Here is a 245,693-nt window from a genome sequence, read left to right on the forward strand (position 1 = left end):
TTATATAATTCTCGGTAGGTAAATAAAACTTATTTAATTATGAAAAAAAAAAAAAAAATATATGTAGGTGTTATTTGTGGTGGTTTCTCTAATGGTGCAATTGACCCACTCCTTTCGGGAATGATGTACCACATCACCGCACAAATAAAAATTTTGAAAAATAATTTGCAATTTTTGGGTGAAGATCTAGACGAAACACTTGCACAACATTCGACGATATCGGACTTTTTGAAAGCTAAAATACTCTATTACAAAATTCAAAGATGCGTTCAACATCACATGGCCATATTAGAGTAAGTTTTTGGTATTTTTTTCTAACATCGTACTAAAATGAGTCTTATTAGATTTGTAGAGAATTTTGAAAAATTGTACTCTTCTGTCGTATTTAGTCAATTTGCTGCAAGTGTGTTTGTTATTTGTATTTGCTGCTTGTGTCTCAGTATGGTATGAATACAAATTCATTAATATTTTATTTGTACTTCTTATATTGTTTACTTTGTAGGTTGAACCACTAACTGTTGTCTTTTTCGCTATGATTGTTTTTTTGATTACAATGCTTTCAGAAATTTTTCTTTACTGTTATTATGGTACTACACTGTTTGAGGAAGTATGTTGTTTAATTACTTAATAGTTAATTAAATTTTTAATTGATAATTTATTTAAGAACAACTCTTTAATGGGGGCTGTATACATGGGTAATTGGTACGACTACGACAACAAGTCAAAAACATCTCTGTTAATACTTATGGAACGTTCGAAAAGGCCACTTATTATCACAGCTGGGAAACTTCTGGATTTGTCGTTAGAAACATTTACAACGGTAACAGATAATAACAACGATATAATCTTTTTAATAGTAATAAAACTTTTGTAGATTTTAAGAAGAGCCTACTCTTTGCTCGCAGTTTTAAAAAACTACTAGTCCACCTATACAAACATGTACTATTAAATCTGGGTAAATTAATATGAAATAAACCATTTGTGTTGAAAAAATATTTCATGTTTTAAGTATTATCCAATAATAAAAACAGTGTAACTAATTACAACTTGAGGTTTAATATAAGCTGCTAACAGACATAGGAATGAAAATTGTATAACAGATTACTAAAATTTGCATTAAGAAAATTATATTTTCTTGGAGACAGTTCTCATCGATATACTTTTCCAATTCAATTATAATTTTGTAATGCACTTATTGTTAAAAATAAAAAGCATTGATGACTTTGTTGATTATCCTTCCTTGAGTATGGCAACTCTCAGTTTTCTAGTCCACGGATTCCTCTTGTATTAACTCTCGAAGCAAATAGAGGGATGTTATAATTAGGCTTCGGATCTTAGGTTTTTTGCTTTTTATATCTACTTCAGGCATTGCAGCGAAATGTATATATTTATCCGAATTTAAAACATCCTGTTTATTTAACGCCCATTTATTACTACCTAAAATGCCTAATTTACCGTTAGAGACCTAAAGTGTTAATTAAACGACCTAATTGTAAATTTTAAAAGGCGGTGAATCTCTGAAAAAGCATTTTATTTTAGAAGTTTATTGTTAGTAATACTGAGTGCCTTTGCGTGTTAGTGAGTGTGCTGGGGCCGGTTTTGATTTTTGTGCATACAGTAAAAAATCCGCAAAATGCATAAGGTAAAATCATCCATGAAAGATAAAATCACACTAATTTTCAATTTCCTTCTTCAACCAAAGACAATGAGTTATTCTGCAAAGTGTGTGGAAAAGTTGTAAGTAAACATTTAAAATAATGAAGCTTGAATTATGTTCACATTTTGTTTCCTAGTTTAAGTGCGAAAAAAAATCACACTTTGAACAACACTGCAGTGGCGATGCACATAAAAAGAACAAGAATAAATCCAGTAAACAGACTTTATCAAACATTAGTTGTGACAATGATTTTAGGCAATTTTGCACCGATTTATGTAGGGCATTTATCGCAGCAAATATTCCATGGAATAAAGTTAGTAGTCCTGAGTTTAAAAATTTTATGCATAAATATACAGGAAGGCATTTACCCTCAGAAAGCACTCTGAGAAAAAATTATTTACCTAAACAAAAAAAATTACGAAATGGTGAGCACTAAAATTTTTATTTAGCAACCTTTTAACATAAATTTTATAATTTACAAGTAATTAAACAATTTAGAAATTCTATTGTGATGTGCAGCGCACGTTTTCAAAACTTAAAAGTGTTTTAAACGATCAAAGGTGTAAATGTGCAATCGAAAATTTAAAGAAATATATAGTTTGCTTTTTTAACTCATTTTAAATACCTGAATTAATATTTTAGTTTTTTTTAAATGCGACTTGCTTTAGTTTGATCACCATTTTTTTGCGATAAGTTAGAATTAGTGGACGTAATTATAGATCGTTTGTTTATTTAATAATTTTTTTGTTTGTTACACTTTGTTTAATGTTTTTTTTAAATATATATTTTTTTGATGTATGCTTTTTCATTAAGCAAATATTTTTTCCAGGATTTTAACCTAAACTAAGATCTTTATAACCTAATTCGTCAACTTTGGTACCTAAAAATGTCTCCTTTTATTCATTTTTTAACGACCTAAAATCGGAAGCTTAGTTATAATATAACTTTGACTCCTTTGCCTCTCTATGTGGCTGTCTGTAGTACCGTACCTCTCAAACGGATAAACAGATTTCAATATATTTTTTGAAAGCTGGCTTAATCGGGAGGGGAAAATTTGAATTTAGGCTCACTTCAGGTGAGTTCGGCCAAGGTCGACTCACGTCGAACACGAAACGATGAGCATGTTTCGAGAGTCTTCCTACTATTTTCCCTATAGTAAACAGCTAAATAAAACACATTTTGATTTAATGTATTTTATTCAAGACATATTGAATATTTAGCATTTTTAAATAAATGTATCTAATAAATGTCTTTTTTTAAATTGTTGACTAAAATATTATGTCGTATATACCTAATTATACGTGGAATGCCTTCTTCTAACATCATTGGATGTAATCGGAGCGTATTGGAAGCTTCAGAAATATTTTATCAAGTTTTGAAGCCACAAATCTCATTTCTTTTTTAAATCAATCACCAAAAAGGAGACAGGGTGGGTGGGCGGGGCTATTTATGTTCTTCTGTCGAGTGGGGGTGGAAACTATTAATAGAAACGAAAATGACTTCTGGACATCGAAATCTACAAAAAAATGTTTTCAACTATTTTTCGCAAATAGTTGAAAAATGGTCGAAAATGTCAAAAGTGCCAAAATCAGTTTCACCTTTTCAAGTATTAACCCCGCCCACCCACCCTCTATCTTCTTAGAAAGTATGTCATTTGCCAAAATCAGTCTTATCTTAGTAAGTACCAGCCCCGCTCACCCACCCTCTTCTCATTTTAACGACTAATTTTATTACTGTTCAGTATAAGATCATTCATTTCATTCAGATCGGATAAAAGACAGGGTGGGTGGGCGGGGCAAATTATGTTCTTCTGTGGAATGGGAGTGTAAACTAATAATATAGCAACCGAAAATGACTTGTGGACATCGAAATCTATAAGAAAATGTTTTCAACTATTTTTCGAAAAGAGTTGAAAAATGGTCGAAAATGTCAAAAGTGCCAAAATCAGTCTTATCTTATCAAATACTAGCCCCGCCTACCCACCCTCTATTTTCTTGGAAGGTATTTCATTTGCCAAAATCAGTCTAATCTTAGCAACTACTAATTTTCGAAAATAGTTGAAAAATGGTCCAAAATGTCAAAAGTGCCAAAATCAGTCTTACCTTAGCAAATATTATCGCTCTGATTGATCTATTTCAATAAATTTGTGTGGGCTTTGACAAAATGAAGCTTTCTGGCAATGCAGAATTTTGCGAAAATTGATACCATCATTTTGGCATAAAATTTTTTTAGTCAAGTTTCGAAGGTGATCATCACAGATTCTGCACTAAAAGATGTCCCAGGTCATTTTTCCAGGTGTATTTGAATCCTTGAAGACAGCATGAATTAAATTGGGATACATAACTTTTAATTGTTGTCCACATAAACCTAACCAATTTTTTTTCATTGGAAATATATTTCGTGAAAAAAAAATTAGACATTCATTCAGAATTCTGACAATGGTTGTATGGTTCGTTTGTCCTAATTGTTTTAAGGTTGTTAAATACGATTAATCAGGCCCATCTTCACGTTAACAACCGATTCAAAACTATGCAATATAACGCCAACAAAAATCGGTACGTTTGTGTAACGGATATTTTGTAAACAAATCGATTTTGACCGATGATAGCTATTACCTTTGTTTTAGAATCACGTAACTTACTCATTTTTCGATGTCTACTTTTACAATTAATCTTACGACTTGTGTTAATGAACCTCGTCGGTATATATATTATTGTTTTTCTTCAAGAAATCTGCTCAAAATATTCTTGAAACTGAAACACAAATCCAAATCGGTGCAGTAGTTTGAATATAGACACGATGCATTTAGCCATATAGGAGTATCAAATAAATTTAACTGTATTTAAGTACTTGTCGCACAGAAATAATTATTAAAAAAATAAAAGTTATCGAAAACGTTCCTAAATGAGTTTAAATTAAAGCTAACCCCAGGCCCTAATTAACCAATTGACTAATAAATAACTAATGCAACTAATTGAAGTCTTCAATTATAATTGATTACGTAAAATTTTAAGTTTGCTTCATACTATGTTATTTCAGTCATAATTAGTGCTTTCGTAAAACAGAATAAATTTTATACCCGGAAATAATTACAGCAGTTAAATTATTCGTTGTAGCTGAAAACATAAAAATAATGAATTCTTTCACAAAAGGTTATTAATCGTGTACATGTATTTGTATTTGCTAAGTAAAGCAACAACTACCAACATTAAATTTCAACAAATATAAAGAAAGTTGTTGATGTTGTATATATTGATTATGACAATAACAACTGAAATGAACGTAAAAGACATTATTAGTTTCAATGTCAAGTGTTTACACATATTTGGCTATTTTTCTCCTGAATTAAATAATTTCGGAGCAAAAATCTGCTACAAAGTCTACGTTGCGATATTTTTCACATTCACTTACATCCTCTGTCTTCTAAGCCAAATAGCAAACATGATCGAAGTTTACGGCGACATTGAAAAAATGACAGAAACGTCGTTTCTACTTCTAACTAATTCCAACCAAGCACTCAAAATATACGTCTTTCTATTCAATGGCTCAAGAGTGTGGACTTTCATCGAAAACCTCAACAAAAACGAATTCAAACCGCAAAACTCAGTACAGCGCAACTCCCTTTCGGAAGAAATAAAAATATCCAAAGCCACTTCAAAAATATTTCTCTTCATGTGTTTCGTAACTTGTTGTTTGTGGGGGATTTTCCCGTTTTTGGATAGACAACCTGGAGAAAAAATCAGGCTGCCGTTGAGTGGATGGTATCCTTTCGGGACAGACACGTCACCTTCGTTTGAATTAGTGTATGCTTATCAAATTTTCGCCACTTGGATTAACGGGATGGGGAATATAACCATGGATACGTTCATCTCGGGGGCTATAATGGCCATTTCGGTCCAGCTGAAAATTCTTAACAATTCTTTTGAAGTGATGACGGTGCAGAATTACCAAAGTCGCAACTTACGTTGTGAAAGCACGCTGAAAAATTTGAGACGAGCTTTGGTCAAAAATATAGTCCACTACAAAAGCATTCTACAGTAAGTAGTTTAGAATCTGTGTTAAAAATTAAACTAATTTACAATTTTACAGACTTTCAGCTGAGATGACTTCACTTTTCACAATTTGCATGACAAGCCAGTTCGCAGTCAGTGTGATAATAATCTGCATGACGATGTTTCAGATGAGCTTGGTGTCTGTGGCGAGTTTACAGTTCCTTTCAATGCTACTTTATCAAGCTTGTATCCTTTTAGAAATATTTTTGTGGTGCTATTACGGAAATGAAGTTATAATTGAAGTGAGAGTAATCATTTTTTTGACATTTGTATTTTTGAAAATTTTATTTCTAGAGCGAAAAATTGACCCAGTCGGCATACGTTTGCGAGTGGATTGAATGTACGAAGGAATTTAAAAAAGATCTTTTGTTTTTTATGACACGAACGCAGTTTCCGTTGAAGCTTTACGCAGGAGGTTATTTTACTCTGTCGCTTGGTACTTATATGGCTGTAGGTGTGTTATTACTGCAATTTACAGGTGCCACTAATCGCTGACTTGCAGATACTGAAATCATCGTGGTCTTATTTTGCTGTTTTAAATAGTATGCACACAGAAGAAGTTTGATTCTACTGAAAAAAAAAGTGTTTTGCACCAATATTGCAAACAAAACTATAAAAAGTTATACTCAATAAATAATGAAAGAAGAAAATTTTAAAAGCTGCTTACTGTAGCTCACAAATATAATTTTAAGATACGTTTATATTTTAGATTGTACACCGTGATTCAAGTCACAGCCTAAGTAGTAATGTAGCTTTCCCTTATTATTTTTTTTAGCCGCACAATTCACAAAATTCTTCAATCTTTTGTGATATTGCTATACTATTTGACTTTGGATGTGTATAACGATTAGGAACACCATGCGATCATACTGTTTTCACATTTCCAAAGTTTTGACTGGAAAAATTTTCCATTTTACTGTATATGATATGTCCTGTCTGGTTTTGTTGTTTAGATACAATAAACTTCCAACAGCTTCTCTGGATGGATGATAAATTTCCACGATTTTATTTTTTTATTAGCTTATATCTTGTCTCACCATGGGCGTAGGCATGGGTTTGGCGTTTGCATATTAAGAAAATTTTCTGAAGTCCTTCTTATTGTCAAAATATAACTTTTCCACCAAGTTTTTGAATAATGCTTTTATTTTTTTGTGCACAATTTAAAGTTCACGACCATTGTCACAACATATAGTTACGAAAGAAACCCACAAGCCGCCCCGGTACGACGCCTATGGGTTGTAATATGTAGAGAAAAGCCGGGAAACGGTGATGGAGAACTTCGAGAAGGACCACGCGGCTATTTAAATGAGAACCACCATCGTGAGCTGAATTCAGTTAACAAGTCAAGTCCAATAAGTGTAGAATAAAACCCAGTGAATATTACACTAGAATTATTTTGTACATAATCGCTCTGTAATTAGTGTGGTAAATCCTAGTTGCTAAGAAATAAATTGCTGAGTTTTACCCACGCCGATTTTATTCACTCGTACAACGTAACACTGGTGTCAGAAGTGTGATTTGAAATTAATAATTGATTTTACGACGAATTGCAGATTGGACAAGAATTCTGAAGATTGATGCCTGTTGAGACTAGTGCTCAAGCCGAGAAAATGGAGGGACAATTAATAAAGCAGATGATGGCTATGTTCGCAGAAATGAAAAAAGAAATGGGCGCAGGAATGGAAAAAATGGATGGAAAAATGGAAAAAATGGCCGAAAAGATGGACGCAAGAAATGAAGAAATGGGAAGGTCTATGTACTGTTTTGACGAGGATCAACGATGTTTACAGGATTCGACAAGGGCCGAAGACGAAAATGAAGATTGTTTACTTAGGCCGCCTCATGAAATAGGACAGTGACACCATTGATGTTTCTGATCGGGACGGTTAAGCTAAACCCATACGTCGGCCCGATATGACGTCTATGGGTTTTCTAGTATGATTGTTGGTGAGTGCTCCAGAACAAGGCTAGAAGCGATGACGGCGTCTTTGGAGAAGGATCGCTTGCTGTTTAAATGGGAATCACCGTCGGGAGCGGTCAGTAGAATCCACACAATTGGAGAAGCAGAGTCTAGTCAAATCCATTCCAGTCAGAATAATTATTCTATACATAATCGCTGTATAGTTAGCCGTGTAAATTTGAGAAATAAATTCTTGAGTTTTACTCAAGCCGATTTTTAATACACGTCTATCGTAACAATAATGGGTATCATCATCCACTACTGCTAAAATGTATCACTTTCCATTCCAGGATTTATCTATACGACTGTATGTTCAATTTCTAGCGGTCTTCTAGCGGCATGAAAAAGAATAATTTTAGAAAAGTGTTAATTACTTTTTTTTCAATATTAAGGACAGAATCTACTTCCCAATTTGCATTTCTGTGAGATAATCTTGTTTATCGTTTCCTTTGAGGTTTGAGACCTGTGTCATCATTAAATCTCAGCATACGATGGTATGATAACATTCTAGATATCTAGTTGTTCTTTCATTAAACACATTTTTTTATATTTATGAAAGTAAAGCTTAAAATTACATTCCATTTCCACCTCAAAAACGGATAAAAAAATGTAAAATGCTAGTCTTAAAAGTGATTGAAACAGTGAACAAAAGATTAATTGTAATTAAATTAAATTTAAAATCGACATGCAAAATAATACACTACTGATTTAGTATTAATACGTTTCTAGTGAATTTTTTTGTTGATTTCTTTTGATTTATGTATGAGCGACCACGTCTCGTCTGCAGTTACTCTCTCTATCTGTATTTATACAAAAGTAAAGGATAAAGTTGCATGTAATAAATAAAGCACTATAATTTTCGAAATGATTTACCATTCCGTCTACGAAGTCTTATGAATAATGAATCGAGTAAATAGCAACTACTTATTAAGTATGAAGATTTCTTTGTCAAGTAGAATTAATAATTAATGAATTTTACTAGTGCAGTTTCGATAATTTAACTTTTTTTCTGTGTGTTATTATTGAAGTAAAATTTTAGATAATTTAGAAAATATTCTCTTTAACAGGTTATTAGCAGTTCTTAACTTAAAAATGGAAAATAATTATTTGCAAAATTATATACTTGTTCCGATAGGAAAACACTGTAGGTAAGATTTAGGCGCGCATGCTCTAAAGTTAATGAATTTTTGATTGGTTGTTTGTTTCCTACCAGAAAGTTATACAAGTACATAAATAATGGTAGAAAACGGTTTCCATTAATGAAGTATTGGTCCAGAGTGAAGGAAAATAGGTGTTTTGATATTTAGTGAAGTGTGCTGCTTCTGACATATTATATTCTAACTTGTTGAGGATATTTAATTATAAATTGTTACATATTAATCCGAAAGTAGTAAGTGGCAATGTATAGATTTAATTTTTACACTTAGAATCTGACTAAAGTTTTCACTATTTTTAACCACTTCTTTGGTATATATCTTATTATGCTTGTTTTATCTTTTCTTGAGAAAAACCAGGAGTCCTTTAATCTTAAATGTGACTTTATTATAATTCAAGTAGGTTAACTTTTTGGAAATTTTTTAATCTATTAACTTCTTTTTCATAAAAATAAGTACTATCCCGCAGTAGTTTTTATTTCTTTAATTGTCCAAAATGTTACTTTGTTTTTTTTTTTTCAAGAAAATCATATATTTTTGATATCTTTCAAACATTTCAAAAAAATTGCCTAAATATTAATAAGATTTTAACAAGTGTTAAAAGTGACAAAACTGATTAAGTATTAACCCATAATAATCAAATGGTACCCTTTATATTTTGAAATGTTACTAAAATTCCGTAAGATCATTTTCTAATAATATTTTCCATTACGAATTTTTTTTCTTATGGTGGAGCATTAGTAATATATTTGAAACATGCAGGAATGAAAGAGAGAGACGGAAATCTGTTTAATTAGTATATTGCTTATTATAATTAACAATATGTTATTTTTTGAAACTGTCGACTAAAGTATTATGTTGTCTGTTGGAGAAAACATATCTATTTTTGTAGAAACATCGTTTAACATCAGGTGATGTAATCGAGCCAATTTAAAAAAAAAACTTGCACTTCTTCCTAAAATTTGCTCATTAAAAACAAATCAAACCACAAATATTTTCTTGTTAAAGTTTTAAAATATCAGTCGATTCTATTAATGGCCCTTTAACTTTTTTTTTTCATTTATAGAAAAAAAAAGAAGAAAATGTTCGGCATAAAAATTTCACAAATACACGTGTCTCAGGTCATTTTCCCGGTATACATATTTGAATCCTTTAAGGTAACGTGAATTAGAGTGGCATAAATGGATGTGTTAGAATTATATTTCGTGAAAAAAATCATCGAACGTTTATTGACAATGCGGACCATGGTTAAATTATTGTTTTTTCTGCGATGATTGTTTATTATGAGGAGATTAATGCATGATTTATGTACGAAAATTGTTTATTAATAAGGGCCATTAATGCATGATTTTAGGCAAATAGATATACACCTCCTTACGTGAAATGTCATATTTCTGAATGTCCAAAATTTCCTAATACAGAATTAATTGCAGCAGTTACATTATATCTTATACCTGAAAAGTATAAAAATAATGCATTCTTTCGCAAAAAGTGATTACATTGTGTATTTGTATGTTTTTGTACAGGGTTTCTATAAATGATTATGGGGTCGCAGTAGGTCATGTAAACGTGCCGCCTCACAGATTTGAAATGTACTAAATGCCCAAGGACGTATGACAAAGACCACACGAATCTGTATAACTGGTTGCCTAAATGCCTCATATAATTTTAAAAAAGACAACGAGTTCATTACAATAAAAAGAAACTACTTCCTTGCGGTTAAACATCACAGTAAATGTTGAAAATGTTCACAATTTTGTTGAAGGCACATGTTCACTCTCTTTTTAATTTCAAAAATGTTCTGAAATCCAGTCGTCCATGCCCATTGTTCAATTTTATGTTGCAACAGGAACTCCTGACTCAAGTCGTCTCAAATCATCAAACTTCCTAAGATACTGAAGATCTTCTACGAGATTTACTTTTATTGACACAAATCTGTAAGCGGTTACAGAATACACTTACTCTTCGTTTACGAAGTCCCATTGCGATAACAAGACAATGAAAGTGTCTTGTTCAATACAATTTGGATCTTTCAAATTCATAGGCAACTACGCCCTTAGAATTATTTACAAAAGCCCTATATTTACTAAATAAACGAACTAGTGCCTAAATTTCAATAAACAAACAAAAGTAGGGTATGTCTGAACATATTTGTAGATAACCCATTTAAATCTTGATTTTTTTTCAGATATAAGTTGACCATGGCAGCAACAACTGAAGTAAATGTAAAAGACATTATTAGCTTCAATGTCAAGTGTTTACACATATTTGGCTACTTTTCTCCACAATTAAATAATTTCGAAGCAAAAATCAGCTACAAAATCTACGCTGTGATATTTTTCACATTAACTTACATCCTCTGCCTTCTAAGCCAAATAGCAAACATGATCGAAGTTTACGGCGACATTGAAAATATGACAGAAACGTCGTTTCTACTTCTAACCAATTCCAACCAAGCACTCAAAATATACGTCTTTCTATTCAACGGCTCAAGAGTGTGGACTTTCATTGAAAACCTCAACAAAAAAGAATTCAAACCGCAAAACTTAGTCCAGCGCGACTCACTTTCGGAAGAAATAAAAATATCCAAAACCACTTCAAAAATATTTCTCTTCATGTGTTTCGTAACTTGTTGTTTGTGGGGGATTTTCCCGTTTTTGGACAGACAACCTGGAGAAAAAATCAGGCTGCCGTTAAGTGGATGGTATCCTTTCGGGACAGACACGTCACCTTCGTTTGAATTAGTGTATGCTTATCAAATTTTCGCCACTTGGATTAACGGGATGGGGAATATAACCATGGATACGTTCATCTCGGGGGCTATAATGGCCATTTCGGTCCAGCTGAAAATTCTTAACAATTCTTTTGAAGTGATGACGGTGCAGAATTACCAAAATCGCAACTTACGTTGTGAAAGCACGCTGAAAAACTTGAGACGGGCTTTGGTCAAAAATATAGTCCACTACAGAAGCATTCTACAGTAAGTAGTTTAGAATCTGTGTTAAAAATTAAACTAATTTACAATTTTTACAGACTTTCAGCTGAAATGACTTCACTTTTCACAATTTGCATGACAAGCCAGTTCGCAGTCAGTGTCATAATAATCTGCATGACGATGTTTCAGATGAGCTTGGTGTCTGTGGCGAGCTTACAGTTCCTTTCAATGCTACTTTATCAAGCTTGTATACTTTTAGAAATATTTTTGTGGTGCTATTACGGAAATGAAGTTATAATTGAAGTGAGAGTAGTCACTTTTTTGACGTTTGTATTTTTGAAAATTTTGTTTCTAGAGCGAAAAATTGACCCAGTCGGCATACGTTTGCGAGTGGATTGAATGTACGAAGGAATTTAAAAAAGATCTCTTGTTTTTTATGACACGAACTCAGTTTCCGTTGAAGCTTTACGCAGGAGGTTATTTTACTCTGTCACTTGGGACTTATATGGCTGTAGGTGTTATTACTGCAATTTACAGGTGCCACTAATCGCTGACTTGCAGATACTGAAATCATCGTGGTCTTATTTTGCTGTTTTAAATAGTATGCACTCAGAAGAAGTTTGATTCTATTGAAAACAAAGGGTAATTGACACCAATATTGCAAACAAATACTACAAAATATTGTACTTAATAAACAATGAAAAAGTAAATTGGTGAAATTACTTGAAAGTAACGCACAGGTTTTTATATTTATTTTTACACAGATAGAGTATACACCGCAGATGCTAGTTCGAACGACGAATCTCTCTCTTCTCCCTTGTTCAACAGCAACTGAGAGTGAGACGAGTGTAGTCAGCGCACGAGTAGTAAATTTATTGTGATATTTAATAATATACTCGTAGTAGTCTAAAATTGTGCCTATTTAGTGAAAATTAACAAGTTTTGTGCATTTTTCCTAAGCATAATTTAATAATTAAAAGTTTCAAAAATATTTCGTTTCTTTTTATTTTTCGACTCACTGTTTATTTTTGAAATGGGGTGAAATTTCAATTGAAAATTCTACGAAACCGTTTCAAGATGGGATGGATTGTCAATGTTTTTAAAAATTTGGTTACTAACAGTTAGAACTAAAATTTCATTTAAAATTTACAAAAGTTAAATTTTATTCAGGTAAGCATTCTAGTGCTTGCCAAGATAAGACTGATTTTGCCAAATGATATACCCTCTACCTTTCATTTTTTTAGAGAGTAGGTCAATTGTCAATGTCAGTCTTATCGTAGCAGCTACTAGCACCGCCCACCTACCCTCTCTTTTCTTAGAGGATTTGTCATCTGCTAAACTCGATCTTATTTTAGCAGGTACTAACCCCGCCCACCCACCCTCTCTTTTCTTAGAGGGTATCTCATTTGCCAAAATTAACCTTACTTTATCAAATAGTAGCCCCGCCCTCCCACCCTTTTTTTCTTAGAGAAAATGTCATCTGCCAAAATCAGTTTTATCTTAGCAACTTCTAACCCCGCCCACCCGTCCTATATTTTCTTAGATGGATCCAAAATTAGTCTTATCCTAGCAGGTACTAGCCCTCTAAGAAAATAAAGGGCGGGTGGGTGGGGATAGTACTTGCCAAAGTAAGACTGATTTTGGCAAATTACCTACTCTCTAAGAAAAGAGAGGGTGGGTGGGCGGGGCTAGTACTTGACAAGATAAGACTGATTTTGCCAAATGATAGACCTTCCACCTTTCTTTTTTTGGAGAATAGGTCATTTGCCAATATCAGTCTTATCTTAGCAGATACTAACCCCTCCCACCCACCCTCTCTTTTCTAAAGGGTTTGTCTTTTGCCAAAATAAATCTTATTTTAGCAAATACTAAGCCCGCCCGCCCACCCTCTCTTTTCTTAGTGGGTATCTCATTTGCCAATATCAGTTTTATCTCAGCAAGTGCAAACATTGCAAGCTCACTTATATGCATGCATAAGGCAGGAATTTTGAACATCTTCTCAAGTGTTGAGTTGGTTTTGTTTTTGTTGATAATTTATAAATGTCTTATTATTATTATTTTTTAGTTTATTTATTAATGAAAAAGAACAGCTTGTTTTATTAATAATAATCCACAACGATTAATGAATTATTTTTTTGACTCCCGTACATCACGTACTAAAGAGTAAATCCGCCATTTTCCAGACACCCGGTATAATATCTAAAATTTCACAACTACTAAATTAATACCTAATAAAAGCAGAGAATAGATAGACGAAACGGGAGAACTACTTTTTGATTTTCTAAGATTTACGAAATGTCAAGAAAACATGAAGTCCAGAGAAATTTAAAACAAAAATACACAAATGAATATGTGCCAGCACAGTTAGCAACAATAAAAAGGAAACAGTGTTACTCGGTAGGATAAATATATGATACTTTCACTTAACGTGTGCATAGTCACCTCAAAATTTTGCATGGTAAATGCTATTTAAATTTTTTAAAATAACATAATCCGTTTTAAGTGTTTACGGTAGATTTCCAGATTTGGGTAAAAAATCAAAATTGTATATAGAGCATGTTACAAATTAATTTTAAAATTGCGAAAACGAATGCCCACAAACTACAATGTATTAGTATATTTTATTAAATTTAAATAATATTTACTAAAAGGTGGAGATGACGTCAGTTCTACGTTGTTGGAGATGATCAGACAAATTTTGGTTAGCTTTTTATCGTGTACACGAAATTCTAAAGAATGTACATACAAAATTTGACAACAATCGGTCAGGTAGTTTAGTTATCTGTCTAATAAAAACGGACACAGATGCGGACAGACGGTAGACGGAAACGGGAGATCCAGTTTTCGTACTCTAGGTTTCCTTTCGTTTTATTTATAATCGACCACGTCTAAAACAGTTGGATCTAATAAATTATTTGCTTCAGCAAATTACAAAAGAACTATAATTTTCAAAAGTATTCACGATTCCTTCTTGGAAGTCCCATGAATAATGAAAGGAATAAATGCAACCGGTCATCAATATGAAGATGTCTTTGTCAAATAAAATTAATAATTAATAAGCTTTGGCAGGTGCATTTAATAAGCATTTTGTTGTCTGTTATTACTTAAAGTTTTAGGCAATTTAGAGATTATTGAAGGTTATTACAAGTCTTAATTATTGTAACATTATTATGCAGAAAAATGAAATAGATTTTTATGACACAAATAGAGCACTACATTCTCTAGCGCATGCTTTAAAGCTCTGGAAGCTTCGGTTGGTTGCTTGTATTTTGCTATAAATGCATGTAGGTATATAAAGATATAAAATTGCTACAAGTGTTAGAGTGTCAGTGAAAAGTGAGTGTGACTTCTTCTGTTTTGGTGTGAATTGTAGGTAATTCTAATAGCTTGTAAAATTTGCTTCAGCATGAGTTTCACAGTGCAAGTATAAACGCAAAAAATTTTATTCTCCGCAAAACATCACCTACAATTTCAGAGCTTCGACCTAAGATCAACTTTCAAACTCGACAAGAAGCTCCTTCGTTTTGCAGGATTTTATCCAAAAAACCAACACTTGTACTTTTTCAGAGCAGCCATAAACTTATTTTTCTCCATTTCGCAATTAATCTCAATGACTGTACAAATCATAATCGACCGAAACGACATAATGAAATTGTCAGAATCGCTTCAATATTTCACAACCCTCGTCACTTTCATTTGGAAGCTAACATTTTTCGCAATCAATAAAAAAACTCTGCTACAAATCGAGGAAATTTTAACTTCGCCGATTTTCTACGGGTACCCGGAGCACCATTTAACCCTGCTCAAGCAAAAAATACGAGCTGGTCAAACCGCTGGAACGACTTTTCGAATTTTGTCAGTGGCGGCTGTTGGGTTCTGGGGTTTGCCTTGTTTTTTTGATACCGAAAAGTCGAAAAGTTTGCCGGTTCCTGGCTGGTTTCCGTACGACGTGAATAAATATTACTATCCGACTTTTGTGTTCCAAATTTTGGGGATTGCGAATACGGCGTACACTGATTCATCGATTGATATTTTGTCGTGGATTTTGATCAGTATAGCTTCTGGGCAGTTCGAGGTGTTGAAAGAAAATCTGAGGTCTATCAATTACGAAAATGACGATAGTGAGACTGTGGAACTAGCTTTCAAAAAATGTGTCAAACATCACAAGAAAATCATAAAGTAGGTGGAAGCTTGAAAAGTTTTAAAAAATACAATAAATGTGCCTTTTTAGGTTTGTGTACAAAATTGAGAGTATGTTTTTGAAAGGGGTGTTTTTGCAGTTCTTCGCGAGTGTTTTCATTATTTGTTTCACCGGGTTTTTAATGATGATTGTAATTTTTCACAATTTAACTACTACTATATTATTTTTTAATGTTAAATTTTAGCTTCCTGTTGTCAGTATGCAGTTTTTTTTAACTTTCACATATTTTGTGTGTATGATGTGTGAAGTCGCGGTATATTGTTGGCTTGGCCACGAAGTTATGACCACAGTTAAGTCACACACTTTTCTATTAATGGTACTATTTCACTTTCATTTTAGAGTAGCACTATTGGGGAATCTTTATACATGTCGAATTGGTACGAATCGAATTTGACATTCCGAAAAAATGTCGTCATTTTTATGGAAAAAACTAAAACTCCGGTTACGATGACTGCTGGTGGATTTGTCCCTTTATCTTTGGCAACACTAACGTCTGTAATTGTTACTAATATTATTAATTAAATAATTCGTGATTTTTGTTGAAACGTAACTTTATGTATTTCAGATTTTGAGGTCGTCGTATTCCTATTTTGCTGTACTACAGCGTCTGTATGACCCATAGGCGAGGACGAAGCAGTGTCATAATTTCTCTTATAAACTTACAGAAATAATATTAGGAACTTTGGCACATGAACTCTAATTTTAAAAATCCACGAACACTGCAATTAGATTTTCTTGTTTAGTTTATTGTTACCCGTAATGTTATCATTTAAGGACACTCTCCCTACCTGTCTAGGGGTCATAAAACGTCGAGAAAATATGAAAGTACCAAGCCGTCCGAAGCACTCGATTATTATACTTCTTTAGCTTGCGCTCATTAAGTAAAAATGGCCCCCCAGCACTAATAACAACTTGAAGTGTTTATGTTTATGCATCGGAAGAATGTCTCGTAGAAATTAGTTTGGTTTTAATGAATTTATCAACTCAAAACAGACAAAATGTTCGCAATTAATTATGATACGTATTAAAAAAAGGGACACATATTTTGAATAAAAAGTTACCATGTTTGCAACAATTTTGGAATGTCTGCAAAATTTCAAAACATTCGGTTTTGCAGATTAAAAATTAAATTCCAGAACATTATTACATATATGATTTTCATTTTTTGCCAAAACTCTGGATAGCTTTAACTCGTTATTTTTCAGTTTCATCTAACATTAATTACTAATGTTTCAAAGTTTCTTAAATATGAAATTATCCCATTCATCAGGTTGGACATAATTTAATTATCAAGCTCGTATTTATTAACGGTACTTTTATTAATAAATAATAGCGAAAAAGTGCGTGTTCGTAGGCTACATTTTCCAAAACAAACGATTTTAATATATTCGACGCTAATTATTGTGCTAGTCTTCTCATCTGAACATTTCTTTATCTGACTAGGTAGTCCTACGCCGGTACTACTTCCACGGACAAATTTTTAACCTGATCACGTCCTCCGAATAACCGCGATACTTTGGACTCTAGTCGGCACTGCGCTTCATTAAGTTCAAAGTGAGCGTGGAACAATATTTGGAAGGGCTGTTTTTGCACGTTAAAGTAGATGGAACCGAATGTTCAGATGAGACGACTAGCACAATTAAAGTCGAACATCGTAAAATCATTTGACCTGTTTAATTGTGCAAACGTCTTCTCATCTGAACATTTCTTTATCTAACTATCTATCTATTAAGCCTGTATATTTTTAGAGATTTTTTTTGGTGTTATTACGGCAATAGAGTCATCTTAAAGGGAAAATCCAACTTCATTTTTTTCTACGTTCATCCTTCGGTTTACATGTGTGCATGGGTTGGATTTTCAAAAGAATTTAAAAATGAGAAGGAAATATTTCCTGGAGGTGGATAAGACAAAAGAGAGCAGTTGAGTGGCCAGCTAGGGAGAACATTTCGAACATTTGTTGTAAAATTATTGTTTTTTAAATGTTAATTTGAACGTAATAGCTTGTCAATGTTTTTAATATTTGACTACTAACAAAATTAAAATTTTATGTAGCTAAGAATTCTTTCGTTTCCTTTCGTTTTATTTATAATCGACCACGTCTAAGACAGTTGCATGTAATAAATTATTTGCTTCAGCAAATTACAAAATAGCTATAATTTCCAAAAGTATTCACGATTCCTCCTTGGAAATTTCATGAATAATGAAAGTGATAAGTGCAACCGGTCATCAATATCAAGATGTCTTTGTCAAATAAAATTAATAATTAATCAGCTTTAGCAGGTGCATTTAATGAGCATTTTCTTTGTTTTCTGTTATTAGTTAAAATTTTAAGCAATTTAGAGATTATTGAAGGTTATTAGAAGTCTTAATTGTAACATTATTATGCAGAAAAATTAAATAGATTTTTATGCCACAAATAGAGCACTACATTCTCTAGCGCATGCTTTAAAGCTCTGGAAGCTTCGGTTGGTTGCTTGTATTTTGCTATAAAGGTATGTAGGTATATAAAGATATAAAATTACTACAAATGTCAGTGTCAGTGAAAAGTGAGTGTGACTTCTTCTGTGAATTGTAGGTATTTCTAATTGCTTGTAAAATTTGCTTCAGCATGAGTTTCACAGTGCAAGTACAAACGCAACAAATTTTTGCTATCCGAAACACATCACCTAAAATTTCAGAGCTTTGACCTAAGAGCAACCTTCAAACTCGACAAGAAACTCACTTTTATCCTTAAAATACACCAAAAAAAAATTGGTCTAAAGAGTTTAGACAGTACTTCCCTCGCTTTCGGAAACCTGACGACTTTTTTCGCATTCATTTTTTTTGAGTCACCCGGTATATGCAAATTCAAATAATATGAATGGAATGATAAACTACAAGTACAGACTCATCATATTTTGTACAATCTAGATAGGATTTATTCGGCAAACTTTTGAGCTGATGTCATCAGTTTTTTGGAGAAGATAACCAAATATATTTTGACTAAAAATTTATTATGCTCTTTATAACCTTAAAACATTTGCAAGCTTTCAAAACATTCGGTTCTGTAGTTCCTGATTAAATCAATAAAATACATTTACGCATTCATTAATTTTTTTGGGCCACCCTGTATATGCAAATCCAAAAAATATGAATGGAATGATAAATCACAAGAAGAGACTCATGATATTTTGTACATTTTAGATCGGATTTATTCAGCAAACTTTTGTGGTGACGTCATACATTTTTTAGGGGGATGAGCAAATACATTTTGATCAAAAACTTACCATGCCTATGATAACTTTAAAACATCTTCAAGATTTCAAAGCATTCGGTTCTGTAGTTCCTGATTAAATCAATAAAATACATTTACGCATTCATTAATTTTTTTGGGTCACCTGTATATGCAAATCCAAAAAATTTGAATGGGATGATAAATCACAAGAAGAGACTCACCATATTTTGTACATTTTAGGTAGGATTTATTAAGCAAAATTTTGTGGTGACGTCACAAATTTTTTAGGGGGGGACAACCAAATACATTTTGATCAAAAATTTACCATGCTTGTTATAATTTTAAAACATTTTCAAGATTTTGAAACATTCGGTTTTGTAGTTCCTGAATAAAACAGTAAAATAAATTTAAGTATTCATTAATTTTTTTGAGTTACCCTGTCTATGCAAATTAAAAAAATTTGAGTGGAGTGATAGATCATAAATACAGATTCATCATATTTTGTACATTTTAGATAGGATTTATTCGGCAAACTTTTGAGCTGACGTCATCAAGTTTTTGGAGGGGAAAACCAAATATATTTTGACTAAAGATTTATGATGCTCCTTATAGCCTTAAAACATCTGCAACATTTCAAAGCATTCGGGTTAGCAAATTCAAAATTAAATTGTGTAACTGTTGTTTTATAATTTTGATTTTTTTCCAAAAATCTGGACGTTTCGGGTAAAAACTCAATTTGGAGTCGTAAACTACATGTGTAGGACTATGTTATTTTACACAATTTAAAACCCATTTACTATGTACAATTTTGAAGTGACGTCATCGCATTAGTGGTGGGGATGATTAGCGTTTTACCATCTGCATTATATTCCTAATATAAGTACAAAATTTCACAACAATCGATTCAGTACTTTCGGAGATTATCTGTCTAATAAAAATGCGGGACGGCAGACAGACGGACAGACGGACAGACAGACGGAAATGGCAGACCTATTTCTTCGTCTTCTAGGGGTCATGAAAGATCGAGAAAACGTAAAAGTAGAGAGTCGACCGACGGACTCGATTACAATACTTCCTTTGCATAAGCTCGGGAAGTAAAAACAACAGTTGTGCTTTCTCAGAGCAGCCATAAACATATTCGTTTCCATATCGCATTAATCTCAATTTTCCAAAAATTTAGCAACATTTGTTGTAAAAAAAAATGTTTAATGTTAATTTGATCTTTTTTTTAGTGCGATTTTATGTTTATATTTTTCACAAAGCTTTCCTAACAATGTATTCACTACTTACAATCATTAAATCGGAGTATTTCTAGAATATGCTGTAAATTCTTTGGCAACAGCATTTAAATTAATGTCCTACGCTGGCACCTTTATTTCAGGTTATGTACCCTCAGTTTTTTCATGTCATTTCAAAATTTTACCAAGTAAAATTTTCTAAAATTGCCCAAAATTATATACTTCACGTATACCACTGATTTATTCTATTTTTGATGCATATTTCTCCGTAAAATGTAACAAGTTGGTCTAAGATTATTATTTAGACAGAACCTACCTCGTTCCTGAAGTATAGTCGAAACAATGTGGGTTTTTCGAAAAATTATAAAATTTAATTTTGCAAATGATAAGAGATTAACTATGCCAACGTGAGTCGACTGTTAAAGTATAGCTAAAGAATCATGCTATGCTTATGTCTTAAGTGAGTTTTTCAATACCAAAATTTTCTACAGTACTGTATTATTTAATTTTCGAGAAAATAGTGTGAACGTCGGAAATGGGGGGATCGAAATCGAACCCGAACGCTATGCCACAATTCTACGAAACATATTTGCTTAATTTCGTATTATTGTCTAAAGAACAAGATACTTTAGGAAATTTGAATGGTATTTACCAAGCAGAAAAATGGTACAGAAAAAGGATGTCAAAATTTTTATGAACTTCACTAATGTGATGCGCATTGAATATTTAAAAAAACTGTAATAACTTTCGAAACAGAAGTATTATAACTAGAGAGCGGATTTATAAGCACAAAAAAATTAAGAAGAAGCGCTTAAATAAGCACAAGATTTTCAATAAAAAAGTTTTATTTTAAGCAAAAAAGCATTAAAAACATAATCATATTACAAATCAAGGAACACTTCTTAGAACTTTGGATAAAATATTATTACAATAATCCTAGACTTTATATTTTACACACGTATTTCAGTTTTCTTTAAAACAATTTATGATTGTAATATGTTCCAAGTTGTCCACTGTAAAATTTTTTCGCCGATCATTTAAAATGTGTTTAAAATTGGAGTATGTGCGTTCAATATCCACACTCGTTGTTGGCACAAATTTGAATTTTGCAACTAATGTTGAATCTAACTCCAAATTTTCCACCTTCTGGCCTTGTAAAACACGAGCAACGTCGGAAAAAACACCGAAACCTGCATTTTTATTTAACACTTCGTCAAGTTTTTGAGATACTCTAGTACCAATATCATCCCTTACTGCGTTTGCTTGTTGTTTAAATTCTTTCACTAAGTTTATGGCATCTACCAACAACATGTTGGGTTTTTCTAACTTTTCTATTACCTCACATACGAATTGATAATTGCTTCTTAGAAAAGCTAGATCTTGTCGCAAATCTTTGTTTTCCAAAATATTTATGCAATCTTTAATCGATTGAGAAGAATCTTCGCTAAACTCCGTAACTACTTATTCCTCAAATTCTTTGATATATTTGTCATAATAAAATGTGGCCTGTAACCATGTTCCCCACCTCGTTATAGTCGGTTCTGGGGGCAATGGTATGTTTGGAAATTTTTCCTTAAAACGTTGCACTTTTAGTGGGGCTTTAACAAAAATCTTTTTACCATTTGCCACTAATTTATTAACAGTAGGAAACTGCAAACGTATTCCTTCAGCCACTCTGTTTAAACTGTGGGCAATGCAAGTAGAGTGAATTAAATTGGGGTACAATATTTTTAGATTATTCCCTGCTTTCAACATATAACGAGCTGCATCCGAGATCATCAATAAAATTTTATTGGCAAAGATAGTGACGTAAGACTGTCATTTACAAATCTGGTAATCGTATTGCCATTCGTTTTATCTAACATTTTCAAACTTACTACATACCCTCGACTAGGTAAATTTCCATTTAAGATTCCAACAATTAAACTTGCCACTTATCTTTCACAACTATCGGTTGTTTCATCGAGCGCGAACTATAAATAATTATCTCCAATGCGATGTTTAATTTCGTTGTAAACTTGCTGCAACACTGGGCCTACATAATTTTTTCGGAGAGTACTTTCAACCGGAATATGTCGATTGCAGTGTTTTTCAAGAAATTCTTGAAGAGGGCCTTTCTCCAATTTTTTTAAAGGTATATGGACTGGATCATCATTTTACATAAATCGAAATTAAACTGAAACTGATCATCTTTTGTGGAAGTAGATGCAACAGATTCATGTATGGTCTGCTGTTTAATTTTAGAAACTTCAAACATTTTCTTCCTTTCTACATGAAGAGTCGTTCTGACATGTTGCGTCACGTTATATTTTTTATCACTTTGAATTTAAAACAACGTACATATACAGGATTAACAAAGGAAAATAGATAAAAAAAAAATAGTGGGCTTACGGTTTTCACACAAGCTCTGCAGAATATTTTGTTGTTTTCTAATTTTAATTCTGGAAAATCCCTTATTCACTCATCCGGCGTCGATTTTACTTTCGGCATTCTTTTAAAATATTAGTAATATTACCAAAAAGAACTCAACATGTAACAAGGGAGAACCACGTATAACACTGTACTACGACAGATGCGATAGACTGATGGTTGTGAAATAAACGGTTCATTTACTTAAAAGTTTCCATTAGAAAAATTTTAAGGTAGGTAGTTGGGTACAATAATCCTTTTTTCTAGAAAATCTTCAACGGTCTTGCCGCAAAATGCCGAAAAAACACATCTGGTTAAAAGCTTTAATTCATTATCAGCGGAAGTAAGGATTTAAAGTCATAAAATCTACGGACTATTTTTCCAATCCTGTAATAAAATTTTATTACCCAAACGAGCGGAACCTATTCACAGAAAGGGTCGTGAGTAAGTGTACTTCAATGGTCAAGTCCAGGTAAAATGCATACGATACGATACGGCTAACTAACAAGTATTTGTCATCCCGACAAGGCCGGTATTTGAACAAAATATGCATTAAAACTCATATAATGCTTAAAATTGAAAAAAAAGCAAATAAGCATAAAAAAATGTGTCAAATGACTCCAAATTGTATCATAGTTACAGATATAAAAAAGTTTTGAAGTGTTTACATTTTTCACAAAAAGCATTGAACCTAGAAATCCGCTCTCTAATTTAATTTTTGTGTTTTTTTCGTATATAGAATTTTCTTTTAACAACAGGATAGTTAAATACGTTGTCAGTTTCTTGTTGGGAAAAAAATACTTCGTATGTTAAGAAAAAATGGACAAAATATAAGCCCCGCCCACCCACCCCTCTTTAATTGTGATGAATGTTTTATTCATCATGAGCTGAAGGGCGAAATTTAGTTTGCAACATCCTCATTTCTCTACAAGAAATTGCCATATAATTTCTTGTAGAGAAATGAGGACTTTACAATTAAACTCCGCCCTTCGGTCTGATTAGGAATGAAAAACTCATCACAATCGAGATCAGGGCGGTTGGGTGGGACTTAATTTTTGTGTTTTTTTCATATATAGAATTTTCTTTTAACAACAGGATCGTTAAATACGTTGTCAGTTTCTAGTTGGGAAAAGAAGGCTTCGCATATTAAGAAAAAATGGACAAAATATAAGCCCCGCCCACCCACCCCTCCTTAATTGTGATGAATGTTTTTTTTTATTCATCATGAGCTGGAGGGCGAAATTTATGTTGCAACATCCTCATTTCTCTACAAGAAATTGCCATATAATTTCTTGTAGAGAAATGAGGATTTTACAGTTAAACTCCTCCCTTCGGTCTAATTAGGATTGAAAAACTCATCACAATCTAGATAGGGGCGGGTGGGTGGGGCTTAATTTTTGTTTTTTTTTTTATATAGAATTTTCTTCCAACAACAGGATAATTAAATACATTGTCAGTTTCGTGTTGGGAAAAGAAGACTTGGTATATTAAAAAATACTGGACAAAATATAAGCCCGGCTCACCCACCCCTTCTCGATTGTGATGAATGCTTTATTCATCGTGAGTTGAAGGGCGGAGTTTAGTTGTAAAATCCTCATTTCTTTAAAAGAAATTACCATATGAAATATTTTTAAAGGGGTATAATTTTTTAGAAAAATATTGTTGTTACAATTAGAGTCCACCCTTCTGTCTGATTAGGAATAAAAAACTCATCACAATTGAGATTAATCTTTGTTTTTTTTTATATACGTAGTTTTCTTTCACGTTTTTTTGGCGCAAGGAACAAGAGTTATTATAATAAAAGTGCATTAAAAAATTAAGTTGAGTTACATATAGGAAAATTGAAGAAAGAAAAAAGAAACTTGAAAAATTGCAAACCGAAAAATTGAAAAAAATTAAACTGAAAAAACAAAAAATTATAAAATCGGAACATTGAAAAATTGTTAAAATAAAGAAGATAAAAAACTGAAACGCAAAATTGCAAAAGCTAGAAATTGAATTGAAAAGTTGAAAAATTGAAAAATTTAAACTTGAAAACCAGAAAATATATAAATCAAAAAATGAAGCAACGAAAAAAAATTAAATATTGAATTGATAATTCGCATTTTTTTTATATAGGCAGTCTTTTTTTCACAATAAGAAAATTAAAACATGTCTAAAATGTTAAATTCTTGTAGTGAAATATGGATTTTGGAATTACGCTCCGCCTATCAATCTGACAATGAATGAAATATTCATCACAATTAAGATCGGGTCAGATATTCCGGGCGGGTGGGGGGGCTTAATTTTTTTTTTCTTTACTAACATACGATACCGATCAACATGGTAATTTCTCCGTCCCCACGGCTCACGACGAATAAAATCAAATTGTCACAATTGAGGTAGGGCGGGTGGGTGGGGCTTATATTTCTTTCTTTTTTTAATACAGGTAGTCTTCTTTTCACAATAAGAAACTTAAAACATGTCTAAAATAGTAAACTCTTGTTTTTTGTTTTTCTTTCTTCATATATGTATGCAAATACATAAATTTTTTTCAAGAACATTTTGCTGAAAAGCATCGTAATTTTTGGATGTACGTTTTGCTTCTCAGTCTGACAATGAATAAAAAAAATCATCACAATTGAGATAGGGTGGGTGGGCGGGGCATATATTTTACCTTTTTTTCTTAATATACATACGGCTTCTTTTCAGAACAAGAAACTTAAAACATGTTAAAAATGCTAATTTTTGTAGAGAAATATTTTCCAAATAACCTCCGCCCTTCGATCCAACAACGAATGAAAAATTCGTTACAATTGAGATCGGGGTCGGTGAGCGGGGCTTAATTTACTTTTTCTTTCTTAATATATGTATGCATAGATTTCTTCCAATTGAAAAGCAAACAAATGAGCCGGTTTTTTTTTTTAAATCGTGTTACCATAAAAATTATCGATGAATAATGGGCAAACTTACTAATTCTAATTACCGAATTTGGAAACGAAAACGAATCCACAATATGTTCAAGTGTTTCAAAATGGTTTCTCATTTTGATTGCCGAAGTTTAGAACTAGCGTTAAATCAGTAAGTAGATTCGTTTCTACACATCAGTCTCCATCTGTGATTTTTTTACGGTGGTACCTTGGCAAGAATACTGGAGGTCTCAGTGTAAAAAAAACGATTTTATCCTTTGATTGAGGTGATATAGTATAGACCAGACTTAGAGAGAATTCTGTTACCATCAATAATTTGAACACGTGAAACCATTTATTAGAATTGGTGGAGGCACCATGATAAAAATGCGATTATTTCCGTTTTTCAGGCCATATCGGAAATATAAATGCAGATTCGTAACCCTGGGAAAATTTCCATTACGACAAACTTTATGGCCGATTTGAACAGTTATTTTAAAATTATGTTAAATTAGAAAAAATATAAAAAGAATTGGTCGAAGGTTATTTCGATAGAACTTCCCTCGTCCCTAAAGTTCAGTTGAACAAATACAGCTTTTCAAAAAACAGCTAGATGCTCTTAATAAGGATTTTGAAACCAACAAGAAATAATATCAACAATCACGGGATAAGGCACAAAGTCATATTACTACATATAAATGAATTAATAATTCCTCAAACAAGTAAAAGACAAATTTTGGTTAATTCAGACTCCATTCTGCAGATCACCTTTTCATAAACCTTATATGCTCTTATTAGTTTTTTCTGTATACGTATATATTCATACACACTTTTCATTACGCATCAATATATTTTAAACGTATACCTACTTAGATAAAGAAATGTCCAGATGAGAAGACGTTTGCACAATTAAACAGGTTAAACGATTTTATGATGTTGGACCTTAATTGTGCTAGTCTTCTCATGTGAACATTCGCTCCTACCCACCCTAACGTGCAAGAACAGCTCTTCCAAATATTGTTGCACGCTCACTTTAAACTTATTGATGCGCAGCGCCAACTAGAATCTAAAATAGGAGGCGACATCGTGGTTATTCAAAGGACCCGATCAGTTTAAAAATTTGTGCTTGGAAGTAGGACAGGTGCACTACTACGAAGCTAGATAAAAAAATGTTCAGTTGAGAAGACCACTACAATTAAAATCGAACATCATAAAATTGTTTGATCTGTTTAATTATCCACGACTTACTTTATATAATACAGCGGCAATATTTTCTAAAAACAGTTTACCATCATCATCAGTTTACAAAGTTCTATATGCTACATGGAAAACAATGTCGATGCTATTGTTGAAAATGAGATGCAGCAAAAGCATTACTGGTAACATATTTAGTCCAGTAAGCTGAAAACGGTGGTGAAAACTGCTGTACGATATTTCCATAAATTATAGAGATATTGATTTTATATACATACGTGATGAAAAATTTCACCAAAATGCCAAAAAGTACCGTTTTAAAAAAAACTGATTTTGCCGCATATAGCGTAAGATGTAGACAAAGTAAATTTAAAATTTCATAACAATAGTTCTGCCTCCAGACTCCGACTATTTTTCATGTACGTGAAGCTCATACTTTTTTTATGTGACGTTTTATCCCTGCAGATGTCCCCCTGAACTTTTTACTTTGTATAACTTTGTGAGACCCTTTGGTGATAAATATGTATTTATTTATTTATCTAGCGTCTATCACATTAAGCACAAACGAAGTTTTAAGTTCAACGGGTTATCGACTTGTTTTAAGTTTTTAAAAGTAGGTAAAGCATAAATTTTCTTTAATTTCTATACCTAAATGGGTGTAAAATCATGTAAAAGATTTGTCTTGTGCATAGAACATCACGTACGTACTGATTTAGTCTTAATGTGTTTGAATTTTTTCAGAAGATAATAAATATTTGTAGTTGCTTTCTTTTAATTTATTTAGGAGCGGCCACGTCTTGTCTGCAATTACCCTCTATCTGAACTTAATAAAAGTAAAGAATAAAGTTGCATGTAATAAATAAAGCACTATAATTTTCGAAATTATTTAACATTCCGTTTGCGACGTCTTATGAATAATGAAACGATTAAATAGCAACCAATTATTAGTTCGATGAATTTTTTCTCCAACAGAATTAATAATTAATGAACGTTCCTAGTGCAATTTCGATAACATTTTTTTCTGTGTGTTATTAGATTATTACTGAAGTAAAGTCGATAATACTTTTAATGCTACAGGTAGCTGAATATCAGGAATTGGCAGTTTATAGAAGCACTTGTATGAAAAATGTAAAATTATTATTTAGAAAAATTGTAGTCTTGTTACGAGAGAAAAACAGTGCACGTATTAAATGCGCATGCACTACAGTTAATGAATGTTTAATTGGTTGTTTGTAGTCTACCATAATGTTATATAAGCACTTAAATAATGGTAGATAACGGTTACTATTATTGAAGTATTAGTACATAGTGAGTAAAGTTATGTATTTTCACATTCAGTGAAATGTTTCATTTAAGTACACGTGTGTTATTGCTGACTGCTGCTTTAATTTGCTGGGAATAATTATTACACATTGTTAAATTTATTAATCCGGGAGTAGTAAGGAAATAATAAGTAAGTGACAATGTATATGTTTACACCCAGAATCTGGTAATTGGATCAATATATTCAAAATTTTTAACCACATCTATTTTTATTATACACATTTGATTTTGAATTCGGATATTCCTTATACCACTCCTCTGGTTGACACTGGATGTTTTTCCTGATAAGCGCAACGTTATTGCGTAAGCATAATTTTTCATAATTTCTGGCCATACAATTTTTGTATAGTTAAATCGCTAAATCTATTAAACGTAAATACTGAGGTTACTACAGCATTTTATGTTTTCGCATTTAATTTTGGTCATCATGTCCCGAAATTTTTGCGGATTCTTCTGTCGCTTTGTAAAAGTCTCAATTTTTTCCATAATTCGATATGTGATTTTTTTTCCTTTCTGGGTAGCTTGAGAAGGATATAAAAAATTGACTTTGTTAAATTCGACTTCAAGAACTTTTCTACCTTTTCATTTATGTGAAAATTCCTGCCATTTTCATTTTGAGGTATTTTAAAAATTTGAATTTAATTTCAAGTAGTTTGGAAACCTGTCGGCAATTTTTTGTAATAATTTTTATACACGGAGTCCAGTCCTAATGTTTTGCAATTTGTCAAGGATAATAAGAATTCCCAAAAATAGGCACAACCTCCTCTTCCGGAAAAATTCCGTTTCGGACAAACAACTTTAAAACTTTGACAGAAAGGGAGCCATAATTAGAACGATATTTTCTCCATTAGGAACCTTCGCTCTTACCTTTGCCAATAGATTTCAGTGGCTTCGAGTAAAAAATTTTAAAGCTGAAAAAAAGTTTTCCATTTTAAAATTTAATTTAAGACTTGAATTATCTGTTTAAGGTTTTTTATTTGTGTTTATCATAATATTCTTTTCAGGGTACACATTCTCATAAATAAACTGCTACACATTAAATATGAAGCCCAAAATTTCTTCACGAAAGTCATTGGTTCATTTTGTTGTTTCATTACATAAATGGAATTTGTTAATTTTGACGCAAAAAAAGATTTTATAAAAATAATTTCAAATGTCTCGGAAACATGCTTTGTTATTATTTTTAATTCTTTAATAACAATAGCTACAAAATTAATTTTTACAACAAACGCACGACTTAATTAAAATAAAAAGAAACACATTAAGATACAGAAAAATAGTACAGCAAAAGGATATCAAAATTTTATGTACTTTACTAATGAGATGCGCATTGAATACTTATTTACAAATTTTGTTAGTAAATTTGACAAATTGTAATAACTTTCGAAATAGAATAATTATAACAAACAGCAAACAAATGAGCCAGTTTTTTTAAAATGGTGTTATCATCAAAAATATCAAGAATTATGGGTAAACTTACTAATACGTGGAGAAACTTTGGAAGTTTTGTCATTTCTCTTTCTGTCAGTTATTCCATTCCATCATGTCTAATTTCTATACTTTTTTTATTACTGCTGCTGTTTCACTTTTTTTTCAAGGTGCAGAATTCGACAAAAAGATTTTTGCAGATACTCATATATTACAAAAGCAAGTGTATTCCATTTTCGAATAAAAATAAGAATGAAAATTGTATAGAGTTGTGGTCAAAGTCCGCACTGAATGTAAAGCTAAAACAAACCTCAATTTATAATTATAATAATTATTGTAGCAGTCAAAGCGACTGCTTTTTTAATGAATCCTCCAAGCTGAATTTTGATAATTATAGTTCTACAGACGTCACTATACTATTATTAATCTAATTACTGTCTAACAGAATGAAATAAATTTTATATTAAGACAGAGGGATGTAATGGACTCTTGCATTGTGAGTATCGTCAGATTGTAAAAACTGTTCTTGCACGTAACATCATTTCACGAATGAAAATGAAAACAAATTCAAATTCGTACCAAGATATAGACGTACGAAATTTTATCACACTCAACATAAAATGTTTCCACTATTTAGCCTATTTCCCCCTTGAAGACGAAAAATCGCAATTTTCCAAGATTTGTTACCGACTTCACTCTACACTAATACTCTGTTTTGCCTACGGACAAGTGTCAAGCGAGTTTGCCAATATGGTGGTAGCGTTTGGAGACATGGAAGCAATGACGGCAGCTTCATTCGTACTTTTGACAAATTTGGTACATCTGGTAAAACTTTATTGTTTCATATTCCAAAGAACAAAAGTCCAGAACTTGATTAACAGCATTAACAGAGAAGAATTTAAACCGAAAAATAGTGACGACTGTAACATATTGTTGAAAGATATTAACCGCTCCAAACGCATCACTAAAAGTTTTTGGCTCATGTGTTTTATGGTTTGCCTTCTATTTGCAATTTTCCCACTTTTGGATAAATCACAAAGTGAAGGTATTAGATTGCCTTTGGGTGGATGGTACCCATTTAACACCAACGAATCTCCTGTGTTCCAAATAGTTTATGTGTACCAGATTTTGGCTACTTACGTCAACGGAATCAGAAATATTAGCATTGACACTTTTATTTCTGGAGTTATAATGGTGATCTCTGGTCAGTTGAGTTTGCTTAACAATGAGTTTCAAACGATTAACGCAAAACAGCAAGATTTTGGACACAATCAAGTGGAAATTAGAAAGCTTTTGTTGAGAAACGTGCTTCATTATAAAAGTATCATTACGTTTGTACTTAAATTGTAGGTCTCAATTTTTTTTTGTAATTGTCAATTTACAGGTTTACCGACGACGTTACCACTCTCTTTTCAACGTGCTTGATTAGCCAATTCGTTGTCAGTGTTGTCATAATATGCATGACGATGTTTCAGTTGAGTTTAGTTCCTGTTTTAAGTTTGCAGTTTTTGTCCATGGCGATGTATCAAGCGTGTATGCTTTTAGAAATTTTTCTTTGGTGCTACTACGGTAACGAAGTCATTTTAAAGGTAAAATATACATACTATTATATTTTTCCTATTTTTCTATGTTTTTCGTTGGTTTGTAGAGCACGAATCTTACAATGTCAGCTTACAGGTGTGGATGGGTTGAGTTTTCTAAAGAATTTAAACAGGATTTACTGTTTTTTATGACTCGGACACAGTTTCCTCTAAAACTGTATGCCGGTGGATATTTTACGTTATCTCTGGATACTTTCATGGCGGTACGATTTTTATTTGTTTGTTTGTTTTATACTGTTGTTGTATATTTCGCAGATTTTGAAATCTAGTTGGTCTTATTTTGCGATGCTCAACACAGTTCATTCGAAGGAAATAGTTTAGATTTTTTAAATTACACTAGATTCAATGTAGCATTTTAGCGCCTTAGAAAATTGTCAGGAATTAGCTGCTCACCTTAGTGCAATAAAAATAAAACTAGATTTTTATTACCGTTATCACCCCACACAGAGGCAGACTCGAATCTTGCCCCTGCAGTGTACGCAAAACTGATACCGTTTAATACGTAGACTACCTGTAGTGCTATAAGTATTATATAAATAATTTTGTTTAAATTTACAGCCTCGCGAAATCACATTTGAATAATTTGAACTTGAAAAAAAAATTCAATCAAAAAATTGTTGAACATAGGCAACCATGTGCATGTTAACGCTTTTTGGGTAGTTGGTAGTCCTGCTGGGGATTTTAGTTAGAGGATTGGTAGGGACAAGATGCTTGGTGGAAGGAGGTGAAAGCGTCACTTTTAGTGTGTTTGTTGTGAGTGTAACCACGTGGTGAGTTAGCTTGTTTAGTTACTTGGTTCAGTAGTTAATAAAAAGGAGAAAGCTTTATTTAACGAAAATTAAACGTAACGTCGACGACGCCACAGCTAATTCTTGCGGTTTTTGATTCAGCGTTTGTAAATTCACAGTTCAGGTTAGGATTTTAATCGTTAACTTGTGCTAACACAATTTAACAGACATTAGATTTATTTAGATAAATCACTTGCTAGGAGATTTCATGAAATTCAGTTAGTCAGAAGTCAGTTTTTAGTTTAACCAAGTTATGAATATCGTTTCTGGACTTAAGTGTGAGGAGCTCTCCTCACAACGCCTGATGCATTTTGTATTTTTGTTTGGGATAAACAGTCCACGAGTGCTAGTTTTTTTATGTAAATATTTTGTTATTGATTGTTTCCATTGATTAAGATTGTCTGATGTCCAATCTTAATCTCAAATAAGAATTATTTTTGTTGTTTAAAATTTCACAAGATTGTATGGCGAGTTTAAATATTGTTTATCGCCTCTTTTGAAACTTTCACACTTGTTCAGTTGTAGTTTAATATCAAAGTTATAACAATTGAACATTTAAATAGAATTGAGGTTAAATAACACAGAAACACGTGGTGCAAGCTGAGTGTACGGTTCCTAGTCGAGCTGGCGTGATTTATACATCTGCACAAAGATGCAGATCGAGATGACATAACCCTGTCGACTTTGCCGAATAGTCGAGACCCAACTGCGAGTTTGCGACTGTAACGGCCTGCTCATTTAGGCACTCTTGGGGTGCTGCTGGTAGGGGAACAGCCACGACCGGGAGCCCCAAACTCCGCTCGTGCGACAACGCCGCCCCCTATGGATATTTTTGGTGTGCTCTAGACTAAAATCGACATAGTTCGTAACTTATACACGTAATAACAGGTGTTTTTGCGTCCAGATACTTTAATTTAGATGTTTATTTGTTTCTATTAAATTTGCGATATTCAAATATTTGTATTGATTCAGAACGTTTAATTTGATTTCATTCACAGTTATTAAAGGTTTTTTTTCTGTAGCTGAGCACTAAGAAGGTCTTCAACCTGCGCACCTTAGTCGCAGCTTTTTTTTTCTTTTGTTTTGTCAGTATAGGCCAGTGCCGATAATTTTTGAGAACAAAAAAAATTAGAACAGGATAATATCCATTGCAAAAGAAAGAAAATATAACAAAAATAAAAGGAAAAATAATTTACGGGCGATCTGAGGTCGGAAAGTGGAAGAGGGTGAGCTTTTAAGGGTAGAAAACGGTTTATCACGATTTTCGGCAAAACTACAAGTCCTATCGAAAAAAGTTAAATAACAAAGTTCTAGGTAATAAAAGGATGTACAACTTTTGTATTTAGACTTTTTTTGCATAACCTCAAAATTTTTTTTTTTCACGAAATTTGGTGAAAGCTTACCTACTTATGTCCCAAACTCACTGTAATTTTTTTGATTCAAAATATATATTTTTCTCCCTTATTTTGATTTAATATCGGAAAACCACCCTAATTTTCAATCGAAAATTCTCACGTCAAAATGTTTGCTTTTTTAAAAAAATCCGTGTGCTTTTTGTATGTTGAAATCTCTAGTTTCTGATGGTGTAAAAAAAGTATACATTACTATGGCAAATTTTCACAGGAAATCCAAAAAAACGAAAAAACTCGAATTCGAACATTTTTTTTAATCATGTAAAATTTTGAGATATTTAAAAAATGGATTACAATTAATCAAATATATTTATAAATGTATAAATGACAATATAACCCTGAATCAATTAAGATTTCGAAAATCAATTGGCAAGAATTAAATCATCTTTCATATTGACAAATCTCCCACCAACAGAAGGCGTTTGTTTCATGGATTTTCAATTTTTTGGTTTATCAATGTAACATGGAATTTTACTTTTTTGGAGTAATTAATGCGTAAATTTTAATAAATAGCTCCAAATTTTACATAATAATTAAGAAACAACTTTTTGAATTCGAGTTTCTTCGTTTTTTTGCATTTCTTGTGAAAATTTGCCGTAGTAATGTATAATTTTTTTTACACCATCAGAAAGTAGAGATTTCAGCGAAGAAAAAGCACACCGATTTTTTTAAAAAAGCAAATATTTTGACGTGAGAATTTTCGGTTGAAAATTAGGGTGGTTTTTCGGTATTAAATCTAAATAAGGCGAAAAAATAAATATTTTGAATCAAAAAAATTACAGTGAGTTTGGGACACAAATAGGTAAGTTTTCACCAAACTTCGCGAAAAATTTTTTTTTTGTGGGAGATAAAATTTAAAAACCAAAAACCCGGTTATTTGCATTTTTCGCATAAATTTTGAGGTTATGTAAAGAAAGTGTAAATACAAAAGTTGTAGATCTTTTTATTACCTATAACTTTGCTAGTTAACTTTTTGCGATAGGACTTGTAGTTTTGCCGGAAATCGTGATAAACCGTATTCTACCCTTAAAAGCTCCCCCTCTTCCACTTCTCGACCTCAGATCGCCCGTAAATTATTTTTCCTTTTGTTTTTGTTATATTTTCTTCCTTTTCCAATGGGTATCATCCTGTTCTAATTTTTTTTCACTTTTTAAAATTTTCAAAGGCTTCGGCACTGGCCTAGTAGAGGAATAAACAATTTTGTGTCCTCCATATATTTGCTGTTTTATTTAGTGGTACTTTTCCAAACGTGGGGTCCACCGTTTCATCTGAACGCATCCCGCCATTTTTCAGAAACACAACGTAGGTTTCCATTTTGTCACGCGATCAATTTTTGAATTTTTCGCGGGCTTTTCAAATTTTTCACCTGTAAATTTAAGGCGGGATGCTTGGGTTATCACACTGTCTTACATTATTTTGTGCAAGGATAAATGTATGTACGGGAATCAATTAAATTAAGTTTTAATAGACAAGGTGTTTATAAAAAATCTAAAATTATACAATTTTCAAATATATATTATAGGTATATAGTTTTTTACAAGAAACACCCTTTATTTTATTACTTGATCTTACTTTTTCTGTCCTCATTCTTCTAGCCTGTCGATGTGTCTCTTAAAAAAGTATATATTTTTTAATTTTTGGAAAAACCTGTAGTTGTTCGAATGTATTTACTTCAGAGGCTAGAAATTCTGTCTAAACTTTAGACCATTTTTTTAAGAGATTAGAGAAAATTCTTTTTGTAATTATTTAATCATTTATTAATTTTTTACTAAATACTAGTACTAAAAATTTGTTTATAGTTGCAAAAATAATTGTAATAAGGTGTACCTGGCGAATTGCTACTTTTGTGTTATCTCGACGTTTAATGCCCCCTAGAGTATGAAAAATATGCTTGCCTGTCGTCTGTGCAGCTTTTTATTAGACAGATAATAATCTTCAAAATTACTAGACTGATTGTTTACAAATTTGTAAAGTCAAATTTTATAATTTTTGAAAATTTGGAATGGAAATATTGCACCGTACTTCAGAAACGAGGAATATATAAATTTGAGGACAAACCTCTTGTGCTCAGAATACAACCACTTATTTGATAATCGAAAACGGAATTAAATGGTGATCGATAAAGTCACACCCGAAACCTCTTTCTTGCTGTTTTCAAATTATTATTTATTTAGACCGGAGATAATTAGCTGTGCCACCAATTATCTTTGTCGTGATGAAAAAATGCCGACCTAGACTAACAAATAATAACCCATTTGACGAAACAATTACAAAACATTGTAATATAAATTTAAAATTATGCAGTTGATGTTGTTTGCTGTCGAACCCGACTAAATAATAAATTAAATGCAAAGGGAGCATCTGGAAAAAATTCTTTGTCTGGGAACATGAATAATTATTGACTGATGAAGAAATTAATTATGGATGATTCGAGTAGACATGGTCTAATTCGTACCAGTTCAGGTAAAACTCAAATTACTCAAACTGTCACAGCTGTTGCATTATCCACAAAAAACACACATCAAACGCATTCTGGTCAAGTGCGCATGCACAAAATTTGCTCTCACGTTTCATTGGTTAATCATGTTCGTGACACTGTAGTCATAAGTATATAAATTTTGTGAGATTTCGCAATTTGTACTATTTTGCGTTATTGCCGGTAAGTGCACACAAAAAGCAATTCATTTAAATTTCGTTCAAATTTAAAATCTTATATTTTTTAGTAACAACTCTCTCAGTGGCATGGAAGCAAATGCAGTCGATTTAACTGACTTTGTAAAACTCAACATCAAGTTCTTGCACGTTTTCGGCTGCTTTTTCCCCGATTTTCACGGACCGTCTTTGAAAAAATGCGCCTACTGGGTCTATAGTGTGGTGGTAGTTGTGTCTCTTTTTGGTTTGTGTTTCGCAAGTCAGATTACCTTTTTCGTAATTAGCTATGGAGACTTTGGGAAAATGATGGAAGTGTCATTTTTGCTGTTCACGAACGTGGCGCAAGCTTTTAAACTGTATTGCTTTTTAAATTATGGGTCGAGGATATGGAACTTATTGCATAAGATGAACGAAAACATATTTCAACCACGGAATGATGTACAGTGTGATATAGTGGAGAGTGACATGAGGGTGTCGAAAATTATAACCAAATCTTATTTGCTTGCCTGTACCTTAACCTGTATGTCGTGGAGCATTTCTCCGTTAACAGAAGAAAGAGGGGGTGGAAAAATGAGGCTACCGTTGAATGGATGGTATCCTTTCAGGACAGACAAGTCTCCAGTTTTCGAGCTTATCTACGTTTATCAGTGTCTATCGACTTGGCTTAACGGAGTGGTAGATATCAGTATGAACACGTTCATATCTGGTACAATAATGTTTATTTCGGCACAACTAAGTATACTGAACGACGAATTAGTAATTTTGGGCGAAAAAGTGGAGGAAGATAGTGTAAGACGACATTTTTGTGATCACCTCCTTCGTTGTATCAATCACTACAAAAGTATTATAAAGTGAGGAATAAATTATTATTAACAAAATTGTTTCTATGTTGTTGACTTTTTAGATTTGCCAATGAAACAATGTCCTTATTCTCTACCGGCATAACAGGCGAGTTTTTAACCGCAGTTATCACATTCTGTATGTCGATGTTTCAGATGAGTTTGGTACCCATTGGTAGCTACCAGTTTTTTGGAATGTGTATGTACCAGAGTTGTCTTTTCGCTGAAATGTTCTTATATTGTTTTTACGGCAACGAAGTCATTTTAAAGGTAAAAGTGTTACTAGTTTTTATTTTAAATAGTTTAATTTTTGTTGTAGAGCGACAAACTTACGCAGTCTGCTTTCATGTGTGGATGGGCTGACGCTCCTAAAGAATTTAAACAAAATCTGATCATTTTTATGACTCGGACTCAGTTTCCTATAGAGTTGTCTGCAGCCGGATATTTCAAGCTCTCGATTGACACCTTTAAATCCGTAAGATAACGTTTAAATAGGATTTTAGAATGAAGATTTTAAATTTCCGTTATGTTTTCAGATTGCAAAAACTACGTGGTCTTATTTTGCTGTCCTTAAGCAAGTTTATGAATAAAGCGAACTAGAGGATCTGAAGTTTAGAAAAATTTTTCAGTTGACAGGAAAATAACTTGGCTTCAAAAACACTAAAACAAAAGTTATAGTTGCAATCGTGTTGACGTATTTTTGAAACATGTACGATTTTAGTGATAGAAACTGTTCCATTGCAATAAAAAAATGTATGCATCGTTCCTTTTTTTTATCCTGTTGGCAAATTGGTATGGTGCTCAGAATAGCGTGCTTAGTTGAAAAAGTCATCAAGTTGGCGTTGCTTGTTGCATACTATTGCATATAATTGACATTTCGCATTGTCAGCTGTCATCGATTAAATTTTGCGTTTATCGTAGACATACGTTACAAGGTTTGAAAAAATCAAGGCCAACTAGATGACCTTTTTAATTGAACACACAATATATTATTTAACAAAAAGATGATGTATAATTTAACATTAAGCCAAACTTTAATTAGCAGACGAGAAATTTATTTTTTTAATAACAGGTTCATCGTGTAGGGCAGATAAATCAATAATCATACCGACGTTATCATTTGTTTAATTGCCTGTGCCCGGATCATTGTCAATTACAATAGTTACAGTATTTTTTTGGTTTTTTAATGTTCCGTTGTACTTTCCTGCACCTATTTTTGTGCTTTTAGATATATCGACATCACTAGTATAAGTATATGTAAAATCAAAAAGTACCTGACGAGTAAAACAGAAATAATATGATAGTGGATAATACATTAATCCGACATAAAGATATACAAAAGAATCAAAAGTAACGATAAGTAGAAGAGAGTGTGAAGTCCATTAAAACTAAACAAAAGGGAGCAATGAAACAAAGAAAATGAGCAAAGTGAGTCGAATATACAAATATAAATGGGGAAAAGGAGCAATTAGAAGGCTGAGGTGTCAAAAAACTTAAGCTAATACTTAATGAATAAGTTGTAGTGTTAATTTGGAGCAAAACCAAGATAATTATTTGAATACCTTCAGCACTGTTGATTACAGTAAGAATTTTTAAATTTTTTACATTTTCGAAATTCCGCTAAATACATTTTCTTGTAGATTTCGGGCCGCATAAGTCATATCCGCTTTCATTTCTTCGATAACTCCAATGGTTTTTTCAGAATCGTCCTTTGAAATATTCAAAAATATACCAAATACCCCAATTTTCGGCCAATTTTCAACAAAATTTTAGAAATTTCACTAAATACATTTTCTTGTAGATTTCGAGCCGCAGAAGTCATATCCGCTTTCACTTCTTCGATAACTCCAATGGTTTTTCCAGAATCGTCTCTTGAAACATTCAAAAATATACAAAATGCTCCAATTTTCGACCAATATTTAACAAAATTTTCGAAATTTCACTAAATACATTTTCTTGTAGATTTCGGGCCGCAGAAGTCATATCCGCTTTCATTTCTTCGATACCTCCAATGGTTCTTGCAGAATCGTGCTTTGAAATATATAAAAATATGCAAAATCTGCCCAATTTTCAATCAATTTTCAATAAAATTTTCGAAATTTTACTAAGTACATTTTTTTGTAGATTTCGGGCCGCAGAAGTCATATCCGCTTTCATTTCTTCGATATCTCCAATGGTTCTTCCAGAATCGTCCTTAGAAATAAATAAAAATATCCAAAATCCGCCCAATTTTCGACCAATTTTCAACAAAATTGCGAAATTTTACTAAATACATTTTCTTGTAGATTTCGGGCCGCAGAAGTCATATACCCTTTCATTTCTTCGATAATTCCAATGGTTCTTTCAGAATCGTCCTGTAAAATATATAAAAATATGCAAAATCCGCCCAATTTTCGACCAACTTTCAACAAAATTTTCGTAATTTTACTAAATACATTTTCTTGTAGATTTCGGGCCGCAGAAGTCATATCCGCTTTCATTTCTTCGATATCTCCAATGGTTCTTCCAGAATCGTCCTTAGAAATAAATAAAAATATCCAAAATCCGCCCAATTTTCGACCAATTTTCAACAAAATTGCGAAATTTTACTAAATACATTTTCTTGTAGATTTCGGGCCGCAGAAGTCATATCCGCTTTGATTTCTGCGATAACTCCAATGGTTTTTCCAGAATCGTCCTTTGAAACTTTCAAAAATATGCAAAATACCCCAATTTTCGACCAATTTTCAACAAAATTTTCGAAATTTCACTAAATACATTTTTTTCTAGATTTCGGGCCGCAGAAGTCATATCTGCTTTCATGTCTTCGATAACTCCAATGGTTTTTCCAGAATCGTCCTTTGAAATATTCAAAAATATGCAAAATACCCCAATTTTCGAGCAATTTACAACAAAATTTTTGAAATTTTACTAAATATATTTTCTTGTAGATTTCGACACACAGAAGTCATATCCGCTTTCATTTATTCGATAACTCCAATGGTTTTTTTAGAATCATCCTTTGAAACATTAAAAAATATGCAAAATCCGCCCAATTTTCGACCAATTTTCAACAAAATTTTAGAAATTTTACTAAATATATATTCTTGTAGATTTCGGACCGCAGGAGTCATATCCGCTTTCATTTTTTCGATTACTCCAATACTTTTTCCCGAATCGTTCTTTGAGATATTCAAAAATATGCAAAATCCGCCCAATTTTCGAGAAATTTTCAACAAAATTTTCGAAATTTTACTAAATATATTTTCTTGTAGATTTCGGGCCGCAGAAGTCATATCCGCTTTCATTTCTTCGATAACTCCAATGGTTTTTCCAGAATCGTCCTTTGAAACTTTCAAAAATATGCAAAATACCCCAATTTTCGACCAATTTTCAACAAAATTTTCAAAATTTCACTAAATACATTTTGTTCTAGATTTCGGGCCGCAGAAGTCATATCTGCTTTCATGTCTTCGATAACTCCAATGGTTTTTCCAGAATCGTCCTTTGAAACTTTCAAAAATATGCAAAATGTCCCAATTTTCGACCAATTTTCGGCAAAATTTTCGAAATTTCACTAAATACATTTTCTTGTAGATTTCGACCCGCAGAAGTCATATTCGCTTTCACTTCTTCGATAACGCCAATAATTCTTCCAGAATCCTCCTTTGAAACATTAAAAAATATGCAAAATACCCCAATTTTCGACCAATTTTTAACCAAATTTTCGAAATTTTATTAAATACATTTTTTTTGTAGATTTCGGGCCGCAGGAGTCATATCCGCTTTCATTTCTTCGATAACTCCAATGGTTTTTCCAGAATCGTCCTTTGAAACTTTCAAAAATATGCAAAATACTCCAATTTTCGACCAATTTTAAACAAAATTTTCGAAATTTTACTAAATACATTCTTTTGTAGTTTTCGGGCCGCAGAAGTCATATCCGCTTTCATTTCTTCGATAATTCTAATGGTTCCTCCAGAATCGTCCTTTGAAATAAATAAAAATATTCAAAATCCGTCCAATTTTCGACCAATTTTCAACAAAATTTTCGAAATTTCACTAAATACATTTTCTTGTAGATTTCGGGCCGCAGAAGTCATATCCCCTTTCATTTCTTCAATAACTCCAATGGTTCTTCCAGAATCGTTTTTGAAAGATTCAAAAATATACAAAATACCCCAATTTTCGGCCAATTTTCAACAAAATTTTCGAAATTTCACTAAATACATTTTCTAGTAGATCTCGTCCCGCAGAAATCATATCCGCTTTCATTTATTCGATAACTCCAATGGTTTTTCCAGAATCGTCCTTTGAAACATTCAAAAATATACAAATTACCCCAATTTTCGACCAATTTTCAACAAAATTTTCAAAATTTTACTAAATACATTTTTTTGTAGATTTCGAGCCGCACAAGTCATATCCGTTTTCACTTCTTCGATAACTCCAATGGTTTTTCCAAAATCGTCTTTTGAAACATTAAAAAATATTCAAAATACTCCAATTTTCGACCAATATTTAACAAAATTTTCGAAATTTCACTAAATGCATTTTCTTGTAGATTTCGAACCGCAGAAGTCATATGCGCTTTCATTTCTTCGATAACTCCAATGGTTCTTCCAGAATCGTGCTTTGAAATAAATAAAAATATGCAAAATCCGCCCAATTTTCCACCAATTTTCAACAAAATTTTCGAAATTTCACCAAATATATTTTTTTGTAGATTTCGGGCCAAAGGAGTCATATCCGCTTTCATTTCTTCGTTAACTCTAATGGTTTTTCCAGAATCGTCCTTTGAAACTTTCAAAAATATGCAAAATACCCCAATTTTCGACCAATTTTCAACAAAATTTTCGAAATTTCACTAAATACATTTTCTTGTAGATTTCGACACGCAGAAGCCATATCCGTTTTCATGTCTTCGATAACTCCAATGGTTTTTTCAGAATCGTCCATTAAACATTCAAAAATAAACAAAATACTCCAATTTTCGACCAATTTTCAACAAAATTTTCGAAATTTCACTAAATACATTTTCTTGTAGATTTCGACCTGCAGAAGTCATATTCCCTTTCATTTCTTCGATAACTCCAATGGTTTTTCCAGAATCGTCCTTTGAAACTTTCAAAAATATACAAAATACCCCAATTTTCGACCAATTTTCAACATTTTTTTTTATATTCGCTGATAAATGGATAGGACAAATTAGCAAAATAAGACTGATGAATGGAACTGAAAACAGAACATAGCTATCCGCTGGCGGCAGCCCTTTATGTAGTTGGCTGACTGGCTGCAAGTCATGAATTACTGGAACGGTCGGAAGTGGCCAGGCAAAGACGAAATTGTATTCTTTTAATAACTAAATATATTTACAGCAGATAACCTTCCAAGCGTAACTTGAAGTGTTTCGAGAAAATGGGGTGACTCGTTCTTAATTTGATCAATAAAAAATAGATAATAAATATTATACAACAAGTGAATTAAACATACGTTTATTCACGAGAAGATGTTGAGATCACAAGCTCACAGTTCGAGTCATTTCTTTGAGTGAATAAATATGTGTTTGGACCCTCAGCAGTCCTGGACGAAGCTTTGGAAGCTATCAATGAAAAAGCGTAGGTATACGAATTTTTGTGAATGAAGGAAGCAAAAGAATGCAAAAGGAGTAGACGAGAGAATCATTTTGGCTTATATTTCGGGTTGGTCTAAACATGTTGAATCTGTGTCACAATGGTCGTATTATTCCCAACTGAAGAAAATGTTATCTGTCAAGGAAAATATTGATATAAGCATGTTTCTGACATCGCAATGATTATTTATGAAGTTGAAAATTTCGGAGGATGTAGAATTTGTGAATTGGTGGCCATGTCAGTCGGTGATGTTGAAGACAAGGGTGGCGTACTTATAGTTCAAATTCCGGTCACGAAGACTCATAAACCCAGAACATTTACCATCATCAATGGAATAACTCTGTTCCTGTTATTGATGTTTTTCGGAAGTACAGAATATTACAGCCTGAAGAGACTTCACACAAACGATTGTTCATCAGTTGCAAGAACTAAAAATACGCGATACAACCTGTAGGAGTGAACATTTTTTGAACAATTTCCAGAAAAATTGCACAATTTCTAGACCTTCAAAATCCAGAAGAATACACGGGTCATGGTTTTAGGTGTTCGAGGTCAACTCTACTAGTAGATTCTAGGACATTTTTAACAGTTCTAAAGTGACAGGGTGGCTGGCGTTCAAATAGTGTTGTGGAAGGATACATAAAGGATTCTCTAAATAATAAAATCGAAATTTCGGACAAAATCCTTGAGCAATCATCAACAATCATTAGTAATACGAGGGCAATCTGATAAATAAGGTACCTAACTATGAAGGATTTGAAATAAAGCAACAATCTTTGGTCATTTTTCAATATAATCTCCTGACCGTTCAACGTATTTTTACATTTTGAAATTAATGAAAATAAACCACCAAAAAAAAGTTTTTTTTTGCTCTCCAAAATACCGCTCAATTTCCCAAACCAGTTCGCCATCGTCTAAAAATCTTTGCCCCCGTATGTTTTTCAAATTTCTCAATAAAAAAATTACTGCAGACATGCGTTTATTTATATAAAAAACTATTGACATCACACCTGAAAAAAATTTATAACAATAAATATTAACGGAGCGAATTAATTCTCAATTTTTATGTCACAGCATTCTGCCAGTTTAACGAAAAACATATTAAAAGCAATTTTTGTTTTTTTTCCAGAGCCTCCTTTATAGTTCGGTACCTGATTTATCAGTTGATCAGTTGAAGAGGGCCTTTCTCCAATTTTTTTAAACGCATATTGGACTGGATCATCATTTTACATAAATCGAAATTAAACTGAAACTGCTCATCTTTTGTGGAAGTAGATGCAACAGATTCATGTATGGTCTGCTGTTTAATTTTAGAAACTTCCAACATTTTCTTCCTTTCTACAAGAAGAGTCGTTCTGACATGTTGCGTCACGTTATATTTTTTATCACTTTGAATCTAAAACAACGTACATATACAGGATTAACAAAGGAAAATAGATAAAAAAAAAATAGTGGGCTTACGGTTTTCACACAAGCTCTGCAGAATATTTTGTTGTTTTCTAATTTTAATTCTGGAAAATCCCTTATCCACTCATCCGGCGTCGATTTTACTTTCGGCATTCTTTTAAAATATTAGTAATATTACCAAAAAGAACTCAACATGTAACAAGGGAGAACCACGTATAACACTGTACTACGACATATGCGATAGACTGATGGTTGTGAAATAAACGGTTCATTTACTTAAATGTTTCCATTAGAAAAATTTTAAGGTAGGTAGTTGGGTACAATAATCCTTTTTTCTAGAAAATCTTCAACGGTCTTGACGCAAAATGCCGAAAAAGAACATCTGGTTAAAAGCTTTAATTCATTATCAACGGAAGTAAGGATTTAAAGTCATAAAATCTATGGAGTATTTTTCCAATCCTATAATAAAATTTTATTACCCAAACGACCGGAACCTATTCACAGAAAGTGTCTTGAGTAAGTGTACTTCAATGGTCAAGTCCAGGTAAAATGCATACGATACGATACGCCTAACTAACAAGTATTTGTCATCCCGACAAGGCCGGCATTTGAACAAAATATGCATTAAAACTCATATTCGTCGAAAAAAGCATTAAATAAGCATACGAGTTTTAATATGCATAAAATTGAAAAAAAAGCAAATAAGCATAAAAAAAAATGTGTCAAATGACTCCAAATTGTATCATAGTTACAGATATAAAAAAGTTTTGAAGTGCTTACATTTTTCACAAAAATCATTAAACCTAGAAATCCGCTCTCTAAATATTAAGTTGAAAAAGAGAGAAGTTGGTAGGGTCCTTAAGGTAAAATACAAACGTAACCAGTCAAATATTTGATGTGCAGGACGTATTGGTCCACTTTGAAGGACAGCCGAAATCCTATATACCAACTTTTATTATCTAATGCATTAAATTTATTAAGAGAATTGATACCATGTATCCGAATGTATAACGTTAACGATGTTAAATTTATTTTTTGTTAATAATACTGTCATTATTGATATTATTACACTGATGTATACATACATACAAAATATATTATTATGTTACTGTTCAAAGTGTTAATCTTCTGATAAAATAATAAAAATAAAATTCAATATTTTCTATCCTTTATGTAGTATTGTCTTTCCAGTTTAAAGTGGTTTTTATGACAAGATAATAAACATTATCACCTCATTATTACCCCACGACGGGCAATATGAGTTGAATAACAAAGTACGGCCCTGCAAGAAACCGACCACTTTCTTATTTATGGCTAGGGATTTACTCCATTGTCCTCACCAGTAACTTCGACACAATGGACCTATCATAAAAACCACTTTAAACTGGGGAGACAATACTGTGCAGTATTTATTTTATTCATCGATTATCCTAGAGTGTCCTTATTCCTTCCTGTAATAAACGAAATAAAATAGAATGAATTTTAAGAAAACGCGTTCAAAATAATGTTCCCACTGTACTGGCATAAAAATGTTTTTGCTATAAAATTGTTTCTAGTACAATGTCCCGAAAAGGTAAAATCACATATGAATTTGTAGTTATTAAATATTTTCAAATATGTATCGTTTGTGTTCATTTCTATATTTAACAACACCTTTTTTATTATTTATTCATTATTCATTTATCTATTCGGTTACCAGGAACTTCGAAAACAAAGACTAGACAAAATAAAATTAAGTACTTGGCCAGAATCCGAAAAGCTCGGATAAGTAGCAAGCAGGTAATGTTGTAAATTATTCTAATTATTATTATGACAGCCAGGATTCGACGGAAATATTACTGACAGCTCTTCTGAGCCAAGAATTTTACCGTTGCCTTTGCTAGCAACACCTCTTAATATTTTTGTAGAAGAAATAAAAATGTGCTCTTCATTGAAATTTAAACTAGTGAATCATGAACTCCTTATGAAGATTACTATGGGGTTAATGAAGTCAGTTGAAATTATTAAAATGGACTAAAAACAAAAATAATCGCGCTCTAGAGGCCATGGAAGGTAGAGAAAACATAAGAATAAAGAGTCGGCCAATGGACTCGATTACAATACTTTCTTAGCTTATGTTCGGGAACTAAAAATAAGATATCTAGGAGCAAAAACAGAAACTAGAGGAGGATTAGAAGAATTACCAATTGTTTAATAAGGAATAGATATCCCAAGACACAAAAGTAAAAGTATAAGAGGCGGCTTTAGTCACAACGCTCATTTACGAAAGTCAATCATGAGTTTTAAAGGAACAGCTCAAAAGTAAAAAATATTGTGTGTGAAAGGAAAAGAAAGAAAAATCCCCGGGTTAACGAGAGTCGATAAAGTGAGACGGAAAAAAAAAATTGTAAAAAATGTTAGACAAAAAACTCAGACTTTTTGGATCCTTATGTAGTACGTAAGCTTCTTCCCAAAAGTTATCCACAGTAGATTTATCATTCTTCCATAATTCGAGTGGAGTTCGAGACCTCTGTTTTCATACCGTTATTGCTCAAAGTTGAGAAGTACAGTTTAATCTGGCCCCATAACCGGTGTTAACTTTACTGAATGAAGATACAAAAATGGAATGGGTATAATAATAATAATGATCATCAGATAACACTTGCCGAATTAATAAATACCATCAATAAGACACACAACTGGAAATCACCAGGACCAGACAAAATCCATAATTTTTGGATAAAAAAATTAAATTGTGTACATATTCATGTACCTACTACATCACTTCAATCAGTTCCTTCTTGACCCATCCTCCTTTCCAACATTCTTATGTCATGGTGTAACATACCTAAAACCTAAAGATAACGACACAAAAAATCCATCAAAATACAGACCTATCACATGTTTACCGACAATCTATAAAATATTAACCTCATGCATTACACAAAAAATTTATCAACACTGTTTAATTCTGAGATCATTAATGAAGAACAGAAAGGATGTATTAAAGGATCCTTTAGTTGCAAAGAGCGATTAATCATAGATTCCATCATCTGTGAACAAGCTAGAAAAGAAAACCGAAACATATATACTGCTTGTATTGATTATAGGAAAGCTTACGATTCTGTTCCTCATTCCTGGCTATGCAAAATTCTGGAATTAAACAAAATTGATACTAAAATCTGCACTTTTCTCAAATGTTTCATGGAATTTTGGAAGACCACCCTCCAAATAACCTTAAATGAACAAACAATTCAGTCAGATCCAATAATGATCCAAAGAGGAATTTTTCAAGGCGATTCTCTTAGCCCGTTATGGTTCTGCTTAGCAATAAATCCCCTCTCCGATATCCTGAACAGCTGCAATTATGGGTTCAATATAAGAATTAACAAACAAAGAGAAAACAGAATAAGTCACTTGCTGTATATGGATGACATAAAAATATATGCAAGTACACAAAATCAGTTAACAAAACTATTAAATCTGACTGAACAGTTTTCCGGTGGTATTGATATGTGTTTTGGTATTGAGAAATGTAAGACCCAAGCAATCAGAAAAGGCGTCCAACACCAAGTACCACATATAACCCAGAATAACGAAATAATCGAAGCCCAAGAACGAAATGATACATACAAATATCTGGGTTTCTGTCAATCTTCCCACATCAATCATACCAAAACGAAAACACAGTTGAAAGATCAATACCTAGCGAGATTAAAATTAATATTGAAGACACAGTTAAATGGAAAAAATTTAATGAAAGCAGTAAAAACATTCTGCGTTCCACTGCTAACATATTCTTTTGGAGTCATTAAATGGTCCAAAACTGATCTTGAAAATTTAAACATCGCAACAAGGAAAATCTTCACACAGTATAGAAGGTATCGTCCAAAATCGTCCATTGAAAGATTCTCATTGCCAAGACAGAATGGAGGCAGGGGTTTCCAGAACCTAGAAAACTTATATCAGAGACAAGTCTCAGATCTGAAGAAGTATTTCTTGAAACGAGCAGAAAGAAATGAAATGTTTCGCACCATCACAAGAGCAGATTTGAACCACACACCCTTAAATCTGTCGAACACCGAAGAAATCCAGACCCCCCACACAATAGACAAAATAATAAGTGGACTACAACAAAAACAACTACATGGAAAATTCTACAAAGACTTAGAAGAAACTCATATCAACAAGAAGATGTCATTGATTTGGTTAAAAAATCAAGTTTGTGTGCCGAAACAGAAGAATTTGTGTTTGCTATTCAAGACCAAGTAATCAATACCAAGAATTACAGAAAATACATCATCAAAGATCCGAATATAAGAAACGACTGCTGTCGCCTCTGCAAAGCAAAACCTGAAACGATCCAGCACATAATCTCCTCCTGCAGGATCCTGGCACAAACTGACTACAAAGCTAGACACGACAACGCAACCAAAATCATTCACAAAGAATTAGCAACACTTATGAACTTAATCGAAGATACGACACCCTATTACACTTACATTCCATCTCCGTTCCTTGAAAATAACAAATACGAATTATACTGGGATCGCACAATACTTACAGACTTAAACATTACACCTAACAGACCAGACATCATACTTATCAAAAAACACACGAACGAAGCCATTCTCATTGACATTGCTATTCCTAACACAAACAACATTATTCAAACATACTACATCAAGATTTCAAAATATCTACAATTATCGATAGAAATGAAATCCATGTTGAATCTTAAAAAAAATTCAATTCTACCCTTAGTTATCTCTAATGTAGGTATAGTCCCAAATAGCTTAGTTGAGAATTTAAAGTCTTTACATTTGAATGATTCAATAATTATCAAAATTCAAAAAGCTGTTTTGTCTGATCATGTCAGTCAGATTAGTTTAGCACCAGTAGGTCAGAGTAGTGTAAGTCACTTTCCAAGTGATGCGCGGATAAATGATCGGTAGTTATGCTAAACTTTTGGGGATGGGGTGAGATTAGAGAATAATAGCAGACTAATTTGTATGCTGTAATTCTAGAATCTCGAAAGTTGTTTTGTTAATCTAATCAATGCATATCATTAGTTGGTCTTAGTACCCCTAATGAAAGAAGTCTTGCCCGAATGCCGGTCATTTCCGGGTCAGTGGTGGGTCTTATAATAATAAATTAGATTTTCTTATTTTAAACAGCGTGTCCTCCCTAAAAAATATTTAATACTAATTTTAACATACGTATTTCTAAACTTACACAATTTGTTTGCCCTCCACGTAGAGACAATTTTTCAGACACGAAAATAAAAACTGTTTGAAATTAGGGTTAGAATTTTCACTGAATTTAGAGCTAATACAACCGCATTCATAATAATTATAATAATTATTGTAGCAATGAAAGCGACTGCATTTTTAATAAAAACTCGGAGATGAATTTTAATAATTACAGTTTTAGAGCAGGGTTCAGCGACGTCACTATATTATTAACCTAATTACTGTCTCATAAAATTACATTAAATGAGAGGAGTGCTGCGCTGCTGGTTATTATTGACGTCGTTAGCGACATTATTCACAAAATTTACCTTCTAAAATCAAACATGGAAAAAAATTCCAACTCATTTGAAAACATAGACGTCCGAAATTTCATTACGTTGAACATTAAATGTTTCCACTATCTGGCCTATTTTCCACTTGGAGATGAAAAATCGCAATTTAGCAAAATTTGTTATCGAATTCACTCTACCTTGATACTTTGTTTTGCCTATGGACAAGTTTCAAGCGAAATTGCAAACATGGTGATTGCGTTTGGAAACATCGAAGAAATGGCGGCTGCTTCCTTCCTGCTTTTGACAAATTTGGTACACTTGGTAAAACTCTACTGTTTCATATTCCAAAGAACCAAAGTCGAGAACTTGATTAACAGTATTAACAGAGAAGAATTTCAACCCAAAGATAGTGACGACGCTAAAATACTGTTGAAAGACATTAACCGTTCCAAACTCATCACTAAAACTTTTTTGTCAATGTGTTGTATGGGTTGCGTTCTGTTTGCGATTTTTCCACTTCTGGATAACGTGGAGGGTGAAAATATTAGGTTGCCTTTCAGCGGATGGTACCCTTTTAACATAAACGAATCTCCAGTGTTCGAAATAATTTACATGTACCAGGTGTTGGCTAGTTGCATCAATGGAATGAGAAATATCAGTGCAGACACTTTCATTTCTGGAACTATAATGGTGATCTCTGGTCAGTTAAGTTTGCTAAACAAAGCGTTTCGGACAATGACCCCAGAGCTACAAAATCAAGTGGAAATTAGAAAGCTTTTGCTAAAAAGCATACTGCACTATAAAAATATCCTTACGTATGGAGAATGGGCTAGAAAAAATTGTCAATTACTTAATTGTCAGATTTCAGGTTTGCCGAAGACGTTACCACTCTGTTCTCAACGTGCTTGATCAGTCAATTCTTCGTCAGTGTTTTCATAATATGTATAACGATGTTTGAAATGAGTTTACTGCCTGCTTTAAGTTTGCAGTTTTTGTCCATGGTGATATATCAAGCGTGTATCCTTTTAGAAATTTTTCTTTGGTGTTACTACGGCAACGAAGTCATTTTGAAGGTGGAATCTAGTATTATTTTTTCCATGTTGATTATTATCGTTGGTTTGTAGAGCACAAATCTCACGACGTCAGCTTACATGTGTGGATGGGTTGAATTTTCGAAAGACTTTAAAACGGATTTATTGTTTTTTATGACTCGATCACAATTTCCTCTAAAACTGTATGCCGGTGGATATTTTACTTTATCTCTGGAAACTCTTATGGTGGTATGTTGTTTGTATTTCTTTTTATTTATATTCATGTATATTTTGCAGATCTTGAAATCAAGTTGGTCGTATTTTGCAATGCTTAACACGGTCCATTCTAGGGATTTTCAAGACAACTGAATCTAACTGTTTGAAGGAAGTGTGAAAAAATTGAAATTTATTTATTTTTTTATTTAAAATGTTACTAGTTTATGTTTTCTCGACATTTTATAACCGTTGAATGTAAAGAATTAGATCTCTCGATTTCGTCTCTCTGTCTTTTTTTTGTAAAAAAAAATTACTTTGAAAAAATTATGTCTTTGTTAGCTTAGATTACTTCAGTATGCTGTGCCCACAGGGTACATGCAGAGGTCTCGTAAGTTTCGGCGCGGTTGTCCCCGGTCCATCGGTACTAACAGTGCAATCACAAACGAAATTTAAATACTTAACTTATTTACCACTTTGGATTACTGTTTAAGCAACAATTTGAACAACTAATAATGTAATTGCTGAACCTAGAAAAGCTTATAGGTATCTAGCAAATTGCGTCATATCATAAATTATATGGCGTTAACTAATATTCCAGAAAATTTAACTTAGATTATGAATTTGTCTTTTTTTCGGCGATCTTTCGAATAATCGAGAAAAATGAGGAATTAATTCTTAGTTCTATTCGAAAAGAAAAATTACATGGAAAATCATACCCGAAAATTCAGCCTAGAACACGCATTTGAATTTTTTTTTTTTGGTGATCTTTTGAATTTTGAATATTTGAATTGAGGAAAATGAGAAACTGACCCCAAAAACATTTTTTAATGTTTCTAGTTGGTCGAAAAAAGCCAACAAAATAAAGAGAATCTAAAGTAAACAATGAATGTTAAATCTTTTCGGATATTTCTTCAAATAACGAAGAAATCGATCATGTAATTTTCAATTTTTCGAAAAACTTAATATGGATTAATCTGGGTGGGAAAACATGGTATCATATACAAAATTCGACAGAGACAATGAATCAGAGAAAATGACAATGTGATATCCAAAAATTTTCTAAAACAATATTAAAAGTGGCTCTATCCAGTCGGCAAAAGTATTATCATTATCACATGAAAATCATACAGAGAATTCAACGTAGGCTACGAATTCGAAATCTTCTTTCGACGATCTTTCGAATAAGCCAATAAAACAATGAGATAATAATTTACTCGTAATTTTCAAATATTTTCCAAAAAAAATCTTAATTTGGCTTCACTTGGTTAGAAAAACGTAGTAAATTCAACCGATATAACAGACTTGAGAGGGCCTTTTGAAATATCGCGTCAAATAACCGAGGAAATTTTAAATTGATATCCAAAAATTTTCAAAATAAACATTAATCCTGGTTCTATTCGGACAGAAAAAAGTACCATCATATGAAAAATCGTATAGAAAATTCAACGTACTTAGTTTTCAAATACTTTCCAAAAAATCTTAATTTGGCTTCAATTAGGTAGGAAAACATACTGTCATATCGAAGAATGTTATTTCTGAACCTGAGGTCCGTTTAGAGCTAACCCTTCAAATAACAGAGAAAAATGAGAGTCTAATTTCCAAATTTTTTTTCAAAAAATATGAAAAGTGGCTCTAGTCGGATGATGGACAATCATACAGCAAATTGAAGAATACAAATTTAAGACAATCCTTCTAATAATTGAAGAAATGAAAAAATTGATTTATTCTTAAAAACCAAAAAGCGTTAAAAGTGCTTCCAACGGAACGAGAAAATCGATGTGGATAATAAACCTAGAGGCTCGTTCAGCGTACCCTTGAAATAATCGAGGAAATTGAGAAACTGTTATCCAAAAATTTTCCAAAAAAACACCAAATGTGGTTCTATTTGGACGGAGAAAGGTGCCATGACATGAAAAATCATAGGCAAAATGCAACAAAAATGAGAAATTTATTCTAAAAAAAAGGTTTATGGTTCTATTTCCAACTTAAATCATTAATATTAAGTATTTTTTGTTAAATATTTTCAAATAAACCAAAGAATTAAAACTTAATTTTCAAAAATTTTCCAAAACATCTTATTCTGGGTTCATTTGGGTGGGATAACATGGTTTCATGCACAAAATTCGATATAGATTATGAACCTGAGGCCCTCTTCGAGCTAGCCCTTCAAATAACCGAGAGAAATGAGAAACTAACGCCTAATGATTTTCTGAAAAAATATATTAAAAGTGTCTCTGTCCGGACACAAAAAGATACTATCACATGGAAAATCATATAGAAAATTCAACGTTAATATTTATAAAATACTTATATTTGAACAAAAAGAGTGATTAATTGGATAAATTTCAGCGTAAATCATTAATATTAAGTCATTTTTAGGATATATCTTCCAATAAACGTAAAAACAAAAATATAATTTTCAAAAATTTTTCAAAAAAAATTTATTCTGGCTTATTTTGGATGGGAAAACATGGTGTAAAAAGAAAATTGGATGTAGATGATAAACTGAAGCCCTTCATATAACCGAGAAAAATGAGGAAATATTTTCCAAAAATTTTATAAAAAAATTCTAAAAGTAGACCATGGATTTGAAGTTCTTTTTTGGCAATCCTTCGAATAATCGACGAAAATGAAAAAATATTCTGAAATCAAAATTTTTATATTTCCAAATTTATTTATTTTTGTGCAGTTGATAGTGGGTTCGAGGTAAATATTTATATACTTGGTAAATCCAGAGAATTAGAAATCCGCCGGAAAACTCTCTATTTCTTTTTTCGATTACCTCTATAATGTTTTAGAAGCAACAACTGAAATGTAATTTTTGGCAATGTTGACAATTGTTTGATGTGTAAATTTAATATTCATCGTTCATCCATTTTAATGTCTGAAAATAATTTTTTAATCGATAGAATTTTACGTTGAATTAAGTTTTGCTCATTTTAAATTTTCGTTTTTGTTAAATGACTACACTGTCTAATAAAACTGCAGAACTAAAATACGACTGCTACAACATAGACAATGAAGCTGATATTGTGAGTGATATTTAAAGTAGATACAATATTTTTATACAGTAATGTCGATAGTTTGATTGATATATTTTTGGCATGATATCACAAATATTTAGGAAATATTTTTAGTTTATTAACTTATTTTTCCAGTTTCGTTTATTTGCAATTAATTACGTTTGAAACTTCTGGCCTACTTATTCTTCTGTTTAGAATTACACAAATAATGGGTTCGAGTTGCATCTAATAAATAATTCAAACTTACTGATTATAAAAATATCGTCATTTCAAAATTGTTCAGGATAACGTCGCAGGTCCATGAATAATAAAACAGATAAACGCAAACTAGTTTTCAGTATGAAATTTCCTTCGTCGTTTAGCTGCAGTAATAATTAATGTACTTGAGCAGCTTAATATAAAACAAGAGCCACTTTTGTATTTATTTCCCGACCTATGGAAATTTTTAGCCAAGTATTGATGACATTAGTTATTATTTTAAACGTACGTTAAATCTATCATTAGCATTTTAAATAATAAACAGCAAAAAGTGCGCCTGCTTGCATTCCATATTCCTGGAAAATCTGATTGGCTGTCTCAGAAAACTATAAATGCATTAATTCGTTTGAATGCAATAGTGCCGTACGAAGAGCAAGTGATAAATGTAGTGCTCAAGCTCAAAGTGGTATGTACTTTATTTTTTCTGTATACGTGCTTTCGATTGAAAATTCTTTCTAGGTATATAGACTTGTAACAAAAATATTACAATACATTCTACGAACATTTATTTTTCGTGATTGTTTGCCATGGAAGGCACCACTTTTAAAGATCTAGATCTGCGCGAATTTCTAAGACTCAACATCAAGCTCATTCATTTCTTTGGGTACTTTTCCCCAGAATTTCACAACTCCAAAATAAAAGTATTCTATTTCTTCTACCGCCTAGGATTCCTGAGTTTTATATTTTTCTTATGTTTCTTAACCCAGCTGGCAAACATGATCGATTCTTTCGGCGACATTGAAAGAATGACAGACGCATCATTTTTGTTTCTCACCAACATGGTTCAATGCCTCAAGTTGTACTGCTTCATACACAACGCTTCACGAATATGGAAACTCGTTTACAGCATGAACACAGAAGTGTTCAGACCAAGAAATCAAGCGCAGTACGAAATTCTGAGAAAAGAAATCAAAATGTCGAAAATAATTTTAAGTCTGTATTTGCTGGCATGTACTTTGACGTGCATTTCTTGGGGCGTGTCACCACTGTTAGACAGAACAAGCGACGATGGTATCAGATTGCCTTTAAGCGGATGGTACCCTTTCAGTACTGATACGTCTCCGGGGTTCGAATTTGTGTACTTTTATCAGATTTTGTCGACTTGGATCAACGGTCTGGGAGACATTAGCATGGATACTTGTATTTCTGGGACGATAATGTTTATTTCTGCGCAGCTTAGTGTACTCAAAGATGCTGTAGAAACGATGAAACCCACAAGTAGTAGTGACCATCCGACGATTAAAGAGGCGTTGGTTCGAAATGTCACTCACTTCAAAACGATAGTTCAGTAAGAAAGCAAAAACTGGATTTATAGAATGGCTTATGAATTATTTATTTTGTAGATTTGCCGAAGAAGCGACCTTTCTATTTACTGCAAGTATCACAGGTCAGTTTGTGGTTGGAGTAGTCATAGTGTGCATGTCGATGTTCCAAATGAGTCTCGTCTCTGTGTCAAGTTTCCAATTTTTTGGTATGTTTATCTACCAAAGTTGCGTCCTCTTGGAGATATACTTGTGGTGTTTCTACGGAAATGAAGTAATTATGAAGGTTAGTTTGACGATGTGAGATATTTTGTTCTAATTTGGGGTTTCAAGAGCGACCAACTCACTCAGTCTGCGTATATGTGTGAATGGACTGACGCTTCGAAGGAATTCAAACAGAATTTGATCATTTTTATGACTCGGACACAATTTCCTCTTAAATTGTACGCTTCGGGTTATTTTACTCTATCTCTGGAAACTTTTAAGGCGGTGAGTTCTATGGATGCACTTTTTTCGTTTTCCACATGTGAACTGGTTGCTTTTTCTCGTTTTAGGTTGCAAAATCTTCTTGGTCCTACTTTGCTGTACTCAATCAAGTTCACGAAGACAAAGTGGCTTAATGTTACTAATTAAAGTGTTTATTTTATTTTTCGATTTAGTAAATTGTATAAAAAAGAGAATCAATAAAGTTCTTAAAAAGAATCAGTTTTAGTAATCTTTTTTAGTCGTTGAAAGAAATTCCGCAGCCTGTTTAGCTGTGTTTAAAAAATTGTGCGAGGGAACAAACTTGTTCGTTTGTTTTTGTGTATGGAAAGTAAAACTCCCTAGGGGATGTTTAAAGGATTATTTCCCTAGGGAAAAAATAGAACATTGGAAGCGGCAAAAAAACAAGTGGAATAAATGGATAGAAAAAACATAAGAAACAATATAATAATTACAGGAATGAAAATAGAAGTTACGAAAGAAAAAAGTTTGAGGGAAGCAATTGAAATCTTTATGGAGAAAAGCATGAACGTAAAGGTAAAAATTGAAAAAGCAAACAAAATAGCTAACGATATGATAGTGTGCGAGATAGAATCTCTTCCAAAGAAAATCGAAATCCAACCCAACAAAAGATACAAGCGGCGATAAGGAAAATGGCAAAAGAACATAAAGAAAAGGGACATAAAGTCAAGTTAGGCTACAATAAATTAATAAGCGACGGCAACGCCTTCATTTGGCATAACGAAGAAAAGAGGCTTAAGCCTAAAAAAACTAGATTACCAGGTTAAGGTATATGCAGACAACCACAAAACGGACTGGAGTGATTATGGATATGATTTAAATAAAAAGGGAGAACAAAGTAAAGAAAATGGTAGCAAAAAGAAATCTAGTATTAAGGGAATGGGTAAAGTACAAAAGATAGACAATAAAAGAGAGAAAGTTGTAAAATTAGCTACGTGGAATATCAGAGGTCTCAATGAAGAAGGAGCGTGAGGGCTTTATTGTACATAAAAAACTAAAACAACATATATTGCAATTTCAAGCGATATCAGATAGGATGTGCTGCTTAAGGCTGAAAGGAAGATTTCAGAAGATTATTCTTATAAATGTACGTGCACCAACGGAAAAAACAGATATAGAAGTAAAAGAAGAATTTTATGAGACGCTCGATAAGGAATATGGAAAAATAAAAAAATATGATTTGAAGATTGTATTAGGAGATCTAAATGCAAAAATTGGTCAAGAAGAATTGTTTAGACCAACGATTGGAAAATGTAGCAAATATGAAGTTACAAACAACAATGGTCAGATTTTAATAGAATTTGCTAGAGAGAAAGATATGATCATAAAAAATACATATTTCCAAAAAAAAGAAATACACAAAGGAACCTGGATTGCACCAGATAGAAAAACTGTAAATCAAATTGACCATGTCCTAATTGAAAGAATGGAAGAAAGAAGTATAACCGATGTAAGAAGTTATAGAGGACCAGATCTGGACACAGACCATTTCTTAGTAGGAGTAAAAATGAAGCAAATAGTACCAGTTGCAAAAAACAGGAAGAACCAAGAACGCAAAAACTTAAAAACGTGTATTAGACTGAAAAATGAGGAGGAGAGGAAGATGTATTTGGAAATGGTGAATGATTGGGTAGCAGGTGAAAGGCAAGATACAGAAGATATAGAAGATTTATGGTTGGAAGTTAAAAATGGAATAAGAAAAGCGTCATCACAAAGCACTCAAGAAACAGGGAAGGAAAATAAAAACGAAAGATGGTTTGACAAAGAATGTGAAGAAGAATTAGAAAAAAGGACAACTTTAAGATTGAAGGTATTAAAAAATGAAACAGAAGAAAATTTAATAGCATACAAAGAACAGCGAAAAATATGTAAAAGGCTCTTACGCGAAAAGAAAAGAAAATATAAAGAAAGACAATTAGACGAGATAGAAGAAAACTACAAAATTAAAGAGATAAGAAGTATGTACCACGGATTGAAACAAGAAAAAAAAGGATACCAATCAAGTTCGGTGTTCTATAAAAACGAAAAAGGTGAACTGGTAGGAAATGAAGAAAAAATTTTAGAACTCTGGCAGAGGTACTTCGACGAACTCCTAAATGGGGAAGAAAATGGAGGAATGATAGAATAAAATTTAAACAAAGAAGATATACATGATGAAGAAGAAGAGAAAGCACCAAGTCTAAGAGAAGTAAAGGAAATAATAAAGAAATTAAAAAATAACAAAAGTCCGGGAGAAGATCAAATAACGGCGGAATTACTAAAATACGGGGGAGAGAAGCTAGAAGAAAAGATACAGAAACTTTTAGAACAAATTTGGCTGCAAGAACAAATGCCACAAGATTGGAACGAAGCTATTCTCATTCCAGTACATAAAAAGGGGAATAAGATGAAATGCTCCAACTATAGAGGAATAGCACTTCTGAATGTAGTCTATAAAATTCTTGCCTCGTACATAAAAGACCAAGTAATAAAAAAAGTAGAGAAGGAAATTGGAGAGTACCAAGGTGGCTTCAGGGAGAACAGGTCGGTAGTGGACCAGATATTTACATTACGTGAGGTACAAGCAGAAAGTTTTGAGTATAAAAAAGACACTTTTGTGTTATTCGTAGATTTCAAACAAGCATATGATAGAATGAAGCGCCAAAAGTTATATGAAGCTTTAAGAGAACTAAAAATGAAAAACAAGCTAATAAAGATGATAAAACTCACCTTAAAAGACACGGACAATAGAGTAAGAATCAAAGGAAAATTGTCAAAAAAATTTTAAGTGAAAGAAGGATTACGGCAAGGGGTCCCCCTCTCGCCAATTCTATTTAATTGTGCGTTGGAATACGTGGTTAGGAAAGCCAATTTGAATAGATCAGGGTTGCTATATCACAAAAGTCATCAGTGTCTAGCTTTTGCTGATGATGTAGCAATTTTAACAAGAAGTAGGACAGCACTACATAAAGCTATGGTAAACCTGGAAGAAGAAGCGCAGAAAATGGGACTGCAGATTAATGAAGATAAAACAAAACTAATGACATGGACTGAGAAAGAGTACGATAGTCTAGGAGAATTAAGAGTAAATACAAATACAGGAAAAACGTATCGCTTCAAGGAGGTGGAAACATTTACCTATTTGGGCACAGAATTTTATAGGAAACCAGACATGACAAGAGAAATCCAAAGCAGAATAATGGTCGGAAATCGTAGTATTTACGCGTTTAGGAACATTATGAACAGCAATTCTTCAAGAGATCTGAAATTAAGGGTCTACAAGATAATTATTCGTCCCATTGTAATTTTCGCAAGTGAGACATGGACACTAGGAATAAATACACAAAAGATGTTGAAGATATGGGAAAGAAAAGTACTCAGGAAAATATATGGAGGGAAAAAAACAGAAGATGGATGGGAAAGAAGAACAAACAATGAGTTGGCAGAGTTATATCACGAACCGAACATAGTGGCAATTGTAAAAGGACAACGATTAAGATGGTTCGGACACGTTATGAGAATGAAGGAAGAAAGAGTACCCAAGAAAATTTTGGAAAGTGTTATAGGAGGGAAACGTCGACAATGACGACCAAGAACACGGTGGAAAGAAGATGTACTAAAGGACATAGCAGAGGCGAATATTGCAAACTGGAGGAAGAAACTTAAGAACAGGAAGAAATGGCGAGAAGCAATTAACCAAGCCATGGGCCAACTTGGCCTGGAGTGCTAATTTATATATATATTTCCCTAGGGACAAACGTGTCCACCGTAAAATTTTAACAAAGTTCATTGTTCTAAGTTTTTTTTTTCATCCTCCGTCCGAAAGTAACTTCTCGAGTTTGAAATACCGAAAAAAATTTACTTGGGTAATTTTCGGTGGTGCGCTGGTCGACATTTGCGTTTTGAAAAATTGTCTAAAAATCCACAGAAATTCTGGTACAGATTTCGACATACTGTTTCAGAAAATATAATGTGTTTTCAAGGCTTTAGAAATAACTAAATTTTTTTTAATTCTACCAATTGCCTATTTTATTTGAAAATTCCGGAAAAATGGTAGAAGTTTTATAAGAAATGTGATCGAAGGGATCTTCTGGAAGTCGAAATATGTAATAAAATCTCTTCAAATAATTTTAAAAGTGGTCAAAAAAAGGTGGAAATTTTCGTAAGGTGGTATTTTAAGGAAAAACTGAAATTTTGAAAATTTTGTGTAGTGCTTTTAAAGTTCCGAATTTTTAAATATACGGTTTCGTAGTGGTTGTACAAGAGTTTTATCGATATACAGTGCGATTCACTAGACTGGATATCTCCATAAGGTGCTTAGTTTTTTTATATGAAACACACTATTTCACAACTATAAATATTTTTACATTTTTTGATTGACGTCTTGTTAAGCTTACAGCCACGGTATATTTTGGAAATTTTGATACGATATTGCCACGTTGTTCCAAATTTCTTGAAATTTTTGGTCAATGGAAAGATTCACAAAAAAATTCGCAGTAGGATAATTTTTAAAGCCTGTCTTACAATATTTCGTGGAAAGATAAATAAAAGTATGCGCCTGAATCAAATTTTAATTTGCTGATTTTTTATAAAAAAAAAACTAAAACATTACCATTTTCATACATCAATATTGCAGTTTTTCAAATGAAACACCTTGTTTTTTATTACTAAGTCTTACTCTATCTTTTGTCCTCATTCTTCTGATGTTGATGTGTTTTTTAAAAATTGGAAAAACCGCAGTAAGTATCATCTTTAGATATAGAAAATACTCAGCAAAAAGTAAGAGAACAAAAAATAGAATAAGATGTAGGAATCAAATGTAGGTGCACTATTTGAAGAAACTGAAATATCGAGGTTTAAAAATCGTAATAATCAAAAAAATGAATTATAAACATTCTGTTTTAGAAAATTTAATCTTCTTTATACCACAACAAAGCGCGTATCTTTACTTATCACCCTACAAAATATTGTAAGACAAATTTTAAAAATAACCCTACTGTGATTTTTTTGTGAAACTTTTTATTACAAAAAAAATCAAGAAAATTGGAATAACGTTCCAACCTTGTATCGTTGATTAATGAGATCAACGACCGCGCGCCTAGTGACTCAGTGCAGTCCTCTCGTTACGGGTTGAGTTGTATTGCGGCTCTCCGCGCATACTCGCTCTTCTCTGAAGAAATTGCGTCCCTCGGCACAGTTACGTCACCGACCGTAAGTGTAATTCTAAGTGGATTACATAACCCCTGCCAAGCACAATTCTGAGTCGAGAGAGAAGGTTCTCCCCTGAACCGTGATAAGGGAAACAGCCAATGAGAGCCTTAAAGTGGGCCGTTTGGAGTCACCTCGCTTCGTACCATAATAAACGTATTTACGCCACAGTTAAAATTTATTTTTTGAAATTCTAAAAATTGTAAGAAATGGGGACGAACGTAATTTCTGGAAGTCAAAATTTGTATGTAAAAGATCGAAATTTTCATTCGTACTCAAAAAGTGAGCTCTTAAAGGGGTTAGTTACAATTACAGCACCTGAAAAATAAAGAGAATGCTTTTGGCTGAACTAAAAATAAACTAATAATAAATTTGTATTTTTTGCTAAATCTAGAAAAGTTTGTTGACAATGTTTTTGGTTAAAACTTGAGATAACATTTTCGACTAATCGAGGAAAATGTGATACGAGTATTAATTAAAAACAAATGATGATTCTATTTGAGCAAAATAAGCCTACAAGATATAGGGAATCCACAGTAAATAATAAATATTAAATCTGTCTTGGGATATCTTTTCTTATATCCAAAAAATCTTAACATAGTTTTGGTGAGAAAACATCGTAAATGAGAAGCTGGTGTCCAAAAATTTTCTAAAAAAAAAATAAAAAAAAAACAGTTCTACTCGGTTAAAAAAAAGGTCACATAGAAACTACCCGCAAATTTAACCTGCATTATGAATATGAATTCATTTTTGGAACAATCCTTCCAAAAACTGAGAAATTGGTTCAAAAAAAAGTGTAATCCAGCACAAATTATGAACATTAAGTCCTTATTAAAATGCATATCTCTTCAAATACAGAACAAATTATAATAAATTATTAATTTTCAAAAATATTCCCAATAATCTTAATTTCGTTTCAATTGGGTGGGAAACATATTGACAGACAGAAAATTCGATGGCAATTATAAACCTGAGGCCCGTTTTGAGAGAACCCTTCAAATAACAGAGAAAACTCAGAAGCTAATTTCCAGAAACTTAAAAAAAAAATGGAAATTGGCTCTATTGGACGTCCGAAATTCATACTGAAGGTTAATTACGAGTTCAAAGTTTTTTCGACAATCCTTTGAATAATCAAGGAAAATGAGAAGTTTATTCTTCTTAAAACCAAAAAAAAACAACCTTAGAACTTCTTGTATTGGAAAAGGCATTTAAATATAGAGGTTCCAATGTAAATCAGTTATATTAATTAAGTCCTTTTTAAGATATTTGTTCAAAATAATCGAAAAAATAACAACGTAATTTTCAAGAAATTTACAGAAAAATCTAATTCTGGTTTCATATTAGTGGGAAAACATAGTATCGCACCCTTCAAACAACCGGGAACATTGAGAAACTAATGTCGAAAAATTTTCCAAAAAAATACTAAAAGTGGTTCTATTTGGACGGATATAAATAAGACTATCACCTGGAAAATCTTACGAAAAATTCAACGCAGATTATGAATTTAAAGTTCCTTTTTCGACAGTCCTTTAAATACTCCAAGAAAATGAGAAATTGATTATTACTATTAAAAACAAAAAAAAAGGTGAAAAATTAATATTTAATCCATTTTGGGATATTTCTTTAAGTAACCGAAAAATCAAAAACTTATTTTTCAAAAAAATTCAAAAAAAATCATTTTTCGTTACTGAATCTGCAAAATTAAAATACAATTTTCCACATCATGGATCTCTTGAATTACAAAGCAGCCTTTACAATAACACACACACAAACTGTAACCTGATTTTTGGGTAGACAATTGGTAAAATGTTCCATGTTCAATGAGGTAAAAAATCGAAAAACATTGGGCGTTCAGGAGTATTTAAGGAATAAATAATGTTTGCCATATTGAAGATTATCTACCAAAGGATTATCTACAGAGGTTATTTTTTAATTCAGGATGAATTGTTCACCTGTAAAATAAAAATATAAAAATGATTTTGTTGTGGTTGTTATAACTTCAAATGTTGATGACAAAAGGACAATTCTGACCCCGCTAACTTCCAGCAAACACAAAACTATAACAGTTAAATAATGACAACATAATTCTGTTAGGAAAGATGTAACAGATTATATTTATAACATTATCATTACGTCTCTATTCCAATTTCCGCCTCAAAATAATATAACGGTAATATAACAGTTATAGTAGTAGTAGTAAGTGTTTATTTTTTAACCTACGGGCTTAAAAAGATTCTTGACACTACAATTTTTTCCCTAGTTAACAAAAACCAAATAAATACATTTTATAAACTAAATAACTAATTTTTCTTTCCTTTACCCCATCCCCCCTTGCCTCAGCCTTACTCTTGTCCTCTCCACTTCTTTCATCCATTCCACCCCTCTTCCGTCTTCATTTAATATCTCTGTCACACTCTCCTATCTTTCTTTGCTCTCCTGACAGTCATGCAGCATGTGCTCTATCGTCTCTCGCCCTTCTCCACACATCCTACACATTCTCTCACATTCGCTTACCCAAAACTTATAATTTCTTTCTTCATTTCCACACTTAAATCTCGCAATTATTTTTTTTTCTTTCGCGCTTTCTCTGTCTAGGTACTTTGGTATTGTTTTTGTTATTATCTTTCTATAGCCTGTATTGTACCTAGGCTTACTTACACTCGCTCTTCTCTCTTGTTTATCTATGTCTCTGTCACGCATACACAACTCTTCTCTCATACTCACCCCCATTTCTCTCTTTCTCTCTATTTCCATCCATGCGTATCCCAGTCTTTCATAATATCCTTGTCTACCTTTGTGATGTTCTTTCCCTGCTTTCTTTTTTTTCCTTCCAGCATTCATACATTATCCTACATTCCTCTCTTTCTTTCAACCTTTCATCATATTTTACAGCTCTTTTCCCAGTGTATACTGTTAGTTTCTATCGTTTACATTCTTCTCTTACTATATAGCCTGGCGTCTCTTTCCGTAGCCCTAACATCCACCTCAAATATTTTTCTTGTACTGCTTCAACCTCTGCATATTCCTTCCATCCCCATATCTCCACTCCATACATTAATACACTCCTAACTAAACTATCAAACATTTTCATCCTTCTTCTTACGTCATGTCCAAATATTCTCTCACCTATACTCCACACCATTCCCATTATCTGCATTGCTTTGACCCTTCTTTCTCTTATGTATGCTTTTACCGTGTTAGTTGTTGCAAACTTAAATCCTAAATATTTAAACTCCTTTACTGTGTCTATGATTCGATCTTCCCAACGCCACACTTTCTCCTCCCCTTGTCTCCCTTTTTTTCTAAACACCATCATTTTTGTTTTTTTATACATTTACCTCGAGTTTCTTTCTTTTGAAGTATCTTTGCAGATTTTTTTTCATCTCATTCATTCCACATTCATCCTTCGCCAATATTACCAAATCATCTCCAAATGCCAAACACAATACCTTTTCTCTCCCCACCACAATTCCTCCCGCTTGTACTCCTCTAAACATTTCCTCGATATCGCTTATGTAAGAAGCAAACAGACTGGGACTTAATGGGCATCCCTGTCTCAATCCTTTCGTCGTCCAAAACATTTCGCTTTCTATTCCTCGCACTCTCACCCTAGTCACTGTCTCTTTATAAATCTCTCTTGCTGCTACAATTAACTTTTCACTCAGTCCTCTTCTTTCCATGCATTCCCACAAACACTCTCTGTCCATCGTATCAAACGCAGCTTTTAGGTCTACAAACAGTGCATATACCCGACCTCCTTCCTTTAGCAACTCTTTTTCTATTAGATGATGCAGGATATATACATTGTCCATAGCCCCTCTACCTCTTCTAAATCCCGCTTGACTTTCCGGTAATATACTCTTTTCGTTCATCTCTGTCACCAACCTTTCATTTAACACCATTGCGTACAGTTTATATGCCGTATTTAGAAGAGTTATTCCCCGATAATTCTCTACTTTTTCTTTACTACCCTTTTTATGAATTGTGCCTATTTGTCCTTCTCTCCATTCCCTGGGAAAACCTTTACCCGTCCACACATCATTCATTAACTCGCTCAATCTTTCAATCATCCCATCCGTCCCAAATATCCACACTTCGTTTACCAACCCATCCCTCCCCGGTGCTTTCCCCTTTTCAGTCTTCCTACTTGTTTTCCTACTTCCTCTACTCGAATCTCCGCTTCCCTTTCTCTACCACCAATCCCGGTTTTACTATCTTGCACTACAATTCTCTCTTCCTTTCCATTCAACAGTTTCATAAAATGCTTCTTCCACTGTATTATAGGTATGTCTTCACTAATCGTGATTTTGTTCTTCCGTTCTTTATTTATATACTGCCATACCTCTTGCTCTGTTCTTATGGCTTTAATTTTTTCTTCTTCTTCTTGCTGTATCTCTTCTTTCTTTCCTTTGCATCGTTTTCTATAATTATTTTTTGCTTGCCAGTACTCTTCTTTTATACCTTTCCCCTTTTTCCACCTTCGTAAACATTTCCTTGCTTCTGTTTTTAAATCTCTGCATCTGCTATCCCACCATCTGTTTCTCTTTTCTGAATTTGTCGTTACAATTTCTTTTCTTATGGCTGCTTTTTCAATTTTTCTTTATAATTCTTCCATTTTCTTTTCAGTTCCTTTTTCTTTAAATTCCACTTCCAACATTTTTTTTTTATAATGCTCAATTCCTTTTTCATTCCATACCCATATCTTCTTCTCTTTTCCTACTTCATTCCTTAAGCATCCCCTCCCTCTACTTATGCCCCTCACTTTTACTTCTAGTGGCATGTGATCGGAGTCCACTCTTTCTCCTATCTTGAATGTTTCTACCTCTTCTTCTGCTAATCCGTTTACTATTACGTAGTCTATTACCGATTCCCCTCTTTTACCTATGCAGGTAAATTCCCCCTTCTCGTCCCCTTCCTTCACCCCATTCAAGACTTCCCAACCTCTTTCTTCAATTAATTCCCATAGCAATTTTCCGTCTTTATTTTCTACTTTATCTTTCGATTTTCGTGTGGTTTCCTCGTCTTTTTCCCTGCTTTTGTTCCCTATTCTGGCATTAAAGTCCCCCCCTAACAATAGAAATTCTTCTTCGGACTCTTCGATTTTTTCTTGTATTTCTTGTTTCGTGTTTCTCATTCCTCTACTATATATTGTGCAGATTCTCCATCTTTTTTTATTTACAATCAGTTTTCTTTCTTAAGTCTTCCATTTCTATTGCCCCCTCTCCTATTTCTTTTATATCTTTCTTCACTCCTGTTATGATTCCACCTCTTGCTCTACCCTTGCGTTTTTCTTTTTTTGCCCCTTGCAATTTCCACTTAAATTCCTTTGGCAATACGTCTTTCAGTTTGTTCCAGTCTCTCTCTAGTATCCATGTTTCTGTGAGTACCACAAAATCAAAATTTTTCACGTAGTTCCAAAATAAGTCATCTTTCTTCTTCAAAACCCGCAATATTCCAAAAGAGTAATTTTAAACCACTTTTATCTTCCCCATTCTTCTTTCCCATTCCCCTATTATGTACAAAATCTACATTCTTAAACCTAAAGTCTTTATTTGTCCCATCATTACTACCCCTCCCCTTTGTGTTTCTTTCTTCGGTTAGTGCTGACTTGATTTGAGAAATTTTTCTTCCAATTTTCCTTTATTTTCATTCCATATATACATTTTGTCCCCTACTTCCAGCTTCTTATATCCCACCCTTGTTGTGTATCCTTTTTTTTTCCTCTTTAGCTATCTCCCTAATTCCTTTTTGAATGTTTTGCTCTTGTACTGTCCAATCATTATCAATATATATTCTCTTTCCTCTCAGTTTATTTTTATTCTTCATTACCTGTTGTTTTGTCTCCCAAAGCGTCTTAACCAGTATTTTCTTGCCTTCTTCTTTCCCTATAATTATTGTTTCCAACACCTCTACCTCAATTTCTTTTTTCAAAAATTCCTCTACTTCTTTTGCATCTGTCCTTTCCCTTATTTCCATACCAGTAATTATGAAATTGTTATCATCTAAACAATTTGGATTTCGAAAAGGTCATTCTATTACTTCTGCTATTTCTACCTTACTGGACAAAATTACACAATGTTTTGAAATGAAGGAAATTTACACTACAGCTTTTTTAGATCTAAGCAAAGCGTTTGACTGCGTTTCACCTGATATACTAATGCGCAAATTGTACTTTTATAACTTCCATCCTAGTAGTATTAATCTTATTATGAGTTACTTAAGTAATCGGACGCAAAATGTTTATTTTAAAGAGTCAATGTCGGATGAATGCCGAATTGTTTATGGGGTGCCCCAGGGATCCATTCTTGGCCCTATCTTATTTCTCCTATACATTAATGATCTCCCTCAATTCATACCGTCTGCGGATATTACGCTATATGCCGATGATACCTCCTTGGGCAATGCAGCGCCATCGGCTGATCTTTCCTTGCATGTAAATAATAGGCTAAAAGTTCAGGCAGGAGACTGGTTCTGCGCTAATCGTCTGTGCTTGAACAATGATAAAACGGTTACCATGCAGTTTAGCTTAAAACGTGATAAGTATTGTCCACCTGTAACTACAAAATATCTAGGCCTGTTTATAGACTCAGAGTTACGCTGGACCAAACATGGTGACTACGTAGCCACCAAAATATCTAAAGGCATATATCTACTTCGTAACTTAAGTAACAATCTTTCATCCAAATATATCAGAATCGCTTATTTCTCATTGTTACATTGTCATTTTGACCATGGTATTCTAAACTGGGGTCATTCAACATCATTACAAAGACTTTTTAAACTCCAAAGAAGAGCTGTTAGAATTGTGGCTGGTATTGGTTACCGAGACGAATGCAAACCACATTTTACTAAACTAAAAATTTTTACCTTACCTTGTTTGTTTATATTTCGTTGCCTTGAGCATTTAATTAAAAATTTTGGGAACTATTTTCCACTAAAGTCGTTTCATCAGTATGAAACTAGAACGGATGAAATCGCCTTTAAATTATTAAGGCTGAGCAAATCTAAGTCTGGCACTTCATACTATGCCATCAAGTTTTTTAATAAATTACCGAATTCCTTTAAAAAAATGACTCCTAAACTTTTCTTAATGAAAATTAAACAGCACCTCCTTGACCACGCATATTATTCCTTCGAGGAATATCTGCATAACAATTTGTTTGAAATATAAAATCTAGTCTTATTGATTTCTGTTATCAAATATATTAGTCTCATTGTTATAATGTTACATATTATTTTTTTCCCTATTAGGTACTGACTTGTGTAAACACTATTGTGTATTAACATGAATAAAGACATACATACATACATACATATTCTTTCTTGTCTCTCTTTTTTTCCACCTTCTTCTCTAAATTATTGATTCTTTCTTCGAAGCTTCTCTCCTTTTGTTTCCATTCTTCTCTTTCTCTTTCCAGTATTCCATTTATTGTCTGTAAATCTTTTTTTACCCCTCTATTTTCTTCTCTCAGTTGTTTCATTTCTTCCATTAGTTGCTTCATCATTTCCATCAACGGCTCTTGTCCTTGCTTTATTTGTTCTCTTTCTTCCATTTTCAATGTTTTTGCTGGCTCTTTGCGCAGCGAGTCGTCTTCTCTCGTGCGGCGTACGCCTCTGCTGTCGCTTCCCTCACTATCAGCTCTTTCTCGCCAGGCCGCAAAAACGTCACCAATCTTATCACTCTCAATCCTTTTCTGATTCGACATAACCTTGTTGTTTTTCTTGTCTCACCAGTTGCACTCGCGTTTTTTTTTTTGACGAAAAATTCACTTGTGCTGCTTTTACTAACACGTAATCACACTTGTTACCCCTGCAAGTCACTGTTAACTATGACTTTAGCTTTAGCTGTTGCTAACAATGTGCACTCGCTCGCTGCTCAATCAAGAATCCGTATAACAGTTATATAATTTGGTACTTTAATGTTCTGTAAATGTTATGTAGCCGTAACATAACAGGCACATGACCATGTTAAACATATGTTACATTTTTTAAATGTAACTGAACTGTAACAGGTATAATTAACACAAATATAACATCAACATAACGTCTCTATTCCAATTTCCGCTTCAAGCATAATGATCTTAACGGTGACATAACACTTATACAACTTTGTTATATTCTCGCTACATAACTTGGCTATTACAAGATTGTAGATGTTACATAACAATCATTTTAAATTAGATTACCGGTATTGCTTAACTTTGCTCAATGTTAAAAGCACACTTGTGCTTATAGTGTATACAATGACAACCATTTTTTTTTAACTTTCATATTCAACTCCAATATAACGTTACCATCACAGTGTAAAATAATACTGTTATACTAATATAATATAACTGTACTTTAACAGTTTTATACCGTAATAACAAATTTTATTATATTTTTCTTATATAATGGCAACATAACGTCACTATAACTATATTTTTAACACTGTTCCACTTATGTGATGCGACTGCACAACAACAGTGTTATATAACATTATTATACTGATGTTATATACCTGTAATGTTACATTTTTTGTAACGCCAAGCAAACGTTGTTATAATTTTGTTTCGTTACATAAACGTAACAGCAATATAAATGTGGGATATATCTCTGTTAGTTTTTTGTTATATAACCGTTATACTTTGTTGCCTGAGCTATTCAGTTCAATTTTACGGCGGTCCAGCTAATGCCGAATTCGCCTTCGGCTCAGGCTGCAAACGAAGCTGTGGCGCCTTAAAATCCTACTTACAGCAACTCGAATGTACGAATTAATTACGTCTGAAACTACCGACCTACTTATTCTTCTGTTTAGAACTAGACAAATAATGGGTTAGAGTTGCATCTAATAAATAATTCAAACTTACTAATTATAAAAATATTGTCATTTCAAAATTGTTCAGGATAACGTCGCAGATCCATGAATAATGAAAAAGATAAATGCAAACTACTTAGTTTTCAATATGAAATTTTCTTTGTCGTGTAGTTGTAATAATTAATGAACTTGAGTAGCTTAATATAAAACAAAAAGCATTCTTATATTTATTTCCCAACCCATCTAAATTTTTAGCGAATTATTGATAATGTCAGTTGTTATTTTAAGCGTATGTTAACATTATGATTACCATTCTAAATAATAAACACCAAATGGAAAACGGCAAAGTGCGCCTGCCCGCATTCTACATTCGGAAAATCTGATTGGTTGTGTCAGAACTATAAATGCACAAATGCATTTGAAGGCAATAGTGTCATTTGAAGATCAAGTGATAAATTTAGTGCTCGAACTGGTAAGCACTTTATTTTTGTTGTATACGTGCTTAATTTTTTTTCTAGGTAAATAACACTAGACTTGTGGCGAAAATATTACATTATATTCTACGAAACCTTGGTCTTCACTATTTGCCATGGAACGAACCGCTTTTAAAGACCTAGATCTACGCGAATTTGTAACCCTCAACATCAAACTCATTCATTTCTTTGGGTACTTTTCCCCAGAATTTCACAACTCCACAATAAAAATAATCTATTTCTTCTACCGCCTAGGATTCCTGAGTTTTATATTTTTCTCATGTTTCTTAACTCAACTGGCAAACATGATCGATTCTTTCGGCGACATTGAAAGAATGACAGACGCATCATTTTTGCTTTTCACCAACATAGTTCAATGCCTCAAGTTGTACTGCTTCATGAACTACGCTTCACGAATATGGAAACTCGTTCACAGCATGAACGCAGAAGTGTTCAAACCAAGAAATCAAACACAGTGCGAAATTCTGACAAAAGAAATCAAGCTGTCGAAGACAATCTCAGTACTGTTTTTGCTAGCATGTACTTTGACGTGCATTTCTTGGGGCGTGTCACCACTATTAGACAGAACAAGCGACGATGGTATCAGATTACCGTTAAGCGGATGGTACCCTTTCCGAACTGATAGGTCTCCAGGGTTCGAATTTGTGTACATTTATCAGATTTTGTCGACTTGGGTCAACGGTTTGGGAGACATTAGCATGGATACTTGTGTGTCGGGGACGATAATGTTTATTTCTGCACAGCTTAGTGTACTCAGAGATGCTTTAGAAACGATGAAACATACAAAAAATAGTGACCATCAGACGATTAATGAGGCGTTGGTTCGAAATGTCGTTCACTTCAAAAACATAGTTCAGTAAGAAATCAAAAAATGTGTTTATATAATGGTTTATGACTTATTTATTTTGTAGATTTGCCGAAGAAGTGACCTTTCTATTTACTGCAGGTATAACAGGTCAGTTTGTGGTTGGAGTAGTCATAGTGTGTATGTCGATGTTCCAAATGAGTTTAGTCTCTGTGCTAAGTTTCCAATTTTTTGCTATGTTTCTCTACCAAAGTTGCGTCCTTTTGGAAATATACTTGTGGTGTTTTTACGGAAATGAAGTAATTATGAAGGTTAGTTTGACAATGTGAGACATTTTGTTCTAATTTGGGTATTTTTAGAGCGACCAACTCACTCAGTCTGCGTATATGTGTGAATGGACTGACGCTCCAGAGGAATTCAAACAGAATTTGATGATTTTTATGAGTCGGACACAATTCCCTCTTAAATTGTATGCTTCGGGTTATTTTACTCTATCTCTGGAAACTTTTAAGGCGGTAAGTTCTATAGATGCACTTTTTTCGTTTTCCATGTGTGCACTGGCCGCTTTTTTCGTTTTAGATTGCAAAATCTTCGTGGTCCTACTTTGCTGTACTCAATCAAGTTCACGAAGGAAAAGTGGCTTAATGTTATTAATTAAAGTGTTTATTTTATTTTTTGACTTAGTAAATTGAATAAAAAAGAGAATCAATAAAGTTCTTAAAAAGAATCAGTTTTAGCAAACTTTTTTAGTCGTTGAAAGAAATTCCGTAGCCTGTTTAGCTGTGTTTAAAAAATTGTGCGAGGGAACAAACTTTTTCGTTGTTTTTGTGTATGGAAAGTAAAACTCCCTAGGGGATTTTTAAAGGATTATTTTCCTAGGGACAAACGTGTCCACCGTAAAATTTTAACAAAGTTCATTGTTCTAAGTTTTTTTTTCATCCTCCGTCCGAAAGTAACTTCTCGAGTTTGAAATATCCAAAAAAATTACTTGGGTAATTTTCGGTGGTGCGCTGGTCGACATTTGCGTATTGAAAAATTGTCTAAAGATCCACAGAAATTCTGGGGCAGATTTCGACATTGAAAAAATATAGTGTGTTTTAGGGGTTTTAGAAATAAGTAATTTTTTTTTAATTCTAAAAATTGCCATATTATATTTGAAAATTTCGGAAAAATGGTAGGAGTTTTATAAGAAATGTGGTCGAAGGGATCTTCTGGAAGTGGAAATATGTAATAAAATCTCTTCAGATACTTTTAAAAGTGGTCCAAAAAAGTTGGAAATTTTCGTAAGATGGTATTACAGAAAAACTGAAATTTTGAAAATTTTGCCCAAAAATTCTGGGATATAGATCTCGACGTAAGGATTCACCAATATAGTGTTTTTAAAGTCCCGGATTTTTTAATATTGGGTTTCGTAGGGGTTGTACAAGAGTTTCATCGATATACAGGGCGATTCACTAGGCTCGATATCTCTATAAGGTGCTTAGTTTTTTATATGAAACACACTATATATTTTACAAGAATAAATATTTACAGCCACGGTTTACTTTGGAAATTCTGATACGATGTTGCCACGTTGTTCCAATTTTCTTGAAATTTTTGATCAATGGAAAGATTCACAAAAAAATTCGCAGTAGTATAATTTTTAGTCTGTCTTACAATATTTCGTGGAAAGATAAATAAAAGTATGCGCCTGAATCAAATTTTAACATACAGATTTTTTATAAAAAAAAACTAAAACAATACCATTTTCAAACATCAATATGGCAGTTTTTCAAATGAAACACCTTGCTTTTTATTACTAAATCTTACTCTATTTTTTGTCCTCATTCTTCTAATGTCGATGTGTTTTTTAAAAATTTGAAAAGCCGCAGTAACTATCATCTTTAAATATAGAAAATACTCAGCTAAAGTAAGAGAACAAAAAATAGAATAAGATGTAGTAATCAAATGTAGGTGCACTATTTGAAGAAACTGAAATATCGAGATTTAAAAATTGTAATAATTAAAAAAATGAATTAAAAACATTCTGTATTAGAAAATTTAATCTTCTTTATACCACAACAAAGCGCGTATTTTTAGTTATCACCCTACAAAATGTTGTAAGACAAGTTTTAAAAATAACCCTACTGTGATTTTTTTTTAAACTTTTATTACTAAAAAAATCAAGAAAATTGGAATAACGTTCCAATCTTGTATCGTTGATTAATGAGATATCAACGACCGCGCGTTGTGACTCAGTGCAGTACTCTCGTCACGGGTTGAGTCGTATTGCGGCTCTCCGCACAATTCGCTCTTCTCTGAAGAAATTGCGTCCCTCGGCACAGTTACGTCAGCGACCGTAATTGTAATTCTAAGTGGATTACGTAACCCCTGCCAAGCACAGTTCTGAGTCGAGGGAGAAGGTTCTCCCCTGAACCGTGATAAACAAGACAGCCAATAAGAGCCTTAAAGTGGGCCGTTTGGAGTCACCTTGCTTCGTACCGCAATAAACGTATTTACGCCAGTTAAACTTTATTTTTTGAAATCCTAAAAATTGTAAGAAATGAGGACGAACGTAATTTCTGGAAGTCAAAATTTGTATGTAAAAGATCAAAATTTTCATTCGTAGTCAAAAAGTGAGCTCTTAAAAGGGTTAGTTACAATTCCATACAATCTGAAAAAAAAAACATGTTTTTTATAGTCAGCACCTGAAAAATAAAGAAAATGCTTTTGGCTGAACTAAAAATAAACTAATAATAATTTTGTATTTTTTGCTAAATCTAGAAAAGTTTGTTCACAATGTTTTTGGTTAGAACTTGAGATAACATTTTCGACTAATCCAGGAAAATGAGAAATTAATTAAAAACAAATGATGATTCTATTTGAGCAAAAAAAGCTTACAAGATATAGGGAATCCGCAGTAAATAATGAATATTAAGTCTGTCTTGGGATATCTTTTCTTGTGTCCAAAAATCTTAACCTAGTTTGGGTGAGAAAACATCGTAAATGAGAAACTGGTGTCCAAAAATTTTCTAAAAAAATAGCAAAAACTGTTCTACTCGGTCAAAAAAAGTCACATGGAAAATCATACCCGTAAATTTAACCTGCATTACGAATATGAAGTTATTTTTGAAACAATCCTTCTCTTCAAATACAGAACAAATCATAACGTACTTAATTTTCAAAAATATTCAAAAAAATCTTAATTTTGCTTCAATTGGGTGAAAAACATACTGTCAGACAGAAAATTCGGTGACAGTTATAAACCTGAGTTCTTTTTTCGACAGTCCTTTGAATACTCCAAGAAAATGAGAAATAGATTATTACTCTTGAAAACAAAAAAAAAAATGTGAAAAGTCATTAAATTTGAAGGAAAACGCCGATTAAATATAGAGATTCCGACGTAATTTATTAATATTTAATCAATTTTGGGATATTTCTTTAAGTAATTGAAAAAACAAAAACCTATATTTAAAAAAAAAATCCAAAAAAATCATTTTTCGTTAGTGAATCTGCAAAATTAAAATACGATTTTCCACATCATGGATCTCTTGAATTACAAAGCACCTTTATAATCACGGGTACACCAACTGTAACCTGATTTTTGGGTAGACAACGCGTAAAATGTTCCAGCAATGCGGTAAAAATCGGAACATACTGGGCGTTCAGAAGTATTTAAAACAATTCTGACCCCGCTAAGTATTCATTTCAATTTTATTAATTGCCGATTTATCGGCCAAAAAACGTCATACAAATTTAATATTCTTGTGTTACGATCTAGACAAATAATGGGTTAGAGTTGCATCTAATAAATAATTCAAACTTACTAATTGAATATAAAAAAACTGTCATTTCAACATTATTCAGGATAACGTAGCAGAACCATGAATAATAAAAAAGATAAATGCAAACTAGTTTTTTTTCTTTGTCGTGTAGCCGTAATAATTAATGAACTTGGGTAGCTTAATATAACACAAGAACCATTTTTGTATTTATTTCTCGACCTATGTAAACAGTTAGCGAAGTATTGGTAATTTCAGTTGTTATTTTAAACTTATGTTAAAACTATCATTATCAATTTAAATAATAAACAGCAAACGGAAAACGCCAAAGTGCGCCTGTCAATATTCTCGTAAAATCTGATTGGCTGTTTCAGAAAACTATAAATGCATAAATTCATTTAAACGCAATAGTGTCATTTGAAAAACAAGTGATAAATTTAGTGCTCGAACTGGTATGTACTTTATTTTTGTAGTAGGTATACGTGCTTTATTGTTGAAGACAGAAAAGAATTTAAATTTTTTCTAGGTAGATATGTAACACAAGATTAATTTTCCTTCACTATTTGGCATGGAACGCACCTCTTTCAAAGATCTAGATCTACGCCAACTTGTAACCCTTAATATTAAACTCAGTCATTTCTTTGGGTATTTTTCCTCAGAATTTCACAACTCCAAAATAAAAATATTCTGTATCTTCTATCGTCTAGGATTCCTGACTTTTATTTATATTCTTCTCGTGGCTATAGTTCAGTGCCTTAAGTTGTACTACTTATAGGCCATTTTCTCGTTTTCTCTTCATTTACAGTTAATTACGTTTGTCCTACTTATTTTTCTTTCTAGTTTTCGGTATCGTGTCGGCGCGGCTGTCACGGGAATTAACCCCTGCTCCAAGTACCCTTATTGCAACTTCCAGCATGCCAAAAAAGTCTGTAACAAAAACAATTACTATACATTAAATAATAATATTTAGAGCTCTTATGAATATATAAGTTTGTACTATAAAATCCTCCTTTTACCATTTAGCTTATAAAAAGCCAAAGAGGCCCAAAAGTTGTCAGAATGTGCTTGAAAAAGACCAAATATTTTGTTCCAAGTGTGTAATTCCACAAAATTAGGTATATTTCTTTACCGTCTTTATTCTATCTTCAGTCCTTATTATATTTGCTAAACCGTTTTTCGTCTAATGATCTGAAAAAAATTATAGCAAACCTGTCATATTATTGTCAATTATTTGTCCATAAATTAAGAATACTTTTTCAGTTTGATATTCTCTAAAAATCATTTTATTATAAATACAACTGCAGGTATAAAAAAGTTATATCCATTTACACTCTTACAATAAATATTGCCTGTTTAGTTAATAGGAGTCTTAAAAAGACCCTCCGACTTGAACAAAATTATTTCGTGAAATATTTTTAAAGGTGTGGCGATGAGGGTCGGCAGCTTCAATTATATACTTTATCCAACAATTACAGTTATCTTGAATAATAAATGGAGACTTAACAGGACAAATGAGATACAATTACCACTTTACCAAAACGTTGCCTTGACAAACGTACTATTAATTTTTTTTTAATTATTCCTGTAAAAGAAATAAATTTTAAATCATTTTCGATTAACACAGAAAATTAACTAGCAGATATCTGACTTCTTAAGAAACCAACTGCTCTTATGCAACTAAGTGGTAGAACCGCTTGTGTAAACACTTTATATACTTTTTTAATTTTCAGATAATCAATAAAAAAAATATACACGTGTCTGCCGTACTAAAATTAACACAACTCTTAAAACTAATCATACGTAATACTCGCACACTTAAATAACCACCAATACCAAACAAGTAAGTGTAAATGAATTTATAATCATAATAAACCCTTAGAAAAAACTATTTTTGGTTTGATAGGTTTCTATTTAACGTAAGCCAGTAACAGTTGTTACTCATTTTCACTTAGTCGCTCCAAAAGTCAAAATGAAGCACAGTGCCATCGAAGACCTAGATTTAACAGAATTTGTCACCTTCAACCTCAAATGTATTCACTTCTTCGGTTACTTTTCCCCACGCTTTGACAAATCATCAAAACGACAATTTTTCTACCGACTTTACGCCTTCACTTTCGTGATGTTCGCCTTCATTCTATCTCTGCTGAGTCAACTCGCCAAAATGATAGAATCGCTTGACGATATCGAAAAAATCACCGACGCTTCGTTCCTTCTCCTCACAAATTTCGTTCAATGTATCAAGATTTTGTCTTTCAATTTTTATCGAGTGAAAATATGGAAACTGGTGGATGGAATGAACAGGACGTCTTTCAAACCAAGGAATGTGGAACAGTACGAGATTTTGCTTGACGGTATCAAGATGTCCAAATTGATAACAAAATTGTTTTTTATCGCTTGTGTCATCACTTGTGCGTCTTGGGGAATTTCGCCTTTGTTTGACAGAGACATCGACGATAGTTTGCATTTGCCTTTAAGCGGATGGTACCCTTTTAGTACTGAAAAATCGCCAGGTTTCGAGTTCGCCTACGTGTATCAATGTTTCGTCACTGTGGTTGGGGGTTTGGGTAATATCAGCATGGATACTTTCATGTCGGGGTCGATCATGGTTTTATCGTCACAACTAAGCGTGTTGAACAATGCTCTCAGAAACATTAAAGACAAACATGTAAGTGCATCAGCTAAGAAGAATCAAGAGGAACTCAAAAACATTAATCGAATTTTAGTCGAATGTGTCAATCACCACAGAAACATACTACAGTAAGACTTCAAGTTTTTGTAAAATGCTTACTTATTAATGATCGAAATTTTAGATTCGCAGACGACTTTACGTTCCTTTTTACCACTTCCATCACTGGTATGTTTGTGGTTGGGGTGATAATTGTGTGCATTTCTATGTTTCAAATGAGTCTGGTTCCTGTGGCCAGTTTTCGATTTGTGGCGATGTTGCTCTATCAAATTTGTGTCTTGGTGGAAATATATTTGTGGTGCTATTATGGAAACGACGTCATCTTGAAGGTAAGTTGACGACTGGTTATAATATTTAAGACTAATTCGAGTTTTAAGAGTGACAAGTTGACGGAATCTGCATATGTGTGTCAATGGGTTAACGCATCCGAAGAATTCAAACATAATTTGTTGTATTTCATGACTCGGACTCAGTTTCCTTTGAAGCTGTATGCTTCTGGGTATTTTACGTTGTCGTTGGACACTTTTAAAGCTGTATGTACCAAAAATTTGGTGAAAGTAGTCACGAAATAATTTTTGATTTATAGATTGTGAAGTCGTCGTGGTCTTATTTTGCAGTCTTGAACCAAGTGCACTCGTCTTAGAAATAGGAAACAACTTTGAAGAAAAAAATTTGACATTGGTTAGAATAGTGACTTCAAACGGATGTCTCTGTATGTAAAATATATTAGTATTTAATAAAGGTTCATCTTTTTTGAAATTGACATGTACTTTTTCGTGTGATTATAATGTTACTGGGGAGTTTTATTACTGACAAGCGAAAAAAACAGTGTGAGTTACTTAACACATATTTTTTTTTGAGATTTCTAAGTTAAGGCGAGCAAAGCTGTACATCCACATTGTGATTTTGAAATGTATGTATAAAAAATTATTGAAAAACTTGACTCAAAAATTGTTTCGAGATAATTTGAGTGTTTTGGGCTAAAAATGGAAAAATATGTTGAGGGCTTAGATCCTTCCAATCAATCTGATCGACCAGAAGTAGCACTGAAAACGATGTTAAATCATTTTCCGAAAACTTAATACTGGTTTATTAGAATATTACAATTAAAATATAGCAGATATCAGCCGATTTTTATCTTCTGCGCCAGATGAAAAATATTTACATGTGAAGGTATTTTTTTTTTAGTGAACTTTAGGGATTAACAATTGACACCATGAAGGATTTAGAATCAGCAATGTTCATAAAAATAAAGTATACAAAAAATAAACCACCTACAGATACTTTACCATAACGAATAATTTTTAAAAGATTTGTAAGAAATACTTATCTCAGTTTTCGTCCTCAAAATGTCCGAAAAGAGATTTTTTTTTGAATTACCAGAATGGGAGGTGGAAATTTTGTAAAAAGTATTTCAAAAACCAGGACATTAAATTATTCATTAACATAAAACATAATTTTATTCTAAAACATGTGAAAACAGGAAAAAGCTACAACACTAAATATATTAGCGTAAAATTACAAATATTCAAGTGTCCGTGTTCTTTGTCGGGCAGTGTAGATTTGTATAAATACTCAATACACAAGTTTCAAATTCCTTTGGTTTGTTATTTATAAAACTGTTCCAATTTTACAATAAATGATTAAATGTTTAATAATTTATGATTAATGACCTGTTTTAAAAGATTTTTATAAAAGTACATTAAAAGTACTCTGGGGAGGGGTCATTTATTTCGAGACAATTTTAATATTTGTAGTAAATTTTTCAAACTTCTTAGTCTCACCAGACAGCTCAAATTTTTTGTAAATGTACTACAAATATATTCTGTATATTAAAAAATATAATTTATCGATTTCTTTTTATGGTCCCGCCACTCCGCCCCCACCACGCGATCCCGTGAGTTTATTTCTGTTGGAATTAAGATCTTCTAAACTTTGAAGATAGTGAGGAAACAATCAAAGCTAAAGTATGTAAAAGTCTATCAAGAATTTCAAACAACAACAATTTACATGAGGTTAAATTATACCACACTTCATCAATAAAATAATGAGGCTTGTTAGAAAATAACACATTAGTACAAAACAACATAATTTACAAACAATAAAAGAAAAAGTAAATAACAAGTGTTGATGAATTCGCCAAAGTTTCATAACATTTCAAGCAAAGAACACTGCTAACTAAAATTGTGATTTCTCGCATAAAATTTAGTACGAAAATTAGTCCCGTGTGAAACGACTTTTAAAACCAGTTGACGATTAAAATCCTAACTTGAACTGTGAATTTACAAACAATGAAACAAATTTACAGCACATGTTAGCGTCGGTCGAAAATCCGTATATTTGCGCATGAAAATTAACTACGCGTGTTGGGGAAACTGTGGCGTAGTTGTTACGATTAATTGTAGTTAAACAAAGGCTTCCCCTTTTTTATTAACTACCAAACTAACTAAACTTAACCTAGCTAACTCACCACATGATTTCACACACAACAAACACACCAAAATGACCGCCACCTACCCTCCACTAAACAAGTGAGTTTCGCTATCAACCCTTTCACTAGATACTACCAAGAAAATCCCTAGGAGCTACAAACTACCAGAAAAAAACTAAACGTGCACAAGGTTGTCTAGGTTTAACGATTTTTCTTGATTGCATTTTGTTCAATGTCAAATTATTCAAATGGGATTCGCGCCGTTGTTAATTTTTTTCAGCGCGAAATTTTAATTCAAATTTGGTCACCACAAGGTCAACATATTGTAACCCAACTGAGACTTATTCAGCAACCAATGAAGTAGGCGAGAAAATTATCATTCTTCACCAAAAGACCCAGTACCCAAAAAGAAAAGTACTAGAATTAGAAGCTTCACTCGCCTCCCATAATCAATAATTTTGACTCTTTTCTTGATATACATAGTATTTTAATAACCCAATACTCAAAAACATGTTTTTAATTTATTGTAAAGAAATAAGTATTTTGCAGTTAAGCTCCGCCCTCTTGCTTCACGGCGAATAAAAAAAATCATCACAATTGAGACAGGGCGGGTGGGCGGGCTTACATTTTTCCCTTTGGTTTTAATATGTGTAAACTTCTTTTCACAAGATGAAACTTAAAACATGTTTAAAATGGAAACTTTGTATAAGGAAATATCGACTGTGCATTTAGACTCCGCCCCATAATTGCAAAATCCATATTTCCTTGCAAAAATGTACCATTTTGACAATGTTTTAAGTTTCTTGTTGTGAAAAGATAGCCATGTATATTAAGAACAAAAACCAAAATATAAGCCCTGCCCACCCACCCTATCTCAATTCTGATGATATTTTTTATTCGTCGTAAGACGAGGGGCGAAGATTAATTGCGAAATCCTTATTTTTCTACGAGAAATTACCGTATGAAATATGTTCTTAAGTAATCGTGTTATACAAACGAAACTAAATGTATCAGTTAAAAAAGGAAACCAAAAGAGAAGCCCCACCCATCCGTCTCAATCTCAGTCGTGTGAATTTTTCATTCGTTTGCATACCGAAAGGCGGAGCGTAATTGCTAAATCGATATTTCCCTAAACAAATTTAGCACTTTTAACATGTTTTCAGTTTCCTCTTGTGAAAACAAGATTGCACATATTAACACTTAACGGAAAAATATAAGCCCCGCCCACCCGCCCAGTCTCAATTGTGATGATCTTTTTCTATTCGTCATGAGCGAAGAAGGCAGAGCATAATTATAAAATCCTTATTCCTCTACAAAAAATTAAAAATATGTTTTTGTGTATCGTGTTGTTCGAAGAATACTAAGTATATTAAGAAAAAAATAAACCACATTCATACTCGCCTCGATTTCAATTTTAATGAATTTTTCATTGGTTGTCAGATCGAAAGGCGGGGCTTAATTCCAAAATCCGTGTTTACTTACAAAAATTATCATCTTAAACACGTGTTAAGTTTCCAAGAATGAAAAAATCATCACAATTGAGACAGGGCGGGTGGGCGGGCTTATATTTTGCCATTGGGTTTTAATATGTGTAGACTTCTTTTCACAAGATGAAACTTAAAACATGTTTAAAATGGAAAATTTGTATAAGGAAATATCGACTGTGCATTTAGACTCCGCCCCATAATTGCAAAATCCATATTTCCTTGCAAAGATGTACCACTTTTTAAGTTTCTTGTTGTGAAAAGATGGGCATATATATTAAAAAAAAGCCAAAATATTAACCCCGCCCACCCGCCCTATCTCAATTCTGATGATGTTTTTTATTCGTCGTAAGCCGAGGGGCGGAGATTAATTGCAAAATCCTTATTTCTCTACAAGAAATTAAAAATATGTTTTTGTTCAAAGAATACTAAGTATATTAAGAAAAAAATAAAGCCAAAGATTAAGCCCCACCCATACTCGCCTCGATTTAGATTTTGATGAATTTTTCATTCGTTGTCAGATCGAGAGGCGGGGCTTAATTCCAAAATCCGTATTTACTTAATAAAAATTACCATTTTAAACATGTTTTAGGCTTCCGGAAATAAAAAAAATATCACAACTGAGATGGGGTGGGTGGGCGGGGTGTATATTTAGCCGGTTTCTTCTTAATATGCATGCATATCCTTACGGAAGATAGGTATAAGAAAAACATAACTTTAATTAATATACATGAGTAGCAGCTCATATTAGGACTTGAATGTCACATGTTTCATGAAAAGAATTATAAGAAGATTGCCTAGATATTTACAATGAGCATAAAAAATCTCATTTCCATCTTTCTCCTCAAAATTCCAATAGTAAATAGGTTTTAAATAGTACAAAATAACATATTCCTACACATGTAGTTTATGATTCCGTGTTGAGTTTTTATCCGAAACGTCCAGATTTTTGGCAAAAAAAATCAAAATTATGGAAAAACATTTTGCAATTTAATTTTGAATCTGCTAAACCGAACGCTTTGAAATCCTGCAAATGTTTTAAGGTTGTGATAGGCATAATAAATTTTTAATCAAAATATATTTATTTATCCCCTCCAAAATTGATGACGTCAGCTCAAAATTTTGACGAATAAATCCTATCTAAAATGTGCAAAATATGATGAGTTCATATTTTTTATCGATCAAATTAAAAACAAGTCACCCTGTTTTCCCGAAAATGTGAAAATGTCTTCATTTAATAAGAATTATAATAATGATATTCAAAATTTTGTCGATTGTAATTTCTACGTGGATTTTCAGTTCAGTCTTCAGTCGCACCACCGTTATTACATCAAACTCACTTGTAACAAACGATTAACAGGTTTCGTTACCTTTAGTCAAAAATTAAATACATATTTTTATTTTAGTTTATAATGGTTGCCATAAAAACAATAAAATTCGCTAAATCAAATCTTTTAATATTTCGAAAGACCTGGATTTGACAAGTTGTACTTTATGGGCGAGGGAAGTTCTATCGAAGAAATCTTCGACAGGTTTTTTACATTTATTTTTAAAATATTAGAAAAAACATTTATTAAAATATTCAGATCAATATTATTCCGTGATGACACGTATGTCAATTCCGACACGTGCAGTTTAATACTAATAATAAAACACTGGGGTAAACCATTGTTGGTTTAATCAATAAACAATATAGACAATCAGAGTCACAATTTAAGATACTTTCTTGTATACTACAAACTGTGAAATTTGAAGAAAACTGGAAATACCATACATACATCCAATATTCAACCACTGACGGCATTAAATCGGGTTGTAAAATCTTTCATATAAACAGCAGAACAGTATTTTATGTCGAATATTTTTTTCAACCTATTCACTTTGGAAGTTTTAAAAAACACCAATTCTTTCAATCTGGTTATTTTAAATTTTAAAAGTAGGTAGAATCAGGAAAGTAAAAAGTATTTTCGGTATGATCACAACTAATACGTCCGAAATATAATTACAATAACTAACTACTAACAAATATATAATATACTTACGAAATTGTAACAAGAATAAAATATTCGCGCACTTTTTCATTTTAATTCAAACTCCATTTCCAATCGTAAAAATTTTCATTTTACCCCGATTAAAAATTAGTTTTCGTGCTTCGATCATGCACAATAAAATTAAAAGCTCAGACTACAAGTTTATCTGAAAAGTAAACGAAGCTATAAATAATGCACAACTTGCATAATAGATCAAAGACGGACCGAAGAGCATCTTCAAGCCCTTAATTGCTCAATACAGAGTAAATTTTAAATGAGTTAAACACACAAAAACGTCTCCACAAGTAATTACAAGGAAACTTCACAATAATTATAGCGAAATGTTAGAAAACTAAAAATACTACAAACATGACCACTAGGGACGTTCCTCGTACAAACAAAACACGTATTTATATTCAAACCGTCTTGAGAGAAGTTTGACAAGTTTCGTTAAATTAATAAAATATTTCAGCTGCTAAATAGGTGCACTGTACACGTAGGTACACTTTTTACTAAAACAAAAATATAAAACCCTTAATAAATGGGTGTTTACAGGACGACATTGTCATTCGTGTTGCAACCATTACTGGACACAGTCAACCAAAAACTATGTCTGGAAGTGCGAATTTCGAGCTCGATTTGCGCGAATTCGTCACTTTGAACATAAAGTGTATACATTTCTTCGGCTACTTCTCCCCCGAGTTTGCCGAAAACTCAAAAAAGCGCATCCTGTTCCGAATTTACGCTACAGTTTTTGTGGGATTTGCCTTCGTTTTGTCCCTTTTGAGTCAAATCGCCAACATGATCGACGCTTTCGGCGACATGGAAAAAATGACTGAAGCCTCTTTCCTTCTTTTCACTAATATAGTGCAGTGTCTGAAATTGTACTGTTTCATGAAATATGGGGCAAGAGTATGGAGGTTGGTGCACAGCCTGAACCGAAAAATTTTTAAACCCAGGAACGCAACCCAGTACGATGTGTTGAAACGTGACATCGGGAGGTCCAAAATTATTACGAAATTATTTCTGCTGGCTTGTACTATTACGTATGCTTCGTGGTGTGTGTCGCCGTTTTTGGACAAAAAAGGGGAAAATGGAGTACGGTTGCCCTTAAGTGGGTGGTACCCTTTTAGTACGAAAGAAACACCGGCTTTTGAGCTTGCTTACGCTTATCAAATTTTTACCACTTGGGTGGGTGGGCTGGGAGATATCAGCATGGACACGTTTATGTCGGGTGCCATTATGGTAATTTCGGCGGAACTGAGTGTGCTCAATAATGCTCTGGAAACGTTGAAGCAGAGATTTGTGGACGATCCGCAAAAAATTAGAGAGGAAGAAAAGTTGGTTAATAAAGAGCTGGTTCGATGTGTTATTCACTACAAAAACATCATTGGGTAATAAATAATTATCAAAGAATTTAGAATTAACACTGACAGAAAAATTTTAGATTTGCCAATGAGGTGACTTACCTTTTCACCGACTGCATTACGGCTCAGTTTTTGGTGGGGGTAATTATAGTGTGTATGTCAATGTTTCAGATGAGTCTAGTCCCCGTTATGAGTTTTCGGTTTTTTGCGATGATGCTGTATCAAATTTGTGTCTTAATGGAAATGTTCCTTTGGTGCTATTATGGAAATGAAGTTATTTTGAAGGTATAGTTGTACAAATTTGCATTATTTTTATTTGAAAAAAAAATGTTTTTTAGAGCGATTTGCTAACTCAGTCGGCTTACATGTGTGAATGGGTTGACAATTCCAAAGAGTTTAAGCAAAATTTGTTGTACTTTATGACACGTACGCAATTTAATCTTCAACTGTATGCTTCTGGATATTTTGCCTTGTCTCTTCAAACCTTCAAAGCGGTAAGATTTTCTTCTCCAAGATGTTTTTTTTTAATCTTATATAAAATATTTTAGATTATTAAATCGTCTTGGTCATATTTTGCAGTTCTAAATCAAGTGCACGATCAAAAGATGGCTTAAAATTAAAATCAGAGTTCTTGAATTTTTTGAGTGTTGACTTTTGTTACCAATGAGTGGGTTTGCCTAACCAACGTTTCAACCATTTTATCTTCGACACTCGTTTCATTACTAAAGAATTATTTTCTTTACTTGTTTGTACGGTTAAGATTTTATGGCACCATTAATAAATAAGAAAATAAAATTTTAAAAAAGGTTTACTGAATTGAAGTTATGATTTTGCTTTAACTGGAAATGTGAAAATATAAAATGGACTTCGCGCAGAAAACTAGAAAATTAAAATGTATACTGGAAGAAATTTTTTGTTTTTTAATATATATTAAGAGATTTTTGCTATGTTGGTACTTTTACAAATTCATCAGTTTTTAAATTTTGACCTAAAAAATTTTGTCCCATTGGTTATAATAGATATTCAAATTTCGTAAAAAAATCTGCGAAATTCAAAAATAATTAATGTCTATATAGGTAGATATAAACATACATAATTATTAATCACATTGGTTATGATCAATATACACAGGGTGAGTCACTAATATTACAATTTTCAGATATCAAGGTTTCCGTGTTTTTCAAATAAATGTTCTATTTTGTGTTGTTTCTTTTTTGTCAAGTATATTCTACTTTTTAAGATTTTAAGGCACAGAAAGAAATGTGAAAAAACTGAAATATTAATATTTGAAAATTGAAATTTTCTACAATTTTTTATGAACATTCTGTATATTGGAATTCGATTTGTTTGATACGACAATAAAGTGCCTAATTCTTCTTATCTCTTCACAAAATATTATAGTACAGATTTAAAAAATAATCCTACTGCGATTTTTTTGTGAACGCTTCCATTGCTAAAAAAAATCCAAGAAAATTGAAATAATGCTTCAACGTCGCATTGGAATATCAAAAGTAATTTGTGGTTATAAACCCTAGTAAGAGGCTAATCAAAATATCTAGAAAATATACCGGGTGTTAAATTATGTTTTCGATAAAAAATTTTGAATTTAAGCTGTATGAAAATATTTTTATTGAACGTACTTCGATTTGTCCAAAAATTATTCCTTTCCTTAATTCGAACCTTTTGAAAAAAAATCTCTCTCTCTTTTTATTCATTCAAAAGTTATGGAGCGTCAAACTCACAATTTGACGGTCAAAATTTTCGAATTGTCTGACAATTACTTCTTTCCCTAATTCGAAGATTCTGGTGTTAATTGGAGCCAAAAAAAAAATATACAGGAGTTCTTGATTTTTATTTTAACCGGAATTCACTCTCTTCGTCCGTTCAAAAGTTAGGGACCGATTTTTTGAGTTTTATTTAAAGAAATATTTCGCTTAAAATAATGACAATTTTCAACAACCTATGCCAAAACGCAGTCACCTGGTCAAAATTAGCCTAGAAACTTAATTTCAAACAGATTGAATCACGTTTATTTTTTTTAGAAATTTTTTTGCAGTTTTTTTTTGGTTTAAAATTTTCGAATTTAGGCAATATCAAAAGTTATTTCGGTTAAATATACCTGGATTTGTCCTTTCCGTAATTCGAACCTCCTGAATAAGAATCCGGGCCCAAAATAATTGTAATAAGCTCTAGATTTTTTTGTTAATTTTTTATTATTCAAGCTTCCGGAAAATGATCTCGTGCGATAAATGTCAACGTGGATTCTAAACGAACATAGATACATAGTTGAGGATTTTGTCCCATGCTTAAAAAATTATAGGAGATCGAGTGGTAAAATCCCGAATACGCTCTCTTTGTCTATTCAAAAGTTATGGACCATCAAACTCAAAATTTGGTTTAGGTATATGAGTTTGTGTTAAAAAAGGATTTCGATTAAAATAATGAAAATTTGCAATCACAGATGCTAAAAACTTACTTAGCTGGACAGAATTAATCTAGAAACTTAATTTCAAGCACATTGAAATATGTTTATTTTTTGAGCAATTTTTTCAATATCAAAATTTTCGAGTTTAGACTTATGTATCTATCTCGGTTAAAATGATCTCAATTTGCCTAAAAATTACTGCTTTCCCTAATTAGAACCCCCTGAATAAGAATCTGGAGCCAAAAAAGTTATATAAAAGCTGTTGATTTTTTTTTTAATTTTTTATTATTCTAATTTCCCGAAAATGAAACTTATGGACCCTTAAACTGACATTTTAGTTTTTGAGTTTTGGTTAGAGAAGAATTTCGTTTAAAATAGTAAAAATTTTCAGCAATCGATGCCTTTAGCGTACTCAAAACTTAATTCCAGGTAGACTTAACCATGTTTATTTTTTAACAAATTTTTTCGGAGCTTTTTTCGGTAAAAATTTTTAAATTCAGGTCATCAAGCTGTATCGGCTAAACGTGTCTCGATTTGTTTAAAATTACACATTTCCCTAATTCGGACCCCCTGAATAAGAACCTGAGTCCAAAAAAATTGTCGAGGAGCTTTAAATTTTGTTTGTTAATTTTTTAATATTTGACTCTCTCGATAAATGTCTACATAGACATTAACACAAGACTAACATCGATAATTAGATGAAGATTTACCCCTATGCCCAGAAGTCTATAGGAAATCAAATAGTAAAAGCACTTGTTTATTGCTTGAGCAATTTTTCCGAAATTCCTTTTTTTCGGTCAAAATTTTCTTCTGCAATCTCGACTAAATGTGCCTGGAATTCCTTGAAAATTATTTTTTTTCTTATTTCGTACCTCTTGATTAAAAATCTGGAACAAAAAAGACTGCAGAAAAGCTTTTGATTTTTTTTAATTTTTTTTTTCGAATTTTTCAAAAATTACACCGCTCGATAAATGTGTACGTGGATTCTAAACGGGCATAGATACTTAACTGAAAATATACTCCTATTCCTAGAAAACTAGGAAATCGAATCGTAAAAACCGAAATTGATTGTATTGGAAGGTTCCAAAGTTATGGACTGTCAAACACACAATTTGGTAATTTTAGTCTTGATTAAAGAAGGATTTCGTTTAAAATAGTGAAAGTTTTCAACAACCGACCTAAAAACGCTCCCAACTGGGGAAAATTAGTACAGAACTTTAATTTCAGACTGACTGAAGCATGTTTGTTTTTTAAGCAATTTTTCCGATAAAAATTTTCAAATTAGGAAATATCAAACTATCTCCGTTAAACGTGCCTCAATTTATCTGAAAATTATTGCTTTCCCTAATTTGAACTCCTTGAAGAAAAATCTCAGGCCGAAAAAATTTTAGAAGAGCTTTTGCCTTTTTTATTTTTTTAATATATAGTATAATCGAAAATAATTTCTATGTACCTACTAACTGCCTGTCTCTAATTTTTATTGAAAGTGAAAAGTCAAGGACCGCGCACTTAGTGAGTCACCCTGTATATGCCACGTGATCAATTTTTTATAAACAATGATTTTTTCCTTTATTTACAAAAATTCTAAAGAATACTTAAATTTAAAATCTATTGTTGTCGTGATTTCCAATGATACGCCCGCCAAGTAACACAAAATGACAGAAACAAAAGAAAATTTGCGTTTTCGTAATCTAAGACATTTGGCCTAGATCTTACACAATGCAAGTGTCCCAGTGCTTGGTGGCGGAAGATTGCATATTAACTGTTAGTTGTTTATTAAATAAAAAATTAAGTTTAAGGATATACACCAAAATTTTTGTTTCTTTAAATGGAACGCACTATATATTTTTGAAATTTTTTTCCACCACTTCCATAGATGGAGGTTTGGAATTTCCCACAAAACTTTTCACTCATCTTGCCGTAACATGAAAATATCTAAGGTTTCGACGTGTTTATACAGGGTGAATAACTTTACAGATTGTCATTTTCGGCAACCTATATATACGAGTACTTTTTCAATTATAGTTGGGATAAATCCTAACAAACTTGGTATCAAAAGAGGGCTTACTTTAAAAAATATGAGAAAATTGACTTACTTAGTCACCCTGTATATCATTTAAAATGCTCTTCTGCTACCTATAAAAGTGGAACAAACCTGAACAAACATTTTATCTGTGTTCAGATCCACGTAGATAAAATTATTAACCTGAACTATATAAACTTTAATACACACCTGAAATGTCACCCTGCAAGTACCAGAATAAAACAATAAATTAATTGAACAGAGGCTTTTAAAAAATCTTTATTTATTTCTTTTAATTGTATTCCGATTTCCGCACAAAGCTGTCGTTTTAAACACACCCTGAAACATCCATACTTCGAACTACGACCAAATACAGGGCGTTTTAATTTAACACTGGAAACAAATTACGCCTTCTGAAGTAGCGTAAACTTTCCATCCAACAATTTAAACTTGAATTACAGATCATCCCTTCATCGCCCGGTTATTGATTTCTACGACACGCTTCGGCAAATCCTCGTCTCTTTATCGAATTCCCTCACACTTTGTGCATTTTATCCCTAAAAAATATTATAAACAAATAAAACTTTACCCACTTTAAGAAACATGTTCAAAGCGTAGCGATCGCAACGCAGCCAACCACTAAATGAAGCTGCAAAGGAAAAATAAGTCGAGCTGATAAATTATTCACTGGTCGACTGGGGTAGTTGTGCATAATTTACGAAGGACCAAAAGGATGAGTAATGAAAGTAAATTGCTTTATGAAAATTGTTTTGCTTGAGGAATATGCTATTAGTATTTTTAATTATGCTAAATGCATGAATTTTGTATCAAGGAGAGTTTTCTGGGTTTTGTGTAGATATATAGCGGTTTACTAACACGAATATGTAATGAGCACGATGCGGTTAATAATTGATGAAACGTGGAAAAGTGTGGATTTGTCGTTAATCGTGTGTTGAAAAGTTGTAATAAATTTTTTTAGCAAAATTAAACATTGTGTTGTCGCATTATTATAACAGTACTTAAGTCGTTAATTTCACTAACTCAGCTCTTACACATATGTCTTAAATTATGTAATGTCTTTAAATTACCACCAGGAATAAAAACGGATGTTTCTATGCAGTTTTTATTTTCTCAGACGTTTAATACAGAATATTTAAAACTGAACGGTGTATTTTAATGCGTATTAATCACAGTTTAGACAAAACCGAATCCATCTAGAAAACAAAGCTTAGTTTGGAATAAATAATGAGTGGAAATTTGAATACCACAAAAATTAAAAATGGTAAAATTTTTTGTCTAACTTGAGTTAAATTAGAAGGTTTTCACCATATTTAATGATTTGTAATATGTTTTTAACTAAATATTGTCAGCTTTTAAACTGGTTTTAGTTTGAGCTTTGATCACATTATACTTTAAGTACGATTCATGTCTAAATGGGAGAGGAATATTTTATTAAACCATCGAGAAGAATGTGTAGGGAGTGTTCTTATCCGATTAATATTCTATATTCCTAGATTCTAAGTTATGCTTCATATAATGTTCAGCTGCAGGGTCCCAGAAACATAAAAATCAACAGAATTTTCTAAAGCTTTCTTGTATACATCCGTTTTTTGACTGGAGCTAGAACATTTTGAATATAAACCCATGCGACTGTCGAAACTAATTCGTTACATTTAATTGAATGTTTCTTAATTTTAATTTATTAATTAATTACTTAGTTAATCTTTTCAAATTCTGTGTCTCTTTATAAGTTGGAAATAATGACAAAAATAATTTTTTCTTTACTGTTCTCAACTTTTTTTTTTAGAAGAGATTTCATTGCATAAAATATTAGCCGATTTGTAAAAAGTTAGGAATGGTTTTAAAAGAAAAAATGTAATTTAACAGACGACAAATTTAACCCAAAAATTTCCAGTTCTTAAAAGTTAAATCTATATTAAATTTTTGAAATTTCTGTGTATGCGTTTATTCCAGTTTATATAATTAATGAATTTATGTTTTTGAATCATTCGGTATTGTCGTGAAATTTTGGTGTTTACAAAAAATGTGCTGATAACTGATTCTCAAAGCGACTGGATAAAATTAAAAAACAAAAATTTTCAAAAAAACTTCACTGGAAAAAATGATCACCCTGTATAAATTAAAAAGTTTAAATCTTACAGGTTTTTTACAGTTGCGTTAAGGCAAAGTACATAAGAGTTTTATCTAAAATTTCAAATTTAAAATTTTCAATTTGAAAATTTTGTGCCAAAAATTCTTCGAGAAATTAGAAATTTGGTATTGCGAAATTTTGTCTATTATTTTATGATAAGTACAGGTCGATAAGTTAAGAAAATATAGATAATACCAGTCACAGTGTAAGAAAAAAGTGTAGCCAATGAGACGTTATATTATATTTTGCCTTTTTTTTGTTCTCAATATCCAAGGCTGACAAGATGTTCAAAATAGTAAATTTTTGTAGGAAAATACATATTTTACAATTATACTCCGCCCCTCTGTCTGACAGCGAATGGAAAACTCATCACAATTGATATCTGGGCGGGTGTAGGCGGAGTTTAATATTTGGTTTTCTTTGTTACTTGACCCATATAGTTTCCTTTGAATAGGATTACTTAAGGACATGTTTAATATAGTAATTTTGTGTAGATTAATGAGGATTTTGCAAGTAAGCTCCGCCCCCTGGCTCACGACGAATAAAAAAAATCAACAGAATTGAGATAGGGTGGGTGGGCGGGGCTTACATTTTCCTTTTTTTTTTTAAATACGTAGCCCTCTTCTCCCCTCTGTCTGACAACGATCGAAAAATGTATCACAAGTTTGTTGACAAGTTTAAGCTGGACAAAAATCATTAAAAAATTCCTTACGTCAGTTTGACGTTTACTTACAGCACAAAAATTGGCCGCTGTTATTTTAAATAATAAAAGTCCGATCGATTTTAGATACCCAGCACAAAATAATTAATTAAGTTATGGTGAAATTTCAAAAAAAAAAAAATCGAAGGGCTGTCTTCTACATTTGGACAGATGAATTTTCTAAATTATTTTTTCTCTCCTCCTAAACAGTGTCCTAAACAACGTGTCATAGATTTGGTGCGCAATTTTTTGATCACCCTTTGAACAACACGATTACTAAAGGATATGTTTCATACCGTAACTTTCGTAGAAAAGTGGGGATTTTGCAAGTAAGCTCCGCCCCCCGGCTCACGACGAATAAACAAAATCATCACAATTGAGATAGGGCGGGTGGGTGGGGCTCATATTTTGACTTTTTTTAATACGTAGCATTTTTTTCACAACTAGAAAATTAAAACGTATTCAAAAGGCTGAACTTTTGTAGAGAAATATAGATTTTGCAATTACGCTCCGCCCCTCTGTCTGACAGCGAACGAAAAACTCATCAAAATTGAGATCGGGGCTAGTGTAGGCGGGGTTTATTCTTTGGCTTTCTTTCATACTTAACCCATATAGTTTACTTTGGACAACACAATAACTTAATCACATGTTTCATATGGTATTTTTTTGTAAAATAAGGAGGAATTTGCAAATAAGCTCCGCCTCCCGGTTCACGACGAATAAAAAAATCATCACAAGTGAGACAGGGCGGGTGGGCGGAGCTTATATGTTTCCCTTTTTTTTAATACGTAGCTTTCTTTTCGCAACAAGCAAATTGAAACATGTTCAAAATGATAAATTTTTGTAGGGAAATGTAATGAAAACTTATCACAATTGAAATCGGGGCGGGTGTAGGCTGGGTTTAATCTTTGGCTTTCTTTTTTTACTTAATACATATCTTTGAACAATACGATTACTCAAGAGCATATTTCATATCATAGTTTCTTGTAAAAAAATGAGGATTTTACAAGTAGTAAGCTCCACTCACCGGCTCACAACGAATAAACAAAATCATCACAAATAAGTTAGGGCGGGGGTGGGGCTTATTTCGTCTTTTTTTTAATACGTAGCTTTCTTTTCTCAACACGAAAATTAAAACATGGTTACAATGGTAAATTTTGTAAAATGCATTTTGAAAATAAGCTCCGCCCCTCAGTTTGACAACGAATGAAAAATTCATCACAACTGAGATCGGGGCGGGTGGGTGGGGCTTAACCTTGGGTTGTTTTTCCGATTATACAAGTGTTCAAAAAATAGCGCACCATGTCAACGGCATATTATTAAATTGACAAGTTTAAGCTCGAGAAAATTCATTAAAAAAAACTTAAGTCAGTTTCACGTTTACTTGCAAAAACAAAATGTCGATTTAAACAGAATTATCAAAAAACGTAAAAATTAGCCCCTGTTGTGAGGATTTTAAGTTTCTTGTTATGTTATAAAATGAAGAATACGATGTATAAAGACAAAATACCTTCAAAATTATCGTAAATAATGAAAGGGCGATCATTTTAAGTACAAACCACAACACACAATAGTGAATTAAAACATGGCGAAATTAAAAAAAAAAATTGAAAGACTGTTTTCTACATTTGGGCAGAAAAATGTCCTAAATTATTTTTTCTGTCCTCCATAAACTGTCCTGAACAAAGTGTCATAGATTTGGTGGACAATTTTTTGAACACCTTGTACGCAGTTTTTCTTTGAATAATCTTTTGGCACAAAAAACAACTGTGCCATTTCATCATTATTTCGGATTACTGGTATAAAATGTTAAAATATAATTTGTATTTTTTTGGATTTTTAGGGTAAGAACTCAAATTGGATTCATAAATCACAAGAAATGGAGTATATCATTTTATAGAATAAAAACGACACTTACTAAGCAAAATTTTGAGTTGGCATCATTAAATTATTATTTTGGTTAGCGTTTTAAAGAATAGGTCTAATAGATTGTGATATCCGTTTAATAAACGTTAACACACTCGACAAGCATGCAACAGACAGGAGGAAACGAGGGACCTATTTTTCCTACTACAAGAGTCATGAAATGTCGAGAAAACACAAAAGGAGTAAAGCCGGATGGCATTATTATTATTATTATTACAATACGAGGTAATTCGACTAAACTAATCACAGATTTATTTAACAAAGCTTTAAACTGAGGTCAGACAAATTTGGTCAGATATTCTTAAAATATGTCAAAAATTTCATAACAATCGGTCCAGCGGAATAACTGAACTCTAGAAGCCATAAAACATTGAGAAAATATGAATTCGTTATTTGTCACATCGACTCTATTACAATGTTTTTCTACAGGCAGGAAATAAAGATCTCAGATATGGAGTTGAGAACTAAGTACAAAGATTTTTAATTTTAAAAAAATAAATCGTTACGGAAATGTGCTCATCAGGTAACAGTTCGTTTCATATTTTGATAGGTATATCTAAAAAAAAAACTCAAAATGTCTTCTCTTTATCGTTTTCAAATTTGATGTACTATTTTACAAAACTTAAAAGGAACGAATATAATAATTTTAAATATTATTTTAGTGGAATGTATGGATTTTTTTTCTATTGTTTTTTCAACAGTTCAAGAACTCTAGAATATTTACACTTATTACACTTATTTTAAGAAGAACATATATATGTATGAAATTTTACATTATAAACGCTATTTTATTTTTATAAAATAACATAGTCCTATACTTGTGGTTTATGAATAGGTCCCGAGTTTTTACCCTAAGCATCCAAATTTATAACAACAACTTGTTCGAGCCGCGAGAGAAGTTCTGCCTAATAACATGAGACCTTGTCCATCTTATTCTTTTTAATCGTAATCTTAAAAAAAAACAATTCTGAGAAACTCAGCCTTATGAATTTAATTGGTAGATTACACACTTTTCAGAATAATGATTATTTCAAAACCACCCACAACGATAATGGCTATGTACGTTGATAGCCTCATTAGATATCGAATCGAATGATTATAAATTTTATAGCACAATTGTGACGGACGGGTGAAAAGAATACTTAATTGACTGAGCATTTCACATCCTAATATCAATAACCACCAGCGATGCGCTTTCAATTCCAACCCTTCACATCTTAATTCCTCTTGACAAGACAGTAATAAAGTTAAACTGCCCTTAAATGGAATTAACCTTAATAGATAATTCAGTTTAACAAGATTACACCCATTGCTACAGGCTCTCCGTTAATAATAAATAATGTCTAATCACCGTGTAATATACAGTCATGCAAAGACAGGTATTTATCCACCATAAGGATATCAATTTGCAATTAATTCCACTGTAACGAGCAAAATGGACGTCGAGACTTTGCAACATTTTGACGTAAGAGACGTGGTTAAACTGAATGTAAAATCTCTGGAATTCTTCGGCTACTTTTGTCCCGATTTTACAACAACGTTCATGAAGGTGATTTATTACACCTACGCACTTTTGTTTGTAGGGTCCATGTTTGTTCTCTTCATGGTGAGTGAAATCATCAACATGGTAGTCGTTTTCGGGGACATTGAAAAAATGACCGAAGCGTCTTTCCTGCTTTTGACACATTTAGTGCAAGCTTTAAAGCTGTACGTTTTTGTTGTTCACAATTCTAGAGTGAGACGGTTAATTAACAGTTTAAACAGAGAAGAGTTTAAGCCGAAAAATCAACAACAGTATAATTTGTTAATGGAAGATGTGCAAATGTCGAGAATACTCACTAAAATTTTTTTAATTATGTGTGTTGCTACTTGTGTTTTGTGGGGGGTTTTTCCCTTGTTGGACAAAGATGGTGGTGAAGAAACGACAGAGTTACCATTGAGTGGATGGTTCCCGTTTGATACTCAAAAATCTCCTATATTTGAATGTGTTTATGTTTATTTGACCATGGGTGCTATGATCAATGGGTTAGCGAATGTCAGCATGGATACTTTCTTGTCTGGGATAATCATGGTGATATCGGGACAGCTGAAATTGTTAAATAACTCTTTTCAAAATCTTAAACAAAAGTGTACAGATACGTCACTTAATCATATTGAAGAAGGACTTATTAAAAATATAGTTCATCACAAGAATATAATCCAGTCAGTGTGTATAATTTGTAAAAAAATAAAATAAATATAATGATAAAATTTCAGGTTTTCTGAAAACATGACTGAGCTTTTTACGACGTGCATCATGGGCCAGTTTGTTGTTAGTGTTATTATTATTTGCATAACAATGTTTCAAATGAGCTTGGTACTCTTAAAATATTCACTACTGAATATGTTATCATTTTCAGTTTTCAGGTGTCAGTCATAAGCTTACAATTTTTATCTATGGCGCTTTATCAAGGTTGTATGGTCTTGGAAATTTTTCTGTGGTGCTACTATGGAAACGAAGTTATAATTCAAGTAACAATAATTGAAAGAATTATTCCTTGTATAGTTTTTCTCTGTCGTAGAGTGAAAAACTTACACAGTCAGCTTATTCTTGCGAATGGGTCGGTTGTTCCAGAAATTTCGGGACCAATTTGTTGTTTTTTATGGCACGGTCACAAATTTCGTTGAAATTGTATGCTGGAGGCTATTTTGCGCTGTCTTTGGAAACATTTATGGCAGTATGGTCAAAAAGAATCGATATTATTTTGTCTACACTGTATGATTTTTAGATCGTGAAATCCAGTTGGTCATATTTTGCAGTTCTAAATAGAGTTCATTCAGATCAAGAGTAGTAGAATTCAGAAGAAGAATTAGGAGGTTGAATTTCACCCTTATAATAATCTGGAGCTTTAGTCTTGAGCTTTATGTTTCAATAGATAGAAATTATAACTTGTAATGAATTATTGATGATGAATTTTCTTCGTTTCTAGTATAGCCAGTACCAAAATTGGCTCTGTTTCAAAAATGAAGGATCCGGAATCGAAGTAAATTTTGATCACCTTTAAAATAAAAGAAAAAACAAAATTCGTTCAAATGTTTTGGAGGTTTGACAGTCTGAATTTTTTGACATTAGTAACACAAATAAACCAAAATGTGTTTTTAATTTTCACAAAAGTAAGAAAAAAATGAAAATCATTTGGAATTCATGTTATCAAATATACCTATACCAATATGTTAAAAAACATATCAAGAAAATTTTGTAAATAATAATATTTTATAAACACTCTGTATAAGGAAATTTAATCTCATTACACCACAACAAAGCGGGCACCTTTCTTTATAAGTTGATTTTAAGAATAACCCACTTGGAATTTTTTGTGAACCCCTCAAGTGCTAAAAAATTTCAAAAAAAACTGAAATAACGTGACAACGTCGCATCGTCATTTCAAAAATAAACTGTGGCTGTAAATCCTGTGTATACAGAGTGAGTCACTAAGAGCGCCTTCCCCGACATTTCACCAATTATCGAGAGTAGAAAAAAAGTCGGAGACTAATTTTTAACTATAAAGAGTGTCCTTTTTTTGTCTTGACATTTTTTACTAATGCAATGGTTCACAAAAAAAATTGCAATAAGGTTATTTTTAACATGTGTGTTACAAAAAAATGTGGACAGGATAAAGAGAGATACACCCTTTGATGTAGTTAAGCTTAAATTAAGGGTTAATATACTATATGTCTATAAAAAATTAAAAAATAGTACGCTTTTCAATTATCGATTTTAAAGTTTTTACTTCCCGAGCGTAAGCGAAGGACGTATTATAATAGTGTCCCAGCAGTCTCCTGTTTCCGTCTCTCTGTCTGTACCCATTTTCATTAGTCCTGTGTGTTGAAAAGACAAACTCATTCAAATCAAACTAATTCCTACGTGACATTCTTTCGATGTATAAACATAAATAAACGCTTGAGTTGCAGATTGCTATTACCTAATGCTGAAGAACAGGGGGTGTTATTTGTGCCACTGGTTTTTACTTTGCAGCTGAAAATCGTAAAATCAAATTTTATAATTTTTTGAAGGAGCTGAATTTGTCGGATTCTACTTATAGTAATCGAGTCCGTAGGTCAACTTTCTACTTTTACGTTTTCTCGATCTCTCATGACCCCTAAAGTACGAAGAAATAGGTCTCCCGTTTCCGTCTGTCTGTCTGTCCGTCTGTCTGCGTACTGATTTTTACTAAACAAGTTTTCAATTGTATAAAATAACAAAGTCCTACACATCAAAATTATAAAACAACACAAACTGAATGCTTGGAAATCTTGCAGATGTTTAAAATATAATAAATTTTTAATCAAAATATATTTGCGTATCCCTTCCAAAAAATTGCTTCATCTCAAAATTTTACCGGATAAATCCTATCTAAAATGTGCAAAATATGATCAGTCTGTACCAAAATCAGTCTGATCTTAGCAAGTATTAGCCCCGCCCACCCACCCCTATTTTATCCAGTGATATGTCATTTGCCAAAGTAAGACTTATCTTAGCAAGTACTGGCAAGTATTAGCATCTGAGAAAATAAAGGGCGCGTGGGTGAGACTAATACTTGCTAACTAAGTCTTATTTTGGCAAATGACACATCCTTTGAGAAAATAGGGGGCGGGTGGGCGGGGATAGTACTTAGTAAGATAAGACTTATTTCGGCAACTGACTTTCTCTGAAAAAATAGGGGGCGGGTGGGCGGGCCTAGTACTTGTTAAGATAAAACTGATTTTGCTTCTATTGATCTTGTGAAATTTAAAGGTGTTAAATTGTAAAGTTCCATAGTAACGAGTTAAATTCTTAAATTTACCCGAAATGTGCAAAGTGTGAAGAGTTTTTATTTGTGATTTATCATCACATTAATATTTTTTAGATTTGCTTATACAGGGTGACTCAAAAAAATTAATGAATGCGTAAATTTATTTTATTAATTTAATCAGGAACTGAAAAACCGAATCAATTGAAGTCTCAGAGATGTTTTAAAGTTATCATAAATCATAACCATGGTAAATTTTTGATGAAAATGTATTTGCTCATCCCCCCCTAAAAAATTGATGACGTGACCTCAAAATATTACTGAATATATCCTATCTTAAATGTGCAAAATATGATGAGTCTGTGAAACGTAAATGGAAATTTTCAATTTAACACCTTTTAAGTTTAAGAATTGTTTACAAGTTTAATAGGGGCAAAATCAGTCTTATCTTAGCAAGTGCTAGCTCCGCCCCCTTGCCACTTATTTTCTCAGAGGGTATGGCATTTGCCAAAATCAATCTTATCTTAGCAAGTACTAGCCCCGCCCACCCGCCCTCTGTTTTCTCAGAAGGTATGGCGTTTGCCAAAATCAGTCTTATCTCAGCAAGTACTAGCCCCTCCCACCCACCCGTATTTTCTCAGAGGATATGTTATTTGCCAAACTAAGGCTTATCTTAGCAAGTACTAGCAAGTACTAACCTCTGAGAAAATAAAGGGCGAGTGGGACATATTCTCTGAGAATATAGGGGGCGGGTGGGCGGGGCTAGTACTTGGTAAGATAAAACTCATTTTTGAAAATAACATATCCTCTGAGAAAATAGGGGGTGGGTGGGTGGGGCTAGTACTTGCTAAGATAAGACTTATTTCGGCGAAGGACATATCCTCTGACAAAATAGCGGGCGGGTGGGCGGACCTAGCACTTGTAGCAACTGCTAGCTGCTCCCTATTTTCTCAGAGGGTATGGCATTTGCCAAAATCAGTCTCATCTCAGCAAGTACTACTACTACTTATTGATCAAATTAAGAACTACATTTTCTAGAAAAGGTGAATATATATATATATATAAATACGCACGTTTTTATTTAATTATGATCAAATAAGAATAATAACAATTATATTCAAAACAATTTGTTCCATTGTGGCTTAATTAATAATTTTAGTCTTCTGTTTGGAGGAGACAGCTCATTCAAATCAAACAGATTTCTACGTGATATTCTTCCGATGTATAAACATAAACAATCGAAGTTAAGCATGTACACCGATAACAATACACTTTCTTCTGTAGGTTATTTGCTTTGAATATATTTCATATTGTCTGTGCAGGGGGTTCGAGGTATCATTTACATCACTGGATTTTGCTGTATAAAGGTTATCAGAAAACTCAAATTTTCTATAATTTTTCAAAGAAGCGGAATTTTTTGGACTGTACTTCAAAGGCGAGCGAAGTTCTGTCGAAGTAATCTTGACCATTGTTTTTTAATGGAGCGCCCTGTATTTTTGTTGCATCTTAATCCGATTTTAATTTACTTTCTTTGTTTAGGATTTTCTGTGTTTAAAATTAATAAAATAGACAGTGTTCTAGTTGAAAAAACTGCAATACTGATATTTGAAAATTGTATTGTTTCGGATTTATTTTATAAACGCTTGGTTTATTAAAATTTAATTGAATTGACACAACAACATATACATATAATTATACCTTTGTTTATTTTCCTATAAAATATTGTAACGCAGATTATTGTTGCATGTTACGTCTCAAAAATAGAACACTCTGTACGGTTAAAAATAATTTTAATCTATGGTCCTTCAACTATCTCTAATAATAAATGAGGTATCCAAAACGGCGCGCTTAGTGACTCACCCTGTGTATGCATAGTGACTGACAAAAATTTTTGACGCTGTACGTTACTTATTCTTTAACCCGATTTTAGTAAACATAGTATAGGTATATGTTTTATTCGATCTTCCAAGTTTTAAAAAACTGTCTAATTAAACCGAGTTATTTTATTATGTGTTATTCTCAAAGTATTTGCACTCTACTATCATGGTGTCATAATTCTCAGACACTGATGTACATTTTAAAACTACTTCCTATAAATACTAACTCAGTTTTAGAATAAATCTCACCAGTTTTTCCATATCGTTTATTATTATTAATAAGTAGGAAATAAAAACTAGTACAGAAATAACTAAAAAATGTTCCGTTTAGTAAAATACAAATATCATAGGGCATGAGAAATGGGACAATTAAGTTCTAAAGCGAACTATATGTATATTAGATTGTTAGTAGTTTTTTAAAACAGCAAGCAAAGAATAAGCTCTTCGTAAAATCTGCAAAAACAAAACTTAAACATATACCACTTCCAAAAAAAAAGTATAGTTACCGTAGTGAAAGTTTCTAACGATAAATCCAAAATTTGGCCTGCAGTGATTATTAAAGGGCGCTTTGAACGTTCCATCAGGGTAATTAAAGCTCTCTGCGATTTTACGTCGTAGTTGTACCATTTACCCATATAAATCGAACTTATTAAAGTGTTATTCTGGAACACATACCCATTAAAAACGAACAAATGGGCACTTTTCACAATATTACCTCCTCAAAAAGTATCGTCCCGTAGTAACAGTAAAGAAAAACTTCTGCAAGCATGGTACAAAGAAACAAAATCATGGCAAAGAAAGTAAAAGTGAATGGTTCAACCTGAAAAAATATTTTTCAGATCGTTATAGTGATTTAGTATTTGATCTTACCATACTTAGACGCAAACATGAAATACATATCACGACCACGCTTGCCGCAAACTGGAAAAATATAGCCAAAGAATAGGTATTTTCAAACGTGTTGACAAAACTAAAACCAAAAATAAGACATATAAATTTGATAAAAAACAAACCTACTCTAAAATAGCGTCATGATGCCTAACACACAACTTGATTTTTTCATAAATTAGCTGAAATTTCCTTAATTCTTTTTCGACATTATTAACACAAATGGTCTGTATTTCCTTCTCGGCGTATTCTTCAAGGAATTCTAGGTTGTTTTTCAACAGTCGAATTTGACTGGTGGCATGAGAAGTCAGTCCGGCTAACAACGGGTCAATCACGCCACTAGACAAAGCTCCATTACCCACCCCTAAAATTTGATTTTTAAAACTCGAAGATCAATTTTTTTCGAAAATAAATTACCAGCAACTGCATAAAGGAAACTCAGTACGTACAATTTTTGGTCTGTTTTATAGTCAAAGGGTAACCAGATTTCAATAGGTAGGTGCTTTCCGGGAATGAAGAACGGTATGATGGCCCAGTTGATCAACGTGATTAGGCAAAAAGTTAAAAATAGGCGACAATTTCTTCTACAAGTTGAGACACACTCGAGGATTATTTCTTCCTGGTTATTTGTTGTAGCAATATTGAATATTGGAGCTTCCAACATGTAGATGCTTTTTTTAACCAGGTCGTCATTTTTCACGAAGGGTAGAAACTTGACGATGAAACATCCGGTTTGACAGACAAGAAACGCGTTGTCTGATATTTGCCCTAAGTCGATTTCTTGTCCTACGAGGAGATTCATGGCGGCCAATAGCGGGATTAAAATAGTAAAAATTACATAGACGCAGTAAGAGTATACTTTATAGCACTTTTTGTAATTTTCAGGAGGGTAGAATCCAAGGATTTGCATTGCTATTAGATTGGCACGAAACGAGGACTTCGCTAGACTTTGCATTTTTAGCTAAAGCGGTCTGAAGGGCTACTAAATACAAACAAGCTCGTGGAAATAAATGGATAATTATCACCTGAACCACAACTTCCGTAATCGTGCATTATAAATGAACGATTTCAAGAAAAGTTCGTTAATTACCTAGGTGGAAAATTTCGAAAATTATTATTTGTTGGGTATGCTATTAGATACTTTGTAATTACCGTACTAATCGGAAGTTAATAATTAAATACGTGGTTTTATTTTTAAATGATGCACTACACAAAACCACGAAACAAAAAAAAATCGACTTGTTGAAGATGCGTCAGATTTTCTAAAAAGGAAAATGTTGTAATTAAATTGAAACAATAGTTGTTTTATTAGCAGTGTCTGCAAGTAAGACAAAAATGTAGTGTTGGGTTAGCAAAAAATAGAACTAGATATCTTATAGGACGGTTTTAGTTCAACATTTGAAAAATTGACCGTTGGAGATGTATTCTAGGTATGATTGCAAATTTTGTTTCATTTATTCCACTTCACAAACGCTATGGTAACAGTACAAGAAATATACTTAAACACTTAAAACAATAAAAGAGACGTTCTGAATTTATTTTTTTTTTTTAATTAATTGATGTACTTTAATCATCCATACTCCGTCCCCATCTATCATTCGAACGCATTCTGTCACGGTTAACTTTTTTATATTTTGTCTGGAATACACTTGTCCTCCACCCATGATAGGAAACGGATTAACCACTGCTCCAAAAACATGAATGCATTGATAACATTTTTTGAAAATTTTCCTATTTAAGCAGAGACAGTTATGTCAATCCCGACACGTGCAACGTAATACTAATAATAAAATACTGGGGTGTACCGTTCTTGATATTTAACCACCGACAAAATATAGATAATAGCAGTAACAGTGTAAGAAACCAAAAACCAATTTGGATGACTACGGCAAAACCCAAGGCGGATTCATAAACAGCAACGACTACTTACTACGAAAAATTTTTGGGGGATAAAATCACATTGTAAGGATGATTAGGCAAATTTTGGTTAACTTTTTACCATCTACAGGATACCCAGGCATGTAAAACTTGACGACAATCAGTCCAATAGTATCGAAAATTAACTGTATAATAAAAATAAAATTTGGACAAAAGGACGGAAATAGGAGACCTATTTTTTCGTATTCTAAGCAAAAGTCGAGGGGTACGATGAAACTTTCTGTAAACTGAAAAATATATATAAATAAAATTGGGTATTTCGATAAAAAAGTGAAAAAATACGCCTAGTGAGATTTTAACAGTAAATGATTCTATTCCCCCAAAAAATCTTATACTAGAGATATTAAATATTTAGAAAAGTTGTGACTTTCAATTTTCATGTTTTCTTTTCTTATTTTAATTCTTTATTTTATTTTTGCTTCTATTACTAAGAATAAAATGGGTATACAAATTAAATAAAAGAAAATTTTAAAGTCATTTATTATAATTGTATTGTTCAGAATGCAAAAATCAATAACAATATAAGTATATAAATCAGTTACATATCGTTCAAGTTCTCATCAAGGATAATGAATAAATGTACACAGACAAACGAAAAAATATACATATGATTTCTTAAGTATAGTGTCCAAATTTTCTTGTTAAGTTACAACCTTAGTAGTTTTTAAGAACAGCAAACAAAGAGTAGGCTCTTCGCAGAATCTGAAATAAAATATTAAACCACAAAAAAGTTTTCCTTTGTACAAACCGTAGTGAAAGTTTCCAGCGACAAATCAAGAATTTTTCCGGCAGTCACAATCATAGGTCGTCTAGAACGTTCCATTAAAATAATGAGAGCTTTCTGCGACTTCAGATCATATTCATACCACTTTCCCATATACACAGCTTGAATTAGTGTCTGATTCTAAAAGAGTATTTGAAAATGACTTTTGCATTTCATCCTAATTAAGAAAATTCGACCTCTTCATAAAGCGTTGTTCCAAAAAAACTGTACAAAAAAATTTCACTAAGCATCGTACAGAGAAATGTCGCCATCCAGACAAAGTTCATCGAGAAAGGAGATATCTAAAAGTTATTTTGTGACAGTAACTTTAAATCATTTAATAAAGTTTCATACTTGACTAAGTTTAAAGCAGCAGATGCAGATGACGAGGACACTGGCGGAAAATTGGGTGAAAGCTACGGAAGAATAAACCTTCTCTATCTTTTCTACAAACCTAAAAAAATTATATATAACGTAATAAATAACAAATTTTTGTTATGCTCCCACTCTATGATAATATTGTGATGAGAAACGCAATGCATAATTTGCTCATAAATTAATTTTTTGTTAGACGTTTTGGCTTCTGGTTGCTCACCCAAATGTTGCAAATTATCTTTAAGGATCTTTATTTGGCAAGTCGCAAAATACGTCATTCCTGCAACTAATGGATCTAGAGCTCCATTTGATATTGCTCCGTTTCCAGCCCCTAAACAAATAAATACTTGGTATATAATTTCAATGGAAAATCATCAATCATTTTTTAATTTACCTGCAAGTACGTAGAAGAAGGTCATAAAATACACCACTGAATTTTTCGTAACGTCGTATGGCAACCAAATATCAATCGGTAGTTTATAGCCACTTTCAAAAAAAGGAGTTATGCCCCAAGTAACGATACAGAGCATACAAAAAACTAGAAATAGCAAACTAGTTCGTCTGCATGTTGTTCTACAATCCTCAATAATGGTTTCTTGCCCTTTTGTGACAATCATAAATATTGGGTGTTCCATCATGTAGATGCTTTTTCTGATTTCTTCTTCGTTGAACATAAGTGGCAACATTTTTATTATAAAACATCCCAGCTGACAAATCACAAAAGCATTATCTGCTACCTTGTCTAAATTCACGTGTGGATCCATGATTAGGTACAAACTTGACAAAATAGGAACTAAAACTGTGAACATACAGTATACGGTAAAGGTGTAGAATTTATACAAGTGTTTATATTTTCGAGGAGAATAAAAACCCAAGACTCTCATCACTGTCAAATTAATACCGAAAATGTTTTTGACTAGATTTTTTTTGTCTGCCATGTTCTGATAATAACACAGCGTAAACGTAAATACGAAAAACTGAAGATTCGTTATTAATATATAAGGTTTTGTTGTTACATTATAAATGAGGAGTAATATTGGAAAATATACAATTTGGTAAATATCGCAGTTACTTTAAGTACGCCTGAAGCAGGTAATTTAATTGCTTAAAAATAAATTTTACATTACCATTCAAACCCACTTCACGAAATAATAGGTTCTTGGTTTGTTTGTCTGGACAATTACCAATTAATAAAATATTTGAGGAGACGAAGAATTTATAATTAGTAATCGAATTATTTTTTTTGTTTTAAATAAAAAATATTTCAATAGGCAGATACAACATTAAATTTTCAGAAACCATTCAGCCAGTTCTTTTCAGACGGTGAAAGGTAACGGAGAGGTCTGTGGTATAAAGTGCAATAAAGTAGATTAAACCAGAATAGAATAATATGTTATTTCTTTTTACACAGGAAAGATAAGGTACGTGCATCTTAATTCGGAAAAATTTTCGATCGTCATAAAAAAAATTGTGTAGGGTTTGCGTCTTAATGTATAATGCATGCAAATCAAAATTTTATCAGAATTAGTAAAGAGAAAAAAGTTACAAAAGGAATGGCGCGTTTTTCGTAATTTTACAATTTTTTCTAGTAGTCATTTTGCTGTTTGTACGGATTATAACTATATTGAGTTCCTTTTACTTTTGTAGTTTCTAGAAGATGAAAAAGTAGGTCTTCCGTTTCCGTCTGCTTGTCACCGAATACCCTAAAAATTTGCATACACTTCATGGTAAATCACTAATCAAGATTTGTCTGTCCATTTCTTCCAAAAACTTGATGACGAGATTTCAATACTTTGGAAAAAAACTCATCTGAAATGAGAATGTTTCTAGGTCTTTCATTACTTTATTACTTCTGTTTTTTAGAAATTCTTCAACACAGTGTCTTAAAATATGCATATATGAACTAATATATTTTGTTGGTTTAGTCAAAACCACTTATCATTTACTTTAGAGTGTGAAAAATGCGGTGTCCCGTTTCTGTCTACCTGTCGCTTATAAATTTTTATTAGACAGAAAATCTAGAAACCACTCGTACCAATTTTTGTCAAATTTTGTGTGTATATTAGGAATACCATGTATACCCCTCTAACCAAAATTTGGCTGATCATTATTCCTACCAAGAATCTGGTGATGTAATCTCAAAAGATACTATATTAAAATGATTTAAACGTTATCCATGCTCCTATATACCTCTGATGTACAAATTCGCTTTAACTTTTTCGCCTAGACATACAAATTTTGGCAAAAAAAAATCCAGATTATATGACCACTTAGTGGCCTAATTACGTCTCCGTAGTAGCGTTGTTTTCATCTCCGCCGTAAATCAAGAATATTTTTTTACTCGTCAAATTAGTATTACCCGCACGTGTCGCAATTGACATGCGTCCCTGCTGGTCAACAGTGAATTTGCCCTGTATTATTAACTTTATTATTTCTGATGATACATTTCTGACCAGTACAATGTTTTTTTTATATTTTAAAAATAAATGTAAAAAAGTATTGTCATTCTTATTGTAGAGCTTCTATGTTGCGATCTCGTAAAAAAGCTTCATAAACTTGCTACGAAAAGAGTCCTATTTGGGAATTTTAATGTTGATTTCCGGCTGAATAATAATGAAACAAATTTGATTAATGATTCTTTATCACGAGATGATCTAGAACAATATGTCTTTAATCCGACTAGAGTTTGGAACAAGTCAAAAACAACTATTCATATCACTGAAAACAGAATCACAGATCGTTATGGAAAGTTGTTCCACTTAAAGGTTTAACTAATAAATCACACAGTAATAAAAATTTTGAAGTTTGAAGACTTCAAAGAGTACAAAAAAATTGGTAAAAAAAGTGGTATGGAGATTTCCATAATTGTTCCAATTTTAAATAATATTTACTTCTCGATATTTTTCTAAATTATCTTCCTACAAAGTGTATTAGTTGTTTCTTGACCTAAATAATTTTATACATTAAAAATGTTAGCCCCGCCCACCCACCCCTTCTCCATTTCAGTGAACAAATGGCTTTGGGCTAAAATAACATAAGGGTTTCACATTACCAAAAACTAGAACCTCGTGCATTTTTTATTATTTCTTCTCAATTTTGCACCTCAGAGATGAGGAAAGTTCACGTAAATAAGATTGCAAGTATGCAATATCTAAAATCATTCCATTCAATTTTCAATTTTTTTTCCAACTGAATTTGAAATTTTGAACTTTTAACGTTTAATCAATTTTTCAACTGATAGATAGCATTACTATTAATTAGTTTGATCGATTAATTGATAATTTGATGTTGGGGAGAAAATTAATAACAAACGAAATAAGCGTGATATGAACATGAAACAAAAAGAAATGCAAATAACTCAAAATTAGAACAAAAGTCTGTCAAAGAAAATCGCTTTTGTGAATTTCGTAAGTTGGTTTAATAAAATAAAAAAACTTTTTTTTATTGGACGGAAATGGCTTTACAAGAAAATGTTAACCAGTCGTTTGTAGTAAAGTTTTTAAAAGAGAAACTACTTCCATATAAAGTTCAACTCAAACATGAACAATCAGGAGATGATTCCGACAGATGACTGGAATTTTGTGAAAACTTCATGAAACATTGTGACGACAATTCCAATTTTAACGAAACTGTAAAGAGGATTTTGCAAAAACCGTAGGAATTTGCAAAGAAACAAATCCGAAAACGACTTCTGGATATTCAAATCTACAAGAAAATGTTTTCAACTAATTATATATTATATAGTTGAAAAATGCCAAAATCACTCTTATCTTATATAATATAATACTAGCCCCGCCCACCCACCCCCTCTTTTACTTAAGGGTATGTCATTTACCAAAATCAGTCCTAGCTTAGTAAATACTAGCATCGCCCACCCGCCCTCTGTTTTCTTGGAAGGTATGTTGTTTGCCAAAATCAGCAAGTACTAGCACCGCCCACCCCCTCCTCTCCTCAATCTAACGACTGTTTAGTATATTCAATTCATTCAGATCGGATAAATCAATCACTGAAAAGGAGACCGGGTGGGTGGGCGGGGCTAATTATGTTCTTCTATCGAGTGGGAGTGGAAACTAATAATAGAATCTAGGATGTGAAAAAAAAAGCGCTAAACCTAACTTTTTTTGTTATCCTATTTGCTATGTTCTGGATATCGAAATGTACAAGAAAATGTTTTCAATAAATTTTCGGATATGGTCGTAAAATAGTCGAAAATGTCAAAAATGCCAAAATCATTCTTACCTTATCAAATACTGGCCCTGCCCACCCGCCCTCTCTTTTCTTGGAAGGTATGTTATTTGCCAAAGTCAGTCTTATCTTAGCAAATAATAGCTCCGCCCACCCCCTCTCTTCTCATCCGAACGATTAAATTAATTTCTGATTAGTATAAGATCACTCATTTCATTCAGATCGGATAAATCAATCACTGAAAAGGAGACCGGGTGGGTGGGCGGGGCTAATTATGTTCCTATGTCGAGTGGGAGTAGAAACTAATAATAAAATCTTGGATGTGAAAAAAAGCGCTAAGCATAATTTTTTTGTTATCCTATTTGCTATGTTCTGGATAGCGAAATATACAAGAAACTGTTTTCAATAAATTTTCAGATATGGTTGTAAAATAGTCGAAAATGTCAAAAATGCCAAAACCACTCTTATCTTATCAAATACTAGCCCCGCCCACCCGCCCTCTCTTTCCTTGGAAGGTAGGTTATTTGCCAAAGTCAGTCTTATTTTAGCAAATACTAGCTCCGCCCACCCCCTCTCTTCTCATTCGAACGATTAAATTAATTTCTGGTTAGTATAAGATCACTCATTTCATTCAGATCGGATAAATAAATCACTGAAAAGGAGACCGGGTGGGTGGGCGGGGCTAATTATGTTCTTATCTCGGGTGGGAGTAGAAACTAATAATAAAATCTTTGATGTGAAAAAAAGCGCTAAGCGTAATTTTTTTTGTTATCCTATTTGCTATGTTCTGAATAGCGAAATATACAAGAAAATATTTTCAATAAATTTTCAGATATGGTTGTAAAATAGTCAAAAATGTCAAAAATGCCAAAACCACTCTTATTTTATCAAATACTAGCCCCACCCACCCGCCCTCTATTTTCTTGGAAGGTATGTTATTTACCAAAGTCACTCTGATATTAGCAAGTACTAGCCCCGCCCACCCGTCTTCTATTTTCTTGGAACGTATTTAATTTGCCAAAATCAGTGTTATCTTAGCAAATACTAGCTCCGCCCACCCCCTCTCTTCTCATTCGAAGGACTAAATTAATTTCTGGTTAGTATAAGATCATTATATTTCAGAGGCAACTTTGTCTAAAAAAAATTGTAGATAACTAACTTAGATTTTTAATATTCCTATAATTTTTCCAATATTAAAAAATATTTAGTTCCCGTTATTTTTCTAAATTATCTTCCTGAGAGTGTGTTGGTTATTTCAGAGGCAACTTTGAAATAAATAATTTTATAGAGGACAAAGTTAGCCCCGGCCACCCACACTTTCTTCATTTCAGTGAACAAATGGCTTTGGTCTAAAATAAAATGAGGGTTTTACATTACCAAAAACGTCGTCTACATTTCATTTCTTCTCCTCATTTTTGCCCTTTAGAGATCAGGAAAGTTTATGTAAATAAGATTACAAGTATGCAATATCCAAAATTATTCCATTCAATTTTCAATTTTTTTACCAATTGAATTTGAAGTTTTGCACTTTCATCTTTTAATCAATTTTTACGATTATTATTAGAATTTTTTAAGATTTATTGAGGTTTGAAGACTTCAAAGAGTAAAAACAATGGTATACCTTCATGTGATTTTGAAGATTCCTATAATTTTTGCAATTTAAAAAAAAAAATGTTTCCAGATATTTTTTTAAATTATCTTTCTACAGAGTATGTCGGTTGTTTCACAGAGAACCTTGACCTAAATAATTTTATATATTAGGAAGTTAGCCCCGCCCACCCACCCGTTCTTCATTTCCGTGAACAAATGGCTTTGGTCTAAAATAAAATAAGGGTTTTACATTACCAAAAACGTCGTCTACATTTTATTTCTTCTCCTCATTTTTGCCCTTTAGAGATCAGGAAAGTTTACGTAAATAAGATTACAAGTATGCAATATCTAAAATTATTCCATTCAATTTTCAATTTTTTTACCAATTGAACTTGAAGTTTTGCACTTTTATCTTTTAATCAATTTTTAGGATTATTATTAAAATTTTTTAAGATTTATTGAGGTTTGAAGACTTCAAAGAGTAAAAACAATGGGTATACCTTCATGAGATTTTGAAGATTCCTATAATTTTTGCAATTTAAAAAAATTTGGTTCCAGATATTTTTTTAAATTATCTTTCTACAGAGTATGTCGGTTGTTTCACAGAGAACCTTGACCTAAATAATTTTATATATTAGGAAGTTAGCCCCGCCCACCCACCATTTCTCAATTTCAGAGAACAAATGGTTTTGGTCTAAAATAAAATAAGGATTTCACATTACCAAAAACTAAAACCTCGTGTATTTCATTCCTTCCTTTCAATTTTTTTTTCCAACTGAATTTGAAACTTTGCACTATTAACTTTTAATCAATTTTTCAACTGATAGTAGCATTATTATTAGCATTTAAAATTTATTGAAATTTGAAGACTTCAATGAGTAATAAAAAATGTTATACCTTCATGAGATTTTGGAAATTCCTATAATTTTTGGAAATTTTTAAAAATATTCGGTTCTCGTAATTTTTATAAATTATCTTCCTACTAAGTGTGTTGGTTACCTCACAGGCATCTTTGGCTTAAAGAAATTATAGATTAAAAAAGTTAGATTTTGAAAATTCCTATAATTCTTCCTATTTAAAATAATATTTAGTTCTCCATATTTTTCTAAATTATTTTTCTACAGAGTGTATTGGTTGTTTCAGAAGCAACTTTGACCTAAATAATTTTATAGATTAAAAAAGTTAGCCCCGCCCACCCACCCTTTCTCCATTTCAGTGAACTAATGGCTTTAATCTAAAATAAAATAAAGATTCACATTACCAAAAACTAAAACCTCGTCTACATTTCATTCCTTCTCCTCATTTTTGCCCTTCAGAAATGAGGAAAGTTCGCGTAAATAAGATCACAACTATGCAATATCTAAAATCATTTCATTCAATTTTCAATTTTTTTTCCAACTGAATTTTGCACTTTTAACTTATAATCAATTTTTCAATTAATAGATAGCATTATTATTAGCATTTTAAGATTTATCGAAGTTTGAAGACTTCAGAGTAAAAAAAATGGTATACCTTCATGAGATTTTGAAGATTCGTATATTTCTTGCAATTTTGAAAACTATTTTGTTCTCGATATTTTTATAAATTATCTTTCCACAGAGATGTTGATTATTTCGGAGGCAACTTTGACTTAAAAAAATTTAGTAAAGTTTTTCCAATTTTAAATAATATTTTGTTCTCAATATATTTCTAAATTCTACAGAGTATATTAGTTTGTTTCAGAGACAACTTTGACCCAAGTAATTTTATACATTAAAAAAGTTGGTTTGTTTCTTTACATGATAAAAAGATCTAAACCGTGCCTTTGATGCTTTAAATCATAAACTTATTTTTAATAAAGTAGGAACCTAAGGAATCAGCGGTGTAGCTTTACAATACTTACAAAATTATTTAACAGGACGACAACAGGTTATAAAAGTTACTACTATCACTAAGAAATCAGTGAGAATAAATACAGAAAAATTTTGTTTTTTTTATTTCTGGCGAGCTTGAAATTAAAAAATGAAATAGCGTAAACACCAAATGTTATAGTTTTGTTAAATTGGGTGTGCTCAAATTGACATTTAACAGTGTTTCTATGCATAAAATCGCAACATGACGAGTATAGCTCTTGTAAAGCTGATTTTAATGCTTAATTATTAATAATTTTTAAGAACGGCAAGTAAAGAATATGCCCTTCTTAGAATCTAAAACATAATAAAAAAAATCATTAGTGGTAAATAACACTCACAATACAACCGTAGTGAATGTTTCCAGCGACAAATCTAGAATTTTTCCAGCAGTTACATTCATCGGTCTTCTGGACCGTTCCATTAGTATTATTAGAGCTCTTCGTGACTTCAGATCATATTCATACCACTTTCCCATATACACAGCTTGTATTAGTGTTTGATTCTAAAAGAATATTTGAAAATGACTTTTGCATTTCATCCTAATTAAGCAAATTCGACCTCTTCGTAAAGCGTTGTTCCAAAAAAACTGTACAAAAAAATTTCACTAAGCATCGTACAGAGAAATGTCACCATCCAGACAAAGCTCATCGAGAAAGGAGATATCTAAAAGTTATTTTGTAACAATAAGTTTAAATTATTTAATAAAGTTTCGTACCCGACTGAGTTTAAAGCAGCAGATACAGATGACGAGTACACTGGCGGAAAATTGGGTGAAAGCTACGGAAGAATAAACCTTCTCTATCTTTTCTACAAACCTAAAAAACGTTATATATAACGTAATAAATAACAAATTTTTGTTATGCTCCCACTCTATGATAATATTGTGATGAGAGACGCAATGCATAATTTGCTCATAAATTGATTTTTTGTTACAGGTTTTTGCTTCTGGTTGCTCACCCAAATGTTGCAAATTATTTTTAAGGATCTTTATTTGGCAAGTCGCAAAGTACGTCATTCCTGCAACTAATGGATCTAGAGCTCCATTTGATATTGCTCCGTTTCCAGCCCCTAAACAAATAAATACTTGATATATAATTTCAACAGAAAATTATCAATCATTTTTTAATTTACCTGCAAGTACGTAGAAGAAGGTCATAAAATACACCACTGAATTTTGCGTAACGTCGTATGGCAACCAAACATCAATCGGTAATTTGTAGTCACCTTCAAAAAAAGGAGTTATGCCCCAAGTAACGAAACCAAGCATGCAAAAAACTAAAAATAGCAAACTGGTTCGTCTGCATGTTGTTCTACAATCCTCAATAATGATTTCTTGCTCTTTTGTGACAATCATAAATAATGTGTGTTCCATCATGTATATGCTTTTTCTGACTTCTTCTGCGTTGAACATAAGTGGCAACATTTTTATTATGAAACATCCCAGTTGACATATCACAAAAACATTATCTGCTACTTTGTCGAAATCCACGTGTGGATCCATGATTAAGTATAAACTTGACAAAACAGGGATTAAAACAATGAACACACAGTATACGGTAAATGAGTATAATTTATACAAGAGTTTATATTTTCGAGGAGAATAAAAACCCAAAACTCTCATCACTGTCAAATTAATACCGAAAATGTCTTTAACTAGATTTTTTCTCTCTACCATGTTCTCATATGAACACAGCCGAAGTGTAAACGTAAGTACGAAAAACTGAAGATTCGTTATTAATATATACAGTTTTGTTGTTACATTATAAATGAGTACTTTAAGTAGGCCTCAAGCAGGTAATTAATTTAATTGCTTAAAAATAAATTTTACATCACCATTCAAACCCACTTCACCAAATAATAGGTTCTTGGATTGTTTTTCTGGTCAATTACCAATTAATAAAATATTTGACGAAACGAAGAATTTATAATTAGTAATCTAATTGATTTTTTTGTTTTAAATAAAAAATATTTCAATAGACAGGTGCAACATTAAATTTTCAGAAACCATTCAACGAAGTTTTTTCAGACAGTGAAAGGCAATGGATAGATCTGTGGTATGACTGTGATCATGTGACACTGATAGCACAGAACATAGAACAACGAAAATAGAATAGATTAAACTAGAACAGAATAATGTGTAATTTATTTTTACACAGGAAAGTTAAGGTACGTACATTGTTCGATCGTTCTGCGTTTTTCGTAATTTTACAAATTTTTCTAATAGTCATTTTGCCATTTGCACGAATCATAACTATATTCCTGTTCATTTTATTTTTGGTGTTTCTAGAAGATAAAAAAGTAGGTCCACCGTTTCCATCTGCTTGTCGTTTGCCGTCAGTCTGTTGTCTGTTAACTTCAGGTTTTGCAACGTATATCCTATTTAAAACGTGTAAAATTGTATGCTCATGTACCTTTTTCTTATAACACTACAACACCGAATACCCTAAAAATTTGCATACGCTTTAAGGTTATCATGGTAAATTTTTCTTAGACAGAAAATCTGCGAAACTGCAAGTATCAATTATTATTGTCAAATTTTATTAGTAAAACTCAAACCCAAATTTGGCTGTTCATTCCTACCAAGAATCTGATGACGCCATCTCAAAGATACAAATATTAAAATGATTTAAACGTTATTCAGTTCCTCCATGCTCCTCTATACCTATGATGTACGAATTCGCTTTAATTTTTTCGCCTAGACACACAAATTTTGGCAAAAATATCCAGATTATATCACCCTACCTATTTTTTTATTAAATCAAGAATGGTTTACTCTATTTTTTTTTATTCATCAAATTATTATTAGTATTACACTGCACGTGTCGGAATTGACATGCGTGTCTTTGCTACCACTAAAATGTTTTTTTTTCTAATATTTTAAAAATAAATGTAAAAAAGTATTGTCATTTTTATTGTGGAGCTTCTATATTGCGATCTCGTGAAAAAGCTTCATAAAGTTGCTACGACAAGAGTCCCATGTGGGAACTTTAATGTTGATTTCCGGATGAATAATAATGAAATAAATTTGATTCATTATTTTCTATCACCATATGGTCTTTAATCCTACTAGAGTTTGTAATAAGTCGAAAAAAACTATTCATATCACTAAAAAAAGAATCACAGATGATTATGAGCAGTTGCTCCACTTCAAGGTTTAACTAGTAAATCACACAATAATAAATATATTGAAGTCTGAAGACTTCAAAGAGTACACAAAATTGGTATACCTTCATCAGATTTTGGAGATTTCCATAATTCTTCCAATTTTGAATAATATTTAGTTCCCGATATTATTCTAAACCACCTTCCTACTGAGTGTATTGGTTGTTTCAGAGGCAACCTTGACCTAAATAATTTTATTGAGTAAAAAGTTAGCCACGCCCACCCACCCTTTCTCCACTACAGTGAACAAGTTGCTTTGGTCTGAAATAAAATAAGGATTTCACATTATCAAAAATTAAAACCTCGTGTATATTTCATTCCTTCTCCTCATTTTTGCCCTTCAGAGATTGGGAAAGTTCGCGTAATTAGGATTATAAGTATGCAATATCTAAAATCATTCCATTCAATTTTCAGTTTTTTTTACTTTTTTTACTAAATGAATTCGGAATTTTACACTTTAAACTTTTAATCAATTTTTCATTTGATAGAAAGCATTATTATTAGCATTTTAAGATTTATTGAAGTTTGAAAACTTCAAAAAGTAAAAAAAAATGGTATATTTTTAAGAGATTTTGGAGATTCCTATATTCCTATTGCAATTTTGAAAATGATGTGGTTCTCGATATTTTCATAAATTATTTTTCTACAAAGTGTATTGATTATTTCAGAGGCAGCTTTGAATTAAAAAAAATTGCAGATTAAAAAACTTATCATTTGAAGATTTCTATAATTGTTTGAATTTTAAAAAATATTTAGTTCTCGATATTTTTATAAATCATATTTCTTCAGAGTGTATTGGTTGTTTCAGAGGCAACTTTGACCTAAATAATTTTATAGATTAAAAAAGTTAGCCCCGCCCACCCGCCCTTTCTCCATTTCAGTGAACAAATGGCTTTGGTCTAAAATAAAATGAGGGTTTCACATTACCAAAAACTAAAACTTAGTCTACATTTCATTCCTTCTCCTCATTTTTTCCCTCCAAAAATGAGGAAAGTTCGCGTAAATAAAATTACAACTATGCAATATCAATAATCATTCCACTCAGTTTTCAATTTTTTTATAAACTGAATTTGAAATTTTGCACTTTTAACTTTTAAACAATTTTTCAGTTGATGGAGAGCATTATTATTAGCACTTTAAGCTTTATTGAAGTTTGAAGACTTCAACCAGTGAAAAAATAGTATACCTTGATGAGATTTTGGAGATTCCTATAATCTTTGCAATTTTGAAAAATATTTCGTTCTCGATGTTTTCATAAATTATTTTTCTACAAAGTGTATTGATTATTTCAGAGGCAGGTTTGAATGAAAAAAATTGTAGATTAAAAAATTTAGCATTTGAAGATTCCTATAATTGTTCGAATTTTAAAAAATATTTAGTTCTCGATATTTTTATAAATTATATTTCTTCAGAGTGTATTGGTTGTTTCAGAGGCAACTTTGACCTAAATAATTTTATAAATTAAAAAAGTTAACCCCGCCCACCCACCCTTTCTCCATTTCAGTGACCAAATGGCTTTGGTCTAACCAAAAACTAAAACTTCGTCTACATTTCATTGCTTCTCCTCATTTTTTCCCTTCAGAAATGAGGAAGGTTCGCGTAAATAAAATTAGAACAATGCAATATCGTTAATCATTCCATTCAATTTTCAATTTTTTTACCAACTGAATTTGAAATTTTGCACTTTTAACTTTTAAACAATTTTTCAGTTGACGGAGAGCATTATTATTAGCATTTTAAAATTTATTGAAGTTTGAAGACTTCAAACATTGAAAAAATGGTATACTTTGATGAGATTTTAGAGATTCCTATAATTTTTGCAATTTTGAAAAATATTTGGTTTTCGATATTTTCATAAATTATTTTTCTACAAAGTGTACTGATTATTTCAGAGGCAGCTTTGACTTAAAAAAATTTGTAAATTAAAAAATTTAGAATTTGAACATTCCTATAATTCTGCGAATTTTAAAAAATATTTAGTTCTCGATATTTTCATACATTATATTTCTACAGAGTGTATTGTATGATAAAACCTCGTGTATTTTATTCATTTTCCTGATTTTTTTCCTTCCAGAGATGACAAAAGTTCGCGTAAATAAGATTACAAATATGCAGTATCGAAAATCATGGCATTCAATTTTCAGTTTCTTTACCAACTGAATTTGAAATTTTGTACTTTAAACTTTTGATAAATTTTTCAATTGATAGATAGCATTATTGCTAGCATTGTAAGATTTATTGAATTTCGAAGACTTCAAAGTGTAAAAAAAATGGTATACCTTCATGAGATTTTGAAGATTCGTATAAATTTTGCAATTTTTAAAACTATTTTGTTGTCGATATTTTTATAAATTATCTTTCTACAGAGTGTATTGATTATTTCAGAGTCAACTTTGACTGAAACAAATTTCTAGATTAAAAAAGTTAGATTTTGAAGATTCCTATAATTCTCCCAATTTTAATTTTAAAAAATATTTGGTTCTGGATATTTTTCAAAATTACCTTTCTACAGAGTGTATTGGTTGTTTCAAAGGCAAATTTGACCTAAAAAAGTTAGCCCCGCCCACCCACCCTTTCACAATTTCAGTGAACAAATGGCTTTGGTCTAAAATAAAATAAGGGTTTCACAATACCAAAAACTAAAACCTCGTGTATTTTATTCATTTTCCTGATTTTTTCCTTCCAGAGATAACGAAAGTTCGCGTAAATAAGATTACAAATATGCAGTATCGAAAATCATGGCATTCAATTTTCAGTTTCTTTACCAACTGAATTTGAAATTTTGTACTTTAAACTTTTGATAAATTTTTCAAATGATAGATAGCATTATTGCTAGCATTTTAAGATTTATTGAATTTCGAAGACTTCAAAGTGTAAAAAAAATGAAGATGAGATTTTGAAGATTCGTATATTTTTTGCAATTTTGAAAACTATTTTGTTCTCGATATTTTTATAAATTATCTTTCTACCGAGTGGATTGCTTATTTCAGAGGCAACTTTGACTAAAACAAATTTGTAGATTAAAAATGTTAGATTTTGAAGATTAGTATAATTCTTTCAATTTTAATTTTAAAAAACATTTGGTTCTCGATATTTTTCAAAATTATCTTTCTACAGAGTGTATTGGTTGTTTCAAAGGCAAATTTGACATAAATAATTTTATACATTAAAAAAGTTAGCCCCGCCCACCCACCCTTTCGCCATTTCAGTGATTTTTTAAAATAAAATAAAGATTTCACATTACCAAAAACTAAAACCTCGTGCATATTTCATTCCTTCTCCTCATTTTTGCCCTTCAGAAATGAGGAAAGCTCGCGTAAATAAGATTACAAATATGCAATAACGAAAATCATTCCATTCAATTTTCAATTTCTTTACCAATTGAATTTGAAATTTTGTACTTTTAACTTTTGATCAATTTTTTAATCGGTAGATAGCATTATTATTAGCATTTTAAGATTTATTGAAGTTCGAAGACTTCAAAGAGTAAAAAAAATGTTATACCTCCATGAAATTTTTGAGATTCTTATAATTTTTGCATTTTTGAAAAATATTTGGTTCTCGATATTTTTATAAATTATCTTTCTACAGAGTGTATTGCTTATTTCAGAGGCAACTTTGACTTAAAAAAAATTGTAGATTAAAAAAGCTATATTTTGAAGGTTCCTATAATTCCCCCAATTTTAAAAAACATTTAGTTCTGAATACTTTTCTAAATTGTCTTTCTACATAGTGTATTGGTTGTTTCAGAGGCAAATTTACATAAATAATTTTATAGATTAAAGAAATTAGTAAATGCCCACCCACCCTTTCTCCATATCAGTGAACACATGGCTTTGTTCAAAAATAAAAATAAGGATTTCACATTAACAAAAACTAAAACCTCGTGTATTTCATTTCTTATCCTCATTTTTGCCCATCAGAAATGAGGAAAGCTCACGTAAATAAGTTCATAAGTATAGAATGTCAAAAATCATTTTTTACCAACTGAATTTGAAATTTTACACTTTCAACTTTTAATCACTTTTGTAGTTGATAGATAGCATTATTATTATTAGCATTCTAAAATTTATTGAAATTTGAAGAATTCAAAGAGTAAGAGAAATGTTATAGCTTCATTAGATTTTGAAGATTCGTGTAATTTTTGCAATTTTGAACAATATTTGGTTAACGATATTTTTATAAATTATCTTTCCACAGAGTGTCTTGGTTATTTCAGAGGTAACTTTGACTTAAAATAATTTAAGTTAGATTTTGAAGATTCCTATAGATTTTCCAATTTTTAAAAATATTTGTTTCTAGATATTTTTCTAAATTCTACACAGTATATTAGTTGTTTCAGAGGCAACTTTAACCCAAGTAATTTTATACATTAAAAAAGTTAGTTTCTTTCTTTAGATGACCTAAACCGTGCATTTGATGCTTTAAATCATAAACTTATTTTTAGTAAAGTAGGAACCTAAGGAATCAGCGGTGGAGCTTTGCAATAGTTACAAAATTATTTAACAGGACGACAGCAGGTTATAAATGTATTACATATTAAACATATTGTTTGTTTTATTTCTGGCGAGTTTGAAATTAAAAAATGAAAAAACGGAAAAATCAAATGTTGTAGTTTTATTAAATTGGGTGTGCTCAAATTGCCATTTAACAGTGTTTTTATGCATAAAATCACAACATGACAAGTGTAGCTCGTACAAAGCTGATTTTAATGCTTAATTAATAATTTTTAAGAACGGCGAGTAAAGAATATGCTCTTCTTAGTATCTAAAACATAATAAAAAAATCATTAGTGGTAAATGACACTCACTATACAACCGTAGTAAATGTTTCCAGCGACAAATCTAGAATTTTTCCAGCAGTTACAATCATCGGTCGTCTGGACCGTTCCATTAATATTATTAGAGCTTTTTGTGACTTCAGATCATATTCGTACCACTTTCCCATATACACAGCTTGAATTAGCGTGTTATTCTAAAAAACAATTAACAATTATTTTTAAACTTCCTCCAAAGTAAAAGAATTGCACTTCTTCATAAAGCGTCGTGCCGTAAACACAAAACAAAAAAATTTCAGCAAGCATGGTACAGAGAAATGTCGTCATCCAGACAAAGTTCATCGAAAAAGGAGACACCTGAAAATTATTTTCTAAAAGTGATTTTTTCAATTATCGGGTGTTTGAATACTTGACTTAGTTTGAAGCAACATATACAAATGACGACAACGCTGGCACAAAATTGGGTGAAAGCTACGGAAGAATAAATCTTCTCTATGGTTTTTACAAACCTAAAAACGTAACATACAGGATACAATGTTAACGTTTTTGTTACGGTCTCACTCTATGATAATATTATGATGTGAAACGCAGTGCATTATTTGCTGATAAATTAACCCTGCTTCTGACTTCTCACCCAAATGTTGCAAATTATCTTTAAGAATTTTTATTTGACAAGTCGCGAAATAGGTCATTCCTGCAACTAATGGGTCTAGAGCTCCATCTGTTATTGCACTGTTGCCAGCTCCTAAACAAATAAAAAAACATAGTTTAAATGTAAATGTATAATTAATAATACCTGCAAGTACGTAGAAGAATGTCATAAAATACAGCTGTGAATTTTTCGTAAAGTCGTATGGCACCCAGATATCAATCGGGAATTTGTAGCCACTTTCAAAAAAAGGGGCGATGCCCCAAGTTATGACACACATGATACAAAAAACCAAAAATAGCAAACTGGTTCGTCTGCATGTTATTCTACAATCCTCAATAATAGTTTCTTGCTTTTTTGTGAATACCAGAAATATTGGGTGTTCCATCATGTAGATACTTTTTCTAATTTCTTCTCCGTTGAACACGAATGGCAGCACTTTTATTGTAAAACATCCTAGCTGACATATCACAAAAGCATTATCTGCTACCTTGTCTAAATCCACGTGTGGGGCCATGATTAAGTACAAACTAGACAAAATAGGAACTAGACTTGTAAACATGCAGTATACGGTAAAACTGTATAATTTATAGAAGTGTTTGTATTTTTGAGGAGAATAAAAACCCAAAACTCGCATCACCCCCAAATTAATGCCGAAAATGCTCTTAACAAGTTTTTTTCGGTTTTCCATGTTACTTATAAGTCGAAGTGAGCTTAAATAAGACAAACTGAAAATTCGTCAGTAATTTATAAACTTTTGTTGTTACATTATGAATGAGGAAAATACATAATTTGGTAAATATTCCAGTTACATTAAGTACACCTGCAGCAGGTAATTTAATTGCTTAAAAATAAATTTTACATTACCGGCTTTAATTTCCCGGTTTGTATTCAAACCCACACCACGAAATAATAGGTTCTTGCTTCTTGGACAATTACCAATTAATAAAATATTTGACGAGAACAAGAATTTATAATTAGTAATCGAATTATTTTTTTGTTTCAAACTATTCGATGGTTAAATTTCAATGCAGCATTAAATTTTCAGAACTCGGTATTCGACGAGTAAAAATTACTAGAGTTCTTATCATGACAGTGACAGGGAATGGACAGATCTTTGTTATAGCTGCGATCATATGGAGATATTGATAACGAAAACATTGAATAATGACAAAATTAAACCAGAACAGAATGATTTGTAATTTCTTTGTACACAGTTGAATGTTGAAGGTACGTACATTTTAATTAGGAAAAATTTCCGTCCGTCCTATCATATATTTCCTGCTGATTAAATTTTCCAGCTAGTTTTTTTTGTGTTTTCATGATTCACACATGTTCCTGTGCCTCTAATTTCTCGAGATCCTAGAATATGAAAAAGTTGGTCTTCCGTTTACGTCTTTGAGTTTGTCGCGTATCTGTCGTCTGAAGTCTATTGGTGATTTTATGAGACAAATGGTCTCCGATTATACTTGATGGGTTGTCGTAAATTTCAGATTTGTATTAAAAATGTCGTTACGTGGTAAAATGGTCAACAATTATGATGATGTCATCTCAAAATTTTGCTAAGTAAATCCTGTTTGAAACATGTAAAATTGTACGTCTATATACCTGTGGTTTATTAATCCACCCTTGTTTTAGAACTGAATAAGTCGGATTTTGAAAAAAAAATAAATAAAATTTTACAACCAATCTTAATCAATAATCACTGATGACGTCATTTCAAAATTTTAAAAAGCAAAATTCCACAAATTTTTCAACTTAATATACAGGGTGAGTCACTATGTACGTGGTCCTGGATGTCTCATTAGTTATTAAACATAGAAGAACAAGTTGCAGATCAATGTTGAACGGTTTTTTGACGATTTAATATACTTTATAATGATTTTTAACGAAAAAACAGAACACTGTTTATTTGAAAATAATTTTACAAATACTTTAAAAATGGGATGAATTTAGTCCCCGACTTAATTACTATTTTTTTCAATAATTACTGAGAATGACGTCTAGAAACTCACTGTTGGTGACTCACCCTGTATACATAGGCTTTCTTGAAATTTTTTTTCATTGGGTATACAAATAAAATCGCAATTCGGTAATTTTTAAAGTCCTTACGTCTTACAATATTTTGTGCAAGGATAAAAAAAGATGCGCACTTTGTTGTAGCATTAAGTAAATCAAAATTTTAATGTACTGAGTGTTTATAAAAAAAACTGAAACTTTAATATTTTCATTCTTCTAATATGTCCATGTGTCTCTAAAGTAAAAAATCGCAATAACTATCAACTTTAAATATAGAAAAAACTGAGCAAAAAAGAAAGAGAAAAAAATATATAATTAGACGCAGTAATAAAATATAGGGTGTGCTATTTAAAAAAAAAAAAGAAATATCGGTTTCTTAAAATTGTAATAATTAAAACATTTTTATAAACACAAAATTGGAATAACGTGACAACGCCGCACCGTAACTTCGTACCACGTGACCGACTCTACACCCATCAGACGTCGCTAAACACTCTGTATAGTTAAAAATCGTTATAAAGTATAGTTAGTCCCCAAAGAATCGTTAATTTTTGACTTTTTCTTCTGTTTCTAATATTTAGTGAGACATCAAGAAACCCGCGTTTAGTGGCTCATCCTGTATATTTTCAAATAATTCTTACATTAGACAGATAAACGCCTCTCAATTTTTTCGATGTCTATAAAACCATAAAAAATCGTAAAAATAAAGAATTACTACAATGGATGTAAACACAAATCAAAACTTTTCCTTGGTTTTTATTTTTGGTAAACTTACAAAAAAAATGAAACACGAAAGCATGGAATGTTGCAGTTTTATTCAACTAGGTGTGTACAAATTACCATTTAACAGTGTTTTTACACATAAAACAACATGGATAATATTTATATATCATCTGATTTCAATAGTAAATCAGTAATTTTTAAGAACAGCAAGTAGAGAATACGCTCTTCTTAGGATCTAAAATAAAATAATAAAACACTAGTGTTTAACAAATCTTACAATACAACCGTAGTAAATGTTTCTAGCGACAAATCTAGAATTTTTCCGGCAGTTACAACCATCGGTCGTTTAGACCGTTCCATTAAAACTATTAACGACTTCTTTGACTTCTGGTCATATTCGTACCATTTTCCCATATGTACAGCTTGCATTAATGTACTATTCTAAAAATCACTATTTTATAATTTCACTAATTTTCCAAAAATTAATACCTCTTCAAAAAGCGTCGTGCCGTAGATACAATACAAGAAAATTTCAGACAACATTGTACAAAGAAAAATCGCCATCCAGACAAAGCTCATTGAAAAGGAGGTCATCTGAAAAAACACAATACAGTCGAATTTCATTTTTTGAACAAGATTTTGGAGACCTGGCTGAGCCTAAAGCAACAAATGCAAATAACAAGAACACTGGCACAAAATTGCGTAAACACTACAAACGAAAACACATTTTCGTAATTTTCCACAAACCTGGAAGAAAATAATCACATTTTTTATAGTAGCACATGATTTTTGTCTTACTTTATGATAACGTTGTGATGATAAACGCAGTTTCTGATTTGACTGTATATTAATTCGTGTTTTAAATTTTCTGCATCACGCGGGTTTTCATTGTTGTTTCTCTCTGTTTCTAAGTGTTTACCCAAGTGTTGTAAATTGTCTTTCAAGATTTTTATTTGACAAGTTGCAAAGTAGGCCATTCCTGCAATTAGTGGATCTATTGCTCCATTAGATAGGGCTCCACTGCCAGTGCCTAAAATTGAAAATATTCAGAAATTTATATTTTTCGAACATTCTTAATTATTTAATTTAAAAAATGTTGAATCTTACCTGCAAATGTGTAAAGGTAACTTATAAGGTACAGCTTTTTATTTTTTCCAAAGTCGTAAGGCAACCACACATCTATCGGCAACTTGGGTTCCTTTTCGAACAGGGGCGTAATCGCCCAAGTTGTAAGACAGGCCGAACAAAAACTCAAAAATAAATAGCTTGTCCGTCTACACATTTTTCTACAATCCTGAATAATATGTTCCTGTTCTCTAGTAAACTTAACAAATGTTTCATGTTCCATCATGTAAATACTTTCCCTAATTTCCTTGCCATTGAGCAAAAATGGCAACATTTTAATAATAAAACATCCCAGCTGGCATATGATGAACGCACTGTCCGCTACTTTGTCTAAATTCAAATTCGGATCCGTGACTAGATACAAAGTCGACAAAACTGGTATTAGAAACGTAAATATACAATAAACTACAACTGAGTATAATCTGTACAAGAACCCACATTTCCGAGGAGGATAAAAACCAAGAACCCTCATAACTAACAAGTTCACACCGAAAATACTTTTAACTAACTGTTGTGTGTTATGTGGTGTGGTGCGTCGTTGGACCATATTTAGTGACTCAAACTCTCTGGAAAATAAAGTAAAAAATAAAATTCTGTAATAATATATAAACTATCAGGTCTGCATTATAAATGAGAAGTTTTCCGAAATATATCGTTTCGTAAATATTGCAGTTACACTTGCCTGTAATTTAATTGCTCCAGATAAAATAAATTTTACATTAACGAGTCTAATTGTGACACGAAATGATAGGTTCTTGGCGATTGCTTATTAATAAAATATTTGACGGCAGGAGAAATTAGACCAGGCGATGGAACCATTTTTAATTTTGAATTTTTTTCGTGACCTGAATTTGAGCATAAATTTTTCAGGGTTGTAAAGCAAAAAACGGGTTAATTTTACAGAGTTTGGAACGGTGACAACGTGTGGGAATACGAAATACTGTGATAGTAAATAGTGACGAGATGTTTGACACAGAAATACGTTTAGAAAGCAGGTGGTAAGTAGTGTTTTTTCGCAGCTACTATGTATCAAGTATAATATTAAAACACCGTTATCTAGAAAATATGTATAATTGTCACACTATATGCACTTATAAATACCGAATTTTTGTGATTTTTGCTCACAGATCCTAAATTTTATGATATGCAATTAACTTACATTTGATAAAATGACACATCCTGTATATTTTCGCTGTTCTGAGGATTCAGTTAAAAACGATACATTGTTATTACACCGAACATTACTGCCCCTGATATATACTTTATTTATAATATGCGTATTTTTATTTTAGATGGTTTCATTGTGATAATAACTTATTTGCAACATTTTTGTAAAATAATAAAAAATATTAAATGTTATTATCACCGTCATAATACGATATTTAACAATATATAACTAAAATAATATTTCAAAAATTTTTGAAATGACAGTAAAAATTTATTAAGCAAAATTTCATCAGTCTTTCTGTAGGCGGTAGATGGACAAATTTTTGATAAATTTTAGTTTAAAAAAAAATGTTTTCTGTTAAATTAATTTTTAAACATATATTGCGTGTGGCAAACTTGTGGAATTTTATTGCTACATTTTTCTTTCAAAAATCTCCAATAATCTAGTGTATTTTTGAACAGAGATGTGAGAAATCAACCATTTTATAGGAGCTGTGCACTATACGTTTCCTACACTATCCCTTGATAGTTTCTTATTTCATAATTAAGTAAACAATCACCAATTACAATTAACCACAAGATATGTGTTAATTAACAATATTTATAAAATAATTAATTAATAAACTGCTATTTTGGTATTATTAGTTAACACTTAAAATTAAACAATAGCAAAATCTACCAAACTAAGTATAAAAAATTAATTATATTTAACTATGACACCAGCAATCGCTTTTAATTACACTTAATTACTAATTGATTTCGTATTAATCTTGGTTAATTAGAACTAATATATTTTAATTAATTATGAATAAAAATTCTTAATTTTACGCAGTTGCTTTTTTTGAATTTAACGACAGTTTTAATTAAATGCAATTAATTGTAAATGTAATTACATTATGAATTATGATTACTTTGTACGGTGTGAATTTTGCTTTATTACTTTCAACTATAAAAAATGATCTTGTTAATAAACCATATGCGTTTCTAATTAATTTAAAACAACCACGAGTAAAATGAATGAATGTATCATGTATTAATGAATTAATTAATTACCTACCATACAGGGTGTTTCGTCGTGACTGATTAATAAAAATGACTATGAAACTAGTATCTGTATTACCAGAGTATTTAAAATTACGCTGAAAATAAAGGCAATAATTTTTAATTTCTCAATGACAAATAGTTTCTTTGGAAACATATTACGCTAGATAAGTTTCGAATTAATTTTAATCAATTACAATAATTAGATTAGCTTTAGTCATCGCTTTTGATAGGACTTGTGTACGTCAATTTTAATTAAATGTAATTAATTCGCAAATCATTTTTAATTATTCTCTCGTTATTAACTAAAATAATTTTCCAGATATCAGTATATATCTTCTAACCTTCTATTACTGAACCTAACCATATGTTAGTTTTCATAATTCTGGTGAAAGAGTTTGAAAAGGTTTTGGGGCTCCTGATAATTTTGAAAGAGTTTGAAATAAACTTGGATTCCTCTAGTGGTTTATTAAAGTCAAACAATCTTGTATCTTAGTAAATACTAGCCCCGCCCACCCGCCCTCGTCTTTTTTCTTAGAGTATAATCTTAGTCTAATCTTCGGAAGTACAGTACTTTCTAAGATACGACTAATTTTGGCCAATGACATATCTTCTAAGGAAACAAAGGGTGGGTGGGCGGGGCTGGTACCTGCTAAGAAAGGAATGATTTTGGCAAATCATATACTTTTTAAAATAATAAGGGGGTAGGTTGGCGCTAGATAGTACTTGCAAGTACTACCCCGCCCACCCATCCTTTATGAATATGAATGAATATTCATCCGGATATCTTCCGGCTTTCATTCAGTAATAACTTAGTGTTGTTAAATAGCCGGTTATTTTCAAAAATACCCTTAATAGCTGGATATTTTTCCAGATATTTAACCCAATATTTTCCGGCGATCTATTTTCTAACAGCATTAATTTTAACTAAATTTCACTAAGACACCAGTAATTATTTTAAATTACCCTTAATTACTAATTGGTTAAGTATCAATCTTGCATAATTACAATTAATGGTGTTCTGTTAAATATGAATTAGTTCTTAATTCCACGTAATTACGTTTATTGAAATTAATTACAAAGTATTTTAACTAAAAGCGTTGAATTGTAATTTTATAATTATATTAAAATTACTAATTTTTTTATTGTTTTAAGCAGAAGCAATTATATTACCTACCTGAATTTAATTAGTGAATAGTTAACTGAATGTTTTTCCAATTAATGTGTTAAGTATTTTAATGAATTAATTAATCTACAGAATGTTTCACAGTGAAAAATTTTACTTTTGAAAAATGTGTCTAAAAATCCGCAAAAATTCTAGGCATTTTTTTTAATATTCGGTTTGAAATTCAATGTTTTAAATAAAACATTGACTCAAGGTTGCTTCGGCAGAACTTCCCTCGCCCTTGAAGTATAATCCAACAAATTCCGCTTCTTTGAAAAATTATAGAAAATTTGTGTTTTCTGATTAACTCTATGTAGTAAAAATCATTGATGTAAATGACACCTAGAATCCCCTACGCCGCGGGAGTGCAAATGCCAAGGGGGTGCCATCTGCAGATATACAGACAATATGAAATGTACTCAAAGCAAATAACCAACGGAAAAAAGTGTATTATTATCAGTGTACATGCTTAACTTCAATTGTTTATGTTTATACATCGAAAGAATGTCACGTAGACATTTGTTAATTTGAGTGAATTTTCTTCTCAAAAAAGAAACCAGAATGGAAAAAATGTTTTGAATTTGATTATTATTATTCTTATTTGATCATTATTAAATACAAACGTGGGTAGTCTCACATTTTTTAGAAAATTGGTCGAATGTTATAAAAATCCGACAAAGCTTGCTCTTTAAAAAAATTATAAAATTTTATTTTATGATTTTCGTTGTGTGATAACCGCTGTAAAGTACAAACCAAAGGCACAAATAACACCCCTTGTTCTTCAGCACTAAGAAATAGCCAGCTGAATCTCAAGTGTTTATTTGTGTTTATACATGGAAAGAATGTCACGTAGAAATTAGTTTGATTTTAATGAGTTTGTTTTCTCAAAACAGGATAAAATTATTAATTAAACCACAAACGAACAAAATGCTCTGAATATTATAATTCTTATTTTATCTCTATTATATATAAGTGCGACTTTTTGGAGAAAATGGGGTGACTCGGTCTTAATTACTCGAAAAATTGTAATAGTTATCGAAGAAATGGTCTAAAAAGTAACTTTAGGAGATCGAACTCTACAAGAAAATGTCTTGAGCTAAATTTCGATGGTGGTAGGAAAATATTGAAATTTTCATAAGGTAGGTTTGACAATTTTTCTCTTTAGAAGAAATTGTCTAAAAATGCGCAAAAATTTCTGGGATATAGTTTTCGACGTATTGATTACAAAAATATACGTGTTAATGGTCCTGTCCAATCCAAAAATGTCACAATTTAATGGGCGATGCTGGAAAAATGGTAGAAGTTATCGAAGAAATGATTCTGAAAGTAACTTTTGGAGGTCGAAATCTAATGAAAATACCTTGGTTAAAAAAAATGAAAAAAAAGTCAAAATTTTCATAAGGGAATAATGAAAAATTTTGCAATTGAAAAAGTTGATAAAAATCCAGAAAATAAAAAGGTAGCGCGCTTGTGATCCCGGAACAACATTTCAGAAATGTTCGGTTTGAAATTATTTTTTTTTGCTCAGTGACAAAAATTATTAAAATTCTATTAATTGTAGCCCATTTACCGCTATGTAACACGCTGTATAATTATATCCTTTGATGTATTTATCCATACTCATTCTTTCTTTATTACTTAGTTAAAGTAATTCGTAAATTTCTAGATTTGTTTGTTTTATGTTTTTGAGTTTTGTGATATATTTTTTTTTTATTTGATGTACGAGATTTTAAAAATAATCCAGGACAACGGTTTAGAACCAGTGGATTTTTTTTGTTTAATTTGACATGAGTTGTTATAAAATATTCTCCATAACGATAACGTTGAGATATAGGAATCTACAATATGATCGAAAAAAAATCCTTTAGTAGACCATTAAGTGTTGCCAATATCGTTTTTTAAAAATAAATTTTATGACCTACTAAGCACTTTTTTGGGTCATACGGTATCTATCTGTACATTTTCCATAGTTTTTACATCAAAATTATATTATGACTACAGACTTTGCATTTATTCACACTGGCTGTTTTTTATAAAACAACAAGTAAAATAACAACAACAAAATAACTTTATAGCACTAAAACTTTTCCATCTCAAAATAGTAACTTCTGTAAGACGTGTGCAGAAACTTCAGTAATTCTTTAAAACGGCAAGTAGCGAATAAGATCTTTTTAAAATCTGGAAAAGAAAGAATCCACATTACGTTATCTTTAAATTTGTGGCAGTTATTTTTATTACCATTGTAAATGTTTCTAACGACAAATCGAGAATTTTTCCCGAAGTAACAATCATAGGTCGTTTACAACGTTCCATGAAAATTATTAAACATTTTTTGGATTTCTCACTGTATTCGTACCACTCACTCATATAGGCAGAAGTTGTTAACGAAAAACTCTGAAAAAAAATTTACAATCAGATCCTGTATTTTTACACGACTTACTTCTTCAAACAAGATTGTTCCGTAGTAACAATAAAATAATATTTCTATTAAAACAGCATTAGTGAAAATGATCATCGAAAAAAAACCCATTGTAAATGGCTCAACCTAAAAAAACTTAATTACTTTATTTACAGTCGAAAAAGTTTTAGTTTACAAATCTTAGTTGCAAACACGAAACACAAATCACCACTACACTTGCTGAAAATTGCACAAAGACCATAAAAGAGAAAGTTTCTTCATATTCGTCAACAAAACTAAAAATAATACTTTTATTAACTGATTTCGACGGGTTTCAATTTTTGTTTACTTTATAATCGTCTTGTGAAGTTTGGCGCAGAATTTCAATCGTTGGTACACAATTTTCGATTTAAGTTCAATTACGCCCTCTTCGATATCTCCACTTTTCACTTCATTGAACTGTTCTTCAGCATATTCACTCATATTCTCTAAATTATCCTTCAGTATTTTGATTTGAGTGGCTGCATAATATAAAAGTCCGCCAATTAGAGGATCAATTGCACCGTTTAATAGTGAGTCGATGAAAACTCCTTCAGAATATTTTGTATCATGACAATTTGAAAAAAAAAACCATTGAGTCAAACAAATACCTGTTACCATAAAAATGTAGGTCAAAGTGTATGGTAACCCACCGCCTGTTGTGTCATACGGTAACCACACATCCAGAGGTAACTTGTACTCGTTTCCAAACAAGGGCACAACTGCCCAGCTTCCAGCCGTCAGTATGCAGAAAAAGTGAAAAAATTTCGCGTTTCTGGTACACACATGTACACAGTCATCCATTATTTGGTCCTGAGTTTTAGCATAATTTGTAAATATTGGAGACTCCACCAAGTAAATACACTTTCTGATTTTGTCGGCATTCCGTATAAACTGTAACAGTTTAAAAACAAAACATGTAGTTTCCCCTATAGAAAACGCATTTTGAGCTATTAAAGCCAGATCGACGTTTTCTCCCAGTAGCAAATATAGCGAGGGTAGTACTGGTACCGGAACAATGAAAAAAATGTACACTATGTATGCGTACACTTTGTATATAATTTTGTATTTTTTCGTTGGGTACAACCCTAACAGTCGCATCACGGTTAAATTGAGAGAAAATAATTGTCTGACTAGTTCGGTCATATTACGGACAAAGTGAGGAGGGAAAATAATTTACGCTTCTTATCAACTGAAAGATCGTGCATTATAAATGACACAAATAAGCAGTCTAGTATAAAAAAGCAAATTATTATTTTCTTAAATTGTTACTGTGCTATTAAGATAGATAATTACCACAAAATCGTATAAATTTTACATTAAGCAATTTCATGCGATCTTAAATGAGTAACCAGAAATAAAATTGTGTCAGTTTTTTGTTAAAAATGTCAAAAATAAACGAAGGTTTGGGAAAACTAGATGTGGTTTAGAATGTCAAGGTTTGGTATTAATTTATAAATGTTGTACAAGGTAAATTTAAAATTATGACAAATTAAAAATAGTTTCATACTTTTTAGTAACATTAATTTTGAAATTGGCGGTTTTCTGATATTCCTCGAATGGAACAGCTTGTATTTTAATACTTTCAAGTCTATTTTTCAGGAAGCTTGTTTAGGGAGCACTCTTTTGGACTTTCCATAACACTAATTACTGGAAAATTTTTGGACTACATCTCAACAAAGTTACTATCAAAATGAAACATGGTTAGAACAAAACAAGAAAATGTTATAAAATGCAGGATGGTCCATGTTTCGTTTTACGTTTCCGGAACATGTGAGCGTTTGAAGAATACAAAAGTGCAGGTTTTCGTTTCTGTTTATCATATATTTATTTATAACAATTTTATACATAAATGTTTAAAGCACAACATCACATCTCTAAAATTGGTTGGCTTACTAATGAAGTTTGTTCTAGTTTCCTTATATAACTGAAACATAAAGTCGCCGAGACAGTGTTATACAATATTGTAACATTTATATAATGTAAGTGCACTTATTGAAAAATCGAACTTTTGAAAAATTCACAAAAAAATCACACATCTCCACGTAGTGATTGGTAAAATATGGCGTGTTTATGGTCAAGGAGCAGAATTTTAGACTTATACGGTTTATTCTACAAAAAAATCTCTCCAAGTAATTTTCAAAAGTGGTCGAAAAAAGGTTCAAATTATCATGAATTTATCTTTGAAAAATTGAACTTTTCAAAACAATAAAAAATCCATAAAAAAATTTTCAAAAAATATAGCTCGTTTCTATTTCTGGACCAAGATTTTAGAAATATTCGCCATAAAAGTATTTTTTTTTAATCCCAAAGATCACCATATTTCATTATAAAATTCTGGAATAATCTGGTAGGAATTTTTGAAAACAACTCATGGAATACGAAAACGAAAATATACAAAAGCATCTCGTTATATAATTTTCGAAGGTGGTCCAAAAAATGTCGAAAGTTTCACAAGGAGGATGCGCGTAGTGAAATAATGAGCTTTTGAAAAAGTTGTCCAAAAATCTACAAATATTCTAGGAAATACCTAAATATTTACGTACTTGATCGAAAAAAAATTGCAATTTCTCGTTCCGGAGCAAGGTTTTAGAAATATTAACTTTTGAAACTTAATTTTTTTTTAAGTCCTAAAAGTTCCATATTTACTTGGGTGATTCTGGAAATATCTAAGTAACAAAAATTTCTTTAAGTAACTTACCAAGTTGGTTGAAAAAAGTTCCAAACATTCATGAATTTTCTTTGAAAAATTGAGATTTTGGAAAAGTTGGCTAAACATCCACAAAAAATTCTGGGAGAGAGATCTCTACGTACTTTTTTCAAAAATATAGCGTGTTTCATTGTTCTGGACTAAGATTATAGAAATATTGGCTTTGAAAGTTTTTTTACACTAAATTGACATATTTATTTGGAAAATTCTGGAAGAAATGGGCCAAAAATAACTTATCCAGGTTGAAACCTACAAAAAAATCTCTTTGGGTAATTTTCGAAGGTGGTCAAAAGAAGTTCGGGCTTTTCGTAATGGGAGAATCCACAAAAAAATCTGGGATATTTTTTATGAAGTCCTAAAAATTCCATATTATTCCATTCAGGAAAAATTTAAGAGTTTTTGAAGAAAAAAGAAAACAGCTAGTAAATTCTGAAAACCGGAATCTACAAGAAAAAGCTCTTTAAGTAATTTTCAACAGTGGCCAAAAAAAAGGTCGAAATTTTCATGAATTTTCTTTGAAAAATTGAGCTTTAGGATATACTTATTATCTAAAAATTCACAAAAAATTCTGGGGGAGATATTTAGACGTAGTTTTTCCAAAAGTATATTGTATTTTAGTGTTCTGGACCAAGATTTTAGAAATATTCGCTTTCAAAGTGAATTAAAAAAAATCCAAAAATCGCCATATTTCCTTCGAAGACTATGGAAAAGTGAGAGGATCTTTTTTGAAAAAATGAGAACGAAATCCTGGAAAAATAGTAGCTTTCGAAGTTGGTCTGTAAAAGATTCAAATTTTCATACTAAGAATGTTGAAAAATTGAACTTCTGAAAAAGTAGTCCAAAAATTCACAAAACTTTCAGGAATATTGACATACTGGTTCCAAAAAATAGCATGTTTCTGGTCCTGGAGCAAGATTTTAGAAATATTAGGCTTGAAAGTCAATTAAAAAAATAATCTTAAAAATTTTCGTTTTCATTGGCCATCATGGAAAAATGGTAGAAAAGTCTAGAGGTTGAAATCTAAAAAAGCTCGAAATTTTCAAAAATTTATTTTCCTTTAAAAATTGAGTTTCAGCAAAAATTTTCTAAAAATCCACAAAACAAATTGAGAAATAAATCTCAAAACATAATGACTCGAAAAAAAAAATAACATGCTTCTGGGCCAGAAACAAAATTCTGGAAATAAATTAATATTGGGTATGAAAGCCAATTTAAAAAAAACTAAACATTTCTGTTTTCATTAGCCGATTCCGCAAAAATTGTAAATCTTTTCGAAGAAATTTTAGAGATCGAAATTTACAAGAACATCGCCTTAGGTAGTTTTCGAAAATGATCGGAAAAAGATCGAAATTTTCATACTGAAAATTTCTACTTTTGAAAAAGTTGCCCAAAAATCAACAAAAATCCTGAGATATATATTTTGTCGCTTTGGTTCAAAAAAATTACGTGTTTCTGATCCCGGCACAAGATTTTAGAACTAGTCGGTTTGAGAGTCAATATCTTTAAGTCCTAAAAATACCATATTTCATTGGAAGAATTGGTAATTATGAAAAAAGTCAAAATTTTCGTAATGAGGGTGTTCGGTTTTCGGTTTCACCTACCAACCGCAACCCTTGTCAACAAGCGTCCCCAACTTTCTCTTCTACCTGCAATGTATCGCTTCCGATTTTAACAACTTTGTACATAGACTCCGAACTGTCAACAACAAGTAAATACAGTGTTACACAGCACATGTTTGTGTTTCATTTTATATCAATCTTTTTCGGTACGTATGTATGAATAACAATCATACATCCAACAGAGGGAGTTGAAAAATCTACAAAAATGTCTGGAATATAGGTTTTGACGTACTAATTCGGAAAAAATAGCAAAAGTCTAGAAACACTCGGTTTGAAAGTCAATTTTTTATTAAATCTTAAAAATTTCACTTTTTATTGGGCAATTCTGGCAAAATTTAAGAGTTTTCTAAGAAATGAGACCGATTTTCAAAAGTGGCGAAAAACAGGCTGAAATCTTCATGAATTCTATCTGAAAACGTAAGTCTTTTTTTCAGAAATAAAGCATGTTTATGGTTCTGGACTAAGATTTTATAAATACTAGGTTTGAAAATTAAGAGTTTTGAAAGAAATTAGCCCTTTAGTAAATTTTAGACATTGAAATCTAAAAAAAATCTTTTAAGAAAATTTTTGAAAATGGTTGAAAAAAGGTCCAAATTGGATTAATTTTCCTCGCAAAATTGAGTTTTTGAAGAAGTTTATTAAAAATCTAAAAAATTCTGGGGGAGAGGTCCATAGGTACTTTTATCAAAGCTATAATAGCGCGTTTGTGGTTCTGGACCATGATTTTGGGAAATATTGGAATGGAAAATTTTTTTAGTCCAAAAAACTGCCATAATTCACTGAAGATTTCTGGAAGCCAAAATTAATTCATGTAGTTTGAAATCTACAAAAAAAATGTTTGGATAACTTTCGAAAAAGTCGGAATTTTCGTAATGAGGGAGTTGAAAAATCCACAAAAATATCTGGAATATAGGTTTTGACGCTCGGTTTGGAAGTCCAAAAAATTCCACTTTTCATTGAGCAATTCTGGCACAATTTAAGAGTTTTCTAAGAAGTGAGACCGATTTTCAAAAATGGCCGAAAACAGGCTGAAATTTTCATTATTCTATTTGAAAACTTGAGTCTTTTTTTCAGAAAGAAAGCATGTTTATGGTTCTGGACTAAGATTTTATAAATATTAGGTTTGAAAATTAATTTTAAAAAATACAAAAAATTTCCAAAAAAATTTACAAAAAAAAAAACTCTTTAGGTAATTTTCAAAGATGCCCAAAAAAGGATCGAACTTTTGAAAAATTTTCCTTCAAAAGTAAGCATTTGGAAAATTTGTCCAAAAATCCACAAAAAATTCTGGAAGGACGTAGATCTCGACACAGTGATTCGAAAAAAAAAAATAGCATGCTTCTTTTCCCGGAACAAAATTTTAGAAATAATGGGTTTGAAATCAATTTAAAAAAAATACTAAAAACGTCCGTTTTCGTTGGACGATCCTTATAAAGATAAGATAAAAGTTTTTAAAAGAAATGAGGTTGCTAGTATATCTAGAGGTTAAAATCTACAAAAAAATCTCTAGGTAATTTTCGAAGACGGTCTAAAACAGGTTGGAATTTTCATAACACAAAAAAATTTAGGAGAGAGATCTCTACGCATTTTTGTCAAAAATATACCATGTTTAAAATTCCTTACCATTATTTTATAAATATTCGATTTTTTTATCTCAAAAACTGCCATATTTCGTTGGAAAATTCTAGAATAAATATGAAAAATCCCTTTAAGTAATATTCAAAGGTGATCGAAGAAGACAGAAATTTTCATAAAGAGAAATTATTGAAAAATTGATCTTTTGAAGAATTCCAAAAATTAACAAAAAATTCTAGGAAATAAATCTTGACATATTGATTCGAAAAGTACAGGGTGCTTCAACAACAAAATAATGTTAGGTTAGAAAATGTCAATTATCTGTCAACCCGACTGCCGATAAGATAGTAATAATTAAATCATCCATGCTATGAAGTGTATTGGATGATTACTCTGTTATAAATAATAGATGTTAAAAATTTTGACAATTCTGGTCAGTGGGTATTGTATAAATTAATTTTTATTTTTAATAAGTACCTAAATTTTATTTATTATTTGGTTTTTAAAACAATGAGTTTGGCAACACCAACGCCTTATTAGTCCGCCTTAACAGTTACGGTCAAATATCTGTGAAATAAAGTGTCATTATTTTTAAAATAAGTTTTGTGACATACTAGGGGATTTTTTTTTCGTTCATACAATTTTATCTGTATATTTTCCACAGTTTTTACATTTTGACAGACTTTGCAATTTGAACTAACTATTTTTATAAACAACATTTAAAGTAACTAATAATATCGTGGACGAAGTGTGTAGCAACTTCAATAATTCTTCAAAACGGCAAGCAGTGAATACGATCTTTTTAAAATCTGAAAAAGAACAATCAAAATTACATTAATCCAAAATGTGTGATTTCTATTACCGTTGTAAACGTATTTAACGATAAATCAAGAATTTTTCCCGAAGTAACAATAATAGGTTTTTTACAACGTTCCATGAAAATTATTAAGCTTTTTTTGGATTTCAGACTGTATTCATACCATTCACTCATATATGCAGCAGTTGTTAATGAAAAACTCTGAAAAAATGAAAGTTTACAGAATTTAGTGTCGTTCTCACACGATTTACTTCTTCAAATAAGATCGTTCCATAGTAACAATAAAACAATATTTCCATTAAAACTGCATTAATGAAAATGAGCATTGAAAAAAAACTCATCGTAAAGGGCTCAACCTAAAAAAAATTGTTTACTGGATTTGTGGTAAAAACATATTAGTTTACAATTATTAGTTGCAAACACGAAATACAAATCACCACTACACTTGCTGAAAATTGCACAAACACCATCGAAGTGAAAGTTCCTTCATATTCTTCAACAAAACTAAAAATAATAATTTCATTAACTGATTTCGCAACGTGCTTGAATTTTTTTTGTTTACTTTAAAATCGTCTTGTGAAGTTTGACGCAAAATTTCAGTCGTTGGTACACAATTTTTGATTTAAGTTCAATTATTTTCGCGTCGTTATCTTCACTTTTAACTTCACTGAGTAAATGTTGTTCAGCGTATTTATTAATATTTTCTAAATTATTTTTCAATATTTTGATTTGAGTGGCTGCATAATATAAAAGTCCACCAATCAAAGGATCAATTGCACCGTTTAACACTGAGTCGATTGAAACTCCTGAAAGAAAATTGTGTATCAGTATCACTATAACTTAAAAATTTTAAAACAAGTACCTGATACAAGAAAAATATAGCTTAGAATATACGGTAACCCACCCCTTGTAACATCATAAGGTAACCAAATATCTAGCGGTAACCTGTACTCTTTTCCAAACAAAGGAACAACTGCCCAGCTTGCAGCTGTCAGTATGCAAAAAAACTGAAAAAAATTCGAATTTCTAGTACACACATGTACACAGTCATCCATTATTTGTTCCTGCGTCTTAACATAATTTGTAAATATTGGAGACTCCACCATATAAATACACCTCCTGATTTTGTCGGAATTTCGTATAAACTGTAAAAGTTTAAATACAAAACACCCAGTTTCCCCTATAGAGAACGCATTTTGGGCCACTAAAGCCAGATCGACGTTTTCTCCAAAGAGCAAATACAACGAAGTCAGTATTGGTGTCGGAACAACGAAGAAAATGTACACTGTGTATGCGTACACTCTGTATATATTTTTGTAGTTTTTCGTTGGGTAGAACCCGAAAAGGCGCATCACGCTTAAATTGAGAGAAAATAATTTTCTGACTAGTTGGGTCATGTTGCGGTACGAAGTGAGGGAATAATTTACGCCACTTATCAACTGAAAGATCGTGCATTATAAATGACACAAATAAGCAGTTTAAGAAAAAAATCGAAATTATTGTTTTCTGAAATTGTCACTGTGCTATTAAGACAGATAATTACCACAAAATCGTATGAATTTTACATAAAGTAATTTCATGCGATCTTAAATGAGTAACCAGGAATAAAATTGTGTCAGTTTTGTTGTTAGAGATGTCAAAAATAAATACAGAAATGGGAAAAATAGATGTGGTTTAGAATTTCAAGGTGCGGTATTAATTATAAAATTGTGTAAAATGTAAGTGGAAAATTATGGCAAGTTAAAAATAGATTGAAGGTTTTTTTAAACAATGGTTCGCGTATTCATAGCATGATAGAGATAAACAATTTAAAAAAATAAATTTGTTTTTGAAACAGCCACGTTTTACCTAATTTTTGTCATTAGTAATTATTATTTTCAACATACCTCCAATTGTATGTGAAAAAATTTTCACACTTCATAATTCCCGTTTAAAACTGGCGACAAGGACTCCTACTTACAAAAATTTTTTTGGTTATTTTGATTTTGTAAATTGCCGGTTTTCTTATATTCTTCGAATGGAACAGCCTGTATTTTAACATTTTCGAGTCTAGTATTCATGACAGCTTACCTATGGAAACAAGACAAGAAAATGTTGTAAAATATTGGATGTTTCATCTGAAAAACATGAGAAAACTGTTGATAGGAAAATTCTTGTATCATTGTTTTCTTTTCTCGTAACATCTAAATCTGTAACTATAGAATACTACATAGAAATATCTATGATTTTTTTATATTATATGTTTTGATTATTTTTATTTTCGATCAAGAAGTAAAGAGCACATGGTTGTAGAAGCATTTCCACAAATGTCGAATTTTACGTTTTCTGAATATCTGACAGACTGAAGAATTCAAAAATGCAGATTATTTTCGTTTATTTGTTGTAAATTTGTATTTCATTTTGGTCTATCTCTTGTAAATAGGTATATTATATTTGTTTAAAATAAATAATTTTTGGGGGCAAAACAACTAACAAATCCGCTGCAGGTCAATTCGACAAGAATTCAGGAATATAGATATCGACGTGAGGATTCTAAAAATATAGCGTGTTTGTGGTCCCGGATAAAGATTTTCCAAATATTCGGCAATAAATTCAAGTTTTTGAAGAAATCCTAAAATTTAAGTAATTTCTAGAGATCGAAATCTACAAGAAAATGTGTTTAGGAAATTCTCAAAAATGGTCGAAAATTTATCAAAATTTTCATAGGGGGGAGTGAAAATTTGAGATTTTGGAAATTTGTCTAAAAATACTCAAAAAATTCTGTAGTAGTGATTCGAAAAATCTATAGCTTTTTCACAGTATCGGATAACGATTTTCCAAATACTCGGCTTGAAATTGAATTTCTTTAATTCTAAAAACTGCCATATTTCAACAGGCGATTCCGAAGAAATGATAGGAGTTACCGAAGAAAGGAAATCAAAAGTAACTTCTAGAGTTCGAAATCTACAAAAAAATGTGTTTCGATAATTTTCAAAAATGGTCGAAAATGGATCGAAATTTTTAGAAGGGTGTATTGGAAATTTAAATTTTGAAAAAGTTGCCCCACAATCCTCAAAAAATTCGGGGATATGGATCTTGACGTGCAAATTCAAAAAATATAGCGTGCTTGGGGTCTCGGATGACGATTTCGGAAATTTTCAACCTGAAATTCAAATTTTTTAAGAAATCCTAAAAACTGCCATATTTCAAAGGGCAATGCCAAAAATTATTAGGAATTATCGAAGAAACTAAACCGGAAGTAAGTTCCATAAGTCGAAATCTTTAAGAACATGTGTTTAGGTAATTTTTTAAAATTGTAAAAAATGGGTCGAAATTTTTGTAAGAGGGATTGGAAATTTGAAATTTTGAAAAAGTTGCCTAAAAATCCTCAACAACTCCCGGGTTATAGATCCTGACGTGCAGATTTGAAAAATATAGCGTGCTTGGGGTCTCGGATGACGATTTTCGAAATTTTCGGCATGAAATTCAATTTTTTTAAGAAATCCTAAAAATTTTCATGTGTCAACGGGCAATACCGGAAAAATATTAGGAATTATCGAAGAAACGAAACCGGAAGTTAGTACCACAGCTCGAAATCTATAAGAAAATGTGTTTAGGTAATTTCCGCAAATGGTCGAAAATAGATAAAAATTTTCATAAGGGAGATTTTATTAGAAATTTGACATTTTGAAAGACTTGCCTAAAAATCCTCAAAAAATTCTGGGATATAGACTTCGATATGCAAATTCGATAAATATAGCGTGCTTAGGGTCTACAAAGTCGATTTTCGAAATATTCGGCTTGACATTAAATTTTCTTAAGAAATCCTAAAAATTGCCGCAATTTAATCAACGATTCCGAGAAAATGCAAGAAGTTATCGAAGAAACGAAACTGGAAGTAACTTCTATAGGTCGAAATCTACAAAAAAATGTGTTTAGGTCATTTTCAAAAATTGTAAAAAATGCGTTCAAATTTTTATCGTATATATTATTTTATCGGCTGTATCGGAAATTTGATATTTTAAAAAAGTTGCGTAAATATCCTCAAAAAATTCTGGGATATAGACCTTGACGCTCAAATTCGAAAAATATAGCCTGCTTGGGGTCTCAGATAACTATTTCCGAAATTTTCGGCCTTCAATTCAACTTTTTTAAGAAATCGTAAAAATTGCCATTATTCAATGGTCGATGGCGAAAAAATATTAGGAGTTACAGAAGAACGGAAACCGGCAGTAACTCCGCAGTATATGTCGAAATCTACAAAAAAATGTGATTAAATAATTTTGGAAAATTGTGAAAAATGGCTCGGAATTTTTGTTACGACGATTGGAAAATTGAAATTTTGATAAGTTGCCCAAAAATCCTCAAAAAATTCTGGACTATAGACCTCGACGTGCAGATTCGAAATATATAAAGTGTTTAGGGTCTCGGATGACGATTTCCGAAACTTCCGGCCTGAAATTCAAATTTTTTAAGAAATCCTAAAAACTGCCATAATCCAATGGGCGATGCCGGAAAATCATTAGGAATTATAGAAGAAACGATACCGGAAGTAACTACTAGAGCTTGAAATCAACAAGAAAATGCGTTTAGGTAATTTTCGTAAATGGTCTAAAGTCGAAAATAGGTCAAAATTTTCACAAGGGAGATTTTATTAGAAATTTGAGAATTGAAAAAGTTGCCTAAAAATCCTCAAAAAATTCTAGGATATAGATTTCGACGTGCAGATTCGAAAAATATAGCGTGCTTGGGGTCTAGGAAGATGATTTTCGAAATATTCGGCTTGAAATTAAATTTTCTTAAGATATCCTAAAAATTACCACAATTTAATGAACGATTCCGAAAAAATGCTAGAATTTATCGAAGAAACGAAACTGGCAGTAACTTCTATAGGTCTAACTCTACAAAAAAAATATGTTAAGGTAATTTTGAAAAGTTGTATAAAGTGGGTCGAAATTTTTTAAGAGGAAAAATTGGAAATTTGAAATTTTGAAAAAGTTACCTAAAAATCCTCAAACATATTCTGGGATATAGATCTTGACCTGCAGATCAGAAAAATATAGCGTGCTTGGGGTTTCGGATGACAATTTCGAAAATTTTGGACCTAAAATTAATTTTTTTTATGAAATTCTAAAAATTGCTGCATGTATTTCAATGGGCGATGCCAGAAAAGTGGTACCAATTATCAAAAAAAGGAAACCAGAAATAGCTACTAGAGGTCGGAATCTACAAGAAAATGTGTTTGGGTAATTTTCGAAAATGGTCGAAAATTGTTCAAAATTTTCGTAATGGAAATTTCAGATTTTGAAAAAGTTGTCTAAAAATCTTCAAAAAATTCTGGGATATAGATCACGACGCGCTGATTCGAAAAATATAGCGTGTTTGTGGTCTCAGATAAGCATTTTGGAAATATTCGGCTTAAAATTAAATCTGGTTAAGAAATCCTAAAAATTGTCATATTTCAATGGACGATGCCAGAAAAGTGGTACCAGTTATCGAAAAAACGTAACCGGAAGTAACTTCTAGAGGTCGAAATCAATAAGAAAATGTGTTTAGGCAATTTTCAAAAATAGTCGTAAATAGGTCGAAATTTTCAAAAATGGATACCTATCGGAAAATTGAGATTTTGAAAAAGTTACCTAAAAATTGTCAAAAAATTCTGGTACATAAACCTCGACATGCAAATTCGAAAACTCTAGCGTGTTTGTTGTCTTGGATAACGATTTCCACAATATTCGACTTGAAATTAAAGTTTTTTAAGAAATCCAAAAATTTCCATATTTCAATTAGCGATTCCAAAAAATGGTAGTAGTTATCCAAGAAATGAAATCGGAGTACCGTTAGAGGTCGAAATCTACAAGAACATGTGGTTAGCTAATTTTTGAAAATGCTCGAAAATGGGTCGAAATTTTCATGAGTATAAGAAATTTCAAATTTTGAAGAAGTTGCCTAAAAATCCACAAAAAATTCTCAAATATAGATCTCGACGTTAATTCGAAAAATATATCGTGTTTGTGCTCTCGGACACCCATTTTCGCAATATTCGGCATGAAATTAAATTTTGTTAAGAAATCCTAAAAATTGCCGAAATTTAATGGGCGATTCCAAAAGAATGCTAGAAGTTATCGAAGAAACAAAACCGGAAATAACTTCTAGAGGTCGAAATCTATAAGAAAATGTGTTTAAGTAATTTTCGAAAATGGCAGAAAACGGGTCGAAATTTTTATAGGTATATTGTAAATTTTAAATTTTGGAAAAATTGCCTAAAAGTCTTCAAAAGATCTTAAGGTGCAGATTTGAAAAATATAGCGCGTTTGGGGTCTCGGATGACAATTTCGGAAATTTTAGTCCTAAAATTCAAATTTTTTAAAAAGCCTAAAAATTGTCATATTTCAATGGGCAGTGCCAAAAAATATTAGGAATTATTGAAGAAACTAAACCGGAAGTAACTTCTATAAGTCGAAATCTACAAGAACATGTGTTTAGCTAACTTTCGAAAATTGTAAAAAATGAGTCGAAATGAGAGGAAATTCGGAAATTGGAAATTTGAAATTTTGAAAGAGTTGCCTAAAAATCCCAAGGCGCAGATTCGAAAAATATAGCGTGTTTGTGGTCTCGGATAACCATTTTCAAAATATTGGGCTTGAAATTAAATTTTCTCGAGAAATCCTAATAATTGCCATATTTCAATGGCGAATGCCCGAAAAGTGGTACCAGCTATCGAAGAAACGAAACCGAAAGTAACTACTAGAGGTCGAAATATACAAGAAAATGTGTTTAGGTAATTTTCGAAAATGGTCGAAAATAGATTAAAATTTTCATTTTTTTTTTTTAGAAATTTGAGACTTTGAAAAAGTTACCTAAAAATCCGCAAAAAATTCTAGGATATAGATTTCGGCGTGCAGAATCGAAAAATATAGCGTGCTTGGGGTCTAGGAAGACGATCCTAACATTGCTATATGTATTTCAATGGGCTATGCCGGAAAAGTGGTACTAATTTTCGAAAAAAGGAAGCCGGAAGTAACTACCAGAGGTCAGAATCTACAATTGGGTAATTTTCGAAACTGGTCGAAAATAGGTCAAAATTTTAAAAATTTCGGAAATTTGAAGTTTTTAAAAAGTTGTCTAAAAATCCTCAAAAAATTCTGAAATATGAATCTTGGCGTACAAATTTGAAAAATATAGCGTGGTTGGGGTCGTGGATGACTATTTCCGAAATTTTCGGAATAAAATTGAAATTTTTTAAAAAATCCCAAAAATTGACATACTTCAATACCGGAAAAGTGGTACAAGTTATAGAAGAAACGAAACCGGAAGTAACTACTAGAAGTGGAAATCTACAAGAAAAGGTGTTTAGGTAATTTTCGAAAATGGTCTAAATAGGTCAAAATTTTCGTAAGAGTGTATTGCAAATTTGAAATTTTTAAAAAGTTGCCCAAAAATCCTCAAAAAATAATGGGATCTAGATCCCGACGCGCTGATTCGAAAAATATAGCGCGTTTGTGGTCTTGGATAACCATTATCCAAATATTGGGCTTGAAATTAAATTTTCTCGAGAAATCCTAATAATCGCCATATTTCAATGGGCGATGCCCGAAAAGTGGTACCAGCCATCGAAGAAACAAAACCGGAAGTAACTACTAGAGGTCGAAATATACAAAAAAATGTGTTTAGGTAATTTTCGAAAATGGTCGAAAATAGATTAAAATTTTTATTTTTTTTTCAGAAATTAGAAAATTCTGGGATATAGATTTTGGCGTGCAGATTCGAAAAATATAGCGTGCTTGGGGTCTAGGAAGGCGATCCTAAAAATTGCTATATGTATTTCAATGAGCGATGCCGAAAAAGTGGTACCAATTTTCGAAAGAAAGAAGCCAGAAGTAACTACCAGAGGTCGGAATCTACAATTGGGCAATTTTCGAAAATGGTCGAAAATAGTTCAAGATTTTCCTAAATAGGCCAAAATTTTCGTAAGGGAATGAATTGGAAATTTAAAATTTTGAAAAAGTTGCCTAAAAATCTTCAAAAAATTCTGAGATATGGATCTTGACGTGCAAATTTGAAAAATATAGCGTACTTGGGGTCTCGGATGACTATTTCCGAAATGTTCGGCCTGAATTTCAAGTATTTTAAGAAATCTTAAAAATTGCCATAATTCAATGGACGACGTCGGAAAAATACTACCAGTTACAGAAGAAACGAAACTCGAAGTAACTTCTAGAAGTCTAAATCTATAACAAAATGTGTTTAGGTAATTTTCAAAAATAGACGAAAATAGGTCGAAATTTTCAAAAGGGTTATCGGAAAATTGAGATTTTGAAGAAGTTACCTAAACATTGCCAAAAAATTCTGGTATATAAACCGCGACATGCAAATTCGAAAAATATAGCGTGTTTGTTGCCTTGGATATCGATTTCCACAATATTCCACTTGAAATTCAAGTTTTTTAAGAAATCCAAAAAATTTCCATATTTCAATTAGCGATTCCGAAAAAATGGTCGTAGTTATCGAAGAAATGAAACCGGAGTAACGTTAGAGGTCGAAATCTACAAGAACAAGTGTTTAGCTCATTTTTGAAAATGCTCGAAAATGGGTCGAAATTTTCAAGAGTAAGAAATTTCAACTTTTGAAAAAGTTGCCGAAAAATCCACAAAAAAAATTCTCAAATATAGATCTCGACGTACTGACTCCAAACATATAGGTGTCTATTGTCCCACAGCAAGACTTTACAAATATTTGGTTTGAACGATTCTGAAAAAATGGTCAAGACTCTGTATAACTGCCTTAGATTTTTTGTTACATACTGCTAGAGTTTGTGTTGCCTGGAAAGTGATACCAATAAACCTTAAAAATCATCAACACCTTCATTTTCGTAAATTTTATTTTTAATTTCAATTTTCATCATTTTAATCTAAATCTAATACAGTAACACAAAAGTGGGTAATCAAGTACATGCTATTTCTAAAATATTGACACCTGATCAACCAACTTGAAATTTGAGACAGCTATTTCAATTGTGTAACTCATAGGACGGATTACGAAAATCTGAAGCTTTCACTGATTTTGGAAAACCGCCAATAAAGAATACGCCCGTCTGAGAATCTATAACCAAAATTACGCAAAAAACAAGAATTAAAAAATTTAAGCCACTCACCTTAATAAAAGTGTCTAAAGACAAATCTAAAATTCTTCCAGCTGTAACAACTATTGGTTTTTTTGAACGCTCCATCAAAATAATTAAGGCTTTCTTAGATCTTGGGTCATAATCGTACCATTTTGCTGTGTAGATAGCATTGGTCAGAGTATTACTCTAAAATTTGGTCATAACATGAACAGCTAAGTGACCAAGTTAGACTACCTCTTCGTAGAGAGCTGTACCATAGTAGCAATAAAAATAAATTTCTGTGAACATTGTCATTAGAAACATGACCATAGAAAAAAACGGAAATGTCAGTGGTTCTAACATGGTCATTTGCAAGCAAGTAATACATATAACGACAATGCTGGCCAGAAATTGGCTAAATATAGCCGACGAGTAAAGATCCTCAAAGTTTGCTACAAATCTAAAAACAAAAAAAAATCATAGTTTTCTGTGACCACTAGCATATTTACTGTAATATGGCTTCATGATGACCAACGCATTTCGAAATTTTACGATAAATAAATTCGTTTTTAAATTGTTCTTCTTTCAAGGCACTTTCTTCAAGAAATTGTAGATTGTCTTTCAATATTCTGATTTGATGTATAGCATGACAGAGCAGTCCAGAAAGCAGAGTATCAACTATAGCATTCACATGGGCACAATTACCAACACCTGCAAGAACTGACACTCACAAATTGTAAAGTCAATAGTCCATGGGTACCAAACCAAAAACTAAAACAACAAACACTAGTCGAAATATTCTTGGATTCGACTTAAGATTGCATGGTAACCAAATATCAATCGGAAGTCTCATTTCGTCTTCAAAGAATGGAATCATGGTCCATGAAATAACAGCGAATACAACAAGTGTAAAAAAAGTGCGACAATTTCGTCTACAAGTGTAGACACACTCATCAATAATCACTTCTTGCTGTTTGGTGTAGCTTGTAAAAATTGGTGATTCTAAAGTGTAAATATTTCTTTTGATGGAAGTTGCGTTTTTAATAAAAGGTAACAGTTTAAATATACTACCACACATTTGGGATATGATGAAAGCATTTTCGGATATCTTGCTCAAATTTAAATTCTCGGTGAGTACAAGGTTCAGAGTCGCCAGGATTGGTATAGGTACTGAAAAAACACAGTACACAATGTATGCATAAATCGCGTACAGATTTTTATATTTTTCAGGTGGATAGTAGCCAAGGAACTGAAGAATTCTTAAATAAAACCCAAAACTTCGTTCCACTAATAAATCTTTCATTTTGAACTACAGGTTTCACTTATTTCAACCTGTACGTCGATAAATTCTTGTGTTTGGTTGTTTTATACCTGTAATTGTAGCACGTCACACTAAAAAAAATAGCAAGTTTCTAGATTCCATAACTCGTAATTATGTGTATAATTACGGTAAATTGATTATCTTTGCGAGCTAGTGGCGTGTCTGAATTTTTAAAAATGGGTGGAAGAAAACATGTGTTTTCAGTGCGCTTTATTGTTGCATGTTGTTCGTTGGTGGATCAATTAATCCATTCCGTTAGGTACACATAAATACGTTCGTCCAGTCTGCGGTTAAAGGGTCGTGTTTATTTAATTTGCAGAGACGATTAAGAAATTCTAGTAAATTTGTGCAGTAAATTGCATCATTAACGGATTTTTTAAATGAAACTCAACTGTAATTTTTTTGCTTTTTATTTTTGTAAACTTTAAAAATAGCTTTCAAATGACATTTGCTTAGCAATATTTTGAGGTGACGTCATTCAGTTTTGGAGGGGATAAGTTTTCAGTAATTAGACATTATAGTTTCTGAAATAAATTGAAAAACGTTGTAGAGTTTTTTTTTTTTTTTATGCAACATATACATAAACATCTGTATTGGTGGCTTTATATAGTTATTCTTTGTTTCAATTAATTCCAGATATTTGTAGTAAATTATCCTATAGAGTATATTTTTTGAGGGGAAATAGGAAGTGAATTTTGTGCTTTTCAGGTTTTCTTATTTTTAGAGTAAAAACACAACGAGAAGGATATGTTGAATTCACTTAGGTAGGTTTTCACCAGTGGTGTATCATTGTGTTGTGAAATAAGGCCATTCTAAAAAATATATTTTCACTTACATTTGTTTAAGAAACACAAAACACTACACAGAATAATGAACTCTCTTACTGGTACGACTAGTACGGTTCCCTTTTTTAAATTCGCAAATGGACCCGTCCAGAAGCTTTTACCTCTACTGCGAAAATACCAGAACATAAAAAATCTCCAATAGTTTACCTTTTTTGTCAAAATTTCGGTTCGGACACAATTTCATTTTGTTAAAAAATCGTAAAATCGAAAAATTGTAGAAACCAAAAACTGAAAACTAGAAAAACTGAAATATTGAAATCGAGAAAATGAAAAATTGGGTGATTGAGAGATCAAAAAGTTACAAAATTGCAAAATCGAAAAACCGAGAAAACCATTCGAAAAATTTAAAAACTGGAAAATCGAGAAAACGGAACGTTAGATACATTCAAAATTTTAAAATCGGGAAATAGAAAAATAGGAAATCCAAAAAATTGTAAAGCTGAATAAAATGAAATTTTATTGAAAGTTGAAATTTCGAAAAATTCAAGAAACAAAAATTGAAAACAAAAAATTAAATTATCAAAAAATTGAATAATATTAAATCGAAAAACTAAAGAAACGAAAAATTGCAAAATCAGCAAATTAAAAACCAAAAAAATAGAAAAAATGGATAATCAAAAACTGAAAAAATTAAATATCAAACTAGAAAAATCGAATAATCGAAAAATCTAATCGAAATATCGAAAATTTGCGAAATCCTAAAATTAAAAATCGAGAAATTAAAGATTCGAAAAATTTAAAAAGGCAAAATTGAAAATCGAAAATTGAAAATATAGAAAACAAATTATGTAAAATTGAAAAAAAATTAAAATCGAAAAATAAAAAATCGAAAACTTGAAAGGTATATTAGGTAATAGAAAAATCGAAAATTTTCACAATCGTCAAGTTCAAGTAATGAACAGTTGAAAGATTGAATAAATGAAGAAACTTAATTGAAAAAACCAAAAATGTAATTATCAAAAACCCGACAAATAGTAAAATCCAAAACCAAAAAACGAAAAATAAAAAAATCGGAATTCTAAAACAAAAAGTAAAAACTATAAAATGCAATAATAACTGAAAAATCGAAAAATCGAGGAATTAAAAATCGAGAAATTGAAGATTTGAAAAATTTAAAAATTGCAAAAAATCCAAAATTTGCAAAATTATAAAATTAAAAAATTGGAAAAGTCAAAATTAAAAACTGAAAACCGAAAAATTGCTAAATTGAGAAATTGAAAAATACAGTAATTGGACAATCAAAAAAAAAAAACTAAAAGAATTAAAAATTAAGAAACTAAAAAATTGAAAATTGGAATCTTGGGAAATTTAATAATTTAAAAAATAAAAAATTTTAAATGCAAATGAGATGTCGAAAAATTGGGAAATTATAAAATTGAAAAAAATTTAAAATTTAAAAATCGAAAAAATTGAAGAAACCAAAAATGGTCAAATTTAAAAATTGAAAACACACAAAACTAAATTAACTGAAAACGTAAAATTGTAAAAATGAATACGAAGATATAATCATAGAAAAATCGAAAATTTGCAAAATCGTAAAGTTGAAGTAATGAATAGTTAGAAGATTGAAAAAACTAAGAAACATAATCTAAAAAAGCAAAAAATTTAATTATCAAAAAAACTGACAAATAGTAAAATAGAAAACCAAAGAAATGAAAAATTAAAAACTTGGAAAACAATAAGTCAAAAACTAAAAATAAAAAAATGCAATAATAGCTGAAAAATCCAGAAATCGAAGAATTTTAAATCGAAAAATTGCAAAAAATCTAAAAACTGCAAAATTATAAAATTTAAAAATCGGAAAAGTCAAAATTAAAAACTGAAAATAAAAAAATGCAGTAATTCAAAAATCGAAAAACTGCTAAATTGGGAAATTGCAAAATCGAAAATTGTAACAAAGGAACATCGAAAAACTCTAAGAATTAAAAATTAAGAAATTGAAAAATTGAGAATTGGAAATTTGGGAAATTTAATAAGTTAGATTAAAAATTTAAGATGTATATAATTAAGATCTCGAAAAGTTGCGAAATTGTAAAATTGAAAAAAGTTAAAAATTAAAAAAAACAAAAAATGGCAAAATTGAAAAATTTGAACAATTTAGAAATTGCAAATTAAAAAGAGAAAAACTAAAAATTGAACTTTGGAGAAAGTGAAAATCTGAAAATTTGAGAACTCGAAAAATTAAAAATCGAGGCATTAATAAATTAAAAACTGAAAAAATTGAAAAACTGAAAAAAATGCAAATAAAAACATTTAAGAAGCTAAAGATTAAAAAATTATAAAACTGGAAGATACAAATGTTGAAAAATCGAGGAATTGATTGCAAGTTTAAAAATTGAAAAATCGATAATAGGAATACTTGCCATCCAAAAATTGTAAAATCTAAAATTGGAACATTGAGACTTAAGAATATTCAAAAGTCGAATATCGGGAAGTGGAAAAATAGAAAATCGAAAAATGAAAAATCTAATAATTCAAAATCCAAAAGATTGTAAAATCGTTAAGTTCAATTAAATCAAAAACTTGAAAAGTCGAAAAAATTCAGAAACAAAAATTTATCACACAAAAAATTAAATTATCAAAAAATTTAACAATAGTAAAATCGAAAAACTAAAGAAACGAAAAATTGCAAAATCGGCAATTTGGATATCAAGAAAAATCGCAAAATTGGTTAATTGAAAAATTAAAAAATCAAAATAGAAAAATCTAAAAACTGAAAACCCAGAAATAAAAAATGGCAAAATTGAAAGCCGAAAATTGAAAATACAGAAAACTAAATTATCTAAAAATGGAAAAATTTCAAAATGTAAAAATTTCAAAACAAAAAATAGAAAAAATAAAAATCCAGTGATTGAGAAGTAAAAAATTACAGTATTGCAAAACTGTAAAATTTAAAACTGGAACACCGAAACATCGAAAAATTAAATATCGGAAAATAGAAAAATAAAAAATCAAAAACTTGGAAAGTATGCTAATTGAAAAATCGAAAATTTGCGAAATCGTAAAGTTGAAGTAATGAATAGTTGAAAAGTTGAAAAAATTAAACAAATTGAAAAAACAAAAAACTGAAAAATCGGAAAATTATAAATCAAAAACTAGAAATAAAAAATGCAATAACTGAAAAACCTAGAAATTGAAAAATTAAAAATCGAGAATTTGAAGATTCGAAAAATTTAAGAATTGCAAAAAATCCAATAATTGCAAAAAATCCAATAATTGCAAAATTATAAAAATTGGAAAAGTCAAAATTAAAATTGAAAATAGAAAAATACAGTAATTGAAAAATCCAAAAATTGATAAACTGGAAAATCAAAAAATTGTAGCAAAGAAACATCGAAAAACTGAAAGAATTAAAAATTAAAAAACTGATAAATTGAAACCTGGAAAATTTATTAATTTTAAAAATAAAAAAATTAACATGTAATAGAAATCTCGAAAAATTGCAAAACTGTAAAATTGAAAAAAATAATTTTCTGAAAATGTAAAATCGAACATTGGAGAAAAATCAGGAAAATTGAGAAATCGAAAAAATCAAAAAGAAATGCAAAAGCAAAAAATTTAAGAAGCGACAGATTAACAAATTATTCACTCAAAATCAAGAGAGAACAAAATCTGTAGACTGAGAAATCAAAAAAATATGAAATTATAAAATTGAAAAATCGATGAACTGAATAATTGCAAAATCTACAACTGTAACATTGAAACATAAAAAAATAGTAAAACTAAAAATCGGGGAATAAAAACATCAAAAATCTAAAAAACTTGAAAGGTCTGATAATAATTGAAAAATCCAAAATTTGCGAAATCGTAAAGTTGAAAAAAAGGGAAAAACTAAAGAAACGAAAATTTGAAAGATAGAGAAATTAAAAATCAAAAAACCGAGAACAGAATAATGGAATGATCCAAAAACCGAGAAATCAAAAAATTAAATACCGGGAAAATTTAAAAAATCGAAAATTTGCCAAAGTAAAAATTTCATAATCAAACTTCTAACTGAAATCTCGAAAAATTGCGAAATCGTAAATTGAAAAAAATGGAAAAATTCACAATCGAGAAACGAAAAATGTCAAAACTGAAAAATATAAAGATTCAATTATCTAAAAATTAAAACACTGTAAAATCCAAAAATTGAAGAAACGAAAAATTGCAAAATAAAAACCGAAAAACAACAAAAATCAAAAATGGAGTACGTAATCGAAAAATAGGAAAACTGAGAAATCCAAAAATTAAAAAATCGAATCACCGAAAAATTGTAAAATTGAAAAATCGATAAATTTATAAATTTGAAAAACCGAAAAATTGAAGAAAAAATTCAAACGAAAAATCAAGAAATTGGAAAATTCAAAAGTGAAAAAATCGAAATAATCGAAATCTCTAAATACAGTAGTTAAAAAAATGGGGAAAAAATAAAAATAAATCAATAAAAAAATGCTAATAAATCAATACATAATAAATAAAAATTATTCAAAAAGAACAACAAAAGTAGCTATTTTACCTACATTTTTTATGTAAATACCTGCTCATATTTAATTACTTACCTCTCATGTGTAAATATTTATAACACTTTAAATCCTATTCTCTCCAAAAAAAAAAACATTAAACAATAACTCATACAATAAAATACCAATGAAAACAAAAATTTTATAATAACCCCATTAAAAAACACTCAAAACAACAAATTTGCTATAAACCGACACTAAATTATCCTGGTGGCCACTGCAGCTGCCGTCCCCCCAAAATATGTATATGCAAATGATAAACCGACTGGCAAGCTTGCTTTCCGTTGTTTATAACCAACCGATAACCATTCGGCAGACGCTGTTGAGCCAATTTTTGAGCTCGGACTATCAAGTCACCCAGCAACTAAAAGCACACAATCATATCCAAACAATTAATTACACACAAAAAAGCACCTCCTTATCGTCCTCCTTCACCGAATCCAACATCGGGATGCGACGTTTCGGTATAACCAGAAAATGCACCGGAGCCTGTGGATTAACATCATTGAAAGCTAGACACTGGTCATCTTCATAAATGATATCTGATGGAATTTCTTTCGATATGATCTTATCAAAAATAGTCGATTTTTGCTTGTCTAAGGACGCTTGTTGCGCTTTTTCGATTTCAGTACTTTCCTGGAAAAAAATTAAAGAGTAACTTTTTTAGGTTATGATTCGAGGTGTCACAACCGTTCTGAAAAAGAGTTTAGTTAAGGGTGGCACTACGTATCGGTGGTGGGCACGAGGGGCATTTGCAAATATTTTGTTTAAAAACATTTTTTTTTGTTATTCGTAACACAATTTGACAGATTAGAACGTTATCGGTGGTGTAGGTTATAAATTCGAGCGGGAAATTTGAATTTGGTTGAACAAGTGGTTCAGCTATTAATATTTAATTTAAATTAAAACATATACTGATACGTTACCCCCATGATATGTATCTCTCGTAGTATATTTTCACAAAATGAACACTGTGTTGTGACAGCTTTAAATTAAAATGGGTGATTTTCTTATGTTTTTTATTAGAAATAGTGATGCTAATAAGTTAAAAAAATTATTACTAAGTTAAAATGTTTTTAGTAGGTTTGTAGCACTGCTAGTAGTGAATAAGATCTCCTTATGATCTACAATGCTACAGGTTTAAAACTAGATCCGTATCAGTATGAATTATACCGTTGTAAATGTTTCCAAAGACAAATTGAGAATTTTTCCAGCGGTAATAATGATGGGTCGATTTGAACGTTCCATCACTATACCAAGAGCCTTCTGTACACTCATGTCAAGTTGGTACCATTGTCCCATATAAATGGCATTCGTGACGTCATTGCTCTAAAAACAAGAATTATTTTTCATCGTGATTAAAAAATTAAATCATTGCTCTTTTTACCTCTTCAAAAAGTGTTGTGCCATAAAAGCAATAAAAATAAACTTGAACTAGACAAATGGTCAGATAACTTGCCATAATAAAGAAATTGAAGCTTAGTGGTGGTAACTAAAACATATTTTTGACATTTTTTTTTTTTGTAGTTAGAAAACTTGTCATATTTTACCTGACTCAGTTGCAGACAGCAAAGACAAATCACGAAAACACTTCCAACAAATTGACTAAAAACCACCCACGAGAAGCAATCTTCATAGTCTTTGGAAAATCTAAAATTTGACTACTTTTTTTGAAAAACGAAACACAGTGTTGTGATAACCCAAACTTCCCGCCTTGAAATTTGACCTTGAAAACAGTTTGAAAGGCCCGCAAAAAATTTAAAAATTCAAAGTTTGGCCTTGGCTATGATCGTCTAACAAATAGGAACCTACGTTGTGTTTTTTTTTTTTTTGTTTTTGAAAAATGGCGGGAAGACGTTCTTTCATACAAGTGCATACACTGTCGAGAGCGCAAGAAATAATAGACAAAAATTGTTTTGGAGGGGGGGAAACGGCACCACCCTCACAGGGGGAAAGACGCTGCGAAGAATTACCCCTCAGCGCAAAAACCCCCTTTGGTTTTTATTCCCGGACGACATATATATTACATTTCAAACACCTTAAGATATGGGAAAGAAAAACACTCGCGAATTGACAGACATACACACACGAAAAACGAACAAACGGAAATTCTGTACATCTGTTTGGAATCAATTCCAATATTTGAATATCACAAATTTAGTAAAACAAAGCAAAAGCTGAATCAAGTAACTGGATGCAAGTACACAAGTTATTACAGGCGTGTGGCGGCCGATCTCCTTTTCCTTTTTTTTTTTGTTACGGCAGTTAACAGGAGCACAAGAAAAGTACCCCTGGAGCGTTGTAGCATAAGCGGAGTCTGAGCTACCGGTCTGGAACTGTTCTCCCCCCGCGACGATGATTCTATCTATCGCAAAGCCTACCCCACACGCATATCCCATGACGAACTTTGCCCTGCGGAACTAGGCCATTACGGTCGTCCAACCCGCAAAGATCTCGACTATTGGGCCAAATCGAGAAATTCACAACGTCGGCGGCCGCCCCCTGAATCTATCCAAACCTGTGGACTTGTACAGGTGGCGCGATAAATCTCGCCAGCTCGACTAGGAACCAAACCTCGCTTCTGCCACGTTTTCTGTGTCATTTAACCTCAATTCCATTTTAAAACATTCATTAATCTCTTATAACTCTGATGTTAACAACAACTGAACAAGTGTTAAAGTTTCAAAGAGCAATAAACAACATTTAAATTCGCCATACAATCTTGTGAAATATTAAACAACAAATAATTCTTATGTGGGATTAAAGTTGGACATCAAATAATTTATATGATAGAAAACATTCATCAACAAAGTATTTACAAAACAAAACTTAGCAAGGATTTATGAGACGAAAGATCTGGTGTGAAATAAACTTGTACAAATAGAAATGTTATGTGAGGTTAGAACTGTAGAACATGAAATTTACGTTCAATTAAATTTATACAACAAATAAAATTACTGAGGTTAAAATTGTGAGATTAAAGAAATATTGTATGATGTGAAAATTTGCAGAGTTAACAAAATTTACATGAGATTAATTTTTGCCACACTTTATCAACGGTTCAAACAAAGAGTTTACATTATGCCAAATTATATCATGATCTAAATGATTGGTTACTTCAAAAATAATTTACTTTGAGAAGTTAAAATACTACGAACTGGTTACCCCAACAAAACACATAATAAACAAATACAAAAATATCCAATCATCGCTCCGAGGAAAAAGCGTCTCGGGGATATAAATTCCAAAATCGTTGCGAGAAAAAAGCGTCTCGGTAATGTAAATTTTCTGTAGCGTTGGGGGCATGCCTTAATTAATTAATCAATCTGGCGTTGCGAAACATGCCCCGATGAATTAATCGTGATAACGATGATAACCACCTAAGGGGAGAAAATATCATAACCCCCCGCCAGTCCGCAGTATAATGAACTTGTTTAACTGCCGTAAATGAACTATTAGCAATCTTGTGTGAAGAATTTAGAAGTGTTATAATGTAACACTTACGTATATGCATCCAGAGACCTATTCGTAATTAAACATAAGGTGTTTTTCCTGGCTAAGTGAATTTCATGAAATCTTCTAGCAAATGGTTAATTTAAATAATCCTGATTGTTAAATTGTGTTTGCACTAGCTGACTATTAAGAAAAACTAGCTTGATTGGTGAATTTACAAACAAAGAAACATATTCACAACACGTGTTCGCGTCCGACCGGAAGTCTGCAATTTTCGATTAAAAGGGCGCAAGAATTTACCGCGCGGGTTGGGGACAACTGTATCATTATGAAAAATACGTTTGATCGTCGTTAAACAAAGGCTTCCTCCCGTTTTATTAACTACCAAACCAACTAATTTAAACCTAGCGCTTACCACGTGGTTACACTTACACGAAACACACCAGAATGACACATTCTACCGCCATGCCGCTTTTCTACCAACCCTCTAACTGAAATTACCCTAGCGCTACGTGCTGCCATCTAACCCAAAGATCATGCAACTAACTCCTAAGCGCTACGTGCATTAGACCATCCATGCATATTTGGTTGCCTATGTTTAAGGATTTCCTTTTTGTGATTGAACTCTTTTTTTTTTTCAAATTAAAATTATTCAAATGTGATTTCGCGCCGTTGTCAATTAATTTCAGCGCGAAAAGTTTGATTTAAATTCGGTCACCACAGTGTGTTTGTTTAAACTAAAAAATACGCACCTCAATATTGCTTTATGGTGATAAATGCACTGTTGTATGTTGTTGTAAACACTTCTAGAACCAATTTGTGTATTTTTTCCCAACAATCTATCAACATTTTGCAAATCATACTTCAAAATTTTAAATTGAGTTGCAGCTTGATAAGCCAGACCTCCAATTAAAGGATCTATGGCGGCGTTTGCAAACGAAGCATACAAAGCTCCTAAACACAAACAAAACATTGTTGTTGTTATCATTATTACAAAAAAAAAAAAAACTACCTGCAAAAAGAAATAAATAAACGCAAACATTTAAAGCTGATCCTGGTTTCACAGCCACAGGCAACCAGATATCAACAGGCAGATGATAATGTGTCCACAGGAACGGTTTGACACCCCAGACACAAATCCCTCCGATAACTACAACGAAAAAAGCCCTCGAGTTTCGTCTGCACACTTGAATACACTCAACTATGATTGTTGTGACTTCTGGCTCGCCCTCTGTCAAAACAAACGAATCGAAAAATTCGATGCACTGTTTGATTTTAACACTGTTTTTGATGAAAGGCAACAATTTCGCGATGTAGCACGTCATATCGGCTAGTAAAAACGCATTGTCGTACACCCTCTCCATCACAATTTCGTCTTCAAGGAGTAAATATAGCACTCCAAGTAGCGGCATTGGTACTATAGAAAAAAAATATGCCCCATATGCTAGGTATTTTCTTAAGGTGCTCTGATCGCTGTTGTAGAGACCCAGGACTTGCATTATGGTTAAATTAATTTCGAAGCTTTGTTTAATTATGCTTTTCATTGTGTGTAGCACTGAGAAATGAAATTCGATGACGTCTTTTGTTCTATTTATATAGAGTTCGAACCGGTAGTTTTTTCCTGGACAGAGGTCTTTTTAATTAAAAGAAACACATTAATTTTACATCAAAGGCGCGCCGATATTTGAGACGAAGGAAATGGAAGTTTAAAGGCTTTAATTGGACCACGTTTAAAACGTCGCATGTTGTAAAATTTTAATTATTAATTTGAAATAATGAAATATTGGCTATATACCGCAATTGGTTTGTCGATCTTGTCGACTTGGTGTCTAGTAATTACTCGTGAAAAGTTTCACAGGAAATAATGTGTGGTAGTTCGGAAGCCACTAAAATTGTGCTATTTAATCAATGTCGCATACTTTTATTCAGAAGATTAGGAAACATTTACTTAGTTGTAAAGTTGTTTAAATTAAAAATTTGCAAACTGTGTAAGTATTTCAATATTTTAATAAAATATTTTTTTAGGGTAGGAAGAAAAACATCGTGCCGAAAGCTGGATCTTTGAAATTGTAAATAATATGTGTAGATTTTTTCTCAAAACAATTATTGCTTTATTTAAATTTTGGAATGTTTAGAATTTATGAAATATTATGTTAATAGTTAATTTTTTTTTTCAGTTTTGCCATTTTTCGTTTCTCGATTTTTAATTTTTCTTTTTTTCAATTTTTCAACTTTTTAAGGTTTCATTTTTTTTCAGTTTACGATTTCGCAATTTTTCCAGGTTTCAGTTAGAATTTTATTTTTAAAATTTTTACTTTTCTCAATCTGTCGATTTTCAATTTTTCGATTTTTCAGTTTTTCGATTCTTTACATTCTGGATTTTTAACAGTTTCTTAATTTTGACTTTTCGGATATTTTAATCTTACAATTTAGCTATTCTTTGATTTTTGAAATTTTTAGTTTCTCCATTTTCCCGATCTTTCATTTTTCGATTTCTCAATTATTCAATTATTCCATTTTTCTATTTCGAATTTTTTTCAACTTTACGATTTCGCAAATTTTATAATTCTTTGATTTCCCAATCTGCAGCTTTTTGCTTTCTCGATTTTCAGTGAATAATTTTTTGATTTGGATTATTTTTCAATTTTCCTATTTTTCAATTTTTAAATTTTTGATTTATCAATTTTTAATTTTTCGATTTCTCAATTTTTCATTTTCTCCAATGTTCGATTTTTTAGTTTTTCGGTTTTTGTTTTGCAATTTCTTTTACATTTTACATTTTCATAAAATTTAGTTTTTTCTGATTTAATTTTTTTTATCATTTTTCGTTTCTTCAATTTTTCGAGATTTCAGGGACATTTTAAATTTTTTATAATAATTTTCCAGTTCTCAGTTTTTCAGCTTTTTAATTTTTAATTCCTTTAGTTTTTCGATGTTTCATTGTTACAAATTTTTGATTTTCCAATTTTCCAATTTAACAATTTTTCGAATTTTCAATGACTGTACATATTTTTCTATTTTTAGTTTTTGACTTTTCAGATTTTTTAGTTTTATAAGTTTCTAATTTTTTAATTTTAATTTTCCAATTTTTAATTTTTTTAATTTTTCGAATTTTCAATTTTTCGGTTTGACAATGTTTCAGTTCTTGCATTTTTTTATTTTTAGTTTTCGGTTTATAATTTTCCGATTTTTCAATTCTTCGTTTCTTTGGTTTTCGATTTTACTATTCGTCAATTTTTTTGATAATTAGATTTTCGATTTTTCAGTTATTAAGGTATATCTTTCAAGTTTTCGTTTTGATTTTTCCATTTCGCAATTTTTAGTTTTTCTATTTTTCCATGTTTCAGTGTTACAGCTTTAAATTTTACAATTTTGCAACTGCAATTGTAATTTTTCAATTACAAGATTTTTTTACTTTTTCGATTTTTAGATTTGAATGAATCTTTCAATTTTGCATTTTTTCGATTTTTCAATTTGTTCAATTTTTGGGCTTATCAATGCCTTGATTTTTAATTTTTCCTTTTCTCAATTTTTTGATTTCTCAATTATTAGGTTTTCGATTTTTACATTTTCCGATTTTTTTCAATTTTACGATTTCGCAATTTTTCGATATTTCAATTAATGGATTTTTTAATTTTTCGATTTTTATATTTTTCTACTTTCATTTTTAATTTTTCAGTTTTTCGATGTTTTTGATTATCCAATTTTATGATTTTTCTTGATTTCCAATTTGCCGATTTTGTAATGTTTTGTTTCATTACTTTTTAGATTTTCCTATTCCTCAATTTTTATATAATTTAATTTTTTGTCTTTGAGTTTTTATTTCTTGAATTTTTTCGACTTTTCAACTTTTCATTTAACTCAACTTTAGAATTTTACTATTTTTTGGATTTTGAATTATTAGGTATTTCAAGTATTCATTTCCCGATTTGGAAACTTTGAATGTTTCTATATTTCAATGTTGTAGTTTTAGATTTTACAATATTTTGAATGTTCAAGTTTTCGTTTTCTCGATTTTTCAGTTTTTCAATTTTTCGTCTTATCAATCCCTCAATTTTTGATTTTTCAGTTACTACATTTTTCGGTTTTTATTTTGCAATTTTTCAGTTTTTCATTTCTTCAATTTTTCAATTTTAAATTTTTTCAATTTTAAATTTTTTCCATTTTTAGATAATTTAGTTTTCTTCTAACTTTTCGATTTTTAGATTTTTCTACTTCGATTTTTAATTTTTCAATTTTTCGATGTATCAGTGTTACAGTTTTTCGATTATCCAATTTTGCGATTTTTCTTGATTTCCAACTTGCCGATTTTGCAATTTTTCGTTTCTTTGGTTTTCGATTTTACTATTATTCAATTTTTTGTTTTCGATTCTTGGTTCTAAATTTTTTCGGCTTCGGCCTTTCAACTTTTCATTTTATTCAACGTTACGATTTTACAATATTTTGGATTTTGGAGTATTAGATTTTTCAAATTTTCGATTTTCTATTTTTCCAATTTTCAAGTTTTGAATGTTCCGAAGTTCAATGTTACAGCTTTAGAATTTACAATTTTTCGAAGGTACAAGTATTCGTTTTCTCTATTTTTCAATTTTTAAATTTTTCGAATCAGTTTCTCGAATTTTCAGTTTTCAAGGTTTTCGATTTTAAAATTTTGATTTCCCGATTTTTAATTTTTCATTTTTTCGACTTCTTTTTCAAACTGTTACTATTTTTCAAGAGGAGGAACAAATTTATTAAACCGACATTTTGACAAAATGTAGATTTTTCCTGTTTCGGTATTTTCAATGCTCTCCTGCCGAAAAATTCTATGGAAATTCGAAAATTTGAAAAATCTGAAGAAAACAAAATTTAAAAATTGAAAATTTCAAAAATTAAAAAATCGAGTATCACTGAAACATCGAAAAACAATTCTTCTAATGACATTAGTGACCTTTCTTATATAGAAACAAAATTTCGGTTTTACACTTTTTCCGTTCGTCAGAAATCGCGTTCGCCTTTTAGGTGCATCCGTAAATGTCGCAGTAGTTCGTTATTCTATGTAGTGTTTTGTATTTTTTAAACAAATATAAGCGAATATATGTGTATTTTTTAGAAGGGCCTTATTTCACAACACATATGATGCGCCACTGGTAAATAAGAAAGCCTGAAAAGTACAGAACTCACTTCCTCTTTCCCCTCAAAAAAATATATACTCTAAGACCTCTACAATTTACTAAAAATAACCAAAAACCAATACAGCAATTTATTCATATGTTCTATTACTAAAAAGTTCCAAGCTTCTATAACTAATGACGTCATCTTAAAATGGTGCAAAGCAAATGTCAATTGAAAGTTATTTTTCTTAATTTTCACTTTGGGCATCTGGATCTTCAAAAAAGTTTACAATTATAAAAATATAAAAAAAAACAAAAGACAGGTTTCATATAAAAAATCCGTCAATGCTGCAATTTACTGCACACATTTACTAGAATTTCATAGTCATCTATGTTTATTAAGAAGACAGGGCAAAATATAAGCCCCACCCACCCACCCTGTCTCATTTGTAATGATTTTTTTTTTATTCGTTGTCAGACCGAGTGGCGGAGTTTAATTGCAAACTAGAAAAATTATCACAATTAAGAAGGGGTGGGTGGGCGGGGCTTATTTTTTTTCTTAATATACGAAGCTTTCTTTTCGAACAAGAAACTAAAAACATATTTAATTATTGTGTTGTTCAAAGAAAACTACAAGTATATGTAATTAAAAACAAGTCCCGATCTCAATTGTGATGAATTTTTTATTCGTTTTCAGACCGAGGGACGGAGCGTAATGGCAAAATGCGTATTTCCCTACAAAAATTTTGAATACTTTTTAAGTTTCTTGTTGTGAAAATAAGACTATGTATATCAAGAAAAAAGGGCAAAATATAAGCCCCACCCACCCACCCGCTCTCAATTGTAATGATCTTTTTTATTTGTTGTCAGACCGAGCGGCGGAGTTTAATTGCAAAATCCGCATTTTTCTACAAAATTTTACTCCTTTAAGAACATATCTCGCATGGTAATTTCTTGTAGAGAAATGAGGATTTTGCAACTAAGCTTCGCAGTCGACTCACGATGAATAAAAAAATCGTCACAATTGAGAGGGGGTGGGTGGGCGGGGCTTATATTTTGTACCGTTTTGATTAATATACGAAGTCTTATTTTCCGAACAAAAAACTAAAAACATATTTAACTTCGTGTTGTTAAAAAAAATATATGTAATAAAAAAAGTCCCGATCTCAATTGTGATGAATTTTTTATCGTTGTCAGATCGAGGGGCGGAGCATAATTGCAAAATACATACTTCCCTACAAAAATTGTGAACACGTTTTGTTTCTTGTCAAAAGAAAACTACGTTTATTAAGAAGAAAGGGCAAAATATAAGCCCCACCCACCCACCCTGTCTCATTTGTAACGATTTTTTTTGTTCGTTGTCAGACTGAGTGGCGGAGTTTAATTGCAAACTCTGCATATTTCACATGGTAATTTCTTGTAGAAAAATGAGGATTTTGCAACTAAGCTTCGCCGTCAGCTCACGATGGATAGAAAAATTATCACAATTAAGAGGGGGTGGGTGGGCGGGGTTTATATTTTGTGCCTTTTTTCTTAATAAACGAAGCTTTCTTTTCGCAACAAGAAACTAAAAACATATTTAATTATCGTGTTGTTCAAAGAAAACTACGAGTACCTATATGTAATTAAAAACAAGTCCCGATCTCAATTGTGATGAATTTTTTATTCGTTTTCAGACCGAGCGTAATGGCAAAATGTGTATTTCCCTAAAAAAATTTTGAATACTTTTTAAGTTTCTTGTTGTGAAAATGAGACTATGTATATCAAGAAAAAAGGGCAAAACATAAGCCCCACCCACCCACCCGCTCTCAATTGTAATGATCTTTTTTATTCGTTTTCAGACCGAGAGGCGGAGTTTAATTGCAAAATCCGCATTTTTCTACAAAATTTTACTCCTTTAAGAACATATCTCACATGGTACTTTCTTGTAGAGAAATGAGGATTTTGCAACTAAGCTTCGCAGTCGACTCACGATGAATAAAAAAATCGTCACAATTAAGAGGGGATGGGTGGGCGGGGCTAATATTTTGTACCTTTTTTATTAATATATGAAGTCTTATTTTCCGAACAAAAAACTAAAAACATATTTAACTTCGTGTTTTAAAAAAAATATATGTAATAAAAAAAAGTCCCGATCTCTATTGTGATGAATTTTTTATCGTTGTCCATTCGAGGGGCGGAGCATAATTGCAAAATACATATTTCCCTACAAAAATTTTGAACACGTTTTAAGTTTCTTATCAAAAGAAAACTACGTTTATTAAGAAGAAAGAGCAAAATATAAGCTTATTTATAACTTGATAAACAAAGGATGAGTTCTGACTAAGTGAATATCATAAAATCTCCTAGCAAATACTTTTATCTGAACAACTTCATGACTGTTAAATTGTGTCAGAACCAGTAACGCTTAAAATATTAACATGAACTGTGAATTTATGAACAATAAATCAAATTTATATCACGTGTTGATGTCGGTCGAAAATTCGCCTACTTCCGGTCTTCCTTTTTTTTAACTGCCAAACCAATTAAACTTAATCTAGCTACCTTACCGCGTGTTTTTGCTCACACCAAACAAACAACAGTGACGCATCTCACCCCTTAGCAAACAGGTGAACTTCACTACCAACCCTCTCACTACATACTATCCACAAATTCCCCTAGGAGAGCTACCAAACATCAAAAAAAGAATTTAACGTGCACATGGTTGCCTATGTTTAACTTTTCAATTTTTTCATATTGTAATTTTCCGGTTTTTTAAATTTTCCATTTTTCGAATTTTTTTTGACGTTTCGATTGCTGGAACTTCAGATTTTTCGATTTAATGCTATTTCGATTTATCGATTTTTTCGTTTTTGGACTTCTCGACTATTCGATTTTTCGATCTTTTGATGTTTCGATTTCTCGATTTTTAAGTTTTTCAATTTTTAAATTTTTTTATTTTTCGATTTTTAAAATTTTCGATTTCTCGATCTTTTAATGTTGATTCTTAAACTTTTCTTCTATTTTTCAGTTTTTCGATTTTTCGATTAATTGGGTTATCAATTTTTCGATTTTTTTATCGTTTCCATTTTTCAATTTTTCGATTTTTTGTCGTTTTCATTTTTCAATTTTTCGATTTTTTGACATCTCGATTATAGATATTTCGGTTTTTCAATTTTTCGATTTTTAAAATGTTTAATTTTTCCATGTTTTGGCTTTTAAAGTTTTTGATTTTTCGATTTCCCGATTTCTCAAGTTCTTAATTTTTCAACATTCGAATTTTGGGAACTTTTCAATTCGCGAATATTTTAATTTTCCTGTATTTTAAATTTTACATTTTTTGACATTTTTGATGGTTTGATTGCTTCAATTATTCGATTTTTCAATTTTTCTATTTTTAAAGTTTTCGATTTCTCGATCTTTTAATATGTCGATTCTTCAGTTTTTCTTCGATTTTTCAGTTTTTCAATTTTTCGACTTCTCGGTTTTAGATTTTTCAATTTTTCTATTTTTAGATTTTTGATTTTTCAATTTTTCGAGATTTCAATGATTCTATTTTTCGATTGTTCGATTTTCAAGTCTTTTAATTTAAAATTTTCCGATTTAAGTTTTCGATTTTCATGATATTTCCATTTTCCGATTTTTGATTTTTCGATTGCTCGATTTCTCAACTTTTCAATTTCTGGATTTGTCGTTTTTTTATTTTTTTTAATCTTCCTATTTTTCGGTTTTTGATTTTTAAAATCTTTGAATTTGCGTTTTTTTGAATTTTTCGATTTTTAAAATTTTTGATTTTTCGGTTTATCAGTGTTTCGAATCTTAAATTTTTCGATTTTTAAAATTTTTCAATTGTTTGATTTTTCGATTAAACGATTTTTTAATTTTTAATACTTCATTTTTTCGAATTCTTGACATTTCGGTTTTTATATTTTTAAAATTTTTCAACTTTGCGATTGTTCGATTTTTCAAGTTTTCGAATTCTCAATTTTAGGAACTTTTCTGAATCTGGTTTGTTCAATTTTTCAAGATTTTAATTTTTCGTTTTTTAAAATTTTCAGTTTTTCGAATTTTTGATGTTTCGATTGTTCGGGTTTTTCAATTTTTCGATTTTTAACGTCTTATATTTTTCAGTTTTTCGATTTAAAAAATTTTTGATTTTTCGGTGTTTCGGTTTATAAATTTTTCAACTTTTCAATATTTCGATTTCTCGATTTATGGAGATTTCGCTGTTCCGATTTTTGGTTGTTAAATTTCAAGATTTGTCGATTGATTTATTTTCACATTTTTTTATATCGAATTATGTATGTGATTTTACGATTTTTTTGCAGTTTCGGTTTCCCTATTTTCTTAATATTTAAAACTTTAGTTTTTGATATCTAGGTTTTTTTAAATTATACACTTTTCGATTTTTTTGATGTTTCGATTGCCAGATCTTTCGATTTTTTGGTTTTTCGATTTTTAAAAGCTTTGAATTTTCATTTTTTCAATTTTTCAATATTTAAAATGTTTTGATTTTGCGATTTTTCGTTGTTTTGGTTTTTAAATTTTGTGATTTTTTTAATTTTTCGATTTCTGGATTTATCGAGATTTCAGTGATTCTGCGTTTATTAAGAAGAAAGAGCAAAATATAAGCTTATTTATAACTTGTAAATAAAGCATGAGTTCTGACTAAGTGAATATCATAAAATCTCCTGGCAAATACTTTTATCTGAACAATTTCATGACTGTTAAATTGTGTCAGAACCAGTAACGATTAAAATATTAACATGAACTGTGAATTTATGAACAATAAATCAAATTTACGCCACGGTCGAAAAATAGGTGAACTTCACTACCGACCCTCTCACTACATACTATCCACAAACTCCCCTAGGAGAGCTACCACATATCAAAAAATAAGTAAACGTGCACATGGTTGCCTATGTTTAACGATTTTCTTGATTACATTTTTAGTTCAAATTCAAATTATTCAATGCGATTTCGCGCAGTTGTTTTTTTTCGGCGCGAAATTTTGATTCAAATTTGGTCACCACAATACGATTTTTAACCGTTACTTGTTTCTTCGCATTACCCTTTATACACACCAAATATTTTGTCTTTCTTGTTTTCTTTTAGTTTTTGATTTTCTACTTTTCATTACAGACCATTACAAACCTTCACGTTGTCGTATGAAAAATAAAGAAAAATAGAGAAAAACAGAAAATAAAACGAAGTGTGTATAAATATGTAAAAACTATAAAATATGACACACAAAAACATACTTAAAACACATAAAGATAGCTGCTCAAAATACTTACATACTTTTATAAGTTTGAATAACATTATTACAAAAAAAAATCCGCTTTAATCAGTCCTGGTGGCACCCAAATAATACTGGTAACGTAAGAACGTGAAAACCCCCAAACACCAAATTAGTTAATAACAATTAATAAGTTAAGATTTTTTATTTAGCTTTCAAAAAAAGTGTTGATAAAATTCCGCACAAAATCCGTAATTTTCTGAAAAATCCTTGGACACGGCGATTTTATTTTTTAAAACCACACTTTTTCTTTCGGATTTTGATACAACTTTTAATTAGGTAAAGGGTCGTATAAAAAGTTTTAAATCAAAATATATCTGTTAATCAACGTCAATGAATTTTGTACCAAACTTTATCAACACTCTGTATATTAAAGAAACACCCGACACAGTAGATACAGCGTTTAGAACAATAGCAGCCGAAATAAATTTTTTATTAACATTTCAAAAGGTAATTTTTTAAAGTTTATCGAGCTTTCGTGTTTGATTCGTCTTTGATGTAAATTTAATATAGAATAACTAATGAACGGGATCCCCGTAGCACCATTAAAAAATCCAAACACCAAGCTATTTAAGAAAAACGCTTTCACAAAACTCACTCATTTCATTTCACCACAATGTCGGGTTTAATTCAACAGAGCTTTAAAATCAACCTAAAAGTGATGCAATTTTGTCATTTATATCCACCCGAAAAGCAACAACTCTTCTTCAAATTGCGAGCTCACGTAATGCATGTTGTTTTTGTGATGGCGGTTCCAACTCTCGGAACTGTTTACTTATTGACCGAAAAAAATCTGAACATGGAAAGAGTCAACTACAACGCCGGTTTTTTAGCTCAAACTGCGTGCTTTATTACGAAGCTTTTGCCGTTTATTACAAATGGTCAACGAATCAAGAGACTGATTGACTATTTTGATCATAATTCTGTGAGTGTGATCAACGAAGAACAACGAGATATTGTCAATAAGTGTGTTGAGGTGTGTCGTAGAAACACCTTCATTTTTCTGGTTTGTGTGACAGGGGGTGTTGGTAGCTGGGCTGCTAAACCCTTGTTTTGGAATGGTCGGAATTTACCGGTGGATGTGTGGTTACCATTTGACTGGAGAACAAACAATTTAGTGTACGGGGTTGTTTATTTTTTTGTAACTATAGGTAAAATCGCTGCTCAGATCTTGAAGTTTATTAACTTCATATAATTTTTAAGGAGTTCTTTTTTCTTCGTTTGCCACTGGGGTGATAGATCCTTTGATTGCTGGTCTTGCATATCATGCCACTAGTCAAATCAAGATTTTAAAAGACAATCTAGAACATCTGAGTGACTATGCTGATAATATAATGTTTGCACAAAATTTAAGAAAATTATCCCCAAAAATACTGAAACATAAATTAATTTTCAACAGTATTAAGCAGTGTGTTGAACATCACAATACTATTTTAAGGTAAATAAGTGTTAAAATTTACAGATAGTTGTTAATTAGATGTTAACAAACAAGTCTTTAAATTTCAGTTTTGTTAAAGAGTATGAAGATTGCTTCTCGTCTGTTATTTTCAGCCAGTTTGCAGCCAGTGTGTTTGTAATTTGTTTTTCATGTTTACAACTCAGCAAGGTAAATTCATCCCAGTGAATTTTAATTCTTAAATATACATATATTTTAGGTTGACACATTTGGGTTCACTTTTCTGCAGTTAATTATGTATTTCAGTGTCATTCTTGCCCAAATTTATTTTTATTGTTATTATGGGTCTACACTTTTTGAGGAGGTAATTTTCCTTTACGACAAATTCAGATAAAACACGGACAATTGTGCTAATTTTGTCACTTTTATGTTTCAGAGCAACACCATTACAAACGCCGTTTACATGGGACAATGGTATGACTACGAAATAAAATCGAAACTTTCTCTGATAATTTTGATGGAACGGTCAAAAAGACCACTCACTGTTACGGTTGGAAAATTACTTGATTTATCTTTGGTTACTTTCGCTACGGTATATATTGTATTCCTTTTTTATATTTTTTAATTTATGTGTTTTAGATTCTCAGAAGATCTTATTCGTTGCTTGCAGTATTAAAAAACTATCAGTGAAATATTTAACACACGTGAACTCTTGGCACTAATGTGAGTGTAGAAATCTATACTTCTATACTTATATAATAATATAATGTTATTAACAACAAATTTAAAAAACAATCGGGCATTTTTGGAAAAATATCCACTTTCCTTCGTGTTCACAGCACTTAATACAAAACATTTTCGCTAATATTTATTAACAATAAATTAGAAATTCCCGAACACGTATTACTTTTAACCCAAAACGGAGCTCCAGTGTTGCTGCTACCAGACCGGAATCAAAACTGAACACAAAGGATCGAAAATGTGACCTTTCGTCAGGTAGCTCACGTGACAGTGACGTCATCGTACGTCACGATGAAATTGCAAAAATTATTTTTCACATTTTGGCCGGTAAAATGCACATTTTTGGGGATAATTTAACATTGTTTAAACAAACTAATTTGTTTTTGCTAACCTCGTGTTCTTAGAAAAATGGATTTCGGTTTAATTATCATATATTGATAGTTATCTTATTTAAACATTATGAAATGTATTAATTATGTTTAAATTTTATTTAATTATATCGCGAAAATGTATAGCTTTGACCCATCAACTTCAATCGTTTCGAAAATTTTTTCGAAATTTAAACATTGTCGAGTGAACGAATCACGGAATCCGATAAATTAAAACTGAAGTCGTACTTACCCTGTTTTCGGTCCTTTTCGGAAAAATATCCATTTTCGTTCGTGTTCACAGCACTAACACAACAAATTTTCCTTAATATGTATTAATAATAAACTTGAAATTCGCTAAAACGCTCCACTTTTACGCCAAAATGAAGCGACGATCTTGCCGCCATCAAACAGAAATTAATACTGAACACAAAGGACCACAAAACGTGACCTTTATACAGGTAGCTCACGTGACATTGACGTCATCGTACGTCACGATGAGACTGCAAAAATTATTTTTATATTGTGGCCGGGAAAATGCACATTTTCGGGGATAATTTAACATTGTTTAAACAAATTGATTAGTTTTTAATAATTTCTGGTTTGTAGGAGTTTCGGTTTAATTATGGTATATTGATGCTCATCATGTTTAAACATTTAAATGACATTAATTATGTTTAAAATTTATTTATTTATTTAGAGATGTACCGACTATAGCCGGCCGACTAGTCGGCTTTGTCAAAACCGGTTCAAATTGGTTTAATCGACCGAAAATTGGTGTCAAAGTGTAGATAATCTTCCGCTAGTTACGATTCCAAAAATTTTCCAAAAAAGTGGTTAAAATTTTTTAAGGTTTTTAAGGTAGTCAGAGAAATAGAAAAGAAAAACACACTGTCTGTTGCATTTAAAAACCGGTTTTAGCAAAACGGAACAGTCGGCCGACTATGGTCGGTACATTTCTAATTTATATCTTGAAAATGTATAGCTTTGATCAACCAATTACAATCGTTTCGAAAATCTTCCCACAATTTAAACATTGTCGAGTAAACGAATCATCGCCCACCCCCCTCTTGTCATTGTAACAACTAATTTCAGTATAAGATCATTCATTTTATTCAGATCGGATAAAATCAATCACCAAAAAAGAGGGAGGGTGGGTGGGCGGGCCTAATTATGTTCTTCTGTCGAGTGGGAGTGGAAACTAATAATAGAAGCCGACAATGACTTTGGATGTCGAAATGTACAAGAAAATGTCTTCAATAATTTTCGGAAATAGTTCAAAAAAGGTCTCTATTTACTTAGAGGATATGTTATTTCCCAAAGTCAATCTTATCTTGTTCAGTATAAGGCTATTCATTTCATTCAGATCCCATAAAATTAATTAGTGAAACGGGGACTGGGTGGGTCGGCGGGGTTAAAATTATGTTCTTCTGACGAGTGGGAGGGAAAACTAATAATAGAAGCCAAAAATGACTTCGGGATATCAAAATCTACAAGAAAATGTCTTCAATAATTTTTGGAATTGGTTGAAAATTGGTCGAAAATGTCAAAAGTGCCAAAAACTTTTTTTTTCTTATCTTATCAAATTTTAAGCCCCCCCACCCACCCTCTATTTTCTTAGAGGGTATGTTATGTCCAAAGTCAATCATATCTTAGCAAATACTAGCCCCACCCACCCACCCTCTTCTAATTCTAATGACGAATTTTATTTCTGTTCAGTTTAAGGTCATTCATTTCTTTCAAATTGCATAAAATCAATCACTGAAAAGGAGACAGGGTGGGTGGGCGGGGCTATTTATGTTCTTCTGTCGAGTGGGAGGGAGTACTAATAATAGAAGCCGAAAGTGATTTCTGGATATGTCAAAAATGCCAAAAACAGTCTTATCTTATACAATTTTAAGCCCCGCCCACCCACCCTCTATTTTCTTAGAGAGTATGTTATTGCATAAAGTCGATCTTATCTTAGCAAGTACTCGCCCCACTCACCCATCCTTTTCTAATTCTAACGACGAATTTTATTTCTGTTCAGTTTAAGGTCATTCATTTCTTTCAAATTGCATAAAATCAATCACTGAAAAGGAGACAGGGTGGGTGGGCGGGACTAATTATGTCTTCGGTTGAGTGGGAGGGAAAACTAATAACACAAGCCGAAAATGATTTCTGGATACGTCAAAAGTGCCAAAACAGTCTTATCTTATCAAATTTTAATATACATATCTTTTAGATTTGCTTGTACAGGTGACCAAAAAAAAATGAATGAATCAATTTATTTTATTGATTAAATCAGGAACGACCAATTCCATTTTCCCAGAAAATTTTGTGAAGAAATACTGTTGTTTTTCAACTTACATTTTACACTAAATAAAATAAGTCAGTGAAGTGGAGAAAGGAGGTGAGCGGGGCTAAATTTAATTTTTTCTAGTTTTATGAATAAGTTGTAGCCCCCACCCCTTCTTCGTCCCAGTGACTAGTTTTAATATTGTTCAGTCCTATCTTAGCAAGTTTTAGTTTTATTCAGATCGGATAAAATCAATCGCCAAAAAAGAGGGAGGGTGGGTGGGCGGGCCTAATTGTGTTCTTCTGTCGAGTGGGAGTGGAAACTAATAATAGAAGCCGACAATTACTTTGGATGTCGAAATGTACAAGAAAATGTCTTCAATAATTTTCGGAAATAGTTCAAAAAAGGTCGAAAATGTTAATAGTGCCAAAATCAGTCTTATCTTATCAAATACTAGGCCCGCCAACCCACCCTCTCTTTATTTAGAGGACCTGTTATTTGCCAAAGTCAATCTTATCTTACCAAGTACTAGCCCCACCCACCCACTTTCCTCTTATTCTAATGACAAATTTTATGTCTGTTCAGTATAAGGTTATTCATTTCATTTAGATCCCATAAAATTAATTAGTGAAACGGAGACTGGGTGGGTGGGCGGGGTTAAAATTATGTTCTTCTGACGAGTGGGAGGGAAAACTAATAATAGAAGCCAAAAATGACTTCTGGATATCAACATCTACAAGAAAATGTCTTCAATAATTTCCGGAATTGGTTGAAAAATAGTCGAAAATGTGAAAAGTGCCAAAAACATTCTTATCTTATCAAATTTTAAGCCCCCCCACCCACCCTCTAATTTCTTAGAGTGTATGTTATGTGCCAAAGTCAATCTTACCTGAGCAAATACTAGCCCCACCCACCCACCCTCTTCTAATTCAAATGACGAATTTTATTTCTGTTCAGTTTAAGGTCATTCATTTCATTCAAATTGCATAAAATCAATCACTGAAAAGGAGAGAGGGTGGGTGGGCGGGGCTAATTATATTCTTCTGTCGAGTGGGAGGGAAAAACTAATAATAGAAGCCGAAAATGATTTCTGGATATGTCAAAAATTCCAAAAACAGTCTTATCTTATATAATTTTAAGCCCCGCCCACCCACCTTCTATTTTCTTAGGGAGTATGTTGTTGGTCAAAGTCAATCTTATCTTAGCAAGTACTACCCCCACCCACCCACCCTTTTCTCATTCTAATGACAAATTTTATTTCTGTTCAGTTTAAGGTCATTCATTTCATTCAGTTTGCAGAAAATCAATCCCTCAAAAGAAGACAGGGTGGGTGGGCGGGCCTAATAATGTTCTTCGGTTGAGTTTGACCTCTTTAATTATAATCATCAGTGTTCAAATTGATGAATCAATCCTTCCTAAATAAAAATGATGTTTTTTCTCAGAGAAATCGATTTTATGCCTGTTATAATACTTTCAGCCCGGGATCTGTTTTATTATGGTTTGTACATTTCCCACATATGAAGCAGAATAACGCGTAGGTGATTAAAATCATGCTTTATTAACGCATACGTAATTAGTGTCGTTGATAAACTAAAAACTACATTACCCTGCAACATGCAAGCTTTTGTTAGATTAAATATATAACACGCAGTCTTCTTCAAATGCCCCACGTTGTACGCCACTTTTTATAACACGTGGTTTATTCCGTAAAAACTTTATTCAACAAAACATAGTATATACACTGCATAGACATAGACTGGTTACACGAGTTCTTAAAAATGGTCACTCCGCGGACGAACAGTCCTGATAACTCGTACACTCGCGAACACCCGGAGCGTTTTTCCACGGCCGGACCTGCGGGACCCCTCGGATACGCCGCTGATACTCAAGCCGACTTACTACTCGATTTGGACCTCCAAGACCCCTCGGATGCAAGGTGATACGCAAATGAGCTGTGAAGTTCGCAGATGGAAAAACTTGCCGAATCTGGCCGCTCGGGTCCTATGTAAAGGCGGCTAGAAATGCGTCGCGTGGGAGTGAAAGGGCGCACCGCCCTCTGGTAAGGGAGCGAGCGAGTACCGGGGTGCTGCGGCAGGGTAGTGGTGGTGCGTGGGCGTGACAGAGGGCGCTAGGGGTACTGATCGCGCTACAGTCTCCCCCTCAGGACCATAGGGTGCGTCCCCGCCTATTGGTCCTGCTGGATCTTTCTGGGGCGGCCTCGTCGTCGCAAGGGTTGTACCGGTGGCATGGGCTTTGTAGCGTTGGCAGTCGATACATCCCTTCAGGTAGTCGGTAATATATCGTCGCATACCCGTCCAATAGTATCTTCGCTTGATCCGATAGTATGTTCTTTCGACGCCATAGTGGCCGGCGGTGGGTGAGTCGTGGTACTCGGCCAGTACTCGGGGTCGTTCGTGTTTGGGGACTACTAGCTGAGCCTCCTCACTCTCTCCATCTTGAGAGTATCGGTAAAGAACCCCTTGGTTGAGTAGGTAGCCGCGAGAGGTCCACTGCTGGGAAATCTCGGCTTGGGCGTGGACCAGGTCGTCCATAATCTTCCTAATTTCTTCGTCCTTGCGCTGCTCGCTTCGTAGTTCGTTGGCTTTACGTGTGGGGAGGTCCACTTCTACGGAGTCGATGGCCACCTCGGGTAGGTGGGGTCGTGACAACATGTCTGCTACTACGTTGGCCTTACCGGGCGTATATTCGATGGTCAGGTGGTACGGCTGCAGCTGCAGTGCCCACCTCGCTAGACGTCCGGTCGGTGTCTTTAATGTCATCAGCCATCGGAGGGGCTGATGGTCGGTGATGACCACGGTTGAGGATTCTTCTAGATACCCACGGAATCTTCGCACGGCCCAGACAATGGCGAGGGCTTCGCGCTCCGTGGTGGTGTAATTCTGCTCGTGGTTCGTGAGCAGGCGGCTTGCGTACTCGATCGGGCGCTCCTCCGGGCCCTCCCCCTGGAGTAGAGCCGCTCCTAGGGCGTAAGCGCTCGCGTCCGTGCGCAAGACAAACGGTTCTTCGGGGTTGGCTTGTCGCAGGATGGGGGCGTCGGCCAATCGCTGCTTCAGTTCCTCGAACGCTTCTTGGTGGGCGGAGTTCCATTGCCATGTGGCATCTTTCTTTAGGAGGGAGCAGAGGGGTTTAGCGACCGTGGCGAAGGCGGTGATGAATCGCCTGAACCATGAACACGTTTGGATGAAGGATTGCAGTTGCTTGACGTTTCGGGGCGCCGCCATCTGCGTAACGGCGTGTACCTTATTGGGGTCCGCTGCGATTCCGGCGGGAGACAAGACGTGCCCTAGATATCGCACCTCGCGACATCCAAATTGGCATTTCTCGCGGTTGACCCGGAGTTTGAACGTGCGGAGCCTTCCGAAGACCTCCCTCAGGTGCTCCAGGTGGCTTTCTTCGTCAGCGGAGATGACGATTAGGTCGTCCAAGTAGGCCAACAGCGTAAGGTTAGGTAACCCAGACTTGAACCGGTCCATGAGGCGCTGGAACGACGCTGGGGCGTTTCGTAAGCCGAAGGGCAGTCGCCGGAAGCGAAACAACCCGAAGGGGCAGATAAAAGCTGTCTTGTCCCGGTCCTCTGGTCGCATTTGGATCTGCCAATATCCGGCCTGGAGGTCAAGGGTGCTCATGCAACCAATGGGGCCGACGGAGTGCAGGAGATCGTCTAGCCTCGGCAGTGGGTAGGCGTCTGGGCGAGTGACGGCGTTCAGCTTCCGATAGTCGACGCACGGTCGCACGGAGCCGTCTTTCTTAGGGATGAGGACGATGGGGGCTGCCCAAGGGCTATCGCATTCCTCTATTACTTGAGCCTGGATCATCTTCTCCACTTCCTCCTTGAGCAATTGCTTTTTCGTGGCGTTCAGCTGATAAGGAGGCACCGCGATCGGGGCGTGGTCGCCTGTGTCGATGCGATGCTCGGCGTATGGGGTAGGCGGGCCGTGCGCCTCAAAAGCGTCGGCGTAGTCATCCACCAAGTCGTCAAACTTCGCGCGGGTCGGTTCGGTGAACCCGGTGCCTTCGTTGGCTTGCAGGTGCAGAGATGTTATGAACAGTCGCCGGGGCCCGTCGGGGAAGAGGCCCATTTCGTATTCGTCCATTTCGCCCGTCGTCATCGCGGTCTCCGCGTCTTCCCACATGTGTTCCGCCGCGTACGGAGCCTGATACGTGGTCCATATGCCGTGGGGGGTTACCAGTCCCTTGGAGGTATCGCGTTTCGGCGGTGCTGGTGGCGGGGGCCCGTAGCCTTCTTCGATGTCTCCCGCTTCCATGGGTTCCGATTGTGTGATTCGAACTTCTTTTATGGTCGTGGGAACTCCTTTTCTGGCGGGCGCCTCGGCTCCGTCGACGTCGACGAACGGGTAGGTCCGCGTGATGTCGCCGCCAAAATAGAACCGTCGTCTCGCCAAGTCGGGGATGATTCTCGCGTCCTCTATGAAGTCCGCGCCCAGCAGGGTGCGGGTGTTGCAAGAGTCGGACAACACGATGAAGGTGGTTTCTACGTGTCGTCCTTGTACGCCTACCTTGGTCGTGACGGCCGGCACCTGCAGGTGCTTGCTCGTGCCGTCTGCAAGGGTGGCGATCACGTTTTCCGTCCTTGCTTTGTGTCCCGTTTTTATCAGGTGGCGGTACAATGTAGCGCTGGCCACGCTATTGCACGCGGCCGTATCGAGGTAGCCGGTGCCTTCTTCTCCGGCGATTTTTATGTGGATTGCCGGGCGGGACCGTGGTTGGATCGTGCCGGACCTCAGCGCACAGAATGCCATGTTGCGTGCGGGTTGGCTGGCGTCGGTCGTGTTACAGGTGGGGCAATTTCTTCTAAACACCCCCGGGGCGTTGCAACCGTAACAACGCACTGGCTCAGCGGGCGTCCGGGTTGCCGGTCCGGGAGCTGGGGCAGGTCCTCGTGGTCTCCGGCGGCAAGCGGTTGTGTCGTGGCCAAAAGCTCTGCAGACGTCACAGCGGAGTCTGGGGCCGCGACTTCGGTTTTCGTCTGCTTTGGGGCCCTTACCATTTGGTTTCGCGTGCGAGTTTTTCCCTTCTCGCTCGCTCTCTTCGACGGCGCGGGCCTTGTGGAGGAGATCTGCGAAGGTGTCCACTTCCGTACGGGCGATGCGGTCTCTAAGTCTACGTCGCAGCAGTCCGTAGAGGATATCCATCTGCCACTGTTCGTCCAGCTGCCGGGACATCCGCGACAGCCGTTCGCGTTGGCGCGTGATGTACGCGTCGGTGGAGACCTCGTCCCCCTGAGGTTCGTCGAATATCTCCTTGAACAGGCGGTGGTTCGGGGCCCTCGGGGCGAAGGCGTCCCTGATTAGTTGGACTGCTGCTGGCCATGTGTTGACGGAATTCCTTACTCCGTTCCACCACGTCAGCGCTTCCTCGCGTAGCAGGATCGGTAGAGTTTCTAGGGCGTCTTCGTCACTAATTTTCTCCAACCTCTTGTACAGGCTCGCGGTTGTAATAAATTCCTCTACACTCGAGGCGTTGCGGGAGCCGTTGAACCGGGCCGGGCAATGGCTGAAGTGTCTCGTCCCTGAAGATGGGTGCAGATCGGCTTCTCGGGGCCTCGCGACATCCCTGATGCCGTTTATCAGTTCGTTGAATTGTTCTGCGGACATTTGAATCGTCATCCCGATGTTGGTTCGCGGACTTCTTCGCGTCGGAATCTTCGTTTTTCGCGAAATTGTGGTCGGTTTCGGGCCGCTTCGTTGGGCGTCACTTTTTATAACAGACGCCTTCTTCGTGCCACTAAGTTGGGCGCCACTTTTTATAACACGCAGTCTTCTTCAAATGCCCCACGTTGTACGCCACTTTTTATAACACGTGGTTTATTCCGTAAAAACTTTATTCAACAAAACATAGTATATACACTGCATAGACATAGACTGGTTACACGAGTTCTTAAAAATGGTCACTCCGCGGACGAACAGTCCTGATAACTCGTACACTCGCGAACACCCGGAGCGTTTTTCCACGGCCGGACCTGCGGGACCCCTCGGATACGCCGCTGATACTCAAGCCGACTTACTACTCGATTTGGACCTCCAAGACCCCTCGGATGCAAGGTGATACGCAAATGAGCTGTGAAGTTCGCAGATGGAAAAACTTGCCGAATCTGGCCGCTCGGGTCCTATGTAAAGGCGGCTAGAAATGCGTCGCGTGGGAGTGAAAGGGCGCACCGCCCTCTGGTAAGGGAGCGAGCGAGTACCGGGGTGCTGCGGCAGGGTAGTGGTGGTGCGTGGGCGTGACAGAGGGCGCTAGGGGTACTGATCGCGCTACAAATACATTATTTATTAAACTTGATGTTAAAATATATAATAAACTTTTATCAGTCGCTGTTTTAACACAGTTTTAAGTTTCACCATGGGTTTTAAATTACTTCGTCTAATCTGTAAAGTTGGTCGTTTTGTGGCCTCAGCACCGTCCTCAGTCCAAGCCAAACATGAATCCACTTGCCAGAAATGTTACATTGTGTTGTTCTTCATTGCTTTATGCTATGGTTTACTGATGACCATCATTAACAACAACTTCTACCTGAACGATATTCAAATGAAAATGCTCGTGTCCTACTTAACCGAATTTAATTTATTCGCATTCAGTGTGTACACAATGCTGGTTATCAATTTTTGGAAACGAGAAACCTGGTGCCAGTTGATGGAATACCTGCTAGTTATAAAAAAGCGAACTCAAAAAAGTGCAACTAAAAACAAGAAACGGCCTTATTATTTGGGATTTGTGTTGATTCACGTTGTTTATATTTTTACTGAAATGTACATAAGTTATAGTTGGTCTATCCCTCATGGTTGGAAATTTTACTTCAAAAGATTCAACGTAAGACTGATCCAACTTTATTTGCAAATGTTTCAAAAACTTCTGATTTATGCTATTTTATCGACCTTGTTAATGCGATATAAACGAATTAACGTTTTACTAACAAGCAAAATAAGCAGAAATATTTCAATAGTGTTTTTGAGAAGAAACGTCAAGACGCTTTGTCTTCTGAAGAAAACGATTGATATCTTCGTCGAATTGTATGGATTACCGATTGCTTTAATTGTTTTGTTTACCACATTCGAGATGCTTAATTACATTTTATTTGCACTTTATTATGAAGGAAATATTAGTTTTGCTAACAACATTTTTCTGGCAGTTCTTCGTTTAGCTCCTACTATTGTTAGTGAGTTTTGATTTTGTTACGTTTATGATATAGTGATTTTTTGTAGGTTGGCACTTCCACCATACTTGTGATGTGCGATTCTATTAGTGAAGAGAGTAATAAAATTAGATCATTAATGTATGAAATTAGTTGCATGGTTGAAAACTTGACTACAAAGGAAGAACAAGAATTGTTTGAGTTGATTGAATATGTTGAAGAGAATGTGCCCATATTTTCGGCAGATGGCTATTTTATTATAGGAAAAGCTACAATTCTTAACATAGCAGCTACTGTAGTTAATTTTCTCATTGTAGTATTACAAGTCACAAATAAAATATGAACAATATTTGTTTTCACTGATAGTTATTTAATAGCGCTAGAAGCGAATATGATCTTCTCAGAATCTAAAACATATAAACACTACCAAGAAGAAGAAAACCCAGAAAATAAATACCGTTGCAAAAGTTACTAATGATAGTTCAAGAATTTTTCCGGCTGTAACTATCATGGGGTCTTTTGAACGTTCCATTAAAACGATTAGAGCTTTCTTGGATTTCATGTCATAGTCGTACCACTGACCCATATATATCGCATTTGAAAGACTGTTACTCTAAAAATTTGAAAATCTGCACTTGTTCGAATATTTGTGTTTCTATACCTCCTCAAAAAGTGTAGATCCATAATAACAATAAAAATAAAGCTGTGCTAGAATTACGATAAAGTACATCACGAGCTGCACAAAGTAGAAACCGAATGCAGCGACCTGTGATTGTTTGATTTAATAGACAATACTGATTAATACAAATTTATGGCAATACTTTACTCAGTTGTAGGCAGCAAAAACCAATAACAAACACACTGGCGGCAAATTGGCTAAAAACCACCGGAGAAAAACACTCTTCAAATTCTTTGACGAAACTGAAAGTAGCACAACATGATCAGACTGATCATTCGATTATAACACTACCTTAATGTTGCGTTGTGATGCTCAACGCATTGTTTGATACGTTCGTACATTAATACGTTGTCGTTATCAAATTCCGGGAGGTGCTCTAAATTGTCCTTTAGAATTTTAATTTGTCCTGTAGCGTGGTAAGCAAGACCGGCAATCAAAGGGTCAATTACTCCGGTAACAAACGCAGAAAAATAAACACCTAGAAAATGACACTGTAATTGAAATCTTTACAAATATAGTACGTAAAAATATTTACCAGCTGCTGCAAATACGTAAACACAACAATACACAAACCAATTTTCGTAAGGATTAAACGGCAGCCACAAATCCACCGGTAAATTCCGACCATCCCAAAAAATCGGATTCATAGCCCAACTGCTCACACCTCCGGCTACACTAACCAAAAAAATCAACGTGTTTCGGCGGCAAACCTTGATACATTCATCAATAATATTTTTCTGGTGTTGTTTAGTCAACGATACACAAAACGACTCAAAGTACAAAATACACTCTCTTATTCGACCACCACGTCGAATGAAAGGAAAAAGCTTCGGAATCACACATGTGGCTTGAGCCAAAAAAGCTGCATTGTAGTTCACTCTATCGACGTTTAAATTTTTCTCTGTCAGTAAATAAACAATTCCTAAAACAGGAACAGGTACGACGAACAGAATTTGCATTAAGTAAGCTCGAATTGTGAATAAAGTTGTTTGTTTTTGGGGAGGATACACGTGGCCCAGCCGCATGATGAACAAATTTGTTCTAAAACTTTTTCTGATTATATTCAACATGGTTTGTCGGAGAGGGATGTAATGGTAGCTTGAGGTGATTTTAGGGCGACTATATAGAGGAACATTTTTTTTGTTCGAAATGCTGTCCCTGGTAATTAATTTTTCATCAAAAGCTTGAAGGTTCGACTCGATAAACTTTAAAAATTGTCTACCCTCCTTTAATAAAAGATTTACTGCGGTGACTTTGAGTCCAGCGGAATGCGCAAAGAACGCGGTTGTAATTTAAAGATTGACTAATATTTTAAAGGAGTTCGTTTTGTTAAGTTTTAAATATACCGAGTGAGTCAATTCCAGGCAGTGCTTTGTTTTTTATTACATTTGTCCTGCAGTCTAAATTTATGGTTTTGTTAGTTTTTAGGTAATTAATAATTCTGTGACTGGCAAGAAAGATTTCGGGTACCTGTTTTTATGAATCAATTTCTTCAAGTTTTTGACCGTTTTGGTTGATTTTATGTCCCTTTGAGATCAACAAACGAATCATAAAACGGTGTTATTTTTCACAGGAGTTGAGGATTAAAAAAATGAGAAAAAAATCAAGAGGTTTGGTAGACTTCCTTCAATCTTTGGTTCTTTTTTAGGAGGGTCAAATTACTAAAGGAAACCACTTTCACGCAAATCGGAGTCCATTTAAGAGAATAGCTTGACATTCATTGTGAGCGTGCAGAAAATTTCTCTCTCTTTTATCCCTAAATTCAGACAGTTTTCTGAGTGATAATTTTTTAAAAATTATATCTTCCTACAGTGCTAAATTTGGTGGTTATCATGGTGTAATTCGTTTTTTGGCAGTTAAAAGGTAAAGTAGAAATTTGATCAAATTATGTTCTCTCGTGATAATTTAATAATTTTATCAAGTCGCCTTCGCTTTTTGTAACCCTTAATCAGTCCTCGTGCTATCATCTTTGATGGTTTTTGTATGCTCAGTCAGTTTTCAATTCACCTTCAGATTTAATAAAATTGTTTGTTTAATAATAAATATTTAGCGGTTAGTGTTTGCTAAAAGGCAAAGGTGTAAATTTAGCACCCGATTTTATTAAACTTATCCGCTTATTAAATTAAATCATTTAATAATTTGACGATCTATAAGTCCGTAATGGCATAAGATTCCGGCTTCCAATTTTTACGATTTATTGGAGTTTCTTAATCGCATTGACTGATTTTTACTGCTAGTAGGGTCCCTTTAGAAAGCTCTGTTTTTTTAATTATTTTGTCCTGTTGTTCAAGGTAAAATTTAGAAATAACTGAGTTTAAATTACTGTTTTTTCTTACGAATCAGTCGAATTACTGAGTTTGATGATAGGTGGAAATTTGGACTTGAAGACCTGTGCGTTATCATGAAATTTACAAATACATTTTTCCCACTCATAATCTGTTTCTAACTGTAAAATAACCGTATTCTTCTGTACGCTGCAACTTATTATTTTTTCTCGAATTTTTACAACATTTACAATTCCCTTATATATTTTCAATACATTTGAATTAACCATAATTACTTCATGGTAGCTATGCCAATCTCATTTTCTGCCTTCTTCTTTGAATAACACGAAGTTCTCTTAATGCACGTGTTAATACAGCTGATGGCTCGAAATCACTAAAAAGATATAATAAAAAATGCAACTTATACAAAAAATAATCGCTTGCGATAACTGACCTAATCACATTAATAAAATTCAAAATGATATATTGTGTAACATATTTCAATGTTACTTACCAATAATAATACTCCATGTTGCACAACAGTTACCGAAAGCTATTAATTGTTGTTGATAAAAAAAATAAGGAACGTTAGGACCTTCTAAAAATTTATGAATTTAGAACATGGTTGTGTTTGTTATCATGTGTCAACTGTCACTTGGCACTTTTACTCATCTGATTACACAGCTCTTGAGCTAAAGTATATATATATTTTAATTTATTATCATTATATTCTTCACTGGGTATAATGTTTGTATGATAAGTAGGCTTCGGATCTACTTCAGGCATTGCAGCGACATTTATATATTTATTCGAATTTAAAAAATTCTGTTTATTTAAGGCCCATTTATTACTACCTAAAATGCCTAATTTACCGTTAGAGACCTAAAGTGTTAATCAAACGACCTAATTGTATATTTTAAAAGCCTTAAAATAGGATTCCACGACCAACGAAGCCGACGTGCTTGCACAATTGAGATTTTCCATGAATTCATTGTTTTGGCTGGCAGATTGTTTAAAAATGCATAGAGTAAAGAATCCTCAAAATGCCTAAGATAAAATCATCCATGAAAGATAAAATCAAATTATGATTAGGGAATAATTTGGACACTAATTTTCAATTTCCTTCTTCAACTAAAGAGAATGACTTATTCTGCAAAGTGTGTATAAAAGTTCTAAGTAAACATTTAAAATATTGAAGCTTGAATTATGTTCACATTTTTGTTTCCTAGTTTAAGTGCGAAAAAAAATCACACTTTGAACAACACTGCAGTGATGATGCACATAAAAAGAACAAGAATAAATCCAGTAAACAGACTTTAAACATTAGTTCCGACAATGATTTTACGCAATTTGGACCGATTTACGTAGAGCATTTACCGCAGCAAATATTCCATAGAATAAAGTTAGTTGTCCTGAGTTTAAAAATTTTATGCATAAATATACAGGAAGGCATTTACCCTGAGAAAACACTCTGAGAAAAAATTATGTACCAAAAGATTACGATATGGTGAGCACTAGAATTTTTATTTAAAAAATTTTTAACATAAATTTTATAATTTACAGGTAATTAAACAAACTAGAAATTCTATGGACAATAATGATACATATATGGATTAGCGTCGATGAGACGACGGATGATCAGGAAGATACATAGCCCATTTAGTAGTTGGAAAGTTATCTTCTGAAGAAGCTGGCCGTCCATTTCTAGTAGCTTTGAAGTAGCTAATAGCAACACAATCTCGAGATTTAAAAACGCATCACTTTAAGCATTGAAATTATTATAATTTATTTAATTGTTAATTTGTGACTTTATTGTGGCCAAAAGGAACTGAACACAAAAAAGTTAAATGGTTTGTATCAGATACATGATCAAAACTGGTAAACTTTATGTTTTTTCCATTTTTTGGTGTATTCAGCTTTCGTTTCTATTATTTTAAATTTAGGTTTTTTGAAATCTCTGTAAAATAATCATCTTCGGGCGACTTGTTCTATGAGGCAGGTGAGGCAATGCCTCAGCTATAAATTTTTTGTTTCCAGTATAGCCCCTAGAAAACACATAGTATCGTCACCATGGAGCAAACCTGGCGGAAACTTAACAAAAACAGAAATTATAAACACCATTTGACAGACCGCGAAATTTAAAATGGTTTTATGTTGGATTTAAAATTTGTAGTAATGGATGACGGTACTAAGTATTTCTAGGGGCTATAGTTTCCAGTTTAAATTTTTTAATTTTTAGATTTTGCATTTTTGAATTTTTCGGTTTTTCAATAATTCGTTGCTTCACCTTTTAGATTGGCTCTTTCTATTATTATTTTTAAATTTCTCAATTTTTCGATATTTAATTTTTTCGTTTTTCAGTTGTTAGATTTCTAATTTTTTGATTTTTTACTTCGGATGTTTTCATTTTTCGAAGAAACACATCGAAAATATTTACAAAAGCAACATGAAAAAAATCCTGCGTTACAATTTTTCAAAATTTCAGTTTAAACAAACCTGTTCTTTTTGTCAAAAATTTAAAAATGCAAAAATGAGAACTTGATTATTTAAAAACTAAAATTTGAAAAGACTAAAAATTGAAAACTAAAAAATTGCAAATCAAAAAATTGAAGACATAAAAATTTGAATCATCCTTTAATCCAAATAAAGAAAAATTCAAATATCTACAAATTGAAAAACCGGAAACTTAAAAAATTGAAACATCCAAGAAACGAATAGCAAATCGAAAAAATGAAGGAACGAAAATTTGCAAGATCGAAAATTTAAAAATTCGAAAAATTGAAACCTGGAAAACTTGAAAGCGAAAAATTGTAAAATCAGAAAACAGTAAAATTGAATAATTCTAAATCGAAAAAGTTAAAAATCCATGTGCTTATAAAATTGAAAAATTGAGAAATTCATGAGTTAATGAAAACTCTGAAAAACTTGAAACAAATTCGAAAAATTGGTCGAAAGCTGCCTCGGCAGAACTTCCCCCGCACCGGAAGTACAGTGAAACATATCTAGCATTTTTGAGTTGAGTTTTTACTTTACAGAATTTTGTGATGACGTCAACAACATTTTTGCAAGGACATCTTCGATTGGTGCACATTCATTAATTTTTTTGAGCCACCTGTATAAGCAAATCTAAAAATATGACTGCAATGATAAATCACAAGTAAACACTTACGTTACTATGGAAATTTGCAATTTAACATCTTTAAATTTCACAAGTTTTTACAAGATTAATAGGGGCAAAATCGGTTTTATATTAACAAGTACTAGGACCGCCCACCCGCCCCCTATTTTCTCAGAGGATGTCATTTGCCAGAACAAGACTTATGTTAGCAAGTACTAGCCCCGTCCACCCACCCTTTATTTCCTCAGAAGGTAGTACTTGCTAAGATAAGTCTTATTTTGGTAAATCCTATGCCTTCTGAGAAAATAGAGAGAGGGGTAAAGAAAGTTATATTGCAATTATTCCATTCAGTTTTAAATTTTTTCTAAAAATTCTAGATGTTTAGAGTGAAAATTCGACACGGATGTACACACCACGAGTACAAGAGTATCTTGTTTTATTAAATTAAAAAAACTTTTAATTATAAAGTTTGGAGCTGACGTCATCAAATTGTTGGTGGGGAAAATTAGATAAATTTTGGTCACTATTTAACGATCTCCGTGATATTTATAACATACGTGCAAAATTTGACAACTATCGGTCCAGTAGTTTCGGAGATTACGTGTCTAATAAAAATTGATACCGACAGACAGATAGACAGACAGACGGGAACGGGAGACCACTTTTTTCGTATTCTAGAGGTCATGACACGTCGAGAAAATAGAAAATCGGACAACTAAAGAATTTGCAAAAACTCAAAAATGGGTGTTATTAAAAAAATGCTCAGTCAACGATGTAAATAAACGCGATTAAAGCAATTAAAAATTAGTTAGTTAAGAAAAATCTAGATATGGAAATCGAAAAATGCAAAAACTGTAAAATCGTGAAGATTTCAGTTTTAATAAATTTGTTATTTTTGAATTAATTTAAAAATTGGAATCTGGGAAGATGAAACATTAAATAATTGAGACCTTGAAAAATTTTAAAGCTAAATTAAATATTAATTGAAATAAGGAAAAATTAAAGTATCTAAAATTGAAAAATTGAGGAGTGCAAACTTGAAATATCGAAAAATTGCAAATCAAAAATCTGGGAGACCGGAAAATTTCAAAATCGAAAAATAAAAAATTCCAAAAATTGAAAAATTGAAAAATTAAAGATTGAAAACTAGAAAACCTAAAATCAAAAAACTGTGAAGTCGAAAAATTGAAGAAACAAAAATTCACAAATGGAAAATTTGAAAATCGAATCATTCGAATGACACCGATGTGTTTTGTTGCCGTTATTGACATTAATTAATATATACCGTCAATTAAAAATCATAAAGTTAAAAAATTCACACATAAAAATTGAAAAACTAACAACGACAAAATCGTAAAATTGAAAAATTCAAAAGTTCAATAACCAAAAATTGAAAAAGCCAAAAGTTGAAAATACGAAAAACTGCAAATCCAAAAATTAAAAAATCAAAAATAAAAAAAAAAGTGTAATTTTTTCGATATTTAAATATTTGAGCATCTTGTGCTTCGCCTCATCAATTTCTCAACTCATGAGCCGCCCCTGATCTTCGAATGCCAAAGATTGCTCACCAGTTTTTTGTAATAATTCTGGCTTTTTCATTTTTGAGTATCCTTTTCTTTGGAAATTTTTCTTAGTTCTTTTATCGATTCACTACGTTCATGAAGACTTCGTCCGAATTTATTCTGAGTCGATTCCTATAATAATACTTTTAATCTCAGTGAATCAGTTTCACTGAGAAGTGTGTTTCCATTCTTATTTTTCGCTGCTGAGTCCGTTTCTGGCATCAATTTTTGAATATTTTTACTATTTTAAATAAATTTAGTAAGTATCCTGAAAGATTTAATTTTGTTGACTTGAAAGCGAGACGTGATAAAGTCTCACTTTTCTTTCTTAAGAAAATCATTCGGAATGATATTGACTCTCCATCGATTCTGGGTCAATTTTGCTTTGGTGTACCTAGACCTTCTGCTAGGTCTCAACATCTTTTTTATTTACCAACTCCACGTATTAACGTTATTGAATACTCGCCCATTTACGCAATGTGTTTGGAGTATCACAAACATCAAGACGCTTTTGATTTACTCAGATAGGATTCATCTTCAGTTTTCCAATCCCTTTAGGGGGTAGCAGTAATTCTAGCTGTTGATTAGCCGGACAACTGTTTAAATTGTTCTTTTTCTTGTATTTTTCCATTCTGTTTGTTCTATTATGTGGATCTATAAATGGGCTAAAGGCCTGTCGATCAACTAATCAATAATAATAATATTAATAATAATAATAAATCTACTAAAATATAAAAAAAAAATTTATTGGTCAGAAATATTAAAAATAATATTACAGAGACCTGATTAAGTAATTAGACTACCGCTTATACTAGCATAAAAGGTAATCCTACAATTTCGATTTTTTCATGAAAATTTGAAAATCTAGGGGAAAAACTCAAGCGGATTCGTACAGTACAAGTGCAGGAGTATATTACTGTATTCATTTGAACCATTTTAATAAAGAATCTTTCGAGATGATGTCAACAAATTCTTGGTGGGGAAGATTAGCCAAATTTTAATTAGCGTTTTACACTCTACATGACATTACTAATATAAATAATATGCCTACAAAATTTGGTTGTTCTGATTATTGGTAGTTTTTCATCACAGCTATCAGCGAATAAGAGCGCTGCAAAATCTGCAAAGAAAACCGTTCACTTGTAAAAAATCATCTAACAGTGCGTATACTTACTATGGTAAAAGTGGCCAGAGACAAATCAACAAGTTTTCCGACAGTAACTGTCACCGGGATTTTTGCACGTTCCATTATCGTCAACAAGGACCTCTGAGTTCTAATATCGTAAGTGTACCATGGACCCATATAAATAGCATCTCGTAACGATTCGCTCTGAAAACGGCAAATAAAACATTTCTTATAGAACTTAGAACTTAATTTAGACAAACTGAAAAACTGATTTTTCAAATTTTAATTTTTTAAGGTCAAGTGTTTCTCCGACGTAAAAATTTCTGAACACCGTACTTACTTCATCAGAAAGAGCAGAACCGTAGTAGCAGTAAAAATATACTTCAAACAGGACAAAAATCAGATACATCACAAATTGTCCAAAGTAAGAATCTATAGTGTTTAGCTAAAAAATTATAGTTTTAAAATTATACATATCAGCATAAGTGTAGCAATACTTTGCTTAGCTGCAAACAAGAAAAACAAATAACGAATATTGTCCCGGCCATTTGACTGAACAACACCAACGAAAAACAGTCTTCGAATTCTTTAACAAAGCTGAAAGAGTTATTAAAAACGAATCAATAATTTTTTGGCTACAAAATTTGCATACTTCAGAATTTCTTCATGATGAGCGACACACTTCCTGACGCTCTCAATCATAACTTCCTCTTTAGTTACATTTTTTATAAAGCTGGATTTGTGCATTTGCAAAATATCCTCTTCGGCATAATCCGCCAGCTTTTCTAGATTATCCTTCAAAATTTTCATTTGACTGGTTGCATGATAGGTAAGACCTGCTATTAAAGGATCAACGACGGATGTTATAACACCAGCAATAAATGGTCCTAAAACGAAAAATAAAACTACGAAATCTGTATTAAAATTGCGTTCATACCAATCCCGACAATTAAATAGAGGAAAGAGAAAACGAAAACGTTTTCTTTTGCGTCAAAGGGAAGCCAGACATCGACCGGAAAATCTCGTCTTCTCCAGAGAAGCGGTTTCGTGCTCCAGCTACCTGCAGCCCCAATGGAGCCCACAAAAAACACCAAGCTGTTTCTTCGACAGATTCTGATACATTCATTTATGATACCTGTTTGATTGTCTCTGGATGTTGCAAATGCAGCACTTTCCAAGTAGAAGATGCAATTTTTCATACGTTGACCATCAAGAATAAAGGGTAAAAATTTTGTGATGAAACAAATGGCTTGTGCTAGAAATCCAGCGTTATAATTTACTCGATCTATGTCCAAGTCTTCTGCAAGAAGCAAGTGGAGGATGCTGAAAACAGGCACTATCACTATAATCAACATGTAGGCGACGTAGCTTTGAAGTTTATATGAGAGAGTTGGTTTTTTGGGAGGACACAAGTAAAATGTCTCCAGGATGAATAAGTTTAGAGCGAAACTTCGTTTAATTATGTTCACCATGGCGTTTCTTGTGACTGACTGATGCAGTAATGCAAGTGCAAGGCTGGTCTTCGATTTTTATAAAATAGGCGTTATAGGTTTTTTCTTGTGTTCCCGATAATTAATAGGGATTGTATGAATTTTAGATCAAAGGTTAGAATAACACGGAAGGTTTAGTTCAATACTTACTTCAAAATGATTATTTGTAATAAAACTTTTATGAGGCTGCTTGACTTGTCTATAGGTATAATTATTTAGAATACAAAGAGTACTGAAACTTTAAATCTGACCATAATTTAAATTTGGAAAATAACCGAGTGGATGTTAAACCATTATTACAACCACAACAACCTCAGTGATTAATGCCAAAATAAGTTTATTTAGAAAATAATACATTTACGTAAAATAACGGCCTATTAACATAATTTGTAATGTCAAAAAACGGCTAAAGTTTAAGCAACAATGGCGAACACTTTTTAATAAAATAAGTTACAAATAAAATTTAATGAAGTTAATTCATTTTATTAAATAAAGAAATGTCGAAGTTTATTTCGCCAGAACTTCCCTCGTCCCTGAGGTGCAGCCCATCAAATCCCGATGTTTTGAAAAATTATAAAATTTTTTGCGTTTTTTTTTTCTGGTAACTTCTATAAAGAAAAAACGGGTGGAGTAAATGACACTTCCGCAGTTTTTTAACTTAAATTTTTCAATTTTTGCTGTTTCTTCAGTTTTCAATTTGCAATGTTTCGACTTTTCAAGTTTAAGTTAAGTTCTTTTCAGTTTTCATTTTTTAATTTTTCAATTTATCTATTTCCATTTTTTTGTTTCAGTTTTTTTATTTTTTTAAGTATTCGATTTTTCAGTGTTTCATTTCTGTAATTTTTTGTTTTCTGGATTTTAATTCTTTCAATTTTTCGTTTCTTCTACTTTTCAATTTACGATTTTTCTTTTTTTTTTTTGTTTCACCAACTTTCGAATTTTGCAATTTTTGGATGTGAAGTTTCTCAAGTTGTGAATTTCTAATTTTTCTATTTTTCAATTTTTCATTTGTTTAATTTTTCGATTTCCAAGTTATCATTTCAGTTTTCATTTTCTTTATTTTTTCAATTTTTGATTTTTCAAAGTGAAATTTTTAATGTTTCGCTTTGCAGTTTTTTGAGTTTTCATTTTTTATATGTAAATAAAATTATGATTTTTTACTTTTTCAGTTTTACGATTTTAAAATTTCTACATTTTTTGGATTTTGAAACTGATTCATTTATTCGATCTATCAATTTTCCTATTTTCAATTCTTCCCTTTCTTATGTTTCCATTTTTCGATCTTGACTGTTTCAGTTTTTCGACTTTACAGTTCTGACAGTTCTAGATTTATTTTTGGGTTTTCCAATTTTTCGATTCAATATTTTTTCCATCTTAAAGTTTCTCGATGTTTCAATCTTTCGTTTCTTCATTGCTCTACTTTGCAATTTTCCGATTTTTCAATTTTTTCCGATTTGTTAGTTTTTCGATTTTTCTATTTTTTACTTTTCAATGTTTCAAGTCAAAAAAGGAAAATTGTGAAATTGAAAAATAAAAAATGAGAAAACAATAAGCAAAAAATAAATAAATAAAAAACGAAAACACTGAAAAATCTAAAAGTTGGAAATCAAAACCTTGAAAAATTGAAGAAACGGACAAATGAAAAATCGAAAGATTAAAAATTAGGAAACGAAAAAATTGAATATGTCATCGAAATATTGAAAATAAGAGAAAGCGGAAAATTGGATAATTGGGAAATCCGGGAAATAAAAAAAACTGTAAAAATTCAAAATTGGAAAACCGAAGCGTAAAAAAAGGTATAAATTGGAAACTTGGAACAATCTGAAAGTCGGAAACCAAGAACTTGAAAAATTAAAGAAACGGAAAATGGGATAATTGAGAACTCCGAAAATTGAAAAAATTAAAAATTGGTAAGCCGAGGAACTGAAAATCAAAGAATAAAATTTTGAAAATATGAATAATTGAAAAATAAAATTATAAATTCGACAGAATGAAAATTAACACATGAAAAAAATCAAGAACTTGAAAATTTGGGCAAACGAAAAATTGAAAAATTAATCGAAAGTTTAAAAATTGAGAAACTCAAAAATCGAAAAAGTGCAAAATCAATTAAATGAAATGTTATGAAATCGAAATTTTTAAAATTAAAGAAATCGGAAAATCGAATAATTTAGAAATCCGTCAATCAAAAAAAATTGAAAAATTAAAATTGAAAAACAGAAGCGTTAAAAAAAAAAGATTGAAATTATGAAAGGTATAAAACTTGGAAAAATCTAGAACTTGGAAACCACGAACTTGAAAAATTGAAGAGACGAAAAATTGAGCAATCGAAACATTAAAAGTTGGAAAACTTAAAAGTTGAAAAGAGAAAATACTATTAAATCGAAATATTGAAAAATAAAAAAATCGGCAAATCGGATAATTGAGAACTCCAAAAATTGAGAAAATTAAAACAATTAAAAATTGGAAAGCTGAAAATCAAAGATTAAAATTTTGAAAAATTAAGCAAACGAAAAATTATAAAGACGAGAAAATGAAAATTAAAAGACCAGGAAAGTGAAAAGTAAAAATCTAGAACTTGAAAAATTGAAAAATTAGAAGTTGAGAAACTGAAAAATGCAAAAATGAAAAATTGTTGTACCGAAAAATTGCTAAATTGATAAATTGTAAATCAAAAAAATTAAAAATTCGGAAGTCTACAAATTGAAAATTTGAAAAGTTAAAGTCGAAAATTGCAGTATTCTAGATTTAATTTTAACCATTATCAGTTAAGTAAATGTCATCGTGAATTCGAAGAGGAAAAGGGAATTTTATGCTGATTTTGTGTTGTCATTCATGTGTTTTACGGCTTGAATTTTGAACATTTATTCTCAAACACTCCTCTCAAAGAGAAATTTTTTCCGAGCGACATTCTTGTGATTTCTACCATATTCAACATGAAATAAAAAGTAAAAATCAAGAACTTGAAAAATCGTAAAATCGAAAGATTAAAAATTGAGAAACTCCAAAATCGAAGAAGTGCATAATCGAAAAAATGGAATGTTATGAAATCGAAATATTTAAAATTAAAGAAATCTGAAAATCGGATCATTGAGAAATCAGAGAATTGAGAAAGTTGGAAACATTAAAAATTGGAGAACCGAATAGTTAAAAAATCAAAGATTGAAATTTTGAACGGTATATAATGGAGACATTGGAAAAATCTAAAATTTGGAAACCAAGAACTTGAAAAATTGAAAAACCGAAACATTAAAAATTGAGAAGATGAAGTACTATTAAATCGAAATATTGAAAATTAAAAAAATTGGAAAGTCGGAATTTTTAAAAAATCAAAGATTGAAATGTTGAACGGTATATAATGGAAAAATAGAAAAAATCTAAAATTTGGAAAGCAAGAACTTGAAAAATTGAAAAACCGAAACATTAAAAAAAGGAGAAGATGAAGTACTATTAAATCGAAATATTGAAAATTTAAAAAATCGGCAGATCGGATAATTGCAAACTCCAAAAATTGAGAAAATTGAAAAAATTAAAATTTGGAAAGCCGAAGAACTGAAAATCAAAGATTAAAATTTTGAAAAATTGAACAAACGAAAAATTATAAAATCGAGAAAATGAAAATTAAAAGGTCAGGAATGTGAAAAGTAAAAATCTAGAACTGGAAAAATCCAAAAATTAAACATTGAAAAACTAAAAAATGCCAAAATGAAAAGTTGTATCGAAAACTTGCAAAATTGATAAATTGTAAATCAAAAAATTGACAAATTTAAAAATTAAAGTCGAAAATTGCAGCATTCAAGATTTAATGTTAACCATTGATTCACTTTGAACATTATCAGTTAAGTAACTGTCATCGTGAATTCGATTAGAGAAACGGGATTTTATGCTGATTTTGTGTTGTCATTTATGTGTTTTACGACTTCAATTTTGAACATTTATTTTCGGACACTCCTCTCATAGCGAAGTGTGTACCGAGCGACATTCCTGTGATTTCTGCCATATTCAACATGAAATGAAAAATAAAAATAAAGGAGTTGAAAAATCGAAAAATCGAAAGATTAAAAACTGAAAAACTGCATAATATATAATGGAAAAATTAGAAAAACCTAATAAAAGTTAGAAACCAAGAACTTGAAAAATTGAAAAATCGAAACATTAAAAATTGAGAAGACGAAGTACTATTAAATTGAAATATTGAACATTAAGAAAACGGAAAATCGGATAATTGGGAGCTCCAAAAATTAAGAAAATTGGAAAAATTGAAAACTGGAAAGCAGAGGAACTGAAAATCAAAGATTAAAATTTTGAAAAATTGAACAAACGAAAAATTATAAAATCGAGAAAATGAAAATTAAAAGATTAAAATTTTGAAAAATTGTGCAAACCAAAAATTATAAAACCGAGAAAATGAAAATTAAAGGTCAGGACAGTGAAAAGTAAAAATCTAGAACTTGAAAAATCGAAAAATTAAAAGTTAATAAACAAAAAAATCCAAAAATGAAAAATTGTTATATCGAAAAATTGCAAAATTGATAAATTTTAAATCAAAAAACTGAAAAATTTGGAAGACGCGAAATTGAAAAATTTAAAAATTAATGTCATTTTTTTCACTTTGAACATTATCAATTAAGTAAGTAGTAAAGATTTTATGCTGATTTTGCGTTGTCACTTATATGTTTTATGACTTGAAATTTGAACATTTATTCTCCGACACTCCTCTCATAGCAAAGTGTGTACCAAGCGACATTCGTCTGATTTCTACCATACTCAACATGTGTAATTTTATCGGAGTATTTGGATTATCACAGCCAAATGAGTAACGTGTTCAGAAAAAGATAATTCATTGTCAAGTATGACACCGAGCTCAATTATCTGGTTAACCGAATGGAACATGAATAGAACATAACAAGGCATATTTGGGTCGTTTTTGTCTAACCGAAGTGGTCTTGGATAATTTGATGAGATACTAGTGGAATTTCCGTTTCCACAAGGTCAGATATGTACGCAAGAAATAGATTGGGTCCTAATACAGTACCTTGTGGGACACATTTTAATAGGCCGGGGATCGCTACGTTGGTATCCTTAGTGTGATATAAACGGATAAATGTTTTACCAATAAGTAAAAAAGCGAAATTTTTTGATAGTGTTTTTGAGAAGATTTTCTCTTATGAACGCAGTGATAAATATCTGCAAGGATCTACAGGGTTTACCGGTTGCTTTAAGAGTTTTATTTGCAACATTCGAGGTAATAATTATGTGCTATTTGGGCTTTATTGTGCAAAAATGGTAGTTAAGGTAATCACAATATAACAGTTAATGAATATGAAAAAACTAGAGAAAAAAATTACTAAATTTCGTCATACAATTTTTTTTTTCGAAACTCTCAATTCGGTTTTCTCAAAATAAATTACTTTGTTGGTTGAATAAACTATTCTTTTGAATTTTTAGCCTTTTCAGCTTAATCTGTCTAATCTGGAAATTTTGATCGCTTTCATATACTACTACATTTTTTTTATTTCCTTCTGGCTTCACTCATAATTTTTTAATACCGCCAGAAGCGAATATGATCTTCTCAGAATCTAAAATAAGTAAACAATTAACACTCAGAAATAAAACAAAATAAAAAATACAGTTGCAAAAGTCGCTAACGACAAATCAAGAATTTTTCCGGCAGTAACTGTGATGGGTTCTCTTGAACGTCCCATTAAAGTTATTAGAGCTTTTTTGGATTTTGTGTCATAATCGTACCAGCGACCCATGTATATGGCATTCGTAAGGTTATTACTCTAAAAATTTTAGAATCTATCTACAAATGTTTAAAAAATGAAAAACCATATACCTCTTCAAAAAGCGTAGATCCATAATAACAATAAAAATACAGCTGTGCTAGAATTACGCTAAAATACATCACCAGCTGCATAAAATAAAAGCCCTCTGAAGAGACCTGTAAATTTGGATTTATTTCATAGATTATATTATAAGAATTAAGAAAAGCAATAAAGTAGTACTTTGCTCATTTGTAGACAGCAGAAACAAATAACAAACACGCTACCGGCAAACTGGCTAAAAACAACAGGGGAAAAACACTCCTCAAACTCTTTGATGAAACTGAAAGTAGTACAACATGATCGGACTTATCATTATCACTTGACGACGAAGACTACCTTAAAGTTGCATTATGATGCACGACACAGCGTTTGATACGGTTGTATATTAACACATTTTTTGTCATTTCATTAACAGTAAGTTTTTCGTTATCAAATTCCAGGAGGTGCTCTAAATTGTCTTTTAAAATTTTAATTTGACCTGTAGCATGGTAAACAAGACCAGCAATTAAAGGATCGAGTATTCCAGTGACCAAAGAAGAAAATAATTCACCTGTAAAAACGTACTATGACTATGACTATGATACTTACACAACAATAATGAATATTTACCTACTGTTACATAAACATAAACACAACTATACACAAACCAGTTTTTGTAAGGGTTAAACGGTAACCACAAATCCACTGGTAAATTACGACCATTCCAAAAAAGAGGTCTTGTGGCCCAACTTGTCACCCCTCCTGTTACACAAAACAAAAAAATAAACGTGTTTCTGCGACAAACATTAACACAATCGTTGATAATACTTTTCTGACGCTGCTTTTTCAACGAAACACAATACGTTTCAAAGTACATAATGCACCCTTTAATACGATCTCCATCTCGAATGAAAGGAAACAATTTTGCAATAAGACACGTGGCTTGAGCTAGAAACCCAGCATTGTAATTGGCTTTCTCCACATCTAAATTTTTCTCCGTCAATAAATAAATTATTCCTAAAACGGGAACAGGCACGACGAACAAAATCTGGATTAAGTAAGCTCGAATTTTGAATAAAGTGGTTCGTTTTTCCGGAGGATACAAGTGACACAGCTTCATTATGAATAAATTTATTCTGAAACTTTTTGTGATGATGTTCGACATTATTTCGTGAAGGGGAATGTAAAAGTCGTTTGAGTTGTTTTTAGAGCGACTATATAGACTGATTTTTGTAATTTTTGGGTTGAAATGTGGTCCTCTAATTAACGGTGATTAATTTTTCATCAAAGATTTAAGCTTCTGTTCGATAAACTTTAAAATGTTATCTACCCTCGGTTAATAAAACATTCACTGCGGCTTCTTTGAGTGCAGCGATGTGCGCAAAGAAACGCGATTATAATTTAAAGATTGACTAATATTTTAAACAGTACAGTAGAAATGACAGAAACCTAGGTGGAATAGCAAAGAAATAAAAAATTAATACAGTGCTTCAGTGCATTTATTTTAGAATCAGATATTCACAGACACAAAGATTTTGCACAGTGTTCCACTATTGGTAGTTTTGCATGACCGCTATGAGCGAATAAGAGCGCTGTAAAATCTGCAATTCAAAAGATTAATTTTAAAATCTAAACCATTAACTTACTTACTGTGGTAAAAGTAACCAAAGACAAATCGACAAGTTTTTCAGCAGTAACTATCACAGGTATTTTTGCACGTTCCATTACTGTCAACAACGTTCTCTGGGTTCGTATGTCGTAAGTGTACCATGGACCCATATAAATAGCATCCCTTAACGAATCGCTCTGGAAATGGTAAGCAAAAAGTTTTGAGTCAACATACTCATTAAGTACACAGATATTAATTAAAATTTATTAATAATTTTTTCGGCAGCCATTAACGAGTATAGACCATGAATGTAAGCCTTTATGATTCAAAATTACATTTTGAGAATGACGGACTTATTGTTGTAAATGATGTTTATAGCGACAATATTTTCATAAAGAATCTTTGTACAAAAAAATTATCCGGTGCTCAGTATAAAAAGAAGACAATGTAGAATATAGTTAAAGCATATAATTTACGTGATAAAATGTCCTTCAGCACTAGGTAATAGCAATCCGAAGCTCAAGTGTTTATTTATGTTTAGACATCGAAAGAATGTCACGTAGAAATTAATTGCAATCGAACAAAATGTTCGGAATATTATAATTCTTATTTTATCATTATTATTATAAAGACGTGTTTTCCAAGTTTTCGAGAAAATGGGGTGATTTGACCAATTAAAAATTTGTAATGATAAGACCAACATGGGTAAAAAGAAAAGTAGTCGCAGCGTACTACCAATGCAAAAAAAAGTATAACGTTATTATACCTTGCAACTGTATATTTTCCATTGAAATGGCGTCATCAAATTGTTGGAGGGGACGATTATACAAATCTTGGGTGATATTTAACCATCCAGATGATATTTCTAATATACATACAAAATTTGACAACAATCGGCCCAGCAGTTTTGGAGTTTACGTGTCTAATAAAATTGGATACAAATACCACACAGACAGACAGACGTACGGAAACGGGAGACTACTGTAGGGTCATGAAACGTCGAGAAAACAAAAACATCTTTGATCATCACTGGTACAGGAGAACTTAAGCAATTTAGCCATTATATCCCTTGAAAGTGTACTATTAGACAGCCTTAACGTAAAATATATAATATTTGAATTTACTGATATGAAAAGTGGAAAAGTAGAATTTCTGTAAAAAAAAAATCCGCCTTCTTGGCTTACGACGAATAAAAACAATCATCACAATTGAGATAGGGTGGGTGGGCGGGCTTACGTTTTGCCTTTTTGTTTTAAAATGTGCAGACTTCTTTTCACAGCATGAAACCTGAATCATGTTTAAAATGTAAAATTTGTTTAAGGAAATATCGATTTTGGAATTGGGCTCGTTGTTGTTTCCTTGCCAAAATGTACCATTTTAACCATGTTTTAAGTTTGTTGTTGTGAAAAGGTGGCTATGTATATTAAAAAAAAGGCAAAATATAAGCCCCGCCCACACGCCCTATCGCAATTCTGATGATTTTTTTTTATTCGTCGTAAAACGAGGGGCGGATCCTAATTACAAAATCCATATTGCCTTACAAAAATTTACTATGTTAAATGTGTTTTAAGTTTCTAAGACTAAAAAAAATCAATACAACTGAGTCGGGATACGTGGGAGGGGTTTATGTTTTGCCCTTTTTTCTTAATATACATAGCATTTTTTTAACAAGACGATACTCAAAAACATGTAAAGAAACAAGTATTTTGCAATTAAGTTCCGCCCCCTTGGTTCAAGGCCAATAAAAAAATCATGACAATTGAGATAGGGTGGGTGGGCGGGTTGACCTTTTGCCTTTTTGTTTTAATATGTTTTTTCACAACATTAAACTTAAAACATGTTTAAAATGGAAAATGTGTGTAAAGAAATATCGATTTTGCAATAAGGCTCCGCTCCATAATTACAAAATCCTTGTTTCCTTGCCAAAATGTACCATTTTAACCATGTTTTAACTTTGATGTTGCGAAAAGATTGCTAAGGATATAAAAAAAAGGCAAAATATAAGCCCCGCCCACCCGCCCTATCGCAATTCTGATGATTTTTTTATTCGTCGTAAGCCGACAGGCAGATCCTAATTACAAAATCCATATTGCCTTACAAAAATTTACTATGTTAAATGTGTTTTAAGTTTCTAAGACTAAAAAAAATCAATACAGTTGAGTCGGGATGGGTGGGCGGGGTTTATGTTTTGCCCTTTTTTCTTAATATACATAGTATTTTTTTAACAAGACGATACTCAAAAACATGTTTTTAATTTCTTGTAAAGAAACAAGTATTTTGCAGTTAAGTTCCTCTTCTCATTCTAAGAACTAACTATATTTCAGTTCAGTATAGATCATTCATTTCATTCAGATTGGATAAAATCAATCACTCAAAAGGAGGGAAGGTGGGTGGGTGGGATTAATTATGTTCCGCAAATATCATATTAGTTAAAAAATGGTCGAAAATATCAAAAGTGCCAAAATCTGTCTTGAAAAATCGAAAAACTGAAGACTGTAAAAATTGAAAATTCGAAAAATTGAAAAATAAAAAGATTGAAAATTCGAATATCGAATAATCGAAAAGTAAAAAAATTGAAAAGCCTAAAACTGAGGAGTGGAAAAATTGAAAAAAGCACGAATCGAAAATTTTAAAAATCGAAGAATTGAAAAATCGAAAAGGAATGAAACCAATTGAAAATTCGAATATCGAAAAAAAATCGAAAATTCGATTAATGAAATAATAGAAAACTTGAAATTCCAAGAAATCCGAAAACCCAAAAATCGAAACAGAAAAAAAAGTAATAGAAAATTGAAAAGTCGAAAGTTCTAGAATCGAAAATTTGAGTATCGAAAATTCTAAATAAAATTGACGAGCGGAAAAATTAAAAAAACCACAAATCAAAAATTCGAACATGCGAAATTGAAAAATCCAGGAAATGAAAAGGAATGAAACCAATTGAAAATTCACATCGAAAAAAAGAAACGAAAATTAGATGAATCAAATATTCGAAAACATGGAAATCCAAGAAATCGATAAACCGGAAATTGAAAATCTAAAAATCGAGGAATCGAAATATAGAACGTAGGAATCTTATCAAATACTATCCCCGCCTACCCACCCTGTATTTTCTTGGAAGGTATGTCATTTACCAAAATCAGTTTTATTTTAGCAAGTACTACCCCCGCCCACCCACCCTCTATTTTCTTAGAAGGTATGTCATTTGCCAAGATCTGTCTTATCTTAGGAAGTACCAGTTCCACCCCCCATCCCCCACCCTTTTTTTCATTCTCACGACTAATTTTATTTCTTTTCAATACAAAATCATTAATTTCGAATAAAATCAATTACTGAAAAGGAGGCCGGGTGGGTGGGTGGGGCTTATTATGTTCAGAGAATGTCCAACTAATTTTCGGAAATAGTTGAAAAATAGTCGAAAATGTCAAGAGTGCCAAATCAGTACTATCTTATCAAATACTAGCCCCGCCCACGCACCCTCTATTTTCTTAGAGGATATGTGATTTGCCAAAATCAGTCTTATCTTAGCAAGTACTAATCCCGCCCACCCAACCACCTCTTCTCATTCTAAGAGCTAACTATATTTCAGTTCAGTTTAAAATCATTTATTTCATGCAGATTGGATAAAATCAATCACTCAAAAGGAGGGAGGGTGGGTGGGTGGTTGGGATTACTTATGTTCCGTTAATATCAAATTAATTGAAAAATGGTCGAAAATGTTAAAAGTGCCAAAATCTGTCTTGAAAAATCGAAAAACTGAAGAATGTAAAAATTGAAAATTCGAATATCGAATAATCGAAAAGTAAAAAAATTGAAAAGCCTAAAACTGAGGAGTGGAAAATTTGAAAAAAAAACAAATCAAAAATTTTAAAAATCGAAGAATTGAAAATTTGAAAACAAGTGAAACCAATTGTAAATTCGAATATCGAAAAAAAATCGAAAATTCGATTAATGAAATAATAGAAAACTTCACATTCCAAGAAATCGGAAAATCCAAAAATCGAATTATAGAAAAAAAAGTAATAGAAAGTTAAAAAGTCGAAAATTCTAGAATCGAAAAATCAAAATTTAAAAAAATTCGAATATCGAAAAATCCAATAACCAAGAAATCAAAATAAAAAAATTGAAAATTTGAGTCTCATCACAATTGAGATAGGGTGGGTGGGCGGGCTGACCTTTTAGCTTTTTGTTTTAATATGTCTTCTACAATATGAAATTTAAAACATGTTTAAAATGGAAAATTTGTGTAAAGAAATATCGATTCTGTAACTAGGCTCCGCCCCACAATTGCAAAATCCTTGTTTCCTTGCCAAAATGTACCATTTTAACCGTGTTTTAAGTTTGTTGTTGGGAAAAGATTGCTAAATATATAAAAAAAAGGCAAAATATAAGCCCCGCCCACCTGCCCTATCTCAATTCTGATGATTTTTTTATTCGTCGTAAGCCGAGGGGCGGATCCTAATTAAAAAATCCATATTGCCTTACAAAAATTTACTATGTTAAATGTGTTTTAAGTTTCTAATACTAAAACAAATCAATACAACTGAGATGGGATGGGTGGGCGGGGTTTATGTCTTGCCCATTTTTCTTAATATACATAGTATTTTTTTAACAAGACGATACTCAAAAACATGTTTTTAATTTCTTGTGAAGAAACAAGTATTTTGCAATTAAGTTCCGCCCCCTTGATTCACGGCCAATAAAAAAATCATCACAATTGAGACAGGGTGGGTGGGCGGGCTGACCTTTTGCCTTTTTGTTTTTATATGTCTTTTCACAAGATGAAAACTAAAACATGTTTAAAATGGAAAATTTATGTAAATAAATATCTATTTTGCAATTAGGCTCTTTGTTGTTTCCTTGCCAAAATGTACCATTTTAACCATGTTTTAAGTTTGTTGTTGTGAAAAGATGGCTATGTATATTAAAAAAAAAAGACAAAATATAAGCCCCGCCCACCCGCTCCATCTCAATTCTGATGATTTTTTTATTCGTCGTAAGCCGAGGAGCGGATCCTAATTACAAAATCCATATTGCCTTACAAAAATTTACTGTGTTAAATGTGTTTTAAGTTTCTAAGAATAAAAAAAAATCAATACAACTGAGTCGGGATGGGTGGGCGGGGTTTATGTTTTGCCATTTTTTCTTAATATACATAGCATTTTTTTAACAAGACGATACTCAAAAACATGTTTTTAACCTCTTGTAAAGAAACAAGTATTTTGCAATTAAGTTCCGCCCCCTTGGTTCACGGCCAATAAAAAAATCATCACAATTGAGATAGGGTGGGCGGGCGGGCTGACCTTTTGCTATTTTGTTTTAATATGTCTTTTACAACATAAAACTTAAAACATGTTTAAAACGGAAAATTTCTGTAAAGAAATATCGATTTTGCAATTAGGCTCCGCCCCACAATTGCAACATCCTTGTTTCCTTGCCAAAATGTACCATTTTAACCATGTTTTAAGTTTGTTGTTGCGAAAAGATTGCTAAATATATAAAAAAAAGGCAAAATATAAGCCCCGCCCACCCGCCCTATCTCAATTCTGATGATTATTTTATTCGTCATAAGCCGAGGGGCGGATCCTAATTAGAAAATCCATATTGCCTTACAAAAATTTACTATGTTAAATGTGTTTTAAGTTTCTAAGACTAAAACAAATCAATACAACTGAGACGGGATGGATGGGCGGGGTTTATGTTTTGCCTTTTTTTCTTAATATACATAGTATTTTTTTAACAAAACGATACTCAAAAACATGTTTCTAATTTCTTGTAAATAAACAAGTATTTTGCAGTTAAGTTCCGCCCCGTTGGTTCACGGCCAATAAAAAAATCATCACAATTAAGATAGGGTGGGTGGGCGGACTGACCTTTTACCTTTTTGTTTAATATGTTTTTTCACAACATTAAACTTAAAACATGTTTAAAATGGAAAATTTGTGTAAAGAAATATCGATTTTGCAATTAGGCTCCGCCCCACAATTGCAAAATCCTTGTTTCCTTGCTAAAATGTACCATTTTAACCATGTTTTAAGTTTGTTGTTCCGAAAAGATTGCTAAGGATATTAAAAAAAGGCAAAATATAAGCCCCGCCCACCCGCCCTATCTCAATTCTGATGATTTTTTTATTCGTCATAAGCCGAGGGGCGGATCCTAATTAGAAAATCCATATTGCCTTACAAAAATTTACTATGTTAAATGTGTTTTAAGTTTCTAAGACTAAAAAAAATCAATACAACTGAGTCGGGATGGGTGGGCGAGGTTTAAGTTTAGCCCTTTTTTCTTAATATACATAGTACTTTTTTAACAAGACGATACTCAAAAACATGTTGTTAATTTCTTGTAAAGAAACAAGTATTTTGCAGTTAAGTTCCGCCCCCTTGGTTCACGGCCAATAAAAAAAACATCACAATTGAGATAGGGTGGGTGGGCGGGCTGACCTTTTGCCTTTTTGTTTTAATATGTCTTTTACAACATGAAACTTAAAACATGTTTAAAATGTATAATTTGTATAAGGAAATATCGATTTTGCAAAATTCATGTTTCCTTGCAAAAATGTACCATTATAACCATGTTTTAAGTTTGTTGTTGCTAAAAGATGGCTATGTATATTAAAAAAAAAGGACAAAATATAAGCCCCGCCCACCCTCCCTGTCGCAATTCTGATGATTTTTTATTCGTCGTAAGCCGAGGGGCGGATCCTAATTATAAAATTCATATTACTTTACAAACATTTACTATGTTGAATGTGTTTTAAGTTTCTAAGACTAAAAAAAATCATTACAATTGAGACGGAATGTGTGGGCGGGGTTTATATGTTGCCCTTTTTTTCTTAATATACATAGTATTTTTTTAACAAGACGATACTCAAAAACATGTTTTTAATGTCTTGTAAAGAAACAAGCATTTTGCAGTTAAGTTCCGCCCCCTTGCTTCACGGCCAATAAAAAAATCATCACAATTGAGATAGGGTGGGTGGGCGGACTGACCTTTTGCGTTTTTGTTTTAATATGTTTTTTCACAACATTAAACTTAAAACATGTTTAAAATGGAAAATTTGTGTTAAGAAATATCGATTTTGCAATTAGGCTCCGCCCCACAATTGAAAAATCCTTGTTTCCTTGCTAAAATGTACCATTTTAACCATGTTTTAAGTTTGTTGTTGCGAAAAGATTGCTAAGGATATAAAAAAAAGGCAAAATATAAGCCCCGCCCACCCGCCCTATCTCAATTCTGATGATTTTTGTATTCGTCGTAAGGCGAGGGACGGAATAATTACAAAATCCATATTGCCTTACAAAAATTTACTATGTTAAATGTGTTCTAAGTTTCTAAGACTCAAAAAAATTAGTACAATTGAGACGGGATGGGTGGGCGGGATTTATATTTTGCCATTTTTTCTTAATATGCGTAGTATTTTTTTAACAAGACGATACTCAAAAACATGTTTTTAATTTCTTGTAAAGAAACAAGGATTTTGCAGTTAAGTTCCGCCCCCTTGGTTCACGGCCAATAAAAAAATCATCACAATTGAGATGGGGTGGGTGAGCGGGCTGACCTTTCGCCTTTTTGTTTTAACGTGTTTTTTCACAACATGAAACTTAAAACATGTTTAAAATGGAAAATTTGTATAAGAAATATCGATTTTGCTCTAAAATTCTTGTTGTGAAAAGATGGCCATGTATATTAAAAAAAGAAGGCATAAGTATTTATATTTTTTATTCGTTGTCAGACCCAGGGGCGGAGAGTAATTGCAAAATCGATATTTCCTTGTACAAATTTACCATGTTTTAAGTTTCTTGTTGGGAAAAGATGACTACACATATTAAGAAAAAAAGACAAAATGTAAAGGTAACACTGACTTTGGCAAATGATATACTCTCTAAGAAAATAGAGGAAGGGTGGGCGGGGTTAGTAGTTACAATTTAAAGCACTTTTAGACTTTTGAACTTCAGTTTACGAAAACCCACAATTTCATGTTCGAATTATTTTTTTAATATTTCGTTAAATTAAATAAACTCGCAGCTTTTTGGTTTTTTTCTTTAATACATATACTAACTTTCCTTTGATTGTAAAAAAGAAGCGGAGGAGTGGGGAGGGGCGGCAGAACAGTTGAAAGAAACACCCCAATATGAAATCAAATTGGCAAAATTTTAAGATAGCGTCGTCAAAATTTTAGTAAGTATATAGTACGTCATTAATTTTTCTGCAGGATTGAGTGAACAAATTTTGGTTATCGTTTTACAGTCTACATGATAATCCTCGATATGTCCAAAATTTCACTCCAGTCACTTGTTTCTTTTATGTATTTTCAAACACTTTTTGTCGATCATTTTAATAACAAAAAAAAGTTAACTTTAATTATCAAAAATTAGTAAATGCACTTTACTTACTTCTTCAGAAAGAGTAGAACCGTAGTAGCAGTAGAAATATACTTGGGCCAAGACGACCATTAGATACATCGCAAACTGTCCAAAGTAGGAATCTATACTGTTTAGCTAAAAAATTGTCGTTTTAAAATTGTACATGTGAGGAGATACGTAGTAATACTTTGCCTATCTGTACACAGCAAAAACAAATAACGAATATTGCGCCCGCAATTTGACTGAACAACACCAACGAAAAACAGTCTTCGAATTCCTTAAGAAATCTGAAAATTTTATACAAAGAATTGATAAAATTGTTTAACTATATATATCCACCTTAGGATTTCATCGTGATGTGTTATACACTTCTTGAGGGCTTCAATCATAACTTCTTCTTTTGTCGCATCTTTCGCCGAATTAACTTTGTGCTTGGCACAGTCGGACAGATTTTGTAAATTATCTTTCAAAATTTTTATCTGACTTGTTGCATGATAGATTAGACCTGCGATCAAAGGATCAACGACGCCTGTTAAAAGACCGGCAATAAATGGCCCTAAAATCAAAAAATAAAAATTTTTAGAAAACGACATTAAACTATAAAAAAAAAATTACTGGTTGCTTGAAACACAGATGACTTTTAGTACGTACCTAAAGCGATAATTAAATAAGTGAACGAGAAGATGAAGATGTTCGCTTTCGCATCGAAGGGCAGCCACACATTGACTGGAAAATCTCGTCTTTTCCAAAGAAGTGGTTTCGTGGCCCAAACACTTGCAGCCACAACAGATCCCGCAAAAAACACCAAGCTATTTCTTCGACAAATTCCAATGCATTCATTTATAATCGTTGTGTGATTGTTTCTGGATGTTTGAAACGCAGCATTTTCCAAGTAAAAGATGCAATTTTTCATTCGTTGACCATCAAGAAGAAAAGGTAAAAATTTTGTAATAAAGCAAGTAGTTTGTACAGGGTCATTATAAAATATTGTAGTCGAAGAAGGCCATGATTTTGGTGACATTTTGTGCCGCCTTTTTCAGTTTTGTGGAAAGGATTACACTAATATTGGAATTTTTATTTTTAGCGCCACATTAGTTGACATTAGCGGCTGCACTGTTTCAACGCTTCATCAAATTCTGTCAGATGTCAATAATTTTTTCGTTTGTACTGGTACGTTTTCCCTCACTTTGTGCGTTAATTGACTTGTCTTGTTTTCATTTTTGCTGTCTTCCCCTTTGTTAGAACTTTAATAAGTGTCTCAAAAAACCGTTTTTATCAAAACTACAGATCATTGTGGATTAATCTCAGGTAATGAACAGAGAGGAATAACTATGGTCAGTGTTACAAATGATTTTTTTAGTTCTTTGGCGCAATCATCATGCCTATTACCGTAATGGGGTGTTAAATGAGGATGGGGATGGAGTGTACTCTGTGGAGGCGTCTAAAAACGAGTATCTAGTGAAATGTTCTGTTGTCATTGATGAAGAATCTTTGAAGACGCTATATGGCGAATTATGGCCAGATTTAACGACACTGGTAGCATTTCTAAGTGAAAACCGACGGAGAGACCTCAAGTTAGTGAAGACGTTGTTGAAGATTTAAGGATGAGAATGGAACAAAGTCCGAATAAAGCTTTGTCAAAAATCTTTACTGTCCGGAGTACCATACAGCCCATGTCAGAAAATCGTAAAAGAGAAGTTACATATGCATCCATACAAGATTTTGTTGGTTCAGGAGCTGCAACCAGCTGATTTTCCTTGCCGCGTTGGGTAGTGTAGTTGGTTTCAAGCTGATATGGACGATAACGGGATTCTCGATTTGTCGTTCTTTTCTGATGAAGCCTGGTTTCATCTGTTAGGCTATTATGTCAACTGACAGAACTTCAGAATTTGGTGTATAGAAAATACTCACGCTTTTGAAGAAACACCATCACACGCAATGAAGGTTGGTGTGTGGTTAGCAGACGACGATTCATAGGCCTGATACTTTTTCAAGTAAATGAATGTGATCAATAAACAAAATTAGATGTAGAAAGTGTGTGTAGGTACTGCAATAAAGTTTTTTATTTTCAGTAACTTTCATTTTTCTTTCGGTGTTAGTTGCATTCTCTTAATTTAAAACTTACTTCAACTTACTGTTTAGTAATAATTGTAATTTTACTATTAGGAAAGTTAAAAATCTTTATTAAACATTCTGTTGTTTCAAGAGATCTCATAATCAGCTACAGAACTCTTAACACTATGCTCCTGAAATTTTATTGGTTTTTTCATCTTTTTTCTTATAGAAATTTTGAAAAATCTTGATATTAGGATGGCCATGTGGGCGTGTTTTGGGTAGAACCTCTTTGACATTCCTGTTATGCAGATCTGGCATGTTTCAGATATCTAGAAACTGCAAAGCTGAAGGTAATGTTTGGACATAGCAGTTTTCACCTATTGTAGGGATGAAGATCAAGGATTTCAGTTGTGTTTTTTCAAGAGAAAAGCACCGGTCACAAACCATGTCTGCACCAATATTTTGACGATTCCTTACAATTTACAAACAGAACTTTCGCGGGATCACAACTTTGGCAAAATTATTTACTGCAAAAACTCATTAGGTACTCATAGTGTTCGTTAACTGTGATAAGACTTGCTCTGCCATTGTCCATTACTTGATTTTTCACAATTTTTACCTTCAGGGTACCTATAAAAATGTAATTTTTTAAATAATTACCGTGTTCATTGGTTTCGACAAACTTAACCTCACTTTTTGGATTTCATTATTTGAAAAATTATTGCTTCTTTGCAAAACAGACCAGATGATTTATTCTGTTCAACTCCAATCGACTTTCCAAGGTGTAATTCATGACAAAGCCCTTAAACGTTTTTCTGACAATTTACAATTTTTGAAACTGAAATGTATTGCAGTATTTGCAGTGGCGTTCACAAATGCCCGATAACACTGCAACCCTTAATGCTCTGGCCTGGCGTCTTTATTTAAAATGAAATTAAACCGCGAACCGGGCATTTCAATTTTTGACACATCTGACAGATTTGTTTGGAGGTTCGTGACATTTCAAAACAGTTCAAATCATTTTGGTGATTAGCGGCACGAGAAAAATTTCATTTGTTTTTCATAGGTGAGTTGACTACAATATTTTATAATGACCCTGTACTATAAACCCAGCGTTGTAAATTACGCGATCCAGGTCTAGATCTTCTGCAAGAAGAAGGTGGAGGGTACTGACAACGGGAACTAGGATTATAATCAACACGTACGAGACGTAGCTTTGAAGTTTATATGAAAAGGTTTGCTTTTTGGAAGGACACAAGTAAAATGTCTCCAATATGAATAAGTTTAGAGCGAAACTTCTTTTAATTGCGTTCACCATCGTGTTGTTTGTAACTGACTGATGCACTAATACAAATGCAAGGCTTATCTTCGATTTTTTTAAAATGGGCGTTATACCGTTTATTCTTGTGTTCTCTATAATTAATAGGGATTGTATGAATTTTAGATCAAAGACTAGAATAACACAGAAGCTTCAGTTCAATACTTACTTCAAAACGATTATTTCTAATAAAACTTTTATGAAGGTTCTTGACTTATCTACAGGCACAATTAGCTACTTACATTTTTTAATAATGTTTTTTTAATAGGTCCTGGATGTCATCACAACTCATCACAATCAAAACTACTTAATCAAACAACAATAAATTACACAATTTAAGTGAAATTTGTTTATATTTACTTTCCACAGCGAATCGTTTCTGTCGTTAGCTTTTTCCAAAAATAACCTGATTTTGCTTTTTGGTCTCTATAACCCACTCCTTTTTTCTTCAAAACAGTCACCAACTTTAAATATTTTCTTACGTCAATCTCTTTATATGCACTTGAGCATACTCTATAAGCTTGAACTTTTCAAAGTTTTCGATTTTTCCATGAGGTAAGCTATTAACACGCTTTTGGATACAGTTTTGGCGTTCTTCCTGTTGCTCACCCACCTCACAACGTGAGAAAGGTGGATATTTTTTTAACAGAAATGTATCAAAACCGCCTAATAAGATGACCCCCGAGATCGCCTGATTTAAACCCCATTGGTTATTTTCTTTGGGATTTTATTAAAAATAACGTTTACTTTGATAAATGGAGAGACAAAGATCTCTTGAAACAGCGTCCCAAAGATATGTCAGAAAGTTGTATTTAAATCTAATTTTTAGCCCCTTTTGTTATTTTGGACAGCTTGTTTAGTGAGTGCAGCATTAAAGTTAGTACGTAATTTTAATTGTAATTTTAAAAAGGTCAACTGTTTGAACAAAAAGGGCAATTATTTCAAAAAATTAGTCGCATTCGACGCCACAGTCCTCAGCCAGAAAAATTAGTCCAACAGTGCAGTTTATAAAAGATTTTCTTATCTGAAATGTTGTTCACAGGTCATGTTAAATTTTTAAATAAAATTAAGCTATGATGTCATCTGAAGGTGTTCATTATGAGCCGAAATTTACCTAAATATTGAAAAATTGAAGTTTTTAAGAAGTTGCTCAAAAATTCACAAAAAATTCGTAGGCATGGATATCTACCTGCTGATTTTCTAAAAGTTGCAACACTTCAATGAAGTAGTAGGTGTTTTCGAAGAAATAACTTCTAGAGATCGAAATAAACAAAACAATCTTCTTAGACAATTACGAAGGTGGTCGAAAAAAGGTGAAAATTTTCATAAATGGGGAGTATTGAGAAAAGTAACTTTTGAACAAGTTGTCTAAAAATCCACAAAAATTTTGGTTTGACGATTTTGGAAAAATGGTACGATTCTCCGAAGAAATGAGGCGAACGTAATTTCCGGAACTAGAAACCTAGAAAAAATCTTTTTAGATAATTTTAGAAAGTGCTCAAAAAAACTGCCCATTTTCAGGTAAGTGTATTGAAAAACTTAACTTCAGAAAAAGTTGTCAAAAAATCCACAAACAATTTTGGGATGTAGCTGTCGACGTTCTTTATTTTAAAAATTGCCTTATGTTGGTATTGGGGGCTCTGGGAAAGTGGTAGCAGTTTTCGAAAAAATGAGGCTTTCTGGAGGTGAAAATCTACAAAAAATCTCTGACTTATTTTCGAAAGTGGTCGAAAAACGCCGAATTTTCAAAAGTAGAGAAGGGAGTATTGAAAATTTTAACTTTTGAAAGTTGCCTAATTATCCAAAAAAAATTCTGATAGATGATTACCTTTTCAAAAAAAAGGTGCTTTTGACATATTCGTTTTGAAATTTTTTTGAAAAATAGTAGGAATTTTTGAAGAAATGAACTCGAGAAGAATTAATGTTCAAGTACGTCGAAATCCACAAAATAATTTCTTTAGGTTATTGTTAAAAATCGAAAAAAGGTCGAAATTTTCGTAAGAGAAGAGTTATAAAAGACCTCGCTCAGCGAGGATGCGTATGTGGTGCAGCTCATGAATAGCGCCAAACAACGCAACACTGAAAACTAAGGAGAGCTCGATCGCTTTAATCGGAGTCATCGATCCCGTAGCTGGAGTGTGTAATTTCGTTTTTTATTTATGGATTTACTTTCGTGATAAGGAAATATTTGTTTTGACCTGTAACATTTGATTGTATTTTTGCTGTATTTACTTTGATATATTGCAGACATTAAAATAATGTGAGGTGAAAGGAAGACAAATTTGTGGTTGTCTTTATTGGTGGGTTTTCAAAACAGCGATATTGAATACAAATTTTTAAAATCAACAGTTAAAATATTTTTGCCAAAAAACAAAAAACAGTATAAAAACTTTATTTATAAAAAATGTTTGTAACCCAATTTATATTAAAGTACATTGAACACCTTGTTCCATTATTATGAATAAGGTTTTCTGGATTCTAATATCACAGGTGTACCATGGACCAATATAAATAGCATCTCTTAATGAATCGTTCTGAAAATGGTAAAAATAAACATGGTGTATCAAAACATTTTTATGAGGTTAAAATTTTGGTTAAATAGCTTAATTTATAATTAAGTTGTCAAAGTTGTAAAAATGTCGAAATTTTCATAAGGGAAGTGTATGTATTAGTTTTTTTTTAATTCTAATAATTACCATTTTTCATTTAGCGATTCTGATAGGGTGGTAAGAGTGTTCCAAGAAATAATGAGGCAAATAACTTCTACTTGTTGAAATCTACAAAAAATCTCTGTGTTGTCGTAGGTGGTCGTCAAATGTCGAAATTTTCGTATGGAGAATACAGAAAAATCGAGTTTTTGGAAAACTTACCAAAAAAAACCCGCAAGAAATCTAGGTTATAATTTCGATATTCACGTTATAGGAACAAAAATTGCGATAATTTTCTTATATAACTACAACATAAGAGTGTTACATAACGCACTGATATATAACTATAATACAACATTTTTTTGTACCGCCATGTAAACTCTGTTATAATTTTGTTGTGTATAAGTTAAATCACCCCTACCATCAATTTACTGACGTGACCTCCAAATTTTGCGCTGTCAATGCTACTTAAATTTGTTACAATAACAAACTTCTGTACTTGTGGTTTATGAATCCACCTTGACTAAAGGGTCGGTCCCCGACATTTCCATTTTTTTTGTGTGGCTGTCTTATATTTTTTCTAAAAACTGGATTTGTTTTGGAGAAGGCAGTATTGAAAAATTTAACTTTTGAAAGTTGCCTAATAATCCACAAAAAATTCTGATAGAGAGACGATTACCTTTTCGAAAAAGAGGTACTTATGGTGTTTTCGACATATTCGTTTTGAAACTTTTTTGAAAAATACTAGAAATTTTTGTAGAAATGAACTCGAGAAGAATTAATGTTCAAGTACGTTTAAATCCACAAAATAATTTCTTTAGGTTATTGTTGAAAATCGAAAAAAGGACGAAATTTTCGTAAGGGAAGTGTTATGTCAATTTTCTTGAGAGTAAAGTTCATGGGTCATTTTAAACAATGTTACCAGGGGGAATTTTAACTCAAATTGTCTCGTGAAACAGACCTTGCTCATCGAGGATGCGCATGTGGTGCAGCTCATGAATAGCGCAAAACAACGCAACACTGAAAACTAAGGAGAGCTCGATCGCTTTAATCGGAGTCATCGATCCCGTAACAGAAGTCCACGCTTCGGACCGAAATTTCGTTTTTTATTTATGGATTTACATTCGTGATAAGAAAATATTTGTTTTGACCTGTAACATTTGATTGAATTTTTGGAAGCTGAAGAGGGTTCTTGCAGCTGGAAAATGGTACCACAATGGCTTATTTCAACTGATTTAGCTTATCGATAATGTAGGAATAAACAGTTTTGCTGTAATTACTTTGATATATTGATGACATTAAAATAATGTGAGGTGAAAGGAAGACAAATTTGTGGTTATCTTTATTGGTAGGTTTTCAAAACAGCGATATTGAGTACAGATTTTTAAAATCTACAGTTAAAACATTTTTGCCAAAAAACAAAAAACAGTGTAAAAACTTTATTTATAAAAAATGTTTGTAACCCAATTTATATTAAAGTACATTGAACAACTTGTTCCATTATTATGATTAAGGTTTTCTGGATTCTAATATCACAGGTGTACCATGGACCCATATAAATAGCATCTCTTAATGAATCTCTCTGAAAATAGTAAAAACAAACATGGTATGTCAAAAAATGTTTATGATGTTAAAATTTTGGTTAAATAGATTAATTAATAATTAATTAAGTTGTGGTCAAGGTTGTAAAAATTTCGAAATTTTCATAAGGGAAGTGTATTAGTTTTTTTTTTAATTGTAATAATTGCCATTTTTCATTTAGCGATTCTGGTAGGGCGGTAAAAGTTTTCCAAGAAATAATGAGGCAAATAATTTCTACTTGTTGAAATCTACAAAAAATCTCTATTGTCGTAGGTAGTCGTCAAATGTCGAAATTTTCGTATGGAGAATACAGAAAAATCGAGTTTTTGGAAAACTTACCAAAAAAAGCCGCAAGAAATCTAGGTTATAATTTTGATATCCGTAAGAAAATGTCTCTAGTGAAGCTTTGAAAGTTGTCTAAAATTGACAGAATTTTTTTTAGTTTTATATTGAAACTAAAAAAATTTGACAAAAAAAACAAACAAATTCTGAGTTATGGATTTCATCGTGCTGATTCTAAAAACATCGTGCGTTTCTGCTCTCCGGATAAGATTAAACATTTTCCGCTTGATTACCAATTTTTTTAATCCAAAAATTTGAAAAATTTGACTAAAAAAAACAAAAAATTCTGAGTTATAGATTTTGTCGTGGTGATTCCAAAAGCATAACCGGGTAAGGTTTAAAATTTTCGAGTTGAAAATTTTTTTTAATCCAAAAAATTGCAATATTTTTAGTAAGCGATTTTGGAACAGAGGGAGCTATCAAAATAATGCCGAAAGTAACTGGTAAGAAAATGTTTTGGTCAAGTTTCGAAAATTGACCGAAAATTTTATATTTTTATTTTTTTGAAAAATTTTACAGAAGAAACTCAAAAAAATTCTGGCTTTTAGATCTCATCGTGCTGACTCCAAAAACGTTTTATATTCTCTGGGTAAGATTAAAAATTTTCGATTTGAAAATCAGTTTTTTTAAAATATAAAAATTGCAATATTTTATTAAGCGATTCTGGAATAATGGAGGGAATTATCGAAAAAAATGAGGCCAAATGTAACTTCCGGCGTTCGAAATTCGTAAGACAATATTTCTAGTTAAATTCTGAAACTTGTCGAAAATTGGCCGAAATTTTTGTTTGTATTGAAATATTTTGTTTTTGAAAAATTTACCAAAAACCCAAAAAAAGTTCTAAAAGGATAAGATTAAAAATTTTCAGTTTGATAATCATTTTTTTTTTTATTCCAAAAAGTTTAAATATTTTAGTGAGCCATTTTGAAAGAATGGGGGAAGGTTATCGAAAAAATGAGGCCGAAAGTATGTCTTTAGTTAAACCAAAAAAAGTTCTAAAAGGATAAGACTAAAAATTTTCAGTTTGATAATCATTTTTTTTTTATTCCAAAAAGTTGAAATATTTTAGTGAGCCATTTTGAAAGAATGGGGGAAGGTTATCGAAAAAATGAGGCCGAAAGTATGTCTTTAGTTAAATTTCGAAAACTGTGTAAATTTGACCGAAATTTTTATATTGTTGCACTAACACATTTTGTTAATGAAAAATTTCCCGAAAAACAACAAAAATTCGTCGTGCTGCTTCCAAAAACGTAGTGTTAAGTTTTAGAAAATGTGAAAATTGGCCGATTTTCTTGTATTTTTGTATTGAAACATTTTGTTTTTTAAAAATTTAAATTTGCCAAAAAAGAACAACAGAAATTTTGACATGTAGATGTGCTGATTCCAAAAACTTATCCACGGTTATAATTTCGATATTCATGTTATAGGAACAATAATTGCGATAATTTTCTTATATAACTACAACATAACAGTGTTACGTAACACACTGATATATAACTATAATACAACATTGTTTTGTACCGCCATGTAAACTGTGTTATAATTTTGTTGTGTATAAGTTAAATCATCCCCACCATCAATTTACTGACGTGACCTCAAAATTTTGCGCTGTCAATGCTACTTAAATTTGTTACAATAACAAACTTCTGTACTTGTGGTTTATGAATCCACCTTGACTAAAGGGTCGGTCCCCGACATTTCCGTTTTTTTTTTGTCGACAGATCCATAAATAAAAAATTAATGTATTCAGTGTTTTTACAAATACAAACAACGCACTTTGTGCAATGTTTCACTACTGGTAGTTTTTCATGACAGCTATTAGCGAATAAGACCGTTGTAAAATCTGAAATTAAAAACCATTATTTTAAAATCTAAAGCACTGACACGGAATTTACGTACCGTGGTAAAAGTAACCAGAGACAAATCCACAAGTTTTCCAGCAGTAATTGTCACAGGTATTTTTGCACGTTCCATTATCGTTAACAGGGTTCTCTGAGTTTTGACATCGTAAGTGTACCATGGACCCATATAAATAGCATCTCTTAACGAATCGCTCTGAAAATGGCAAATATAAACAGGGTGGCTTAAATTCAATGAAATGGGCATAATTTGACCACATCGGTCAAAAGTCTAAAGCATTTCTGATTGGACAAAATTAATTAATAATAAATTGAAAATTGACACTGTGACTTAGATATTTTTTTATAATCACTTTAAGTTCAAACAAAATTAGCAATGGATTATCGAATCGCAGGTAGAGCAGCATAGTAATATACTCAAAGTTTCGACGGAGATTTTCTGATGATGTCATCAATTTTTCAATGGGAACAAATATATCAATTCCGATAGTGAATTTCCATTCCAGTGGGTGAAAAAATTTGAATTATTATATACTCAGCAATATAAATATTATTTAATTTTTTAATTTTGTGAGGAAAAATAAAGCTGTACTTACTTCTTCGGAAAGAGCAGAACCGTAGTAGCAGTAGAAATATACTTCAACCAGGACAACGATTAGATACATCGCAAACTGTCCAAAGTAAGAATCTATGGAGCTTAGCTAAAAAATTACGGTTTAAAAATTACACAATTAAATATATACTTAATAATACTTTGCTTAGCTGCAGACAAGAAAAACAAAGAACGAAAATTGCACCGGCCATTTGACTGAACAACACCATTGAAAAACAGTCTTCCAATTCCTTAACAAACCTGAAAATTTAAAACAAAAAATAAATAAAATTGTCGTACTTGAGTACCGTATTTGGATACTTTAGAATTTCATCGTGATGAGCAACACACTTCTTGACGCTATCAATCATGACTTCATTTTTTGTCGCGTTAACTTTCATTTGCCGAATATACTCGTCGGCATAATCGGACAGGTTTTGTAAATTATCTTTCAAAACTTTCATCTGACTTGTAACATGAAAGGTAAGACCTGCGATTAAAGGATCAACGACGGCTGTTAAAAGACCAGCAATAAACGGTCCTAGAACGAAAACAAGGAAATTGTAGCAAAAATAAGTATTAAATTCATACCTATACCGATAACCAAATAGGCGACAGAGAAGACGAAGATGTTTGCTTTGGCATCAAAGGGAAGCCACACATCGACCGGAAAATCTCGTCTTCTCCAGAGAAGCGGTTTCGTGCTCCAGCTACCTGCAGCTCCAACAGAGCCGACAAAAAACACCAAGCTGTTTCTTCGACAAATTCTGACGCATTCGTTTATGATAGCTGTGTGATTGTCTCTGGATGTTGCAAACGCAGCACTTTCCGGGTAAAAGATGCAATTTTTCATACGTTGACTGTCAAGAATGAAGGGTAGAAATTTTGTGATGAAGCAAGTGGTTTGTGCTATGAAAGCAGCGTTGTAATTTACTTGATCCAAGTCTAGATCTTCTGCAAGTAGAATGTGGAGAATGCTGATGACAGGCACTAGCACTATAATTAACACGTAGGCGATGTAGCTTTGAATTTTATATGAAAGACTTGGTTTTTTGGGAGGACACAAGTAAAATGTCTCCAGTATGAATAAGTTTAGACCGAAACTTTTTCTGATTATGTTCACCATCGTGTTACTTGTGACGGACTGATGCAGTAATGCAAATGCAAGGCTCATCTTCGATTTTTATGGGAGAAGCGCTATACGTTTTTTCTTGTGTTCCCTATAATTAATTGGAATTCTATGAATTTTAGATCAAAGACTGGAATAACACGGAAGGTTCAGGTCAATACTTAGTTCAAAATGATTATTTCTAATAAAACTTTTATGAGGCTTCTTGACTTATTTACAAGTACAATTATGACATATGCAGAAAAAGGAATATTTAAATGTTACCGCTGACGTCAGTAAAATGTGTTTTAATCGAGAATCAGTGTACAAAATTACACCTCTTAAAGCGACGCCGAAACCAAACGGAAGTTTTATTTTATTCTAACTAGATTGCCTGTTTTCACCTTTTAGTGACGATATTTCTTCATACATTTTTTAAGTAAAATTTCAGGTTTTTCAGATTTCCAGCTTACAAAAATGCCTCTTCTGCATAGTACTTTAACAAGATGAAGAATCCAAGTGCTTGTTTTAATTTTTATCTTTAGTTTCCAATAATATTTTTTTCCGACGTTTCATGACCCCTATAGTTCGGAAAACTAGATCACCCGTTTCTGTCTGCCTGTCTGTGTGGATTTTTATTATAGAAACAATTTTCGAAACTACGGGGCGATTGTTGTCAAAACGCTACCAAAAGTTGGACAATCATCCCCAGCATTAGTCTGATGACATTTGCTTAAAACTGCGCGTCATTAAATATTATTTCATTTTTATAAAATAACACAACACTTGTGCAATGATTCCGGGTTCAGTGTTTATACTATACATGCAAATTTATGGAAAAAAAAATCAAAATTGTGTAAAATTTTATAATTAAAATTTAGAAGCAGAAATCCGAATGGTTCGAAAGTTCTCAAACACCTTAAAGTAATCATAAGCACACTAAATCGTTATAGTATTAAAAATTGGTCCAAAGTTATTTGATTTTGCGAAATTTTATCTTCTCGCAATAACCTCTATGGAGTCAAAACAATATAGAAGGTACTAGTCACAGTGTAATAGAAAAAAGAAGGTTTTACCTTGTTTAAAAGAGACAGTTGGGAGCCCCTAGAAGATTTAATATCCTTAAAAAAATACACTTGGGGCCCCCGAGAAGGTTTTACATTTTTAAAAAAGACATTTGGGTCTTTTGTGAAGATTTTTCATTTTTAAAAAGTACATTTAGGGCCCTCCAGAACGTTGTTATTTTTCGATTTTTCGGTTTTTTAATTTGTCGATTTTCGATATTCCGATTTTCGATTTTTCGATTGTCCAATCTTCGATTTTTCAATTTTCAGTTTTCGATTTTCCACTTTTTGATTTTACGATTTTTCGATTTTTCTGTTCGTCAGTTTTTAGGCATTGCAATTTGTTTACTTTTCGATTTTTCGATGATTTTTTTCCAGTTTTTTGATTTTTGAATTGTCGACTTTTAGAGTTTTCAATGTTATGAATTTTCGAATTTTTCAATTCTCGGTTTTTCAATCTTGCAAATTTTCGATTTTTCAGATTTGTGAATTTCCAGTTTTTCGATCGACCTACGTATTAGATTAATTGAATTTTCGATTTTCGGTTTTTCCATTTTTAGGTTTTTGATTTTCCAGTTTTGTATTTCAGATTTTCTGTTTTTCGCATATCTGATTTATCAAATTTTCGATTTTTCGGCTTTTTGATTTTTCGATATTTGATTTTCGAATTTTCGATTGTTCAGTTTTCCATTTTTCAGCTTTTAGACTTCAATTTTTTACTTTTCGATTTTCAAAATTTTCGAGTTTCAGTTTTCAGATTTTTGATTTTTCGATTTTCTTTTTAAATCTTTGAATTTTTCGGTTTTGATTTTTCGAATTTTTGATTTTTAATTTTTCCATTCTTCGGTTTTTAGACTTCAATTTTCTTTCTTTTAAATTTTTCGATATTCTATTTTCCGCTTTTCAGAATTTTCGATTTTCAGTTTTCAGACTTTCGATGATTAGAATTTTGGATTTTTCAGTTTTATGATTTTTCGATTTTTAGAAAATTTGAGTAGCCGAATTTTCGATTTTTCAATTCATCGATTTTTCCATGTTCAATTTTTCAATTTAAATTTTGCGATTTTCAATTTGTCCATTGTCGATTTTTAGAATTTTCGGTTTTTCAATTTTTCCATTCTGAACTGTTAGACTTCAATTTTGTTACTTTCCGATTTTTTGGTTTTCGATTTTCCAATTTTCAGAATTTTCAAGTTTCTTTATTCAGATTTTCGATTTTCCACTTTTTCGATTTTAGATTTTTCGAATTTTTGTTTTTCCAATTTTTTGCTTTTTCGATTTTTCTGTTCGTTTCAGTTTTTAGGCTTTGCAATTTTTTTTACTTTATATATTTTGATTATTTTAATTTCCGATTTTTTTAATTTTTGTTTTTGATTTTTTTAATTTTCAATATTACAGATTTTTGACTTTTCGATTTTTTGGTTTTTCCGTTTTTCAATTTTCGATTTTTCGATTTTTGAGGTTTGTGAATTTCCACTTTTCGATCGACGTGGGTATTTGATTCATTGAATTTTCGATTTTTTGATTAGCCATTTTTAGATTTTTACGATTTGTATTTTTCGATTTTCTGTTTTTTGCATTAGTGAATTTCAGTTTTTCCGATTTTTGATTTTGCGCATATTTGATGAATCAAATATTGTTGCTTACAAAAACTTCAAAAGATCTACAATATTTCAAAGTATTCAGTTTTGCTATTCTTGATTTCTTCAATAAAATAAATTGAATCAGTCATTAACTTTTTTGAGACACCCTGTATAACCAAATCTAAAAAATATTAATGCAGTGATAAATCACAAGTATAAAACTCATCATATTTTATACATTTAAGATAGGATTTATTCTGCAAAATTTTGAGGTGACGTCATAAATTTTTTAGAGGGGATAAGCAAATATATTTTAATTAAAAATGTATCATGTTTATCATGATTTTAAAACATCTGCAAGATTTCAAAGTATTGGATTTTGCAAATTCAAAATTAAATTGCAAAATATTGTTTTATAATTTTGATTTTTTTTTTCAACACGGAGTGATAAACTACATGTGTAGGACTATGTTACTGTATACAATTTAAAACCCATTTACTATGCATAAATTTGAAAATGAAGTGACGTCATCACATTATTGGTGGGGATGATTAGACAAATTTAATAATTTTGCTACATTTATGAAAAAAATATCAGTTAACAAAAATGGCACGTTTTTATTATTATGCCGGTTACATGTCACTCAACGACAATATCGTTTTTTTTAAGAGTATTTTATTTGAAAAAGTGATGAAATTTTTTATACGGAACAATTGGTCGAAAGATGTTACAAAAGCAAAATAATTCATGTCCGGACCATCATTACTCACGAACGAAAGTGACCATTATTTTATGGGAACAACTACCTGCTAAATCTTCTCCGACAAATTCGAGAGAACTGGTGTGAGCCATAAATATTTCTTACCAAATGTATATATAACTACTGTCCGTCCCGTTATTGTCAATAAAATTTTATAGGGTAAAATGTGAATTTCGTTGTAGTTTGAGCCTACCTACAAATTCTGCCCTTGAAGGATTTGGACCGCCTTCTTCGGTGAGGGCAGGCAAAAACGATCCGCCCATAGGCTCAAAACATTTGCGTGCGACTGTACATTCTTGAAAAATACATCTGGGACCCCTGTGAAGTTTTTGCATGTAAAAGACATTTGGTCCCCCCGTGAAGATTTTACATTTTTAAAAAACACAATTGGGAACCCCGAGAAGGGTTCACATTCTTAAAAAATACACATTTTACAATCTAAAAAAAAACATTTGGCGCCCCCGACAAAGTTTTACATTTTTAAAAATGACAGTGCGCATATTCTCACCTTTTCAAGAAAGTGGAGTAATTTCATTAATAAAAAATTTGTTATGACGTCATAAACATAGATAATATGGAAGCGACATACAGGCTGATTTTGCAAAACCACCCTTATTGACATTGGAGTCCTCAACCGCCAAAGGCAAGCGCGAAATTTAAATAGTCTAAAACATGTTTCACTACAACTCGTCGCCCGAGAACTTGTTTGATCTACAGACCAGAGCGCGTTCAGGCCAATGTCGACTCTAAGCGTTCAGAAGCGATTTGGTTGGTTTGGACTATAATTTCTGAGGGAAATAGTTGTTTGTATAACGACTAAGTGAACATTTTTGGTACATATTTAGATGATTTTACATATTTTGGTTAACTAAGAATTAATTCTTTATTTGTGTTTTATACTAGCAAAACGTCTTAAATTAAGAATATTGTTGTAATCGTAATAACCCAATGAATTTTTTTTCGGAAAAATGTTTTGGAAACACTGTGTTCTATTTTGTATGAATTTTTAAAGGTGTTTTGTGACAATTTTTGTGGTTGTTCTCGATACATTGTATGATATTAACAGTGAGAAAAAAAAAGAAAAATTAAAATAATCGAAAATTCGAAAAATTGAGAAATATAATAATCGAAAAATTGAAACCTTAAAAATCGTAAAATCGAAACATTGAAAACTCGAAAGATCGAAGAAATGAAAATCGAAAATGAAACATCAGAAAATCGAAAAAATGTAAAATTCTAATATCTAAAATTTAAAAACCGAATAACGAAAAATCGAGAAATCGAAACTCCCAAATTTAAAAAATCGGATAACTGAAAAAGCGAAACATCGAAAAACCGAGAAATCGAAAAATCAAAAAATGAAGAAATCGTGGAGTCGAAAAGTTAAAAATTGAACAATTTATAAATTGAGAAATCAAAAAACTTAAAAATTCGAAAAATTGAAAAATTAAGAGATTGAAAGATCAAAAGAACGATAAATTGAAAAGTGATGAAGTCGAAAAACCGAAAATTAGAGAAATCGACAAAAAGTTGAATGTTGAAAAAATGGAAAAGCAGAAAAATCAAAATACGAAAAATTGTTAAACTGGAAAAACTGCGAAACCGAAATAGCCAAAATAAAAAATTGAAAAACTTATAAATCGAAAACCTGCACAATCAAATCTCGATAAATGGGGAATGAAAAATTAACAAATCGAAAAAGTGAAAAACAGAACATCTAAAACCAGGAAGTCGAAAAATCGAAAGATTAAGAAATATTGAAAAATTAAAATATCAAAAAAATAAAATTAAAATATTAAAAATCCAAAAATTGAAAAATCAAAAAAGTAAAATGGTAGACACATCGAAAAATCCAGAAGTCAAACATAGAAAAGCCGAAGAATTGAAATATTGAAAAATCCTAAAACTGAAATATGTATCTAAAAACTGAGAAATCGAAAAATCAAAAAACTAAGTCGAAAAATAGAAACCTTAAAAAATCGATTAATTGAAAAATCGAAAAATTGAGAGTTTATAAAAGTCAAATTTGAAAAATTAAAAAATCGAAAATTTGACAAAATGACAATTGAAAAACAGAAAATCTAAAACCGGGAAGTCGAAAAATCAAAAAATTAAAAAATCGAAACATTTGAAAAATTGAAATATGGAAGAGATGAAATGAAAAATCGAGAAATCGAAAAATCTAATATTTTAAATATTGAAAAATTAAAATACTAAAAAATTGAGAAATCTAAAATTTAAAAATCGAAAAAGTAAAAAGTCGACACATCGAAAAATCCAGAAGTCAAAATTGGAAAAGTCGAAGAACAGAAATATTGAAAAATCCCAAAACTGAAATATCGAAAAACTGAAAAATGAAAGAAAACCTGACGAATCGAAAAACTGAAAAATCCCAAAAGTGAGAATCTAAAGAATCGAAAAATTGAGAACCAAAAAAGTGAAGTCGAAATATCGAAACCTTAAAAAAATTGAAAAATTGAAAAAACAAAAACCTGCAAAATCGTAAGATCGAAAAATTGAATAACAAGTAAACTGAAAAATCCAAAAACTGAAATGTCCAAAAACTGAAAAATTGAAAAATCGAAAAATCAAAAAAATGAAGTTGAAAAATCGAAACTTGAAAAAATTGAAAAATTGAAAAACCAAAAACCCGAAAAATCGATTAATTGAAAAATCGACAAATAAAGAGTTTATAAAAGTCAAAAATTGAAAAATTGAAATATATAAAAATCGTAAAATTGAAGAGACAAACTGAAAACCAAGAATTTAAAAAATTGAGAAATTGTAAAATTCAAAAATTGAATAATAAATAGGAGTAAACTGAAGACTCCCCAAACAAAAATTTCGAAAAACCGAAAGTTGAAATAGCAATAAATTATGGTCGAAACCGGTTAGGATGTGTATCAGATCACGGATCATGGCTTATAAATCAAATCGTTTCCGAACGCTTAGAGTCGACATTGGCCTGAGTGCGTTCTGGTCTGTAGATCAGCGCGGCGTTACATGCCTATGTTCAGACTCAGTTCAGACCGGTGTCGGTGTCGGTGTCGGTGTCGAAGTCGAACTCGAACTCGACATCCTGTTCCGGTGCGCGTCGTATAAGTGTTTTACAATACGAAAAGAAAGGAGTTAAAACTCCAAATGTGGCCATTCGTCAGGATGGACTCGATTACTATACTTTCTTAGCTTACGCTTGGGAAGTAATAATTATATAAACTGTTCACCTTCATTACACCACTAGTGGTGTAATATTTCTATTACGCCACTAGTGGAATAATAGGGTTTATTACTCAACTCAAACAATGCCGAATGAGTCGTGTAATAAGGCCTTTATAAAGCATTTGTAGACAGAAATAATAATTTTATTGTAGAGTCCGGAATTTGAAATTCAAATTTCGCGCTAAAAATATAACAACAAAATGAGAAGCAGAATGTCACCTTTGATATTAACTTTAAACTTGGCAGTGTATCTTGTGAAATACATAAAATCGAAAATTTTTTTCTCGTAATTTGTAATGTTTCGTTTTTAAAATCATACCAATGTTTTGCTCTTTGTTTCATTTAACGTATATTTTTTTTATTAATTTTACTTAATGTTTGAAGCATATTAAGATCATTTTTGTTGCAGCGCGTATGGTTCTTATTCAACTTTCCAAAAATTGTAATTGTGATTCCAAAAAGGTCAGTTGTTTAAACCAAAAGAGCAATTGTTTGAAACAATGAGTCGCTTTCGATGCCACAGTCCTCAGCGAACAAAATTTGGGCAACATCAGTTTATAGGTGATCTTCTAATCTAAAATGGTGTGAACCTTTGCTTAATTCATCAATACGTGTAATTTTGGATCCATTTTTTGTAAATTCGCAGTTCATGTTAACTTTTTTATTAAGTACAAGAATGCTATGATGTCATTTGAACGGGTTCATTATAATCAGGCACATGTTTCGGCTTATAATTTGTCATCATCACTGTAAACCATTTATAAAAATTGGTCAAAGGTTACTTCGACAGAACTTCCCTCACTCTTGAAGTATAGTCCAACAAAACCCGTTTTTTTGAAAAATTATACAAAAAATTTTTTTAAAGCAGATAACAAACGGGATAAAATGTCCTTTAGCACTGGTAATAGCATCGCTCCAACACATTTTCGATTTCATGATTAATTTGAATTAATCCATAATTTAACATCATGTAAATCCTTGAAACTGAAGTTCATCGGTTAATTTCAACAATAGCAGAGGGAATTTCAACTAAAGTTGTCTCTTGTATTCAAATATTTGTTTTATTATTTGATTGTATTTTTAGAAGCTGGAGAGGGTTGTTGCAAGTGGAAAATAGTACCTCAGTACCCATAGTAGGGATAACCAATTTTGCTGTAGATTTTTAAAATCCACAATTAAAATATTTTTGCCAAAAAAACAGCAAACAGTGAAAAACTTTATTTATAAAAAATGTTTGTAATTTTATTTAAATTACATTGAACAGCTTGTTAAGATCTTAAACAAAAGTAGTAATATATATATATTAATTAAAACAAATGGTGTATAAGTGAAATAAATCAGAATCTTACTCTCAAGAGCAAACGCTACGCTTTGGACTCATCCCTTCTGTTAAATTCAGAAACAGTTTTTAAACTTGCCCTCTAAATAAAGAATTTTAAAATTAGTGCATTTATTTTAGCATAAGTGATTCACAAATAAATATATTGCACAGTCTTCCACTACTGGTAGTTTTTCATAACGGCTATCAGCGAATAAGAGCGTTGTAAAATCTGTAATTGAAGAGTTTAGTTTCAAAATCTAAACCATCTAACATCGAATTTACTTACCGTGGTAAAAGTAACCAGAGACAAATCCACAAGTTTTCCAGCGGTAACTATGACAGGAATTTTTGCACGTTCCATTATTATTAACAAGGTTCTCTGAGTTCTAATATCGCAGGTGTACCATGGACCCATATAAATAGCATCTCTTAACGAATCGCTCTGAAAATGGTAAAATAAACACGGTAGTAGCTTAACTCGTCCAAAGCATCACATGTTTGTAAAACAATACGTAGTCTCAAAATAATTAATTTTAAATTGTTTAAGGAAAGGGCTAATTTTGTGTGTTATGAAAATCCATGTACTCACTTCTACCGAAAGACGAGAACCGTAGTAGCAGTAGAAATATACTTCAACTAGAACAACATTTAGATACATCACAAATTGCCCAAAGTACGAATCTATGGAGTCAAGCTAAAAGATTATGCATTTAAAAATATAATTGTTACATAATAATACTTTGCTCAGCTGCAGACAAGAAAAACAAATTACGAAAATTGCGGCCGCCAATTCACTGAACACCACCAATGAAAAGCAATCTTCGAATTCCTTAACAAACCTGAAAATTTTAACCACAAAGTCAAATCAATTGTTTTACTTGCGTACAGAATGTGGCTACTTTAGAATTTCATCGTGATGAACGATGCACTTTTTCAGGGTCTCAGTAACAAGTCCTTGTTTTGTTACATTTTTTGTCCGATTTAGTTTGCCCATTTCTAAAATTTCTTCCTCGGCATAATCGGAAACGTTTTGTAAATTATCTTTCAAAATTTTCATTTGACTTGTTGCATGATAGATGAGACCTGCAATCAAAGGATCCACGCTGGCATTTATCAGACCAGCAAGAAATGGCCCTAAAACAAATATTAACACAAATAAATAATTATTGAAGCACCCACCTATACCGATAATTAAGTAGGCAAAGGAAAATACGAAGATGTTTTCTTTCACGTCAAAAGGCAACCAGACATCGACTGGAAATTCTCGTCTTTTCCAGAAAAGTGGTTTCGTGGTCCAAATAGCTGCAGTCCCAGCAGCACTCACAAAAAACACCAGGCTGTTTCTTCGACAAATTCTTACGCATTCGTTTAGGATTCTCGAATGGTGGTTTCTAGATGTCTCGAGCACAATATTTTCCAAGTAAAAGATGCATTTTTTAATACGTTCACCATCAAGAATAAAGGGTAACATTTTTGTAATAAAACAAGTAGTTTGTGCTAGAAACGCAGCGTTGTAATTTACTCGATCCAAGTCCAGATCTTCTGCAAGAAGAAGGTGGAGAATACTGATAACAGGCACTAGCACTATAATTAATACGTAGGTGGTGTAGCTTCCAAGTTTATATAAGATAGTTTGCTTTTTGGACGGACACAAGCAAAAAGTCTCCAGTGTGAATAAGTTTAGACCGAAACTTTTTCTAATTATGTTCTCCATCGCGGTTCACTTAACTGTTAACTGCACTGAATGAAAATGCAAGGCGCATAGTGGATTTATATATAAGAGGAGCATTATTGGTTTTTTATTGTGTTCCGTATAATTAATAGGAGTTGCATGCATTTTTGATCAAAGGCTAGAATAATACGAAAGCTTCGGTTCAATATTCGCTTCAAAATGATTATTTCTAATAAAAGTTTTATGAGGGTTGTGCACTTTTCCACATCTGCATTTAGTTGGAATCCTTATAATGAAGACTGACGTCATAAAATAAACAAAATTTTATGAATAAAATCGGTGAAGAAGCTTGAAGAGTAAAATAGAGTCCGGCTAATAGTGAACACTGGGTTTCTATTTACTGGAAGCTAGCAATAACCTGCTTGATATTATGACGATCGATTTGGACAAGTAGACCAAATTCAGGTAGGCTTCATCACCAATATAGTCGTGAGTAGTTTTTTAGGGGGCTTCCAATAAGCACCTTTGTTCGCTATTTGACAGGCTCTACTTTACTGACACACTTAGCAGTTTTAATAATTACTTCATTAACAAATGGTCCTATCAAAAGATTGTAATATTTCCTGGAGGTGAAAATCTACCAAAAATCAACTTGGGTAAATTTCGAAAGTGGTCGAAAAAAGGCCGAAATTCTCATAACTGGGGACGGAATATTGAAAACTTTAACTTTTTTAAAAGTTGCCTAAAACTACAAAAAGTTCTGACATACTCGATTGGAAAGTTATTTTTTTTAATACTAAACATTGACATTCTGACAAAAATAAACTAGACTACCAAACTAGACAAACAGACAGACAGACTTTTCCGTCTGTCTGTCTGTTTGTCTGATGTTTGTAGCCATTTTTATTAGACAGGTAAACTCCGAAACCCCTGGACTGATTGTTGTCAAATTTTGTATGTGCATTAGAAATATCATGAATAGGGTTAAATGCTAACCAAAATTTTGCTCATCATCTCCACGAACAATTTGATGACGTCATTTTAAAGAATTCTGTGTTTACTTGATTCAACTGTTATACAACAATATAGTCCTATAAGTATGGTGTGGGAATCCGCTCTGAGTTTTTCCCTAAATCCAAATTTTTGGAAAAACAATGCACGGTACAATAAGATTTTACCATTAGCATAAGTCATCCCGGTCGAACTGTAGTTGTTATGAGTCAGGAATACGGACCGGGAGTTTGTTTCTAAATTTGGGCTTTCCATTTTTTTTCTCTTTTTTTGTCGCACTGTGTATTATCTATATGACGTCATAAATAGGCCCCTCTTTATTTAACAATGTAGAAGCTTCTTGGGGGCATTAAATGTCTTTATCAAGAATGTGAAACCTTCTCAAAGGCGCCAAATATCTTTTTTTTTATGTGAAACCTTTCCCGGAGTTTACAACTGTTTTCTAGCTTCTAGAAGGCACAAAATATAGGAGTCCTAAGTGTATTTTTTTTAAGAATGTGAAACATTCTCGGGGTTCCCAACAGTCTTTTTTAAAAATATAAAGTCTTCACGGGGGGTCCAAATGGCTTTTAAATGTAAAACCTTCACAGGGGCCTCAATTCTAAAAAGGTGAAACCTTCTCTGGAGTCCCAATTGTCATTTTTAAAAATGTAAAACCTTGTCGGGGGCGCCAAATGTTTTGTTTTTAGATTGTGAAATCTTCTCGGGGGTTGAACTGTCTTTTTTAAAAATGCAAAATCTTCTGGAGGACCCTAAATGTATTTTTTAAGAATGTGAAACTTTCTTGAGGTTCCCAACTGACTTTTTTTAAAAATGTGGAGGTCTCTCGGGGCCGCCAAATGTCCTTTTTTTAATGTGAAATCTTCTCGGGTCTCCTAACTGTCACTTTTAAAAAATGTAAAAGCTTCGCGGGAAAGCCTGTTTTTTTAAAATATAAATAAGTAAAATTGTGTATTATCTATATGACGTCATAACAAACTTTTTATTGATGAAATTGTCCCCCTTTCTCGAAAAGGTGATAATAAATAGGCCCCTCTTTATTTAACAATGTAAAAGCTTCTTGGGGGCATCAAATGTCTTTATCAAGAATGTGAAACCTTTTCAAGGGCGCCAAATATCTTTTTTTTTTAATGAGAAACCTTTCCCGGAGTTTACAACTGTTTTTTTTTAGATGTACAACTTTCTCGAGGGACCCAAATGTATTTTTTAAGAAGGTAAAACATTCTCGAGGGTGCCAATTGTCTTTTTTATAAAATGTAGAAGCTTCTAGAAGGCCCAATATATAGGGGTCCTAAGTGTATTTTTTTTAAGAATGTGAAACCTTCTCGAGGTTCCCAACTGTCTTTTTTAAAAATGTAAAGTCTCCACGGGGGGACCAAATGTCTTTTAAATGTAAAACCTTCACAGGGGCCCCAATTCTTAAAAATGTAAAACCTTGTCGGCGCGCCAAATGTTTTTGTTTTAGATTATGAAATCTTCTCGGGGATTCAACTGTCTTTTTTAAAAATGTAAAACCTTCTGGAGGACCCTAAATGTATTTTTTAAGAATGTGAAGCTTTCTTGAGATTCCCAACTGTCTTTTTTAAAAATGTGAAGGTTTCTCGGGGGCGCCAAATGTCCTTTTCTTAATGTGAAATATTCTCGGGGCTCCTAACTGTCTTTTTTAAAAAATGTAAAATTTTCGCTGGGAAGCCTGTTTTTTTAAAATGTAAAACTTTCTAGAAGGCGCGAAATATTTTTTTTAGAATGTAAAACCTTCTCGGGGGTCCCAACTGTCTTTTTCTAAACTGTAAAACCTTCTCGGGGTGCCAAATGTCTTTTTTTTAATGTGAAACCTTCTCGGGGGTCTTAAATTGTCGTTTTTAAAAATATAAAATCTGTTCTGGGGATGCAAATGTCTAATTTTAAGAATGTGTAACCTTCTCGGGGGTCCCAACTTTCACAGAGGCCCCAAATGTTTTTTTTTTTTTTAGATTGTGAAGTCTTCTCGGGGTCCAACTGTCTTTTTTAAAAATGTAAAACCTTCTGGGGAGCCTAAAATGTATTTTTTAAGATTGTGAAGCTTTTCCGGGGTTCCCAACTTTCTTTTTAAAAATGTGAAACTCTCGGGGGCGCCAAATGTGTTTGTTTTTACTGTGGAACCTTCTCGGGGCTCCTAACTGACTTTTTTAAAAATGTAAAACTTTCTAGGAGTCGCCAAATATTTTTTTTAGAATGTGATATTTTCTCGGGGTCTCAACTGTCTTTCCTAAAATGTAAAACCTTCTCGGGGTTGCCAAATGTCTTTTTTTTAATGTGAAACCTTCTCGGTGGTCCTAATTGTCTTTTTTAAAAATATAAAATCTTCTCTGGGGATCCAAATGTCTATTTTTAAAAATGTGAAACCTTCTCGGGGGTCCCAATTGTCTTTTTTTAAATTGTAAAACTTTAACAGGAGCCCCAAACGTTTTTTTTTTAGATTGTAGAATTTTTTCGAGGTCCCAACTGCCTTTTTAAAAAATGTAAATTCTTCTGGTAGGCCCTAAGTGTTTTTTTTTTTTAAATGTGAAACCTTCTCGGGGTTCCCAACTGTCTTTTTTAAAAATGTGAAACCTTCTCGGAGGCGCCAAACGTGTACTTGTACCAATGTGAAACCTTTTCGGGGCTCTCAATTATCTGTTTTAAAAATGTTAAACCTTGTCGGGGGCGGTAAATGTTTTTTTTATAATGTGAAATCTTCTTAGGTGCTAAAATGTCTTTTTAAACATATTAAACCTCCCGGGAGGTCCCAAGTGTATTTTTTCAGAATGTGAAATCTTATTGGGGGACCCAACTGCCTTTTTTAAAAATATAAAACCTTCTCGGGTACCCAATTGTCTTTCTTAAAAATGTAAAACCTTCTCGGGGGCGTCAATTTTTTTTTCTAATGTGAAACCTTCTCGGGGGTCCCAAATGTCTTTTTTTAAATATGTGGAACCTTCTCAAGGGGCCCAAACGTATTTTTTTTAAGAATCTGAAACCTTCTCGGGAGTCCCAAATGTCCTTTTTTAAAGAAAGCGGAACCTTCTCGGGTGTTCCAAGTGTCTTTTTTTAAGAATATTAAATCTTCCCGGGCTTCCCAACTGTCATTTTTTTAGAAGGTTAAACCTTCTTTTCTTTATATAGTACACTGTGACTACTACCTTCTACATTGGTTTTACTTTATAGAGTTTATCACGAAAAAGTAAAATTTCGCAAAATCAAATTTTATAATTTTTTAGAGAAGCAGTATTTGTTGGACTGTACTTCAGAAGCGGGGGAAGTTCTGTCGAAATAACTTTGGACCAATTTTGTACGCTAGTTTTTCATGTAGCGATTCACATAATGTGGTAAGAATTTTCCAAGAAAATGTGTTGAACTTTACAAAAAAATGTCGAAATTTTCGTAACAGGGAGTAACGAGAAACTGAGTTTTTGGAAAAGTTGCCAAAAAATCTCCAAGAAATCAAGCTTATAATTTTGACACTCATGTTATAGTAACAGTTATTGTTATAATTTTCTTACATCACTTTGGTACATAAGAAAACACAACACGGTATATAACCAGTTGATGACGTGACCTCAAAATTTTCACCGTAAATGCTATGTAAATTTGACACAATAACAAAATTCAGAACTATGGTTTCTGAATACACCTTCATTTTATTATTAAATCCTTTAAACAATAAAGCTGTGGTAAAATGGTAGAATTTTTGCTCTACCTCTAAGGATTCAATCACCTAAAATCGCACTAAATCTTCTTAGGGTAAAATGAACTTCTGTCATGTTAGTATTTTTTTTTTATTATTGTATTCATTAAGGCGATTCACTCACGTTTTCACGTTCTAACTACAAATTGAAAATTATGGGTTTATTTATTTTGATGTAAGATATTACAATTTGCATATAAATATTATAATAATGTAAGCCGGGACTATTGGTAATTTTTCATGATAGCGATTAATGAATACGACCTCCTTAGAATCTGCAATAAAAACAAAATTTAAATTGGATTATCTAACATTGCATATACAAGGTGACTGCGAAATACATGCAAAAAAAAAAATGGGGAATAGCTCACAATATGATTATGTCACTGGGTAAAATTCACGGTCCTAAGTAGTAGCAGTGTCTAGAAAAAATTATTTGAAATTCAATGTAAATTGTTGTACGCGCCGCTGGACTGTTTTGTGACCTACATAATTACTACAATGAATGGAACAGAGCGAGTCGGTTAAAGAACCAAAAAAGTTACTTTATCAGGCACTTTTTTAATCGCAACGTGAAAAACACGAAAAGGGCCAGTTAGCATCGAGCGGTCGGTGAAATCGGTTTATGGTGCAGTTTTCCCATGCAGATTGTGTCGATATGGTAATGGGTGCATCAGTGGTACAGCATCTCCGAGATCATGGTACCTTCAACCTCAAACTCACGATCGTGGCCGTGATAGGACAGAAAGAAGAAGTTGGATTTTCACAGCTTGTAGTGCATCCTACATTAAAAGAATACGGCCACATCCATACCATGTTGACAAAGTGCACGGTTTGGAGTCCACTGATTGTTCACGTTGTGTAACTCACTTTTTGTCCGATGGAACTCCACGTAGTCGTCAACAAGTACGATTTCAAGAGACGGTTTTCGATAAATGTGTATCAGTTGGATGAAACAGTTCGTTTGTGGAAATCAACAGTGTCCAGAAATTATCGAAGAGCTTCAACAAGTGAAAGTGACACCCGCTACTCCGGTGTTTTTTTACCTATCAACAAACCTCTTGCGACGCTCTGACGCCTGTATTGCTAGTCAAGGACAACATTTTCAACATTTCTTGTAAAAAGGTAGTAGCATTCTAAGTTGCTCTTATTTCTGTTCCAATAAACAACGTAAAATCGTTGTGACAAGGACCAAACATCCGTCAGAATCAAAATTACCAAAAAACTTTCACACTGACCTTTAACGATGAATGAGTAAATGAATGAACGAATGATAAGCAGCAAAAAGTCGGTTTTACTTTTAATTGAAACTGAAAGTGTTTAGGTCGTTTTTATTCGAACGTTTTTCCAACTCTGTTTACAAGGTGGCTCAGTGCCTTCGTATCGAGGGTGGTTCATGGGGGTTTTGCCCCATTCGATTTTTAATTTCTTTTTTCTATATTTCGGCTCTACTAGGGTGGGGGATGCCGTGGTTAAAATATTTGCACTTATTTCGCAGTCACCCTGTACTTACTGTAGTGAAAGTAGGCAGAGATAAATCGACTAGTTTTCCAGCAGTAATTGTCACAGGTATTTTTGAACGTTCCATTATTGTTAAAAGGGTTCTTTGGGTTCTCACGTCGTAAGTGTACCATGGACCCATGTAAATAGCGTCTATTAGTGACCCGCTCTGAAAATGTGAAATATGAATATAGTGAGTTAAAATTTTTAAAATGATTTTCTCTATTCAAGATATTAAATGTCTAATAAAATTACAGATGCGAGCTGACAAATCAATAACATTTACGGTAAATCTGTATCAAAAGCCAAATACTTAATCTTTGTTACAAAATTACACTGTACTCAACTTGTTCCGAAAGCGTAGCACCATAGTAGCAGTAGAAATATATTTGAGCCAGTATTACTATTAGGATCATTGCAAATTGTCCAAAGTTGGAATCTACCGAATTAAGCTAAAATAATAAATATCAGAAAAAATACACATAGGCATAATTTTAGCACCAGTATACTTTGCTTAGCTGCAGACAAGAAAAACAAATAACGAACATTGTGCCTGCCATTTGACTGAAGAGCACCACCGAAAAACAGTCTTCAAATTCCGTAACAAACCTAAAAGTTTAAAACATCAAAAAATAAAACAATTTTACCTGGATACAAAATTACGCTACTTTAGAATTTCGTCATGATGAGAGATACACTTCTTCACCAATTCGATAATAATTTCTTGTTTCGTAAGATTTTTCATCGAACCTTCGTGCTTTTCCAAAATTGGTTCGTCGGCATAATCGCAAACGTTTTGTAAATTATCCTTTAAAATTTTCATTTGACTCGCTGCATGATAGATGAGACCTGCTATCAGAGGGTCAACGGCCACAGTTAGGAAACCAGCAATAGCTGGACCTAAAACGAAAAGATGCAAGTAAAATAATGTTTATAGACAAAATACAACATAATTATCAAAATTCATACCTATAGCGACAATTAAATAGACGAAAGAGAAGATGAAGATGTTTTCTTTCGCATCGAAGGGAAGCCAGACATCAACTGGAAAGTCTCGCTTTTTCCAGAGAAATGGTTTCGTGCTCCAGCTGGCAGCAGCCCCAACAGAGACGACAAACACCACAGAACTAATTCTTTTACAGACTTTGACGCATTCGTTTACGATAGTTGTGTGATAATTTCTGGATGTCTCAAACGCGACATTTTCCATATAATAAATGCAATTTTTCATACGCTGACCGTCCAGAATAAAGGGTAAAAATTTCGTAATGGAACACGTGGCTTGAGCCACAAAAGCACTGTTATAATTTACTCGGTCCATATCCAGGTTTTCGGCCAGAAGAAGGTGGAGAATACTGATAACAGGCACTATCACTACAATTAACACGTAGGCGATGTAACTTTGGAGTTTGTATGAAAGGGTTTGTTTTTTGGGTGGACACATGTAAAATGTCTCCAAAATGAATAAATTTAAACGGAAACTTGCTTGAATTATGTTTGCCATCGCGTTACTTTTAACGGTTCAATGCACTGAATGCAAATGCAAGGCTCATCTTCGATTTATATGAGAGAAAAGTATAAAATTTTTCTTTGTTTCGCTTATAATTAATAGGAATTGTATGAATTTTAGATCAAAGAGTGGAATAACACGAAAGCTTCAGTTCAGTATTCACTTCAAAATGATTATTTCTTATAATAATTTTATGAAGCTACTCGACTGACTAACGCTTAGCTTTAGTTCTAATGTAAATATGTAATCAACTTTCTTTGAACAGTAACAGCTGACGTTTTAAAAAAGAGGTTTGAAAATTTTCCGCAGATCTATAAATGTTGGCTCAAGTATATTAATGTTAATAAAATTACAATAATCAAATTAGCAAAATAAAAAAATAAAAGCGACAAAGCTTAAATACGATCACAACGGAATAATATTGCGAAAATATCACATTTTACACTCAGCTATTTCAGCTATTATTATATTTAGTAAGTGGAAAAGCTCTACCAAACAAATTAGAGGTTTTATTTTTTAACTTCTGTAAAATTAAATAAAATAAAGTGTGGATTACTAAATTACAGTAAAGAAACAAGTTACACGGGTTTTTCTTGATTTTCTTCGTTAATTTTTTGTTAACTTTGTACAAGGAGTTTATAAAACAAAGTCGGCGTGTTGATAAATTGATAACTCACAATAATTTTGTACATGTTATTTATGCAGCAAAATTTTGAGATGACGTCATGAAGTTTGTATAGGAGATACACAAATAAATTTTGAGTAACGATTTAACATGTCTTTAATAAACGGTCGATTTGTAGATTTTAAGAAAATTGTACAACGTTTTAGGGAAATTTTTATCCTTTTATAGACATTTGAATGTTTAACGTTAAAATAATGACGCACGAACAAATTTTAATTATAGAGAAATATTTTTTTAATTTAAATAGGATCTAGTTGGTAAAATTTTGAGATTACGTCATCAAATTATTGGTGGGAACAATCAGATACATTTTAGTTATTTTAGTTTTGACATCTGTGCAAGTTTGTTAATAATTTCGGAAAGATATTTTGGAACCAAGACAATTGAGAGCATGAAAAATAGTTAAAATGTCGCCAAAAAGTCTTAAAAACCTTTCTCATTTCCTTATTTTAACGACGTTCCCAGATAATTTTCCATTTCTAGATCAGCAAGGTTTTGGGTGATGAAACAGTAATAAAAACAAATTACAAATGAGGTAAAAAACATACAGAAATCTAATTGGGAATATGAAAAAGAGTTAAAAAAAATACAAAATTATTTTTTAGTCCCTGAAATACTCCAAAAAATACCTTGCAAGTCCTATGAATCATAGAAAAATTACGAATATGAAAAACTATTCAAAAACAACCGAAGGAAAAGCAAAAGACCTTTAATAATGCCTTCTTTTTTTAGACACTCTAAAGTGTCACGTTATATCTGAACTATGGTAAATGGAAATGGTGGTAAAAGATTCAAATTTTCCGACAACTCAAAATGATAATTTATTTTAGATCAGGACAAAAAAGTCGTTAAAATTCCAGAAAAAAGAGGCAAAAACCTAAAAAATTTCTTCATTTTAAGAAAACCCTCAAAACTTTTCTCTGGACGCATGCACCTTACTTTATTTCCCCACCAAATGTTGTAACACAGATTTTAGAAAAAACTTTAGTGTATGCAAGTTCTTGTTAAAGAAAACCTTATGCATTAGTAACCGATTCTATCTAGATTATAGATGTTTGCACTTATGCAACAATTTTTTTTTAATCTACCTATTTCAGAGAAGAGTGTTCGGATGAGACGTAGCACAATTAAACAGGTTAAACTATTTTATGACTTTCGACTTTAATTGTGCTAGTAGTTGATAAGATAAGATGCATTTCGTCATTTTTGGCCATTTTTCAACTATCTTGGAAAATTAGTTGACATATTCTTGTAGTTTTCGATATCCAGAAATCATTTTCGATTTTGTTTCTTCGGAAATTCTCACCGTTTTTCTAAAATCGCTAATTGAAATGGAGCAATTTTTACAGTTTCGTCAAAATAGCTCGGTACAAAAATTTTGCAGATAAAAAAAAATATTATAATTTTTGTGTCACAAAGTTCAATTGTTTTAAGATTGTACTTTGTAGTTTTTATATGCTTAAAATTTGTTTATTTGGGACAATAGAGAAGTCAGGACAAGTCAGGTCTCGTTAGGCGAAGTCAACTCAGGTTACTTTTTTTTTACTTTTTTCATATCCTAGATTATATTAGTTTTCACTCTCACTCGACAGAAGAACATAATTAGCCCCGCCCACCCACCCTGTCTCCTCTTCAGTGATTGATTTGACCCGATCTGAATGAAATGAATGATCTTATATTGAATATAAATAAAATTATTCGTTAGAATGAGAACAGGGTGGGTGGGCGGGCTAGTACTTGTTAAGATAATGCTAATTTTGGAAAATGACATACTTACCAAGAAAACAGAGGGCGGGTGGGCGGGGCTAGTAGTTGATAAGATGAGACTAATTTTGGCACTTTTGAAATTTGTAATATGAAATATTGGCGTCTTGTATCCGAACTGAATTCTCAGATTATGTTGTACATTCTGTTTTACCATAACAGCTATGTAACTTCTTGTTAAAGAAAATCTTATTCATTAATAACCGATTCTATCTAGATTATAGATGCATATGTTTTTACATATGCAACAATATATTATTAAATATCTACCTATTTCAATAAAGAAGAGTGTTCGGATGAGAAGACATACCACAATTAAACAGGTTAAACTATTTTATGACTTTCGACCTTAATTGTGCTAGTATTTGATCAGATAAGATGACTTTCGTCATATTTGACCATTACTATTTTCGAAAATTAGTTGAAGATATTTTCTTGCAAATTTCGATATCCAGAAGTTATTTTCGAGTTCGTTTCTTCGGAAATTCTTGCCGTTTTTCCAAAATCACTAATTGAAATGCAGCAATATTTATAGTTTCTTCAAAATAGTTCGATGCAAAAATTTTTCAGATAAAAAAAATTATTATAATTTTTTTTCACAAAGTTCAATTGTTTTAAGGATGTACTTTGTACTTTTGATATGTATAAAATTTGTTTATTTGAGACAATAGAGAAGTCAGGACAAGTCAGGCGCGGATCCAGGGGGGCGGCAATGGGTGCAATTGCCCCCCCCTGACACACGACCGAGGTACTTTATTTTGACCAATTTCAAAATTTTGAAATCATATTTATTTTGTAAATACAGTACAACCTCTATAATCCGATCTCACGATTGTCTCAGCATCCAGTAATCCGAACAGAGGCTATTTGAAGTCGATGCCTCTTTAATCCGAACTGAACTTGAAAACATGCATCTACTTCTAAAAATGACGCAAGATCTTTCTGTATATATGTTGTATGGAATATTTTGAAATTTTTAAAAATTGCGATATTTCAAAGCACTGAATTAATTAACTAATTCTGGAAAAACGGATGAAGTTATCAGAGACCCGAAAGCTACAAGAGAAAGTATTTGGTTAAACTTCGAAAATCGTCGAAAATGGGTCGAAATTTGCATTTGAAAAATTTCATTTTTGAAAAAATTTCCTAAAAATTCTGAAAAAATTCAGGGATATATATCCCGACGTGCTGATTCCAAAAATATACCATGTTTATAGTAACGGAGCAATATTTTCGGAAAATTCGCTGTGAAATTCAAGTTTTTCGAAATTTTTAAAAATTGCGATATTTCAACTGGACGATTCTGGAAAAATCGTTTAAGTTATCGAAGAAATGAAGCCAGAAGTGACTTCTGAGGTTCAAAATCTACAAGAAAATATATTTAGTTAAATTTCGAAAATCGTCGAGAATGGGTCCAAATTTGCATAATGGAAGTGATACGAATACATAATGGAAAATTTCATTTTTGAAAAATTCATCTAAAAATTCTGAAAAATTTCAGGGTATATATCCCGGGGTGTTTATTCCAAAAAGGTAGCGTGTTTATGGTCACGAAGTAATATTTTTTTTAGAATGTATCTATTATCCATTGTTGCTTAAGAATTCTTTAATTTTTGTTTAATAAAATTTAGGTTTAATTCTTGAAGTTTGTTTTCAGTTGTGTATGAAGTTGTTATTCAATTCCCTTTCAGATTTTTGGGAAAATTGCTGATCCGAACAAATCGTTAATCCAAACACACCTTTTTCCCAATTAATTAGGATTATTGAAGTTCTACTGTACACTATACGTGTAATGAAAAGAATCAAGTGTCACCCATGTTATGTGAAAAAGAGTATACTAGCTAAACTTTTATAAATTTTTTTGTTTAGAACGAATTTCTGGTAGATAGGTAGAATCGCGCAAAAATTGCCCCCCCCCCCTAAATAAAATCCTGTATCCGCGCCTGGGACAAGTCAGGTCACGTTAGTCCAAGTCAGGTCAGGTCGCCTTTTTTATTTTTTCACATCCTAAATTCTATTAGTTTCCACTTCCACTCGACAGAAGAACATAATGAGCCCCGCCCACCCACCCTGTCTCTTTTTCAATGATTGATTTTGTCCGATCTGAATGAAATGAATGATCTTATATTGAATAGAAATAAAATTATTCGTTAAAATGACCAGAGGGTGGGTGGGTGGGGCTAGTACTTGCTAAGATAAGGCTAATTTTGGAAAATGACATACCTACCAAGAAAACAGAGGGCGGGTGGGTGGGGGTAATACGTGCTAAGAGAAGACTGAATTTGGCAGATGAAATATCCTCTAACAAAATAGAGGGTGGGTGGGCGGGGCTAGTATTTGATAAGATGAGACTGATTTTGCCACTTTTGACATTTGTAATATGTAATATTGGCGTCTTGTATTCGAACTGAATTCTTAGATTCTGTTGTACATTCTGTTTTACAATAACAGCTATGCCACTTCCTGTTAAAGAAAACCTTATGCATTAGTAACCGATTCTATTTAGATTATAGGTGCACATGTTTTCACATATGCAACAATATATTATTAAATAGCTACCTATTTCAATAAAGAAGAGTGTTCGGATGAGAAGACGCAGCACAATTAAACAGGTTAAACTATTTTATGCCTTTCGACCTTAATTGTGCTAGTAATTGATAAGAAAAGATGCCTTTCGTCATTTTTAACCATTTTTCAACTATTTTCGAAAATTAGTTGACACTTTCTTCTAGATTTCGATATCCAGAAGTCATTTTCGACTTCATTTCTTCGGAAATTCCTACCGTTTTGTCAAAATCAGCAATTTTTACAGTTTCGTCAAAATAGCTAGGTGCAAAAATTTTGCAGATAAAAAAATTATTATAATTTTTTTTCACAAAGTTCAATTGTTTTAAGAATGTACTTTCTAGTAGGTCAGGTCGCTTTTTTTATTTTTTCACATCGTAGATTCTATTAGCTTCCACTCCCACTCGACTGAAGAACATAATTAGCCCCGCCCACCCACCCTGTCTCCTCTTCAGTGATTGATTTTTTCCGATCTCAATGAAATTAATGATTTTATATTGAATAGAAATAAAATTATTCGTTAGAATGAGAAGAGGGTGGGTGGGTGGGGCTAGTACTTGCTAAGATAAGACTAACAATCATTGACAAATCGTATACGGGGCTCAAAATGACAAACAAGTCCCTTATTTAGAAATCCCAATGAATTTTCAGCTCTAAATCAGATCAATTACGACTATAACAAAACAGTTGGAAAATCACCTAATAGTTCCCACTTCTGAAATACTAAAAAAATACCTTGTAACTTATGGACCATAAAAAATTAAACGTATGAAAAATTGTTGAAAAATCACAAAAAATAAACTAAAATACTTCCAAATTCCCTCATTTTTGGGCACTTGAAATTGATATTTTATTTCTGGACTATGGTAAATGGGCATATGAAAATGGTGAAAAAAGATTTAAACAAACATTATTTTCTGACAGCTACTTTTTCGACCAAGACAACTCAAGACAATATTTTTAATATGCATCTGAATTGTCGCTTATCGCCTTGTAGCTTCAAAGTCGAACAAAAATGCCAACAGTCGACAGGCAGACAACAGACAGACGGCAAACAAATGGAAACGGAGGATCTACTTTTTCATCCTTTAGAAATTATGAAACCTTTGGAACACATGTTATCTGGTTTCTTTTCATCCATTATGATTCTGTTTTAATTAAATTTCTTCTTCGGGGACGGATTTATTTCTCAATTAGTTACCAGTACAAAGTTTTCTCAACGTTTCGAGATAATATGCTCCCTTCTTCAGGAGATCTGCGGGACAACGGCTTAACGTTTAAGTTACAAAATTAATAAGTTGATTTAAACTTAATTAAAACTTAATAAGGAAACCTAAAATAAAATTAAATTTTACAATACTTCCGATTTTGTTTTTTTCAAAAGAAAGAAAGTTTTGGATTGTTAAATCCACGCTACCAAAATTTGTGCACTTAAAAGTTTATATTTTACTCAAACAAAAGTGATCATGTGAAATGATACAACTAATTTTTCAGTGAAATCAGTTTTACTTAGAGTTTATTAGCAACGTCAAGTTGTGGCACCTTATATTCGAAGTAGTCGGTTTGGTAGTTTAAAAAATTTTCTCCAAAATTGTCGCTAACATATTATCCAAGAAATGAGAAATATGAGATCGAATTTTAAAATATTCGTGACACTTTTTGATGTTTGTGTTGTTATCGTTAACAATTACTTAAGTAACAATTAAAAATACTAAGCTAATGATTTAACACTTTTGTAAACTTTACTGCAAATGTAAAAATATAATACATATGTATCAGCTACAACATAAATTTAAACCTGTTTATTTAGACCGTTAATAAATACGAACTGTACTTGCGGTTTATGATTTCGCGTTGATTTTTATTCAGGGCATCCAGGTTTTCGCAAAAAATCCAAATCGAATGATAAAAGATTTTTTTTAATTTTGCAAATTTGATATATAACTAAGTTTATGTGGCAAGTTGGACCGGCTAACCATAGAGAGAGAATGAGGTTACAATCACTGCTTATATAAGCACACTAGTGCTTTTAGGTGTTTTGCTTATTTGAAACGTCGTTTAGTTGTATTCAGAGTAAACAGTTCCCAAAATATGTATGTAAAAATAATGTAAATAATAAAAATTGTGTAAATAATTTCAATTATAAAGTTTCAAAAAAAATATTTTTTTAAGTAAAGCCTCAGAAGTATGTCACACAAAACTACTAAGGTGAAGATAATTCACATTCACGTAAATATTAAACTAACAAAAAAAAAACAAAAAAAAGAGAAGGTAGTGGCGGTATTGGAAACCGTTACAGGAAAATGATAACACTACTGATAATTTTTTAGTACTGCTAGTAAAGAGTAAGATCGCCTCAAAATCTAAAAACAACAATATTTGCTTGTTAGATAAACAAAAGGAAACAACTTACTGTGGTAAATGTTAATAAAGACAAATCAACCGTTTTTCCAGCCGTTACGACAACCGGTTTTTTGGAGCTTTCCATCAAAGTTAACAGAGCCTTTTGAATTTTTACATCATAATTGTACCATTCAGCCATATATATAGCATCTGTTAATGAGTCGCACTGAAACAAGGAGAAAAAATGTATTTTGCTTCGAAAGTTCAATTTGTTTCATGGAAAATTTGAGAAAGCAAAAGAAAAAATAATAATTAAGCTTAAGCCAAACTAATATCAGATAATTGACTTTGAGCATGCTATATAGATATAATACAACATTATTTTTAATTTGAGCAATTAGACATGATATTTTTTTCGATATTTTAGAAAAAAAAAAATTTAATAAAGCTAGACCCACCTCTTCAGAAATTGTTGATCCATAGTAACAATAAAAATAGATTTCTACCAAAATGACACTAAAGTAGACCGCCAACTGAAAGACGTAGTAACCGAAAGCATCAACCTAAAAATTAACTTAAGTATTCATTAATTTTTCTTTTATACTTAACGTTTCTCACTTTGCTCATTTGTAAACAGCAAAAACAGACTACGAAGACGCTCCCAGCAATTTGACTGAACACAACCCACGAAAAACACACTTCGTATTCTTTAACAAATCTGAAACAACGAAAAAAAAGTTAAAACGGACTAGACTTACCAGATTATTTTTTTTTACTTCAAAATGGTTTCATGGTGATCAACGCATTTTTTTATCATCGTAGAAATTATTTTCTGTTTGCTCGATTTAACCAGCGACCTGTCGACTTTTTCTCTCGAGATTTCTTCATCTGCATAGTCACTCAGATGTCGCAAATTGTCCTTCAAAATTTTCATTTGACTGGTTGCATGGTAGCACAGTCCAGCGATTAAGGGATCAATCACTCCGGTTGCAAGAGAAGCAAACACTGGACCTAAAATAATTTAAGAAATAAACAGTATAGAAAATTAAAAGGCACTCACCTGCAGCTACAAATAAATACACACAACAGTAGGTGGAAAAGTCGGTGGTGGCATCAAAGGGCCACCACACATCCACTGGAAAATTCCGGCCCTTCCAAAAAAGAGGTTTAGTGGCCCAGCTTCCCACCGCTCCCACCGCACAAATATAAAACGCAGACGTGTTTCTTCGACAAATCCTGATACACTCGTTTATAATCATTTGATGATTTTCTCTCTCCACTTTAAAGTTCTCGAAATAGTTTATACACTTCCGAATATTTTGCCCATTCACCACGAATGGTAAAAATTTTGTGACGAAGCTTGTCGTTTGGGCCAAGAAGGCGGCGTTGTAGTTGGCCCTTTCGACATTTAAATCGTCCGAAGTTAGTAAGTGAATGATACTAATAACAGGAACTGTGACCACGAATAAAACATACAAAACATATGTCCGTATTTTGTGTAAAAATGTTTCTTCTGGCTCTGGATATAAGTAAAATGCTTTTAAAACGCGTAAATTAAATCGAAAACTTTGGTTAATTATGCCCGACATGACTTCACTCTTGACCGTAGTATGCACAAATGCACTTGCATTGAAAGGTGTGCCTCCGTTTTATATAAGAGAGGATTCCATAGTTGCTGCTTTTCTTCTCTGTAATTACTAGATATGAATTTTAGATCAAAGAGGAGGCTAGAATGACACGGAAGCTTGAATACATCAAAAAGATTATTCTAATGAAAATTTAAAACGGTTTGTTACGACTGATAACGTACCCAACCCATCTCTGTTCAGTTGGTTTGACTTAAATGTAGCTTTAAAATTAATAGTATAATAAGTAATAATGATATAATTTTCTGATAAATTTATATTTTCACTAGGCATATGTTAAATTATTTGGACTCATATAGAAACTTGGTGGATTTGCAACAGGTAATTGACACATAACGTAGATGACGGTATTCAAGTGAACGTTAAAGATTTATCACACTGCACTAACCAAGAAGAAAATTTTGGTGAAAATTGAAAATTAGTTTCATTTCTAATATATAGATGTATATGCACACTATATATACCGTGTGTTAAAAAAAACGAGTTCCGCAGCTGTCGTATTTTTTTGTACGATCTGACTTGAAAAATTAAAGTTTAACTACAATATTGTTTTGTAAGGTCATGCAAATTTTGTTGTTAATTTTACTAGGTAACATGAATATTACAACAACATAACTACGACATTTAATTTTGTTAGATTTTTTGTTATAAAACTCTTACATTTTGTGTGCCAGTCTGTTTGTCTGCCGTCTGTACTAATTTTTATTAGACAGATAATCTCCGAAACGCTAACCAAAATTTGTCTAATCCTTACAAATAATGTGATGACGTCCCTTCAAAATTGTCCATAGTAAATGGGTTTTAAATTGTATAAAATAACATAGCCGTACACATGTAGTTTATGAAGCTGTGTTGAGTTTTTCTCCGAAACGTTCAAATTTTTGGGGAAAAAAATCGAATTAGAAACCACATTGCCCAATTTAATTTTGAATCTGTAAAACGGAATGTTTTGAAATCTTGGACATGTTTTAAATGTATCATAACCATGGTAAATTTTTTATCAAAATGTATTTACTAATTGCTCGTCCCCCCTAAAAATTGATGACGTGACCCCAAAATTTTGCTGAATAAATCCTCTCTTATATGTGCAAAATATTATATTTTTTAAAATTGCTTATTGGGGGTGTCCCAAAAAAAAATAACTGAGTCAATTTAATTTATTGATTAAAGATTAAATCAAGAATTGCAAAACTGAATACTTTGAAATTTTAATGTTATGTAAACATGGTAACTTTTATTTCAAATATATCTATTTATCAACTCCAAAAAATTGATAACGACATTTCAAAATTTTTCCGAACAAATCCAATCGAAAATGTGCAAAATATGATCAGACTAAAGTTGTAATTTATCATTGCATTAATATTTTTTAGATTTGCTTAAAAAGGTGGCTCAAAAAATTTAATGAATGAGTCAATTACTTTAGGTGTACAAAAATGTACAAAATACCACCATTGGACCCATTTTCAACAAAATTTTCGAAATTTCACTAAATACATTTTCTTGTAGTTTCGGGCCGCAGAATTTATATCCGCTTTCATTTCATCGATAACTCCAAAGCTTCTTCCACAATCGTCCTTCGAAATATACAAAAATGTCCAAAATACCACCAATTATCGGACAAATTTTCAACAAAATTTTCGAAATTTTTCTAAATATATTTTCTAGTAGATTTCGGGCCCCAGAAGTCATATCAGCTTTCATTTATTCGTTAACTACTATGGTTCTTCCAGAATCGTCCTTCGAAATATACAAATATGTACAAAATATCACCAATTATTGGACCAATTTTCAACAAAATTTTCGAAATTACATTTAATCCATCTCCTTTGTAGATTTCGGGCCCCAGAATACATATCCGCATTCATTTCTTCGATATCTGCAATGGTTCCTCCAGAATCATCCTTCGAAATAAACAAAAATGTACACAATTTTGTTGAAAATTGGACCAATTTTCAACAAAATTTTCGAAATTTCACTAAATACATTTTCTTGTAGATTTCGGGCCCCAGAAGCCATATCCGCTTTCATTTCTTCCATAATTCCAATGATTCTTCCAGAATCGTTTTTCGAAATATACAGAAATTTACAAAATGCAACCAAATATTAGACAAATTCTCAACAAAATTTTCGAAATTTCACTAAATACATTTTCTTGTAGATTTCGAGCCCCAGAATTTATATCCGCTTTCATTTCTTCGATAACTCCAATGGTTCTTCCAGAATCGTCCTTCGAAATGTACAAAAATGTACAAAATACCACCAACTATTGCACCAGTTTTCAACAAAATTTTCGAAATCTCACTAAATCCATTTTCTTGTAGATTTCGGGCCCCAGAAGTCAAATCCGCTTTCAATTCTTCGATAACTTCAATGGTTCTTCCAGAATCGTCCTTCGAAATATACAAAAATGTACAAAATACCACCAATTATTGTACCACTTTTTAAAAATTTTCGTAATTTCACTAAATACATTTTCTTGTAGATTTCGGGCCCCAGAAGTAATATCCGCATTCATTTCTTCGATATCTGCAATGGTTCCTCCAGAATCATCCTTCGAAATAAACAAAAATGTACACAATTTTGTTGAAAATCGGACCAATTTTCGACAAAATTTTCGAAATTTCACTAAAAAAATTTTCTTGTAGATTTCGGGCCCCAGAAGTCATATCCGCTTTCATTTCTTCCATAACTCTAATGATTCTTCCAGAATCGTTTTTCGAAAAGTACAGAAATTTACAAAATGCAACCAAATATTGGACAAATTTTCAACAAAATTTTCGAAATTTCACTAAATACATTTTCTTGTAGATTTCGAGCCCCAGAATTTATATCCGCTTTCATTTCTTCGATAACTCCAATGGTTCTTCCAGAATCGTTTTTCGAAATGTACAAAAATGTACAAAATACCACCAACTATTGCACCAGTTTTCAACAAAATTTTCGAAATTTCACTAAATCCATTTTCTTGTAGATTTCGGGCCCCAGAAGTCATATCCGCTTTC

The 245,693-nt window shown here is 32.2% G+C and overlaps 28 protein-coding genes and 1 long non-coding RNA gene across 31 annotated transcripts; 15 read left to right on the forward strand and 14 right to left on the reverse strand.

Moving 5' to 3' along the window:
• The first annotated feature begins 4,915 nt into the window (after positions 1-4,915).
• Positions 4,916-6,274, forward strand: LOC135128843 (odorant receptor Or1-like). The gene is made up of 4 exons (XM_064055922.1): positions 4,916-5,694; positions 5,747-5,951; positions 6,004-6,159; positions 6,212-6,274. Exons 1-4 carry the CDS (start codon positions 4,916-4,918, stop codon positions 6,272-6,274), a joined length of 1,203 nt encoding a protein of 400 aa, XP_063911992.1.
• A 4,750-nt stretch (positions 6,275-11,024) lies between these two features.
• Positions 11,025-12,305, forward strand: LOC135128844 (odorant receptor Or1-like). The gene is made up of 3 exons (XM_064055923.1): positions 11,025-11,803; positions 11,857-12,061; positions 12,114-12,305. Exons 1-3 carry the CDS (start codon positions 11,025-11,027, stop codon positions 12,303-12,305), a joined length of 1,176 nt encoding a protein of 391 aa, XP_063911993.1.
• Positions 12,306-12,540: 235 nt separating this feature from the next.
• LOC135128845 (odorant receptor Or1-like) lies at positions 12,541-16,581 on the forward strand. The gene is made up of 7 exons (XM_064055924.1): positions 12,541-12,621; positions 15,132-15,182; positions 15,234-15,937; positions 15,990-16,089; positions 16,144-16,248; positions 16,299-16,454; positions 16,525-16,581. Exons 1-7 carry the CDS (start codon positions 12,541-12,543, stop codon positions 16,579-16,581), a joined length of 1,254 nt encoding a protein of 417 aa, XP_063911994.1.
• A 137-nt stretch (positions 16,582-16,718) lies between these two features.
• Positions 16,719-31,575, forward strand: LOC135128847 (odorant receptor 46a-like). The gene is made up of 6 exons (XM_064055925.1): positions 16,719-16,784; positions 17,487-17,613; positions 30,291-30,984; positions 31,038-31,242; positions 31,302-31,457; positions 31,510-31,575. Exons 1-6 carry the CDS (start codon positions 16,719-16,721, stop codon positions 31,573-31,575), a joined length of 1,314 nt encoding a protein of 437 aa, XP_063911995.1.
• A 4,621-nt stretch (positions 31,576-36,196) lies between these two features.
• Positions 36,197-36,961, forward strand: LOC135128848 (uncharacterized). Its single transcript, XM_064055926.1, has one exon. It carries the CDS (start codon positions 36,197-36,199, stop codon positions 36,959-36,961), a length of 765 nt encoding a protein of 254 aa, XP_063911996.1.
• Positions 36,962-37,146: 185 nt separating this feature from the next.
• On the forward strand, positions 37,147-37,547 carry LOC135128609 (odorant receptor 4-like). The gene is made up of 3 exons (XM_064055530.1): positions 37,147-37,215; positions 37,265-37,420; positions 37,482-37,547. The coding sequence occupies exons 1-3, from the start codon at positions 37,147-37,149 to the stop codon at positions 37,533-37,535; spliced, it is 279 nt and encodes a 92-aa protein (XP_063911600.1). The 3' UTR covers positions 37,536-37,547.
• A 12,166-nt stretch (positions 37,548-49,713) lies between these two features.
• Positions 49,714-50,251, forward strand: LOC135128849 (uncharacterized). Its single transcript, XM_064055927.1, has 2 exons — positions 49,714-50,157; positions 50,213-50,251. Exons 1-2 carry the CDS (start codon positions 49,714-49,716, stop codon positions 50,249-50,251), a joined length of 483 nt encoding a protein of 160 aa, XP_063911997.1.
• A 91-nt stretch (positions 50,252-50,342) lies between these two features.
• On the forward strand, positions 50,343-55,877 carry LOC135128850 (odorant receptor 46a-like). The gene is made up of 9 exons (XM_064055928.1): positions 50,343-50,540; positions 50,592-50,747; positions 50,796-50,837; positions 51,085-51,135; positions 54,261-54,401; positions 54,703-55,283; positions 55,339-55,543; positions 55,591-55,746; positions 55,812-55,877. The coding sequence occupies exons 1-9, from the start codon at positions 50,418-50,420 to the stop codon at positions 55,875-55,877; spliced, it is 1,521 nt and encodes a 506-aa protein (XP_063911998.1). The 5' UTR covers positions 50,343-50,417.
• Positions 55,878-56,199: 322 nt separating this feature from the next.
• On the forward strand, positions 56,200-57,889 carry LOC135128851 (putative autophagy-related protein 11). The gene is made up of 3 exons (XM_064055929.1): positions 56,200-56,277; positions 56,530-56,729; positions 56,797-57,889. Exons 1-3 carry the CDS (start codon positions 56,200-56,202, stop codon positions 57,887-57,889), a joined length of 1,371 nt encoding a protein of 456 aa, XP_063911999.1.
• A 12,268-nt stretch (positions 57,890-70,157) lies between these two features.
• LOC135128852 (odorant receptor 46a-like) lies at positions 70,158-71,689 on the forward strand. The gene is made up of 5 exons (XM_064055930.1): positions 70,158-70,217; positions 70,278-71,095; positions 71,151-71,355; positions 71,404-71,559; positions 71,624-71,689. Exons 1-5 carry the CDS (start codon positions 70,158-70,160, stop codon positions 71,687-71,689), a joined length of 1,305 nt encoding a protein of 434 aa, XP_063912000.1.
• Positions 71,690-76,774: 5,085 nt separating this feature from the next.
• Positions 76,775-78,134, forward strand: LOC135128853 (odorant receptor Or1-like). The gene is made up of 4 exons (XM_064055931.1): positions 76,775-77,562; positions 77,616-77,820; positions 77,869-78,024; positions 78,078-78,134. Exons 1-4 carry the CDS (start codon positions 76,775-76,777, stop codon positions 78,132-78,134), a joined length of 1,206 nt encoding a protein of 401 aa, XP_063912001.1.
• Positions 78,135-79,993: 1,859 nt separating this feature from the next.
• On the forward strand, positions 79,994-85,417 carry LOC135128854 (odorant receptor Or1-like). The gene is made up of 6 exons (XM_064055932.1): positions 79,994-80,022; positions 83,920-83,932; positions 83,992-84,830; positions 84,884-85,088; positions 85,142-85,297; positions 85,352-85,417. Exons 1-6 carry the CDS (start codon positions 79,994-79,996, stop codon positions 85,415-85,417), a joined length of 1,308 nt encoding a protein of 435 aa, XP_063912002.1.
• Positions 85,418-95,464: 10,047 nt separating this feature from the next.
• On the forward strand, positions 95,465-96,860 carry LOC135128855 (odorant receptor Or1-like). Its single transcript, XM_064055933.1, has 5 exons — positions 95,465-96,231; positions 96,286-96,385; positions 96,436-96,540; positions 96,591-96,746; positions 96,798-96,860. The coding sequence occupies exons 1-5, from the start codon at positions 95,465-95,467 to the stop codon at positions 96,858-96,860; spliced, it is 1,191 nt and encodes a 396-aa protein (XP_063912003.1).
• Positions 96,861-101,080: 4,220 nt separating this feature from the next.
• LOC135128857 (odorant receptor 94b-like) lies at positions 101,081-103,227 on the reverse strand. Its single transcript, XM_064055934.1, has 7 exons — positions 103,129-103,227; positions 101,981-102,524; positions 101,693-101,927; positions 101,546-101,645; positions 101,391-101,495; positions 101,182-101,337; positions 101,081-101,128 (listed from the first exon to the last, which is right to left on the reverse strand). The coding sequence occupies exons 1-7, from the start codon at positions 103,225-103,227 to the stop codon at positions 101,081-101,083; spliced, it is 1,287 nt and encodes a 428-aa protein (XP_063912004.1).
• Positions 103,228-104,155: 928 nt separating this feature from the next.
• On the reverse strand, positions 104,156-105,577 carry LOC135128858 (odorant receptor Or2-like). The gene is made up of 6 exons (XM_064055935.1): positions 105,034-105,577; positions 104,772-104,970; positions 104,619-104,718; positions 104,462-104,566; positions 104,250-104,405; positions 104,156-104,203 (listed from the first exon to the last, which is right to left on the reverse strand). The coding sequence occupies exons 1-6, from the start codon at positions 105,575-105,577 to the stop codon at positions 104,156-104,158; spliced, it is 1,152 nt and encodes a 383-aa protein (XP_063912005.1).
• A 14,610-nt stretch (positions 105,578-120,187) lies between these two features.
• On the reverse strand, positions 120,188-121,585 carry LOC135128859 (odorant receptor Or1-like). The gene is made up of 6 exons (XM_064055936.1): positions 121,042-121,585; positions 120,807-120,990; positions 120,655-120,754; positions 120,498-120,602; positions 120,287-120,442; positions 120,188-120,235 (listed from the first exon to the last, which is right to left on the reverse strand). Exons 1-6 carry the CDS (start codon positions 121,583-121,585, stop codon positions 120,188-120,190), a joined length of 1,137 nt encoding a protein of 378 aa, XP_063912006.1.
• A 2,238-nt stretch (positions 121,586-123,823) lies between these two features.
• On the reverse strand, positions 123,824-125,308 carry LOC135128860 (odorant receptor Or1-like). Its single transcript, XM_064055938.1, has 7 exons — positions 125,200-125,308; positions 124,744-125,136; positions 124,435-124,666; positions 124,284-124,383; positions 124,126-124,230; positions 123,922-124,077; positions 123,824-123,871 (listed from the first exon to the last, which is right to left on the reverse strand). The coding sequence occupies exons 1-7, from the start codon at positions 125,306-125,308 to the stop codon at positions 123,824-123,826; spliced, it is 1,143 nt and encodes a 380-aa protein (XP_063912008.1).
• Positions 125,309-130,877: 5,569 nt separating this feature from the next.
• Positions 130,878-131,717, reverse strand: LOC135128862 (odorant receptor Or1-like). Its single transcript, XM_064055939.1, has 2 exons — positions 131,183-131,717; positions 130,878-131,122 (listed from the first exon to the last, which is right to left on the reverse strand). The coding sequence occupies exons 1-2, from the start codon at positions 131,715-131,717 to the stop codon at positions 130,878-130,880; spliced, it is 780 nt and encodes a 259-aa protein (XP_063912009.1).
• A 5,519-nt stretch (positions 131,718-137,236) lies between these two features.
• Positions 137,237-138,689, reverse strand: LOC135128863 (odorant receptor Or1-like). The gene is made up of 7 exons (XM_064055940.1): positions 138,326-138,689; positions 138,155-138,280; positions 137,855-138,098; positions 137,697-137,796; positions 137,544-137,648; positions 137,338-137,493; positions 137,237-137,284 (listed from the first exon to the last, which is right to left on the reverse strand). The coding sequence occupies exons 1-7, from the start codon at positions 138,687-138,689 to the stop codon at positions 137,237-137,239; spliced, it is 1,143 nt and encodes a 380-aa protein (XP_063912010.1).
• A 7,600-nt stretch (positions 138,690-146,289) lies between these two features.
• LOC135128864 (odorant receptor Or1-like) lies at positions 146,290-147,251 on the reverse strand. The gene is made up of 5 exons (XM_064055941.1): positions 147,140-147,251; positions 146,884-147,085; positions 146,630-146,834; positions 146,426-146,581; positions 146,290-146,373 (listed from the first exon to the last, which is right to left on the reverse strand). Exons 1-5 carry the CDS (start codon positions 147,249-147,251, stop codon positions 146,326-146,328), a joined length of 723 nt encoding a protein of 240 aa, XP_063912011.1. The 3' UTR covers positions 146,290-146,325.
• Positions 147,252-153,167: 5,916 nt separating this feature from the next.
• Positions 153,168-213,940, reverse strand: LOC135128611 (adenosine 5'-monophosphoramidase HINT2-like). 3 transcript variants are annotated; one of them, XM_064055533.1, is made up of 4 exons: positions 213,929-213,940; positions 153,730-153,835; positions 153,454-153,675; positions 153,168-153,403 (listed from the first exon to the last, which is right to left on the reverse strand). In XM_064055533.1, exons 2-4 carry the CDS (start codon positions 153,814-153,816, stop codon positions 153,242-153,244), a joined length of 471 nt encoding a protein of 156 aa, XP_063911603.1. In that variant the 5' UTR covers positions 153,817-153,835; positions 213,929-213,940; the 3' UTR covers positions 153,168-153,241. The 3 variants fall into 3 exon arrangements, with proteins under 3 accessions (XP_063911603.1, XP_063911604.1, XP_063911602.1); XM_064055534.1 differs by lacking the exons at positions 153,730-153,835; positions 213,929-213,940 and adding an exon at positions 153,966-154,050; XM_064055532.1 differs by lacking the exon at positions 213,929-213,940 and having other exon boundaries at positions 153,730-153,874.
• LOC135128865 (odorant receptor Or1-like) lies at positions 167,480-168,949 on the forward strand. Its single transcript, XM_064055942.1, has 6 exons — positions 167,480-168,014; positions 168,067-168,301; positions 168,370-168,469; positions 168,519-168,623; positions 168,696-168,851; positions 168,899-168,949. The coding sequence occupies exons 1-6, from the start codon at positions 167,480-167,482 to the stop codon at positions 168,947-168,949; spliced, it is 1,182 nt and encodes a 393-aa protein (XP_063912012.1).
• On the reverse strand, positions 196,382-205,856 carry LOC135128610 (putative odorant receptor 92a). The gene is made up of 6 exons (XM_064055531.1): positions 205,487-205,856; positions 205,175-205,391; positions 205,023-205,122; positions 204,866-204,970; positions 196,514-196,669; positions 196,382-196,464 (listed from the first exon to the last, which is right to left on the reverse strand). Exons 1-6 carry the CDS (start codon positions 205,854-205,856, stop codon positions 196,414-196,416), a joined length of 999 nt encoding a protein of 332 aa, XP_063911601.1. The 3' UTR covers positions 196,382-196,413.
• Positions 205,887-206,910, forward strand: LOC135128612 (uncharacterized). Its single transcript, XR_010280444.1, has 2 exons — positions 205,887-206,143; positions 206,196-206,910. It is a non-coding gene; the product is annotated as an uncharacterized LOC135128612 (long non-coding RNA).
• A 631-nt stretch (positions 213,941-214,571) lies between the features above and the next one.
• LOC135128568 (odorant receptor 45b-like) lies at positions 214,572-215,421 on the reverse strand. The gene is made up of 4 exons (XM_064055456.1): positions 215,392-215,421; positions 215,235-215,339; positions 214,679-214,834; positions 214,572-214,622 (listed from the first exon to the last, which is right to left on the reverse strand). Exons 2-4 carry the CDS (start codon positions 215,301-215,303, stop codon positions 214,572-214,574), a joined length of 276 nt encoding a protein of 91 aa, XP_063911526.1. The 5' UTR covers positions 215,304-215,339; positions 215,392-215,421.
• Positions 215,422-215,482: 61 nt separating this feature from the next.
• Positions 215,483-216,356, reverse strand: LOC135128866 (uncharacterized). The gene is made up of 3 exons (XM_064055943.1): positions 215,822-216,356; positions 215,539-215,771; positions 215,483-215,491 (listed from the first exon to the last, which is right to left on the reverse strand). Exons 1-3 carry the CDS (start codon positions 216,354-216,356, stop codon positions 215,483-215,485), a joined length of 777 nt encoding a protein of 258 aa, XP_063912013.1.
• Positions 216,357-222,765: 6,409 nt separating this feature from the next.
• On the reverse strand, positions 222,766-225,757 carry LOC135128867 (odorant receptor 94a-like). The gene is made up of 6 exons (XM_064055944.1): positions 225,466-225,757; positions 225,186-225,420; positions 225,026-225,125; positions 224,876-224,980; positions 224,558-224,728; positions 222,766-222,825 (listed from the first exon to the last, which is right to left on the reverse strand). The coding sequence occupies exons 1-6, from the start codon at positions 225,755-225,757 to the stop codon at positions 222,766-222,768; spliced, it is 963 nt and encodes a 320-aa protein (XP_063912014.1).
• A 5,083-nt stretch (positions 225,758-230,840) lies between these two features.
• On the reverse strand, positions 230,841-232,947 carry LOC135129035 (odorant receptor 45b-like). Its single transcript, XM_064056118.1, has 5 exons — positions 232,844-232,947; positions 232,685-232,784; positions 232,523-232,627; positions 232,189-232,344; positions 230,841-230,950 (listed from the first exon to the last, which is right to left on the reverse strand). The coding sequence occupies exons 1-5, from the start codon at positions 232,918-232,920 to the stop codon at positions 230,900-230,902; spliced, it is 489 nt and encodes a 162-aa protein (XP_063912188.1). The 5' UTR covers positions 232,921-232,947; the 3' UTR covers positions 230,841-230,899.
• A 7,841-nt stretch (positions 232,948-240,788) lies between these two features.
• On the reverse strand, positions 240,789-242,703 carry LOC135129010 (odorant receptor Or1-like). The gene is made up of 6 exons (XM_064056092.1): positions 242,103-242,703; positions 241,819-242,053; positions 241,661-241,760; positions 241,501-241,605; positions 241,113-241,268; positions 240,789-241,062 (listed from the first exon to the last, which is right to left on the reverse strand). Exons 1-6 carry the CDS (start codon positions 242,629-242,631, stop codon positions 241,012-241,014), a joined length of 1,176 nt encoding a protein of 391 aa, XP_063912162.1. The 5' UTR covers positions 242,632-242,703; the 3' UTR covers positions 240,789-241,011.
• Between the last annotated feature and the right edge of the window lie 2,990 nt (positions 242,704-245,693).

This window comes from Zophobas morio, unplaced genomic scaffold (genome assembly GCF_036711695.1).
Source record: "Zophobas morio isolate AGI-343-1 ecotype UQ-CSIRO unplaced genomic scaffold, CSIRO_AGI_Zmor_V1 ptg000014l, whole genome shotgun sequence".
In the NCBI taxonomy this organism is placed as follows: domain Eukaryota; kingdom Metazoa; phylum Arthropoda; class Insecta; order Coleoptera; family Tenebrionidae; genus Zophobas; species Zophobas morio.

Coding starts and splice junctions, on each gene's coding strand:
- LOC135128843 (XM_064055922.1), top strand. CDS start 4,916: ATGACAATAACAACTGAAATGAACGTAAAAGACATTATTAGTTTCAAT. Junction 5,695..5,746: donor CACTACAAAAGCATTCTACA/GTAAGTAGTTTA, acceptor ACAATTTTACAG/ACTTTCAGCTGAGATGACTT. Junction 6,160..6,211: donor CGCTTGGTACTTATATGGCT/GTAGGTGTGTTA, acceptor GCTGACTTGCAG/ATACTGAAATCATCGTGGTC.
- LOC135128844 (XM_064055923.1), top strand. CDS start 11,025: ATGGCAGCAACAACTGAAGTAAATGTAAAAGACATTATTAGCTTCAAT. Junction 11,804..11,856: donor CACTACAGAAGCATTCTACA/GTAAGTAGTTTA, acceptor CAATTTTTACAG/ACTTTCAGCTGAAATGACTT. Junction 12,062..12,113: donor GAAATGAAGTTATAATTGAA/GTGAGAGTAGTC, acceptor TTTTGTTTCTAG/AGCGAAAAATTGACCCAGTC.
- LOC135128845 (XM_064055924.1), top strand. CDS start 12,541: ATGCTAGTTCGAACGACGAATCTCTCTCTTCTCCCTTGTTCAACAGCA. Junction 15,183..15,233: donor GCATGAGTTTCACAGTGCAA/GTATAAACGCAA, acceptor CTACAATTTCAG/AGCTTCGACCTAAGATCAAC. Junction 16,090..16,143: donor CCGGGTTTTTAATGATGATT/GTAATTTTTCAC, acceptor GTTAAATTTTAG/CTTCCTGTTGTCAGTATGCA.
- LOC135128847 (XM_064055925.1), top strand. CDS start 16,719: ATGTTATCATTTAAGGACACTCTCCCTACCTGTCTAGGGGTCATAAAA. Junction 16,785..17,486: donor AACGTCGAGAAAATATGAAA/GTACCAAGCCGT, acceptor TTTGGACTCTAG/TCGGCACTGCGCTTCATTAA. Junction 17,614..30,290: donor CACAATTAAAGTCGAACATC/GTAAAATCATTT, acceptor TCCACTATTTAG/CCTATTTCCCCCTTGAAGAC.
- LOC135128848 (XM_064055926.1), top strand. CDS start 36,197: ATGGAAGCAAATGCAGTCGATTTAACTGACTTTGTAAAACTCAACATC.
- LOC135128609 (XM_064055530.1), top strand. CDS start 37,147: ATGTACCAGAGTTGTCTTTTCGCTGAAATGTTCTTATATTGTTTTTAC. Junction 37,216..37,264: donor GCAACGAAGTCATTTTAAAG/GTAAAAGTGTTA, acceptor TTTTTGTTGTAG/AGCGACAAACTTACGCAGTC. Junction 37,421..37,481: donor CGATTGACACCTTTAAATCC/GTAAGATAACGT, acceptor TTATGTTTTCAG/ATTGCAAAAACTACGTGGTC.
- LOC135128849 (XM_064055927.1), top strand. CDS start 49,714: ATGGTGATTGCGTTTGGAAACATCGAAGAAATGGCGGCTGCTTCCTTC. Junction 50,158..50,212: donor TCATTTCTGGAACTATAATG/GTGATCTCTGGT, acceptor CAATGACCCCAG/AGCTACAAAATCAAGTGGAA.
- LOC135128850 (XM_064055928.1), top strand. CDS start 50,418: ATGTTTGAAATGAGTTTACTGCCTGCTTTAAGTTTGCAGTTTTTGTCC. Junction 51,136..54,260: donor CGGTTGTCCCCGGTCCATCG/GTACTAACAGTG, acceptor AATAATAAACAG/CAAAAAGTGCGCCTGCTTGC. Junction 54,402..54,702: donor TAGTGCTCAAGCTCAAAGTG/GTATGTACTTTA, acceptor TTCTTAACCCAG/CTGGCAAACATGATCGATTC.
- LOC135128851 (XM_064055929.1), top strand. CDS start 56,200: ATGAAAATAGAAGTTACGAAAGAAAAAAGTTTGAGGGAAGCAATTGAA. Junction 56,278..56,529: donor AGAAAAGCATGAACGTAAAG/GTAAAAATTGAA, acceptor TACCAGGTTAAG/GTATATGCAGACAACCACAA. Junction 56,730..56,796: donor GGTCTCAATGAAGAAGGAGC/GTGAGGGCTTTA, acceptor GATATCAGATAG/GATGTGCTGCTTAAGGCTGA.
- LOC135128852 (XM_064055930.1), top strand. CDS start 70,158: ATGCATTTGAAGGCAATAGTGTCATTTGAAGATCAAGTGATAAATTTA. Junction 70,218..70,277: donor TAAATTTAGTGCTCGAACTG/GTAAGCACTTTA, acceptor AAATAACACTAG/ACTTGTGGCGAAAATATTAC. Junction 71,096..71,150: donor CACTTCAAAAACATAGTTCA/GTAAGAAATCAA, acceptor TTTATTTTGTAG/ATTTGCCGAAGAAGTGACCT.
- LOC135128853 (XM_064055931.1), top strand. CDS start 76,775: ATGAAGCACAGTGCCATCGAAGACCTAGATTTAACAGAATTTGTCACC. Junction 77,563..77,615: donor CACCACAGAAACATACTACA/GTAAGACTTCAA, acceptor TCGAAATTTTAG/ATTCGCAGACGACTTTACGT. Junction 78,025..78,077: donor CGTTGGACACTTTTAAAGCT/GTATGTACCAAA, acceptor TTTGATTTATAG/ATTGTGAAGTCGTCGTGGTC.
- LOC135128854 (XM_064055932.1), top strand. CDS start 79,994: ATGACCGCCACCTACCCTCCACTAAACAA. Junction 84,831..84,883: donor CACTACAAAAACATCATTGG/GTAATAAATAAT, acceptor GAAAAATTTTAG/ATTTGCCAATGAGGTGACTT. Junction 85,298..85,351: donor CTCTTCAAACCTTCAAAGCG/GTAAGATTTTCT, acceptor AAAATATTTTAG/ATTATTAAATCGTCTTGGTC.
- LOC135128855 (XM_064055933.1), top strand. CDS start 95,465: ATGGACGTCGAGACTTTGCAACATTTTGACGTAAGAGACGTGGTTAAA. Junction 96,232..96,285: donor CATCACAAGAATATAATCCA/GTCAGTGTGTAT, acceptor ATAAAATTTCAG/GTTTTCTGAAAACATGACTG. Junction 96,386..96,435: donor CAATGTTTCAAATGAGCTTG/GTACTCTTAAAA, acceptor TTCAGTTTTCAG/GTGTCAGTCATAAGCTTACA.
- LOC135128857 (XM_064055934.1), bottom strand. CDS start 103,227: ATGGGTGGAGGACAAGTGTATTCCAGACAAAATATAAAAAAGTTAACC. Junction 101,496..101,545: donor CATGTTTGCGTCTAAGTATG/GTAAGATCAAAT, acceptor ATATTTTTTCAG/GTTGAACCATTCACTTTTAC. Junction 101,338..101,390: donor GGACGATACTTTTTGAGGAG/GTAATATTGTGA, acceptor TATGTGTTCCAG/AATAACACTTTAATAAGTTC.
- LOC135128858 (XM_064055935.1), bottom strand. CDS start 105,577: ATGGCAGACAAAAAAAATCTAGTCAAAAACATTTTCGGTATTAATTTG. Junction 104,406..104,461: donor GAACAACGCTTTATGAAGAG/GTCGAATTTTCT, acceptor ATACTCTTTTAG/AATCAGACACTAATTCAAGC. Junction 104,204..104,249: donor CGCTGGAAACTTTCACTACG/GTTTGTACAAAG, acceptor ATTTTATTTCAG/ATTCTGCGAAGAGCCTACTC.
- LOC135128859 (XM_064055936.1), bottom strand. CDS start 121,585: ATGGAAAACCGAAAAAAACTTGTTAAGAGCATTTTCGGCATTAATTTG. Junction 120,991..121,041: donor ATTCTTCTACGTACTTGCAG/GTATTATTAATT, acceptor TTATTTGTTTAG/GAGCTGGCAACAGTGCAATA. Junction 120,603..120,654: donor GTTGCTTCAAACTAAGTCAA/GTATTCAAACAC, acceptor AATAATTTTCAG/GTGTCTCCTTTTTCGATGAA.
- LOC135128860 (XM_064055938.1), bottom strand. CDS start 125,308: ATGGTCCAACGACGCACCACACCACATAACACACAACAGTTAGTTAAA. Junction 125,137..125,199: donor TTTTTATCCTCCTCGGAAAT/GTGGGTTCTTGT, acceptor TTCTAATACCAG/TTTTGTCGACTTTGTATCTA. Junction 124,384..124,434: donor CATCACAACGTTATCATAAA/GTAAGACAAAAA, acceptor ATTTTCTTCCAG/GTTTGTGGAAAATTACGAAA.
- LOC135128862 (XM_064055939.1), bottom strand. CDS start 131,717: ATGACCGAACTAGTCAGACAATTATTTTCTCTCAATTTAACCGTGATG. Junction 131,123..131,182: donor CTACATTTTTATGGTAACAG/GTATTTGTTTGA, acceptor AATATTCTGAAG/GAGTTTTCATCGACTCACTA.
- LOC135128863 (XM_064055940.1), bottom strand. CDS start 138,689: ATGACCCAACTAGTCAGAAAATTATTTTCTCTCAATTTAAGCGTGATG. Junction 138,099..138,154: donor CTATATTTTTCTTGTATCAG/GTACTTGTTTTA, acceptor ATTTTCTTTCAG/GAGTTTCAATCGACTCAGTG. Junction 137,285..137,337: donor CGTTAAATACGTTTACAACG/GTAATAGAAATC, acceptor GTTCTTTTTCAG/ATTTTAAAAAGATCGTATTC.
- LOC135128864 (XM_064055941.1), bottom strand. CDS start 147,251: ATGATTCCATTCTTTGAAGACGAAATGAGACTTCCGATTGATATTTGG. Junction 147,086..147,139: donor GTTTGTTGTTTTAGTTTTTG/GTTTGGTACCCA, acceptor CAGTTCTTGCAG/GTGTTGGTAATTGTGCCCAT. Junction 146,835..146,883: donor CATCATGAAGCCATATTACA/GTAAATATGCTA, acceptor TTTTGTTTTTAG/ATTTGTAGCAAACTTTGAGG.
- LOC135128611 (XM_064055533.1), bottom strand. CDS start 153,816: ATGTTTTTAAACAAAATATTTGCAAATGCCCCTCGTGCCCACCACCGA. Junction 153,676..153,729: donor CTAAACTCTTTTTCAGAACG/GTTGTGACACCT, acceptor ATTTTTTTCCAG/GAAAGTACTGAAATCGAAAA. Junction 153,404..153,453: donor TGAAGGAGGACGATAAGGAG/GTGCTTTTTTGT, acceptor GTGTGCTTTTAG/TTGCTGGGTGACTTGATAGT.
- LOC135128865 (XM_064055942.1), top strand. CDS start 167,480: ATGTCGGGTTTAATTCAACAGAGCTTTAAAATCAACCTAAAAGTGATG. Junction 168,015..168,066: donor TTATTTTTTTGTAACTATAG/GTAAAATCGCTG, acceptor ATAATTTTTAAG/GAGTTCTTTTTTCTTCGTTT. Junction 168,302..168,369: donor CATCACAATACTATTTTAAG/GTAAATAAGTGT, acceptor TTTAAATTTCAG/TTTTGTTAAAGAGTATGAAG.
- LOC135128610 (XM_064055531.1), bottom strand. CDS start 205,856: ATGTCACCAAAATCATGGCCTTCTTCGACTACAATATTTTATAATGAC. Junction 205,392..205,486: donor TTATTTAATTATCGCTTTAG/GTACGTACTAAA, acceptor TTTTGATTTTAG/GGCCATTTATTGCCGGTCTT. Junction 196,670..204,865: donor GTTCTACTCTTTCTGAAGAA/GTAAGTAAAGTG, acceptor TACCATTTCCAG/AGCGATTCGTTAAGGGATGC.
- LOC135128568 (XM_064055456.1), bottom strand. CDS start 215,303: ATGTATCTAATCGTTGTCCTGGTTGAAGTATATTTCTACTGCTACTAC. Junction 214,835..215,234: donor GTTCTGCTCTTTCCGAAGAA/GTAAGTACAGCT, acceptor TGCCATTTTCAG/AGCGATTCGTTAAGAGATGC. Junction 214,623..214,678: donor CTCTGGTTACTTTTACCACG/GTACGTAAATTC, acceptor TTTTAATTTCAG/ATTTTACAACGGTCTTATTC.
- LOC135128866 (XM_064055943.1), bottom strand. CDS start 216,356: ATGGTGAACATAATCAGAAAAAGTTTCGGTCTAAACTTATTCATACTG. Junction 215,772..215,821: donor CTATTTGGTTATCGGTATAG/GTATGAATTTAA, acceptor TTTTCGTTCTAG/GACCGTTTATTGCTGGTCTT.
- LOC135128867 (XM_064055944.1), bottom strand. CDS start 225,757: ATGTTACCCTTTATTCTTGATGGTGAACGTATTAAAAAATGCATCTTT. Junction 224,981..225,025: donor CTTGTCTGCAGCTGAGCAAA/GTATTATTATGT, acceptor ATAATCTTTTAG/CTTGACTCCATAGATTCGTA. Junction 222,826..224,557: donor CCACGGTAAGTAAATTCGAT/GTTAGATGGTTT, acceptor GCACCGGAACAG/GATGTCGAGTTCGAGTTCGA.
- LOC135129035 (XM_064056118.1), bottom strand. CDS start 232,920: ATGAAAAATCTTACGAAACAAGAAATTATTATCGAATTGGTGAAGAAG. Junction 232,345..232,522: donor GTGCTACGCTTTCGGAACAA/GTTGAGTACAGT, acceptor TCACATTTTCAG/AGCGGGTCACTAATAGACGC. Junction 230,951..232,188: donor CTCTGCCTACTTTCACTACA/GTAAGTACAGGG, acceptor TTTTTATTGCAG/ATTCTAAGGAGGTCGTATTC.
- LOC135129010 (XM_064056092.1), bottom strand. CDS start 242,631: ATGTCGGGCATAATTAACCAAAGTTTTCGATTTAATTTACGCGTTTTA. Junction 241,761..241,818: donor CACCATGAAACCATTTTGAA/GTAAAAAAAAAT, acceptor TCGTTGTTTCAG/ATTTGTTAAAGAATACGAAG. Junction 241,063..241,112: donor CTTTATTAACATTTACCACA/GTAAGTTGTTTC, acceptor TGTTGTTTTTAG/ATTTTGAGGCGATCTTACTC.